The following is a 228,567-nucleotide window of genomic DNA, read 5'->3' as shown; positions in this document are numbered from 1 at the left end:
GCACAACACACACGGTTAACGGTTTTCATTTCTATAAAACTCTCTTACATTCTTAGTAAAATATCATATCAGTAAATTCGTTACGGAAAAATTTACATAAACATAAAAAACCAAATTATAGCTTTAATAATAGCCTAATATTAAATTAATAAATAGGCTAATAAAAATAGGTAAATGCCATGTAGATACATCTAATTGTTATTGCTCCAAATAGGCCTAGTTATAGAATTGGATCAGTTAGGCCTATAACTTAAGCATTTAAATCTCACCTTACAAAATCCAACGTTTTTTTCTAAATCGGAAACGTTCTCGGGTTTGTAACGCTCGTTGTTTTCCACTGGTCGCCGCAGTGCTCCATTACCACAGATCTACCTCAAAGTTCGTCTGAACTTGTTTGTCCACTGGGAGCGCTAGAGGTCGGCCATTTAATTTCTTGCTTCAACTCTTGTGAATCACTGCGTTGTCACCGGTCCAGTTTCACCCCGCCCGCCAGTCTGTCCGGTGTCCGGTCACAGTCACTATGGACGCACGTCACTTTGTTAAACTTCTCCAACTTGGATTATCGGACGTTTAGTGTCGGATTTCCCCTTTGACACGACTGAGGAGACTTGCCAGACGCGGAGTGATGAACAGCGACCCCGAAACAACGGGGGAGTTTACGCCTGCATATCCCTGAACCTCTATCCGGACACAAGACAATGCTCAGACATTTGTGGACGTGTTTAGTTGCTCTATAGTCGTTTCCGGAAAGTTACTCGGCAAAGAGTGACTCTGTTACACTGTCGTCTTTGTGCTTTATTTTGAAGTAGATTATTGAACGCCATAAACTTTTAACGGTGTAAATATTTGCCCCCCTGTACGCCGCTACGAAAATCTACCGTTAACGTTACCCCTGGTTTGAATAGAACTCCAGCCCGGGGCTCGGAAACTGGCCCACTTCGAGATATTTTTGTATTTTAGAAAACGTTTTGGGGTTTTTACAAATGACGGCTCTGCTTAAAAGAAGTCAGAAGCGTTAGGGGAAATGTACGAGGTTTAATAAAAGAGATATTTTGTTACATGTGAATGCACGCGGACAGAATGGCGTCATATGTGGACAATAGTTTTCGGCACGCGATCATGAAGAATCCTGCCGACAGGACGCAACAGGTAAGAGACACTGTACGAATGCTGCCTAGATATAGCCTGATTTATTTACGTATTTTGCTGCTACATAACAGCCATACTGTCCATTGTTTTGGAAAACTGTCTGACTGTAAATAATGCAATGTATACAACTCAAACTGACTTGGGTCTCAAGACAAGGGTAAGGGTTTAAACAACTCAAGCTGGCTCACAGCGTTTAAACGGGTTATACAAAGTAACCGCAAATCGATTTAAACTAGACAATTTGAGTCAGTTTGAATTGTATTAGCCGTTTTGAAAGAGTTTTCACAACTAAAGCTGACTTAAATTGTCTATAGGAAAGCGTTTAGACAACGCAAACTGACTTAAATTGTCCCTAGGAAAGTGTTTAAACAATTCAAACTGACTTAACGTGTCAATTCAAGACAACATATACAACTCAAGCTGAATTACAACATCTCAGTACACTGGTTGGTTCATACAACTATAAAACTGTTTACACTCCAGCTGACTTAAACATCACAAAGAAACTCACACATTTAACTCACACTTAAAATGTCTCCAACGATTCATACAACTCAAACTGAATTCTGTCTCAAGATGACTTAATTTGTAGACATTGTAAATCAGCTTAAGCTGTATAAGCAGTTCTAGACATTTTTGTACACAGTTGACTTAAAATGCCTAAATGAAACAGTGTCTACATCACATAGTGGGCTCAGACGTTGGATACATTGTTTAATTTAGACCAGCTTGTTTAAAGGCACCAAGAGCTCCAGTTCCAACTATTTTGGGGGTTGTGGTGTCCCTGTAACCAAAAAACAAAGTCAAACGACTGTTTTGTTCCACATCCATGCTCAGTTTTGTCGTAATCAGAGCCCACAGTTTTTTTTAAAGCATTGCTTAATATAGTCACACTCGTCAGGGTTGGTAGGACCTTGTTGCTGTGGTATTTCAGACATGTATTACTCATCTGTCGGAAGGCAGTATTTCCCCACCATGCCCTCCAGTCCAGACTAGATCATCCTCATTTAAACTGGCTGTAATAAACAAATGTCACAGTCGCAGCACCATTTAGCCCCAGACCACAAGCTCATTAGAGTTTCAGCTCTGTAAACTACCAGCATTGTTTGAATTTCTGGATACACTGAACCTCCTGCCTGTGGCCACGTAAAACTACATTTGTGTTCTGTGTGTGGGACATTTGGGTTGTGAGTTTTGAGCCTAGGAATTTAATGAATCAAAAGAATGTGAGGAATGTAGTTTATAGTTTTGGCCCTTCAGTTCCAAAACCCTGTGTGCTGCTTTGACGAATTAAAGCACTTCCTTAAGGAATACATATTTTGCTTCTAATTAGTGTGATATGTTCAGGTGCACCACAGAGCTTCGATATGAATCCTCTGTAACCAAGGAAGGATTACAGATCAGCCCCTGGGACCTCTGACTCCCAGAGGTCTCAAGCTGAGAGAAACACGAAAGCCAGTTTGAATGTGTGCCAGGGACTATTGGCCCAGTGTGAAATAAGTGAAGAGATAAGCGCTAACACCTTCAGAACACATTTTTGCAGCTTTGATGTTGTATACTAACTTTTGGATAATTAAATAATTACATTGTGTCTCTGAAAGCAACCTATTAGTTAAAAATGTGGGCAAGTAAACCAAAAGGTTGTGTTTAAATATAGCAGGAATTAATGAGCTATTACCATTGTGTGCTTTAGCAAGTAACTCCCAGTATCCAGTTGGCTTTTTAATTAAAAAGTGTTTTGTAAGTCACTTTGGATAAGCGTCAGCTGCTCAATGATAAATTAATATTAGGCTAGTCCACTACTTTTCAGATGGTTGTTAATGTTAATCTGATTACCGCATGTTAAAGAAGTGTTTTGGTCAAGGGGCCGGATGGGTTAGTGTATACCTATGACTATATAAAATCTACTACTTATCCCCAAACAGTGTAAATTCATATCAAGTACAAAGATTGTTGTTTTAACTTGCACATTGGACCATTTACATTTTGTTCATTAATTTATCGTGGTAGTCATTCACATATTTATCCACATCCAACACGGGTGCGACGCCCCTGGCTGCAATATGTAACAATTTATCGTGGTAGTCATTTGGATTTACATTATACATATTCTACAACTGTTAACAATCAATATTTTACATAGTCCTTTGGCTGCTTATAACATTACTTCAAAGGATGTATGATGGTTTCCCAACGTAGCTGATATCTTTTAATTCCATATTGTGATGTATATTCGGATGTAACATTGCTCTCAAACAGGAGGTGGTATAGTTTTCATAAAGTTTCAGTTATTACCGTCAGAGTAGTAGGGTAGCACAGCAGTGGTGGAGAAAGGACAGCAATGTAGATTAGGCGATAATTAATAATACACAAGCTGCCAAAATTATTTTATTATGTAGTTTTCCATTTAGCAATTTTCCAGCTTCTTTTTTATTGTTTGTTTACTGTAAGATTTTGCACAGATGCCACCATGTTGTAGTTGGTTTATCGTCACGGCCTCAGTGTGGCACAGGTGAAAGTGTTAGTCAAATAAATGTTGTTTATATTTATTTACCACATTTATGTGCACTCTTGTCATTTCAGCTCACTCTAGAAATGCACCGATACAAACAACCGCGTACTGCGCGCCGCGTCAATGACAACACTGTGTATCCAGAACACGCCCGCTCCGTGACACTAGTAGTTTCGGGAGGTCTACCACCACTGAAACACTGTTATTAACGTTACTGGAGCGATTTCTTATAAGAGATGAACGCAACACACATCTCGCGAGCAATGGGACTTTTATTATGCCACAGTCGCCGACTCGCCGGCGCCACTTTCGCTTTTCCGGTCACGAGTATGAGGTAACGCAGCTCTGTTTATCATATTAGATACATCTGAGTGTGTTAAAAATGATATGACGTTACTCTGTGCTTTTGCTCGGCGGCTGCTATGACACTTGTTGCACACTGCAGAGTAAAGCGTTTCTTCAAAGTAAAACTAGAAACCGAGGGTAAAGCAGATATGATGCTATTGACAGGCGACTTCCACACACGACTCGGTTCCTTGGTTAAAATAGCAATTTCTCACGATTTACAAATAGTTGGAAACATTTGGTATAGTGTAAGTACTCAACTGAACAAAATATATTACACTGGCCTAGTGGTTGTTGGATATTTTACTTCAAAAATGTTACATATTGCAGCCAGGGGCGTCGCACCCGTGGTGGATGTGGGTGTTTTAACACCCACACTTTTCCCGGTGAGAGGGTTCAACACCCACACTTTTTCTGCAGTTTTCCTGCAGTTTTGCACAAACGCTTTAGGGACGCCACAATTCTCATTATAATATTAAACCGTTCGGTACAGCATTCACGGTTCAATACGCGCTTGTGAATTGCGTTGTTTTGTTTTTGCAGTGTGCCTGTGAGTCTACACGCTGATATGAGCAAATATCCAATCACTATACACAGTGCTAGACATGCTTGCAATGCTGGTGTCAGAGAGTTATACTCACAGAACACTATAGTTATTCACAATCACGAAAGTTCATTATTTGCATGCGTTTTAAAGCCTTGCTGGTTATTTGCGTGCTAATGCACTGTTTTAACGCGCAGAGCGCACGCACTAAAAGCCTGTCAAACACGTGATTACTGGACTAAGTAGTCTTACTGTGCTAATACTGTCAAATAGAGTCGGTTATGTGTAAAGTGAAAGTAAATTTGCGTGTGTGTCTGTATATTATGCACGTCTTAAATTGACAGCAGCGCAGCCTATAGTGAACACGCCGTCCTTAAAGGGACAGTTCACCTCTAAAATTCTTTCATTATTTACTCACTCTAATATTGTTCCAAACCTGTATTCATTTCTTCTGTTGAACACAGACAGCTGATGGTAGCCATTGACTTCCATATTATTTCCTACTATGGGGACTTTAATGTTAATAAAACTACAATAGACATAGAAAAGCACTCTGTTCTTGACTGAAAAACATTAATACAGTAGCTTTAATAAGAATCAATTTATTTTATAGTGAAGTCTATGTAGTGTTTTATTTTTACATTTATTCATTACATTTCATACTTAAATGCTGTTGTACAACTTTGAGCTGCCAGTGTAAATCTTTATTTATATTTATTGTATGTTATACTATACACTAGGAATGTGTACAAGGTTTTTTAAGTAAAGTTTTAAGTTTAAGTAAGGTTTTTCAAGTCTTTTAAGTAAAATAAAAAAAAATTGAATTTTTTTTCTCCTTAACCTCTTTCTGTCCCCGTCGCCTAAGAATAGAATAGCAAAAAACTGATGTGACTAGCCATCAGAACCCAACCGAACAAACACGGTGGTTAAAAAAAATGGAGGTATGTATAATATATATATATATATATATATATATATATATATATATATATATATATATATATATATATATATATATATATGTTATACCTTTTGTATCCTTCTGTCATTGTATTCATCGTTTTTGTTGTTAACAAACAAACCACACCCATCCCCCACACTTTTGAAAAGCTTGCTACGCCTCTGATTGCAGCTATAATACTAATACATATTAACACATAAAAGTAGGGATGAAACCATTAATACATGAAACCAGGGGACTTCAAAATAACTGACTATAACAAGATCCTAGTTCACATTATATTCAATTGTCTTGCCTTTACATCTTCTCAACCTCATGTTTTTTTTTTAATCTCTTCCCGATATTTCCTGGCACTATCCTCGGGCTGAGCCCTTGATTGTTTCGTTTAAAAGTGGACATTTCAAGGTTTCTATACACATTAGAGCTGCAACTAACGATTATTTTTTCTGTCGACTAATCTAACGATTATTTTTTCGATTAGTCGACTAATCTAACGATTATTTTTCCGGATTAATCTTATGATTCTTTTTTACTGATTATTGTATTTCAAAGAGGGTAGTGAATTTGTATATTATTTTAACATGAAATCAATGAATGATGACAATATTAATTGTATTTCAGGAAGGGTACATAGTATGCCATTTTATAATGAAATATATGAACACAAGAAGCTTTTTAAACATAATATATAATGATACTATTCATCATAAAATGTATACAGAGTAGGCCTAATTAGGAAAAGTTGTTTACTATAGGCTAGTAGTTGAGTGATTTACTTATTGATTTGTGTCAATAGTAAACGAAAATGCACTTGTATTTATCTGCAAAAGGTTCACATACAGGAGCATAGTTTTAATTTAACTAGTCGTCTATTTTGAAGATACATGTGCATAAACAACGACTAAAGCTGCCAGAAGTTTTTGCCCAAACTTCAAATACACATTTAAATGATTAAAGCTAGAGGCAAATCTTAACTTTAATGTTACTTTAATCATGCAAACTACCTACAGCATGTTATTATGCATATGTGTTTGGGACAGAGAGGGAACCGGGTCGCATTAACAGGAGATATATGCAGCCCATAATAAATAAAAGCACGAGGTACTGGGGTCGGAGAAGAACCCCGGAAAATGTGACCGTCTGTTGCAATACACGCGCCACGGTTCAGCTGCGCGAGAGAACACTGGCAGCAGGGTTGCCAGGTTTACACAACAAAACCCACCCATTCGTTACTCAAAACTAGCCCAAAACAAGCCCAATCGCGTTTCGGGGAGGTTCTCTGGTAAACATCGCGTTCGGGGGGTTAAATATGTGTGTGTTTTTGCTTCAACCCGCGGACATGAGACACAGCCTGCGGCAACAGTGTAGAAGAAGCCCAATTCCGCGGGAAAAAAAAGCGGACTTGGCAACACTGACTGACAGTGTGAAAGCTCTCGCTCTCCACGCGCACAGCTCCTTCTCTGCCACCGCGTGCAGTGTGAAACCGGCGTTACAGAGCGAATAAAGCACATTTTTATTCGGCTTCTGTTTAAAGTACTCCCACACTTTTGAATGTCGCGGTCTGGCTTTATATGATAAATTATCATTTTCACTATGCCCGGGAGCAGAAGCCGCCATTATTCTAGATCTTCTGTTCCATTCTAGAACGTAAATAATGTGCCGCCGACGCGTCGACGCATTTCACGGACGTCGACGTATTTTCGTAGTCGACGTCATCGACGACGTCGACGCGTCGTTGCAGCCCTAATACACATATTTATCATGTCTGTGAGGCAAGTAGCCTGCGAGTCTCGGTTTATTTATGAGACACGCTTCAGTTCATGTGGAATGAAAGTGATCGCTCCCGCGCCTTCATGTCACGATTATAGTCTGCTATAGCCTATTTGCTTCTTATTTATTAAATCCAGGCAATTGGCTGACGAAACCTTGATTAAAATTAAGATACAATTTATACAAAATGAAATTCACTTTAAAGAAAGGCTTTCTACAAAACAACTTAATATTAAACAAAATATAATAACCACAAAAATGACCCACTCGCATCTTTGCATTTTTCATAATCAGATGAAATTTAAAAATAACATAATATTTAAACATAAATATGAAACAAAATATATTGTTTAATGGCTACAACAAGTAGTAGGCTACAGTACAGATAAATGTCATGTCTGAGCGGGATTTGAGTGAACGTCACACCGGTCCGCTTCGCTCATTACAGGCTCGTTCAGAACACCCACATATTAAAAAAGGGTAGGGTTTAAATCGGGCTCGGGCTCATAATTACAGTTAATGGGCCGGCCCTGGCCGGGCTCGGACACAACAGCCCGAGCTAAGCTCTAACTCTCATATATATATATATATATATGTATATAACGTGTATGTATGTATGTATATATATATATATATATATATATATATATATATATATGAATGTATTCAGTCTCATACCAGTTACCAGTTGCCCACAATGAGAGCGGAAAGCCGCACTGAACCTTACCTAGGATTGTGTGTGTGTGCACAACATTCTCATGTCTGTGGTGTGTGTGTGTGGGCACTGTGTAAAAGAAGTGTGTTTGTATGCCGTTCAGTCTTATCCATTTGTAAACATTTTAGGATATTGAAGCTTTGCCCTCACCAGAGACTCCATTCTCTCCTCAGTTATGTAACCAATTGTCTGTGTTCCCTGGCCAGTTGTTATGTTTTATAAGTCTGTTATGTCCACGAGCACACATACTACGGAAAGTGTGTGTACAACAGGGTCTTTTTAGATTTTTAAGGTGTTACTTCCCCCTGTATTGACCCTCGCCTTGGTATGCTTGCTGCTGAGAGAGCAACAGGAAAAGAGCAGAAGAATGAGATGTACTGAGATAGGAGAGTAGTAGAAGAATGAGAGGAAGAGGTAACGAGAAAACAACTTAATTGCGGTTGGAGGTCTAGACACTGACTAAACTAAACTAAACTAAACTAAAAGTCTTTAATTCCTTTGTTTTATTGTTAACTGTTTGTCTAAAAGTGTTGTGATTTTTAAATCAGATTGGAGTGTGACTAACAGACTTTTATTGGCTAATATGATTATTGATAATGTAGTACATTCACAAAAACACTAGAGTCTGGGGGGGGAGGGGTATGGCCTGTGGAGGAAGAATAAATCGGAAAAAAAGAATAAATTGAAGAATAAATCGGAAAAAAACGTTGGGTTCATGTTTTAATATTTGTTAATATTTGTTGTTTTAATAAAGTTGATTCTGTTCATAAGCTCAAGAAAAGCATGTTGTGTATGTATGTCAATGTTGAATAAATAAAACCCGTCTGAAAAATAATTTCGATACCCACCCGCGGTGCCATAATTATTACATAAGGCCTGGTTTCACAGACAGCTTAGACTGAGCCAGGATTAGGCCTTAGTTCAATTAGGGCATTTAAGTAGCTTTTATAAACGTGCCTAAGAAAAAAACATTACTGGTGTGCATCTTGAGACAAAACAATGGCACTGACATATTTTAAGATAAGTGTAAGTTGCTTTCAGTTAAAACAGCTCAAACATACCTTTTATTCTGGGACTAGATTTAAGACTTGTCTGTGAAACTGGGGGTACATTTCTTCCATTTACCAAAAATTGTGCTACACGCAAATGCTACCCACACAGATCTCATAATTTTGTTCCTCTGAACCATAAAAGTGCCATGTTTCATCTGGATGATGATTAAATGTGAGACATCCGTTTGTCAGGGCTTTTGAGCTTGCTGATGTGTTGGGAACCTGCATCAAATCTGAAAAGAGAACCTGGCCTAGATCACTTTCTATCCATTATGGGCTTTTTTGGCTTTATAAGGCTCTGTGAGTTTTTGAAGAATTTGAGCTCTTCAATGATCCAATGCCTCTTCTGATAACTAGTTACTGTGTTTCACTACATTTAAATCAGAAAAACGCTGATTTGTTTGTATCACAAAATGTACTATTGTGCAGTGAAAATGTTTTCTGAATGGGTAAAGAATAATGTTTATACTGTATATTTTACTTTGGCATTGTCAACAAATTTACTTTTGGAACGGATCTACATTCTGAAATGCTTTAGCCTTGCAGTTTCATAACAATGGTTTCATTTCCTCCCTCCTGGCTGTTTTTGTGTTGTAGCGAATCAGCCATTAGTGAGTAAGACCTTTTGAAATGCTGAATTACATGTTGTTTGAGTTTTAAATGGAACAATAAAAACACTTCTTCAGTTATCTTTTGCACATAATATCACAAGACCAATTTAATACCACTTGATATTGATAATCACAAAATATAAATGATCCAAGCTTTATAATGTCAGTGACGGGGTCTATTGAGTTTGAAGCTCAAAAAAGTGCATCCAAATCCGTATTCAACTTATTAAAAAAAACATTACGGGCACGATGTATGATGTTGGACTTGGCATAAGCATTTTGAACTGCGAGAGGCACTTTCTGCGCAAGTTGAATACGGAAGGCTGTATGGCGGAAGCTCGATATTTTACTTTATAAAGTTTTAAATATGGATATGCTTCTTACAAAACCCCGTCGATTCTCTTCAGAAGGCCTTTATTAACCCCCAGAGCCTTGTGGAGCACGTTTATTATGGATGGATGCACTTTGAGCTTCGAACTCAATGAACATCACTGCCCATTATAACGCTTGGAAGTTTCAGGATATTTTAATTTTTTTAATGAAATTGACCAAAGACATAACATAACATAGTAAGTGTAGAAAAAAAGGGAACAGAAATATACAAAAACCACAGCCAAACATACGAACAAACAAAGAATGTGTTGTGCAAAAGATATTTCACAGCCTTCTAAATACTACAAAAGAAATGCATCAAAACCGAAGATAATCATAGTGTGTGTGTAGTGTAAAAATATTCACAGCCTTTCAATATATGGCAAGAACAAAGTATATAATTAGTAATGTTAATAGTAAGAATAATACACAGTTGTATTATATATTGTATGCAGATATAATAAATACACATTTCTTGTGATGTTGATTGCTTTTTACCTGTGGTATTTTCAGTAGATTAGTTAATGATAGTTATAATAATAAATCAGGAGGTAGAGAGGGAAAAAAAGATATTCAGGGTTTTTCCTACATAGAGAATTACGAGGCGGCCGCCTTCGTCAAATTTCGTGCCGCCTCCGTCTGTCGACAAAACTCAGACAGGCAATCACTTGCGCAGATTATGTAGTGATAATTAGATAATCATCAGAAATGTATCGTCACATGATCCTTCAGCAATCATTATTATATTATGATTTGCTGGTACAAAGTCATCTAAAGCAATTCCATAGCAGAATGTGAGGGATAGAAGAATATTTACATCATTAAATTAAAGTTCGCGAAACTCGTCTTTTCTCCGCCGCAGCTGTCAATCATTCTCCGTTCAGCATTCAAATAGCGCGTCGCGTTTGGTTACGATAGTCAGCAGCTGCACGGTAAAGCTCACTCCAAGATGATATACGTATTCCCATTATTATACTTGTACTTGATATGTAGATAAAGGGCTGTTTGCATAAAATGACTTCATCTTGCTGGAGTTATCTAGCGGTTTCTGAATGATGTTGTACTCGCTACCGGGTGACAACACAAGGACTATTAATTAGCATCACACGCACAATAACTGGAATTTAGAACTGTGACGAAACAAATGATCAGTGAACTGTTGGACAGATATACATCGTAGACTAGGATTTGTGCGCTCCACATCTCTTCTCTTTATGCCGTGAACTTTTCAATGCGCACTCCACTCGCGCTGCACTGCGCACTCTGACTCCATGTTGCTGTAAGCACATTATTCTGCACCCGGGATGCGCATAAGCGCTTTGTGCCGCTCTGTTTAGAAGCATTTCATATATTTTCATAGTTTTGTGCACTGAAAGATTATTAAAAAGCATATCTTGTTCTCTCGTATCTATCATATCTTTGTTGCCCCATTTCAGAGCTGCACATTACGTTTACAATAAACATCTTGTAATATTATGTTATCTGTGTAGGCCCATATAATTATCTACATACATATATAAATATAAATATAATAATATCAATTGTTTTTCATAATGTATTTTATAAGAACACAAAGTAATTTGTACCTTTTTATTAACATGTTTAGATTTTATAAAATTATAGGCCAAAGATATTTTTCAAGAATGACTTTTTGTAATTGCAATTTTTTTAACTATCCACTCACCTAATTTAATATATATTTTTATTCATTTATTGTTTTCTCTATAATAAATGTGTGTACTTAGTGGATTCTGGATTGTGTTTAACAAATAAAAAAGTGACCATTAGTTCCACAAACACAGATGTAGATATTCTATTGTGATAGAAATATATGAATTATACATTTATAACCCTTTTATTTTGCCAGTTTGTTGTGATTGTTTCAGTTATTTACTGAATTGAATAAATATTTAAAGGTGTTAGCTGTAATCTTACACTGTAAAGTGATAACTTAAAAGGGATTAAATTCATAATTATTTAATGATCAATGCACACAGAAAATCTATGACACAGCCCTAAAACTGACAATTAATTGGCAAAATCGCAAGCCGCTGGTTGGCTGGGCCAAGCAGGATTTTACCACCTCCGCCTCATTTTGAGCCAGGAAAAACCCTGATATTTATTAATATAACTCTGTTCATCAGAAAGAAGAAAGTCATATACACGCAGGGTTTTTCCAGGGTCAAAAATGGTCTTCGGTGGTGGCTGACAGACATGGTCATCCACACACACAAACACACGTGATCTGCAAGTGCAATACTGACAATAAATTTTAAATAAATTCAAAGAAACAGTTTGTAATTTTTGTTTATCTTATTATGATACCTTGATGTTTGTTTTTTTTCCTCATTGTTTACACTATTTACAGATAATTGTTTTGGTATATAATCATATCAATATTAAAAAGTAGTATTAAAAAAAAATAGCCTAATTTTCGGCCATATACACTTTCATTAAATTATCAGCTAGCTAATAACAACTTTGTTCTGGTTTCACCTCACTCCAGTCTAAACTAAATGGTTTTAGGCTATTTATTTTACTACATATTGTCAACATAAATAAGCTGAAAGACTGTGGATAATTAAAACTAATTCTTACTATCCACTCTTGCTAAATTGGGTAAGCACACTTGTGTTCTCATTTCAGATGTGTTCTGTGTAAATTATTAAACTGATTCGTTAGTTCAGTGTTGGACAGATCAGTTGTTCTAACCAGTCGTTAAAATGATTCTGTTCAAAGGAGTCATTAGGTGGCGAATCGGACATTACCAGACGCGTTGTGTGCGAATCCCGTCTGTTAGAACATTGCGAAAGATTTGTCAACACACAGAAAACTCTTTATAACTGGATAGGATTTGTTTCCCGTTTATTGAAACGTTTAATCAAATGTCAGCTGGTCAGAGAAGAGTCAACGTTTATTTGAGCACAATTCACACCTAGCGGTAATTCAAGGAAAAAAATGTCAGAATGCGCCACGTGCAACATGGATTCGGTCTTCAGACCTATTGATTTTGATTAATGTAATATGTGAAATATTAGAAAGCTAAGACCAGGGCTCGACATAAGCAATGGCCCGATGGCCCGGGGCCATGCAGTAAAAGAGTATGGTAAATGGTAAATGGACTGCATTTATATAGCGCTTTTAACAGACCTACGGCCATCCAAAGCGCTTTACATTTTTGCCTCACATTCACCCATTCACACACCGACGGCGGTGTCAGCCATGCAAGGCGCCATCCAGCTCGTCGGGAGCAGCTGGGGTTAGGTGTCTTGCTCATGGACACCTCGGCACTTGGTCAGGTGGAACCGGGGATCGAACCACCAACCTTCCGGTTGTAGACAACCTACATGAACCACTGAGCCACTGCCGCCCCAAGTATGTCGGGCTAGTTGAAAGGTCAATCACTGGCCATCCGCAAAGGAAAAACAAACGTCATACAGTCATATACCCCTTTTCCACCAAGGCAGTGCTAGAGCTAATTCAGAGCCAGAGCTAGTCCCAGTTCATAGTTGGTTCGACTGTGGAGCTTTCTAAGAACCGTTTGCTTTTCCACGGGCTGAGAGCCACAACAGAGCCAGGTCTTACGTCACTGTATACGTCTCATCTCTCTCAGCAAAGCTAGCGAGGCAGCGGCAATGTTGCCAAGTCCGTGGTTTTGCCGCGGGCTGTTTTTTCATGTCCACGGGATGAAGCGACCCCAATTATGTGATATTTAGACCCATATTGCGAATTTTAGTAGGCAACCATGCCAAAAAACACATATTTTACCCCCAAATGTGATTTTTACTGGGGAATCCCCCCTGGAACGCGATTGGGCTTGTTTTGAGTAGCAATTGGGGCAACCCTGCCGGGAAACACACACACACACACACACCAGGCTTGTTCGAGGCGCATCAGCGCTTGCCAGACCGATCCACATATGATATAAAAACGCATGAGTGAATCAAAAGCATGAGGAGTCATATGCTCTCGCAGGACTCGTTATCATACGGCGATCGGTCTCTGCACAGCACCGCTGCGAACAAGCCTTCCATCAACAATGCAAACGTTGCGTTACTATTCATCCACATGGCTTTACGATCCTACATCGGCATCAATACACAACGCAAACACAGCGAATCCAACGCATTCATGTAGTTCGCCGTAATTTGTATAGACGGAGATTACAAACGAGCAGCAGCTGTTAGCTCCATTAGCTGCTATTTCACAATGGCGGATCTCAAGTTTGTGTTCGTCTTGTTGACCCCGCCCCCAGCGCCTGACGTAATCGGTTCTTACTTCTAGCCCTGTTCTAGCCCAGCAATGTTTTGGTGCTACTTAAGAACCACTTTTCCTGGCTCGGAGCTAGGGCTTTGGGTGTGGAAACACAAAGAACCGATTTGAAACTAGGCTCTGGCTCCGATCTAGCTCTGGCTCTGCTTTGGTGGAAAAGGGGTAATACAGAATTGCGAAGACGTTGGCTCTCAGTACCTCACCGATGTAGCATGTCGAAGGTAACTTACTCAACTAGCTAGCTAATATATCACCGTAACTTTGCTCATAATTGATAGATCCAAAGTGCGAGTGCTTGACTTGTGTCATGAGTGAATTTGGGTGTCATTCCAAAGGCAGCGCGCACGCTCCTAAACGGACCGAGACGAGTAAATTATACTTTCGGTTTCATGTGCACGTCAGGGATGGCTGACGCAAAACTGTAGTTCCGAAGCTTTGCGCGATCCAAAGCGCAGATGTTTCGAGTCGAACGATACGAATCGTGATTCAAAACACCTATGTCAAGTGACTACGGCTAAATGAAGCCAAAAATATCTTATATAATGTGTATCTTTGTTAATTATCTTTCGTTTTATTTATAACGAATTATTTATAACGAATTATTTATAACGATATATATATAATGATAAACGATTAACAAAGATACACATTATATAGGCAAACACAGTGCTAACATTACTGGTCAGGCAATAAAAAAAATCATAGTTACAATGACAATTTGGTTATTTTTGCATGTTTCCAGGGGTTCTCTAGCTCTTAATTCATGTACTCCATTTGCTGTATTGATTAATCCTAATGTATACAATACATACAGCTTAATGGAAAAGTTTTCCTTATATTTCTTTCAGGGCCAATAAAAATATAGAAGGGGCCAGCAAAACTCTGATCTACTGGCCCCAGGGGTCAAGACGGTGCTTATTTTGAAGACAGAGAGAGTGTGCGCGGGGGAGGGCTCTCTGATCGTTCTCTCTGTCCCTCAGTTAACATACGCCCTATCGCAAGCGCAGCTGTCATCTACATCACTCATAAATCACAATAACTGATCAAATAAGGCTTTGTCGGGACATTTGTTTTGGCGGCCGGCAAAAATGTTTCAATGTAGGAAAAACCCTGACCTAGGATGGCTTGAGGGTGAGTAAATCATGGGGTCATTTTCATTTTAAAGTGAATTAATCCTTTAAAGGCCCACTGAAGAGCCTTGAAACTAGCAGCATTTCCAGTGTGTTGACGTAATTTCCACTGAAACGGGAAGACAGGGCCAGACATATCGATCAGCTCCTCCCCTTTTTAAAAATAGCCAATAGTGTTTAATTATATCACAGCTCGGCCAGAGCCGAGTAAGTTTCCTCCTAATCTCTAACTGTTTCTTCTCCTAATATCCTCCAATATCACTTTAAAATATAGCATTTTGTGGTGAATTCAAATGGATCTGATATGTTTTGTGTTCTGCGCAGACTGTGATCTGCTCTGTGCTGTCGTGTCTCTGGACTGGAGCAGACTGTGCGCGCTGCGGAGGTTCACATGACATTAACGCGGAACCAGATTTAATTTGCCCCATTGGAAAGCATTTACACTCTGAATTGTTCCCTATCCCCTACATAGTGCACAATGTGCCATTCACTATGTAGAAAATGGTAAATGTGTGAACAAAGTACCGATTTTAGTTGCAACTTCAGGGGGTGGGGCTCTTTAGATTCTAGTCATTTGATTGGACAGAAAATCTGATGAGGAGCTGAAGTGCAGCGTGATGTCATCAAAATCATTGCTCCATATTGGCGTACACTCTTAAAAATAAACATTCTTTGGCGGGGTGTTTGGTTCCATGAAGGCACAAAGGGTTCTTTGTAGTGCAGAAAGAATCTTTAGTCTATAAAATGGTTAGAAAAGAATGGTCCTTTAAAGAACCTTTCACAAAATGGTTCTTCTATGGCATCGAAACCCCTTTTTGGTTCTTCCTGGCACCTTTATTTTTAAGGGTGTAAGTGAGAGACTGTAAGTTTTGAACGCTTATTTCTTCTAAATGTGAATTGTTTTGGAGCACATTAGCTTATAGATAACAGTACGGGTAACATATTCATTCTTAAAGCCAGAAAACCTTTGATTTCATGGTGACTTTAATAGAAAAAAGCATTGCTAGATGGGTTGGAAATGTTTAAATGAGAGACTGGGGCCAAATTCTCAGCTGTGATCCATTTATTCTTTTTCCAGAACTTTGGTGACGTCATAAAGGTCAGAGGTGAAGCTGAATTGGATTATTTTTAGTAAAGGATGTTTCCGTTTTTACCCAAGTTAGGCCCATTAAGCATGTGAGGGGGAGTGAGAGTCATTTCTCTACTCCTGACATATGTCTTTTCTGTTCCTCTCTCCCTTTATTGAAGTGATGTGTCAGTGCTGATAAGTGCATTTGTACACATTGCTGTATTAATAATAAAGTCTTATCAGCTTTTCCTTTCCTCCTTGCGTGTTCTCCTGAATCCAGTGCATTAATCAGTGCTGATAAACGAACTACTTGCTTGTCAAAATGTGGGCACGGACTCCTTATTACACGTTTGAGCAGAATCATGACTGCTGTGGCCTTTTTAAAAATGCATGTTTAGTCAAATTAAAAAGTGGGCTAATAGCAGGAATGTGAAGGCGGTTGCTTTCATTACTTTAGTATGACAGGCCCTCACTTAAGTGTGGGATCTAGATGTTCCAGAGAAATGCCTACTCAAAACATTACTTTGTTCTCATAAAGAAATAATGAAAACACTGTCTTGACTTTTCTAAACTGCTTGTCTCGCAGTGGACATAATGTAACTTTTCTGCTTGCTTTTTTGGTCTAGTGTTAGAACATTTATACCAAGACTGCCTGATTGTTGTTGGTGTGAGTGAATCAGCTGTCTGATAGCCTTTAGGAGTTTGAGGATGTTATAGAAAGACATGAACCAGAGCAGTATTGCTTCATATTTGGGTCCGCCTGCTGGTGGATGTTTACGAATCAACGGGTCATTAAGTGTAATTTCTGTTGCATTCAGGCTGGTAGGGTGCTCAACGAATCAAATGTTTGCTCTTATTGGAGAATACAACTGACTTTTATTTGGCTTTGCAAGTCAAGCTGATATAGGAGAGAGTGTTTAACATAAAACATGTACATATTTACTTTAAATATTACAAGCATGCCTGCCAATAAGGAAAAGAACAAATATTGTCTGTTCTGTTTTGAATTTTAATGAACAACCACCCTTGTAACACAGATCCACAGCTTAAGTTCCACCATGTTAGTGTGCTTTTCATGGGCTAACTGGAATGTGAGTAATTCAGGGTCAGAGGTCAGAATCTGAATTTACGTAGTCCTAGACAGATGCTGGTCTTATTCAACATGTATGTGTACAGGATGCATATGGATATATTGTGCAATACAATGGCCTATTCACCGTCTGAACTGTAGCCCGGACAATGTTTTGCTCAATTTAGCAGCACTCATTTCTCGTTTGTGGCATTGCTCTTAAATCCTTCCCCCTGTTGTTCACCCAGCTGGTTATAATGGTTTTTCGCACCTGCTTAGTGCTAACCCTGCCATCTAGACACCGGGGTGGAGGGAATTCCACGCTTTACACAGAATGTGTTGTGAAACTTAGAAACCGCACAAACCCAGATGCTGGGCAACCGTTAGCTTTTTAGTTTTCATTTGTACGTTTTCAGTTTGCATTTTCACAGGCACTTTCTTAGAAAAACAACTTGCAAAACAGTTGTGTAAATACGGTGTCAGTTCCCTATAAGGGAATCTTGTTCTAAACAAGTAATATACACATGGACACTTTTTTTCCCCTTGTGTTGTGTCATCAAAGCTCTCTCATGACTAAGGAGCAATTTGTTTTTGGGCTATAAAAAGACTATACACTTGTATAATGAGTGGCCACTGTGTTTAGACTTTGTAGTGTTAATGATACAAAAGAGGACCCGCTCAGTCTTCCAGAATTGAAACAGAACATTTTATGCGTAGTTAATAATATATTGCTCTTCATTGTTGTCAGATCTTCATTATAAATTGATACTTGTATGTACATAAATTGGCACTTTATATCGTTTCAGATGATAATATCTTGGTATTTTGTAAATACAATTGTGTATGGATATGGCACTCATTGTGGTATATATGGCAGTAATAATGTTATGGTATCAGATATTAATGTGGGTTCATATTGTATTGAAATAGTGGCTGCATCTGAGTTAGACTACATTTGTAGTCATATTCTTTGCTAATTTGTGTGGTTAGTGACTCATTGTTAGTTGGTGTAATTGTTGTTCACTCTGCTTTACTAATATACACCTGTGCATAAAACTGTGAGAACTGAAAGGAAAGTGGGTGTAAAGTTTCTTTTTCTGCAGCATGTGTTGGTTTTTTGGTTTTGAGGTAGCTCTGTGAATAACAATGTTTTATTCGTACAGGAAACAAGGAGGAATAAGGATTAAAAAAAAGAACTTGTACACTGATTCATGTAGAGGAACATAATGGCACAATTAAACAGTCGATACTGAGAACTTTATGAAAGGTTTCGGCTGAAAAAGGGGTACTGATGGTGCTCTCAGCTACAAAACAGAACAGGTTTCCTACAAGGAAATAGATGTTAATCTTGTGTAGTAGAAGTAATTTGGCTGTATTTGTTTTCAGATGTAGAAGGAGTGGTGGTGGGAAATGGTACATTTCAAGGCTATGCAGAACTCTTCTGTTGAAAGATTTCAACCGATTTAAGAGCTCTAAAGAGAAGGCATGCTCTGGGGATTCATTCGAATATGAAGTAAAATTGGCCCGATTTTAAATATGTTATAGTACGAAAAGAAAGTTTTTAAAACCTGTCAGTGGTACGTGGTGCAATCAGAAAACAGAAGCTATTTGAGTTTCCCAGAAGAATCATTTACAACTTTTCCACTGTCGGGCACAAAAGTAAACGTGCTAGTGCATGCCAGTGCCAGTCTTGTTTCCACTATCATTTCCTGGGCTTGATCAGGCCTACTCGTGTCCAACAGCCAGGGGTTTTCGGCCCGCCGAATACCTAGGTCCAAATTGGGCCAACTGGGGCTTAGGAGTTGGGTTGGGAATCAAAAATTGATTCCAATTCTGGAATCGGATACTTAAGGTCAGGATCAGTATACATTAGGGCTGGGCGATAAATTGATTTTATCGATTAACTCAAATGTGTAGTTTACGTCGACTTGTTTGAATGAAAATTCAGGTTTTCTCTTTAACATCCGACGACGCTCCCCTCTAGGCTCCCGTTGTTCCGAATGGGCTCAGCCCTCCCCATGCTTTTGCCGTAGAGATACACAAACAACAAGGACATTGTCATCTTACAACATTGTGTCATTTGTAATTGGTTCGATTTTTCGCTGTCAGTCACAGAACAAACAATACCCTGCTGCAATGTGTGTTTGTAGTCTGAACAGAACCACGCTACTCGTTTGAGCTGCGCTGTGTGGACCGTTTAGCTCGGAGCAGTATAGACAGCATAGAGCGAGCTCATACACAGGCCGATCTCGTGACACCGATACACAGCGCTGGGAGATCCAGGGAGAAAGACATTGCTACTGCAAGATCTAGTGGAAGAGTTTGGTTCTGTTATAAACCACAGATATCAGATCAAACAGTGCTGATGTGAAAACACGGCTAACATTTAATTAGGGCTGTAATCAACCAAAGAAAATCTTGGTCGACTGAAGTCATGAAATTTTCGACTAAAAATGATGGAAAAAAAACGTTAAATTAATTAGCTGCGCACTGTGCGCAGTACTTGGTAGCCTTGTTGTCTGCCTAAATGAATTCTAAATAAACATAAAAAAACTAGTAGGCTATTTGCAGTATATTAAATAGTTTTTGAGCTGATTATTTTGCACTGAAATGAGTCTGACACACGAGTCTGTCGGCTCTGACAGCGTTGCATCACGTGCACCTGCGCAATATCATAGTACTATATTTTCGGAAATCATAGGCTATGTTATCAACTAGATATCATCACAAGAACTTTTGAGGAATATGCAACATAATTTAGACAATTGTTTTTGTCATATGTATTATAATAACTGACAGACAGTATCATTTCAGCCGCTCTGTGCAGCTCGAACATATAGGAGCTCAGCTTCGCGGCTGAGACACGAATAGACTATTAACTTAAAGCTTTTACTCTTAAACACAAAAGGCACGTCCACTTTAATAAAAAATGAATATTTATTAAACAAGCCAGATCAAGAGCAGAAAAAACGCTTTCACAATTAAATAAATAATATACAGAAAACTAGCCTTCTTCAATCTGTCTCTCTTCTCCAGTTGGTTGGGCTAATCCAAAAGAAGTGAAAACAATGGGAGTGTTCTGAAGTCTGTTACTTCAGGTGCTCTGAAAACACCCCCATTAGCAATTAGTGCTTTCCACCTGATGAAATGAACGCGGAAAAACGGACAGTACAGATCCACATAAATGCACGGTGTTGTATGTTGATGGCCGTTCCTCAAGTTTACCGCTGTGGGTGTGCGTTTGAGCCAGCGGGGAATGAAAAACAAAGGACCAGTGAGAGACTTCTCTTCGCCAGTTGGTTGGGCTAATCCAAAAGAAGTGAAAACAATAGGGGTGTTCTGAAGGCAGACTGTTACCTGTGAATCAGGGGTGCTCTGAAAACACCCCCATTAGCAATTAGTGCTTTCCACCTGATGAAATAAACGCGGCACGGCAAAACTGATGAAATGAACACGGCAAAAAAATCGATCAGAATTTTGGTAGAGCAAGAACGTATCGACTAATAATCGACTAATCGACTGGGAGATTACAGCCCTAGATTTAATGTAGTAACACCACATGGTATTTTTTTTAATGTTGTCATTATTCATCTCAGGGTTCATACAACCTTTTGAGATTTTCAAGGGTTTTCAAGTGCTTCACACTGTTTCCAGCACTTCAAAGCTCTAAATATTATCCTATTTTAATGTTATGTTTAATGTGATGATTGGTAAAACTAAAAGTTTAAAGGTGACAAAAGTAAAGTCACAAAGTCTAATGAAAAACAAAACGTTTCTTCAAATTGTGACTAAATTACCCAGAAACCAAGTAAAGAACTCCTTTAATAGTCACTGAAGCTGTTGGGTCAGTTCAGTGTGATACTATAAAAGAATAATGGTAACCTATTTAATAAGAGCAGAATATTAAAATTGTCCCTATAATTTTATGCACATTACTGTTGTAAATAAAAGGTAATTTCATCTGCATATCAATTCCTAAACCTTTGACTATATTTAAACAGGGATTTTTTTAGGCCAAATTGCCCAGCCTTAGTATATATGTTATAAAATTAATTTAGATTCTGCTTATCAATTCCTGTGCACACATTTTAATGTGGTTTTAAACCATTCAAGCGCAAGGAGATGCGAAAGAGAACTCAATTCGGCACTCACATGCTGTTTTATTTTTTTGTGCTGGGTACATCCAGAGTGAGTGCACAAAATGCCGCCTCTCATAGTGCATAAATACTGAATTGTTCTCTTTAAAGCTACACTGTGTGATATTTTCCCCCATCTAGCGGTGAAAAGGTATATGACCATCCAGTGTATTTTAGTTTCTGTTCCTCTCAATTCCAATTTCGTTTCAACTCCCACGGTGGCCGATTTAGTCCAAGATTAACATGGCTTCCAGTTCGACCTCGTCCACATTCGACACGGTGCCTGTGGGATATTCTGTGCGCAGTGGGATGGTTGGAACTCAACTGGCCTAATTATTCGGCTAGAAAGAACTGCAGCTAATCCAGAGTGAACTTTGATGATAGTAATGTTTATTCAGTCATCCAATTGCAAGGCATAAACAGGTTTGCATGGATATGTACATAAATGTGGTTTCTGTGAGAGAACAAATAAGGATGGTAAATATACATGATAATGGCATGACAGAAGATACACAGTTAAGAACTGTATAACTATACTTACAAGTTACATTTGAATAATGTAACCGTAAACCAGAGCTTATTGTACCATATATAGGCGCTAAATGCAGCTGCATTAAAAGGAGCGGAGCTGCCGCTGCTGCTGCTAACCAGCGGTGTCGGATTACAAAAGTGTGTGCGCAGCTTTAGCACTGCAGTGCGCTCTGTATAACAATTGTTAATATGCCGATCAGACCTGATACATATTTCCATCAACATACATTACAAGCAAATATTTTCTATAAACGAATAAACATTGTTGATAACAAAATAACTGAATGATTATTCAAATAGGTGAGCATTACGCTATTGTATGTTGACACAAAAATACTTCTGAGGTGACCTCAACTGAATTACGCGATGACACACTCTGAAACACATCTACAATGACAATAACTATTATTACTTACGGAGTTATTAACGCACAGAAATACCACACAAGGAAAAACAGACTTTTGAGGAATAAACAAGCCAGGAAAACTCCGTATAACTCTGTTACTGGAGCTGCTGAGATGAAAACTCTCTGCACATGCACCAGACAAGTCTGAACAAGTTGACGCGCACATGCGTGAGGCAGGGAATTTTGTACAGTGCCATTGAGTGTTAAAACCGGTTAAAACGCGAAAGGCGAAGCTTGAATTTACGGGTATGTCCCTCTTTGGCTAATGTACTTTCAAGATGGAGGGGCAACATGGCGACCACCGTTAGATCCCATTACCTCATGTATTTTCAATGGCATATTATAAACTTACGAGAATACTTTATTACTTGAAAGAAGTAAATATACATTAATGAGCACATATATTTTTGAAAGAACTAGGTGTTTTTAGCTAAGAATAGACTAAAAAAGTTACACAGCGTAGCTTTAACGTAGCCTTGTTCTTGAACAGACAAATACACACAAAAATGTCAAAATATCCTCATAGGCACAGTCGGTTATGTCTTAAGTGAAAGTGAACCATTGAGGAAGAACATGCATAACAGTATATTGGATCCGTGCATTAGGTCTTAAAGTAACAGTAAAATCTCCTGCCGTCTATGTCATTACTGTTATTCAAAGAACAAAATTGTATCCCTCAAAAATCCCTCACTGATCTTGACTGAATAACTTTTGTAACTATAAAGATTAATCAATATTTTGCTTGTAAAAAGAAAACTGTTGTGTTTTACATTTGATTTCAATTTTAAATGTAAAATTATCTCATTTGTTCTTATTGTATTACTGACTGTATACTTTAATAATGTTTGAAAGTTATAGTTACTTACTGGTTATTTATGCTAACCATTGCGATAATAAATGCACAAATAAAAATACCAGAGACAGCTTGAAGAACTAAGGCAAATCATATATGATTTATATGATTATATACATACTAGGGCTGGGTGGTATGGCCAAAAAATAAATATAGTGAATGTAATAAATGTAGGCTATGCAATATATTATGTGCAAAAAGGGGGTTAAAATCACATTACATTCTAACATTGTAACATCTAAAAACTAAAATATATATATATATATTTTAATTCACTAAACTAAAAATGGAAATAAAAACAACAGCACAGACTATTTATAGTAGCCTACATTTTATTACCCCATTATAATAGTCAATTTCATCAAATTACACTTACTTGTACACTGTAAAAAATGTATAATCTTCCCAACTCAAAATTTTCTAGTGACTGGTCACATCTAAAGTTTTCAATTGGCCCAAGTGAAATTCTGTAAATGTAATTTTATCAATTGTGGCAACAGCCTGTTAACATGGGCTCAATTAGAAATATGTTGAGCCAATGGAAAAAATTATAATCTTCCCAACTCAAAATTTTCTAGTGACTGGTCACATCTAAAATTTTCAATTGGCCAAATTGAATTTCTGTGAATTGAATTTTATCCATTGTGGCAACAGCCTGTTAACATGGGCTCAATTAGAAATAATATGTTGAGCCAATGGAAAAATGTAATTTACCAACACTGTAAAAAATGTCAGGCCTCTCCAATTAAAAATGTTCTAGTGATCGATCACATCTAAATTTTTCAATTTGGCCAACTAAAAAATTTAGATGTGATCAGTCAATAGAAAATTTTGAATTGGAGACCTGTTTTACAGTGAAACTGTGGTTGGTCCAATTAAATATTTTAAATTGTAGTAACAATTGTTTATTTCTCACTGTCCCAAAAGACAAAAATGACTAAAAATATAAATATATTAAGCAAAATACAGAAACAGACAACAGGGTTGACATTTTATCACATTACTTTATTAACAAGTAAATTCCAACACAGAATATTTGGGTGAAAATACCTTATTTTCAATAAGGAAAAACTCTGAATACATTCAAGAAGTCTTCTGCATAACAGGATGTCTTGTTGTGGTGAAGAAAACGCGGCCCTGCATAGGGTAAAAACCTGCAAATAAAAATAAAAACTAACATTAATGACAAAGCTCCCCTGCATCACATCTGGCAACAGACAGAACAGAAGTTTCTTCATTATATAATGAGGATGAGACGAATGAATGGACATCAGAAAATCACGAGCTTGACGTGTTTGATATTAAAAGGCAATAACTCAAGCCCTGAAAGAGGCCGACGCCAAACGCACCGTGTTCAACAGTCGCATGCCGCACATATCACACAAATGACTTAATTTCCTTATTACCTATTGTTTTAGACATATAAGACATGAGGAAAATAAAACTATTGGCTACAGGCTACCATTAGATAATTATGTGGTAAACGAGAACACACTCATGAAACAAATGAATGCATGAACTCGTGATTCTACAAAATGTCTTTTAAACTTCATACCTGGTCATAAAGCAAAACTCTGGAGAATAATTTCAGTGCTAAATACTCACCAACGTCTTTGTGAGATGAATATCTCTCTATTCTCTTGGGAATGTCTGTTTCGGTCTTCAGCACCTGCTGGTTCGGCTCCGCTCGCGCCGCCGCTCCTGCGTCTCCGCATTTAAAATCTCCACACGAACGGTTTTCTTCAAGTGCATTTTGCGCATGCGTATACCGTTTTTCGGACTTAGGACTTGTTCAGCCAACATGGATTTTTCACTTCGACTTCATAGTTTGACTGAGCACAATTAAATATGTTCGGTGAATCTACAATTTTAATTTTGAGTGAAGACCTTAAACTATGATTAGTACAATGCATCTTTTAGCTTGGCGATAATTATTTGGAAGTCATTTATTGGGCCAATATGTAATGATCAATTTACACAATTTTTCCCCCCAATTTTTTTTTACAGTGTAGGTCGAACAACAAATCTTTTAGCAATATGTATATTTTAGTCAGAATTATTGCGCTCTTATTCTATTGTGCTTTGTCTGTTCGGCATGCTCGTTCACAGAAGCCTGAATTTTTGTGGAGATTCACTTGCAGATGGCCTGTCCTCTCCTGACAGCAAAATTGACATATTTGCATGACTTTCTAACATTTACAGATGGAGAATATACCTGTGAAACGTAAGTTATGCACTGAGGAAAGCATCACATCTCATATGCATGAAACAGCGCGAGTCTGTCAGTCAGCACATGTATCTGTCAGAGCATCTGCTGATTTAAACTACCGGTATACGCGTCAACTATATCTTACCAGTTATATTGAAGCCCTTAATATAAAGTATGCGTCATGTTTAGGACAAATTGGATTATGCACTCTGAGTCTGCGTCCTTCACTATTTTTCAAATGTGCTTGTATAAAACTACTGTATATCGATATAAACGGTTTTGCCTCAATCAATATTATTTCAAAAAAATTATATAAATATATCGTACAAACTCGATATACCGCCCAGCTCTAGTACATACTTCATGTTTCGTCTGACTCTTCAGGGCAAACAACTCTGGCTGTTTGTAATGGGTGATTTTCAGATTTAGTCAGAGAGCATCTGAGCATCTGTAGGGTTAGTTTAAGGATTTGAAACTTCTGATTCCATGTTGTGAGAGAATGGAAATAAATTACATTGCAATGTTTTTCCCCACTCATTTCATATGTGGGTTAATTTGTATTTTAATCGGAGAAGAACTGTAACTTAATTACATCCGTTTTTTTACTTTTATAAGTGAAAAAGGAAAGTACCCGTCATATTTTTAGATGAGACATGCCAGCATGTATGCAAGAAAGTATTTGAGATTATATTAATTTGATTCAGGGATCCAGTGGCCAGGACTTCTACTACAACCAACTGAAATGTGGTCTCTTGACTCAAAAGACTCAGTCCATTGCCATAACCAGAACTCTATGTACGTGTCTGTCTCTCAAAGAGGAAATGCCATAGTCCAAGAATAAACATTCCTGCCCTTCTACTCAAATCAACCAATTGCAGACCACAGCACACCACCCCTAACTGGAGGCTATTGGGCAGTTTGAATTTACTTTGATTTGACTGTAGTGAGAGGGATGGATGGGTTGGAGGGGAGTCAAAGACGATGAGAGAGGTTGTTGGAATGTCAGGGAGGAGAGGAAGAAAGAGTGATTCCTCTAATGTCCTGTTTGAGTGAGTTTACTGTGGAGCAGCTGAAGGTATATGTGTGAATGTTCTGGCCTTTTAAAGGTGTCTGCACTTCACTTCACGCATGCAGTGAGATCACATTGAAAAAAAAGTCAAATTTAGACCTGCAAATGTGAATTTTCAAGAAAATGGACAAATTTAAAATGAAACGTTACGATGTAAAAATTATTAAAAAAAGGAAAATTAATCAATTTTCATTTATTGTATTATGTGGACCTCATTTTATTTATTTATTTATTTTTGTCAGAATGTATATCAAGCTTTTATAACCTCAATATGCAGCCAGCATTATAATACCTCTTATAATTATATGCACCTCATTATAATATAAGTAAAGTTTTGAAATCTCATAATCCCAAATTGCATGAAATGCATAATGCATGACCCTAAACTTGTGTCAACGGGGACATGTGATCAGCTTTTTAAGAACGTGTTAAGCAACCTGATTGTGTTGGTAAATCAAGCTAAAAATGTTTACATTTTTACATTGTAACTTTAGTTACTGTTAGGAATTTTTTTGGTGTTATCCACCTACATTGAATTAGAAGATTCTTGAGGTTTTTGCATCTCATTGTTTTCTCGCTTTGCAGAAGTGTGATAGGGTTTCTATATTAATATTTAATGTGGTTATATCTAGCAGTATGTAGCTCTTTGCACTTTCAGATTTTCGATATGCTCTTGCATAATAGGTTCATATAATCTTATTGTAAGTCTGCTACTGCATTTATCTGCATCAACAGATCTCTGAACAGGAAATGATTTTTTTCACAGATTTTCCTTATCAGAAATGTACTTACAGAAACATTCATATACTCACGTTTGAGGAAGCGAATCTATTAGCCTATTACCAGTAACACTCAACAAAGTTGCTAATTCCTGACCGATGCGTTGCAAGCACACGGTCCTGTTGTGGTACAAAACTTAAATGTATTTGCCTTTAAACCAAAAGTGGTGTTATTCAGGTAAGCTAGCTATAAATTAGTTAAAAGATTTGGAATCTTGACTCAAACACTCAACCCTCTGTCTACGCACACCTTGGCAATAGAATCGCCATTGGCCAGTAATTTTTTTTTGTTTACTCGCCAGACTGATATACTATTTCATATATATATAGATAAAAGACAGCAGTTTCGCGGATTATTGGGTTTGAATGGTTGTCTGGCTATCACCAGAACAAGCTCAATTTAAGATTGAATATTGGTCTGGGGAGTCTGCTATGTATTTTCTACTGCACAAGAGGCGTGATGAATGAGCATAAATTAAATGACTCTGTACGCAATTGGATAGCCCTTCAACCAATCAGACCACCTGAGGCGTGATCAATGCAGGCCAGGTGAGTTTTTAGGTGTTTTTTTTTTAACCCTAAAACAATGAATAGTAAGTTCTGTCATATTATTCAATTACTTTTACAGTTTTTTGCCATGGTATTGATTCAGTATCGGTATTGAGGTATTTTAGTCTGGTATCGTATAAAAGTCATAATTTTGGTATCGTGACAACACTATTCTAAATAAAAAGTATTTGATATTCTCTTTTTTTGTTATGTTGGTTTACACATTTTGTAAATTTTTACTCTTTTAGTTTTACATTTTGTTAAAGGTGAACTATGTAGGATTTTTGCAGTAAAATATCCAGAAACCACTAGGCCAGTGTTATATATTTTGTTCAGTTGAGTACTTAGAATATCCCAAATGTTTTCAACTATTTGTAAATCGTGAGAAAATTGCTATTTTAACCAAGGAACCGGGACGTGTGAGCTATGCGTGTGAGGGAGTCGCCTGTCGATTGCGTCATATCTGCGTCACCCTCGGTCTCCGGTTTTATTCAGTGAAACACTTTACTCTCACTGCATTGTGAACAAGTGTCATAGCAGCCGCCGAGCGAACGTCATAACTTCCTTTTCAACACACTCAGATATATCTAATACGATAAACAGAGTTGCGTTACCTCAAACTCATGACTGGAAAAGAGGAAGTGGCGCCGGCAACCGTGTCATAATAAAAGTCCCGCCAGCGACTATGCCATAATAACAGTCCCGCTCTTCAATCGCTCCTGCGGCCTTGCTCAGCTCCACAACACTCGGTCCTGCTCTGCTTCAGACTACAGTAATGTTAATAAACGCATCCATGAACATGATTTCTGCCCGAGTCCTATCCTGACTCTTTCCCACTGGCTGTGAGGTGAAGACCACATGTCCCAAGATTCTGCGCTCAAACGTGCCGTCATCAAACTACGCCTTTGTTTTGAACAGGCGACCTCTAGTGGACGGAAAAGTTACATAGTGTAGCTTTAAGGGCTTGTTTACATTTATACTTTTTTTTTTTTTTATATAGTACACTACTGAAGGCCAACGTCGCAAGTTAACCCTCATATGTCCTTAGTTTCCTGTTTACACTCAGTGCATTTGGGGTCAATATGACCCCAAAATTTAGAGAATGATTGTAAAAAAACTGTACATTTTTAATAATACATATAATATATTATTTTTTTTGTTTACTTCTCATCTATACAGTAATGCTGTGTTTTTGGATATACAAAGTACTTTTGTACCTATTTACCACACAAATCCTCAACTATACCATTAGCTTGCGTGTAAAATATAAATTTTTTATGAAAAAAATACTTAAATGATGATCTAAATTAAAAATAATTTGTTTCTGGATATTTATCTAGGTGTTAGTTGTACAATTCTGCCATTTGTTGGTCAAAGACAAACCTGAAGGAATTACAAATTAAGAAAGAAATTGTTTTGTCCATAGAGACCCAGCAGAGGGCCATAGAGATCCATTCATTTTACTGGATGTGGCCATCTGCTCGTATCATAACTTTTGTGATACATTTTGTGAATTTATACATGCATAAACATTATACAAGACATTAAAAATAAATATTCTTTCAAATAGTAGAATATTGGTAGTTTTTGATGCGTTTTGAAATGTCTGTTTTTACAAAATACCACAGAAATCGCCACAAGAAACACCTAAAGTTTCACTTGAATAAAGCAGGTAATCCAAAGTCTCCAGGAGAGTGTATTTCATTGTCATACTGCCACAGAATGAACTGTGTGTAGGACACCAAAGACCCTCTTTTGTGGGAACAATTTCTTTGTTTTCAAAACAAAGTTGCAGCTCTTAGATCTCAGAGTAAACTTTCTCAAAGTTGAACAGGTCAGATGCCTTTCATCTCTCCCTTGCTCTCTCTGCATGTGTGTGTGTGTGTGTGTGTGTGTGTGTGTGTGTGTGTGTGTGCATGCATTAGGTCTCACTGATTCACTCACACGTCTTCTACATTTGATAGCTGATTTCATTTGACAAATGATTTCATTTGCTGATTTCTGATTTCATTTGACAAACTCCATACAGATGCTCTCTGTGACAGTCACACCTCTCTCTCTCTCTCTCTCTCTCTCTCTCTCTCTCTCTCTCTGTGTGTGTGTGCGTGTGTGTGTGCGTGCGAGTGTGTGTGTGTGTGTGTGTGCCCGTGTGTGTGCATTAGGTCTCACCCCTTTTATCTTTGTTCTGCATTTGTGGCTGATTTTATTTGGCTGTGGCAGTTATACCTGTTTGTGTGTGTGTGTGTGTGTGTGTGTGTGTGTGTGTGTGTGTTTGAGTGAGCCAGGGGCGTAAATCGCGGGGGGGACGGGGGGGACCGGACCCCCCCCAATCTGAGGGCTGTCCCCCCCTAAAAACCATGCTGCGTATTGTAAATAATATAACAATATATACTTAAAATAAATGTGTATGTAGTAAAACAATACAAACGCAAACGGGACAAAAAAAATGCATTTTAAGTTTAGAAACATTTTGAGTCCCCCCTCCCCCCTTGCCCCACAGTGGTTTGATCCACCGCGCACCTCAACTAACCTAGCGTTACCCATAGACCGTAAAAAACTACCACAAGTTTTGGGAGAGAACAAAGCTCTTCAGACAGCAGTTGTGAAACTCCAGTAAGCCTTTAAGGCTATTTTATTCACTTTAAACATCAGATGAAGTGATTATATTCTCTTTAATACAGATTAGGCAAAACACTGTTAACATCACTTGCCCACCGCGGCACCGTCGTTTTCATTTTTATAGTAATAAAATAATTTAGTTCAGTTAGAGAACAGACACAACAATTAAAAACTGAACGTGTCTGCTCAATACAGCACGAGCCGAACGGGCAAACAGCTGACAGACAAGATGATCGAAGATTTGGTTTCAAAGCGAAATGTAAAAGCGCCTATTTAAGGGAGTGTGTCCTTGTAGTTTTGTTGCTGTGTTGTTCATTACGAATAATAGGCTAATGAACCCGAAATTCAAGCAACCCGCCCCCAAATTCTAAAAAGTGGCGCTAATTCTAAACCGAAAGTATATGCGCACGGCCGTTCTGTCAGATCTGTGTAGGGTTTTGCTCAATATGAATCTGAATATCATAGTATAAAATACTATGTGGAGGACGCAAGATAATTTTATAATTATAATATGACTGCGTGGTGAACCTTAATTGTGTACCTTGATTGCAATGTAAGTCGCTTTGGATAAAAGCGTTTGCCAAAATGCATAAATGTATTTAAACAACTATCGCTTTGTGTTGTTGCTGTTCAGATAAAATTACAGAGTAAAGAAAAAACGGACATTAGATAATTTTTCAGTACACCAAAAAGCCAAATAAGTAGGTACGAAATGTTTTTTTTTTTTTTGTGGTAGCCTATACATATCCTTACAAGTACGATTTTGGCTGTATTATTTGTGTCCCCTTCAAAAATTGCTCTTGAGAAATTTCATGTTTATTGTCCCCCCCAACTATAAGATGAAATTTACGCCCCTGGAGTGAGCATGTCTTTTCTACATTGCATTTTTGCTCTAGTACCAGGCCTTAATTTCTGTGTGGAAATTTTCAGATTTATGCTGGAATTATTGATTTTATTTGTCAATTTAAAAAAAAAATGCTTTCAATTGGAGTCACACCTGTGTGTGTGTTTGTGTGCGCGAGCATGTGTGTGTGCAAGTGATCATGTTCGTTCCACATTACATTTGTGCTCTAGTACCAGGACTTCGTTGTGGTATGGAAATTTTCAGATTTATTCTGGATTTATAGATTTTTTTTGACAAATGAAAAATAAAAAACACATTTTTTTCGATTTTCCCATTCATTTCAATGTGGGGTCATATTGACCCCAAAGGTCATGAGTGTGACTTTTTTTTTTACATGCCTTTAGAACAACCGAATCAAGCCCAGGTTTTTTGTGTGTGTATAGATAGATAATTTAGAAAAAGTCACAAGATTTCATTCCACTGAGATAAAGGGAACCATTATTTTTAACCAAAGAAAAGTCGATTGGGGTCATATTGACCCCAAAGCACAAATGAGGGTTAAATTAAATGTTTTTAAGTAAAATTGTTGACAATTATTGTGATAAATTAGTCAATAGATTAATCGATAAATTAGTCAATAGATTCATCTATATAAAAATAGTCGTTAGTGGCAACCCTAGACTGCAGCAATTAAGATTTTGTCAATCTTTTGTAAATTATGTTATTTTGTTTAGTTGTCTATTCATAATCGTAATCTCTATTTTAAACAAACAAACAAAAGAAGATTCTCAATTAACCCAGAATTGTGCAGCTCTACTGTAATGAGCTGCCTGACATGATGGCATTTTTGTGGAAATCAGGCATGTCTAACACATCTTTGAGTTATTTTCAGAAATGTTTGTGTTTTTAGGATGTGAGACTCATCCAAATAGTCTTTCATTTCATCAAAAGAGGAACAGGATGACAACAAGTTTAGTGAAAAACAGAAGTGAGGAAAAAACCTGAAAGTGAATGGAGTATCCGCAAACATTCCATTCTTGTTAAACACAGATTGCGTAACTCAGGATGGGTGGAGTTAAATAGTGCTTTAGGAAGGTTGTGTGTACTGTGTGCTTGGTTTATGGTGTGTATTTATTGTTTGTGTATATATTCCCATATATAGGGCACCTCCTACTGGTGCTTTGGTGTACATGCAGGCAGATTTTAAATGACTTGTGAGGGGGGTGTGGGACATGAATGTTTGTGCAAACATGTACATTTGCTTTTATTTATTTGTTTGTTTTTTCATTGCTGCATTGGCTCATGGTTGTCATGTGTTTTGTGTGTGGGTGGCTAAACCTCTTAACCCACCCCCCCGCCCCCGCAAATTGGCAGTAAAAAAATGTTATCCAAATTTGCCATTTTTACAGCCCTGTTACCAGAATTTTGGATATATAATGAGCTTAAAATAACAAACTCAATTTTATGCTGCAATATTATAAAAAAAAAAAAAAAGTCAAAACATTTACTGATACCCATAAATGTTCATATGTATCTTCTTTCTTTTTCTTACAATAATTTAAGTAATGGTTGAATTATTGAGCTGGACAAATGCAGTCAATTATCAAATTTGTGTAAAATATTTGGAATAAGATTATTTACTTGTCCTCACACCATGCTGTATATAGGGTCCAAATGTCTTGGATGTCACCATTTTAAGGAATCCAGCATGTGATAACAGGGTTTGGGTGCAAAATGTGGAATATAACTGTTATGTTTTTGAAATAAATAAAAGGTAGTAGGACACCATTTTGTACCGTTTTAATAGAAAGTGGAGTCAATGTAAAGCAGTGTGATTGTAACCTGCTATGTGTTTTGCAGGATCTGCAGATCGTGTACTCGTACCTCCATGGCATGGAAGCACTGTCCAACTTGAGGGAACACCAGCTCCGGTACGAGACCTGTGTGTGTGTGTGTGTGTGTGTGTGTGTGTGTGTGTGTGTGTGTGTGTGTGTGGGTACATTCATTCTTATCACAGAGTTAGTCGATTTAACACTGTTTATTTCATTTGCAGGTTGATGTGTGAGACCGTTCGATATGAACAGCATGAAGCTAATGAAGTTTTATACTAGTGAGTATCCAAACACACACTCGTTACACTCTCGCAAAGGCTGAAAATGTATTTCTATCTAGGTCAGTTTATCAGAGGTTTACATCAAAGTCACGAGGATGATTTTGTCCACACACACATCTGCTCACTCTCCCTCTCTGTCTCAGACACAAACACACACCGACATCTGTCTAAAGCTCGCTTTATTTAAATCTGTAACGTCCATCTACAGACGGGGATTAAGCTTCTAAAGGCTTTTTGAATATAGACACACTCTGCCTGTTGAAATGAAACATTCTGTTCAGGACCTCCTGTTTCGTTGGGTTACTACTAAAGTAATTACAGCAATGTTCGGGTTCATTACAAGTTAAGTTCATCAACACTATTAGTGACGATATCAGTTACCACTGAAAATATTTTTAAGTAAAAAAAAAACATACACCAAAGGAACTTTTGAATGGAAGCACATAAACATTAAAATACACACTGTTTGAAAACCACAGGACTTAACCAGTATGCATGTTGCCATGATACTAGTGTGATAAAATAGTTAGCTGATCTTGACCGTGTAAAGTATAGTCACACTTTCGACTTCATTGGCATGGCAAAGTATCTTTGAACCTGTCGGCATGTCAGAAAGGGACTGTTTACATGCACTTGTTTGGCATTATATCAGTAACCCATAACTAGAAATTCATCCACCTGACAAAGGATGATTTTGACATCTTTAGAGCTCTATAATAAACATGGTCTTTTTAAAATAATTTGTGATTTAACAAAAATGCAAGCTTCATGTTCACACTAAACATTTACTTTTATTGCAAATTATTTTCTGTGATAATTAACATTACCTGATTATAAATGCTTTACATAGTTAGGGAAACATTTTCTATGTAAAAGTGAAGTCATGCTAGCTCATCAAAATCCGGAAAATTCCCCATTATGTATTTTCCCCTCCATTTTCCTAACTTTTTTCTAACTGTTATCTGCAGTAAATCTTAACTGTGGTGCAATGACTGCATTAACCAAGCTGTCAAAGTCTGTGCTTTCCAAAACACACAAAATCAGATGCGCTGCTTTTCACTTGGGAATTGTGTTGTGCAAATGCGTAGGCTCATACGGTTTCCCACTGCATAGTTTGAAAACCACCAGTCGCAACCTCAGATGGCATGCCCAAGAACCACCAACAGTCAGTGCATCAACTTAATCGGCTTAAAGGGATAGTATACCTAAAAATGAACATTCTATCATTAATTACTCATCTTCATGTCATTCCAACCTCGTAAGACTTGCGTTCATCTTTGTAACACAAATGAATTCTAAAGGTCTCAGGAGGATATGATGAACAGATTGTATTTAGGCTTTTATTCACATATAAATATTGATCAGCGAACATAAACCGTGTTACTGTAGTGCGTAGCTTACTCACACACTAACTATTGCACAAAAGAGTAACATGCGTAGGGCAATGGTACAAAAAGACAGGAAGAGACATTCAGAGCAAACAGCACGACTTGGAGACAGTGCAAGATGACATGGTTAAAAGTGGACAAGACGGATAGTAAAAAGTCTGGCTATGTGAGTCTCCCTTTGCTCCGAGATCTAATAAATTGACCAAGAAACATTCACCCACATTTGTATGATTCATCACATTTGTTTCCTTTGCCCAGCATGGCATGTGTGTTGTTCGGTCACTGCTCCACCCAGAATATAATAGTAAGAATGGACTAAAATAGATGTGTTGAGTTTTTGTGTGTATATGTGTGTGTAATGTTGTAATGTTTGTGTGTGTGTGTATTATAGTCCTGATGACATTGGGACCTGCTGGTATATCCTTCTGTCTGGCTCTGTCTTTATAAAGGAGTCCATGTTTCTTCCCCGCAGCAGGTATGGGTGTTTGCTTGAGTTTGGTTTGCCCCATTGGTTCCTCACTGTGTCCTGTTCAGTGTTTTGTGTGACGTGTGCCGTTTCATTTCAGCTTTGGTAAGCGCTCTGCAGGTAGTTTACGTCGTGGTTGTGAGTGTATCGTCCTTGAGGCTTCAGAAATGATTGTGGTGAGTTATACAGTATGGGAGTTAGTATGTGCAATAAGCCATGTATCAGTTAGATGGGGATACAGTTATCCATCTCTGTCTCTCTTAGGTGGACTACATGGACGACAACGACGAGTATTTCCAAAGACAAGCATCTCATCGACAGTCCAGAAGAAGATTCCGTAAGATAAACCAGCGTGGAGAACGACAGACTATAATTGATACGGTTGATCATTATCCAGCCAGCAAGCCCCCTCTGCCACCAGGCTACCCCTCGGTTCGTTCTAAATTTTCCCTTTTGATCAAATTATGAATATGCAAATAGTTGCAACTTCTAAGGTGTCACATTAGCGGAATTTCAAACCAAGCATCTTGATAAGTTAGAGCTTACTTGTATCACTCATCTTGTTTTTATTATTTAACCTTTAAATATGTGAAAAGTCACTGTATTCAATGAACGTGTATTAATGTGTTTTTAATTTTGTCTTGCTGCAGGAATGCTCAAAATCCCAGGTAACTTGCCTTTTTAGTACTAACAAATAATAACCTTTCAATTTTTTTTTTATTAAATGCGTAATTGTTTCTGCATATAAATCTGACATGTAAAGTAAACCATTATTAGGTTGATTCCCTTAAAAGGTGTAAACGCTTTGACACTGTGGCACTTTCAATGTTATTCCAACATAGATTAATTGGCACAAGTTCTCAGATTTGAAAGCCATATAATTCTCATTATTTTGATAGTAGCACAAAAAGTACACTGCAGCTTTCAAATTCATGCATGTTTTGACACTTGTGTCTAGTTAAGCCAAAAGTATACTTCCCTTGTCTGCTTTCCACTTCAGATTGCAGTATTTTTGTAATCGGCACAGTCCGCTTATATCTGCGCACACTTTTGGTTTGCCGCCCAATTTTTGTAATTGTTGTTATTGGCACAGTCCACTGATATCCGCCCACACCTGTGGTGTGCAGTATAATTTTTGTGTCCTTGCGGAATTTTACGCATACAACAGAGCATGTGTGCATTATGTGAGGCCTCAAAAACATATGTTCATTAGGTATTGCGCACCCACTAATCCGCGCTCATGGTCAATGGAGAATACTTTGAAAGGCTACAGAGCAGAACGTGGAAAATTAAGTATACTCAGGCCTTAAAGGGTTATACTGAAAAAGCATTGCTAAAATGTAGGTTAATCTAAATAGAAACTCACTATTTACCCAATATTTATGTGTGCTATGCTACTAGCAGCATACAAGCAACAAACTATTGGAATCGATGAGCGGAGTCTTCACGTGAGGAGCACATTTTGGCCTTGTTTACACCTGGTAATAGGTTTGGGTATCGTTGAATTTTAACAATTCCGATTCTGCTTATCGATTCCTAATTTTGATTCCAGTGAGGTTTAATAAAACCCCTTCATTTTCATTTATTCTAAGTCTAATTGCAAAACATTTATTGTAGCTGAATACTATGAACAAATTCAACAGGCTAAAGAACATTTACACCTGTAAAGGCTAAAGAATTTCTGCCTATGGTTTAAAAATACCATAGCAAAAACAACTGGCCTAACTAATATAAATTTCAAGCCTTATTAAAGACAAGTAAACCAGCACAAATACATGATATGATTGAAATAAACAAAAGATTTTCAGATATTTGTGTATAGAAACTGTAATCAAATGTAAAATCACAATGCACTTTATAAATAAAATATACATTATAAATATAGTTACAAAAGTTATTCAGTCAAGAACAGCGACTGAATTTTCTCTGTCTTTTGCTGTTTGATTAACGTTATTATTGAGACGGCAGCAGGAATTTTAGGCTGCTGTCACTTTAAGAGCTGCATGGATCCAATATACTGTTATGCATTTTCAACTGTTTATGTTCACTTAAGACATAACCGACTGTGTTTACGAGAATCTTTTGACACATTTTTGTGTGTTTTTTGTGGGTCTTCTTGCGCTTGAGTGGTTTAAAGTCATATTAAAATGCACACAAAGAAATCAATAAGAGGAATTTAAATTTTATAACAAGTATCCAATTCCTGACCTTAAGTATCCGACTCCAGAATTGGAATCAGTTTTCGATTTCCACCCCTGCCTGGTATTAAGATGTGTTCTCAGCGATCCAATCACAAGTGATCAACGTTAAAGACTGGTGTAAACAGGATCTAAAATGTTTTTAGCTTGTCCTCTTTCACAGAGGTAGTTGATAATGCATTCAACCGGATTGCTTGTAGACGCTCGTGGTTGAATGCATTTGAACATCCATAAGTCTACTTGCTGCCCACTGACCTAACATTAGGCCTGACCTAACGTAATGGATGTGTTTTGAGAAGGCGCGCCAAAACAATCAGTCCAAACCACCAGTCATATTGTATCCATTAGTTTCCTTTCCCATTCACTCTTATGACTTTGTTTATTAAATCGTATTTATGTGCTGCACTCGGTGTTCACACAAAAGTGATGTAGAGTGTGACAAAATAAGAGGGGGAAGGGTCTAGATGAAATCAAATAAAAGTGTAATGCTTCTCAACTGACCACAGATCTTAATACCAGGTGGAAACAGACAAAGTTAGGCAATGTTACTCTACATAGAGTGACAGCAGCCTATGCAGAAAACATGACAGATCACTAGGTTTTGGAACAGAGCCATAGTATTGGCTACAATCTTAGCAAATTTAATCTGGTAAAAGCATCCCGATCTTCTTTTCCATCACTCACGGTTTCTCCCCTGTGGCACTTTGAGCATTTAGCCTCTCTCTGCATTAGTTTTTATGATCCCCTGACTTTTACTGGACCTGGTGATGATTGACAGCAGGGGGTGGGCTCTTGACAGATATATGTGTCATCCTGATTGTTCAGTGAGTTGCCAATCATTGCAGGGTTGACCCTGGTGACTGGTTTAGTAGGGCAGTGGGTGTCAACCAACCCCCACCCCCTTCGCTTAGACAATACCAGCCTCTTGATAATCCCGTGATCTTGTGTTAGTGTGTGTGTGAATGGGACAGAGGGGCAGGGTCTGATGAAAATTGAGTCTGCGGAAGCATCCCAGAGTGCTGTCTGTTACTGTGGTGATGGGCAGATTTCAGTAGAGAGAGGGATGCTGTCTCTGAGAGAGTGCACTGGGGAGAAGAAAAACATCAGTTAGAAGTAGGTGCAGTTAGAACAGTTAGTCAGACAATGTTTTAGACAGATAATGTCTTAGAGTGCACAGAGGATGGTTGGACATTCAGTATTGCAGGCTATGAGACAGATAGTCCTGTCTCATGGCTGTGGAGTCAGGGGAAAGGAGACCAGGACTGTGAGTATCTCTCACACACACACTTTCTCTCAAAAGCCTGTGGACAACTTTTTTTGTTTGTTTGCACATACAGGCTAAACTCAAGCATGTATGTATTAACTCTGTAAGTAAAAATACATATGGATGGATTCTTTGCTTACCCATGCGAGCTACGTTTTATGAAGCATTATTTATTTTGATTGTCGGTATACAATATTAGTTTGAATGATCAAATGGTAACCAAATATATTCTGAATTGAAAATAATTTTATTTTTAAAAAATAATTATATTTAAATCAACATCATTTTTGTTTTTGTTGTGTGATTTTAATTTGGATGTGGATTTTTGTCAATTTTTTTTGTAGATATGTTTTTTCAGTTGTTTCCCTTCCATTATGTTTTAATACATATCACTATATATGTTGCATACCAGTGATTTGTTTGAGATGTCACACTATTGAGATTTTGAGTTGTGTGTGTGTATTCTATGTGTATGTGATTTTGTCATAGGGTCACTGTATGTAGGCCATCTGATCTAGGGCATCAGTACATGAACCCTTCAACTTTACTGTAGTAAGCTTCAGGGTATGTTCTACAGTAGGGTGTTGGGGGGTGAATGTGCATTAGCAGGTTATAATCGTTATTTGGCTTCATTATACTGATGAAAGCTTCAGTCATTACTCCATACATTAGTCCACCACAAATGCCCTGAATTTCGAGTCATTTAAGCTTTTTTGGTGTGGGTGTTTGTTTTTGTTGTGATTGACAGACCTGGAATAAGTCAATTAAATTATTTAAGGACCCATGCTCAAACACTAATGGAAAACACTATAGTCAATATAATTATTTTTTATCTTAAATATTTATTTATCTTAAAATTGCTATGTCTTTACAAATTCTTATCCAGCTGTCATAAATGACTGATGTGTGCATGATCGGTATGTGCCTTACTGCTTAGCAATAATACTTAATTGAGTGTTTATTTTTATCAACCAATGACTAAAATGAGTCCTAGTAGATGGATTATTAGATTTTGAAAATGCTACCATTCAGCTGAACTTGTGTGCGTGTGAGTGCACAACACATCATTCATTCCACTAAAGAGTAATTGTGCTGACAATCACACAGGGGTTTAAAATTAATCCTTGGGGGAAAAACACTTTATTTGCAAAAATGTTCTTTTGTCAGGAAGCAATTTCAGTGCCGTAACCATATACATGGTTAACCTGACATTTTTGAAACAATGCATGCATAATAATGTAGTTTTAATCATATTATTTTAGATCTACATGGGATATTTGCAGGACCAGTTAAAAAGAAAGGTGTCTAAAATGTTGAAAAAGAAATGCTGACCAGTCACAGGACTTGAAATATGAAATTTCACTTAGTAGTTTAACCTAAAATCTGTCTATTTAATTTATTTTATATAATAATGTTTTTAAACTATTTATTTATTTTTTATTTTGTAACTATGTTTCTCTTGAAGCTTCCTGCCGACTTCTCAAAGCTTCACCCTTCTGACAGTTGCCACTCCCATATGACTTCCAGCCAATCACGTTCCAGCATTGCTAGTGATTCAGGAAGTAGCAGCCTATCAGATATTTACCAGGTGATAAAAGACTCCCTCTAGAAAGCAATCTCCTTACACCCTCTACAACAGAAGCACATCCTGACAGATTTATTGCCCCACGTGGTCCATCTGTCACCTCTCCATAACCTATTCATGTCAGTCCTCAAGCTCACACACCTTTTGATCCACAGATCAACATTACACATGCACACACAAACATGTGCGAACACAATCAGCTTTAAAGTGCCAACACACACCACACACATTTTTGCCTGTACACGCATGCACAAGCAAATCATGTTCACGTGATTTGCTTTGTCTATTTTTAAATGCTGTTAAACCGCAAATCAAATGTCTGTAAACATCGCTAGCAAACAGTTTGAGCTCATTGTTTCTTTCTCAGGCCACTGAGAGTGAGTGTGGGGACATGGATCTGAGTGGGCTTCCTGAAACAGCAGTGGACTCGGACGAAGATGATGATGATGAAGACGTAGGGAGGGGAACGGACCCTCTTATGAGTCGAGATATTGTTAGAGACTGCCTGGAGAAAGATCCGATGGACCGTACAGATGATGACATTGGTAAACCTTTGTTGTTTGAATTGTTCAGTGATGGATATCCACTATGCTATATTTTCACTTTCATTATCACTTTCAATTTCATTTTCTTGTTCTCTTTCTGTATACAGAGCAGTTGCTGGAGTTTGTGCAGCAGCTCCCGGCGTTTGCCAGTCTGAGTGTTTCAGTGCGGAGGGAACTCTGTGCCGTCATGGTGTTTGCGGTTGTGGAACGGGCCGGAACCATCGTGCTCAACCACGGTGAAGAGGTGAGACTGGACCCACTGCAGCATTTAATCTCCTCATTTCTGTCCAGTTGATAACAGGCAAGTGTGTGTTTTAGCTGGACTCATGGTCAGTCATTCTGAATGGAGCAGTAGAGGTGATCTATCCAGATGGCCGCACTGAGAGTGTGTGTATGGGTGGAAGTTTTGGCGTCTCCCCTTCCTTGGAGAAACAACTGATGACTGGAGTCATGAGGACCAAAGTGGACGACTGTCAGGTAAGAGTGTCTACTAAAGATGGGCATGATGATGTACTATCCAACAGCTTGTTAATGTCAATAAATTTGCCAAAACCACCAGTTAACATTATTATTTGTGTGTGTGTGTGTGTGTAGTTTGTGTGTATTGCCCAACAGGACTACTGCTGCATTCTTAATCAGGTTGAACAGAACACACAGCGAGTGGAGGAGGAAGGAGAAATCGTCATGGTTAAAGAACACAGAGAACTCGACCGGACGGGCACCCGCAAGGGACACATTGTTGTCAAGGTAAAGATTTTTTTGGAAAAATCTGAATGACTTAAAAGAGGGCTCTACTTAGAAATCAGCTTTACTGTCTTGGTCTAATTTAATCTCTGACCTTTTTATGTTATGCGAATAGAAGAAGTACAACATACCGTTTGAGAATTTAAAGATATATAAAATGTATTTCTTTTATTCAGCAAGGATGCATTAAATTGAACAAAAGTGACAGTAAAGACTTTTATATTTCAAATAAATGCTGTTCTTTTTAACTTTCTATTTAAAAAATCCTTACAAATATATACTGTTTTCTAAGGAAATTATGCAGCACAACCATTTTCCACTATGATGATCATAAGAAAAATCTTGAGCTTGAAATCAGTATATTAGAATGATTTCTGAAGCATCATGTGAGACTAAATGACAGAAATAAATGTTGGTCACACTTTAGATTAGGGTCTAATTCTCACTATTAACTAACTATTAACTACGACTTTTGCCACAAACTCCTAATTACTGCTTATTAATAGTTAGTAAGGAATTTAATTGAAGAAATTTAAATTTAAGGCGTTAATATGTGCTTTATAAGTACTAATAAACAGCCAATATCCTAGTAATATGCATGCTAATAAGCAACTAGTTAATAGTGAGAATTAGTCCCTATATTAAAGTGTTACTTAAATTTTTTAAATACATTTTCAAAATATATTACATTATAAAGGAATAATTTTAATTTACAAAAATGCAAATTCAAATAAATGCAGCCTTGGTGACCGTAAGAGACTTTCAAAAACACCAATGAATAAACTAAAATGTAATTTAAAAGAAAAATCTGATATATGCTTTTTAGGGTACTGCTGAAAGGCTAATGCAGCACTTAGTGGAGGATCATTCAGTCGTCGACCCCACGTATATTGAAGACTTCCTGTTGACCTATCGTACCTTCTTGCCCAGTCCTCTGATTTTGGGACAGAGACTTTTGGACTGGTTTAATGACCCCAGTTTACGGGACAAGGTAACGTGACCAAATCAACCTTTTTTAAAGAAGCATGCACACATTAAGCTTTAGTGGAACTGGACTCACAGTTCTTCACTCTCATCTCTATCCAGGTAACCCGGGTTGTATTGTTGTGGGTTAACAATCACTTCAGTGACTTTGAAGGAGACCCTGATATGACCAATTTTTTGGAGGAGTTCCAGAGCAATCTGGAAAAAGAGGTGTGAAGAGCATGCAAGCATTACTCCTAATTAACTCAATAATTTGATCTATAACATTGTAATAAATCTAATTTAATATATCACATTATCAGACAAGCATTCTTATTAACTGTATTTATCTGAGCAGAAAATGACAGGACAGTTGCGGTTGCTCAACATAGCTTGTGCTGCTAAAGCCAAACCCAGAGTGATTACTATATCAAGGACTGCTCGAGAGATTCCCCTCCCCTTTACACTTATTGGAGGAGCTGAACGGGGGACGCGCCTTTTTATCAGTAGCGTGGAAGTCGGCAGCAAAGCAGAGGAGGCGGGGCTTAAACGTGGAGACCAGGTAACACCTTTCAAACCTCAGTTTAATACAACATTGAGACACTGAAGCATTTTCTTTGACACTTTTTTTCCCTCATAATTCTTTTCTTCTCTTTGTCTATCCTTTTCACATCCATGTGCAGATATTGGAGGTGAATGGGCAGACATTTGAGAATGTGCAGTTGTCCAAAGCAATTGAAATTCTCAGGAACAACATACAGCTCTGTATGAGTGTCAAAACCAACCTCCTGGGTGAGATTCCCTCCAGGATACACCCTCAACACACACATGGTCTGCTGATTTCAATATCTCACTTTTAAAAAAAATCTTTACTCATTTTCACTCTTCTCAGTCTTCAAGGAGTTGGTTGCCAGGGTGGCAGAGGAAATGAAAAACGGCGTTCCTCATCTTCCAAAGATTGGTGACGGAAAGAAAAATAGCCGTAATTCTGTACCTGAACTTGGGGCTGGATCTGATGTAATAGGTCAGGAAAAGGTCAGCAAGAAGGTCAAAGCACATACAGTGGGTGGCCGAAACAAATTGATGAAGATTCTAGACAAGACGCGCATGAGCATCCTACCTCAGAAACCTTACAGGTATACAAGCGCGCACACTCTTTTTCTCACACTATGGTTGACTTTAAAGTCATCAAAGATCGAGTCAAAGAGTACGAATCTTGTCATCTGTGATATTTTCATAAATTGGATTTTAAGCAATATTTCACATCAACCCCTTGTGGTTTGTGGTAAAGAATGTGATGGATGAATGTTCATTTTCATGCCAAGTCATTATATGCTTTTGTTGTGTAGTGACCTCGGGTTAGGACAGACTCAGGATGACAGCATTGTGGGATTACGGCAGAACAAACAGACTCTGACCACTATGCCAGTCAGCGGAAATCTCTCATCCAGTAACCCTGACTTGGCCCAAGGCCAACAGCGCATCATCGACTACAGTATGCAGCCACCAGGTAAATGGATACACACTACTCAAATGTACACTTAAAAATTTGTGCACAAGATGATAATGTAATATAATTATAAAATGCAATTGTATATATTATAATACATCATTCTATTTATTACAATATAATTATAATTTTATTATTATATGATTTAAAATATATAATTTATATATACAGTTTCACATACCGCCACAATATCAACTTTGACCGCCACATATAGATTTCAGTGCTTCCCCATTCTAGAATGTGGTGACCCGAACATATATTTAATCTTCTCATAATAACATCAAGTCTTAAATGTCATGTTTTGCGCCATTGCTGTCAAACAAACTAGGCTTTGTGTCCTTATCAAATAAAAAAAGACTGTCTGCTCTGCGTAAAGTAAAGTGCGCACTTCGCTCACGTGATCAGCACGTGATCAGCTCCACGTCACAGTTCACAGTGAATGAATGAAGTGAACTCCATCCGTGTGAACTCCATCCGTGCAGGTGCTGAGTTTACTGTGCATTTGGGATCGTAGTGGGCACTAGTCATGCATTATTTTTACATCTGCATAGTTGGCGATTACTGCATTTTACTAGATTTGTAATGAGATGCATTTGTAAACAAGTTTCCGTCAATATAAAAGCTTTTTCAAGTATAGAAATTGACAAAATTAATTATTAAAGTCATTTATTTTTCAATGCATTTATTTTACAAGATATGGCTATTACTGTCATAGGATTAATATTATAACTATTAGTATGTAGTGTAATGTAGTAATGTAGATGAGACACTATATCACAACTATAAGAGGGTTGAGTCCCTTCTAAAGTCCAGGCTCAAGTCAATGCACAGACTTTTTTCTTTGTTCAATTTGCACACTGAATATGGGTTGCTGCTCTTCAATTTGAACTCTCCAAGTGCACCAGATTGATGAATTTAACATTAAAGGGGGTCATCGGATGCAAAATTGACTTTTATATGGTGTTTGAAAATAAATGTCTTTGCAGTGTGTGGACACAAACACCCTCCAATGATAAAAATCCATTCACTCCTTGTTTTTTAATCCTCAAAAAGCCTAAACACTCAACGTATATCAAGTTAATGTTCCTCAAAAGTAAGAGTCTCTGAGTGTTTTGTTGTGACATCAAGACGAAACATTAGCATTTTGAAACATAACTTATTGTGTGCGCAGACAACAGGGAAAACTTGAACCACTTCAAACACTGCAGTGGATACTGGATAGCATCATGTCGAAAAGACGCTGTGCTCTACTATGTGTTTATTGTGTTTCATATTGTGTAGGTCTCTGGCTAACTGGCTAATTCACGTTATTACTGTCTTACTGAAATACTACTGTAAATCAGCTGTAGGCTGAAGTATTACCTAAAACTGTGTCTATTAATGCAGATTGTCTGTAATTCTTACTACTTTGAGTAAAGATAAAGGATGGAGCAAGATATGTTTTGCAAACTTTAATGTAACATCAGTCATTCACATTAGTGCTAGGCTAACACATGTGCCGTTATTGATACAGTTCCCCCATATGCACCGCAATAAATTAGAAACACACACACACACACACACAGGTTTGTTGATGGATACACACTTGTTAATGCTGATGGTGAGGAATTACAGTTGAAACATCGCATAATGTACCTCAAATTGAGTAGCATCCCTGAGAAACGTCCTGCTCAAGGTTTGGGTTGAATAACTAGTTCTTCCTATGTTTCATCATCGATTCGGACTGGTGTAAAATTGGCGTTACTGTCTCTACAGTGTGTAATATCGCTGAGCTTTAGGAAGCCTCCGGACAGCTGGAGTTCAGTTATGGTAATGTGAATTTGTTTTACGAAATACGCACTGTACGCGGTAGACCAATCACAACAGACTGGGCCTTCTGACCAATAAGAGCAGAGCAGGCTCGCGGAAAGGAGGGATTTAGAGAGACTGATTCCTCCAGCGAGTCATTTGAGAATCACTGAACATTGTGGTGATGTGCAATGTATATTATGAGAAAATTAAACTGTTTTTTGACCTTTGATGCATGTAAACCTGTTGTTGGAGACCTCCCAAACTAAATTGGGAATCTTTAAAATAGCATAATATGGGCACTTTAAAATGCACACAATTTTCTTACGGTGGGTACCGAGGTCCACCCACCACAGTTTCACCAAAATCCTGTGGGAAACACTTATATACAATATATATAAGTGTCAAGCCTGACTTATAAATATATAAATGCATTAAGGATGTGAGGATGATCCACATGTCCTATGATCAGCCGCCCTCACCTCTTCGTGGAGACCCACAGGATGCTTGTACATTTCAAGCTCCACTGCCTGTTTTTGATCCTGTCAGTTGTCAGTTGTATCTATGTTTACGTGGGCACTTTTTATTTCAATTTCAGAAAATCTTTGTGTTCCTGCTTTACTTTTGTTATATCTGTGCGATTTTACTAATGATCCTGCTACCTTCTCCTTGCTCACAGCCTCTGGATTCACTCGTGAGTATTTGTGCACTGCTGCGGTTCTGCTCGTCTTTTTAGACACCTGACGTATATGATTCCACTCGTCTCCTCTAGATAACTGTTTGTCTTCATAGAAACCTGTCTCATGTACTTGCCTGTCTATCTCTTTCTCAAAATCTGTTGTACAGTTTTCTCTAGTTGACTGTCTTTCCTTCTCTCCGCTATGCTGATCTCTTCAGCCCTTTAAAATAATCTTTCTTTTACAGATATGAGTCATTACAAACTTGAGTCAGTGGTATTTTTCACACTGATGGCATACTTGTGGATAAAAATAGACTTATAGGAAGTTCTTCTTTTTTTTAAAGTAAAAATGGGTGTAGCAGCACTGTTGCCATGTGTTTTTGCTAATATACTGTGTTTTTCCAGTCGTCTGGCAAGCCTGACTCACACTCTGTCAAATTAAACTCCGCCTAAGGCTGTGGGACTATATCCACACTTTATTACATTGTCTGTGGCTTATTTCAGTGTTCTCTCTGTTTAGACTCGTACACTTTGTGCCATCTGCAAAACTTGCCACTGGGCCAAGTCCAGTAATTAAGTTACCATTTCTTTTCTTTTCTTTTTTTTAAAGATATACCACTCTAACCGTTTTTTTTTTTTATGTACAAGTCTGTTTCTGTAGCTGCTGTTTATGTTTAGTATCGTCTTGAAGTATTTCTGAATAAAGTAAACATAGCTTCTCAACATTTTCAATTAACCTCTGCATGTTCTGAATAATTCACAAAGGTACACTACATATCTCACATATCTTTGGTTGTCTAGTGGTTTGAGGTATACCAATAGTTTCCTGTGATCACCACACCAGAAATACTAGATCACTTATTTAATCACCAAGACCACTGTCAGTGCAAGTGTAAAGTCCTACAAGAAGTATCTCAGGAAAAAAATTATGTATGAAGCATTTCTGATACCTTAGTAGCCACTATTTGTATACAGACATGTAACTTTGTAAATAACATAACCCTTAATGTCCTGCCAAATCAAATATGCTAAAGTACTGGTATTACCTTTTTTATTTTAAAATTGACATGTTACTGAAGAGCCTGTACTTTTGACAGCTCTACTTTAGAATAAAGCTCTGTCTGTTTCTGCAGAAATTGCTTTGTCTCCATGTCGCCTCTACTTTGCTCTACAAGATTCTGTACAGCTTCTATGTTTCTATATCTTTTATTTTCATTAGTGCCAGGATGCCTCATCAGACTTCTGCTTGATCTGGATCTCCAGTTAACCTTTTTGTCTTTGTTATTAGGCTTCCTATCATCTCTTTTCAGTTGAATGTTATATCTACCTCATCGACATCTACCTCGTCCATTTAGCTAATATAGTTCTAGAAATTGCATGTAATCTGTGCTATGCAGGAATGTTTGGAACTTCGAGCTGGTTGGGGTTTACATTCACTTTATAAACTTGTATACGGTTATTTTATGCTTTGTTCAACTTTTTCATTCACAGAATTGCAAGACCAGGTGCTGCGTGTTTTTAAGGCAGACCAACAAAGTCGTTACTTGCTGATCAATAGGGACACCACGGCGAGAGAGGCAGCCAATCAGGCAATGCGAGAGTTTGGCTTGACCGCAAGTCCCGAGGCCTATTCGCTCTGTGAGGTGTCAGTCACACAGGAGGGCGTTATCAAACAGAGCCGACTACCTGATCAACTCTCTAAACTGGCTGACAGGATACCACTGAGTGCTAGGTTTGGTCTTAAGCTGAATTTGTAAATTCAAATGGACTATTTAGTGATTTATTTTAATACGGGATGGCTGTTTTTTTCTGCTTCCTTATCAGGTACTATCTGAAGAGCAACATGGAGACGGAGACACTGTGTTCAGATGTGGAAGCACAGGAGATGCAGCGAGAATCTGTGGTCCCTCTGCTGTCCCTAAGCTCCATGGAGATAGCCAATCAGCTGTCGGCACGCAACTATCTGCTCTTCTCCAGCATTGAACCAACGGATTACATCAGTGACCTCTTCAAGCTCCACCCGCAAGATCCTCCCAGCAACCTGCGCAACTTTGAGGATCTTGTAAACCAGGAGACTTTCTGGGTCGCCACAGAGATAGTACAGGAAACCAACCTAGCCAAAAGAGTGAAGATCATCAAGCACTTTATAAAGATTGCCCTTCACTGCCGTGACTGCAAGAACTTCAACTCCATGTTTGCCATTATCAGGTAGACTTAATGTCTAGGAAGTACATTATCAATATGAGCACTTTAGTTTGTGTCTATTAGTGTGGTCATGATAACTAAATTATGTTTTATGGTTTGATACCAAGTATTATCATCAATTTGCCAGTCATATTGGATGCATCGTATCGCTGGGGCTGTAGTTTACATTCCCAGATTAGTTTACATAATAATAATAATAATAATAATAAATGTTATTATTGTAAAATTAAAATATTATTAGAATATAATATTTTTATTTATCTTTTTTTATATATTTATTGTAAATATTTGTTATTATAAAATGATACATATTATATGTATTATAGAAAAATATTATTATTATTATTATTATTATTATTATTATTATATATTGAATTATAATAAAAATAGGGCTGGACCAGAATATTTGAATATTCGTTCGATGGGTTGGTATTCGATTTTCAAATTTGGGATTTGATTATTATGTTTTTTATTAATTTTTTTCGCACACACCTGGCATCCCCCTCGAAACGGTTCTCATCCGCGCTTGCATATGTTTACACTATAAAATCTGGCGAAATACAATACTACTTTGTTTTGTTTTTTTGTTTTACAATTATTTTATAGCCTAGCAGTTTTTAATAGGATGGACAGTTGAATAGGAACCCAACCTTCTTATACTTAATAAATATATTTGCTTCTTAGTGTTCCCTGCAAGGGAATATTCTCTGTCTAGAGCACACAACTGCACAAGCTTGTATGGAAGAAATGCATGCCTGAGCTTGCATTTTGGGTTAAGCTGCGTTGGTTTGACATTTTTCCAAATAGAATAATAGAATCGTAATTTATTAGCCTTTTTACCCATTAGGGATGTGACAGTGAGAAAATGTTCCCTCACCGTCACATTGCAGTGCTTGTGCACTGTGTGGCTGTGAACAAATGCAGCCGTGTGCAGTTTACTTTCGGTTTGCCAATTACGGGGGTGGGTTGCTTGAATTGTAGGTTAATTAGCCTATTATTCTTAATGAAAAACAAAACACCAAAACAGTACAATGACAAACTCCCTTAAATATGCACTTTTACATTTCACTTTGAAACCAAATCTTCCGCGATCAGCTTGTCATTCAGCTCTCGTGATGAATGAAATCTGACTCCTGCTGCAATTTGTGCTGCGACTCTCATTCGGCTCACATGGCACATTCATTTTTTAATTGTAGTTAATCTGTTCTCTAACTGAACAAAATTATTTATACTACTATAATATATCAAAACTGGGACGAAACAGACCTGTGTGTTTTGTATCACTAGTGCAGTGTCTGTTCTCGGCGCATATAAGCCCTACCCATGCGAGGCGTGCCGCTTCCCGAGATTCTTGCCTTTATTAGAGAGAAGAATATGTTCAGCCCCTTCCCTCCAAAGCTTAGAATATTCAAAGTTGATTACTACCGAAGCTTCGAAGTTCATGGTATTTGGACCAGCCCTACAATAAAATATAGCTGATACAATATAGGACGCCATATTTTTAAATGTTCCATGCTTCTCACCATATAAACGTGTTAGTGTGCTTGTGTTTCTTGCAAAAAATTTGTCAAGTTTGTTCATTTTAATGCTGGGAATAGTCTGTCTCCTCCCCATTATACAATCTCTTAAGTGTATCTGTGTGTATTTTGCAGCGGCTTTAATCTTTCGCCTGTCTCTCGGTTGCGATCTACATGGGAACGATTGCCTGGAAAATACGAGAAGCTTTTGGCAGAATTACAGGATGTTTTTGACCCTTCTCGCAATATGGCCAAATACCGCAACCTTCTCAACAAACACAACCTGCAGCCGCCAGTCATCCCTCTGTTTCCTGTCATTAAGAAAGACCTCACCTTCCTCCACGAGGGTAACTTTCATTTTTCTCTGTTTCCTCAAAATTTGAAGTTTGATTTTAAAAATGGAGTATGAACCTGTCAAACATGTACTTATAGGCAACAACTCTAAGGTGGATGGTCTGGTGAATTTTGAGAAGTTGAGGATGATTGCACGAGAGATCAGACACGTGGTTCGAATGGCTTCCATCACTATGGACCCTGCCTTGCTTTTTAAGACTAGGTACACTCACTCACAAAGCATTGTGGGTTTGCTGTCTACATGAAACATTAATGTGTGAGGCAGTGTTATTAAGATGCATACATTTGATGCCTTAAAATTAGGGATGCTCCGATCGATTAGCCACAGATCAGTATCGGCCGATGATCACATTCTATGACTCAATCAGTGATCACTAAATTGGGCTGTTCTCACAAACCGATCACAATTTGATTGACATAAAACTGCCGATGTGCATCTAAATAGTAAACAGATGAGGGTTTTGGGCCAGATGCAGTTGATATGATTGTGACACCACACTTGATTTTATGACCTGTCATATACAGTGAGGAAAATAAGTATTTGAACACCCTGCTAAATTGCAAGTTCTCCCACTTGGAAATCATGGAGGGGTCTGAATTTGTCATCGTAGGTGCATGTCCACTGTGAGAGACATAATAAAATAAAAAAAATCCAGATATTACAATATATGATTTTTTAACTATTTATTTGTATGATATGCTGCAAATAATGCTGGGTACACACCAAAAGATTTTTTACATCTTATAAGATTTTCAAAATGTGTTAGACCACACACGAGGACAAATAATCCTAGATAAAACCGTTTTGCTCCTATAGTGTGTTGTGTGCCATGATGTGACAAAGACAGCACACCACACACAAACAGATTTTCAACCAGAGTCCCGACTGTAAACACAGGAAATCTTGCAAAATCTTGCGAGACTTCAGAATAAGCATGGCGGTGATTGGCACAAATATCGATTTCGATCTTGATTCAATATCCATTCATTTAGCCTACTGTACATATAAGGAAAGTTTGCCTTTTTAGCACTATTTTAAACTTTTCTTGGGTAAATTATATTTGCTTGCATTCATTAATATTCACTTGTGTGTGCTGTGCTTATATAAGTAGCCTATCATTAAAAAATAGTAGGATGTAAATTGTAAATTTAAAATGTCACATTTAATGAAATCTAGTGTTTGATCATAAATATGTATTTAAATGCAAAACCTAAAAATAAGTAAGCAGTTATGATCTGCAATACTTTGAGCAACCAGACTAGATACATGTATATGTATTAAAGAGCCATTCATCCACCTGGTGGGTAATGACATTACAAATAAAAATATTTTTTCCAGCCACAAAATGACTCTAATTTGCCTCTTTGCATTGGAATTCTCTATTTTAACCTTAATTGCTACACTAATTGTAATATAAATAATAAAAAATATATATATTTTAAGTGGTCATTAATTGACCATAATTATTGCACAAATAGTAGGCCTATATAGTACCAAAAGATATCCTCAAAATATTCAATAAATATTATTAAACTAAAATAGGACATTTATTTAATTGAAAAATAATGTAAAAAGGTGTATAGTCACATTTGATCACCAATGAGTATGAGTGTGATCAATTAGGAATACCTGAGGGCTAAATACAAGAAAAACATTAACATTAATGTAACAATGTTGCGTATATCATCACTCCTCATAATAAAATGATACTGTAAAAGTAGTTGACGTAATAATCAATGCAAACTACGCTGTACTGTTTACCAAAACTTGCTGCAAACACCTGTATAGTGATATGAAGCTGTTGTGCATTCAAATGTATCAGCGCAGCTTTTTTTCCACGTCTCTGGCTTTAACTTTTATGCCACATTAGCGCCAAAGCGCTATATTTATTGTTTGAATTTCGTATTCAATTTTAAAAGCTTAGACTTTCAAGTTTCATATCAAAAGCAGGGTTGAGAGAAAGAGAGAGAGATGCATGAGTGACACAGAGATGGAGAGAGAGAGCAGGGAAAGGAAATGAACGAATACGCTGCGTGTTTTAAATAGCGTTAAAAAGTTAATGAATAACAACGACCAACATGTGGCGGCCGGTTGATTCTGTGGCGCACCGCCACTAATTAGTCTATGTGTGGGGAAACACTGAGTGAGCTAGAGGTGAGTAATGGAAAAATAAAAAATTCACACTCCTATGTTTTTTTTAAATAATTGTTGTCCTCAGGTGTCTCTTGGAAAATATATATTATTCTCTTTGAAATTGCCTTATTAAATAAACTTTAAATAATTGTTTTTATAGTCGGAGTTATAGTCAGTTCATGACTATTTCATCTCTCAGCGTGCTTTCGGATTGAATTATTATTTCATTTCACGTGAGTGTGCGCGCGTTTGCCCTCGGGGTTCCCCCCACACATCAGGATTTCTGATCGTAAATATTCAACATGTTGAATATTTACGATTCGTGATCGGGACGGCTCCGACGTTCTTCCGAGCAGGTTCGGACACTCTTAACACACTTCACACCACAGGGAAATCTGATAAAATAATCCTGAGAACCATCAAGATAATCGGGACAAAGCTAGGATTGTCGGAAGGGGGGAAATCGGCCCAAAATCAGCCCGATTTATCTTTTGGTGTGTACCCAGCATAAGTATTTGAACACCTGTCATCAGCTAGAATTCTGACCCTCAAAGACCTGTTAGTCTGCCTTTAAAATGTCCACCTCCACTCCATTTATTATCCTAAATTAGATACACCTGTTTGAGGTCATTAGCTGCATAAAGACACCTGTCCACCCCATACAATCAGTAAGAATCCAACTACTAACATGGCCAAGACCAAAGAGCTGTCCAAAGACACGAGACAAAATTGTACACCTCCACAAGGCTGGAAAGGGCTACGGGGAAATTGCCAAGCAGCTTGGTGAAAAAAGGTCCACTGTTGGAGCAATCATTAGAAAATGGACAAAGCTAAACAAGACTGTCAATCTCCCTCGGACTGGGGCTCCATGCAAGATCTCACCTCGTGGGGTCTCAATGATCCTAAGAAAGGTGAGAAATCAGCCCAGAACTACACGGGAGGAGCTGGTCAATGACCTGAAAAGAGCTGGGACCACCATTTCCAAGGTTACTGTTGGTAATACACTAAGACGTCATGGTTTGAAATCATGCATGGCACAGAAGGTTCCCCTGCTTAAACCAGCACATGTCCATGCCCGTCTTAAGTTTGCCAATGACCATTTGGATGAGTCATGGGAGAAAGTCATGTGGTCAGATGAGACTAAAATAAAACGTTTTGGTCATAATTCCACTAAACGTGTTTGGAGGAAGAAGAATGATGAGTAGCATCCCAAGAACACCATCCCTACTGTGAAGCATGGGGGTGGTAGCATCATGCTTTGGGGGGGGGGGTTCTGCACATGGGACAGGGCGACTGCACTGTATTAAGGAGAGGATGACCATGTATTGCGAGATTTTGGGGAACAACCTTCTTCCCTCAGTTAGAGCATTGAAGATGGGTCGAGGCTGGGTCTTCCAACATGACAATGACCCGACGCACACAGCCAGGATAACCAAGGAGTGGCTCTGTAAGAAGCATATCAAGGTTCTGGCGTGGCCTAGCCAGTCTCCAGACCTAAACCCAATAGAGAATCTTTGGAGGGAGCTCAAACTCCGTGTTTCTCAGCGACAGGCCAGAAACCTGACTGATCTAGAGAAGATCTGTGTGGAGGAGTGGGCCAAAATCCCTCCTGCAGTGTGTGTGCAAACCTGGTGAAAAACTACAGGAAACGTTTGACCTCTGTGATTGCAAACAAAGGCTACTGTACCAAATATTAACATTGATTTTCTCAGGTGTTCAAATAATTATTTGCAGCTGTATCATACAAATAAATAGTTAAAAAAATCATACATTGTGATTTCTGGATATTTTTTTTTTAGATTATGTCTCTCACAGTGGACATGCACCTACGATGACAATTTCAGACCCCTCCATGATTTCTAAGTGGGAGAACTTGCAAAATAGCAGGGTGTTCAAATACTTATTTTCCTCACTGTATATACTTTCTATTAGTCATCATGTGAAGCATGAATAAATCAATAAATTGCATCACTTTTTCTGGGATGAGACCATGTACTTGATGATACCTTTTTCTGTTGCTTTAAAAGTCATTACTTTTATGCCAATGTGGTATATGCATATAGTGTAAGGTGTTAATAGGGACAATCAACAGAGAGCTTCCGGTGGTCGGTATCGGCTGCAAAAATCCTGATCGGAACATCCCTACTCCAAATGTTTCCTACTTAGCATGTAGGCAGCTCACTAGGTATTGAACACAGTGTGGCATAAATCCATTGCTAACGGTTTGTGCTGACAGTCATTTGTGTGCTTGGTGTCTTACTGGACTTCTTGTTTTTGGGCCTTTGCTCTATGGGCTTCACTGTCTAAGCACTAGTGTCTTTTTGTCTCCTTTTTCTTGGTCTCTTAATTTTCTTGTTCTTCGGCTCTTCACTGTTCTGTGTTTTAGGAAGAAAAAGTGGAGGAGTCTTGGGTAAGTGGGACTGCTACTGTCTTTCTCTTTTTTCTTCACTTTGTCTGTTAACTGTCATTGTTTTTGCTGTGTTGTGTACTAAACCACACTAACACTTCTTTAAATACCCTAGCTTATTTAATTGCACTGCTTTTGAAATATCTCATCTTTGACTTCCTTCTCCCAAATGCTAATTTTCATCCTCTGGAAAGGCATGCATTTTTCTTATGAATGTTTTCCTACATTGATTTATATGGTTTTATAAAAGAATGTCTGCTACTTAAGTAGGAGTGAGCATTAAAGCTGCAGTCCGTAACTTTTTGCGCTCTAGCGGTTAATAAACAGAACTGTTTGCGTCTTGCGGAAGAACATTGCAGCCGGAGCTCTGTTTATGTCTATGGCAAGTCAAGCCGGGACTGTGCTCCTCCGCAGCAGTTCCTACCAGATCGGTCTGAAATAGTCCCAATATAAACACTTACTGTATTATAAGTGTACCATAATGATTCAGGGTAAGACAAAAATACGGTTTGGAAAATGGATTCATGTTGTACATTCTCATTGTATCATTTTTGTAAATCTTGAACACAAAAAGTTACGGACAGCAGCTTTAAGTAATATTGTAGTTGAGTACTTAAATGTTTTATTTAGTAATGTTATATAATCAATACTACTAGATTAAAATGCTTTACTTTTAAAAACAATGTGCGTTAATGAAAACATCAAGATTTAAAATCAATAGTAAATATGTTTTTGCTTGCACGCTCTGTTTATGTAAAAAGGCGACTAAAGGAGGTATTAAAAATTTTAAACAAATTATAAATATTTTAGTCTATTAACAACAGGTCCTTCTGCCAGCACCGAGTTTGCAGGGACAATAAAATGGCTATCTTAAATAGTGAAATAACATTCCTTTCTTGATGTGCGTTCACTCACTTGACTTGAAAGAAAAATACAATCATGGAAGTTTTGATCATGCTGATTTGTCTGACTCTGCTGTGAGGCTTGTTTGTGTTTGTTTGTGTGTGTGCGCGTGCGTGCGTGTGTTAGTGATGCACAGCCAAGTAATTAAAAATAACATTCCGAATTAATTGTGGGTGGATGAGAGATAAATCATTGTGTTTGTTTCATAAAGACATTTTGCGAGCCATGTGGGTGAATCATCCCGGTTGCCGTTTTCCCACATGCTTTCAAAACAATTCCTCATGTGTACTCATGGGGGAGCCGAAGCTCATTATAATATGCAAAGCTTATCCAATCATAGCAGTGGGCATTTCTTCCAGTTCTTCAGTGCGACACGCCCACAAAAACAGAGCGTTCCATGAGAGAGGCTCAAAACCAGGGTAGAAAATAGCCTATTACTTATTCATTATGATGTTTTTGAATGTAAAAATGACGTGAACGTCATAAGTTGACCTCAGGCAACAGTATAATTATTTTTTTTTTTAAAAGCCAGTTCATAACCCCTTTAACAACCGTTAGTACAGTTGTATTCAGTAGGAAACATTTTTATTGGTGCCTACCAGTGTTACTAGAATTGATATACTATTATAGTTTTTATTCATATTTGGAATTAGCTTTTATTTTTAGATTAATTTTTAGTAATAGTCAACTGTAATTGTCTATTACAGTTTTACAATTTTTATTTCAGTTTTAGCTTTTAATTATTTCCAGTTTATTACCAATTTTAGAGCTCCGAGCTAGTGCTTTCATTTAGTTGCCAATGCCAAGTTTTCATCTAATATTAGATATTATTTTTCAGCTTTTTCAATTAAGTTTTTTTTTTTTTAATACATTTTAGTTTAAGTTATCAATAATAACCCTGTGCCTACAGCAAGTAAGTGCAAAATAACATCAATTTGTGAGCAATTTGATTGGTATTTTACTAGTTGACTAATTAGCAGAAAGAATGAGTACCTGACTAGTTGATTACTCATGCTCACTCCTACTTTCTAGAATTGTAAATGTTTCATTAACCTGTGGCTAGTCTCTAAATTCTCTTCTTTGGGCATGTTAAAAAAAGGCCATGATAATTCCACAGCAGGATTCTCTGGCGGATTTATCTAGTTGTCTTGCTAACTTCCTGTTAGTTTGACACGTTGACCTGTTGCCATTAACAAACATTGTGTGTTTTGTTCTAATGTGTTTAGGTCTCTAAGCCAGGTGAGCAGCTCTTCTCTCTCTGACATCGGAACGATGGGCGGGAAGAGGAAAGGGAGGCGGAGCTCTTTCCTCAGTGCTAAAAAACTCTATGAGGTGGAGATGATGAGCAGACGTGTGCGGCAGTATCTGGACACACTCACACATGAGAGTAATGAAGACACGCTCCATGAACTCTCCATGCAGTGTGAGCCCACCAACAGCTCGAGTGAGTTGGCACGCACATTTAAAGAACATGATGACCCTGACTTCCTGATTTCATTGATAATTGTCATTTCATTGACCAATTGATTTCATTGATTATTACAAGATCATTAGATTACTTTATAGTGCCCATCTCGTGCATGTATTTTTGCATTGATCAGCTCGGTTTATTAAATCAAGTCATGCATGAATATTTTTCCTTTGTTTTTAAATACTGATATGGACTGTTCTTAGAGATTAAATTGTTATATGACTAATCTGGAATTAAAAAAACCACATCAATGCATAAAAAATTGCTTTATGTTCCTTTAATTGATGTCCCAGACTTATTTTGTTCTGTTTATTTTAAATTAAACATTTCATTTCATGGAATGGGCCAGCTAAACTTGTGTGTGCTTGTGGTTTCAGTACTGAAGAACTCGGGTGAAAGGAGGCGAGTGGATGCATCTCCTGCCGGTCAAAGAAGCACCACTCCGCAGCAAACAAATGGAAGTCATGGTCTCAAGAAATCACTTGACAAAGAGTTACCACCATTTGGTAAGACCTTTTTCTGTTGTACCTATACAAATGAGCTGAATTCTGGTGTTAGTGAAGTGCCCTCTGCTGGTGACTTGTAAGTCTTGTTTGTAGTGAGATGGTGTTTTTGTGTTTGTAGGTGCCCAGTCTCCTCAGTCTCTCCATAAGATTTTGTCTCTGTCAGAAAAGGGGCATGACAGACAACGAAAACCGCCTGAGAACAGCCAGTCAAATGCTTCCTCTCTACTCTCATCTCCACGTACCTCACCTCGCAGCACACCAAGAAAAGGTATGTAGTAATATTTTGATTCAGTTTAACAAGACTTGGTAGCACTGCTGTGAACTTTCCTCAAAGATTTTGGCCTATATTGACATGATAACATCAGGCAGTTGAGAAAATTTGCTGGCTGCACATCCATGATGTGAATCTCGCATTCCACCACATCCCAAAGGTGTTCTTCTGCATACCTCGGGTTGTAATGAGTAGTTATTTGAGTTAACGGTCATCTCGAACCAGTCTGGCCATTCTCCTCTGGCATCAATAAGGCACTTTCGCCCACAGATCTGCCGTTCACTGGATATTTTCTCTTTTTTGTACCATTCTCTGTAAACCCTAGAAATGGTTGTGCGTGAAAATCCCCGTTGATTGGTTTCTGAAATACTTGGACCAGTCCTTCTGGCACCAACAACCATGCCACATTCAAAGACACTTACGTCACCTTTCTTCCCCATTCTGATGCTCAGTTTGAACTTCAGCGGATCGTCATACCTAAATGCATTGAGTTTCTGCCATGTAAAGTGTGCATATTTATTTATTTCAGGTGTAAATTTATTGCAATGGGATACTAAAATAAAATATTTGCAAGAAAGCTTGTCTTTATGTTGGGTCCTTGTGGTCCGGCATACATAAACAACGTGACTAGTTTTGTCTGATTCAATAACAAATGAGTTTTATGAGAAGTTTCTTTTAATGGGTTGTTCAAAAAGACTCTTACACTCACAAGTGAATGAATTCAAGGAATAAGGCTGAGCGGTTACTGAATCAACATGTGACTCATCTAATAGAGTTTTTGTAATAATCAATGTTTAATTTAAGAAGTAAATATGTTAATTAATCTAAGAAATAACCCCTGTTCATATGTTGAATATTTTATTATTTACAAAATCACCTTTGGTTTGAAAACCAATTAATTATAAATCAAAACAGTTCAAGATCAATCCAAAGAAATTTAAGATATTTTCTGATTTATTTGTTGTTTGCTCATTTATGCTTTTTTTTTCACATAGCCCCACAGTTAGTGGTGAGTGATGCATCGGATCAGTTGAGTCTGTTAAGCTCCTCCTCCTCTGATCTCATCATGGTTGATGACCACACACATGCTCAACCCCATACGCTTGCACACCCACTCAGCACGCGTAGAGCTGAGCCTGACCAAATAAGCCTGGGGTAAGAGGTTTACACACAATTACCCCAAAAGTAAAAAATAATTCAATAGATATTTTTTTTTTTCTGCATATCAATCGGTCTAGTACCTTTTTAAATTCTTTCTATATTTCTTTCTCTCAGATCCTACTCCTTGACTCAGGATCAGTGTGACCGTGCGTCGTTGGACGCAGCAGACAGTGGCCGTGGCAGCTGGACGTCCTGCTCCAGTGGTTCCCATGACAACATCCAGAGCATTCATCAGCGTGTGGGTTATTATGACAACCGCAGCTGGGAGACGCTGTCAGAAGGGATGGGGCGTAGCCACGTGACCACACCTACCGGTTATTGGGCTGATGAATTGGAGGGCGACACAGGAACGATAAAACGAAGAGGTGGAAAAGACGAGACTCCAAATACAAACAAGAATACTGCAAGTCGGAGGGATGGACGTTTTAGAGAGCCGCCGCCCACACCACCTGGTTATACTGCTCTGTCATTGGCTGAGGCAGACAGCCACAGTCATGCTCATGGGCGACGCCCACCAGACTACACAGCAGCTCTGCAGAGGTCTCGATTCCTTAAAAGGTCATGTGATCCTCCTCCAATACACCCATCGAGTAGATTACCAGCGTACAACCACTGCCAGTCACCACGACGACCACAACCGGATGGTGAGTTTTTGATCACTTAGTAATCACTACAACAATATCAGCAAAGCATCGCTCTAACAACTGCTAGACCATATGCATTGATTTTTTGACTGATATTTATTAATTGGCTAATTTTTCAACATATTAAATAACAGCGAAGAAAGAAATGTGGAGCTTAGCCCTTAAAGACAGAGACAGCTGAAAATATAACTATTGTTCTTAAATGTTTAATAACTTTTGAACCACTAATCTAATCTCTATGGTCTAAAGTCCTGTAAAGAGGAGATTCTCTTGGTTTTCAGTGGTATTTGTCTCAGTTTGATATTCAGAGGCTCCGTAGTGAACGTGATGGTGTCATCAAGTTTTGGTCAGCATTGATTCGTCAAAGAAACCCATGCGGTTTGTTACTCTGAGCCAAACAGGAACGATTGTTGATGCTTAATCCCACCCCCATGCCCAGATCGGTTGAAACTGTCATCTACTCCAGTGGTTCCCAACCACGTTCCTGGAGGACCCCCAACAGTGCACATTTTGGATGTGTCCTTTGTCTGACACACCCACATCAGGTCTTGGAGTAGCTACTAATGAGCTGATGACCTGAATCAGGTGTGTTTGATTGAGGAGACATGCAAAATGTGCACTGTTGGGGGTCCTCCAGGAACGTGGTTGGGAACCACTGATCTACTCAACCAGTAAAAATAGGTTTTGGGATTTTGAACCACCAATCAGCATGTTTCTTTTGGAAAATGGAACAAATGCAAAGTGAAAGTAGTTGTCTGCATTCGTGCAGTCAATTTTGCTTCAGTGTTCTGATATTATACAGTGAGGAAAATAAGTATTTGAACACCCTGCTATTTTGCAAGTTCTCCCACTTAGAAATCATGGAGGGGTCTGAAATTGTCATCGTAGGTGCATGTCCACTGAGAGACATAATCTAAAAAAAAAAATCCAGAAATCACAATGTATGCTTTTTTTAACTATTTATTTGTATGATACAGCTGCAAATAAGTATTTGAACACCTGAGAAAATCAATGTTAATATTTGGTACAGTAGCCTTTGTTTGCAATTACAGAGGTCAAACGTTTCCTGTAGTTTTTCACCAGGTTTGCACACACACTGCAGGAGGGATTTTGGCCCACTCCTCCACACAGATCTTCTCTAGATCAGTCAGGTTTCTGGCCTGTCGCTGAGAAACACAGAGTTTGAACTCCCTCCAAAGCTTCTCTATTGGGTTTAGGTCTGGAGACTGGCTAGGCCACGCCAGAACCTTGATATGCTTCTTACAGAGCCACTCCTTGGTTATCCTGGCTGTGTGCTTCGGGTCATTGTCATGTTGGAAGACCCAGCCTCGACCCATCTTCAATGCTCTAACTGAGGGAAGGAGGTTGTTCCCCAAAATCTCGCAATACATGGTCATCCTCTCCTTAATACAGTGCAGTCGCCCTGTCCCATGTGCAGAAAAACACCCCCAAAGCATGATGCTACCACCCCCATGCTTCACAGTAGGGATGGTGTTCTTGGGATGGTACTCATCATTCTTCTTCCTCCAAACACGTTTAGTGGAATTATGACCAAAAAGTTCTATTTTGGTCTCATCTGACCACATGACTTTCTCCCGTGACTCCTCTGGATCATCCAAATGGTCATTGGCAAACTTAAGACGGGCCTGGACATGTGCTGGTTTAAGCAGGGGAACCTTCCGTGCCATGCATGATTTCAAACCATGACGTCTTAGTGTATTACCAACAGTAACCTTGGAAACGGTGGTCCCAGCTCTTTTCAGGTCATTGACCAGCTCCTCCCGTGTAGTTCTGGGCTGATTTCTCACCTTTCTTAGGATCATTGAGACCCCACGAGGTGAGATCTTGCATGGAGCCCCAGTCCGAGGGAGATTGACAGTCATGTTTAGCTTTTTCCATTTTCTAATGATTGCTCCAACAGTGGACCTTTTTTCACCAAGCTGCTTGGCAATTTCCCCGTAGCCCTTTCCAGCCTTGTGGAGGTGTACAATTTTGTCTCTTGTGTCTTTGGACAGCTCTTTGGTCTTGGCCATGTTAGTAGTTGGATTCTTACTGATTGTATGGGGTAGACAGGTGTCTTTATGCAGCTAATGACCTCAAACAGGTGTATCTAATTTAGGATAATAAATGGAGTGGAGGTGGACATTTTAAAGGCAGACTAACAGGTCTTTGAGGGTCAGAATTCTAGCTGATGACAGGTGTTCAAATACTTATTTGCAGCTGTATCATACAAATAAATTGTTAAAAAATCATACATTGTGATTTCTGATTTTTTTTTTTAGATTATGTCTCTCACAGTGGACATGCACCTACGATGACAATTTCAGACCCCTCCTTGATTTCTAAGTGGGAGAACTTGCAAAATAGCAGGTTCAAATACTTATTTTCCTCACTGTATATAACAATGTAATGTAATGAATGGCTATAACTTGCTTAGGGATTGTTACATATAGATCTGAAACATCCAAATATAACTTTCTAACGGAAAAAATCTAAACTTCATGAGGTTCTTTTTGAGTTCACAGTAAAAAAAAAAAAAAAATGTCATCCATTCTCTGACAAAATAAGTGTAAAATTTCTCCTGTTTAAAATGATACATGGTACTTGATGCTGACTGCTAGAATGGGTTAGCCATGTACCCCCAAAATGTTAGGGTTAAACACATAGAATATAAATAATTTTCTTAATAGCCAGGTTTCCATCCAAGGATTTTTTTGTGAAACAAGGTTTAGCGCATCAAAATGTTTACAGATATAGCTGATGGAAATGCCAATTATCGATAATTTTTTTGCAAATGTCGACACAGGATACACTAAAGTTAAACGGAAAAAGATTAAGTCGATACTTCAAATGACGTGAAAAACTAGTTTGGAAACATTTTTTGTCGAGAAAAAGGGCTTTAACGCATATAAATGTGGTGTCACATGACAGAATTATCCTACAGCACAGTGTCTGCGTTCGTGGCATTGATCCCGTTAAAACGCTGTTTCTCTGTAGTTCAAAGGTGCATTACATCTATTATATTCATATTATTAAATTGTAAATTTAATTATTTTATTACTATTGGTAAGAAATAAGACATGTTACACCTCAAACATTCATCCTTAGTTTTTGTAATTTTGTAGTTTTTGTCTGTTTTTTTTTACAATGTAATAAAAGTTAATCAGAAAAATAGCTGCATCCGTTTCTGAATATTGCTTGATCAAGTATCGATTTAAAAAAAACAAACATGACACTTGTTAATAAAAATATAGAGCCTACAATTTAAAAATGTATAATAAAGTTTTGTTTCAAAATGGATGAGGAAAATGTATAGCTCGTCAAAAATAAAAATAGGGCTTCTGTCAAATGAAGGAAGGCTGTTTGAGTTTCTAATACTGACATAAATAAAGGCAAAATACGCAACATGTTACTTGTGTGTCTGAATATCTGAAAATCACAATTTCATGGGCAGGATCTGCCCTGTGTACAAAACCCATGGGCTTCGTCATAAAGCCAGTTGCATGCAGTCCTGTCAGACAAGCTGTCCCACAATTCTTCTTCTGATTAATATTTCCTAATTTAGTAATAGGCCTATTATATGAAAATAGTAAGCAGTAAACTGGCGAATTTCAATTGTCTCTGCATTTTACAAATATTTTGGAGGCGAAAGATGCAATATAATTTGCAATGGACGCGAAATTATGTATGGAAACAACTTGAATTTTTAGCAATATAACAAAACTTATGCGACAATGCGGTTTTTTTAGGGACGACGTCATTACGCACACCATTTTATAGGTAAAAAGCCTGGAGACAGCAAATTGGGCAATCTTTTTTTTACGCATATTCACTTTGTCGATAGCAAAAAAAAAAGTGGAAAGTGGATGGAAACTTGGCTATTCATGCTATGACTTTAGTTTATGATGCACAAGAAATAAAAATAATAATTTAAAAAAACAGTTTTGCATATTTGTAATTTGTAGATTTTAAATATGAAAATCATGCATTGGTCATGAAGCACAATATCTGTCCATCTCATAAAACTGCATTTTTTTTCTATTTTTAAATGTTTGGAAATTGTAACTCAAGCTCTTTTTTTTATCTTTTCTCTCTACAGAAAATGAGCAAATATCTGCAGTTTAAAAAGGGACACTTATAATATCTCTAACCGCATAGTTTCACAACCCTTGATATGACTTTTGATACAGAAACATGGCCCTGGACTGAACTACAGCAAACCATTTAGGACCTTCATGGAGATCACTGTGAAAGAGGAAAGGAGCAGAGAAAATGTTGGCACTTTTAACATAAGTTCTGCAAAACAAAGACAAGAAGGAACAAAAATATTGTTGTATAATAAAATGAAAGCACACGGTCTCATTTTAAGTACAGAATGATGAGAGGTGTTGCACATAATGCAATATCAGTGTTACAAAACCATGGAAAACAGTATTATGCCATTACATTTGAAGTTTTAATCCGCCATGTTACTTTAGATTGTAACGTGTTAATGAAATGTATGTGTATGTGTGTGTGAGTGACGGAGTGTTAAAATCAATCACAGGAGATGTAGCTCTCTTCGGACACTTGAAGACAGAAAAAAGACTGAGCAGCTGCCTCTCACAGACCTCAATAGTATCAGACATCTCTCTGTTCTGATGTCAGTGTTTAATGTTACTCATGACTACATGATCATTTTTAACATGCCTTTTCACATTTCATCGTGACCCTAAAAACTTTCCAAATGTGTCCACAAGATTCTGTTTGAAAAGATTTTATGTTTTGTATTTTTATTTAATTTTATCTGTCTGTTTCATTGTTTCTGGCTGTCAAAAGTGTATGGCACAAATCATGAATTGTTGCACAAATTTCCAGAAGCAAGAGTTAGTAGTCAAGAATATATAAATTATAGTTGTTGCATAGATGTTAGGTGGTCATGATATGGTCAGTAAACGGTTACAACAATATATTTTATATAGAATGTCATGAGTTCAAATGTATCGCTTTTAGCTCCTTGTGTTTCTACCCAGCCAAATCTATAAGAATCACATGTATTTCTACGTCTTTTACAAAGACAACTGGCTGTAACTACTTTTGTATTTTTAATACAACTATTGTAAATATTGGTTATATTTTGTTAAAGATTTCAGAGACCTATTCTGTTTATTGGACACAATTCAGCTACAAATGACTGAAGGAAAATAAACAATGTAGCAATGAAATCTCATGTCTCCATCTTTAATTCTTTTAATGTTGTGTACAAAGCGTTGTAGAGATGAAGAAATGGCAAAAAGTTTGACGTTGTTTTGACAAACAAGTAGCCCTGCTCAAAATACATGCCATTTGCAGAGAGCTTCCTCCTCGTTCACATATGGTCTGTGGTCAGATTCTTCTCTGCTGTTTACAGAGGCCAGAGTTGTCAGTGAGATGAATGTTGTATTTCAGGACACCTATTTCAGTGATACATGTAAGGAAGTGGGGGCCTTTTTATGAGTGATTCTATAATTGGAGATACATTTTGCATTTCAAAAAGTTAAGTGTGTGGTATTTATGAGGATGTTTTGACAGAAATACAATATAATATACATAACTATGTTTTTCAGTGGTGTATAAAGACCTTACATAATGAAACATGTTTTTATTACCTTAAAATTGAGCCATTTCTATCTACATACACTGCTGGTCCCTTTACATTGAAGTCACCATTTTGTGCCGGCCTGTTTCTACAGTAGCCCTAAACCGACAAACCGCTCTACAGAGTGTTAGTCACTCTCTGTTGTCTCAGACGACGACATCTTTGTCCTGTTTAGGTCCCCGTAGCTTCTCTAGACCATGTGCTTCGAAAGGGAGGGCTGAGCGCTGAGCAGTTACAATCCGCAACCTCACTGCTAGATGCCGCTAAAATTTACACTGCACCTTTAAAGCTTCACTGTGTGATATTTTCCCCCGTCTAGCGGTTAAAAGGTATATGACCATCCAGTGAATATTAGTTTCTCTTCCTCTCAATTCCGATTTCGTTTTAACTCCTACGGTGGCCGATTTAGTCCAAGATTAATATGGCTTCCAGTTCAACCTCGTCCACATTCGACACGGTGCCATCGAGTGTTAAAACGCGAAAGGCGAAGCTTGAATTTACGGGTATGTCCCTCTTTGGCTAATGTACTTTCAAGATGGAGGGGCAACATGGCAACCCGCATTCGAACCCCTTACCCGTATGTATTTTCAATGGCATATTATAAACTTACGAGAATACTTTATTACTTGAAAGAAGTAAATATACATTAATGAGTACATATATTTTTGAAAGAACTAAGTTTTTTTAGCTAAGAATAAACTAAAAAAGTTACACAGTGTAGCTTTAAGGAAATAAACGTCACAGAATTTTTTTTCCTGTATCTTATTGAAAACATATTCAATTTTAATTATCCAGTGCCTGTCAAACTTGCTTGTTTTTAGTGCTTGTTTTTTTTGTTTTTTTACTAAATTTTTTTAGCCAAAAACTCCACTGGCTAGCATAAATGCTAAGAGCACATGGCACTAATGAAATCATGATTAAAAGACTTTTAAACAACTCACTGTGTGATCAGTGATAAATTATTTTTTCCTTTTGATATTGGGGTACATTTCGACGTTTTACAAAATAACTCTTGGTGTAAGAACTTTTTAGATTAGAATATTTTCTCAGACAGCACATTGGCCTATATATTTCAGTGCTTCAGATATTATCAATAAGGGAAAGTGACATCATGTCCTGTATCTTAGTTGAGGGAGATAATTCCACCAATTTAAAGGCAAAGGATGGTAACAGAATTGGCACAAGATTTATGGACACATTTTTATAAGATAAAAGTTATTTTTAAACAATTTAGTTTTGTAGAATTAGGAAAATGACTAAGTAAAATAAAATATTTTGTTTACACAATGATACATGATGGAAAAAATACACTAATTCGGAAATATATTGTTATGGCCTGTAACATCTTGTGATCCATGACAATGAGTAACAAATTATTAAAATAACAAAAAAATATAACCATTGTGAAAAAAGCAGGAAAAAAAATCATGACTTTGGACAACAAATATCCACCAAATTTTAGAATCACCATTATGCAATGTATTTTAAAATGAATGGCATATAATTAGTGATGTTGTTGCAAAAGTGCAACATTAGTTTCCACAAAAATATTAAGCAGCACAACTGTTTTTAACATTTCTAATAATAAGAAATGTTTATGAGCACCAAATCAGCATATTAGAATGATTTCTGAAGGATCATGTGACACTGAAGACTAGAGTAATGCTGAATTGCATTTTCAAAAATATTAAAATATACAATTATTACTTTATAATGTAATAATATTTCACAATGGTATTGTTTTAGTGTATTTTTTAGTATGCAGCCTTGCTGGGCGTCAGAGGCTTTTTTCGAAACACATTAGAAATCGTACCAAACTTTTGGAACGTTAGTGTACATATTAATGTTATGACATTTTATATGAATTTTAACCATATAAAATAATTAGAAACAGGATGTCCTTTTTAAGACATATTTGGACTCAAAACAATCATTAATGGTCTCAGAACCAAACACACATTGCTGTCTCTCATTAGTCTGTCACGATGAAGTCTTCCAGCAGTACGAGGCGCTGTGGGGCAGTTCGTGTTTTTTGTGTTTCGCCGAAGGAGAGTGTCATTCTTTCCTTCACTCTTGTTTTTGTATGTGAGATATAGCGTCTCAGTCTCTGGATGTGTCCTGTCTTCACCCACACAACGGACCTGTCTCATTACCCGGACACGTCAGTGACACTGACACCGTTTCTAAGGAAGATTTTCATTTTCTTTTGCGGAGCTGGACCCGCACACCGGGACTCAGTCCAGCCCGGTTCGGCTCGGTTCTGTGGACGGGACACAGCGGGGATTTAAACGACAGAGCCCGACCAGAGATGGAGAGACGCAGACTGATGTGAACAGAACCAGCGCTATGGAGATACATCCACTGTAAGAGCTGTGTGTGTGTGTGTGTGTGTGTGTGTGTGAGAGAGAGAGAGAGAGAGAGAGAGAGAGAGAGAGAGAGAGAGAGAGAGAGAGAGAGAGAGAGAGTGTGGGAGAGTGTGTGTGTGTGTGTGTGTGTGTGTGTGTGTGTGTGTGTGAGAGAGAGAGAGAGAGAGAGAGAGAGAGAGAGAGAGAGAGAGAGAGAGAGAGAGAGAGAGAGAGAGAGAGAGAGAGAGAGAGAGAGAGACCTGCATGTGTTCACACTACTGTAATGTCAATATAGAGTAAATCAGTTCAGCCATAAGATCACATGACATCTCTGTCTTTGTCCACACACCTCCCAACACTTTTTCTCTCACATGTTTAGGAACTGACATATGTCACATGACAATTGCCATATTATGGAAGCTTTCCGTCATGGAATATAATAAAAATAAAAAGGTAATTTAAACTTTTTATCTCACAATTCTGGCTTTTTTTTTTTTATCAGTAAATTGTGATATAAACTCGTAATTATGAGAAAAATAGTCCGAATTGTGAGAGTCCAAATTTCCAATTACCTTTTCTGTTTTTTTTTTTTCTTCTTTTCTTCCTGTGGGGGAAACCAGCTTCCATACCAAATGGTCACTGTAAAGATTGTGTTAGTGGTGATGATGAACACAGTGTGTGTGTGTGTGTGTGTGTGTGTGTGTGTGTGTGTGTGTGTGTGTGTGTGTGTGTGTGTGTGTGTGTGTGTGTGTGTGTGTGTGTGTGTGTGTGTGTGTGTGTGTGTGTGTGTGTGTGTGTGTGTTTCAGATGCACTAAGCTTTGCCATCATAAAGCTGTGGAGCTGAAGGATGATGTGTGTGAGAAACAGAGTGCAGTGACCATCAATCCACGTCACATGAAGAAAGCCTTCAGGATCATGAACGATCTCCGCAGGTGTGTGCGTGTGTGATACTGCTAGAAATCATGCTGTGCCTTTTCATAACATTGATTATACACAATGTTTCTGCTCATAATAGATAATTTTGTATTCTTTTATCACTTTCTTCCGTGGAACACAAGAGATGACAGCTTCAGTCTATGCTCACCTTCATTTTTTCTCTTTCTTTAAAGATGTAATGAAAGTGAGTGGTGATTGAGGGTAACTATTCTGCCCAACATCTCATTTGGTGTTGTTGAACGGGGAAAAATTGGAATGACATGGGGATGAGTAAACAAAGACAGAATCCTGAATGATTGCAGGCATGTGGATTAAAGGCGCAATATGTCGATTTTTTTTATTAAAATATCCAAAAACCACTTGAACAATGTTATATTTTGTTGACCTGTGTACTTACAGTATCCCAAATGTTTCCAACAGTGTTTCAATTCAGAGAAATCCGCTATTTTAACCAGTGTTACGGACCGTGTCCTGTCAATGACGTTGTATCCGTGCTACCCTTGATTTCCATAGAAACCATAGATACATCAAATACGCTTTAATATAGTATGTGTTTCATTAGACGGACGAGCAACTGTTTGGATATACATTTGTCAACAGAACACTAATCATTGTTATACAGCACAACGCGCTCAGTCTTATTGTTTGAATAGCTTGTTTTCTTGATTCAACGCGAGTAATGTTCATCCCTCAGAAACAACACTATTTTGTCAAGTGGCTAAGATAGCATAATCAGCTTTCTCCATCATACAATATATTTGAAAATGAATGGCATGTCATTTAGCAACAGTCAAGTCTCTCATACCAGCCACCAAGCGAACACACAGATTAACTTTATAACATAAATTTCAACACACTCAAATGTATTTAGTATGATTGTTTTAACCATGTAAAACAGCACTGCATTATCCCACATACTCAACCAAAAGAGCAGAAACGACTGACTGCAGCATAAGCATAATAAAAGCTCAGAGGCCGGTGTTTCACGCAGGTCTCTCTCATTAGCATTCGCTCCCAAGGGCCCTCGGCACGTCCTGCTTCATACCACCGTATCGTTAACAAAACTTTAATACATTCGCTCATTCATGAACATGATTTCTGTCCAATTCTATTGGATTCCTTTCCATCGGCTGTCAACGTGAAGAGTCAAGACTACATTTCCCATGATTCCATACTCATTCACTGTGTCATCAAGCTACACCTTTGTTTTGAATAAACGACCTCTAGCGGCGAAACTTGCATACTGTACCTTTAAAATGTTCTTGTTGTTTAACATTGAAACGGTTTTATTAATGCAGTTGCAACAAAGTATTTTTTGGAAACTTTAAAAATATATATATATATTTGTCGTTGCATTATATATAAGCAATATCATACAAGTAGCCATGCGATATCGCTCTATATCAGCAAGACTGTGATTCGGCCGTAGGCAAAATATCAATCCAAGTGGCATTTATTTAAAATGTACAGTACTGTTCAAACATTTGGGGTCAGTAAGATTATTATTTGAAAGAAATTAATACTTGTATTATTTAGTGATGCATTAAAAATGCTGTTCTTTTGAACAACAATATAATATAATTTCCCACACAAAAAAGAACATAACTTAAGCAGCAGAACTGTTTTCAACATTGATAATAATAGGACATTTTTCTTGACTAGATCAGCTTATTAGAATGTAATGAGTAATGACGCTGGAAATTAATTTAATATATAAAATGTATATAATAAAACATATAAAACAATTTTTTTACTGTACACATTTCAAGCTAAATATTTTTTTCAAAATCTAAAACAGTAGACATATTGATAAAAAAGGTCATATACGCTGACCAATTCCTAAAAACACAAAGTGAGTGGCCCCAAAAAGTAGAACATGTTCATAGTAAATGTGATGAACTGCAGCTTTGGTTACTCTTCTTGGACACCTGTGTGAATTTGAGGGAACGTCAATTCATATATTCATATAGCCATTAAAATAATCTGGACACTGCTCAAAAGTCTTTCTTGAGGCTCAAAAAGTTCTGAGGAACTTCCTCTATTTGCAGATGCCTCAAGGTTTGATGTTTGTAATGTCAAATTCGATGTCATTCAGAAACTTTGTCCAAAAGTTTCTGAATTCTTTTTGGGGCCACCGTGTGTGTTTTTAAGAATTGTTCAGTGTGTATGAAATCTTTCCTCTCTGCAGTCAGAGTGTGCTGTGTGATGTCACCATCATTGCGGAGGATGTGGAGATAGCTGCTCATCGAGTCGTCTTAGCCGCTGGGAGTCCTTACTTCCATGCTATGTTTACAGGTGAGAACACACACAGTTTTTCTATTTTAATTTCAAGTACTTCATTGGCATGATTATGCTTAATATTGCCAAAGCATTATGCACAAGTAATGACGAGAAAAATAAATATACAGTATTACAATAACAACAAAGTGTCTAGAAAATAATAACCCAGAGATAAAAACTAGGCATTTTTTAACCAATTTGATGTGCCTCGGACATCAAGCATACAAACCACTTTGACAGTGAGATATTTGAGGGCACATATTTTATTTATCACCATATGAATAACATATATGACACCAGTAACCACTAACACAATGACACCAGTACAAACAATGCTGTAAACAGTAATTTGGAATATTTATACATAACATGTTGCATGCTGAGAACCATATTTCTGCCTCCAGCACCCCAGACATAATTTTTCCTTTTAAGTTAAACTTGTATAAATTATAATTATGTATATTATATACAATATAATATTTAGTGCTTTCAAATCGATTAATCGTGATTAATTGCATCCAAAATAAAAGTTTGTGTTTACATAATATATGTGTGTGTACTGTTTATATATATGTATATATATATATATATATGCATGTGTGTGTATTTATATACATAATAATTTTACACACAGTACAACAGTACACACATATATATTATGTAAACACAAACCTTTATTTTGAATGCATTTAGTTGCAATTAATCGATTTGACAGCACTAATAATATATATATATATATATATATATATATATATATATATATATATATATATATATATATATATAATATTTGCGTTTGTAGGAGAGATGACCGAGAGCCGTCAGAAGAAGGTTCGAATCAAAGAGATTGACGGCTGGACTCTGGGAATGCTGATTGACTATGTTTACACTGCTGAGATCCAAGTAACGGAGGAGAATGTGCAGGTAATCGTGTGTGGGTGACTTTTTTTGCATGCTATGGAAATATGAACTAAAAACACAGTTGACAGAATCTGTGTTTTTTATGTTGTGTTCTTTTGTATTACTCTGAGAGGACAGAAAATCACATCCAGGAAGTGTGCGTGTGCGTTTGTGTGCTGTGTGGGTGGGTGTCAGTAGCTTATGTGTCTGTGTCTGCACATTTGACTAGACGGAGGGTGTTAAAATGAGGCTGAATTTTTAAGGGAGGGACTCGAATGCAAACTTTGCTGCAGGGCTTAACAATAAGAATGGCCTGGGGCCAATTGACGGTACCATTACTTGCCCATTCTGCCGTTTATCCTGTCAATTCAGTCTGCGTGTGCATAAAACTTCTTTTGAACAAATAGAGGTGAAAAGGAGTGAGGGGTGAACATGCAGGACACATTCTTGCGTTAAAAACAGTCCATTGAATTGCTTCTAACTTCATGCAGCGTTCAGTGGTGTGAGATGCTTAAAAACAGCATCACACAATGCAAAGATGCAAAGATGTCCATTTCACACATCCAACATATGCAGGAGTGCATCCTGTGTGTTTACTTCCTTGCAAATGTCAAGAAATGACATTTGCAACCCATTTTACTTCTGTAATGTGACGTATTTTTAACTTTTATTGATTATTAGTTATTTTGCAATTATATATTTTCTGAGCCTGGTTTCTCCCAAGGTTTTTTTTCTCCATTTTGTCACCTGATGGAGTTTGGGTTGCTTAGTTGGGGACACTTAATATTCAACAATATTATTGATCTGACAGTACTGACGCTGTTGAATGAGAACTGAAATGAGCTGGACGATGACATCACTGTTTTCTGCAGAACTGCTTTATAGAAGAAATTAACTATTTAATAATTGATGATCTTTACAATGGAGCTGAATCTTCAGCTGAACAACAGCCGAAATGCATCATTTTCCTGTTATCACTGTAAAGCTGCTGTAAAACAAACTGTATTGTATAAATAAAGGTGACTTGACTTTAAGTAAAAACTGTGTGTGTACCTGAAAAATACAGCAGATTTAATTCTTGAAGCATTTTTTTCTGTGTGTGTATGTATATGTGTTTAGGTGCTCTTGCCTGCCGCTGGTCTGCTGCAGTTGCAGGAAGTTAAAAAGGCCTGCTGCGAGTTTCTCATAACTCAACTTCACCCAACCAACTGCCTCGGCATCCGCGCCTTTGCCGATTTGCACGCCTGCACGGAGCTGCTCAATCTCGCCAACACGTACGCAGGTGTGTGTCCATCCATACCAGAGAATAGCGAGACATTCATATACACGAAACGGTAACAATAGTTCTGTTTCTTTTTCTGTGTCGGTAACTCTGTTTAACAGTCTCATTCCCTCTCTCCCACTCATTGACACTCACAGAGCAGCACTTCTCAGAGGTCGTGCAGAGTGAGGAGTTTCTCAATCTGGGCATGGAGCAAGTGTGCAGCCTCATAGCAAGTGACAAACTGACCATTCCATCTGAAGAAAAGGTAACGTCACGTTTGATGAGAGACCTGTATTCCTGCTAGTGATCTGTAACTATAGCAGCACACAGGTGCTGTTATCATGCAGACTTTGGCAGCTCTGTTGCCATGGTAACATACTGCTGGTACAATAACACTATGGGAATAGCTGTAGCTGCTGGTGGTGAGAGCTTGTTTGTCGTCATGGAAACAAGAGATGGAGGATGCAAGGCGTGGGCACCATGCTGTTGGGGTTTTTTGTGTTCTTTTGCCATGGCAACATCAGCTTCTAAAGATATCATATTTTTGTGTTTTTATTAATTATAGCCTTTTTCCACCTGGTATTAACATTGGTCTCTGGTGATCCGATCAAAAGTTGTCAGCTATGACAGAATGCTGTTTACACCTGGTATTGACATGTGTCTCAGAAATCTCAGATTTGGAGGAGAATGTGTCTTAATTTAGTGAAATAATATCATACAGAGACTCTATACTCTAATGACAGTGTCAAGGTCAATAAATCCCTTAATAGATCAGATCATTTGACGAATAACCTTCTTGTCACAAAGCAAGATTAGTTCAGGTTATAAAATGTCATATGATGCGACTCCCCAATAGGGTTTTTAGCATTAACTAAGCCTAAAACTACAACCTTTTTTGTTGTTGTTCCTTTAAATAAATATGAATTAAAATTAAAATACAAATATTAGATGAAAAACTAAGTGAATATTAGAAATGTTGCCAAGTTAAAGGAATACATTTACTAACTGAACATAAATAAAAACTCAAACTGAAACTAAATTAAAAAGAAATTAAACCTAAATAGTAATATTAAAAAAACTTAACTTATGAAATTATTACAAAATGACAAAAGCACCTGAAAAAAAGCAAATGAAAACAAAAGCTAACCCAAAATATGAATAGCTATAATAATAATACTAAAATAACACTGCTCCCCAAAAAATGTCATAAAATGTTTGAATTTGTAATTATTAAGATGTGGGTACTCGCATACATCGAAGGTGTAAGGAAATATGGCATTACTTTTTACTTGATTTATTTATATATATATATATATATATATATATATATATATATATATATATATATATATATATATATATATATATATATATATATATATATATATATATATATATATATATATATTAAACTTTTATTGAAAAATGTTATAACAAACAGGAATACAAAGAAAATGTTTCTAAGAACTTGGCACATGTTTTAAGCTAGATTTTTAAAAAAAACATTTGAATGTTTTTGGATGATTGACAGGTGATTAGGTGGTGCTTTTATGTTGTCCAAGCGCATATTAGTGCTCACTTTTCAAAAGCGATGTGGTCACATGCATATCTGCATATGTGATTGCTGTGATAGGATCTCAAAATGTTTTGGATCTTGTTTGCACCTGTGTTTAGTGCTGACCATTTGTGATTATATCACTTTAGAAGAATATGAACTGGTATAAACATTCCTTGTGTGTTTATAGGTATTTGAAGCGGTCATAGCGTGGGTCACGCATGATAAAGATGTGCGTCAGGAACACATGGCTCATCTGATGGAACATGTTCGCTTGCCACTTCTTTCCAGAGAATATCTTGTACAGGTGTGTGTGTGTGTTTGTGCGCGTGTGTGTGTGTGCAAACACATTAGTAATTTAGTGTGCTTTGATGTTCTTTAGCAATGAAAGTAATTCAATTTATGTGTGTAGAGAGTGGAAGAGGAAACCCTAGTAAAGAACAGCAGCGCCTGTAAAGACTACCTTATTGAAGCCATGAAGTACCACCTGCTGCCTGCCGAGCAGCGCACCATGATGAAGACCATCCGCACCAGAGTGAGAGTACCCATCAGCTACCCAAAGGTTTGTTAGGACAGTCTTCATTATGGACATTTTCATTGATATAAGCTGTAAAGAGCAGGAAGTCATTGGATGAAGAAGGAGGAACATGATCTGCACATAATTTGCACAAGCTGGATTCAAACTCATCACCCATCTTGGCATATTAGGCCCTGTTTACATCTGGTATCAAAATGCGTTTTAGTCGATCGGATCACAAATAGACGAGGGAGACAGATCCCCATTTACACCTGGTATTTTAATTTGTATGTTTTTTTTCAGATCTTTCGATCTAATGGACAAAATAAGCTTGTGCAATTTACATATGAACAGGCCTGGAGATCATGATAAAACACGGAGAGCATCAGCTTTCGTTTCTGCTCCGTTATCTGCAAAACCATGCAGTGGTGCGTGTGTGAGTACGTGTTAGAGATCAGGAATGGTGAGAGAACACCATGCTTGGTTTGTTTTCATCTTCAAACCAAGCTTAGGTCTATAGCCGACAAAGTTTAAATCTCGCCTGGCTAGCGTGCTTCCCATAATGTTCACGCATTAGGTCAGTAGGAGGAGAGTAGTCTGTCTTTTGTGGCTGTTCAAACACATTCGACCACATTAGCTTCTACACTACAAAAGCAATCCGGTCGAATGAGTTTTCGACTACCTCTGGAAGTGGACGAAAGAGGACAAGCTCAAAACCTTTTAGACCTCGCTTATACCTGTATTTAGCGTCGTCCACTTGTGATCCGATCGATCAAAACACATCTTAATACCAGGTGTAAACAGCACCTTAGAACAGGGGTCTTCAATGTTTTTCAGGGTAAGGACCCCTTACGCAATAGAGACATGGAGCAGGGACCCGTAATACAAAATGTGTCAAACAGAGCTACATATTAAGCATATGGCGTTCAATATTAATATAACCCAACCACATTAAGATAGTTATGTTAGACAGTAGATAAGAAATATGCATGTTTTAATCACAATTATTTGAATAGATTTGCAGAGTCCTCTTACATTTAAATTTTACTGTCAGGTGGACAATTAAACATTTACCTGAACTTTAGATACAAGTTTACTAAAAATTTATATTTTAATTTTACTGTCAGATGGACAATTAAAAATCAAGTCACTGAGGGTGCTTCTGAAATTGAGGTGCTATAAAATGCAAATGTAATGTGATGTGATGTAATGTAATGTGCCAACGGCTCCACCAATGTACAGTAAGACATTTATGAATAATATAAGATATACGAATATTTGGATATGAATAATACTCTCAATTATTCTGCATTTTCTGAAAAGTCTTATCACTTTTGATACAACAAGAGTCCAATTGAGCCGCGAGTTCATCTGTCAAATCTTCTTTAACCAACAGCACCATTTATAAAAAAGATTCCTAAAAGCTAAACTAAAATTAAAATGAAAAACTGAAAATATAAAGGCTAATTCAAAATATTATATATATTATATAATATTATAATATTATATAATATAATACAAACTATATGTATGTAACTACTACTACATCGCCTTTCCACCCTTTTTGTGGTATAGGCGGTCAACCAGGGCTCGCCAGGCATCTCTATCCTGGGCATTCCTCTCGACCTCGCTCCAGGTGTATAATGCTTATATGCTTAATATCAAATTCATAATGATTTAGATGTGGGTGTCTCCATGCGTTAAAGTGTAGAGATATACATGCATGTTATTACTATTTACCTGATGGTTAACTCCACATGATGTTTTAAAAAGCATTATATTTACACTTTTATTAAAAATATTAACATTAAAAAACACACTTGGCACAGCCCTTGCGACGGTACTGACTGTATATAAAATTATAGTAGATAAACAAAAAGGTTGAGAACCACTGTTCTAGAGGGTATTGATTCTTTTCTCACATGTGTGTTAAAGGTGATGGTGGTAGTGGGGGGACAGGCCCCTAAAGCCATCCGCAGTGTGGAGTGCTATGATTTTGAGGAGGAGAGATGGTTCCAAGTGGCAGAATTACCCTCCAGACGATGTCGAGCAGGTGAGCAGGCACGCTCTTATCATTGACAATGACTGACATTCTGTGCAGGCACCAACATGACTCACCCTGGTCTCACATTCAACGGCTGTCCTTTTTAAAACTTCGCTGCATCCTTCCAGTTCTGACTTGACCGTTGTGTTGCTTACTGTAATTGCTTCGGTTCTAAAGGTAATTACCTGGATGTACTGAAAATAATGATAGAAACTCTTGGGTGAGTTAAATGCAATTTGCTGGGGAATCTGTCACGATGTGTATACTGCTAAAAATGTGGTGCTGTTGAAATGACCATGGCCATGAAAATTATGTTTAGTTAGTGATGGCAAGATCATTGGCATATTGGACACCTTATGTGGGGGAAAAATGAAAATGAAATTTCAAGTGTAGATTTACACTATCTTTATATTGCAAAAGAGGCCCATTTTAGGTGGAATATGTACAACAAAAATGTCCTTTTTATGTGGCATAAATGTATTTACACAGAAAACATAAACTGAGAGGGTAAAAATACAAACAAGTCTCAATGACAAAACAAAAACTACAAAAATGATGATGTATATATAAATATACACGTACATGCATGTATATATTTAAGAAAATTTTATCATTTTATAAAAATGTTATATTTATTTATAAGCTAAATTGTATATACATGCAAAATTTCTTACATTTTTATATATATATATATATATATATATATATATATATATATATATATATATATATATATATATATATATATATATATATATATATATATATATATATATATATATATATATATATATATATATATATATATATATATATATATATATATATATATAAATATAAATATAAATATAAATATAAATATAAATAATTATACACAGTACACACACATATATTATGTAAACACAAACTTTTATTTTGGATTCATTTTTCCCTGGCACCAGTTAAAACATTTCAACCATTATTGTCCCAGGAAAAAAGATTTTAAAAAATAGCTATTAATACAACAAGGATACATTAAATTGATCAAAAATGACTGTAAAGACATTTATAATGTGGCTAAAGTTTTCTTTTTCAAATAAATGCTGTTTCATCAAATAATCCTGAAAAAATGTCACACTAAAATATTAAGCAGCACAACATAATAAGAAATAATAATAATAATAATAATAAGAAGAAGAAGAAGAAGAAGAAGAAGAAGAAGAAGAAGAAGAAGAAGAAGAAGAAATGTTTCTTGATCGCCAAATCAGCATATTAGAAAGATTTTATGAAGGATCATGTGACACTGAAGACTGGAATAATGATGCTGAAAATTCAGCATTGCCATCACAGGAATAAATTACATTTAACATAGAAATTTTACATTTTAAGTTATTTTAACTTGTAATAATATTTCACCATCTTACTGTTTTATTGTATTTTTTTATCAAATAAATGCAGCCTTCAAAAGCATTTTAAATCTTACCATTTTTACCAATCTTACACCTTTTAACAGCCTATTATGGCTTTTCAGCAAATAGAAAAATAAATTATGAAATACAAAATAATTAAGAATATAACATAACGTAACATTCTTATATAACAAATACAAATCTTTACTCACCAACTGTTATAGATATTCACAAAAATCTATTTTAATTTATTTATAGGCGTGGTGTACATGGGCGGTGTTGTGTATGCTGTTGGTGGTTTCAACGGATCATTGCGTGTGAGGACGGTGGACGCATACGACCCAGTAAAAGATGAGTGGTGTTGTGTCAGCAGCATGCAGGACCGGAGGTCAACACTAGGGTCTGCTGTACTCAATGGACTGCTGTATGCTGTTGGGGGATTTGATGGCAGCACAGGTAACGCATATATTCATCTTGCGCCAAAAATGCTTTTACGATGTGTGCAGCAGCATTTGTTTGATTTGGAGAAGGGCATAACTGTTATGTTGGTTATGGTAACAATGCTTATTACTATAAATATACTAATAATAATTGGGATCATAAGCAGGGTTTTATAAATACTGAGGTCTGTTGTATATATGTGCATTTTAAGATTTCTGGAGGGCAAAAATTTGACCAAATTAAAACCCAAACCATGTCTTTGTCAGTGGCGGCGCTAGGGCGGGGCTTGCCGGGGCTATAGCCCCCCCAGAAATTTGCATAGCGCCGGCACATTAAAAACCTAAATTAATCAATGTTTAATGTGCCTATATGTATAAACAATGGTCTTGGTGGGGTAGGAGTCAATTAAGCCACACTCAGGTACGGCGCGCATTAGCGAATAGGGATCATATTAAGCTCTTCATCAACAGCGATCATAATGGAGCGCTATTAAATATGAAGCAAAAGACCGCGGACTTCAGACACATCTCAGAATGGCTCAGAAGATAACAACAGATGTATTGTCCTCTTGTAATCTGCTATTGGTGAGTAGCTACTTTGGGGGCTTAAGCCCCTGATTATTGTCGAAAGCCCCTGATCTTTTTGAAGATTCACTCAAGTTATAAACGTCATATAACATAGACTTCAGTATAAATTATTGCACTTTTTTTTCCCTAGCCTAGTGGAGAAAGAGAAAAGAGAAAATATTGTTTAAGATGTAAATGCGTTAAACAGTTTCTCGGCCGCAAACAGTGTGTCAAGTTAAAAGTTCAAATTTTAACAACATGTTTTGACACCCGCTCTTTTCCATTTTATTCGTGTTTTTAAAAGCACAAACGCATTTGTTCATTTTAATAGCATTCAGCTGCAGAACTGCAGTGCCACCAATTTCAGACCAGCAGCCACAGAACGGAAGTCAGGGGCTTATACACAATTTCTTTTATTAGATATGATGAGCTATTTTCACATGGATTTTGATATTTCCCAACAATTATTTTGAATAGTCACTTTGTACAATGAGCAATATTTTAAACATTTCCTGTTAATCATGTTTAAAGTTAATGGATACAAACACAATAGTTAGTTCAACAATGTATATGTGATATAACTATATAACTTTAAAAAGATCTTGATAAATGTGTGTCCATGTTGTAGTGTTTCCCATTCGACTATTATGTGATATTATGTTCATGTCTTTACCAATTATACTTAAAAGACAGAGTATGTGACATTTTTTTAAATATAGCTAAAATAGGAATTAAAAAAAAAAACGTATGAACAGCTCATAATTTAAAAAAACAAACTTTATACAACAAAGAGTTGAGTTTTAAACCCATTATATCATGGCATTTATGCAGAAAGACCTCAGTCATCCCTGAAAACAACATTAATATGATCAATGTTAATAATATCTCTACTTTGACAAATGCTAGATTAATTTTTTTGTTCGCCACATCATGACAGAAATATTACAGACAACTCGACGTATTCTCCGTCAGGCTTGTTGTGTTTTCAAATGTCTTATTGTTTTTTATAGAGAAATGCACGTTTCACTTGTTCAAGGCTTTGCATTAAATGTTTATTTTGAAATTAAAATTATTAAAGGTGCCGTGTGTAGTATTTATGAGGATTTACAGGGAGTGCAGAATTATTAGGCACGTTGATTTTCTGATCATATTTTTTTTCCAGGCACATTTGACCAATTCCAAACCACAGTAATCCTAATAACTACTATTGATTTAGTATTTAATAATGTATAAGTGATATATAATTGTTCATGAAGGCTGGAAATGAAAAACACCTTATATTCAGGTGTGCAGAATTATTAGGCATGTTTTCTTTTACAGATAAAATGAGCCAAAAAAGAGATTTAACTCAGACTGAAAAGTCAAAAAGTATTAAATGCCCATGAGAAGGATGCAATACTAATGCAATACTAGACATTGCAGTTAAGGCATGACCATTGGACAGTGAAATGCTCGTTGAGTCAGCAGGGTCAGACAAAAACAGGTGGTGAAGAAAAGACACATGTTAACCGCAAAAGAATGAAGAATTAAGGTGAAGAATTAAGGGTGAAACCATCAGGAACCCTTTAGTCTCCAGCGCCACCATTTTCCAAAGCTGCAACCTACCTGGAGTCTCCAGAAGTGCAAGGTGTCAGGATCTCAGAGACTTCAGTTAGGTAAAGAATCCTAAAAAATGACCCCCACTAAATAAGAATCATAAGCTGAAGTGTTGTAAAATACATGAAGCCTGCTTTTATATAGGCTTTATAGGTTTTATAGGTTGAGAGTGACTCTTGAAGGACCAGCACCACATCCTCTAGTACCACTGTTTGAAGAATTCATCTTCCAGAATCTGGCAGTACGTTTTGGGAGTTCATTTTTAGTCCATCTCTGCAAAACGGACTTCAGGATGGACTAAAAATGAACTCCCAAAACGTACTGCCAGATTCTGGAAGATGAATTCTTCAAACAGTGGTACTAGAGGATGTGGTGCTGGTCCTTCAAGAGTCACTCTCAACCTATCTGTCCATAAAGCCTATAAAAAAACCTTCTTCATGTATTTTACAACACTTCAGCTTGTGATTATTATCTAGTGGGGGTCATTTTTTAGGATTCTTTACCTAACTGAAGTCTCTGAGATCCTGACACCTTCCACTTCTGGAGACTCCAGGTAGGTTGCAGCTCTGGAAAATGGTGGCGCTGGAGACTAAAGGGTTCCTGATGGTTTCACCCTTAATTCTTCACCTTAATTCTTCATTCTTTTGCGGTTAACATGTGTCTTTTCTTCACCACCTGTTTTTGTCTGACCCTGCTGACTCAACGAGCATTTCACTGTCCAATGGTCATGCCTTAACTGCAATGTCTAGTATTGCATTAGTATTGCATCCTTCTCATGGGCATTTAATACTTTTTGACTTTTCAGTCTGAGTTAAATCTCTTTTTTTTGGCTCAATTTATCTGTAAAAGAAAACATGCCAAATAATTCTGCACACCTGAATATAAGGTGATTTTCATTTCCAGCCTTCATGAACAATTATATATCACTTATACATTATTAAATACTAAATCAATAGTAGTTATTAGGATTACTGTGGTTTGGAATTGGTCAAATGTGCCTGGAAAAAAAATATGATCATAAAATCAACGTGCCTAATAATTCTGCACTCCCTGTATTGACAGAAATGCAATATAATATACATAACTATGTTTTCAGTGGTGTATAAAGACCTTACATAATGAACCGTTATGTATTTACTACCTTAGAATGAGCCATTTCTATCTACATACACCGTGGATCAGAGTGCTAGTCACTCTCTGCTTTCTCTGATGACGTCATTTTTGTCCCGTGTCGGTCCCCGTAGCTTCTCTATGTGTTTCGAACGGGAGAGGTGAGCGGTGTGTGGTTGCAATTCACAACCTCACCACTAGATGTCGCTAAAATTCACACACTGCACCTTTAAATACAGTATGTTTGAGCTAAATTTATTAAAAAAATAATAATATTAATGGATATAACCATTTTTTTGTTTTTTAGTTCATACTGCATAAACTAATAAATGAACAAATACTTTTTAATCTTAAAAATATATTAACAAATGTGCAAACTTTTAGTAAAATGTTTCCCAAATACATTATGCATTATACCTTTGTCCTATTGTACTATTTGTAACAACATGAATGAAATAATTGTACATAATATAGACAAATGGGAAACATTTACTTTATGTTTATACATTTATTAATATATTTTCAAGATTAAAGTATTTGTTTTCATTAGTTTATGCAGTATGAACTAACAAAAAAATGTGTTTATATTATCCATTAATATGATTATTTTGTAAAGAAATTTTGCTCATTGCAATGCATACTACATGATATCTTATGCATGTGTGAACAGAAAAGTCGCTGTACTGTAAAAGTATTGTTGTTAAATATTGTAGATATTGAGCTGCCAATCGAAATGTCCTGTGACTGCTGGTCTGGTGCTGTGGTTCTGCAGCTGGATATATCTTGTTCATTTAGCTCACTGCAGTTTTAAAGCCCTGGACCTTGTAAATATAGTTTTAAGGTAAAATGGAAAAATAAAGAAAATTAATATTGAAGTTATAGATGCACTTAAAATGTATTACCTCACTCTCTAAACTGCTACAGGGATGGTTCACCCAAAAATGAAAATTCTTTCATCATTTACTCACCCTTAAGGTGTTCCAAACCTGGAAGATTTTTTTGCAGGTGTTTTGAAGAATGTCAGTAACCAAACAGCTGATGAACCCCATTGACTTCCATAGTATTTTTCCCCATTATGTGGAAGTCAATGGGGTTCATCAACTGTTTGGTTACTGACATTCTTCAAAATATCCTCTTTTGTGTTCAGCAGAAGAAAGAAATTCATACAGGTTTGAAACAACTTGAAGGTGAGTAAATAAAACAGATTTTTCATTTTTGGGTGAACTATCCCTTTAAAGCCCCCCAGCACCCCTCAAGAAAAAAAGCCGCCACTGGTCTTTTTCATTTTTGTTTGTCAGTGAAAACAGTGGTCATGAAAAAGTCCATGAAAAATAGCAGGTTAAATGACTGTCCTAACCACAACCTATAAACACCCTGAATTTTCCATGTTTTAGTGTAGGTCAGAGGATAAGTGAATTTACTGAAATGCTCGCCAAGCCTTTTAGGAAAGTCTAACAAAATTAATTAAATTAATTCACAATATATTCACACAGTTTTTAGGTACAGTGCAGTTATTATTAGTAAATTATTTCACAACTTTTATACACCTCAGAAAAAGTACAGAGGTCTGGAACTCAAAGGTGGGTACGGCCATGATTGGGCTGATGAACATGTACTGTATTCTTACATCTGTGACCATTACGATGATGAAAATGTTGTTTTGCAGGTTTAGCTACTGTAGAGGCATATAACGCTAAGGCCAACGAGTGGTTCCACGTCAATCCCATGAACACGCGACGTAGCAGTGTTGGAGTCGGCGTTGTTGGAGGTTAGTGACTGCCAGGAAGTCAATCACTATCTGTATATGTACAGCCACAGCCAATAGGCGTACATTGCTGTTCTGTGCTGTTTGGCATTTGATATTGATTCTGAGTTAAAAAGGGCCTAAACAAGGGGTCTTCAACCTTTTGAGACCAGGGACCCATTACATATTATACAAAATGTATACAAAGTTGACTGACCTGTAATAACAAGTATATTGCCATAATAATGTATTTGCATATTTTGTTTTGATGCTGCTTAATGCTAACATTGTAATGCCAATACAATAATAATGATAATATATGAATTAATAATAATAATCATTAATAATGTACAGAATCGTATACAGTACCAAAGGCTTTCGGTCAGTAAGATTTTTTTTTAAATACTCAATCATTCGTTTTATTCAGAAAGGTTGCATTAAAGTGATTAAAAAGTGACAGTAAATCTTTTACTTTATTGCACTTTTTTTTTTACAATAAATGCTGTTCTTTTGAACTATATATTCATCAAAGTGTCCTGAAAAAAGAAATCACGGTTTCCAGAAAAACATTTTTTTTCCCCAAAAAATTTTTTTAATATCGAACAGCTAATGAAAATGATTTCAAACTCTCTCTTTTTAGGTTTGCTTTATGCAGTCGGAGGATATGATGGAGCAACACGTCAGTGTTTGAGTACTGTTGAGGCCTATAACCCCAACACTAATGAATGGACTTACACAGCAGAGATGGGAACCCGTCGTAGTGGTGCAGGTAACACACAAACGCGCTCCCACGCATACCTTCACATATGCTGGCAGCAACGTGTATCTGTGTAAACCTCCAATGTTTGTGTTGGACAGGTGTAGGTGTGTTAAAAGGCCTGCTGTATGCAGTAGGTGGGCACGACGGCCCCTTGGTTAGAAAGAGCTGTGAGGTGTATGATTCCGCCACTAACACATGGAAACAGGTGGCGGATATGAACATGTGCCGCAGGAACGCAGGTGAGTTGATTAAATACTACATCCTTAATGACCAGCACAACATGTATCACCGTGCCAGCTAACGTGAAAACAGTTCAAACTGTGATGTTTTTGGATTAAAAGTATATATATTTAAATCTTTTTTTTCTTCTGTGATTTAGGTGTGTGTGCCGTGAATAACCTGCTGTATGTGATTGGTGGTGATGATGGTTCGTGCAACCTGGCTTCAGTGGAGTTTTACAGTCCAAACTCAGATAAATGGACACTACTGCCCACCTGCATGAGCACAGGACGCAGCTACGCAGGTCAGAAAATGAGATTGTATAGTTTTTCATTATTATATGTACACATTCATTCAAAGTTTGAAGTTAGTATCTTTTTTCTTTTCTTTTTAAAGAAATGAGTACTTGTAGTCAGCAAGGATACATTAATTTGATCAAAAGTGACAGTAAAAACATTTATATTTTTTTTCTAAAGATTTATATTTAATATTAATGCTGCTGTTTGGAATTTTCTATTCATAGAAGAATCCTAAAAAAAAGTGTAACTGTTTCCACAAAAATATTAAGCAGCATAACTGTTTCAACGTTGATGATAAGAAATGTTTATTGAGCAGAAAATCAGCCTATTAGAATAATTTCTGAAGGATCATGTGATACTGAAAACTAGATGGTGAAAATTCAGCTTTTCCATCACAGGAATAAATTTGAAATATATTGAAATTATATTGAAATGTGAAATGTGCAGCCTGTTAAACATAAGAACATACTTCTTTCAAAAACATTAAAAAACTACACCACTGACGAGCTGGAAATGGTTTAAAAGCACAATATGTAAGATTTTTGGATTTAAATATACAAAAAAAACACTAGAACAGTGATATATTTTGTTGACTTGTGTACTTACATTGTCCCAAATATTTCCAATAATGTTTAAATCCAGAGAAATTAGCAATTTTAACCAGGACACGACCCGTGTCCGTGCGTCGCCTATCAATGACATCATACCTGCGTTACCCTCGATTTCCACAACAAGGCGTCATCAAGCTATGCCTTTGTTTTGAATAAGCGACCTCTAGTAGCGAATAATTACATATTGTAGCTTTAATAGACTTTTTAGAAAATCAGTCATGGGAGTGCCAGTGTTAAGGTCTAAGAATAGGATCATACAAAATTGAAAATTAAAGGCACAATAATGTAATTTTCACCACTAGAGGTTGCTTATTCAAAACAACGGCGTAGCTTGATGATGCCGTTAATGAGCTTTGATTCATGGGAGTTGTTGTCTTCAAACACAACAGCCGATGGAAAGGAATCCAACGGACTCGAGCAGAAATCGTGTTCCTGAATGAGCAAATTTATTACATTTGAATGAGGCCGCAGGAGCAAATGCTAATGTTTAGACACCTGCGATACACACAGAAGAATATCAACACCTACTTCATCAATGCCTGTTTAGTCCCGCCCACCGATTTGCGCATGTAACATAGGCCTAGTGTTAAACCAGATCGAGCTACCAAGCAATAAACATGCCGTTGAAGATTACAAAATATCGTGCAGTGCCTGGGCTCGACAGTAATGCAACATGTAAGTAACTGTGTTCATTCTAATGCCTGATCTGAAATGTAATGATTTGTAACAGTCAGATGTTCTTTGTCTGTGTCAGTAAATCAAACCAGTGACTAAACGTCAACTTGCGTCATTTCTCTTAGTAGGATGAAAATAATCTGTTATTTAATGGTGATTAAATTCTATAAAGCTATCAAATAAAGCTCCCTTGGCAATCGTTGAAGCAGCACGCACTCCAGCTGTCAATCAAACAGCGAGAGTTTATCAGTGACGCGTTCATCATGCCACAATCTTAATATAATGCCATAGATCTAAATATAATGCCATAGATCTAAATGTAATGCAACACTTTTCACAATTAGTTAACCATGAGAGCTGTTATAGAAAAAACGTGCTAAAAGAGAGAGTAATACTATTTCAAGTGGAAAGACATTAGCCAATCACAGCAGCAAAACACTTACACTGAAGTCTCACAGCGGACACGCCCCTTAAAACAGAGCTTCAGAGCAGAGGGGTAGGAAAAATGCCTTTTATTTATAAATTATGACAGTTTTTGATGTAAAAAGCATTCTAACATTATAAGTACACCCCAGGAAACATCATAAAACAACGCAGTTCATGACCCCTTTAAACATTGTTGGAAAAGTTTGGGAAAATGTAAGTACATAAGTCAACAAAATATATAACATTGTTCTAGTGATTTTTGGACATTTTAATCAAAAAATCGTACATATTGTGCCTTTAACAGATACCCGAGGCCCCCCACTAGAATAGGAAAGGGCCCCATCTAGTGGTTAATTAGTGTCACAAATGTTTAATGATTCTGCATGTACATTCATAGTTCATAGCTAATATATGAAAGTGTAAAAATACATTTAAATAAATGAATTTGTATTAATATATTTAATATATTAAGTAATTTGATATTAATTTATATTATATTCATTCATTTCCCAAACCCAGTTTCATGTTGTGATTATTATTAATGATTACTGTAATAGCAAGTCCTATTTTTAGTATGACTGTACCGGTCCGATGTCTGTGTGTGTAGGTGTGACCGTCATTGACAAGCCTCTCTGAGCAGCTGTGGAGTTGTTGAACACTGTAGCTGAAGCTGACGTACAGCAGAGGATTCGCTCACACTGAAGCTCTTACGATGGTTGAGGCTTCATCCTGGAACTGCTTCACCATGGACATGGCCTGGAGAAAGCTGCTCTCTCTCTCTCTCTCTCTCTCTCTCTCTCTCTCTCTCTCTCTATCTCTCTCTCTCTCTCTCTCTCTCTCTCTCTCTCTCTCTCTCTCTCTCTTACACACACATTCACACACTCATTGATTCAGATACTTAACTACAAGCATTCTCACACTACCTCTTTTTGTCTGTAGCTATACACTTACACACTCTTTATCTCTCTTTTCTTTCTGTTTCTCTTGTTTGAGAGTAGTCAGTGATGAAGTTTATTGCACTTTGAGGAGCACTGATGAAGCAGGACCGAAACATAATGTTGCTAACCTCTGAGAAAAAGACTGGTGCAAAAATTTGTCCAGCGCGTCTGTGACCTGATCAAAAACGTTCCTGCGTTTGAGCCGAGGGGATGGCCAGAGATTTTTGCTGCTTGATCTCTTGATCTAAAGGAAACTATTGATGGTTTTGGCTTATTCAAATAAAGTTTGAGGGGAAATGTGTCTAGTTTAGGACCAGCACTTTGTTGCCTCTTGGAAGGTTGTTTATGAAGTCACTGGACTCTAACCATCTTCATTATGAAGGTCTGATGATTATGATGATGATGATGTGAATTTTGCTTTATGGTTAGAGCTGAAACTTTGCTTGCCTATATGCAAGAAGGGTCTCTACTGAAGATGAACAAACTTTTACATTTTGCAATTTGTTTGCCAAACAACATTTGAAGTCTTAAAGTTTGAACCGTCTGTTGTTGTTTTTTCTTTTAGTATCTTTTTTCTTGTGGTCCGGTTGTTCGAGAATTGCGATCTTTGACATATTCGAAACGTTAACATGAACGCTTCGGCATGCACGATACTGTGGACTGATGCTGGTTGCTTGGGTATTAAACCGCTTTGCATGGTTCTAAATACTGATGTTTGTGTGCCATTCTTAAACTACTGCTGTACTCACTAACCAACGTGACGTGCTATCTGTACTAGCGGTATTGAACACTGAAGAAGTATAAAGGTACGATTTCTCTTTCTTTTCTCTCTCTCTTTTTGTTCTCTTCTTCACTCTTTTTTACTTTGTTTTCTGTAACTTTAATGTTTTTTCTCTATTCTGCTCTTGCTGTTTAGTATTTAACTCTCTTTAACTACTGTCACCAAGGCTATTAATGAATATATATACAACAGTGTATTATTAATTGTCAGTCAAGAGGAATGTTGTGTTCTTGAAGTTTCATAACTTGTTTTATATCATTAATAATAAACATGCTTCTAGTAAAAACACTTAGCATTATGATTTTTTGTGTGTGTGTGTTTGTGTAAGTGTGAGAGTCTGTGTTCACATGAAGCACAAGACAATTTAATGTTAGCCTTCTGAATATTTCTTATACTTATGAACGTTCTTTTACTGAAAATATATTTCATTAATTAATGCATGTATTTGGTGCTAAATAAGGCATGGGGAAATGACAGTGAGAGAAATTATCTGGTTTGAATACTCCAATATTAACATTCCATCCATTAAATACATCACGAAATACAGGGTTTTTCAAACAGGCGGCCACAAGGGAGTTTAGAGAGTGTAAAATCTGAATATAAATAAATAAAAATAATTAAAAAAGATTAATATTAACAAAAATAATAAAATAAATAATGAAAAATGATATATAAATAAATAAAGCATGATTAAAATAAGTTAAGAAAAGTAAATAAATACAGTAACTACATATTAACTAAATATTTTCCAATATTTAGGCATATGTATAGTATTCGTTTTTCACATTTGATAGATATTTTTTTTTAAATGTATAAACATTTTATTAAAACATATTTAAAAATAATTATAAAATACATAAATTAGTAAATAAAAGCAAAATATAGTAAATAAATACAGTAACAGATCTATAACAGTAAATTAGTACATAACACAAGAAATTAGTATTTTTAGGATAGGATATTAGGGGTCCGAGGCATAAAGACTGACTTCCTCACTGCCAGGAGGCGCGGTTCAGTCAGCGCAGGTTATGAAAGACAAGCGCGGGTTTTCATTGGCTAGAGCCGCGGAAATTCAAGGTCTCACTATCGTCAGTTCATTCCCTCAACCAATTAGGCCGCCGTCCCTGCCCTTATACGTCAGTCTCCTTCTTGTCACAGCCAATCAGCGTCCAGCCTCTGCCCGCACACACCGTCTCCTCTTGTCTCGGCCAATGGTCCTATGTAAAGTTCTAATACATTAAAAGCGACCATATACTGCCAGCGCAGGTAGAAGGAGAGCTTCTCACAGGTGAGTCAACAACACGTTCGTGCTGAAATCCAGAATCATATAATAGGATATTTGTTATAATGTTCTTTAACGTTATATATTTGCACTCTTTCATCTGCCCTAGTTAGAGTTACAGTTACAGCTGCAGAACAATGTAAACACACGCTTAGCATGTAAACAATGGACTACATAGTGCATTTGTTGTTTGGGAAATTATCTCAATACATAGTTGCTTTTGAGAGATAATAAAATGTTTATGGGTTATGATTGTAATTGTGATTTAACAGACACGAACATACAATAATATGACCAAAATACCTAGTGTCTCTGTAATCTTTACGCATTTGTAGATGATTATTTATGGTTATGCAACCAGACCAGCTTATTTAGTCTATTCTGGCTAGCAAAATATTATCATGCATATTTAATCATTTGAATATTATGTGAAATCTCACCGTTAAAATGTGTTCATTTTAAAATTCTCTTTTATTTGTCACCAAAAATGTGCATCATTTAAAGGTATATAAATGAATTTAAATTGGTAAACGATTGACGAGCAACATTTGGATGTAACCAGAGATCAAACTCATCTCGACTTGACTTTTACTTCAAGTTAAACTCATCTTTGGAACTATAATTTGAAAAGAAAATGAACTTGAAACTTGACTCAGAAACCGACCAAAGCCTTGAAAAACTTGGACTAGTGTCAAAAGACTAGACTTAGACTCTCTCAGAGGCTTATGAACATACCTAGCTGTAACTCCTATTCATATTTTTGGTGTAACCCTGTCCTGACGTGATGCAGTTCCATATGAACTACCTGTTCTTCAGGCAAGCCTCATTCTGAGATAGTCATTGATCTCTATTGTGTGTCATGTGTTTTATACAGTTACTCATTTGGAGAGTCCAACTGACTCGCTGCCATGGAGGTGAACGGCACAGCCAACATTCTGTCTTCTGCATTTCTGGCGGTGGAATATGTGGATTCATATCTTCCAGCAAATCCGCTGCAGGAACCTCTGGAGCACGCTTGGAACCACATGCTGCAGAACTACAGCAAATTCCAGATCGCCACCTGGGGCTCGCTCATCGTCCATGAATTCATCTATTTCCTGTTCTGTTTGCCTGGATTCGTCTTTCAGTTCCTCCCTTTCATGCAGAAGTATAAAATCCAACCGGTATGTGGAATCAAAGGATTTTTTTTTCTTTTCTTGTTAAAAATAATGTTTTATTAACTTCTCATATACGATTTTGTCGTTGTGTTTGCAGGATAAACCAGAGACATGGGAGAGACAGTGGAAGTGCTTTAAGATGCTGCTGTTTAATCACTTCTGTATCCAGCTACCGCTCATCTGCGGGACATATTACTTTACTGAGTTCTTCGGCATCCCTTATGACTGGGACTCCATGACTCGCTGGTGAGAACACCTCTCTCGCATTATAAAGTGATTAAAATAGGATGAATTCTGTGATAACAGGTCTGTAAAGTTACAGTCAAAATCCTGAGGTTGTACTGTGGCTTTAACTAAATTTTTTTTGAAGCAAGGGGGCCTTGTTTTGATTTTTATGATCTCTCCATTTCAGGCCTTATTTATTGGCCCAGTGTTTTGGTTGTGCAGTAATCGAGGACACATGGCATTACTTCCTTCACCGAGCCCTACATCATCGCAGAATCTACAAGTACATTCATAAAGTCCATCATGACTTTACTGTAAGTTACTCACATTCTCACAAATACATACACAACGTGCAGATTAAGGGGAACTTTAAGTCAGACAAGATAGGCTTGTAGAAGTTTGTTTTGTTCTTTTTTCCCCCATTGGGGTGGTATCCCTCGGTCCGTTCACCGGTGGCACTTTCACAATGATTTTTTACAGATGATTAACATTGGATCCATCCTGCTTTAAAGAGCTTGAGCATTTAGATGACAAAACTGCATTACATGCTTATAATAAACAGAACGTTATCATCCGTGAGTGTCGACGCTAATATAGATAGCCTATTGTTATCTTTATAGCTATCGTTCTTGGTGTGAACGTGCCTTAAAGGGTTAGTTCACCCAAAAATGTAAATTAGACCATGATTTACTCACCCTCAACTTCAAGTCATCCTAGGTGTATATGACATTCTTCAGAGATATATTAAAAATGTAAATATGCTTTATAATGTCAGTGAATGGTTGAGTTGTTTTTGAAGTCCATAAAAGTGCATCTATCCATCATATAACTGCTCCACACAGCTCCGGGGGGTAACACCATTTGTGTATCAATATTTAACTTTATAGACTAAAATAACTAGCAGAAGCGCAGTGGATAGCAAAAAAAAACTTGCGATGCTCCTATACATCGCGTCAGAGGTTACTCTTTTAGCGCAAGTCGACTTGCGTACCGGTGGCCGCCAGAAGCTAGTTTTTTTAGTCTATAAAGTTTTAATATGGATATTTTTCTTACACAAATGCGCCACTTCACTTCAGAAGGCCTTTATTTACCCCCCGGAGCCGTGTGGAGCAGTTAAATGATGGAAAGATGCACTTTTATGGACTTCAAAAACAACACAACCATTCACTGCCATTATAAAGCTTTGAAATACCAGAACATTTTTAATATAACGTCTGAAAGTAGAATGTCATATACACCTAGGATGACTTGAGGGTATATCATGGTCTAATTTTGATTTTTGGTTGAACTAACCCTTTAACTCTTAATTTTTATTTAATTATTGTCTTAATAATGATAGTTGATCTATCATCTTTTTTGTGTGTGTGTATGTTAGGCTCCATTTGGCATGCAGGCAGAATATGCCCACCCTGCTGAGACTTTGATTCTGGGGGCTGGATTCTTTATTGGCATCATGGTCTTCTGCAATCACGTGATTTTGCTCTGGGCCTGGGTCACATTCCGGCTGCTTGAAACCATTGATGTTCACAGGTAAGCTCAGTGCACACAATGCAATTGAATGAGGACTTGTCTTGCCGTGGTTTGGATCAGTACATTTTGCTATGTCAACACGGTTATGCTGATAATAACGTATTGCAACGCTAGGGGGCACTATATTACAAATTTATTTATTTGATACACTAGATCAGGGGTCACCAATGTCAGTCCTGGAGAGCCACATGCTGCGCCCCAATTCGCCTATTTATCCCACAACCTAAAATATGTACTCTTTTTGTGAAGAAAAAGTACATACTTTTGAGTGTATAATATAGCAGAAGAGTATGCAAGCTTTGGGACATAAGTGTGGATTTAATATATCTTTAAAGTAAAACTCTGTCGCTTAGTTAATGCCCTGTCAATCATCTTGTCACAGTTAAAATCCTCCACATTCAATTTAATTTAAGTTCCTACGTTGATTTGCCATTCATGGGCCTTTCATGTAGAGACTCTCCTCATGTGTTTGCAATTTAAATACAATGACGCATTTAAAAGTTAATGGCCAGACGTATCATTAAAAAAAGTTCACAATGCTGATGCAGATTAAATATAATGTGGATAACATTAAATAAATATATTTTCGTTAGATACTGATAATTATTCGCTCAAACCCCTTTATCTAAACTTCTCTACTCGCACACATCTGCCATATTTGTAGTTTTTGTTAACTTTTTATCCATATTTGTAGTTCTAATCGAATCTTTGTCCAGCTCGCAATGGGTCAGAGTGTGCATCGATCTGCACTTCGAATTCTAACCGGAAATAGTAGACAAAATACTACGATTTGAGACACTAATTCTATTTTCGAATACTATTTAGGACAGATAGTATGCGAATTGGAACGCACCAACAGTCCTGCAGAGTTTTGCTCTAACCCTAATCAGACACACCTGAACAGGGTTGGAGCTAAACTCTGCAGGTCTATGACTCTCCAGGACCGATGGATTGAGTTTTATATGATTAAACTATATTTCGCGTGGAAATATATCCTGATCAAATATTTTATAATACTTTTTTGATCATATCATTTATCTTTCTAGAATGTATGTGTTTTTTGACGTTCCTTCATTTGCCCTCTCTTTAGTGGTTACGACATTCCTCTGAACCCCCTACATTTGATACCATTCTACGCTGGAGCTCGTTTCCATGACTTCCACCACATGAATTTTGTTGGCAACTATGGATCTACATTCACCTGGTGGGACAGGCTTTTCAACACTGACTCCCAGTTTAACAAACATTACACACATCATAAAGCTGTGAAGAGCGACTGATTGACAGAGATTTCTCTTACATACACTGATGCTTCATCATCACCTAGAATGATCCATCTCTCATGGACTCCTGTGTGGGCTTTGGTTGGTCTGATGCTTTTGCATTGCACACACTCGCTGTAAAGTATTTAAAATTGGACCGAGTGGATTCAAATCAATGCCAGGTTCTTAAAGCAATGTGCCTCTAAAAAGGGAAAACACACCTCACAGATCACCGATCACAGTACTCCAATGGACTGTTTGTTAGGAATTAAAGGATTTCTGCCTGTGTTCTGTGCTCTCAATTATTATACATTCATCTGTTTCAAGTGATGACATCATTCCTCAAAAGCACTTTACTTTCACCTTAACAATGATGCAATGTTTTAAATTCTTATTTTTGTAATGGCTTTTTTTGCTTTGTTGCCTTTCCTGATTATTTTTGCAGAATTCCTGTAAAGATTTTATAACTTTCCTCAGTGACCACTCGGAGCATATAAATATGCTTTTTAGAAGGGACTTGAATGAAAGAAAATAGTAGTGAAAAAAATAGTTTTATGGTTCATATGGGAGAAAGCTAAATGAGGTGTTAGCTTTTTAATTTGAAGACAACAATAAAAACAAATTAACGGAAACAGCTGACTCTGCGGTTGTGCTCCTGTAAAATCATCGTACAAGTCAAATGTCATACTACAGCATATAAAGTGCCAAATGAGGTGGGTACTGTCCCACAACAAAATATACAAATTACAATATGTATTGTGCCATATGAGTAAGTAGACAGTCCTGGATATACATATTGTAATGTGTAAAGTCAAGTGCCATGTGTGGTGTATAGACAGTCTCAAAACAAAATATATATATATATGTATATATATATATATACACTGTATATATGAGGTAGATAGGCAGTTGCAGATACATATTACAGTATGTAAAGTGTCATATAGAGTGGGTAGACGACGCCTTTATCCTCAATGTACACAAGTCCACAAAGTACAAATACTTTGTTAGTGTACTTGAGTATTTTTTTTTTTTTAAATTTCCACTTCAATATATAAATATTTTTGTTGACACTTGATAGTTTTACTTTTAAAAATTTCTCCACACTTTCGTTACATATGCAACTGAACAGCGCAAAAGCTGTTCCAAAAAAGATTCATGATTGAATCTTTTGATCAATTCGGTTCCTTTGAATCTACTTTTTCTGAAGGATTTCAAACTAAATCTCTGTTCATTATATAGTTGCAGTTTAAATTTGTCATTTTAGAAGTTGGGGTTAGGCAAGTGGACCATATGAAGCTGGAAGTATGGCACCACCTGCAAGGTTGTTGGGTGGGCAGCAAGGGGCGCCCTAGATCGGAACCAAAAATTGTGATTTTTTTTATTTATTTGATTACTGTGTTTCCAAAAATAGACTCACCTCACCTACACTCTTCGCACTTTACATTACACATGCCATACAACAACGTAACAAAAAGGGCCATTACCATGGTGTTTGGGACATGAACCATGTAAATATGGTATGTATGCATTTTTTTTAAACAATCTCCCTTCATTATATAATTACAGATTATATTCATATTAGTATATATTTATTTGTTTTTGTGTGTTTAAGTAACGTCAGATGATCTAGGGATCCCTCTAGAGACATTATCATAAAGTAAATGATTATTAATATGGCCATTAACTAATTTTTGTCCTAGTCTATGACCCTAGTAGCTGCATATTACTACCAGTTTATGTAGTAGCTAATGATATTTATACTTCTACTTCACAAGTATGAAATTTCAACATAAATAATGACAGTATTAGAGTACTGAATTAGGAGTTTAGTTTAGGCTACATAGGCATCATTGTCATATATTAATTAATATATTGTTATGGTCCATTAAGTTCATTTTTAAATATAAAAAAAATAGTTTTATCTATAAAACTATTATTTACCAAGATTAAAGCCAGGACAGAAGAAGAAGAATACATCTGCATATAGATTCGTAACAACATGAGATTAAATTATGTTTTTTTTTTGTTTTGTTTTTTTTTGTGAACAATCAGTCCTTATAAAGTTTGTTAATGCTAATATTTAAATGTTTTATTGACAGACTCCATCAACTCTCATACAATCAGCTGTGCCATTATTTATAAAATATACCTGCACTTTTGATATATCAGTAAATGCTTATTATAGTTATGTTAATACTAATATTGAGTTAATATCCATAAATGTGTATCCACGGTACTTTTAATTTAATATGACGATTGGATACTTTATACAAAATCGTCATTACATAAACCACGCCCCTGCAGGGGTAGCACCGTGCGCGTTCACCGATTTATCGTGTGTAATCTTGAGTTTTCAGCAGCTTCGCGGTTCGCGCTCACGTCCGCTATCTCACGCGCGTGCCCGCGGCTACACAGGTAGTCTAGTCAGGACTCGCGCCCACGCATCAGTTCTGCGGTTCCATACGGGGCACGACACAGAAAACGAGAAAGAGAGAAACAGACAGGAAAGAAAAGACAGACAGACAGCAGTGCTAAGAGAGACAGAATAGAAATACGCGATAAGAGACAAGTGTCGAGTGTTTCGAGAGACGGGAGAGATGACGGCGGCGGTGTTTTGCGGGGCTTTGCTGATGCTGGCCCTGGCCTCGGGCGGGGATGCTGCGGGCGAAGGAGGTATCTCGTTTGAGTACCACCGATATGAAGAGATGCGGAAAGCGCTGGTGTCCGTGTGGCTGCAGTGCCCCTCCATCACCCGCATCTACACGGTGGGGGAGAGTTACGAGGGCCGAGAGCTGCTCGTGCTGGAGATGAGCGACAACCCTGGCATCCATGAGCCTGGTGAGAGATGATCATTAATTATGCCAGATTATAATAAGAAGACCGCCATAGCATTAACCAGTGAAGCTCTATAGAGCAGCATAAGCATTCGCGCCATGTTTATCTATTCTTCGTGAAATTAGATCAGGCCATTAATCAACAGCAAATCAATAAAGGGGATTCTCAGATGACAGTCACCCTTCCAATTAAATCCGTTTTTCTTTAAAAGTATTTCACGTTTTAACCTCTTGCAGACGAAAAAAAATATTCTTAAAATGAGCACATCCATCTCATACTGTATGGGAGGTTCATAAATTAGGCGAAAAAAATTCTGCTCCCGCGTATCGAACGGAGGCATCCACTGTATGGCCATTGAAATTTATGATTTAAAAATTAAAGTGCTAAAATGTCTTTAATAGCCTATTGAAATTCAACAGGGTCTGCATTAGAGACTATTTTGCATCTTCACAATGGTGTGCACTGTCTCTTATTTGATCATATTGCAAGTGTTTCATCGCGTTGATGTCTTATCTCTGCGCGCTGTGACGCGCAGGTGCGCGTTGGTGTGTCTGCGCGCTCTCAGAGTTGTGATGACAGCAGCTCACTGTGCGCGTGGACGCCATTTTGCGAAGGTTGCTGTATGAATCTGTATTTGCGGATCAATTACAGACTCAATTACACGGCTTATGTCTTCTTACCAAATAAACAAATACACGTAGCCTATTGGTTATATATTATTTAGTAAATTATCAGCTTACTTAAATAGTCTGTACAACAATGAAAGAGGTTGCCCAGATGATGGACAAATCTCTGATTGCTGAATGTAGGCTAGTTATTGACCAATCAGATTCTAAAGAGCACTGGAATAAAATCAGTATTTTTGCTGAGCACACTTTATAGGCCTACGCTGCCATTTTCTTAATTGTTGCACATGTAATTAAAGGGATAGTTCACCTGAAGTATGGATATGAATACAAAAGGCGGTCTGCCGGAAGCAAGATATTTTACTTTATAAAGTTAAAAAAATAATATGGATATTTGTCTTCAGAAGGCCTTTATTAACCCCCTGGAGCCATGTGGAGTACGTTTATTATGGATGGATGCACTTTTTTGAGCTTCAAAGTTTGGGCGGCCATTCACTGCGTTATAAAGCTTGGAAAAGCCAGGATATTTTTTAATAGATTGTCATATACACCTAGGATGGCTTGAGGGTGAGTAAATCATGGGGTAATTTTCATTTTTTGGTGAACTATCCCTTTAAGGTTTGAGCAATACAGGCTTAAATATGATGCATGTTTAAGATACATGTTTACACAAGTAATATTCATACTATCATTTAATTTGTGTTCCGTAGGCCTGTGTAGGCTACTATGGTTTTAAATCCTTGATCCGAAGCTATATGTATATTCATTTAGTTCACATAGTTCATTTAGTGTGCTCTATTTGGATTTTGGATCTTTTCCATTTACAGTCCGGAATTAGGCTAACGGATTAAATGATTAGTTCACTTTAAAATGAAAATTACCCCATGATTTACTCCCCCTCAAGCCATCTTAGGTGTATATGACATTCTTCTTTATGATGGACACAATCTGAGTTAAATTAATAAATATCCTCTCTCTTCCAAGATTATAAAGCTTGGAAGCGTCAGGATATTTGTTAATATGACTCTGATTGTGTCCATCATAAAGAAGAAAGTCATATACACCTAAGATGGCTTGAGGGGGAGTAAATCATGGGGTAATTTTCCTTTTAAAGTGAACTACTCCTTTAAGCTAGTTACTGAACACCTCATACTGAAACCTACACAGAGGTGCATCAATTATTTAGGAGTGTTCATTTATGATTATTTGTGTTCTGGTTCCAGTGTTTGTAAGTGGTTTTATGTTTATACAGACCTTTTAGAGTTTATAGTAAAATGTCTCTGATGTTGTTGACTGTATAATCAATTTCCTCAGAGATATTCTAACTTGAATAGATAAAACAAGCACCTACTGTATCTTTACCCTATAATTTACTTCATTCTGTTTAGATTAAAGTAAAAAAAACAAAAAAAACATTAGTTAATACATTGGATAGCTAACAATGAAGAATACTGTTAAAGTATTTATTAATCTAGGTTAATGTCGATTTCAATATACTAATGTATTATTAACATTCAAAGGTGAATAAATTAATGAAAAAATATAATCAAGAAAGTTAAAAAAAATAATAAATAAATAAAAAGATTATACAATTAAAAAACATCCCTTTAATAAATAATAAAATGTTATTCTATTATAATCTTAGCCTAGAAAAATAGCCTAGAAATCTAGAAGCACCCTAGCGGCAGCAAATCTAATTTGCAGCCAAGGTCGTCTAGCAACTATCCGTTGGCTTGCGAGCTGGAAAAACCAAACTCTTGTTGGGACAATCACATCATGTATAGAGTCGGCAGGCGGGCTTAACGTAATGACGGCAGAGTTGCCGCGGTTCTTCGTGCTACTCGTAAACAAAGAAGCTGGCGAACAGCGGTCTTTCGAATCGGCTTTGGCCACAACTCTAGAAGACTTGGAGTTAAAGGGTTAGTTCACCCAAAAATGAAAATTATGTCATTAATTACTCACCCTCATGTCGTTCGACACCCGTAAGACCTACGTTCATCTTCGGAACACAAAAGAAGATATTTTTGTTGAAAGCTGATGGCTGAGAAAGGCTTCAGATAGGCCTCCATTGGCATTCAGTACATTCACACTCACAAGGCATTAAAAACGTTACAAAGTCCATCTCACTACAGTGGCTCTACAATAATTTTACGAAGCAATGACAATAGTTTTTGTGCGCAAAAAAAAATCTAAATAACGACTTTATTCCACAAGTTCTTGTCTTCCGTGTACTTTCGCCGTATCCGGTCGGCGCGGACGTGAACTCACAAAGCACCACGGCGCATGTGCGAGAATATTACGCAGATCCGACGTTCGGACACATGACCCGGAAGCGAGGAGGAGATTTGTTTACAAGCAGAGGAAGACGCGCCGTATCTAAGCTGTTGAATTCTACATTGATTGTGCTTTAGGTCTCGGCGTAGTGCTCAAAATGGGACTAAAGTGTGCATTTCATGGATTCCCGAACGCCGGCGCTACGTCATATTCTCGCGCATGCGTCGTGGTGCTTCTTGAGTTCACGGCAGAGGCCAAAACGAAAGACAAGAACTTGTGGAATAAAGTCGTTATTTTGATTTTTTTTTGCGCACAAAAACTATTGTCGTCGCTTCGTAAAATTATTGTAGAGCCACTGTAGTGAGATGGACTTTGTAACAACGTTTTTAGTGCCTTTCATGGATCTTGGAAGTGTCAATGTACTGAATGCCAATGGAGGCCTATCTGAAGCCTTTCTCAGCCATCAGCTTTCAACAAAAATATCTTCATTTGTGTTCCGAAGATGAACGGAGGTCTTACGGGTGTCGAATGACATGAGGGTGAGTAATTAATGACATAATTTTCATTTTTGGGTGAACTAACCCTTTAAGCTTTTCTTTGAGAAAAGAACAAAGAACGGCACTGAAGTCATTCTTAAGAAAGGAAGATGTGTTCGGAGTTTTGCCGACCGGATACGGCGAAAGTTTAATCTATCAACTAGCTCCGCTTCACCTTCTTCGTTGCTCTGGTTGGTTGTAGCGCTATCCTATTGCGTGCAGAGGGAATTTGAAAGACAACCGTTTATCCCGCCCCTCGGATTGAGCCCTGCCAATGGTGTGTTCCCAGACCCAACATCTTGATGTGGGTCTGGCTTGTCAGGCTAGGGAAATTGTGCATTGCACCCAAAGGTTTAACTAATTGAACCTTATAAAGTGATACCAACATTTCTGTAAAGGCCAGTTCAGCTATTATTACATCTCATTTTCAGCTGTAGTTCCTGGACATATATTTAAAAAAAAAGACATTTCTATTAGGGATGCCACAATTCTCAATATAATATTGAACCGTTCGGTACGGCATTCACGGTTCAATACGCGCTTGTGAATTGCGGTTTTTCGGATTTTCATTAAATAATAATTTTTCTACAAATGCTATGATTTGCCTCCATCCCAATAGCCTACTGAACAACGCGACATACATTCATATCACACGTTAGAGGTAGAGTTATACTCACGGAACAATATAGATATTCACAATCAAGAAAGTTCATGATTTGCATGCGATTCAAAGCCTTGAACACGTGATTACTGAACTAAGTAGTCGTCTTACTGCGTTAATACTGTCAAATACACACAAGGTAAACACAAACACAGTCGGTTATGTCTAAAGTGAAAGTAAAATCGCGTGTGTCTGTATATTAGATGCACGGAGGTCTTAAATGGACAACAGAGCAGTAGTGAGCACGCCGTCCTTAAAGAGACAGTTCACCTCTAAAATGATGTCATTATTTACTCACTCTAATATTGTTCCAAACCTGTATTCATTTCTCTATGAAAGAATTTTCATTTTTTAATAAACTATCTGTTTAATGTTAATACAACAACAAAAGACAAAGAGAAAATCACTCGCTGCTCTTGACTGAAAAAACGAATACAGTAGCTTTAATAAGAATCAATGTATATTTTATTGTGAAGTCTATGTAGTGTTTTATTTTTACATTTATTTATTCAATTTCTATTCAATTATTCAATTTATGCTGTACTACTGTTGTAATTCTGCCAGTGTAAATCTTTATATATATTTATTTTATATTTTACAATACACTAGCAATGTGTACAAGGGTTTTTTTTAAAGTAAAGTTTTAAGTTTAAGTAAGGGTTTTCAATTCTTTTAAGTAAAATAAAGAAAGAGTATTGCAATAAAAAATAGCCTTTTTTCTCCTTAACCTCTTGCTGTTCCTGTTGCCTAAGAATAGAATAGCAAAAAACAGATGTGACAAGCCATTAGAACCGAACCGAACCGAACCGAACCGAACCGAACCGAAAACCATGGTTAAAAACCGAGGTATGTATTGAACCGCGGACTAACTGTATTGTTGCATCCCTAATTTCTATTATTGTTGACTAAGCATAGCTGATTCAGTCTTGTGCAGTTTGTGCTAATGTGGAGATCTGTGTGTATATGTGTGTGAGAGAGTGAAGGAACACATGTGTGTTCATTTGTGTTTTCATGTGTACGAGTGAGACCAGTAGGAGCAGTAAGAGCCTTTATCCTAAAAGGTAGAGGCCGGGCCCCTGTTCCTTAAATAGTATGGTTGGCTCTCTGTATGTGTGTTTGCGTAGATATGACTCATTGCATTAAGTCTTTTATTGCTACCAGATGAGTTTCCAGCACCACCCACACCCTGTAGCTACAGGCAACCAGCTGCACCTCAGCAGCAGCAGCGTACAGATGCGAGAGAATGGGATATCAAAGAGAGGCCCCATCGTCAGGCGGCTCTGAGTCGGGTGCTGCTAGTGTTGAGTGTTACGGCATGGGCAGAAATAGCTGTTGCCCTGGAGACAGATCAGCTTAGCACCATGAGCCATGCGCTTCCCTGTGCTCAGTCAGATGAGGAAGAGGATGAGTAGAAGAATTAGCACGTAGTGCCGTCTGCCACGGGGGCTGGGACGCGCTGAGAAACAGGCCATCTGGCGCTCTGCTGAGTGAGCATGTGACAACACCTACGTATTTCAGATACACATTCATCCATTAGCTTGCAGAATACACGTTTGAAAAGATCTGGCCTTTTCACTCCCTTCTTCCAAGTGGGTTTACACATTGGTATTCCATGACTTTTTAAAGCATTGCACAATATCATACAAAAATGCAAAAGTTTGACATAATCAATTTCATTACATTGTAGTAAAACACATTTTTTGTAAATTAAATTTAAATGAAAAACAGTTATATTGTGAAATATTATTACAGTTTAAAATAATGTTTTTCTATTTGAATATACTTTCAAATATAATTTATTTCTGTGATGCAAAGCTGAATTTTCAGCATCATTACTCATGCATTATGTCTTCAGTCACATGATCCTTCAGAAATCATTCCAATGTGCTGATTTATTACAAAAGATTTCTATTTTAAATAAATGCTGTACTTTTTAAACTTTTTGTTCATCAAAGAATCCTAAAAACAAAAAAATATTAAGCAGCACAACTGTTTCCAACATTGATAATAAATCAGCATATTAGAATTTCTAGAGGATCATGTGACACTGAAGACTGGAGTAATGGCTGATGAAAATCTGGCTTTGCATCACAGAAATAAATTATATTTTAAAGTATATTAAAATGTAAAACGTCTCGGTTACGTATGTAACCCTCGTTCCCTGAGGAGGGAACGGAGACGTATGTCAGTGACTGACGAATGGGGGTTTCGCCTAGAAGCCAATTACCTTCGAGGTGTTTAACAGCGGCCAATGGCGTGCCAATGCCATGGGCATGCGGAATTTGCATGCGTAACTCCGCCCCACCTCGTGGGTATATAAGGAAGTACGCTAGCAACATCGCATTATGAGCCAATATCTGAACTCCGCGTTCCAGCAGCACAGCTGACGTGGCTGAAGAACGTACGTCTCCGTTCCCTCCTCAGGGAACGAGGGTTACATACGTAACCGAGACGTTCCCTTTCGTTCAGTCACTCCGACGTACGTCAGTGACTGACAAATGGGGGTTCCAATATAACCGCGCCACTCAGCTGTCGTCCAGTGCCCTGCGTAAGTGTGAGATCCCGCCACTTAAGGCCGTAGGACTCCCACTTATCACAGGATTACCAAGGTACACTGGGAAGCATATCCCAGTGAGGGAATGCCAAGATGCCTACCCGTGGGGAGGACTTAGAGAGTACACATATGACCCGCTGCGGGCTGCATATGGGAAACTCTAGGGTACCAGCCGAAGGTGGAGTGTGCCCTCACACCAAGGGGACATGGTCGACCTTGCTGCTGGTAAGCCAAAACAATGGTGTCCACTATCCAGTGAGACAACCTCTGCTTTGAGAGAGCTCTTCCCTTCCGCTCTCCACCATAACAGACAAAGAGCTGGTCTGAGGTCCTGAAACACTGCGTCATGTCTACGTAAGCGCGGAGAGCGCGTACTGGACAGAGCAATGCCAAGGCTGGGTCTGCCTCCTCCAAAGGCAGCGCTTGCAGGTTCACTACCTGATCTCTGAAGGGAGTGGTAGGAACCTTGGGCACATATCCAGGCCGGGGTCTCAGGATCACGTGAGAGTTAGCCGGCCCGAATTCTAGGCACGCTTCGTCAACCGAAAATGCTTGCAGGTCCCCGACCCTCTTGAGAGAGGCCAATGCGGTCAGCAGAGCCCTCTTCATCGACAGAAACTTAATATCGGCTGACCGCAAAGGCTCAAAGGGAGGCCTCTGCAGAGCACTTAAGACTACTGAGAGGTCCCAAGAGGGAACGAGAGGAGAGCGAGGAGGATTCAGTCTCCTCGCCCCCCTCAGGAACCTGATGATCAGGTCGTGCTGACTTACCTTTTTGTCTCCCAAGAGGTCGTGATGGGCAGATATTGCAGCCACATACACTTTCAGGGTGGAGGGAGACAGCCTTCGCTCCAGCCCCTCTTGGAGAAACTCAAGCACGGACCCGATCGGGCATTTCCAGGGGTCTTCTTGGCGGGAAGAGCACCAGGTGACGAAGAGGTTCCACTTCAACGCATAGAGGTGTCGTGTAGACTCTGCCCTAGCGGAAGTGATGGTGGCGGCCACCGTAGGTGGCAGGCCACTCAAACCTGCCGTGTCCCGTCCAGAAGCCACACGTGGAGCTTCCAGAGCGCTGGACGCGGATGCCATAGGGTGCCCCGTCTCTGAGAGAGGAGGTCCAGTCTCAGAGGGATAGGCCAGGGAGGGGCTGTCGCAAGGAGTAGCAGTTCTGAGAACCAGGTCTGGCCGTGCCAATACGGGGCGACCAACATAACCTGCTCCTTGTCCTCCCTGATCTTGCACAGTACTCGTGCGAGAAGGCTCACTGGGGGAAACGCATATAAGCGTAGGCCCTGGGGCCAGCTGTGCGCCAGTGCATCCGTGCCGAGCCTTCCCCCGGTCAGGGAATAGTACAGGCTGCAGTGGGAAGAGTCGTGGGAGGCAAACAGATCTACCTGTGCGTCGCCGAACTGTTCCCAAATCAGCTGGACCGTCTGGGGATGGAGTCTCCATTCTCCAGGAAGTGGCTGAATCCGTGAGAGCTCGTCGGCTGCACGGTTCAGTTCTCCCGGGATGTGGATAGCACGAAGGGACCTCAGGTGCTTCTGACTCCATAAAACGAGATGGCGGGCGAGTTGAGACATACGGCGGGAGCGTAGACCGCCCTGGTGGTTGATGTACGCTACAGTGACCGTGTTGTCTGTCCGGACAAGTACGTGTTGACCCCTCAGCAACGCTCGGAAGCGGTGCAGGGCGAACCGTACTGCCAGCAACTCGAGGCAATTGACATGCAGAAGGCGCTGGGGTCCTGTCCAGGAGCCCGCGGCTGCTTGTCCATTGCACATGGCACCCCAGCCCGTGGAGGAGGCATCCGTTGATACAACAACATGCCTGGAAACTCGTTCTAAGGACACGCCGGTCCGTAGAAAACTGAGGTTCGACCACGGAGTGAGTGTCTGTAAGCAGGCCCGGGTTATTTGGACCCGGAGCGTGCCAGACCGCCATGCCCATCTCGGGACTCGATCGCGAAGCCAGTGGTGAAGCGGTCTCATATGTAGCAATCCGAGCGGCGTCACCGCGGCTGCAGATACCATATGCCCCAGGAGCCTCTGAAAGTGTTTCAGTGGAACCGCACTCTTGCTCTCGATTTGACGGAGGCAAGTCAGCAGAGACTGCGCGCGCTCGCTCGTAAGCTGCGCGCACATGGCGACCGAGTCGATCTCCATACCGAGAAAAGAGATCCTTTGCACGGGGCAGAGTTTGCTCTTCTCCCAGTTGACCCGAAGGCCCAGACAGGCTAAGTGGTGGAGAACCAGATCTCTGTGTTCGCAAACCTGCTCTCGAGAGTGACTCAGTATGAGCCAGTCGTCGAGGTAGTTCAGGATGCGAACCCCGTGCTGCCGTAGGGGCGCAAGGGCTGCCTCGGCAATCTTCGTAAAGACGCGAGGGGACAGAGATAGCCCGAATGGGAGGACCGCGTACTGGTATGCCCGCCCCTCGAAAGCAAACCGTAGGAACGGTCTGTGTCGAGGTAGGATGGAGACATGAAAGTAGGCGTCCTTCAGGTCGATCGCTGCAAACCAATCGCCGAGACGAACGCATTCGAAAAGGCGTTTCGCTGTCAACATCTTGAACGGAAGCCTGGGTAGGTAACGGTTCAAGATGCGCAGGTCCAGGATTGGTCTTAACCCACCGGTCTTTTTGGGTACAATGAAGTAGGGGCTGTAAAACCCGGACTTCATCTCGGCTGGAGGGACAGGTTCGATCGCACCCTTCGCCAGTAGGGTGGCAACCTCCGCTCGCCGCGATTTCAGCCTGGACACTCGCGGGTTGCGGAGCGCTAGAGGGGGGTGTGGCCCGAGGCATGAGCGTCGGGGCTTTGTTCCACACCGTAACCCTCAGGTCACCCTGACCACCAGCCGAAGTACCGGCCACGGGGGGCACGGTAGATCGGGTGTGGTTGAGGGGACTCTCACTTCATTACGAAGATCCTTGAGTCTTGACCGCAGCACCGCGATGGTCATGTTCCCGCAGTGGGAACATGACTCATCCACAAACGCTGCTTGAGCATGCTGAACGCCCAAGCATACCAAGCCGAGATTGTGCCCATCAGAGGAAGTCAGCGACCGGCCACACCCAGAAGTACATGGGCGAGACATCCTGAAAAGGACGTGCCACGTGTAAGCTCTTTTAGAGAGGAAGCTTCGCAGAGACGCCGAAGCGCCCAGGGACCACACACCAGCTGTCAGACGGACCACTGCGCAGATCAGCAGGCAGGCAGTATGCGATCGCTGGAACGCGCCGTAGATCCAACGCCTCTGGAAAGCTGTTCGTCTCGAAGGCTGACAAAGACTCAGTTAGCAGGCTTGAAGGAGTGAAGAGATACTCTTGGCTCCAAAGCAGAAACATAATGCGATGTTGCTAGCGTACTTCCTTATATACCCACGAGGTGGGGCGGAGTTACGCATGCAAATTCCGCATGCCCATGGCATTGGCACGCCATTGGGCGCTGTTAAACACCTCGAAGGTAATTGGCTTCTAGGCGAAACCCCCATTTGTCAGTCACTGACGTACGTCGGAGTGACTGAACGAAAGGGAACCACTTTTTTAAATTGTAATAATATTTAACAATATTTCTGTTTATTTCTGTATTTTTTATCAAATAAATGCATGCTTGATAAGCATTCAATGAGCAAATTAGCTATTCTATCTACACCTTTTCCCCACTGTATTGTACATACTTATTGTTCAGAAAAGGTTGGAGGTGTAGATGTAGGTTAGTGTAGGTTTGTGATGAAAGTGGTATCTTCCAGTGACCGAAAATGCATTAATAATACATAGGGTATCCACATCTGTTCTCTCTCCCTCTCTTTTTGTGGTTCACGTCATCAGTTTTAGGAGATCTATATTCAAATTAGACAGGACTACATTTTAGTCTTTGATCAATGTGTAGCATTCTGTTTGTAAATCAAACCTTTTCTTTAAATATTTTTATTTCCCCCATACAACCATTATTTCTGCAGTGATGTTGTTGCTGTGTCATACATGGCCTGACCGTTTGTGAAATATGTGTTTTTCCACTGCAGAAGTGTGCTGAATCAATTATCTTGAATTAATGGTCTCCTTTGGTCAACATAGGCATGGAAACCTGTGTGTCTCTGACATTTTTGGTACTGTTTGTGTATGTCTTTGAGAGGTAATAGACTTGCGTCAAGAGCACACACTTCCTGACTGATTGAATTGATGGATTCACGGCTCGATGGGTTTAGTAGAAAGGACAGGATATAAGAAAGGATGGAATCAAAACGGAATGTCTAATACAGAAAAACTAAATAATCATTTTTATAGCTGAGGTTTCAGTTGTGATGTTTGAGGTTAAAAAGGAAGAGGGTCTTTCATGTTATGTAAAGTGAGAATGTGAGTTTTTGTTATCATGTGGTCATATGAGGATCAGAAAGATTAGAATAAAATCCCTTTCCCTCTTCCTCTTTCTCTTCTTCTCATGAAGATGAGACAGCAGTTTCTGCTCTCTAAGGCACTGCATTTCTCAGCTTTGGTTTCTCTGTTCTCTCAATGTGTGTCTCTCTGGCAAAAAAAACAGCGATAGAGAGCAAGAGAGAGAGAGAACATGAAAGGGCAGCAGGAGGAGTTCCAGTAAACATAATGCTGTGCTGTGCTGTGGAATAAAACTTGTTCAAATCAGCAATAGTAAGAAATACGCCAGTATGATTAGAAGACTGTATAAATATTAAACATCACTTAAGCGAAACACAGGCTGATCTATTAATATTAAAGAGAAGACCAGATCAGTGCTGTGGCATAAAACATCTTTATAGCATATAATTAAATCTAAATGCACTTAATGCAAATTCAGCAAGGATGCATTCAATTGATCAATATGGGCAAAAAAAGACATTTAGAATTAGGGCTGTGCAATTAATCGAATTTCGATTTCGATTTCGATTTTGCCTCCCAACGATCACCAAAATAGTACAATCGAGAAAAAACGATTATTTTGCCTTGCGTTCTGAATGAAACGCGCACGCGCACATCCGCCCCTCCCGAACCCACAAATCTCTCTCAGGTCGTGAGTCTCGTGTGCATATCATCCGCTGGAATTTAAAAACTCGGCGCGAGTAAAGATGGCAGAAGGAGGGCAGTTACAGCAGCGTTTGGTGAGCAAAAAAGGCAAAACCAACTCCGTTGTCTGGGAACAGTTTGGCTTCGAGGAATCAGACGACGAGCAGAAACATGCTAAGATTTGCTACATGGTAGTGGCTGCAACGCAAGGGAACACCACGAATTTGTTTAACCACTTGAAAATTAAACAGAGTTGACAATCTAATAAAGAAACAAAAACTGACGAGAGCAGGGGAGCCGTGTAAACGTCCTTTTTTTCCTTCATATTTTTCAAATAATTCTCTCTTTGTAAACTTTGTTCAATGCATGCGAGATTGCGAGTGCTGCCATATTTTCGAATATGACCAGTCGTTTTCACCGTCATCACCCGGGTTTAGTGCTTTAGGGTTTAGGTTTAGAATGAGAAGCCGCGCGCGCTGTGAGAAAATGTGTCTCTGTGCGTTCATCCGAGAGCGCGCACACGTCTCTCAGCGCGCAAATATTGAGTTCTCTTTCAAGTCTTGCTCTTAAACGGACAAACTCACACAAAACGTATGCCAACATGTCCATCTTGATGAGTATCTTAGCAGACATAGTCTGTATATGCCTTAAGTGAACTTTATACAGTCGATAAAGAAAACGCAAGGTCTTAAAGGGGCAGTAGCCTTTACTGCTGTCTGTTTAATGTCAAACAACAAAAGACAAGGACATCACTCACCGCTCTTGATTGAATAGCTTTTGTAAGTTTAGTAGGATTAATCTTTAATTTATGCACTCAAATATGCAATGTTATTTTACATTTGATACATTTCTGTACCTGAAAACTAATGTTAGACGTACATGAAAAGCATAGCCGAACCATATTGTTGATCTTATTTATTTGTGGTTATCATTTTTACGTGAATACTTTTATACTTTGATTCGAATATATGTTATATTATTTATTTTAATAGTTCAAAAAGTACAACAAATGTTACAATTTCAATTGAATTGTTGAAAGGTGTCTTTTTAATAAATACAACACATTCCCAAAGTCATGTGAAATAATCGTGTTACATAATCGTGATTTCAATATTGACCAAAATAATCGTGATTATGATTTTTTCCATAATCGAGCAGCCCTATTTAGAATGTTATAAAGATTTATAGATCTATCATAAACTTTATATATATCAAAGAATCCTGAAATAAATGTATCACAGATTATACAAAAAATAAAACAGTTTTAACATTGATAATAATAAGAAATGTGTCTTGATCACCAAATTAGAATTTTAGAATGATTTCTGAAGGACTGGAGTAATGGTTGCTGAAAATTCAGCCTTGCCATCAAATGAATAAATTACATTTTAAAATATATTAAAGGTGCAGTGTGTAATATTTAGGAGGATCTATTGAGAGAAATGCAATATAATATACATAACTACAACAACAATAACAGCAACCTTTATTTATAAAGCATATTTAAACTATGTTTTCAGTAGTGCATAAAGACCTTACATAATGAACCGTTATGTTTTTATTACCTTAGTAATGAGCCATTTCTATCATGCGGCGCGGGTCCCCCCCTATAGAGCGCTAGTCACTCTCTGCTGTCTCCGACAAAATGACGACATCTTTGTCTTGTGTCGGCCACCATAGCTTCTCTATGTGCTTCGAAAGGGAGGGGCGAGCGATGGAGACTAGACCAGAGCCAATGATTTTGTCTGAGCTATGAATAAAAAAAAAAAAGTAAAAAAAAAAAAAAAAAAAAAAAATATATATATATATATATATATATATATATATATATATATATATATATATATATATATATATATATATATATATATATATATATATATATATATATAATTCATATTTTTTTGTATTTGTCTTATCTTATCATTTTAGTGTAGAATGAGTAATTTTTTTAGGCTGCTCTACCTCAGTGCTCTAACAGCGCTCGTCAATGTCAAAATTATCGAGATTTATTATTATTATCATTTATAATAATATAAATTATACCCAAGGTGCCCCCCCAAGCACAAAAGTGAAACTCCGCCTATATGTCTTTTACCCATGTCACTTAAATTACATTAGATACTGTTAGACGGTTATAGATTTGTCTTAAAAACAGATGTGAGCATACACAAATCACAAAAGCTATGTCCAAGAAACAGAATGATGTGTCTTTCAAATGTTTGTCTTCTTGAGGAATTGTCCTAAAGTGGGTTAACATACGTATGCTGTGTAACAGGTCTGATCTTTCGGTTTACATTTTCTTTGTGAGAAAGAGAAGAAAGAGAAAAAGAATATGTTTAGAGAGAGAGGTGATGTAGGCTGTATGGCTTTGAAATGTGTTATTTTACCCTTTTTGTTTGGCTGTTTCGCTGATAGATTAGCAGTTTCCCCTCCCCTCTTGCCCGCACCTCACCTCATCTGTACAGCAGATGATTTCCTCATCACTGCTATCAAGACTGCTTTGCTTTGTTTGGATAAGACACAAATGTATAAGAACCATGTTTCATAAGAAAGGGGAAATTTGTTCTTAAGAATCTATTTAGGATTTCACATTTATTGTGTTTATCTATGAAAACCTTTCGACAACCTGATGGGATATAAATATGGAATTTACTGTATTAATACTTGAAGTATTGCATATATATTAATGTAAAATAGTCGACAATTATCAGTTTGATGGATACTTTTACTGTCACTGATATTCACACTGAAGTCTGTATATATACTGTATACAAATTGGCGATGCTCATCCATGCCTTTGAATTTAATTTACATATATTTTATATCTAAGTTATTGATTAAATGTTAACTTGAATGACAAATGGCAAGTATTAGCTCATAGATTGCCACAGAGATGCACTAAAAACGGAGAAGAAGACAAGACGTGGATGACATCATCGTTTCACAAAATATACGGATTGGCTGTACACACGAAAACACAAGGGTGTCGTTTTCAGATATATTCACTCTGGGACACGATTTCAAAAAATAGTGGTTTCTGTCTGGACGAAACGGCAATACGACACAACATTTTTACGTATACTATACAGCTAAGCGTGTCTCCATGTGTATCTTAGTTAGTAGATATTATCTTAGCTGTGAGGTCAAGGCCCATTGAATTTGGAATACCAAATTATTTATTGTATTATTATTATTCCTTATCCTTGCTTATCAGCTGATATAAAATATATATATAAAAAACATTTAATAAAAGTTAAACAGCACATCCTGTCATAATAAACCTCAAACAAATCAAAACAGAAAACACCTTCACTTTCTCTCTCTCAGTCTGTCACACACTTTTTCTCACCCATCTACACACACACAGCACATTCAGACACACATTTCCTGTGGACAGGCCTGGGAATACTTTGCTTTGACTTTAACATCTGTGAAAGAGTTTGGCAGTAATTTCATTTTGAAGTAGTTGGAGCTTCAAAGGCTGGTTGTAAATGTGACAGGGACATACATCCTTATTTAGGAGCCTGAACACACGCATTGTGGATATTCCACACATGCTTCTCTTTAATTGCGAGATGTAGAATATTTAGATGTTCAGGGGAGGCAATGAAATAGACGGCTATAAAAAGGCCAGAGGCTACAAGGACCCCCGCTGAATAAAACAGCGCTTCCATCTGCTTCCAATCTGTGTGCATGGCTGGCAATCAAATGTGCGTTCAATACTGTATGTCTTTGTTTTCTTGCTTAACTGGTGTGTTGGCTTTTCTAAACAGGTCTGTGCAATGTAAACATCTATTTCAGAGCCCATGCCCTATATAATGTGCTTATATAATGTTTACGGTGCAATGGCAGGTAAACATTGTTTATATGTTGTGTATTTGTTAGCTCTTCGTCACAACAAATCAGTCAGTATTGTGTGCTTATCAGGCAGAATAGTTCCCTTTCGAGGGAACTCGCACTGCATCGGGACGACGCTTTGGGGATGCTCCCTTAGCATCAGCGAATCTGAAACCAGAATGCCAACTAGGCCAATCCGATTGGCGTGCGTGATGACGTCATCGTGACGGCATACCCGGAAGTATAAAAGGGGGGCTGGAACGTAATGGCGGTAGTTATTGCTCTTCAGCAAGCGCTATCTGTAAACTGTCTGTCTATTTACTGTTGTATGTCAGTGAGAGTGTGTGAAAAAGAAAAAAGAAATATGGAAAGTGAGAGAGTGAGAGAATTTAAGCAGTGTGTGCATCCGTGTCCCAGGTTTATGACGGGCTCGGATACACACCTGCTTTGTGTGCACTGCCTGGGCGTCCAGCATGCCCAAGCGGCTCTCGAGGGAGCCGCTTGTGAGCATTGCGAGAAATTGACGCTCAGGGTGCTCCGCTCTTGGCTGGCTGCGTTCGATGAGGCCGGCCAGCCTCGTGAGCCCCGTGGTTCTGGACCCGCAGTCGCTGAGGCGGCTCGGTGTCGCAGATCATGGGGCTCACAGCGGGATTTGTCAGAGGGTTTCGGGACTGCTGCGGCACTTTCCCGATCCTCCTCTGACAGTTCCGAGGATCTTCCTCCCCGTGTGGAAGCCCGCTCTGAGGCTTCTTCCCCCGGGGTGGGAGGTCCGGTGCTTGTTCTCTCCGGTTCCGAGGAGCCGGAGGAAATAGGCACCGAGGCGGGGGATGAAGCAGGAATTGTTTCATCACTTCATCCACCCGCCCAAGAGGAGCTGGTTGAGGTGTTGACCCGGGCAGTGGCCAAATTAAATATAAGTTGGCCACAAGAGGCTCCGGAAATCCAGCCACCCAGCAGGCTGGATGACCGGTTCCTCTCACACCGGGTTCAAACACCTCGCCGGGGCCTGCCTTTTTTCCCGGATCTACACACCGAGGTGTGTAGATCGTGGAAACGGCCCTATTCCTCGCGTGTTTCCAATCCTCCAGTGTTGGATTATTCCAATGTTCTGGGGGCACGCGAGGCGGGCTATGGGGCGATGCCTCGGGTGGAGGAAGCTCTCGCGAGCTATCTTTCACCCGACTCTGCATCGTCCCTCAAGGCTCCGGTTTTGCCCACCAAACCCTGTCGGGATACCTCATCTTTGGTGGGCAAAGCATATATGGCGGCTGGTCGGACTGGTGGTTCCCTGCACACACTATCAATTCTGCAGGCCTACCAGGCCGACCTCCTTAAAGAGTTGGACGAGGGAGATGGTCCCTCTCCGGAGGACATTCTGGAACTGAGGAAGGCTGCAGATTTGTCTCTCCGCGTCACCAAGGAGACGGCCCGCGCTATCGGCCGCTCCATGGCTTCCATGGTGACCGTGGAGAGACATCTCTGGCTGAATCTGTCGGGGATAAAGGAGAAGGATAGAGCTTTTCTCCTGGACTCCCCGGTCTCGCCTTCTGGACTGTTTGGAGACGCGGTTAACACCGTCGTTTCCAGACACCAGGAGGCGAAGAAACAGTCGGCAGCCTTCCACCAGTATCTCCCTCGCCGCTCTAAACCTGGGAAGGCTGGCCCTAGTGGGCAGCCTCAGCCGTCATCCAGCTCCTCGCACCGAAAGGTGCAAAAGGAGAGCGTCGCTTCTAGAGCCCCTCCCCCGGGAGCCTGGCAACAGAGGCGGCGCTCTCAGCAGCAGCCTTCAGCTCCTAAGGGCGATCTTCGGAACGTCCTTCAGGCGCGGAAGGCTGCTGGGAAGAAGTCCTAGCCACGGCAGGGCTTCTAAGAGCGGTCCCCCCCGCGGAGAAACAACCGAGGTTGTTTCCTCCGCGGCGCTCTGGGGAAATCGATGTGGTAATCCCGCCGTCTATGACGCTTCGGGCCACATCGATTTCCCGTGAACGCATGCTGCACCAGCCGCCTCTGGAAAGACCTGCGGCTGGTCAGCTCGCGCGTCCGCACACGGAGAACCGTTCCCAACTACTTCCTGCCGGTCAGCCGCTTCAGGAGGTTGGGAACGGGAACCGTGTAACACCCGACGCCAGCCTCGAGAGGCTGGTTCCCTTAGTAGATTATTTCGGCGCATGGAAATGCCTTCCGAATATTTCTACGTGGGTCCTGCGTACTGTAGAAAAGGGGTACAAACTGCAGTTCGGTTTTCCTCCTCCACAATTCAGGGGGTTATACTGGACAGCAGTGAGACCCGAGCAGGTTCGGGTAATGGAACTAGAAGTAAAAACTCTTCTAGCGAAGGAAGCCATAGAGCGTGTTCCTCCATTGGAAAGAGAGTCCGAGTTCTACAGCCGGTACTTTATAGTTCCCAAAAAGGATGGAGGGTTGCGTCCGATTATAGATCTGAGGGTTTTGAATCTGTCTCTGAGGAGCTTCAGGTTCAAAATGCTCACTATTCCCATGATCGTGAGTCAGATCCAGTCCGAGGACTGGTTCGTCACGATAGATCTAAAGGACGCATATTTCCATGTCTCCATCCTCCCATGTCACAGGAAGTACCTGAGGTTCGCTTTCAGGGGCGAAGCGTACCAATATCGAGTGCTTCCCTTTGGCCTAGCCCTCTCCCCACGCACGTTCACGAAGTGCATGGATGCAGCTCTGGCTCCAATGAGACTTCAGGGCATCCGTGTGCTGAATTATATCGACGACTGGCTCATACTGGCCCAGTCGTACGAGGTGGCGGTTCGGCATCGAGATGTCGTTCTGAACCACATGAAATGCTTGGGGCTGAGACTCAACACGAAAAAGAGCGTGTTGACGCCGTCCCGGAGGACTACGTTCCTCGGGGTCGTGTGGGACTCGACAACGATGCGGGCACGATTATCTCCCGCGCGAGTCGAGACCATACGGGCGATGGTCTCAGGAATAAGGTTAGGCCACAACATCACTGTGAAGCACTTTCAGAGAGTGCTGGGTCACATGGCAGCAGCGTCCAACCTAATACCTTTTGGCCTGCTGTACATGAGACCCATCCAGTGGTGGTTGAAAACCAAGGGGTTTTCCCCCAGAGGGAATCCTTTCCGTATGATCAGGGTAACGCGCAATTGCTCTCGTTCCCTAGCCATATGGAAGAAACCTTGGTTTCTGTCCCAAGGGCCAGTGTTGGGAGCGTCTTGTTGCCGGAAATCCGTTTCAACAGACGCCTCCCTCACTGGCTGGGGCGCGGTCATGGACGGCCGCTTTGCGAGGGGCCCATGGGAGAGCCGTCGTTCCTCCTGGCACATAAATTGCCTGGAGATGATGGCGGTCTACAAAGCTCTCAGGAGCTTTCTCCCGCACCTCCGCGGCCAGCATGTCCTGGTACGGACAGACAATACGTCTGTCGTAGCGTACATCAACCGCCAGGGGGGACTGAGGTCGCGCTTTCTGTACAGGATAGCACGCCGAGTCCTCCTGTGGACCCAGGGGAAACTGTTGTCCATCAGGGCAATGTATGTCCCGGGGGTCCAAAATCAGGGAGCAGACATCCTGTCGAGGCAGGGGCTGAGGCCCGGGGAGTGGCGACTCCACCCAGAGGTGGTGGAGGCCATATGCAAGAGGTTCGGCCCAGTGGAAGTGGATCTGTTTGCGTCTCGAGAGATGTCCCACTGTCCACTGTGGTTTTCCCTCACGCATCCAGTTCCGCTGGGACTGGATGCCATGGTGCAGACGTGGCCGAGGCTGCGTCTGTACGCATTTCCCCCGATTGCTCTGCTCCCGGGAGTCCTGGAAAGGGTCCGTCGACAGGGGGTCAGTCTACTTCTGGTAGCACCCCGTTGGCCGACTCGAGTTTGGTTCTCGGATATCATAGCTCTGCTAGCAGGTCAGCCGTGGGAGATTCCTCTGAGGAGGGATCTCCTATCTCAGGCGGCGGGTACGATATTTTACCCCCGCCCGGAGATTTGGAACCTATGGGTCTGGCCCCTGAGGGGACCAGGTACATAGAGGCTGGCCTATCGGCGGAGGTGATAGAGACCTTACTCAGCTCCAGGGCTCCGTCTACGAGGAGACTGTACAGCCTCAAGTGGAATGTATTTTCCACTTGGTGCAGAGAACGTGAGGTGGACCCAGTTAACTGCCCAGTGGCTTCAGTGCTGGAGTTCCTCCAAGATCGTTTTTCTGCAGGGCTTACCCCGTCCACACTCAAGGTGTACGTGGCTGCCATTGCGGCTTTCCACACTCCTCTGGGTGATGGGCCTCTGGGTAGGCACCAGCTGGTTGTACAATTCCTCCGTGGGGCTCGGAGGATGAGGCCTGCGGCTCGGACCAGAGTTCCAACCTGGGACCTGGCAGTGGTTCTCGAAGGATTGGCTGAGGCCCCCTTCGAACCATTGGAGTCGGCTGGACCAAAGGATCTGACCCTTAAGGTGGCTTTTCTCCTTGCCATTACCTCTCTCAGGAGAGTGGGAGATCTCCAGGCCTTGGCGGTAACGCCGACCTGCCTGGAGTTTGCCCCGGGAGGAGTAAAGGCCATCTTACACCCTAGGCCGGGCTACGTGCCTAAGGTGCCATCAAGGGTGGTCAGGTCATTGGTCCTGCAGGCATTTCATCCTCCGCCTCATGTGACGGCGGAAGAGGGGAGACTTCACCTACTCTGCCCGGTTAGGGCGCTCAGAGTTTATTTGGCGAAGTCTGCACAGTGGAGGAGATCACAACAACTGTTGGTGTGTTTTGGCTCACCTAAGAAGGGATTGCCTGCGTCTACTCAGACAATCAGTAATTGGATTGTCCAGGCGATTACCATGGCCTATCAGGTGCGCAGTTTGCCTTCACCTGTGGCCGTGAGGGCTCATTCCACCAGAGGCATGGCCTCTTCGGTGGCCCTTCTTTCTGGGGTCCCCTTGCAGGATATCTGCGAGGCGGCCGGGTGGGCTACCCCACACACTTTTATCAGGTTTTATAGCCTGGATCTCCCTACGACGCCTGGTGCTAGGGTGCTCCAGTCCTAGCTGTGCCCGGTTTCCGGCTTCACACTAGGGCAGGCGCTACCCTTCGGTGTGGCCTAGTGGGTACTCGTTCCCCAAAGCGTCGTCCCGATGCAGTGCGAGTTCCCTCGAAAGGGAACTGCTCGGGTTATGTATATAACCCTTGTTCCCTGAGAAGGGGAACGAGCACTGCATCCCGACGCCACACCTCGGCGCGCCTGGAGCGCATGCTTCAGAGCAATTACTACCGCCATTACGTTCCAGCCCCCCTTTTATACTTCCGGGTATGCCGTCACGATGACGTCATCACGCACGCCAATCGGATTGGCCTAGTTGGCATTCTGGTTTCAGATTCGCTGATGCTAAGGGAGCATCCCCAAAGCGTCGTCCCGATGCAGTGCTCGTTCCCCTTCTCAGGGAACAAGGGTTATATACATAACCCGAGCAGTTCTCGTGTTTCTGAGATTACCAAAGAAAAAACGGCAAGTGTCCTTTCCTGGCCTCTGATGATTTGTGCTTTTGTTACCTGAGGGATGAAATGTGTTTGTCTATGTTAGGGCTCGAGTTTGAGCACAAAATTGTTAAGGAGGGTTTAAATGGGTCAGGGCATTGTGAAAGGAGAGAGGATTCTGGAAAGCTCTGAGGACATTACCTGAGCCCATGTTTGCACTGGGTTTAGTGTTTGAAATATAATATATTTGTTTTTGTTTTAGTGAGCAGGTATACTGTAGAGAACGGTTGGTTGAACCTCTATCCGGTGTCTTTATACATGCGCATATATTTTACACTACTATTACAAAATGTCAGGTTGGTTAGACATTTGAATGTTTTTGAAAAATAAATTTAAAATAACTGCTTGCTATTAATGTATTTTAAAATTTAATTTATTTCTGTGATGGCAAAGCCAAATTTTCAGCAGCCATTACTCCAGTCTCCAGTAAAAGTATTCAGTAAAAATTAAAACTTACTTCATTCTTTGATGAATAGAGAGTTCAAAATAATAGCATTTAATTTAAATAGAATTTGTCATATAGTGCAATTTCACTGTCACTGAACTTTTGAAAGGTATAGTGCATGTGCACTTTGTGCAGTCTAAACTAATTCCTAATTTCATATTTTTAAATGCCAAAATAGTATTATACAAGGCACAGTGTCATAAATATACAATAAATATTGGTGTAATATGGTTATATTTCTAATTTATTTCAAATAGACTGCAAAAAAATATTTGTATAATATATAATATTGTATTATCAGCTAAAATAATATAAAATATAAATATCGACACCACAGTATTACATCCATAAAGTATCGGGGAAGTTGTTTTATTACCGCAGATTTGCATATATATATATATATATATATATATATATATATATATATATATATATATATATAAAATATATATATGCACATTTATGATTGAATGTTCGTGAATAGGTCCCTGGTTTGAAATGAATATTTGTGCTTGGTGTGAATATACCTTTATGTATATATTTTTCAGCTGCACTTGTAGCCTATTTACAAATATGTATGCACATGTGTATCTGAAAATATTTGAAAAGTCGTGTATGGTTTCTCTAATTACTACTCCATCTGTTCAGTCAATCCAGCATCATGGATGTTATGCAGATTAATGTCCTCTCTTTCTCTGTGTGTGTGTGTTGATCTTGACTTCTGGCTAGGTGTACTTGGAGGAATTCACAGTAAATCCACAACCTAGACAAGAATCATTCTATAAACAAGGGGAGACCAAGGTCATTAATGTAAACAAATAAGTAAAATGTCTTGAGTATGGACTAATTAAAGGGACTGTTTTTGAAGAGGTACAGAAAAGAACATTGAAAAACCAAGAGGAAGTCCAACATCTCATATAAAATTAATAGAAAATAAAACAGCTCATAAAATATTTAGTTTGACCTCCAGGGGTAGAAATGACAGTCTTTAAAGAACTTCAGGCCATATTTTTGGAAGTGTGATAAAATATTCTTTAATTATGTAGATAAATATCTATATTAAATATCTGTCCTTGTTGTGTTGATTGTTGAGTAATTTTGAAATGGTTGACTTTTTATTGTGTTATTTGTGGTGTTTTTTTCCTGATATTTTCTGATCAGCTGAATCATTTTATTAAAGGTGCACTATGTAACATTTTTTCAGTAAAATATCCAAAAACCACTAGGCCAGTGTTATATATTTTGTTCGGTTGAGTACTTACAATATCCCAAATGTTTCCAACTATTTGTAAATCGTGAGAAAATTGCTATTTTAACCAAGGAAGCGGGACGTGTGAGGGAGTCGCCTGTCAATTGCGTCATATCTGGGTTACCCTCGGTTTCCGGTTTTATTTTGCAGAAACGCTTTACTCTTACCACAATGTGAACAAATGTCATAGCAGCCGCCAAGCGAACGCACAGAGTAACGTCATAACATAATTTTCAACACACTCAGATGTATCTAATATGACCGGATAAGCGGAAGTGGTGCCGGCGACTGTGGCATAATAAAAATCCCGCCGGCGAGGCGACTATGCCATAATAACGTCATCAAACTACGCCCTTTGTTTTGAATAGGCGACCTCTAGTGGACGTAAAAGTTACATAGTGCAGCTTTAATCCTGCTAACAGGGAACATTCTCAGAACTTTGGTTAACATTCTGGCAAGGTTCTTTCATAGTTATGTATAAGTTATATATATACACCAATCAGGCATAACATTATGATTACTATTAACAACTTTTTAAGTAATATGTCATTGTGGTTATGGCTTTTGAATTAATTTTGAATTAGTTAATAATCATGTGCCAATAACCATTGTGGTAATTAACATATGAATTTACACTATTTGTTAATATAATATGTTATTAAGGAATTAATACAATATGACACATTAAACTAATAACGATTTAACGATTACTTAATCTATTAATCATATAGAATGTTCATTAGTTGCTGATGCAGTAATCATTAATAAATGGTTTAGTTCTTCATGAGTCATACATTAACTCATGATTAACTGTGCATTAGTTAAGCATGAATTAATGCATATTAGTGCACCCAGATTGTAAAGTTTTACCAATATTTTATTATTTATTGAACGTAATGCAATTGAATTTAGGTTAAAGTTGTTCTCTCTATGTGCAAATCTCTCTATTCATTCTATCCCATTACCAAGATAATACAAATGTAATAACTGCTAAAAATTATCGACAAAGACATTCAATATGATCTGTTGGTAAGATACTTTTGGTGTTGTTTTTGACATTTACATATCTATGACGTAGTTGTCAAATACTACAGTTCACTTTTTAAAAGAAAAAGCTTAAAATGACTGGCAAAGCATCATTTAGTTGTTATTTGTGTCAGTTAATGTGAGACTTGTGTCATTAACTGTATATGTTTTTGTGTGACAGGTGAGCCGGAGTTTAAGTACATTGGGAACATGCACGGTAATGAGGCCGTGGGCAGAGAGCTTCTCATCTATCTGGCTCAATATCTCTGTAATGAGTACCAGGAGGGCAACGACACCATTATTGACCTGATCCACTCCACACGCATTCACATCATGCCCTCCATGAACCCTGACGGCTTTGAGAAAGCAGCCTCACAGGTAAACACACACACACACTTCTTTCACAATAAAAGAAGAATCTAAAATCTAGAATGCAGTTGTATCTCTTCATAAACTGTATACGATGGACAGAATCATATTTCAAACTATGAAACAAGACAGACGACTGTATTCTGCCGCTAAAGTAGTACGACTTTTACAGTAAGCCCTGGTTGTATTTTGAGTTGTCAAGTAGTTGACTAGTCTGGTCTTCAACATCTTTTAGCAGAGAGTTGTTTTGGCAGAATGCAGGGGTGCTGATTGCATAACACTATTGTGGTTTACCACATCCTTCTGCAGCCTGTACTCACACAAGTGTGGTATTTGACATTTCAAGACACATTTGACATATTTTATAAGAGGTCCCTGGTCTCTTACTTTTATGTTTGTTGAGGGGAAACCAACAGATTATTGAACACCTCTCTGGGATGTGGTTTACCACACTGCTTTACTGCTTCAGCTTTAATAAATGTCTATGCTGACCACACAGCAAACATGCATAGTCTCTGGGCTTTTGTGATCGTTTCAAAGGTGTATGGAAAGTCCTGTCCTGGCAACTCTGAGCACGAAGGTTGCATATTTTATAGTACATATAGTACATTTTTAATGTAAATTTCACTAGAAAATTATTTCAGTAGGACAGAGTGGATGACAGAGGTCACTGATAGGGTAAAGGCTTTTGTCAGTGATATGGGTTTTATTTGTACATTAAAACAATTGTAAGGGTTGTATTCAGACTTCTTCTTTCAGCCAAACTCCCGTTACAAGACTCTGGCATTTCCTGTAGCGTCTGCAAAATGACAAGTAACCTAAGTGATTTCCTCCACACCCGTCTGAAACGTAGTCTCCATATCAGTCTGTTTTTACTTTGACCTGTGTGTTATGTCAGACCTTCTGAAAAAACGACTTAAAGGGTTAGTTCACCCAAAAATGAAAATAATGTAATTTATTACTCACCCGTTCCACACCCGTAAGACCTCCATTCATCTTCGGAACACAAATTAAGATATTTGTGTTGAAATCCGATGGCTCAGTGAGGCCTGCATAGCCAGCAATGACATTTCCTCTCTCAAGATCCATTAATGTACTAAAAACATATTTAAATCAGTTCATGTGAGTACAGTGGTTCAATATTAATATTATAAAGTGACAAGAATATTTGTGGTGCACCAAAAAAAATAAAAATAACGACTTATATACTGATAACCGATTTTAAAACAATGCTTCATGAAGCTTCAGAGCGTTATGAATCAGCGAGTCGAATCATGATTCAGATCTCATGTCAAACCGCTAAAAACTGCTGAAGTCACGTGACTTTGGCACTTCGAGGAAATGTCATTACTGGCTATGCAGGCCTCACTGAGCCATCGAATTTCAACAAAAATATCTTAATTTGTGTTCCGACGATGAACGAAGGTCTTACAGGTGTGGAAGGGCATGAGGTGAGGGCATTATTTTCATTTTTGGGTGAACCAACCCTTTAAATCCACTTGGTTTGACGGTCTGACAAACTGGCTAGGCTGGTCTGTTGGCTGGTTTTAGAGGGGTTGTGGGCACTTTTTAGCTTGTCAGGCTGAAAGACCAGCTGGTCACCTAGATGAACTAGCTGAATACTATCTTGGAGGAGATCAGCTAAACCAACTTAAACCAGCTAAAGTTTTTCAGCAGGGAGTAACACATCACCTTCCTATACATTTGAAATATACGTATAAACCACACTACAAATGTCCTTTGTAGTATTTTTTGTTATAAAAAAACAGTAAAGTAATTTATAATGCAACAAAAGATTTCTATTTCAAGCAAGTGCTGTTCTTTTGAACTTTCTGTTCATCAAGGAATCCTGACAAAAGTATAATGCTTTCGGATAAAAAAAAGTTTGCAATGTTGATAACAATAATAAATGTTTCTTGAGCAGCAAATCAGCATATTAGAATGATTTCTGAAGGATCATGTGACACTGAAGACTGAAGACTGAAGACTGAATCTGTCATGATATTTATTCACATTAATTTCATTCCAAACACACATGCTGTTTTTTGTGTGTTTTTTTTGTGGAACACAAAAAGAGACATTTTGATGTTTTTTGATCTTCACGCAGCTCTTTTCCATAAAACATTTGATATTGACTTTGGCTGTCAAGCTCTCTATTTTTTAAATTCATGTTTTTAACGTTTGTGATAATTCTGCTAATGGTATCATTATTATAATGTATGTGCAGCCTGGTGAGATGAAAGACTGGTTTGTGGGCCGCAGCAACGCTCAGGGGATTGATCTGAACCGCAACTTTCCAGATCTTGATCGCATCGTCTACATGAACGAAAGAGAGGGAGGAGCCAACAACCACCTCCTAAAAAACATGAAGAAAGCTGTGGATGAAAACACCAAGGTGAGAAAGGGTTTGATCAACTGTTTTATCGATTATTTTGTCAAAAAATTGCAGCATGGTGTTAGTAGTGTTATACATCTAGGAACAGAATCAGTGGTTTTTGGGCTGATGATTGGACCTATGTATTTACAGCTCGCACCAGAAACTAAGGCTATCATTCACTGGATTATAGACATTCCATTTGTCCTGTCAGCCAATCTGCATGGAGGAGACGTGGTGGCCAACTACCCATATGATGAGACACGCAGTGGTGAGAAACCACACATATACACAAAAAACATACAAACTTGTACAGAATATTCAGTATATACTATTATTCTTAAACCGAGCTTATAATATAATATACTGTAATATAAAATTAAATTATAATATATATAATTCAAAAGTTTATGGTCAGTAAGTTAATACTTTTATTCAGCAAGGATGCAATACATTTATCAAAAGGGACAGTAAAGACTTTTACATTGTTACATTGTTTCTATTTCAAATAAATGCTGATCTTTTGAACTTTCTATTTATGAAAGAATCCATCTTGAAAAAACTGTATCATGGTTTCCATGAATGATTTCTGAAGGAACATTTGAATCTGAAGACTGGAGTAATGATGCTTAAAATTTTTATTATTAATAATTAATAAATGAATAAAATAATAATAAAATATGCTTGTAATAAATCAAATAAATAATTAATATTTTATGATATTACTGTTTTACTCTATTTTCATCAAATTAAATTTGAAAATCTGTGTAATATAATTACTACACAGTAATCTTATCCATTACACACACCTTTTTGCATTATTCAAAATCATTTGACGCATTAATTAACCTTTTTAGAACATTTCCTTATCATCTTCCATTATTTCCTGTGTTTTCTTTGTGTTGAAAGTGAAAGTGACATGTGAAGGCTAAGTATGGTAACCCATAATTTGTCCTCTGCATTTAACCCATCCAAGTTAGTGCACACACACTTTAGGAGCAGTGAGTACTGACCACATACACACTGCAAACCAAGGACACACAAACCCGAGGCAGTGGGCAGCCATTTTGCTGTGGCGCCCCGGGAGTGATTGGGGGTTAGTTGCCTTGCTCAAGTGTACCTCAGTCATTTCCTGTAGGTATTAAAAGTTGAACACGCAACCTCTGGTTACCAGTCTGACTCTAATCATTAGGCCATGACTGCCTGGTTGACTTTTTATTTTTTGTATGGCACGTTTACACCGAGCGGTACAGTTCAGTACCGTTCGGTATGCAACTTTTGCTGTTTCCATTGCCAGAAGTTGTGAATGGTACCCTAATTCCGAACCGTATCGTGCCACTTTTTTGGCACCCTTCCGTTGGGGTACTTAGCACAGTAGTCCGGTACTAAAGGGTGGAGCTAGACTTACTGCAGAACGTACGATTTCCCTGCAGCTTTGGCTCAAACAAAGTGTGTCGTCTTCTTGTGACAACAGCCACATGCCGAGAAGCAAGAACAAGATCTGCTGTATGTCATCCACTGTTGTTTACTGTGTCGCTTTCTTCTTCGTGTGAGAATGACATCGATCTCTACACCACGCCTATCATAAGGGTGCTGGTAACGCAAGCCGGATCAGGGTTTAGCATCCTGAATCATACTGAACTGTACTGTACTGATCCGTACTGCTCGGTGGAAACGATTATTGTTTCATTGATTTCACACACCCATTCCTCGTTTTGATCCCTGGTTAGTTGTGTATATAATGCCCTCAGTTTCATTCACTCATTGTTTTGTGTTGTCTGTGCCTTGCTTAGCACACTGTTACATTGCATTTTCATTTGCGGATTATTTTTGTAAATAAAGTTACGCTGATATTAGATCTGCCTTGCCTCATCTCGTCTTCTACCTGACCTGAAAGTTACGCTGATATTAGATCTGCCTTGCCTCATCTCGTCTTCTACCTGACCTGAAGTTACACATAGAATTAAACCAGGAATATTTATCATGAAATTTGATGGGGCGTTTGTAATGTAATTGAAGCGGTGATGATAGAACTGTCTCTTTTCTCTTTGTCCATCAGGTTCTACTCATGAATATAGTGCTAGTCCAGATGATATGGCGTTTAAGACTTTGGCTAAGGCCTACTCCAGCTATAACCCAGTGATGTCTGACCCAAACCGGCCGCCATGCCGCAAGAATGATGATGACACCAGCTTCAAAGAGGGCATCACTAATGGAGGAGCCTGGTACAGCGTGCCTGGAGGTACAATGCACAGCTTCAGAAAATTACTTTCCCTCCTTTCTTAGGAAAAACTTATGGGTATTTAGGTTTAGCGTTAGGAATATGGCTAGCATTACATTTTCGGACAGGAATGTTGTTCCAGGATCAACTAAATATGTTGACCCAGGAACGCGTCTAACTCTGCAAAATCAGGATGTGCATATTTGCTTTTCATAGAAAATGCCATGAAAAAGACATGGGAATTAATTTGTCAAAGGCTTGCAATCAATTTCTAGAGATTTGTGGGCTTTCAAATTTGTTGCAGCAGTTCAGGGAAGGCCTGATAACCTGACCTGAACATATTTGGGATTAATTGGAACACCAACTGCAAGCATCACCCAAAACAATTTGAAGATTGGAAGCTTTTAATAGCATCAAAGGGGGATTAATGCAGATGGTTTTGAAATTAAATGTGCAACAATGTTTGATTGTCCACATACTGGCCATGTTCAACCATTGATCGCTCTTGTTCTCTCTCTGTCAGGTATGCAGGACTTCAACTATCTGAGCAGTAATTGTTTTGAGATCACTCTGGAACTGAGCTGTGATAAGTTTCCTCCTGAGGACACACTCAAGCAGTACTGGGACCAGAACCGCAATTCACTTGTCAATTACATAGAGCAGGTACACCCGAATCCTTTGCTTTCACATGCCTAGTGCTGACAGGAGGAGAGAGTTGTTTTGTTTTCTGCTAGGCTCAGATTCATGAGTTAGGATTAGAAGGGGGTAGTTTCATCTCTTTTGATCCCTTATGTCCTTCGCAGGTTCATAGAGGAGTAGCAGGGTTTGTTCGTGATCTCCAAGGGAACGCCATCTCAAACGCGTCTATTTCTGTTGAAGGAATCGACCACGATATCACCACAGGTACACACACACCAATTTAAAACTTTTTTTGGTTAAAAATGATCCCAAATCAATTTTTGAGCAAGTACGTAACCAGTCAGTGTTCAAAACGATATCCTTACCTTAGCCCGAATCACAACGGTAAGCTTGTAATAATGTGTTATAAGTGGTACTGGTGGGTTTCAGCGGGAAATACGAGCTTGACTGTATACATAGAGGAGTCTGGCTAGTAAGCTATATCGCATGTGAGGATGCTGCAGGTGGCGGATCATTTATAGCCTTTTCTCACTGCAGCTGGAATAATTAAACTTATCATTTTGATGGCGGATTGTAAAATAATTCTGCAAATAACTGCAGTTGCAGGTTTCAAACAGAGATGGCGACAAAAAGGCAAAACTTACAGACTGCAGCTTTAAACAGAATTTATAACTATATTCAGTGTATATTTCATTAAATCTTTTATGTGTGTGTATGTATCTATATCTATATATATATATATATATATATATATATATAATATATACACACAAAAATTATGTAATATATATACTGTATAGATAATTAAAATAAAAATTATAAAAATATTATAAAAACGGAAAAACTATTATTAAATATATTATAATTTTCATAATTGATGAACTTTGCAACATTGACACTGTTATGAACTAAATTGAATCCACACTGAATTGACTTGAGCTGAATGATGACACTATTAGAGCAGCTTTACAGCTGACATTGAAGTGGATTCATAATTGATGAATTCTGCAACATTAACACTTACTTTCCTGTTTATTACTGTGAAGCTGCTTTGAAACATTTACTTCTTATTATATAACTTACAAAATAATGGAGAGGGAAAATATATATGTATGTATGTATACCGGTACATAAGAAATAAATTATGTCTTTTTTTAATATAACTTAAATAATTAATCAGTAGTTTTTGAACTCGTCAGTGAATTCTGCCTGCATTTTTTTCTGCCTGAATTTTGAACTTGTAAATGAAGCTGGTACATAAGAAAGGTTTGTTTAAACCTGACATGAACTCTTTAACCCAGTTAGGTTTCTGCTGAAAACGTGTGTGTAGGTCTGCCCTCTTGTGGACATTTTTTTTGCCACTTTTGGAAGTAAAACTTCAAATGTAAATCACTCTCATAATTTTTTCCTTAGCTAAGGATGGCGATTACTGGCGCTTGTTGGCTACCGGTAACTACAAAGTATCAGCATCTGCTCCTGGGTACCTCACGGTGGTCAAGAAAGTAGCTGTTCCCCACAGCCCTGCTACACGGGTAAACACAGACCCTCTTTTCGCTTCCTCTTCTCATAATTGCATTTCCCTTTCTCATGTCTTCAATTTTTCTCATTCTCAGCTGGATTTTGAGCTGGAGTCGCTGGAAGAGCGGAAGGAGGAAGAGAAGGAGGAGCTCATGGATTGGTGGAAGATGATGTCAGAGACTCTCAACTTCTAACTGACCTGAAGCAGAGGCCATCACAAGCATTCTGGGTGTATAATATTTATTGTTGTCATATGTGTGTGCTCATAATCTTAAAAGAACATAATTCCGTTTTTTGTTTTGTTTTCGATTGTTTTATGTTCTGAACATATTTACAGTACAACAGCCATATGCACATTATACAATTCATACATGCTGACAAAGACAACCAGTGGAAGAGCTGGGCTAGGTATCTGCATATATGGTTGTCCTTGTAAATATGGATGAATATGGCAGAAATACTGTGTGAAATGCCCCTAAAGTAAAGTTGATCCTGTTGCAGGGTTTTTGCGATTTTGATCAACCGAACCAGGTTGATGTTATTTTAGAGCATTTTCTGTTTTCTCCAGGCATGCAACGGTAAATACATGTACACACCGAAAAGAAACACGCATAACACACAGTCGATATTGTGGACCGATCTATTTCTCTTTTGTAATGTTGTGTTTTACATTGATATTGTGAGATTCTTTTGTAGCTATGGTCACCCATCACACCAACCAATCAGAGAGCACTGTGTTGTGATGAATGTACATGTCAGCAATGAATATTACTATTTATTCTGATTATGACTGAAGCCAATGTAGACCGCACTCATTTACACCTGATCACAAGTCTATTTCTGTTCAAACACTGTCCTGTTGGTTTAAATAATATTATGCTTGATGTTTTGAATGGGAGTGCTTCTGATAAACCTGGTTTCATTTACTAATGCTTTAATAATTACAACTTTGAATATCATATCCAGATGAAAAGAAAATGGAAGAGGTTATCAATTGAACTCCTATCTTATGTTACAATAACTATATAGAAAATTAAAAAATGATGAACATGATAGATAATAGCTATAAATCTGTATTATCTATGTTTGTAAAGCAGAGCGTTTCATTTCAGATCATATAACGGCAGATTTTAATGGCACAAGCTAAACAAATAGAAGTTTATTTAGATCTGATGTTTTTTAAATCTATACCAAAATGCACAATTGTGCCCGATGAAGTACTATCTGCAGTCTTTATTGAACATTCTGTAATATATTGTCTTCTTTGTCTGTTTCAGTATCTTTATAATTAGTGTTTTTCTGTAATATGAAATGGCACATGTTAACGCTAAATCAATCACCATTACGATCAAGTCTATAATCCTGCCTTCAGAATTTCTCATTGGTCCGACTGATTTGGATAATTTCATGCACATTCAAATTAAACAAATTAAAGCTTAAACTTTCAATATTAATGTCATAAAATGGCATTTCAAGCCAGCTTATATATTTCTCATTTGAGACTTCAGTGGTATGTCTTGTATATGAATGTAATGATGGTTTAATTGAATGACGCAATTTGCAACCAAAATAAACTTCCCTTTCTGTTCAGTCCTCTTCCTGTTGTTCTTGTCTACATTGTTAAAAGGTTAGTTCACCCAAAAATGAAAATTCTGTCATTAATTACTTACCCTCATGTCGTTCGACACCCGTAAGACCTCAGTTCGTCTTCGGAACACAAATGGAGATATTTTAGTTGTAATCTGATGGCTCTGAAAGGCCTCCATTGGCACAATGCACGGTTCACTCTCAAGACCCTTAAAAGGTACTAAAGACGTCGTTACAAAGTCCATCTCACTACAGTGGTTCTAAAATAACTTTATGAATCGGCGAGAATAGTTTTTGTGCGCAAAAAAAACCCTAAATAACGACTTATATAGTGATGACGATTTCAAAACACGGCCTCATGAAGCTTCGAAGCGTTATGAATCAGTGAGTCGAATGAGCAGTTTGGATCGCCAAATTTCAGCAGTTTGGCGGTTTGACACGCGATCTGAATCATGAATCGACTCACTGATTCATAACGCTTCGAAGCTTCATGAGGCCGTGTTTTGAAATCGTCATCACTATATAAGTCAGTATTTAGGGTTTTTTTGCGCACAAAAACTATTCTCGCCGATTCATAAAGTTATTGTAGAACCACTGTAGTGAGATGGACTTTGTAACGACGTCTTTAGTACCTTTTAAGGGTCTTGAGAGTGATCCGTGCATTGTGCCAATGGAGGCCTTTCAGAGCCATCAGATTTCAACTAAAATATCTTCATTTGTGTTCCGAAGATGAACGGAGGTCTGACGGGTGTCGAACGACATGAGGGTAAGTAATTAATGACAGAATTTTCATTTTTGGGTGAACTAACCCTTTAAATCCAACAGTTGTTCTTACTAAGACTTTTTTAGTCAACTTTACTTAATGTCCAATAATTTGTTGAACTTACTTTAAACAATTTAGTAATCTGAACTATTTTGCATGATATGCCTTCATTACTTAGAAAACCCAAGTAAACATTACTTGACTGGTTTGAGTACCATTTTGGCAAAGAAAAAAAAACAGGCGGGCAAAAGGTTTTTGAAGCGGGGCAATTTTTTATAGACTTTAAACTCATTTCCTCCACTTATTGTAATTCTCTTTCTATGCAGCAATGCAACAAGAAATCAGTTACCTGATTTCAAATGAAGGGAAGTAATAAATAGTGTGTATATATAAAATTTGTGAATTAATGATATGTAACAACTATATTTCATGTCGAAAAATGATCCTTTAACATTTTTTTGCTAACACTTATGGCATAAACTTTAAATTGGATTGATATAAGCCCTTTATATTTGTGACAATATCTTGCAATTGACCATGCTCGAGTCCCACACAGACTTCAACATTCAGCATGCAAAACACAACAATGGTACCAAGGTTTTTTCTTATTATTTATTTTTATTATTAATAAGACCTTTACAATTTGCTTTGCTGTTGTTATTGGGGTTATACTGACAAAAGACAAATGGTAAAATAAAGCCAAAAATAGTAAAAGAAAGCAATTTATTTATTTATTCATGCCGCAATGCACTCTGGGAGTACACTTCCTCTGATCACTGATAGAATTAAGTTGAAAAAACTTAAACGGTTTAAGTAAGAACAAGTTGAGGCTTTACTTGAGTTTAACAAATTCAAAAATAAAACAATTGATATAAACTTAACTTACTTAGTACATTGAACTTAAATATACTATGTGTGATAACTACAAAGTAATTGATATTACAAATTATTTTAATTCAAATTTTTAAGTTCACATTACTTTTTTAGGGCAACCAAGCCTGCAGCACTCCTCTCAGAAACTGAAGCCTACGCCCCTTGATCGCCCCCCGGTGGTTGGTCCCAGTATAGCTCCTAAACCCCGCCCCTCCAAGTATTACAATGGACGCGAGACAAACTAAACAATCAAATTACACTTCAAATAATTGTTTCCTAAAGATCGTTTATGTCATTTTAGGCAGTTTTTATCACGATGGTTTCATTTCAAGTGTTCGTTTTTTAAATAAGTTTAGTTTTAGTTAGTTATTTGATGCTATAAAAAGGGGGGTGTGACGTCATGATTGACAGCTGAGATTGACGGCTTCTCTGAGTGAAGTTGTCACTGAGGCACTAACAGACTTTTTTCTGGATTTTGGGGAGGAGATTGGAGCTTTAGCTTTAATTTCTACATTTCCATAACTGTTTATTTCACACCAACATAATGAATTGTTCTGAATCTGTGAGAGTGGGCGGGCTTTTGATAACTTCCTGCTCTCTACTTCCTGCTCTCTACTGCGCAACTGTAGTCCCGAGATCACTACTGCGCAGACTCTGTCCCAAATCTGTGCAAGATGTCAGCACCGTGTGCGGGCCTCCGAAAGCTTCAACTCTCGTCAGTGGAAACCAATGAAGTCGCGTCGTCCATGTTTTTTTACAATCTATGAGGCAACCCGTTTCCTCAAATTTTTAAAGTAAATTCAACTTATCCAGGTTAACAGAGTAAACCAATTTGTCTGTTTTGTCAAATACTAACATTTGTGGTATTAAAATGATAGCAAGTGTGGCAGCACTGCAGTAGCAAGTTGGGTCAACAACAAAAAGTATAGTGGTAATATATAACAAGCAGAATAAATGTCTCAGGTCCTGACCTTCTTGACTGTATACAGTATCCAATAATTAAAATGTTTCAACATCATAATTATGGTATAACATACCTAGATTATGCTATAATTAGGAATTTTAAAGGGTTAGTTCATCCAAAAATCAAAATTCTGTCATTAATCATCCTCATGTCATGTTGTTCCAAACCCGTAAGACTTGCCTTCATCTTCAGAACACAAATTAAGATTTTTTGTTGTTGTTGATTAAATCTGCAGTTTCCTGTCCCTGACACTTTGACGCTTCAAAAAGTTCATAAGAGATCATAAAATTATTCCAATTGAGCGGAGAGACACAATAGCTTTATATGATGAACAGATTGAATTTATAAACTTGATCAGCGAACATAAACAGAAGCTCAACCGAACCTGCTTGACGCGCGAGATATTAATTATGAAAAGATATAACGTTAGTGGAAGTAAAACATTTAGGCCATGAAATAATATTCACATTAATTAATGTAATAATTTATCTTGAATGTATACATTTCATCAGCACGTTTATCCATACAGAGCAATATTTGACTGAGATATTAATTCTTGTTCTCCTTTCTCTCTTTTCCTTGTGTGTAGTCAGATCATTGGTTCTGCTCTGTAAGTATTCTTCTATTCGACTCACTGTCTGACACATTTTCAGTTTTTGGGGCGGCAGTGGCTCAGCGGTTCATGTTGGTTGTCTAAAAACCGGAAGGTTGGTGGTTCAATCCCCGGTTCCACCTGACCAAGCGTCGAGGTGTCCATGAGCAAGACACCTAACCCCAGCTGCTCCCGACAAGCTGGATGGTGCCTTGCATGGCTGACACCAGGTTCGGTATGGGTGAATGTGAGGCAATATGTAAAGCGCTTTGGATGGCCATGGGTCTGTTGAAAGCGCTATATAAATGCAGTCCATTTACCATTAAACATTTTGTTGCATTGTAGGTTTGTCAGAGACATTTACAAAAAACTTTCTTTGCACCATTTAACTGTATTTTCATAAACATTTTTGCGTATGTTGTGTTATTTTGGGTATACATTTTTTTATTAATCCTCACCCACTTAACAAATACTGTATGTTTCAGTACAGTGTTGTCATTCTCAGATGTTATTGTACATATTCATGAATAAAAGTTTTAAACTGGCTTTATTTTTTATGTTAACATTTCAATTGTTGTTGTTTTTTCCCCCCTTCACTTTAGGTGCTGGCACAAAAAGCGGCCAGGCCGGAGCATCCAAAGTGGAAACTCCTGTTAAATCATGGCTCCATAATGCAAGAGACCGGGATGGTGGAAGGTACGGGAGAACCAGAAGACTGAAGATCAGGCAAAGATCTACTGGTATCCGAGGGGATTGATATATTTTATTAGACGATTCAAAATCCACTTAATGTGTTGTGATGTGGATATAATTGGTAATTTTTCTGTTTTATAAAAAGTTTAGATTTTTTTTTATTGTTTTGAGAAAAAAAAAAAGTACTCAGCAAGGATGCATGAAGTTGATCAAACGTGATAGTAAAGACTTTTACATAGTTACTCGAAAAATAGTAGTTACTTTGTAAAATATATTAACCGAAAATGTTTAAGTTGCAATAATATTACACTCTTTAATGTATTTTTATCAAATAAATGCAGCCTTGATGAGTAGAAGGGACTTGCAAAAGCAAAAATCTTACAGATCCCAAACTTTTGAATGGTAATATATTGTATATTTCATTTTTTTTAAATATGAATTCTGTGAATAAATGAAATTATTTGAAACATATGACTTATCATTTATTTCTTCTTTTTTCAACAAGTACATTTATTGTGCGTGTATTGTGGCAAATTCAAAGTTGAAGCAAACTAATCTTGTTGTTTGTTAAGGCCACAGGTATATTCTTACACATAGGTGCATTGTCCACAGTATGCCCACACTTTTTCCAGTGTACCCACAGAATACCCACACTTTGCCCAGGGGCCCCACTCTGTTTAGAGTGGGCCAGCCCACACTTTGGGCTGTCCTACTAGGGCCCCACACGTGCCCTGCATTTCACGCCGATATGTGGGTCGTGGGCCCACAGTGGGCAACCCACAATGGGCCCACACGTGCCCCGCATTTCACGCCGGTATCTGGGCCTACAGTGGGCTGCTCGCAATGGCCACTTACAGCCCCCAAAGGAGCATGCTGAGTCATTGATTCTGAGGCATGAGGTTCTGTTTACGTACCTTAACTGGTGTGTGCTATAATGAATGTTTATGAATAAAAGCCTAAATTCAATCTGTTCATCATATAAAGCGATCGTGTCTCTTTAGGAAATTTTGGACTAAAACGCTCAATTCATTGTTTTACAAAGAACGAATGAAATGTGAACGAATGGTTGAATCTTGCAGGTTTGGAGACATTAGGGTGAGTAATAATGAAAGACTTTCACATTTACAACTATCCCTTTAATGTGTCACTGTTTTGTCACTGAGATTAAACAAGTCTGTAAACAAAGTAGGAAAGTTCTTGATTTTACATAACTTTAATAAAAGTAAAGTTTTTCACTGCTATTCCCAAAGTTATGAACAGTTGTGTAGGCAAGTTATTCAGCTCTATTCTATAGAGTTGCTGGCATTGCAGATCCAAGCAGTCTCGCCCATTATTCATTCTATTAGCATAACCTGCTCAATACTATTGATCAGAAAGGACACAGTAACTGTATGGCAGTTCTCCTGTTGGCCCAGAGGGATCTCAGAATGCCTAAAACAGCAATACTATCTCTCTGAGGTACGCTTCTCTCATTATTTCCCTGCGAGAGGGGTGAGAGTAGCATTGATATGTGTTTAATTAGCTAAAAATACACATGCGCACCAGTCTCCCACGAGAGCTGACACCGATATCTAATTGAATGCATTAAACAACAGTACACATTTTTAACAAACGGCCAATTACTTTTGCTCTTGACTATGTTTTGAAGCCTTGGCTTGGCCATGCTAGTCACTTTCTTTTTAGATTGTTTCTTCCTCTTTCTTTTTCATGAAAGTTTCTTTCTTTCAATATGGCCATGTGGAAATATTGTGGTCTGGGAAATTAAAGTAAACATCAACAGAGGGCGCTGTTGAAACAGTTTAAGTTAGGCCTCAATGTTGTTTGAATGGACAATTAATGGTACTTAATGGAAAACAGAGGGAAAGTTCTTAGAAGTTTTTAAATAAGTTTTTAAACACATATGTATCATTTAAATGTACTTATGTTCCACACATTCGTATATCATTTAGACATTGAGGCAGCATGTGACCTGACACAGAATGTTGTTTTTATTTCCCTAGTCAATGTGCAATGGATGGCTAATGCTCATAAGGTGCCCCACATTAACATTAAGGTATTCATCCGAAATGTTAACAAAAGCAGTCCTTTGGATCTCTGCCGTGGTACAGAACTAGAGCCAAGTGGATAACAGATAAACTCCCAAAGGGAGGCAAAAGTTGGAAGGACACAAAAGAGAAATCAGAGATCAGGACTGAAAAAGACATAGCCAGGAGATAGAGGTGGTCACATACTACATCTGCATTCAAGTGTATGTGTGTGGGAGAGAAGGATACATGTGTGTATGTGAGGCATAGTGTGTGTTATTGAGGCAGAGTGTGTGTTATTGAGGCAGTGTTGCTTTGATTCGAGAGCTGTTTCAAATCCTCTGCTTCTTTTCCGTTCTCTTCCCTCTTTCTGTATTTCTCTTTTGTTCTTCTGGGTGGCCTAACCTTCTCTCCTTACTCCAAATATCCTTCTATCACTGGGCTGTGAACACCATCCTAATCTGTGAGTGTGTGTATGTGTGAGTGTACAGTATGTGTGTGTGTGTGTGTGTGTGTGTGTACAACCGAAAGAATAATGAGTGAGATTCATGTTTGTGAGTATCTGTCTGTTTGAACTAGTGTATGTTAATGTTTGTGTATGCATGTGTGCCTGTGGGATGTGACTATGTATGAGTGTGAGTGTCAGAGAAAGAAAGGGGGATATGCTGGAAAGGTCATTGGGTCCAGTATATGTATTGTGATGGTAATCATGGGATAGTCTTTTTCTGTCTTTCTGGCTTTGGAATTCTCTCTGGTGGTGACAAGTATCACTAGTATTTTTTTATCCCAAAATTGAATAAATTAAAATAAAATAAATATTATTTTTGTAGCTGGACCTAAATAAAATTTAAAAAGTGTTTTTTAGGCTTCTTAGAACTTATATGTATATATTTTAGAGCTTACTGTGTATCTATTTATTTAAGAGTATTATAAACAACAAGAAGAACAATGGATTGGAGAAAACAAAATTAGGTTATGATTAAAGACATATTTTTTTAATTTCTGATTTTTACATTGTGTAATAAATAAAACATGATATAGCCATCAATAGCTTATGCAAATCAAAGACAGCTCTACAGTCAACTAAAATTCAGAAACAGAAAGGATGGTAAACCTATAGTGGAAAACTGTGTTATCTGTACATGCTCTGGGATGAATGCACAGCACAGTCCTGCTGAAATATTGCTCAACACAAATAGAACTATGAATAGAATATGATACAGTGATGAAATGGGCAAAAAAATCCCCATATATGTGCATTAAAGGATATCCCTGGTTCATATAGGGTTCAGAACACTATGGAGACTGATGGAATGGACTCTTTTGACTTGGGACAGTAAGTAATCACCCAGAAAACCCTAGCAACCTTACAGCAATTTGATAAAAAACGCTCAGAATACCATAGCACCTGCACTGCAACCTGGCAACCAACAACCCCGTAGCGGTATTGTGGCGAGTTTTGGTACAATGCAAAAAACTAGTTTAGTTGTACCTTGAGTATAGTCTAAACTTTGGCATTCTTGGCTATTGCTGGAATGTGTTATAATCTTTTCTTTTTTTGTGACCTGTGCATGTGCATGGTTATGACTGATTCAAGCAAAGCAGCAATTACCCAAGAAACACCTATAAACTATATATATTAATCATGATACATGCTGGGCTACTGTAGGGAAATCCAGCAGGGAATGAAATTAAGTGTGTGTGTGTGTGTGTTGGTGATTTTCTATCCCGGTGGGAACCTGAATGCACACTGACTCATGGGGACTTGTGATACCATGGGGACCTAAATTGAGGTCCCCATGAGGAATCAAGCTTGTAAATCATACAGAATGATCAGAATGTTTTTTTTTTTAAATGTAAAAATGCAGAACGTTTTCTGTGATGGGTAGGTTTAGTGTAAGGGGATAGAATATACCATTTGTACAGTATAAAAACCATTACGTCGATGGAGAGTCCCCTCAAAGATAGTGACCGAGACATCTCTCTGTGTGTGTGTGTGTTTAGGAGAGAGACTCTTTTTTTTACTCTTTCTTCAGTTTTATCTTTGATATGTCATGATCCTACATCTACGTCTTTTAATTTAAATAGTACAGTGTAACCTCTTGTTCTTTGCCTTTGTAACAAAAGTCACATCCTGAATACAATGATAACTTTGTGAGTGTGTAGTCCAGCACACCGAGCCTCCGTTTCCCCAGTGGCTGCGGTGGAGTCTGACAAACAGATGCCCTGGAGGCGTTTTCATGCGACTGTTGGACTTTGAGTTTTATGTACTAGAACAGCTGCTGCTGGGGATCGGCCAATCACAGAGATGAGCAGTCACCTCCACAGACACCTCACAGAGACCCCGGCAGAACCCTGCCACAGCCAATCAGAGACAACATGTGATAGGTCACTACCACAGGCACATACACACAAACACGTGTGTTTTTCACATTTTCACACTCTCTTATTAATGTAAGTCCATAATCAGTTCTGAACCTCATGACATTAAAAATAGCTACATAATAAAACACAATTTGTATTTCAATGTATCACAATATGTATATGCGCCAAAGAATGGATCATAGCAATTCTAAAAAAATATATATATTTTTGGGTTATACACTGTGATTTGTAGCGAACAAAGTTGAACATGGAAGGAAGTGCACAGCAAGTTTTCTTCCTTTTTATTGATCCAGCTTTTCACACCCACAGCTGAAGGACAAGTTACCACCTTTTCTACTTGTCCTCTGTCTATCCGTCCATTTCATTCTGTGGATCGAAGAATAGCTCTCCTGAGATTAAAGAGAGAATTGAAGTACAGGAAAGAAGGGAGAGTGACAAAGCAAAGAAACAAAAGTAATCCAATATGTTATCTCAAATATGAAACATTTATGATTTATATGTTGATTGTCATTTTAAAAAAAAAATCTGAGTAGCCTACTGCAGATGACTACTCTTGAATGGCCATCAGTGGAGAAACATGCTTTTTGTGTAGCACAGCATGTGTAACAGGAGCTAACTAGAGGTTAGTTGCTAACCTGCCCTTGCTTAAACCCCCTCGATTAGACAGTAGCCAATGCTAAACTGCTGTGGTTTTGTTTTGAATTACTAAGAGAAACAGAAATGAATGATTGGCTCATTGAAAGCCTGGCTAGTTTTGTTCCTTATTATTAAGGATTAAAGACACTGAGCTGAAGGTCACTCACAGTGGGCATCCAGATCTTTTTCCATTCATAATGCTACTACAATGAGTCTGTGACACAATTAGTTTTGTTTAGCCACACTTTTGACTAATGACATTAAGTTTGGTCTAGTTTACACTTCTTTAGACCAAGACCCTTATATTAAAAAAGAAAGAAAAGGTGCATCTGACCACAATGAAAATGGACCAGTAATTAATTGAAATTAAATGTTTGACCGGGTGGACAGAAAATGTCAGAGATGTGTGTAGACTTTCTGAATTTTAAATTCTGTCTATCAAAAATTAATAAACTGATTATTTCACTGGTATATCAGTTCTATAAGGCATTACAAGGTCTGGGTAAAGGTAAAGATTATGCATATGCAACACAATACATCTTGCATTTTAGATTTTGAAACATCAGTCCCTCAATATTAATGACTGAATTTGCTGTATTTGCAAGGACATTTGCCGAAATCAGGCCTTAACAAGTGGTGAAACAAGTAAACACACACACACACACACACACACACACACACACACACACACACACACACACACACACACACACACACACACACACACACACACACACACACACACACACACACACACACACACACACACACACACACACACACACACACACACACACACACACACACACACACACACACACACACACACACACACACACACACACACACACACACACACACACACACACACACACACACATGTTTGTTTTTGTGAAATGTGAGGACATTCCATAGGCGTAATGGTTTTTATACTGTACAAACCGTATTTTCTATCCCCTTACACTGCCCCTGCCCCTAAACCTAGCCCTCACAGGAGACTGTGCAGTTCACTTTCTGTGAAAAAAAACTTGTTCTGTGTGATTTATAAGCATTTTGAAAAGTGAGGACATGGGTAACGTCCTCATATTTCACCCTCTTTTTGTAATACCTATGTCATACCCATGTCATTATACACATTTGTGTCCTGATATTTCACGAAAACATGCCCACACACACACACACACACACACACACACACACACACACACACACACACACACACACACACACACACACACACACACACACACACACACACACACACACACACACACACACACACACACACACACACACACACACACACACACACACACACACACACACACCAACCTAAACACACAGAAGCTCCTTTAGTTGATGTAACAATCCTCTCAGTATCCTTTGACAAACACTCTTCACGTCCTTTTCCTGTTTCAAAGGCGGCCATTTCCTGTTGGTGCTGCCACCTCAGCTGTCCAATCTTCCCCTGTCCGCAAAGCCCGAGTGGTTTGGTCCGCATAGCTCTTATCTTATCTGGAGCAGTCCACACCTTCAGAGTGAGGTGATGGGGGAAATAAAATGCAAGGGGCTGCACATGAACCTGAGTTACACACACCTTATGAAATGAGCTAAATGAATGTATTCAGTTACTACATTACATTAACTACACTTAGTTAGTTAGTTAAATATACTATACTTAGTTAAAGGTACACTATGTAACATTTTTGTTCAAAATTGATTGACAAAATTTAAATCAATCAATCAATCCTTCTTCCAATACTTTTTTTGTCTTACCCCGATTCACTATGGCAAGCCTATTATAAGTGTTTTTCGAGGGAAATTGTATACATACATCACTCGTCATATCCGTAAATTGAGAAAAATTGCTTTGCCTACTACTGACGCATGTATGGTGTGGGAGTGGCATAGGTTAGTTGTCACAACGAGCGAGAAAGGTTGACATGGAGCACGCTAAATATCGAATATATGCTAATAAAAGGAGAGTCTACTGCACAAAAAGAGAAAGCGACTGAGTTGTAATAAAACTAGAGATGGTGAGAACTGAGGGATTTGAAATGTTGTAAAACCGACTCAGAGACAGATGAGTATGGTATTTTATTGAACCGATAAATTGCCATATGAAGCTCTCTAACAGAGTTCATTGTAAAGCATTATCTATTGTGAAGGATCACAAAGTCACGAAGAGCCGAAGCACAACCAAAACAATGTTCTTCAGCAAAACGCATGCAGTTTTGTTTAAACGCAGCCAAAAGTTAGATAGTGTACCTTTAATGAGGTCTCACAAACAATGTAAATAAGTGTTTGTCTTTTTTTTATTATTACTTAAAAAAATATTTTTAAATTACTTTCTTTCATGCTGAATGTTCGGTAAGGATTCCATTCGGTCACAAACTACCTGCAGAAATGTCCACACTGCTTGCAGAAATGTATATACACAAACTCCCTAAAGCTGATCATAATGCACTTCCACTCTGGAGAGGAAACATATCTCACACGGCCAGAGACAGACTCAAAGAGACACCAGTTCCTGACACACACATACACTCTTTACTTAAGGAAAATCACAGCATGGTGATTTCCGTGTGTTAGTACAGGGCTGAAAGCTCAGCTCCTTTCAGAAATGACTCTGTGCCTCGTGTAATTGTAAATGTACATTTCTGTGCAAGCGCACACATTTTACAAGTGTATACTTTCTATCTCTCCTTCTGCAGCTGTTCTGTTTCTTTGACATCCTCTAATTGCACTGGTTTATATTAAAATTTAAACTGTTGTTGAATTAAGTTCTATTTAAATTCAAAACTTTATCTTAAGCACGCACACAGTTTGCATTGTGTTCATGGTAAACCCATGCCTTTATGGTTTTCTTTTCATTCCAGTTTCTCCTTGTTTACTGGTCTGCCTACTTGCATATTCTCACCATCCTTTTATGTGAATGGAAATGGGTGATATTAAAAATTATTGCTGTACGAAATTCTACGATTATTTCTTCAGCCTGTTAGAGGCATTTGATTCAAACAAAGTAACGGTGAAAATGTTCAAATCTCTGTACATCCCTTTCACTGACCTCGCTTCTGTCTCCTCTCTCCTGGAACACACACTCTCACACACAGTGTTTAAACAGAGGAAATCCTCTCTTCCCGTTGGCCCAGTGTGTGTTTACTCACAGAAGGACTCCACTACACTCCAGAACTGAGGTCACACACAGGGTCAAAGGGCACGGTCCCTCACTCCCCACTTACACGTACAGTGTGTAGTACTAAACTTTACCTTTTGCATTGGAGCAGACCATGCCTTCCTCTTAGTAAGTCTTCTAATTTAATGAAATATTACATGCACACTCATGCCAAAAACACCTGCAGAGTGTTAAATATATTAAAAGGTAGTATGAAGCCAGGGCCATTATATTTATGTAGCCAAGAGTTCTATATTTATATTTAAAATAATATTTACAGCAGTACGTTCATTGAATCAGATTCGTCGAACAGCGTTCCAAGCGTTCTGATATAAAAGACAGACAGGCTGTCAGGCAGAACGTTACGACAGTAGGTGGAGAAAAAGAAAAAAGGTGGAATTCAAGGAAAAATGCTGATTTAAAATCCGGAACAAACACCACTGGTTGCTTGGAGATGCACAGCTTTTCTGTTGTAGTTTCATTTGGAACTACATACGTTGGCGACAACGTAACTCAAAACGGTGTCTAAAATGCAAGTCACTTATCGATCTATGTAAGCAATTGTTTAATGTTGCTATGACGTGACATTTTCGAAAGGAGGCTCGGACACAGCCATGCTTCAGTTTTAACCGGTAAAGTACGGTGGCCCACAACAAATTAAAGCCACAACATAACGGAATCAAGCCACAACACAACGTAATCAAGCCACAACACAACGAAAGTTAGTTTTCCTTGCATTGCACTGTGGTATAGATTCGCCAGTTTTCCAATATTTAAACACTGCGATCCGTTTTAAGTGTGCAATTGTATTTCAACATGAAATATAAATTAAAAATCACCTATAGCTGCATATTTATACTCGAGAACGCTTTGACCCGCTGCCACGGCGCTAAGGGAACGTCTGCCAATTCCACCAAGTTGAAACATAATTTGTATTAATTAAATGTACTCTTTTTTTTTCAAATTCCAATGTTGTGTTGTGCATTACTAAATCAGTTTTACCAATACAATCAAGCTGTGGAATTTTAACATGTCTGTTTTTAAATGTTAAAAGTACAAATTATACGTTTCAACCACTTGGTGGAATTGGCAGGCGTTCCTTTAGCGCCATTCTCGAGCATAAATATGCAGCTATAGCCGTGTTTCCACCGCAGGAACTTTCCCCAGGAACTAGGAACTTTGGGGTGATACTCGGTGTGTTTCGACCGCAGGAACCAGGGTCTAAATGAAGTTCCGGGTAAATATTTCCCCCTCCAAACGGCCCTGCTCCCGGGGTAGTACTTTTTCAAAGTTCGGGAACTTTCGGGGGTGGGACTTGGGCGCTGAACATGCTGATTGGTTGAACTCACGCAGTATTTTATTTCAACCGGCATTTTTAAAAGTCTTTTGCGTGGTTCGTTCGTTCTGTGTTCGGTAAATATCAGTCTTGCTCTTTCTGTCTAATGGCGCGCGTTCGTCTCAGCAATCTCACGGTCAATCTCCGTAATAGCTGATAATAACATATGTTGTCTATTTTAAATCTAGCTTTACGAGCTTTCAGAATACGCTTTAGTATCAGTTCTCGGCTCTTTTCCGCCATTTTGTTAATGACCTCTTTATTAAAACAAAACATAACTACCAAAAGCAGCGCTGCTTGCATCTCCTCCATACTTGTTATTGTTGCAGACAGTATCGCGCAAAAATGATTACTGTCCGTCGGTGACTGGGAGGAGTTCCTGTAAAAAGTTCCTGGTACAAATTGTTCCGGGTAATTTCGGTGGAAACGCGGCTTATAATGCATGTTGGTGATTTTAAATTAATATTTAATGTCTATAAACAATGGTTAGCTTACATACTGTTAAAACTAATTGTGATCTTGATATCTTTGTAAGATTGCCGACTCTATAGAACAGTGGAAACTTTACAGCGCTCCGACGAGTGCCCCCGGGTGGTTGGGAGCATATCCGTTGTGTTGTGGCTTGATTCCTTTGTGTTGTGGCTTTTTCATTGTGTTGTGGCTTGTTTCCGTTGTGTTGTGGCTTGTTTCCGTTGTGGCTTTTCGTTGTGTTGTGGCTTTTCGTTGTGTTGTGGCTTTTCGTTGTGTTGTGGCTTGTTTCCGTTGTGTTGTGGCTTTTCGTTGTGTTGTGGCTTGTTTCCGTTGTGTTGTGGCTTTTCGTTGTGTTGTGGCTTGTTTCCGTTGTGTTGTGGCTTGTTTCCGTTGTGTTGTGGCTTTTTCGTTGTGTTGTGGCTTTTCATTGTTTTGTGGCTTGTTTCCGTTGTGTTGTGGCTTTTCGTTGTGTTGTGGCTTGTTTCCGTTGTGTTGTGGCTTTTCGCTGTGTTGTGACTTGATTTATTTGTGTTGTGGCTTGTTTTTGTTGTGTTGTGAACTTATGTTTGCTTTTTATATTGCGTTGTGTTGTGCACTACTGGGCCACCGTAGTAAAGAGTGTGAGGTAAGATTAAAGGGTTAGTTCACCCAAAAATGAAAATTCTGTCATTAATTACTTACCCTCATGTCATTCGACACCCGTAAGACCTTTGTTCATCTTCGGAACACAAATGAAGATATTTTTGTTGAAATCCGATGGCTCAGAAAGGCCTCCATTGGCAGCAACGAAATGTACACTCACAAGACCCATAAAATGTACTAAAGACGTCGTTACAAAGTCCATCTCACTACAGTGGTTCTACAATAATTTGATGAAGCGACGAGAATAGTTTTTGTGCGAAAAAAATCTAAATAACGACTTTATTCAACAAGTTTCTGTCTTCCGCCTAGGCCTTTGACGTGAACTCAAGAAGCACCACGACGCATGCGTAAGAATACCACGTAGAGTCGGCATTCCGACACATGACCCGGAAGCGAGAAGCTTTGTTTACAAGCAGAGGAAGACGCGCCGTATCTAAGCTGTTGAATTCTACATTGATCGTGCTTTAGGTCTTGGCGTAATGGTCAAAAATGGTGCTAAAGTGTGCATATCCTGGACGGGATATCCTGGACGGGATCTACGGGATATTCTCGCGCATGCGTCGTGGTGCTTCGTGAGTTCTCCAATAAGTACCCAATTTTTGGGTAAACTAACCCTTTAAAACTGTTGAAATTGTTATATTTGACAACTATTTTTACAATGTATGACCGACCCAGTAGTAGGCTAATATACAATGATGCAAACTACGAAAAGTTTTAGTCAAAATACCCCATTTAGAGTAAAAAAACAAAACAAACCAGCATTACTGAATTAATGTGTGAACGAATTTAATTACTACAATACAAATATAATTAGTAAATTGTTAGAAAAAATTCTAGTTCTTTAACTGTTGTCTTTCTTTTTCTCTTATTCTCTCTTTTGGACAATACATCCAAAAGTGTCTGCTTGAAATGTTCGTGTCGCTTTAAAAAAATAAGTTAATTTAGCTACATATGCCATTCCAAATCCAAATGCTGTTATCTTTTGTTAAAAATAATAAACAATCATTTTTTTCACTGTATTAAAGCCATGACTTAAAGCTACACTTTAACTTTTCCGTCCGCTAGAGGTTGCCTATTCAAAACAAAGGCGTAGTTTGATGACGCCACGTTTGAGCGCAGAATCTTGGGACATGTGGTCTTCACCTCACAGCCGGTTGAAAAGAATCGGGATAGGACGCGGGCAGAAATCATGTTCATGGATACGATTATTAACGTTACTGTAGTATGAAGCAGAGCAGGACCGAGTGTTGTGGAGATGAGCAAGGCCGCTGGAACGATTGCTAATAAGAAGAGCGGAACACACGCCTCGTGAGCAGTGGGACTGTTATTATGCCACAGTCACCGGCGCCATACTTTCATGAGTATGAGGTAACGCAACTAAAAAAAAAACATTATGACATTACTCTGTGCGTTCGCTTGGCAGCTGCTATGACACTTGTTGCACACTGCAGAGTAAAGCGTTTCTACAAATAAAACCGGAAACCGAGGATAACGCTGATATGATGCAATTGACAGGCGACTTCCTCACACGTCACGGTTCCTTGGTTAAAATAGCAATTTTCTCACAATTTACAAAATAGTTGGAAACATTTGGAATATTGAAAGTACTCAACTGAACAAAATATATAACACTGGCCTAGTGGTTTTTGGATATTTTACTGAAAATAAGTTACATAGGGGGCACCTTTAACCGAGCTGCTGCGCGCTCCACGCCATAGCGTAGCTATGGGTGGGCCCAGCTTGCCCATCCTGTCAGATCCAGGGAAATACATTTTTTTTAATAATACTATTTTCTAACGTTTAACAATTCTTCAGTAATTATTTTAAATGTGATTTATTTAGTCATGCATTAGAACTCTATTCTAATATTAATACAAATATGCTAATTAGTCTCTTCAGTTACGTCACGCCAGTAGTAAAGTTATGTTCGCGGCAATATGCGGATTCGAATCCAACTAGCAGCGCCTTTTTTGTCATTAAAAAATGGCTAAACTGTCAGTTATGACAGTTTAAGAAAGCAACACGTCTTGACAAAGATGACAGGACACCATAACCCCTTTGTCGTTTGAAAGTGATCTATTGAATTGAAGATGTTGATCATATCACTCAGTTATAACTGAAGTGACATGATCAACATCTTCAATTCAAAACCCAGCCAACTCCGACTTGTTTAGAACAGACATCAGCCATACAAGGTAAGCTATGGGTAGGTTTTTAGTCTGGCCCGCAGTGGCATGGCAATCATATATTTGCATGTAATATTTGTGAGCACGTTTATTATTTGCAGGTTGTCGATACAGGACATTGTGATTTCTCTTCGTGATATCAGGTTACAGCGTTACACACTTTGATTGATCGCACGGAGCTTAGTGCTTAAAGTATTTAGTTTCTGCGACACTATTACAGCAATAGTAGAATTTTAAAGCAACCTTGCAAACGGTCCATCCGCATGTCGTGCTCAAACATTACACACACGGGGGCTTGAGAAGGCATCAACATGTAGAAGTTCACTATATTAAAAGACAATAGACAATAAAAGGTCCAACATATAGGCTACGGAATACTTTTAGCTATGTTTCAGTCGGATTTTTCTTCCAAATTTAGGGGGTAATGCGAATTATTCCGGCCCACCCACTATTGGAGGCCCACCCATCATCAACTTTCTGCCTACGCCACTGCTCCACGCATATAACAACAGTAACTTTACAACACTTTGCTATGAAACACAAAGCACTTCAGACTTTATATGCCAGGGGTGGCCAATCCTGTTCCTGGAGATCTACCTACCTGCAGAGTTCAGATCCAACCCTGATCCAACACACCTTTCTGCAATTACTAAATGCTCCTGAAGATCTTTATTAGCTGGTTCAGTTGTATTTGATCAGGATTGGAGCTGAACTTTGCAGGAAGGTAGATCTCTAGGATCAGAATTGGGCTCCCCCAGTGGCATAGCCATCATTTCAGAAGTGAGGGGGCAGAAATGTCAAATGTAATACCTTATTTTTTCTTACCTCTTACTTTTATCTGGCTAAGAAATCAAGGCAAAAAACAATAATTTTTATTCTATAACATTTTCGCCCAGTCTTTCAATGAAAACATTTGTTATAATAAAGCAAATAAAAAAACAACAACAACAAAAAAACGTTGCCGTTGTGAGTAATTTGAAGGCAATTGGAATAATATTATGTGACACTGTCAACACTTTTGCTGTGTAAAATGTACATGCTGAAAACCTAGGAATTTGTGCATGGCATTACATACAACAAGAAAAACAAAGAAATAAACAAATAAGTTAGTTTAACGTTTGACATTAGCTCTGGTTTCATACCAATTAAATTATCACATGTCATGTTTTGGGCACAAACCACTACAGATATACATAAACAAATGGCCTTTGCACAGCACACTAGCTTATTTAGAACAATATCCATTTAATAGCACAAGACTGTATGTTTTATAATATTTTTAAAACTTTAAATTGATGTAATAGGCTACTCTAAACTGTCGTGTAATATTTGGGGGAGCAGCATGCATTTTGACGAGATTCAAGTTAGGGCTGTGCAATATGGACAGAATAATCATATTGCATTATTTTTTTTTTTTTTATGAATATCGCAATTGCAATTTTATTTGCGATTTTGGAATTTTTTTTTGCTTTTTCAAACATGCCAGTGCACAAGAAGTGCATAACATAACATTTCACAATGAAATAACATTATTAACAACATTTTTAATAGCTTGATAAACACAACTGTAATAAACTGTCTTTAAAACAGACAACATAAAATAAATTAAGGTTAACTAACCTAAATTCCAGTTATAGCAATCAATAAACTTCAAAACCCTTAAACTTATATGGCTCCATCGTTCTGTGTCGGAGTAAATGTCATGTTATTGTTCACTAGTAACATTTGTTTAATTAAAAACTAATAAATACAGTGCCTTCTAAAATTTGTTGACAGATTATTTTTGACCGCATTACAGTTCTGAATATAATTTAAATATGTTCCTTTGGAATTATATTCATTGTGAAATGTGAGAAATCTTAAATTAATTATTCATCATGCAAGTGGGTGGTAAAAAAAACATATGAATATGAAATAAATATTTCCAGATAATTTTCAAAAATCTGCTTTGGCATTAGTGGCAATATAAAAGCTAATTATTCAAGGGTGTAGTTTTGGTACAGACTATGGTTTGAACATTAGCTTATTGGTATTAGCTGGCAAAAAAATTACAACAGCAAATAAAAATGAGGTCTGATTTTCACAAACAAAAAACGAAGACAGGCTGAATGAAAATGTAAATCCACCCAGACTAATTTCCCTCAGCCACCGCTTGTAAAGGTTGTAAAACCCTTTCACTTCTTTCCGTAAAGAAACCTGCACTGCATGCCTTCGTGAGACCGTTGCTTACTTACTGTTGCTTAAGTCAAATCTAACTTTACTTAACATATTTGTCTTTTTTTTTACTTTAGCATTCAGGGCCGGCTCTAGCTCTTTGGTTGCCCTAGGCGAGATTGAGTTTTGCGCCCCCCGTTAAAGCCCACCGGCAATTTGTTGTAATTTTCCTTCTGTAAGTATTTTTCTAGATATTATCCATGTTTTATATCTTAATGACCCACAAGCAGACAACCAAATAAAGGATTTCAAGAAAAAAAAAAAAGTATTAACTTCCTTCCTGTCACATGAGACTGCCAACTTCCTACCCTTACTTCCAGGAAGCATAGCGAAGGCAAACCCTCCCAAAGAAAGGTTATTTTAATGTTACTAATAAGTATTTTTTGTTGACATATATATATCAACATAATCATGAAGGTCTCTAGAATCATCCAAACAAAACAAATCTTACAACAGATCTATAGTTTTTAGTATACTTAGTCAAAAGTCCAAGTGGTAACCAAATATTGAGGACCTTTCATCCAGTTTGGAATGGATGCATTTCAATCTAATCGTTCAAGGACCCTAAATCATTTATGACTAGTAGCTTACAACCATTGTAATGTGGAAATTCAGACAAGTAATGAGTTTACATTTACATTATTACATGAAATCACCTACTACAGTCAGCCATTGAATACTATGGGACTATTGATTTTATTTTTTTTGTAAGATGTAATTTTTTCGTCAATCTATTTATTTATTTTCATTTGACTTTTTGATACACAATGCCCTGTTAGGGCAACTTAATGGCTGCACTTTGTTCTGCACTATGTTTCACCACTTTAAGACTTTTTGTTGTTTGTTGTGCTTTCATAATCAAAAGATTATAAGATAGAAGCAGCTTTTTTGAGTTTGATTGAATGTTCTTCGACTTTTACATAATAAATTTGATTATGAATAAAGATTGATCTGTTGAAAGCAGTTATTTTGAGTTAGATGCTAAATGTTCTCCTCTTACAGATTCTCCTATGGTTGCCATAGATTCAAATACGATTTTCAAGAAAAAATACAAAAACCTGGGGAAAATAAATGCAGAACATGCCATTCAGAAAAAAATTGGGCACAAATGGGTTAAGTATTTATAAAAACTATACAAACAAAAATGCTCTTATAGTTACTCCAAAAAGCTAATTATGACTTAAATGATACACTCTAATAAATTGCACATACATAAATGCTACAAAGAACGTTGGAGGGTATTTAACAAATTATGACTCAAACAATGGATGAACAAACAAAAATGCTTTTATAGTCACTCCAACACTTAATCAAGCAAATTAATACTTGAAGGATCAACTGTAATAAATTGTTCATACACAAATGCTAGAAAGACTGTTCAATGATATTTACCAAATATGAACTCCATAAACTGTGCAAAAACTCTCTTAAGCACCTGTAAAGACACTTAAGCAAATTATGACCCATAAACTGGATTAACTATACCCTCTACAAACAAACACCGGCCCTAATAGCATTATAGGAACGGCTCGCGCAAATCTCATCACCCTTTTGGAGCGCTGTGCTACGTTGATTTGGGTGCCACTAATAAACCAGGTCTCGGTACGCTTGTTTGGTCCGCTTTTGTTGCGCACCCGAGTGCGATTGCTGCTTTCACACCTGACTAAACGAACCGCACCAAAGGGGAAAAGCATTGCACAGGCTTTCGGAATTGACGAATCTGCGGCCGATTGTTCACATCTGGTGTAGAAGTCACAACTTAACAGGGGCAACTGTTAAACCGTAACACCGGTTACAAAGACATGTCCCTTACTGTTTTCTACATCCGACAAGTTTTCAGTTCCAGCCATAGCACTCTCATGCCACACATTAATGAGTATGTTTACATGCACCCTCATAATGCGATTATAATGGGATTTTTGTCTTTTTTGATTTTCGTTGTCATGCTCTAATTCTAGTCAGAATATGAGTCTGATACTACTCCATTGGGCTGTGATTATGGGGCGTGTCTCAACCGAAATGCCTCTGCACTCAATTGGATAGACCTACAACCAATCAGAGCAATGGAGTGACGTACGTTGAGCGACGCATAGTAGTAGGGTACATTCCATTCGACAGGGTCCCTACGCACTGTTCACTGCTCCCTACTCCCTGAGCAGGGTATATCAGCTGAAGTGGACTTCGCTGACAATAATCGCTCATTTGGAACGCACTGCAACGTCATCAAAGAAAGGCAACGACGGGTGCAGATTATGACATAAATTAATATTGTAATTTACTTTACTTTCAAATTGAAAACCATATAATAAGCATATACATTTACAAAACACACCATAGGCTATAGGCTATCTAAAACATATAATCAAAACATTGTCCATTAGTTTTATTAGTTTACTTATAACCTGTATTGACTATGAACAGATTTGAAGCTGCACCTGTCATTCAATATGAAAATACTTTGATTTGGTTAACTATGTATGTAGGCTATTCTTAATGGTCTTTGTAGCGGTCTCATCTCATTCACTTTCTTTCCCAAGTGCAGCTGCACAGTAAACATTCCTGAGGTAAATAAAGTAAAATATAAAACATGACAGCCCTCAGGGTGCTTCTCAACACTTTTAATTTGTTTACATATTCATAAAATATAATATACAAATGTAACAGTTATTGCCATAACCATTCATAAATACTCTAGTTTGTATAATAACTATGAATATTCAAATGCATATGTAAACTCCTTAATCGCAGAGCTGTTTAAAAACTATTCCAACCAACGGCTCTGCTCCATCATTAATTAGTTCAGACAGGTGATGCATGCGACGCGCAAAGACATTTGGGTGATTTTCACTCTCCACTTCCTGTGAAGTGATGTATCGATGTTCCCTTCTTCCCTGCGCCGTTCGCAGTACCCTTTGGACTGAACATGTTCGCTCCCTTTGGATTGGAATCTCACTTAAGATGGCGGAATACCCTCTGAAGTCCACTTCGCAGTCCACTTACGGTCGAACGGAACGCACCCGTAGTGGGAAGTTCGGATCATTTTACGGACTCAGATCTTTGAATCTCGTTCAGCAAAATGAACAAATCTTTTTTCAAGTAATTTCGTTCATTTCAGCAGAATATAATTAAAATGTCACATGTTAAATTCCCCAACACGTCTAGTATTTATGCAAACGTTGATCACATTTGGAATAAATGATAAATTATAAGCTAATGCAGCCAAGGCCAGACTTTAAGAAAGAAATGATTAATTAATTGCTTAGCTGGGTCTTCAGGCTATGCAGTCTGTTAGTTCACCTCAGCTCCGAATCCGAGTCATTCTTTCTTTTTGTCACTTCACATTTAATCACGTCTGTTCCCTGGAAAGATTAGTTTGCCTCTCGAGTCTTCAGGTTCGAGTCCTGAACAGAACCAATGCAATGTAGCGCATGCACGGTCAACACAAAATGAACTAATCGCTCTCTGAGACAACTCGTTGTTCCAGAGTCATATTATAGATCAAAAAGTAAAAAAAGAACAAATCGTTCATGAACCACATCACTAATGCATAGTTGTCGTTTACATGTCTATCTGTGCTGCTTTAATACTGTGATGTTTTATAATGTTTAATACAAATAAAAAAACCTGCATAGTTGTCAACAGAACTCAACTGCACACACGCTGGAAGAAGTAGAAGATGAGTGTAAACGATCTTTGCTGGTGTTGTAAAAATAATTAAAGGATCCACAGAGTACTTTAGCCTCAACCCAAGCGCTCTTTGGTGACGTGGATGGTTACGTTACTGTCCATCATCGTATAAAGCACACCCTGACAATTTGATTGGTCCGAACAGCTCTGGTCTGAGCATAGTTGCTCCACAACGGATCAAGTCCAGACCGAACAGATGTGTTGAGCGACGCATATTTGTCAACAGAGCTCAACTGCACGCACGATGGAAGAAGAAGGAGAAGATGAGTGTAAACGATTTTTGCTGGTGTTGTAAAAATTATTAAAGGATACACGGAGTACTTACCAACACGATCATAATTTTTAAGAGTAATAGTGGCATAAAGGTGAATGCATATACGAACAAGTTCTCAGTTTATGATTAGAACTCGACAATACAATTTAACCCAAGCGCTCTTTGGTTTACGTTACTGTTGATCATCTGTCCATCATCGTACAAAGCCCGCCCTGACAATTTGATTGGTCCGAACAGCTCTGGTCCGAGCATAGTTGCTTCACAACGGATCAAGTCCAGACCGAACTTCCCGACCTCAAATGTTGTGGGCGGGGGTAAGTTCGGCTGGCATCCAGGCTAAAGAGGACGTTGACCACGCGCCAAAAGACAATAAAACAGCAGGTTACTTTTGGTATGAAACAAAGTCTCAGCTTTCAAATTTTGCTAGCTATGCAATTTTTTTTAAGAAATTCAAACATTAAACACTGTTTTGTGGCTCTTTGTGTTGTGACAGATCACTGTTGGGCCTCAAGTGGCACGTGAACCGATCCTCTCTTCCTCTTTACTACTAGTTATAGCATGAAATAAATATGAATGAACCTCAGAAGGTATGTTGTTTCAACCGCTGTAAAATGTCAATACACACAATTTTTTAAGTTCATGTCCACCGATGTTAATCTACTTAACTCTACTGTCTGATTTGTTTGTCGGACAATTATGATTATAATTGGTTATGATTGGTCAGATTGCCTTTCAATAAAACTCCCGGTGAAGGGTGAATTGCAATCAAGGATTTTTTTTTAATCAAGCAATCGTGACGGATCACATTTGTTTTTCTTTTTCTTGTGCACTGGTTCACTAAGCCAATCAGAGTGGGCTCTCTCATCGACGGTTCGATTCAACATGCTCAATCGTGCTCCGACTAGTTTCAATTGTGTGGAACACACAGCAAATATTGAGCTGACGGATGCTCAATGGTCCGACATTGGCCAATGGTTGACCATTGGCTTGGTCTGTCATGGCCTTTACTGCTCTGTGTTCCCATTTGGTCAGTCATGTTCAACATTACGTCGATACTGAGATATTGGGGTCTCACTTGGGAGCCCCAATCACCTCTGAGTAGTAAGAAATAGGGGTTGAACGGCTTCAGATTTTTAAAAGGGGATATATCTAATGCTATTTCATGTATTCTGAATTATTTACACTGTTAAAGAGTTGGATTCTCGTGTGCGAAACATTGCCAAAGTATAAAAAAACGAGTTTGACGTATGACGGAATATTTCTGTGCCAAATACTTCGTTCGGGTTACACAACGGGTCACGGCACACCTCCAGGAGCTCACCTATTTTCGGAAAGAAGCTGTACAGCTGTATCTGTCTTTTATAAATCTGATAAAACTAAAGACTCTTCGGAGATATGAAGGATGCAATACTGTTGTGTCCTGTTAATAACTGTTAGTGAAGACGGAGGGCGCTAGAGTGCACAGTGAGGTGACAGGCGGATGTTATGTGTGCAGGCGAGGAGAAGAATAAAGTTGGACAAACTGTGATACATGTCTCTCGGCTCCTTTCTACTATATCGTTACAAGATACCACATTTTGGCGACGAGGATGGCTATTAATGTGCCTTTACCTACTCCGTTCATGCCTTGCCCAGGCGAACCTGCTATTCCTTTCCCTACATGGCTAAAAATGTTCGAGAACTATATGTTAGTAATCGATGCGAACGGGGAGAAGTGGCCCGAGGCAAGAAAGCGTGCTGTTCTTCTCCATGCACTTGGCCCCGAGGGACAGAGATTGTTTTACGCACTACCAGATACAGGTACTACATATGCTACTGCAGTGGATGGACTTAAAAATCACTTCGTTCCTAAAGTAAATGTGATTGCGGAACGTCACAAATTTCGCCAGAGGGCACAGCGACCAGATGAGTCGATAAATCAGTATCTAGCTTCATTGCGCGAGCTAGCTGCACTGTGTGAGTTTGGTACTATGGAGGAGCAAATGCTTCGAGATCAGCTGATAGAGCGTGTTGCCAATACACGCGTACGAGACAGACTTTTGTTAGAAGCGGATCTAACCCTGGCTAAAGCTACTTCGCTGGCCCTGCAGATGGAGGCGGGGCTACGGAATGCGGGCGTTCTCTCCGACAATACTACAAATGCCGCTACCCCGACGGCTACTAATGCTGCTGCGTCGGTGAGGGCCATACATAAACAGCAAAGGAAGACCCGCCAAAAAGAACAAAAGACACCGGCTTCATCAATGGCGCCTACAATAAGTCGCCGCTCATGTTACCGTTGTGGATCCACTAGCCACCTAGCAAATAAACCGTCATGCCCTGCTACTAAAGTGACGTGCAATTCATGTGGAAAAGTGGGACATTTTTCCAAAGTGTGTCGATCTGGACAAAAAGAGGTGCGTGAAATAGTGATAAATGAACTGACTGTGCTTTATATGACTGATACAGTGCAAGACAAAATTCTCTGCACTGTGCAAGTGAATGCAAATGGTCATTGCCATGACGTTCAGCTAATAGTAGACACTGGTTCATCAGTTTCTATTATTCCAGAGAGCACATACCAGACCCTCTTTCCTACATGTCAACTTTCTGAGCCGGCAGTGAACTTGTTCACATATTCAAGAGAGAAAATACCTGTTAAAGGGTGTATGCATGCCACAGTTAGTCATGATGGACATTCTACTACAGGCTCATTCGTAGTGGTGAAGTCAGGCACTGCTCTATTAGGACTAGATCTAGTTGTGGCATTGCACATGCGTATTGAGGGTACAAAAGTTGTTACAGCGGACAGCTCTGATAGTCCAACTGCACAGAGGACACCTACTGTACCACACACAATACCACTGACTGCACCCGAGATCCAGGTACAGGAGATTGGCTGTGCTAAGGGATTTGTGCACAAAATTCAACTCAAATCAGAGGCTGTGCCGATACAACAAAAACTCAGAAGACTCCCCTTCTCAGTGAGGCAGGCCGTGAGTGATGAGCTCAAAGACCTAAAGGAAAAGGGTGTCATAGAACGCATTGATGCATCTCCATGGGTTTCTCCCATAGTGGTGACGCGGAAAAAAGATGGAGGAAAACTGCGCATGTGTGTGGACCTCCGGGAACCTAACAAAGCCATTGTCAGTGACTGTCATCCGCTACCACATATGGACGAGCTATTCTCTGAACTGAGAGGAGCTACAGTCTTTTCGACCATTGACCTGGCCTCTGCTTACCATCAACTGTTACTGCATCCGGATAGCCGTGATATGACTGCTTTTATTACACACGATGGACTTTTCCGTTTCTGCCGGGTCCCATTTGGCCTTGCTTCAGCTCCATCAGCTTTCCAGAAGATGATGACAACCATACTAGCAGGCATACCAGGAGTACAGGCATACCTGGATGATGTGATTTGCTACGGAACCACTCAACAGCAGCATGATGCCAACCTAAGGAGGGTGCTGCATGCCCTGAACGAGGCTGGACTCAAGCTGAACATGCAGAAGTGTAAGCTCAACCAGACTTCTTTACGGTTCCTAGGCCACACCATATCCAAAGAGGGGCTTCACCCAGATCAAGATCAGATCAAAGCTGTGACCAATGCACCTGCTCCACATGACACATCCTCCCTGCGATCCTTCTTGGGTCTCGCGTCATGGTACTGTAAATTTATTCCTGACTTTTCTACTGTTGTTGAACCTCTACGGCAAACACTCAGGGAGTCTACAGAACGGAAGTTCAAATGGACTGCTGAGGCTGAGCATAGTTTTACGGACATTAAGAGACTGATTGTCGGGAGCCCCGCCCTAGCACTATACGACCCTGAACTGCCTACATATGTAACTACGGATGCCTCTGACTATGGGCTAGGGGGTGTACTTAGCCAAATTCATTCAGATACCACAGAGAGAATCGTAGCGTTTGCATCCAGAACACTTTCTCCTGCTGAAAGGAAATATTCCACTGTCGAACGTGAAGCACTGGCATGCGTTTGGGCAGTAGAAAGGTGGAGAACCTATCTATGGGGACATCACTTTGTGTTACGCACAGACCATCAAGCGCTTACTACCCTGCTCACATCCAAGGGTACTGGCCGTGCTGGACTGCGAATTGCAAGGTGGTCTGCAAGACTGCTTTGCTTTACATATGATGTCGCTTACCGCCCGGGGAAATTGAATGTGACTGCCGACTGCCTGTCCAGGCTTCCACTACCTACCACAGGAGAAGCCGAAGTTGAACCGGACATAGTAGCAACCGTTTTCAGGGAGTCTTTACATGCCATGTCATTGTCGGAGTTCACCGCCGCATGTGACACTTGTCCTGAACTGACTCAGTTGCGATGGCAAATTCAGAAAGGCTGGCCAAAATGCAGAAAGAACGTACCAAACGAGCTGGTTTCATACTTCAGTGTACGAGACGAATTGGCTGTAGACAAAACACTTGTCATGAGAGGTACAGACCGCTTGATAGTGCCTACATCACTGCGATCCAAAGTGATAGACTTGGCACACGAGGGGCACCAGGGAGTGGTGCGTACTAAACAGAGACTGCGTGAGTTGTATTGGTGGCCACAAATGGACAAATATGTACAAAGTAAGATAGCTTCATGTGTGTCATGCCAATACAGTGACAAAACAGTGAAAACGGCACCTGCACCACTTACACCCGTTGAACTGCCAGATGGGCCATGGGAAAAGGTGGCCATTGACATAACCGGTCCTTTCGAACTTGCTACATGGGACTGTCGTTACGCCATCACCCTCACAGATTACTACAGCAAATGGCCAGAAGTAGCTTTTGCCTCTACAGTCACAACAGAGGTGATTACTCGTTTTTTAGCTACAGTGTTCAGTCGTGAAGGAAATCCGACCTGCCTGGTCTCTGACAATGGATGTCAGTTTACTTCTCATGCATTTGCTAATTTTCTGAGAGAGAGAGAGATAAAGCATCTGCGCTCCAGCGTCTACTATCCTAGAGCCAATGGAGCGATTGAGAGATTTAATAGGGTGCTAAAAGAGTGTCTCCAGACTGCAGAAAGAACACACAAGCCGTGGAAACAAGCAGTGACCGAGTTCGTACAGATTTACCGTGCCACACCGCACGCTACGACAGGAGCTACTCCATTCGAGCTGCTGAGAAATAGGAAGATGCGCACTAAATTGAACATCCTTCCTGTCTCACACAAAATTGCATCACACAAACAAGTCAAAGAAACTGTGAAAAAAAATCAACAAAACAGTAAGGAGTATACAGACAGAAAGAGAGGAGCAAAAGTGCCCACCTTCCAAGTGAACGATGCTGTGCGAGTCCGGAGACCGGAACATGTCCAAAAGGGGTCATCCAAATACACAGAACCTTTGACCGTCGTAAAGAAGGTTGGACCAAGTACTTACCTTCTCAGCGATGGTCGGAAATGGAATGCCTCAAAACTGGCACGTTTCCCAAAGGAGACTCTAGCTTGTATCAGTGAGAACAACGAGACTACACTGGATGGATTCACTGTGACTGAGAATGTGCAAGTTGGGCAAGAACCAGGTCCTAGACGCATACCCAGAGTCCGAAACCCACCTCAGTGGTTAGCAGACTTTGAGAGATGATTAGGTTGCAGAACCAATGTGTGAATGATGAATAATATGTGAAAAAAAAAAAAAAAAAAAATGTTCATACTGTTCTGTATGTGAGAAAATGTCATACTGCTTTGAGGTCTGAGTTATAATAGCTAGATAAGAATAACGTAATTTCACATTAAATTTAAAGTTAGGGTACCAGGTACTATCCTTAAGGTAAGGGTTATTTTACAGCGGTTGCGGGTACTCTGGTTAAGTGACTTCCTTTAAGAAAAGGGGAAATGTTGTGTCCTGTTAATAACTGTTAGTGAAGACGGAGGGCGCTAGAGTGCACAGTGAGGTGACAGGCGGATGTTATGTGTGCAGGCGAGGAGAAGAATAAAGTTGGACAAACTGTGATACATGTCTCTCGGCTCCTTTCTACTATATCGTTACAAGATACCACAAATACTAATCTATAGGTACTCACGATTAACATGAGATTGGCAGAATCTGTGTGTGTTATGTCCCCTTTAAAGTCGACATTTTAAGTGACTATGGCATATGACACAGTGCTGCCCACAAGACTATTGCTCCTACATTACAGCTTATTTTCTATCAGTTCTTTTGTCTTTGGGTCGTTATATTTCTCACAGATTTCTGCTCGTTCTAAGTCAGATACAGATAAAGTAGCACAGTAAAGATTATATTTATATGAATGCGTTGAGAGAGCTATTGCGTGTGAATTAATCATACCTTGCAGCGTCTCTCTACTAATAGTGTAGCTGTGGGTTTTAGTTATATATGCTAGAAATGTTCAGTTTCTAAGCTATTTTATTATTAAATCACAGAACAGTGTTGACAATAAATTTCTGCGCTACTGAATGATTCTGTGTGCGGAGTTTGCACGTGAAGTGTGAGCTATGTGTGTGCGTTACAGTGCAGCATGTATTAATTTAGAATGGTAATTAACTTACGTGTACAGTAAGCTTTTTAAAACGTGCATAAAGATACATTTTGAGCATCCAGATGGTATAATCAAACATGTCTTGTAGAGTGCTTTCGGAGTATGCATTTATTTGTCATTTTAACTGTCTGACTTCAAAGATTTCTTATCCTGTTGCGCCCTCTATAGGCCATGGCCAGCAACTAGTCGACATCAAGCTTAAAGCGTCATGGCAGAGCATTATAGTCGACTAATCGTCGAGTCTGTGCAACCCCTAGTAAGAAAACGGGTCAATGAATGTTGGCGAGTGAGATTTGCATGCCGAGCCACTCCTCCCGGACATACAGGTATATAAGCTGGCCGCCAGCTCACTCATACCCATTTTCCACCAAGGCAGTTTGAGTGCTGGTTCGGAGCCAGAGCCTAGTTTCAAATCAGTTCTTTGTCTTTCGACACCCAAAGCACCAGCTCTGAACCAGGAAAAGTGGTTCTTAAGTAGCACCAAAACATTGCTGGTCTAGAAGTAAAAACCGCTTACATCAGGGGCTGGGGGCAGGTTTACCGTGACCAACAAGACGAACACAAACTTGTGACCGCCATTTTTTAAACAGCAGCTAATCGAGCTAATAGCTGCTCGATTGTAATCTCCGTCTATACAAATTACGGGAGTTGAACGAATGCGTTGGATTCGCTGTGTTTTGATGCCAATCTAGGATCACAAAACCATGTGCATCAATAGTAACGCAACGTTCGCCATTGTTGATGGAAGGCTTGTTTGAGATGTATCGCTGGCGCTGTGCAGACCAATCGCCCGTATGACATCAAAGTACAACAAGAGAATACGACTCCTTATGCTTTTGAATCGCTCTTGCGGTTTCTTTGATAACATACGCTAATTGGTCTGCGCAGTGCCCATGCATCTCGAACAAGCCTGGTGTGTTTGTGTTTCCCGCTGCCTCATGTTGCTGAAAACGATGAGACGTATATAGTGACGTAAGACCTGGCTCTGTGTTGGCTCTCTAGCATGTGGAAAGGCAAACTGGTTCTTAGAAGGCTCATCAGTTGAACCAACTCCGAGCCGGCACTAGCACTAGCTCTGAACTAGCTCCCAGGTTCATGCTGGTGGAAAAGGGGTATCATTCAGATTTTTGCTTTGGAGCCCAGTCTTTGCGCACATTGATCACTTTATTCCAATCAATTCACAAAAGAGCTTTGTTCCTGATCTAAAGAGCTTGCAAAAGGATATTTCTCTTGCAGGTGAAAGGGTGCATTCAGCGGTGAAGGGGTTAGTGGATGGTGCCCTCACTGCGAGAGCATGACCATGTTGGCATTGCAGTCGTGACTCTCCTTCTTTGCAAAGGTATGAGCCCCCTCTCCAGTCCAAAAGCAGACTAATTTTTAGCCCGAAAATCATAGGCAAATCGGTGCTCGTGCACGTGAGTGACAATCACACGGTGTGAATGATCAAAGACGCGATCAGAGAGACTCGCCGATGAGTCACAGACGCCCGTGAGATATTTGGCATGCTAAATACCTGGACCTGTCGGCGATTCAAACTCCTGCTGTGTGAAACGTGTTCTGATTGAAAAATACATCGGCGATGACCGACAGCCAATGAGAGAGCAAGATACAGGGCAGCGGGAGGTTCGGGGAGGAGTTATGGACCAGAACATCAGTGTTTTAATAGATATATTTAGTTATATCAAACAGAAACAAAGCACAAACATTTGCTTGACCAGCTGCAACAGCAGCACAGTGCAAAATTATTTATTTACCTCTCTTTGCAGAACACTATCATTGCTCGCTGTGTCTCCAACCATTTCCTCCGCCATAGTCTTTTTCTCCTTTTCGCAGCAAATCAGTGCACAGACAATTTGGATTGCAAGCTTTCTGCAGTCTATATTTTTGTAACAACTTCAATCTCGCGCGAGAACTCAGTCTGACGCACGTGTGATCTCCCGTTGTTTCCTTGTCCCTTCTCGTGTGTGTTTGGTTGAGAAAGTAGTTTGCGGACAGGACAGAGCTGTCGGCGATTCTTCCTCTTGTACAGTCATGTGATGTGAAAACCCCTGTCGTCGATCCATCGTGCAGTGTGAACACGGCAGCAACTGAATGCTACCACAGATAGTCATGCAGTGTGAATAGAGCAGTGATTCGACGAGTTTGAAAATCGTGCAGTCTGAACTCGCATAAGGCTATAAAGCACATCCTGCCCCGGCATGATACCACTGCATCTAGCTGCCCTGATACGGGTAACCTAGAGATGGAGGGAGCTGCTCTGAACTAGAAGGTGATGATCGCACCACTCCTACTCCCGAAGGAGGGCCGGGCGAAGAATATTCAGTTTCTTTTAAAAGAGTTTGTTTCTTTTTCAATACAAAATTATTCAATAAAATAGTAGTTCCCTCAGTCTATTCATGTAAAACGACATGTAAAAGGAACAGCAACTACGACTGTCTCCATGATAAGCCTTGTCCCTTCTATCCCACTGGTATGGAGGACTATTATTCTTTGCTTACGTGGGGCGCTCGGTAGGTTACAGGTATATGAGGGCAGTTGCTAAAAGGGTACACTACAGCTTGCCAGCATCTGCGTCTCCAACACTTGTAACACAGTTCAGTTGCTGTGGCGCTTGACCCCAAGGAGGGAACAGAGACGTTACTTCTCTCTTGCCACAACCCTGAACCACCCCGCTGAATGTCCTGGATCCCTGTCTCGGCTACTCAGCATAAACCTGAATGAATGAGCTGCCGGCCGTATGTCTTATATACCTGTATGTCCGGGAAATGTTGCTCGGCATGCAAATCTCATTCGCCAATATTCATTGGCCGCTTTTCTTACTACTCAGAGGTGATTGTGGCTCCCAAGTGAGACCCCAATATGTCAGTATCAATGTAACATCTCCATTCCCTCCTTCAGGGAACAAGCGTTACATCAGTAATGAGATGTTCTATGAGGGCTTGAAAATGTGTTTGACAATTTGTGCCAAAAGCCAAAGATTATTACATATGGGGCCGTTATCACGTTAAGGGAAGAAGTATTAAAAATAGAATAAAATTCCAAAATTTATTAAGAGTGTGTTCACACTTGTAGTTCGGTTTGCCTTGGTTTGTTTGGTCCGGACCAAAAAGAAAAACATTTAGTCCTGGCCTGAGTTCACATTGGCGTTTTTAACACAGAACCTAAAAATACTGAACCTAAAGGCATAGGGATCCGTTCAGAACATGATTGGTCAGCTTTTATGGCGTATATTTCAAAACTGAACTTACCGAACATCCAAAACAATGCTGCGTGCTCAGATAAATGCGCTCATTGTATGTGCGTAGCGTAGCCTACATATGATGGTATTTTGACCAGCTGAGAACTTGTGAAGAGCTTAGAAAAAGAGTCAAAACAGTAACAGGAAACCCTCCGTCTCACACAAACGAAGATCTGCTGTGAGGAAACGCGGTTTTGATGTCTGTACCGAACTACTCTGATGGGCAACATCGTGACTATGATGAGAGATGATATGACATCATGTCCTGTTTTTGGTTTGTTTACGTCCTTGGTCCCTGTTCGTTTGGAAGCGGACAGAGACCCCTATCTTGTTTGGTGCGTACCAGGGTTCGGATGGCAGCATTCACACTTATTCAAATGAACCTTACTTACAGAGCAATCGCACCAGGGTTCATTTTAATCAGACCAAACCTGCCAACTGTGAACACACCCTACGAACCAAAAAGGACCATTACATTTGTGATTACAGCCCCAAAATGGTTTGTTCCCCCTAAATGTTCAAAATATAGTTATTTATAGTTATATATTAGGGCTGTCAAAAGATTAATCGCGATTAATCGCATCCAAAATAAAAGTTTGTGTTTACATAATATATGTGTGTGTACTCTGTTAATTATTATTTATATATAAATACAAGCATGTTTATATTTAAGAAAAAAAAATTATTTTTATATATAAAACATTTATATTTATATATATTATATAAATGTATATACAGTATATATATGCAAATATTTCTTAAATATATACATGAATGTGTGTGTATTTATATATAAATAATAATTAACAGAGTACACACATATATTATGTAAACACAAACTTTTATTTTGGATGCGATTAATCGCGATTAATCTTTTGACAGCCCTAATATATATATATATATATATATATATATATATATATATATATATATATATATATATATATATATATATATATATATATATATATATATATATATATATATATATATATATACAGTGGGGAGAACAAGTATTTGATACACTGCCGATTTTGCAGGTTTTCCTACGTACGAAGCATGTAGAGGTCTGTAATATTTATCATAGGTACACTTCAACTGTGAGAGACGGAATCTAAAACCAAATCCAGAAAATCACATTGTATGATTTTTAAATAATTAAGCCAGCGCACGTCCAGGCCCGTCTGAAGTTTGCCAATGACCATCTGGATGATCCAGAGGAGGAATGGGAGAAGGTCATGTGGTCTGATGAGACAAAAATAGAGCTTTTTGGTCTAAACTCCACTCGCCGTGTTTGGAGGAAGAAGAAGGATGAGTACAACCCCAAGAACACCATCCCAAACGTGAAGCATGGAGGTGGAAACATTCTATGGGGATGCTTTTCTGCAAAGGGGACAGGACGACTGCACCATATTGAGGGGAGGATGGATGGGGCCATGTATCTGTAACGTACTGCTCTGAGACAGAAGGTAGAAGATCCAAATGCAGCTTTATTCAGAGGGTAATCCACACTCGTAGTCAACAAACAGGCAAGAGGTCATAACAGGTAATCAGTCCAATACAGCAAACAACACAGGAGAGACAGGCAAACGGGTAATCCACGGAACAGGCAAGAAATCCAAAACCAGAGACATGAAACCAGGGAAACGCTCAGAAATGCAGTGATACAACGTACAAGACGCCGTTGATGATAGAGTGAACATGGTTTATATAGGCTGGGGTAATGAGGTGATGAGACACAGGTGCAAACGATGAATGATGATGAGTCCGGGCACAAGATTATGGGTAATGTAGTTTGTGATGGAGTGACAGTCCGGGGTGGAGTGCCCTCAGGTGGTAATCAGGGGCACTCTCACTTGTGATTGTGACATAGCCCCCCCTCAAAGGAGCGGCTTCCAGACGCTCCTAAAATTGTCAACGAGGGAGGTGGAGCGGAGGCGGACCCGGGGGCGGGATGGAGGGCCAGGCCCTGGAGACTCAGGCACCGTAGAACGCCAGGAAGGAGCAGGCTGGACTGATGACCAGGGTGGCGCAGGCAGCCAGGGCGGAGCAGACGACCACCACAGCAGCGCAGACAAGGTTGAAGACCCCCACGGCGGAGCAGACAACCACCACAGCAGTGCAGACGAGGTTGAAGACCCCCACGGTGGAGCAGACGACCACCACAGCGCAGACCAGGTTGAAAACCCCCACGGCGGAGCAGACGACCACCAAAGCAGCGCAGACGGTCTTGGAGACCCCACGGCGGAGCAGATGACCACCACAGCAGTGCAGACGAGGTTGAAGACCCCCACGGTGGAGCAGGTGACCACCATAGCAGCGCAGACGGGTTTGAAGACCCCCACGGCGGAGCAGGCGACCACCATAGCAGCGCAGACGGTCTTGGAGACCCCCACAAAGGTGCAGGCTGAGCAGGTGGCCCGGTTAGAGTCCTCTCTGGACTCGTGACTGGAGGCGGAGCCCTCTCTGGACTCGTGACACGGGCCGGAGCCCTCTCTGGACTCGTGACACGGGCCGGAGCCCTCTCTGGACTCGGGACACGGGCCGGAGCCCTCTCTGGACTCGGGACACGAGCCGGAGCCCTCTCTGGACGCTAGTCAGTGGCCGGAGCCATCTCTGGACGCTGGTCAGTGGCCGGAGCCATCTCTGGACGTTGGTCAGTGGCCGGAGCCATCTCTGGACGCTGGTCAGTGGCCATAGCCATCTCTGGACGCTGGTCAGTGGCTGGAGCAGCCATCTCTGGACGCTGGTCAGTGGCGGGAGCCATCTCTGGACGCAGGTCTGTGGCGGGAGCCATCTCTGGACGCAGGTCTGTGGCGGGAGCCATCTCTGGACGCAGGTCTGTGGCTGGAGCCATCTCTGGATGCTGGTCAGTGGCTGGAGCCATCTCTGGAGGCTGGTCAGTGGCTGGAGCCATCTCTGGACGCTGGTCAGTGGCAGGAGCCATCTCTGGACGCTGGTCAGTGGCAGGAGCCATCTCTGGACGCTGGTCAGTGGCAGGAGCCATCTCTGGACGCTGGTCAGTGGCTGTGACGGGACGAGACTCTGAACTAGCAAATACTGAGGGAGTGCAGTGTTCCTCTTCTGAAACTACCATAGTGAATGCAGAACCGCTCAGTTGTAGTGCCAAGTCAATATAAAATTCTAAAGTCCAAGAAAGATTGTGCAGTGGCATAAATGAACTGAGTGGCTCAGATAGCCCTCGTCTAAAAAAAATCATTAGACATTCCGTGTCCATCGTGGAAAGGTGTGCTAGTTCAATAAAGTCTTGCACATAGTCCTCAATCGGGGATCACCCTGTCTGAGACGCATGATCTGTGCTGCTAGATTCATTGTTGGCGAAGTCTTCTGTAACGAACCGCTCTGAGACAGAAGGTAGAAGATCCAAATGCAGCTTTATTGGAGGGGTAATCCATACTCGTAGTCAACAAACAGGCAAGAGGTCATAACAGGTAATCAGTCCAATACAGCAAACAAGACAGGAGAGACAGGCAAAGGGGTAATCCACGGAACAGGCAAGAAATCCAAAACCAGAGACATGAAACCAGGGAAACGCTCAGAAATGCAGTGATACAACGTACAAGACTTCGCCGTTGATGATAGAGTGAACATGGTTTATATAGGCTGGGGTAATGGGGTAATGAGGTGATGAGACACAGGTGCAAACGATGAATGATGATGAGTCCGGGCACAGGATTATGGGTAATGTAGTTTGTGATGGAGTGACAGTCCGAGGTGGAGTGCCCTCAGGTGGTAATCAGGGGCACTCTCACTTGTGATTGTGACAGTATCGCGAGATCTTGGCCAACAACCTCCTTCCCTCAGTAAGAGCATTGCAGATGTGTCGTGGCGGAGTCTTCCAGCATGACAACGACCCGAAACACACAGCCAGGGCAACTAAGGAGTGGCTCCATAAGAAGCATCTCAAGGTCCTGGAGTGGCCTAGCCAGTCTCCAGACCTGAACCCAATAGAAAATCTTTGGATGGAGCTAAAAGTCTGTATTGCCCCGCGATAGCCCCGAAACCTGAAGGATCTGGAGAAGGTCGGTATGGAGGAGTGGGCCAAAATCCCTGATGCAGTGTGTATTCTGATGTATCAAATACTTATGTCATGCAAAAAAATGGCATTGATTCAACAAGGTGCTGAAAGCTTTCTTTAGAAATGTTAGCCCATATTGATAGGATAGCATCTTGCAGTTGATGGAGATTTGTGGGATGCACATCCAGGGCATGAAGCTCCCGTTCCACCACATCCCAAAGATGCTCTATTGGGTTGAGATCTGGTGACTGTGGGGGCCATTTTAGTACAGTGAACTCATTGTCATGTTCAAGAAACCAATTTGACATGATTTGAGCTTTGTGACATGGTGCATTATCCTGCTGGAAGTAGCCATCAGAGGATGGGTACATGGTGGTCATAAAGGGATGGACATGGTCAGAAACAATGCTCAGGTAGACATTGGCATTTAAACAATGCCCAATTGGCACTAAGGGGCCTAAAGTGTGCCAAGAAAACATCCCCCACACCATTACACCACCACCACCACCAGCCTGCACAGTGGTAACAAGGCATGATGGATCTATGTTCTCATTCTGTTTACGCCAAATTCTGACTCTACCATCTGAATGTCTCTGACAGAAATCGAGACTCAACAGACCAGGCAACATTTTTCCAGTCTTTAACTGTCCAATTTTGGTGAGCTCGTGCAAATTGTAGCCTCTTTTTCCTATTTGTAGTGGAGATGAGTGGTACCCGGTGGGGTCTTCTGCTGTTGTAGCACATCTGCCTCAAGGTTGTGCGTGTTGTGGCTTCACAAATGCTTTGCTGCATACCTCGGTTGTAACGAGTGGTTATTTCAGTCAAAGTTGCTCTTCTATCAGCTTGAATCAGTCGGCCCATTCTCGCATACTGGATGTTTTTCCCTTTTCACACCATTCTTTGTAAACCCTAGAAATGGTTGTGCGTGAAAATCCCATTAACTGAGCAGATTGTGAAATACTCAGACCGGCCCGTCTGGCACCAACAACCATGCCACGCTCAAAATTGCTTAAATCACCTTTCTTTCCCATTCTGACATTCAGTTTGGAGTTCAGGAGATTGTCTTGACCAGGACCACACCCCTAAATGCATTGAAGCAACTGCCATGTGATTGGTTGATTAGATAATTGCATTAATGAGAAATTGAACACGTGTTCCTAATAATCCTTTAGGTGAGTGTATATTTATAAATCTAACAATATCACTGGCAAGAGTGTGTAATGACCATATATCCAGCATGGTTCTTGTGAATGTGATTTTTACTTTAATATAAAGACGTTGCAAAGAGTAAGGAAATCAAAAATTATTTTTAGTTCAGTTAACATGCATTAATCTCTTACCATATATATCTTTTGTAACTCTTCTGTTTCAATTGCTCCTAAAACTGTTGCTCTGTTTGTTTAATTAGAGCAATTACGAGTATGAATGTTTTCTATATTATATAAACTCATGTTTGAAGTCCATGCTAGGGCTCAACCAGAATCAAAGACAAGTCACACTGCAGCTTATGTCAGTCAATCTGACAGCTCCATGCTAATCACCTCTTTATTTAATTATTTGTCTCACTTGTGTCTCCATCCCAATGAACACTGGATTGCTGCTGAGGTTACTGTGGATCAGATGTCATTCATTAAAGTCCTGGGAAAGATTCCTCTGATTAGTGCTGAAGTACTGTTCGTGTAAGAACTGTGTTTAGATTCCAGTAGAGTTATTCAAACATTTTGTGAGATTTAAGAGCTTAAAGCCTAATTTTCTCCTAGCATGTGACAGATTTACCTTGTTTCCTGTATGTGTCATTTCTATGGAGTGGAATCTCCAAATCAATGAATTTTTTACACCTTAACTGGTCACATATGATTGTTCTAAGTGGTGTATTTAGACTAGTCAGATGTGGTGATTTCCATAAATGCTCATGATAGTACCACATTCTTTAAAAGGCTGAGTTGATGGGCACCTTTAATTAGGTTATTAATTTTAATGGGAAATGTCTCATCAAATGCAATATTTAGCAGCTGACATGCACTGGGCAGAAACGTGCTTGAGTGTCATTATGAAATCACTACATTACACGCATGTGGGCATGCAATGGTTTAAAGGGGACATCGCTCAGGCGCAATAGTTTTAATATGGCGGATGATATTAGGTAAACCCTAACCCTACACCTAAAATGTTTTAGTTTTTATTACATCGCTTTTATGTAAACATGTTTTTTCTTGGCTGATTTATGAGCATTTCGAATAATAAAGACAATATCACATGATTTTCAACATGCTTCACTATATTTGTGAGGACATTTTCAAAAATTCGGCCATCACACGTATAGGCAAACCCATACACAAATGTTTACGTAGATATCTATTGGTAAATACGGACAAAACTTAATTTATCCTTATCTTTCATAATGTAATATAGTTTTAGTCAAATCAACCCGATCATATAGTCATACATTTCTTCTGCTCCATTATTTCAGAAACATATTCTTACTTTTTATGACATTCATATTTTTCAAATTTGTTTTCATTTATATAATCTGGTTTTTGATATTTGTTGTCATAATTATACTGTTTTTATTATCTTTGGCGTAGTCATATAAATGTATGTATGTTAATTTCCTTTTTATTTTTCTCTTCTTTTAATTACAATGAAATGTTTAGGTGGATCTAATTATATTTTTATCCCCTACCTCTAACCTCATACAAACCTTTCTGCATGTTTTAAGGGGACTTTCCATAGACATAATGATTTTTATACTGTACAATCTGTATCTTCTATCCCCTAAACCTACAGAAAAAAACATCACTAAGTATAATTACATTTTTCCTCATGGGGACCAAAAAATATCCCCACAAGGGCATGGAATTTGGATATTGCTGTCTTTGTGAGGACATTTTATCCCCATAATTTAGGATTTACCTGATCCACACACAATAATACTCTAGCATGCACTCAAACATACTGAAAAAGCTTCAGAGTATGTACCCTTATCAAAGGAGATTCCCTTCCTGTCAAAAACATCTTTGCACTGCCTTGTTTACTACCTGCTCTCTCTGACTTCTTGTCAGGATGCACAAATGGCCTGTAGCCAATCATGCATGCTGTAGTCATTTTAACCACAATAAAGCTCGTTTACAAACACTATAGTGCTCTTGTCGTGCAATGCATGAGTGTGTGCAGGAGTTTTATGCCAAGTGAAGCATGGATTGATGGCGTGACGTCAACACACAGTTACCTTGCCGTGAGGGAGGGGGGAACTAATCTGTGTGTATGTGTGTGTCAGGAGAGAGGGAGAGAGACGCGTTAATCTCCAGGGAAATGGGCACGTTTGGAATAAGCGGTACCAGTCAGCAAGCTCACTCTAATATTCCAATGGCTGTGGGAGAAGTGTTTCCAGAGAGAGAGAGGGAGGGAGAGAGAGAAAGAGAGAGAGAGGGGGAATATGAGGGCAGTACTCAGGATGAGCCTGCGCTTTGAGGCTGTAAAACATTAGACCCTGAGGGCATTCTCTGAGGTAAGCTCCTCCGTCTCTCTCATATTTTAACAAGGTTTGACGCCACAGTGTTAAACTACGGCGCGTCTATTCTTTATGTTTGTAAAGTAGCGCGCGATAAAGACTGGAGTCTTCGCGCTCCTCCATAGGCTATACTTGGACGCTCGGCGCGCTCTGTTCTGTCAGATAACGACGATTGCGCTTAAATCGTACCGGCTTCGCAGTGAACTCTCCTGAGGTAAATAGGCGTTAGGACAACGGGCCCCTGGTCTAGAATGGATAAACGAGCTCAAAGCCCATGAGACCTCTCGGCGTTTTGACAGTCACTTAATATAAGTCAGAGAAGTTTATACATTCTGCATGAGATGTGTTTAATGGACGAAATACATAATATATATCAGCTATAACCTGCTCACTTATTTCCTCTAGTATAGCTTCCTTGTTTCAACTGGCTGCAGCTATTTTGAGGTCCACACTGACCAAATTAAAGCAGCCTCACGCAGCAAATTACACACTGAGAAACTGTTTTTAGTTCTTCAGAGACGTGTGTGACACACACACACACACACAGAGACGTGTGTGACACACACACACACACACACACACACACACACACACACACACACACACACACACACACACACACACACACACACACACACACAGACAGAGAGAGAGAGAGGGAGAGAGGGAGAGAGACCTACTTTATGAGGGGAGTTAAACAGGTTTGTTAAATGTCACACCACAGCCGCTTTTACTGTCACCTCCTAATAAAGCAACTATTGTATTTATAACAGTTTTTAAATACGATCTCACCTACATGGAACTTGCGTTACATCCTGAAGTTTTGTATAGGCGACGGAAAAAACAGTGCATGTGCCGGAACATTGCGCAAATTTTAGTGAACGTGTGACTTTTACAGCTACCGGCTCGTTTTGGGTGAAATCGGTTGCCTTTGTTAAAGTAGCCTAAACCAGATAGTTTCCTGCGTTTATAATGCACGAAATATATATGCATGTCTGTTGTTTAAGTAAGTTTCTGATAGTGTGTAAAATCTATCTATCTATCTATCTATCTATCTATCTATCTATCTATCTATCTATCTATCTATCTATCTATCTATCTATCTATCTATCTATCTATCTATCTATCTATCTATCTATCTATCAAGGTTTTTTACTGTATGGGGATGGTGGAAGGTTCATTTAAATATGTTAAACATCTTCATTTAAATAATAATTTAAATGTGCATCATGCCTCACCCTCTGCCTCCAGTGTCTTTGCTTGTTTCATTTAAAGACTGACTTTCATTGCCTCTCTCTCTCTCTTCAGGAAACCCGACTGTGAAAGAGAAAAGAAAAGTGAGCTGGTATCTGCCGTAGTTGTAGAGATTCATGCATTGGGCGTCCAGCTGATATGCCGCGACACTGACGGTCCTGCCCCGTCTGTCGAACCGGACCAATGATGATAATGAACACCACGATGATGTCCACACGGCGCGTGTAGCGCTCAATTCACCACTACCGGACTCTTACGAGACACTCCACTTTGATCTGCGCTCATTCAAACTTCAGATGGACTACCTGCACTCTGCACTGACCAGTAAAATGAATTGGATCACGCTACTGCTGGCCGGCTTGACTTTTTGGGGCAAAGTGTCCGTGCACAACTGTTTAGATTATGATGACAGTTATGATTATTATGAAGAGGAGAAAACAGAGACGATAGACTACAAGGATCCCTGCAAAGCCGGTAAGACGCTTTTCTGCAATTTGTCCTAGCTTTTGATGTGTTAACACTTTTTGAGAGGTGATAAAAGGATAAAGCGTGAACACCCTATTTGCGTTTCAAACGATGCTGCATAGTGATAAACGCATGAGTTGTTGTGCATGTTATTCCCAAACTTTAGTTGTTGTTTTTTCCTTTACGCGTATGGATCCATGCGAGTCCTCTACAAGAGCATCAGCGACGCCTCTTTTTTATAAATTTTTTTTCTTTTTTTGACGTAGAAATATCTCTCACAAGCCTCACACGACCCCTCCTCCCCCGCTGATATTATCTAGCCCGCTTTAACTCGGTTTCTCCCGGGATGATCCCGCGGCTCGCGAGGCCACGTGCGCTTCGCTGTCATAAACCCGTGCTATCCGCGCGCACGTTTGTCCGTGCAGGTAGCGCGCGGCTGCACGATTTATAATATCTTATGTAATTATTGTATCAATTTAGAGAATGTGAAACTGAGTTCACTCAGTCCATCTGTACCTATATTTCTCCTGCTGACAGCTGGCATGCTAAACTTATTGACGACTGTTATTGCAATTATGCTTTTACGTTGTGCGTAATTATTATTGCATTTTACATTTATGTATTATAATGATTACAGATTTGGTGGTATCGATATCTATCGATATTTTTTTCGAGTAAAACTGTAAAGATGCACAGACACACTCAAGGGACAGTGTCTGTATGTATAGCCTATAGAGTCTATTTAAGGGGTGGCATTTGTATCTTTATGTTGACACATCTTCATACAGATTATCATAAGGCCAGTAATATGATTTATTTTTCACCCTGTTCTCTTTTGGATGTGTAAGTAAACTCCACCTAAGACAGAGCAGATGTTTAAATGCAGTTTCATATTGTGAAATTGCTCTGTTGTTCCGTCTCTCCAATGCAAACACACAGATTCACTCACAAATCTTCATCTCCACATTCTCTCTCTTGTGCGTTTTCCTTTGTGTATATATCATGTTTACTCAGGAACTATAAATCTGAACATTTGTTTCTCCGCTGCTATGTGTTTGCATTGTTTCCAGGCCTTCATGAGACAGATGCATGCACAGGGCATACATACTGTACGCACAAGTAATATGGATTACCGATGAGAATGAAAAAAAAAAAAACGAAAACATCTCAGTGTTTTTTAGATGGGATTGCAAGAGTGTTTGTTGGCGTGCAATGTGTGTATGTTTGGATTAGTGTGTCTATGTTTGGGTGTATGCGTGTAGGAGCATGACTGTTTGGCAGTTACAGGGAGGACCTCTGTTTTTCCAAACTGTGAAATATTCAGCCTAGAAATTTGACAGGCTCGTTGATAGCAGTACTACAGGGAAAGGGTGGACAACATCATCACATAACCTTTAAGCACATACATAAATAAATAGACTTAGAAAAACACTCTTAATCTCTATTGCACACACTTCTGTCAGATTTATGTCACATATTCAGGCATATCTTAATTCATATTGTTAGTATTAGTAAATAGCAGCCTGTACCATTAACACGTACCCGGCTAAAGATGACGGAATATCCTACTCAGGATAATATTTCAGAAAGGGTTAATGTGCTATCCCACCAAGCTACCATTAATGTTCAATCTACTTAAGAGTGCTCCAACACTTCATGATGTTAGTATTAAAATTAACGTTTTTTTTTTTAACAGTTGTAATTTATAAACTGCAACTTTATATGTAATAGCTACAGTCATTAGTGGAAAAGTTTGCGTTACAGTGCTTAAAGATCTTTGCATCACACCAGGTGAAATGCTGACCGTCCAAAACCTGTCCAGGTCATTGAGCGTGTTCGATCCAGTTCTCCCTAATGCTAACGTTAGCCACTCTCTTAGCTGATGGAGCATTTTACCGACGCGTTCGCAGTGTAGCCTTGCATTAGCATATCTGCGCTGTGCTGGTGTTTTAGCAGAAATAGCCATGCTAATTAAATGCAAGGTGTCAATGGGGGGAGCTGCTGTGCCTTTCAGATGAATGGACCCAAATTTAGTTTAATTGTTTGCAGGCTTACTGTGTTAAACCTTGGTCAGAGGTATTTGATATAACACACACACAGTTTTGATTAACTACCTTTTTCTCGTTTACATTTGTTTTTCTTGATATAAGCTCATTGTAATTAGGCCTGACCAATAAAATACATGTTTTGGCATTTGCAGATATAAATTAAGACATTATTTGCTTCCTTTATTAACTTTATGGAAGGGTTTGGTGTCGCAAGTTGGTTTGGTTAAGTTAATTTTCAGAAATTTCAGCCAAAGGGTTGCAAAACCTGAAACACATGAACATTGACTTTTGTATGTTCAAGGTGTACCACCTTCATGAGTTCCTATTAATGGTTGACATAACAGAAGACTATTAGCTCCATTAATGAGGTAAGTGCATTGTTTAGGACTGTTTACAGAAACCAGGAGCTCTATTGGTTTCAATAGGTCACTAAAGGGCTAGTTACATTATACAGTCATTAGGTGATGTTATCTGTTTCTGTTATCTTAAGACATTGTAAACCTAACGACACTGTTGCTACAGAATAACCAATCTTTTCTGATTATGCAAATTTAGCCCACGCCTCCTTGTTTAGCCAAGAGAAACATAAACAAACCCGAGGGAGTTTACTGGGAGTGTATGCGGACAGGCTTAGCTTAAGGGGCAAACACGCAGAAAAGAAAGCTGCTGTGCGTTTGTATATTTCTCTCAGAGTCAGTCAACAAAGCTTTATTGGCATTATTGTCAGCATTTGCGATATTGCTAAAGTGTCTACACAATACTAGTAGTGAAAAATGCAATACAGAAAATAAATAAAATCAGGTAAATAATAGAAATGCACCGATTGCAATTTTCTTTCTAAGAAGTATTATTGACTGCATATACAAACAAAATCTACTGTTCTTGAATGCAATTTTTTTTAAAGTCAGAAGTAAAATAAGAACTAATAAACAAATTGCAAACAACATCATACATAAATGCAATAGAATAAAGAGAGATATGAAATAAACACAATTTAAAAAAATTCAGGTGGGTCTAAAAATATATTCAATACTACAGAAATGAAAGTAATCAAATGTAAAATAACACTATTTTATATATTAATGCTTATAATTAAAGTCACAAAAGTTGTGATTTTCTTTGTCTTTTGTTCTTTGATTAACATGACAGACAGCAGCAAGAAAATTAGACTGCTGTCACTTTAAGAGTTTATGCACGGATCCAATATAATGTTACACAACATGCGTTATCTTTATTAACTATTTACGTTTCAAAACTGACTGTTTAACTAAATATATTCGCCAATATGGGCATTTTGGCATAATTTTGTGTGTATTTGACCGTTTAAGCGCAGTAAGACACTCATTTTGGTACTTGCGACTCACAAGCTGTTTGAGAGGGGGCTTTATGTGCGCCCCACTTATATAGTAGATCAGCGGTGTGCACGCTTTTGGTGTGAGCGCGAAACCTGCCAGAATTAGTAAAATTATGCACAGTACAAGCACAATTTAATTTAACGGAGCGAATAAGAGGGTGAGTGAGAGGAGGCGGGTGTGTGTCACTTCGCCGTCGGATACGAGAGAGCGATTTACTCTCTATAAATTATATGTAAGTGTGAACTCGTGAAATACAATAAATGGTATATACGAAAAAAATGAATAATGGATCGCCCATCAAAGTACACAACACCCACTAAAACTCTATACTATAGCCTACTAATACCCTCTTTTTCCCCTTTATATTGTTCACTTTAAATGTTTGCTGCTCCTCTCAGATACTTTCTGCACTTCATTCCTCACTATTTCTTCATTGGCTACACATTTATTTTTTCCCATTAGCTTTATAGAGGGCAGTACTTGATTTTGTGGAGTTGTAGTTTATAGTAGTTTATTGTAGTCTGGTGAACATGGCTGAGAACTACTTCTAGCGATGATGACACACAAAAATACTAACTTGACAATGGCGAGTCGTTTGAGAAAATGTAATGAATAAAGCAAATTATGCGTGAAATATTATCTGTGACAAACACATGAAGAAGGATATATTTTTCTGAATATAATATTTTTCTTGGCTTAATACAAGTAGTTTTGGTGAAAAATCTTAGACTTTTTAACTGCGGTAAAAGTTGTTAAAAGATACACATCATGGCAGATGTTTTCTTTAGGAGAGAGATGAATGTCTTTAATTTGATTCTCTCACATCTCTGACATATATTTTCAACTTTATCCACATACATAGTCACATATAGGGTAATATATACTATATAGCTTATCTCAACTGCTTGATATCTTGTATTGTTGCAAAATGTAAGCTATAGTGGCCAGTTCTAATCTAAAAAATGTGACTTTAATGGGATAGTTCAGCCATAAATAAATACACACTTGAGTTGTTCTAAACCTCTATGAATTTCTTTCTTCTGCTGAACACAAAAATATATATTTTGAAGAATGTTGGTAACCAAACAGTTGATGGGCCCCATTGACTTCCATTTGTTTACCCATATTCTTAAAAAAATATATTTTTGTATTCAGCAGTAGAAATAAATTCATGCAGGTTTCGAACAACTTTAGGTTGAGTAAATTATGACAAAATTTTTCAAGATTTTTAGACAAAAAAATCTTGATTTTTCAAGCTGATTTGATTATGAAGAGCACTATATAAATATATTTGACTTGATTTGACATGAGCGTGTTATCATCTTGCCAGTTTTACAAATCATCTTATTACAGTGTAACCCCTTATAAAACCATTTTGAGTAACACGGTTTCATTTACTAACCAAAGCCAATTTGTCCCCACTTTATAGTAGGTGGCCTTAACTACTATGTACTTACATAAAAAAATAAGGACAATGCACTTATTGTGTTCATATTGTATTGCAAAACACCTTTGCTGATATTGAGGTGGTATACGGTTAAAGTTAGGGGCCGGTATGGTGGTATGGGTAAGTTTAAGGGTACGGTTAGGTGTAAAGGAAGGCTCAATAGTGTAATAATAGATGTAACTACAGAAATTAATTACAGATGTAATTACATGCAGGTATTTTTAAAAATGTTAGTACAATGTAAAAACATGTATGTACACAATAAATGCATTGTATCAAATGATTAATTAAAATTTAGTTAGTACATAGTAGTTAAGGCCACCTAATATAAAGTGCGTCCGCCAATTTTTATCCACATTTGGTGCTTGGTATTAATTTTGGACTCTGCACACAGACAGTGTACTAATGGAACAGCTGGTCATGTTAATGTGTGGGAGGGAGTCGTGTCAGTCTGACAGTAGTCTGGTTTCTTATTTAATCTTTGAGTCTGTGTAACTGTGATTATTTTATATTACAGTACATGGTGCAGCTGGCGCTGGGTGAAATTCCACCTCTACATGTGTGTCAGATTCATGGCCATCTGTTTACATATTGCTTATGACCTTGTATGTGTGTATGTACAGTGGAAATGACTCTGTGTGGTTGATCATCTTGCTGCTGTTGTTCTTGGGAAAACAGAATGTGAATATTTGGCCGTGTGCTTATCTCATGCCATTAGAGTGCACTAAACACATTTCCATCTCTTTGTACACTGATTTCCCTCACTGTGTGTGTATGTGCGCGTGTGTGTGACGAATGTGGGAGCCCACTTCATTCAGGCACTTATCTCTTCCTGGTAGCCTGCATCCTGCCACTTAGCTTGAGAAGAATCTCTCTCATACACACACACACGCACCTTCATTCATGCCCCTTACAAAAGAGGGGTTTTGTCATAAAACTGTGCACACAGCAAAAAAGAGAGAGTGAGTGACAAGGAAAAAAACTTTCACTTGCAGTTGTATTGTGGGTATTTGCAGCGCAAAAGTTTATGTATAGAGTTGTGTGGACAAATATTCTGAATTTGATTTTACACCAACAGATTGACTCAGTATTGAATGTAAAGCACATCACACATGACATCAGCCTGCCTTCACATGTCTCGACACACTCGCATTAAAATTCAAAGCTTTCAAGACCTCATCAGACTGCTCTTGGCTCTTTGACTGCATTTACTTCTACTTTTCTCTGAATTCAGCCTGTCATAATCAGAGTAGAGAGGTTGTTTGAATGTGTGTGAAATGGAGATGGTCAGTGGAGTCGTGTTTAATAAAGGAGGATTTTCCAGGAGCACTCTGGCCGGACAGCCAGCTTCCGAAAATTCCCAAAAATTCCAGCGTCAGCACTCTGTTTCACCATGGACTGTTTGTTTTGGAGCAGGGAAACATGAGTCAGCGATCCGCACATTTCCTCCTAGAATGTGTTTCGCTAATTAAACAATTATGGCTTTACACATCCTAACGTGTGAAAAGGTACTTTGATGCTCTGACGGTAGCACTGACTGAAGTTTGTCTGTCTGAGTGTGATGACAGTGATTGCTGTTGTTTAAGTGATCTTTCCCAGACCAGTACTAACATTAGCTTTGGACAATCACGAGTAGTCATTGATAAACACAGATACAAATTGGCTCCAGAATATGCACATTTTCAATATTCAATCGCTGCACTTATAAGCCTCGTTGTTATTCGCCATTTTGACCAAACAACCTACTGAACTGACTGTGACATACAAATCTTCTTCTTTCTTTTTTTTTGGCAAATCCCCAAAAAGGTAAAAAGGTATTGCTATGGTACGTTCTGTTCCTAAAACCAGCCAGTAATCTCTGAAAAATGCAAGCGCTGGATCAGACTCTGTGGTAGACCGCATGAACAACTAAACTTGCAAAATTTGAATGATAGTTCAAAAGCAAAAATCTCTGTTTGCAGAAAGAAAAGGAATAGTAGAATACAGTATTGTGGATGTTTTTATAAAAGTGAATAATTGATTTAAATGGTGTTGGTCATTCTACAGGACATTTACTTTTATTAATTTTATACCTCTGTGATTTGTTTTCTCTATTATATACAAAGACATGATCCACTGTAACCCAGGGGCGATTCTAGGATTTTCATTTTAGGGGGGCTCAGCCCTCAGTGAGGGTATGAAAAAAAATGGTAACACTTTAGTTTAGGGTCCAATTCTCACTATTAACTAGTAGCTTATTAGGATGCATATTAGGATGTTGGCTGTTTATTATTACTTATAAAGCAACTAGTAATGCCTTATTCTGCATGACCATAGTGTACATCCCTTAAGTTAGGGGGGTTCTGGGGCTTGCTCCCCCGAGAAAATTTTGATTTCTATGATCTACATATGTGCATTTTAAGATATTCTGAACGGCAAAAATTAGATAACAGATCTAATTGCAGATATGACTGATAAAGTTCGTCAGTGAAGACAGTAAACATATGTTTAACGGATATTTATGTTTTTTTAATAATTTCCACAATACATGTTAATTTACTGAAGCCTACCAGGAAAGGTAACTAAATGTATTAAATTAATTCACAATATGCACACATTCATTACTAATATTAGGCTGAAAAAAGCTGAACTGTTTTATTTACTGAGAGCTACAAATGGAATTATTAAATTTACAATATGCACACATTCATTACTATTATTCATTACACATATGCCTAATCTGAAGAAAATGGCTTTGTTAATATTTCTTGTTTGTTAATTATATTATAAATGACATTACATAGGCCTATTTCAATTCAAAATGGCGAAATTAGACACAAGTTTATTCATTTGCCTGAATATTTTTGTCATTTGTTTAACATTTCTGACTTAAAGAAGCAGCTGTCAAATATGAAATGTTTAGTTTAGCTACTTGCATATCTCTCACTTGATGTCGAGTCGTGCTGCTAATATTCGCGCTCAGCCTCAGCAGCTTCTGTGCGTACATAAAGCCCGCCTCTGATTTGATTGGTGACAGACCAATGAGGCTCAGATCAACGCACACACCTCTGACGTGCGCTCTATTCGCCGCCACAGCGGATTGAAAAACATGCTGATTAAAAGACGGGATGAAGCCGAAGCCTCCCACCAGTTTCATATGTTATAAAGTTTAATCACACATTTTTTAGGGGGGCTGGGCAGAAGTTTAGGGGGGCTGAAGCCCTCCTAAAATGGGCCTAGTGACGCCCATGCTGTAACCTTATTTTAAGAAAAAACGCGCACACAAACAAATGCATTATTTACTCCTGTTTGCATTTGGATAAAGTGTCCATTATTCATTTTTCCTTTGTGTTAAAGGGTTAGTTCACCCAAAAATGTAAATTCTGTCATCATATACTCACCTTCATGTCGTTCCAAACCAATCCAAAATTTAATTTAGGCTTTTATTCACATTAAAACAATGATCAGCAGACATAAACAGAAGCTCAACCGAACCTGCTTGACGTGCAAGAACAAATCTCATTGGTTCTTGCAGAACCTCAAACTTGCTGCGGAACACACGAGAAGGAACCTCATTGGTTCTCCCACGTAAAGCGTTTACCACAACTGGTGTGTGAGTTGTTGAATGTTTATATGTGAATAAAAGCCTAAATTCAATCTGTTCATCATATAAAGCGATCATGTGTCTACTGAAAATGTGGACTAAACAATCTCTTTATGAACTTTTTGAAGTGTCAAAGTATCTAACTGTCAGCGGAGGGACAGAAAACTCTCAAATTTCATCAAAAAGATTTGTGCTCCAAAGATGAATGAAAGTCTTACAGGTTTGGAACGACATAAGGGTGAGTAATTAATGACAGAATTTTCATTTTTGGGTGAACTATCCCTTTAATGTGAGTATTTATGACATGCTGGCTGTGAAACTTCTTGGCACTTGGGTAGATTTCCCTTTGTGACCACTATTTTCTCATCCCCTATCATTATATGCAGTGTTTCAACATAACCTGATACAAAAGCTTGTGCAATAATAAACTGCATTTAAAGTAATTTATTTATCTGGTACATCAGTGTAATTTGGTTTGGCAGACATAGATACATGAGTGCGTGAGCAGAATGGCCTATCAGAGGTGCTAGTCAGTAAGTTAGTCAAAAGGTTTTGTTTTGTTACATTTGTATTTTTATTTTAACTTTTAATTTATCATAACGGAATTCAGTGAGCTTTCGCTTAAGAGATTGACAGAATTAGACTCTTCTCTTGCTTTCGGTTTATTACCAATTCACTATCTGAATACAAGTTTAGTTCAGTCAGGTCCACTAAACTCAAAAACACCATAGACAAACTTTTAGTCAACTTTTTATTGGCATATTTTGCTAAATTTTACATTTGGCAATATGGCTCTGTTCTAAATAACCCCATCCTTTCATGAGCTCCATGAAAAGCCAAGACAGTTAACAGCAGCAGCTTCTGGGGACAACCTCCCATTTTTTTTAAACTGAGAGGGCAGCGTAAATTGAGAACAGAGCATGCCTCAATGAAAACAGAATGACAATGATTAAGTTAAACAAAGTTTAAGGAGGAGCTGGGGTGGAGGTGGGTTGCAAAAGCAGCGTGCAGCGGAAGCAGCCAAGCAGGCAGACTGAACTGAAGCTGCGCTTAAGTAAGGCGCCCTGTTTGAGAGTTGCCAATTGAGTGCATAGAGACAGAGCGTATTTAGGCCACGCCCACACCGGGGGGGAAAACAATCCAACGCTCTCCATTGACTTTGCATTGCGGGAGGCTGCCTCATTGTCATTTCGGACTTATAACAAAAAACAGAACAATGTCTAAAAGCTGATAAGTGACAAGGTGTACAGCAAACAAGCTAAAAAACACAGAAATGAGTTTTTATAAGCTGTCGACCCAAAAAAACGAGCGTTTAAGAAGATAAAAGTGGATACAGGCAATACGAAGTGAAGCTTCAGCAGGAAGAATGGGGAAATTTTGGGATCCTGACACTCAGTATGCCTCAATATGTCTATGTGTGCAGTAAACATTTTGTCACTGTTAAGTCAAATATCCAAATGTCCGTTTTATATATTATATTTACTGTCGCTGATTACATTCCGCTCTAGTCGCCGTAGTTCTCAGTGTAATATGACCCGCGCGCTCTGTCTCAATGGCCTGAATCCACTTTTTTGTACTTAAACGCTCGTTTTTTGGGTCAACAGCTTATAAAAACGTCTGGGTTTTTGCTTCTGGGTTTTGTTTAGCTTGTTTGCTGTACACCTTGTCACATATCAGCTTTTATACATAGTTCAGTTTTTTATTAGAAGTCCGAAATGACAAAAAGCCCGCTTCACGCAATGCAAAGTCAATGGAGACGGTTTGATTGTTTTCCCCCCCGGTGGGCGTGGCCTTCAGATTATGACGCATGTCGCTCTGTCTCTATAGGAATCGGATCAGCTGATATGGGCGGAGTTGGAATTTTTCCAATCAGCTGATAGCGGAGCTTGACTACATGGCCTGCCTGAACTAACGCAGAATGCTTGATTTTTAGTACACTTTAAGTTTAAGTACACTGCAAAGTTTCTGGATTGACAACCGTATTTTAGGCGCAATTGAATCGGAAACTGCAATGTTTGACGGTCAAGTCAAGTCAACTTTATGTATATAGCGCTTTTGACAAAAAACTTGTTTCAAAGCAGCTTCACAGTGTTAAACAGGAAAATGATGCAACAGAATTTTATTCGGCCGTACAGCCGCTACGGAGAAAACGGTGATGTCATCAGCTCATTTCAATTATCATACAGTGACAATGTGGGCATTAGATCAGTAATTAGATCAGTAATTTAGTTTATATGGTTAATTTAGTTTACTAATTAGATTTCTTTGCATATTTAGTTGAAAATTTAGTGTCCCCAACTGAGCAAGCCAAACCAAAGGCGACAGTGGCAATGTAACCAAAACCCCATCAGGTGTCCTAATGGAGAAAAATAAACCTTGGGAGAAACCAGGCTCAGTCGGGGTGCCAGTTCTCCTCTGGCCAATTAACAAACAGCGTATGATTATTATTCTGGCAACTTTACAGGTCAGAGGTCATTTTAGATCGGAATATTTATTGAGGATGGCGTATTGATTAAACAATTATTAAATTGCAATATTCGAAAGATCGGAGGCAACATGCCGGAGGCGGGTTTATTGAGGATGGCGTATTGATTAAACAATTATTAAATTGCAATATTCGAAAGAATGGAGCCGTCCAGCCGGAGATGGGTTTATTGAGGATGACATATCGATTTAACAATTATTAAATAGGAATATTCGAACGAATGGAGTCATTACTCCGGAGACGGGTTTTTTAAAGTACTTAATTCAACTGTTTTTGCTCTTGTACCAAATGTGGTACAGATAACGGTGAAATTTATCTGGTACTGTCTGGTACCGACTACTGAAATTTTGGGACCGCGACAACCCTACTACATGCACAAGACTTAACACAACTTGCATCTTTAAATACCCTTTAAATCACCTCTGCCATATACTTGCAAAAAGCTTTGGCCATTGCATCACACGCTGTTTTTTTCATAAATATATATTTGGACACAAGTGTTTGGGCCTTTTGTGCTTTTATATCTTTGCACCTTATAAATATGCAGTAACACACTGATGTAGTGAGTGATTAATGTAGTCTCAAAATCAGTGACCCTTCCCTCCAATCGCAGGAGACACATTTGAGATGCATGTTACTGCCAGGTGTTAACTGCAATGTGTCTCAGCTGACCACTTGTGATCTCATCCCAGATTCACAGAGACAGATTTTAATACCAGGTGTAAACTGGCCCTTAATGCTTATAGCTCAGCCTGACTCTCTTGAGCATTGGGATCCAAAGCATTTTCGATTGTGCTTGAGTTTAATCTCAGGACCAATGAAAATCTTTTAAAATATTGCTTTTTCAGTTAGGTGTCATTTATATCCACTGAAATGTCATTGTTCTGGTCACTGTTACGATTAATGATGTCTAAAAAACAAGACGGTCTGTTTTTGACATTGTGAGGATGCAAGGTGACATCAATCAGTTTTTGGAATTGTGTTTGGATGCATATGTGTTTTTGTTTGAGTGTGTCTTTCTGTCCCTGATTCTTCCTGTGATCAAGCTCGCAGGAATGCTTTTTGGGCTGTCACCCAAAATGCTTTGCGTCATGTCTCTCTGACATGTGGCGCAGATGTCTTTAGTTACGCGTGTCACTGACAAACAGAAACACCCCACTCATCCTTCAGCTCCCATGATACTCATTCATCAGTCTCAGCTGTGTATTTCTGTGGGTTTAATGAGGAAGGGATTCTTGGTATTAAACTGACATCACAGTAATGAAGCGTCAACATATGGCCAGACTTTCTGAGCCCGTAGTGTGTGTTCATCAGAGCCTCCCTCCAGGATTCTCCAGAACATCTGCTGTCACTGTGTACATAAAAACAGACTGTCAAAACTGAAGGGATTGACTACAAGAGAAGATGATCGGTGGCCATTCTTTATTCAAGTGTACAGCTCTGTTCTAAAGCCTAATGAGCTGTCTTGATATCACAGACAGTTGCCTTCTAAGGGGCCATTCACACACAGCATGTTTTTTGCATTTCAAAACGTTCAATTTATCCTTACAAAACTTGAAGTTTGCATGTTATAAGATAATATAGAACTATTGTGAAATATTTTAAAAGTATATTTTACAAGAAAATACTATTTTAGTCTTTCTACTTTTATACATTTAATTAAAATGTTATTTCTCATTTATTGTAAGTATTTGTGCAGTTTACTAGCAATCTGAGTGAAAACAGTTTCAAAGTAAATCCAACATAATTTTTTAAGTATAGCACACAAATATTATATAAAGTAACACAATTGCAATTTGATTTAATTGGTTTTTATCCAATTAAAGGTAAGTATATTTATAATCAACATTTTTGTATTGCTTTATCCACTATGTTGGATTATTGATAATTATGCTGTATTGAAGAGCACCGTTTATAATGCATAAAAATGCGGTTTATGTAGGTTTTGAAACAGCTTTTATCTGAGAAACTAATTGGTTAACTGAATGTATCACATTTGGTAAGATTTGCAATGCAAAAAATATTTCTCAGTGTCTCTATGTACTTGCTGAGACAAGTTCACTCAAAGAGGATGAGCCATTAGTTACAGCAATACTCTCCTCCAACTCTTAAATCATTCATAGGAAACCATGAGAATGACTTGGATGTTTCCAGGATAACCTAGTGTATCTCATTTGGAACTGTAGTGTGACCTCCAGGATAATCTGCTATTTTAATATACAATTTTATCTGCGGATATCGCTGCACCCAGATTAAAACACACCTCCCACCGCGCAACAATATCCTTGGAACTGAGATTATCATTTCATATTCGCCAAAACATATCCCCCGCAGATGACCCTTTGTTCCCATTTGAGCTGCAGATGTGAAGCTGTTAAACTATCAGTTTGATTTGACTTTTAACATTTAACTTTCAATGAACGAGACACTATACAATTAACAATCCCATGTGACTGTGATGGTTTCATGCTAGTCGCAAAACCATTTGATTTCCCCCCTAGTTTGATTGTAATGTACAGCATATGCTCTGTGTTTATCGATCATCACGGCTGAAGTTATTGACTGGTGCTATGTTAAGATGTGCAGTCAAAGACTCATTGATGTCAAACGAATACATGATTGCTGAGGCATTATTGGGCTTCACTCCCAGACTTGCCAAATCAATGTACAAATTCAACACAAAGCCTTTTCCTCTGCGGTCAAGTCGAAGGCACTTTGCCTTAACCTTAAGACATATTTCACATTGTCTTGTCTCACTGTCAAGGGTTTTATGAAAAATGCAGAGAGACCTCATGTCAGCTTTTAAATATAAAATTATTCAGCAGAAACTGAAATATGCATAGGTTAGATTTTTATACTTGTGCTGATGGACAAATGCCTGTGTGTGTTATGTGGAAAAAACAATTCGAGACCACACAGTGATATATAATTGTAACAATTATTTGTATAATTATAACAACTGTATAATTTCTTGCAAATATTCTTTTAAGTAAAACCGCATTAGATTAAAGAAATTGCAATTAAATGTGTGAAGAATTATCTTTTTAAAATATTTTTAAAAAATGTACAAAATAATTTAAAAACAAATTTTATGTAATCTAAAAATTATAAATGAAAATATACAACTTCTTTTTAAATTTACATTAAAATATATATATTTTTTATGAATTTCATTTAATTTGCAGTGAAAGTAGCCTAGAAATCTAGACACACCCTAGCGGCAGCAAATCATTTGCAGCCAGGGCGTCTAGCAACTCTCCGTTAGCTTGCGAGCTGGAAAAACCAAACTCTAGTCAGGCCAATTACATTGTGTATTGAGTCAGTGGGCGGGCTTAACATAATAACGGCAGAGTTGCTGCAGTTTCGCGTGCTACTTGTAAACAAAGAAGCTGGCGAACAGCGGTCCCGCCCCTCGGATTGAGCCCTGCCAATGGTGTGTTCCCAGACCCAACATCTTGATGTGGGTCTGGCTTGTCAGGCTACAGTGAAAGTGTTTTAGGGCCAGATTTACTAACAGCTTGCGCCAGCACAAACCCTCTTTTGGCGTTAAAAAACTACTGTCAGGATTTACTAAAGACGCGCAGTGATAAATTAGTGCTGAAAAGGCGTGGACACAGTTATTTTTGTGGCTGACCTTATTGCATATGTATTGGTAGGAGTTTCCCTTACAGATGCTACATTTATGTAAGGAGAGTATTTAAATGATTCACGCAAGGTGATTTACAAAGGTTTGCGCTCGTCAATTTACTGGTGTTTGCGGCATTATTTACAGCCCAAAAAAATCGTTAACTGATAGGTTGCGTTGGTCATTATGGAAATGATCCGGCTGCGCCTGTGTTCTTTAATTTGCGTGTTGTCAGTAGATCACGCGCAGAACTGTCCACTCCCATCTGTGCTTTTATGGAATTGCGCTCTGACGCTAATTTGCTCTGTTTAGTAAATCTGGCCCTTAGACTGTAGCAGAGAGTCCCACAGATAAGTGGAGTGGGGTTAGATCAGTGCTAATATTAGTTCTCTATGAAGGGTGTGATCCACAGGAGACACCAGCTTTATATGAATGTGATACGGAGCACAATCACAGATTGAGGCTGAACAATGTCCAAGGAATTGATGGGGGAGGGATGGATGCTTGTATACACACGTGCGCATACACTCACAAACAATAGTGCAGTTCACCGTTACGTGTACATACGCATATGCACACACACACACACACACACACACACAGATGCATGCACAAGGGCAAAGTTTATTCCAATATGGAACAATCAAAATAGCTTAAAGCATGGTCCTCATTGTTTATTGTTTTATATCAAGGTTGAGGAGTGAAGGGCCTGCCAAAACTACTCGCACACACAAATGGCGTGGTTCCCAATATTATCTCCTTTTTCATGGCCATCTCTATGACTTCCTTGGCGACAGGCTTATTTAAGGATGCATGATGTCATGACTGTAGTTGAACCTTAGGAATGTTGGGACAAGCGCGATATGGACATTATATGAACATGGTTGGTAAGATCCCAACTGGAAGTATGTATGTGTTCCCTGATCTGTGGGTGCGAGAGTGAAGGGCAAATTGACAAGCCAAGATGTTTCCTCTCATGTTAACTTGTCAATCGATTGCATATGCAGCAAACCTTAAATTAGCATCAGTCAATAGCTCAGGCCACACTGATCTGAATCTTAGTCGGGTCTGCCAGCACTTAGGCCATCAATCTATGATGCTGCCAGAGTGTGTGTTTGTGTCCTCTAATAATATCCTTCTGTTTCTTTTTTTCCAGCTGTATTTTGGGGAGATATTGCCTTGGATGAAGAGGACTTGAAAATGTTTCAGATCGATGGGACGATAGAGCTTTCACAGCAGTCACATGGGAAACAGGGACACACATCTGGTAAGACACATCAGATATCACAGGGCTCCAGACTCCACTTGTCAACAGTAGTTTAAAATTGGCCAAATGGCGGACTAATTGATCTTATGAATCAGTTCTTTGAAAGATTTGCATAGCCTCAAACTCACTTGTGATTTAGCAATTTGTATCTGACTCAGTAAATCATTCTGAGACGCCCTCAGTTTAGTGTAAAATTCTAATGCACATGTTTTTTCAGCTGAGTTCAGTAGCAGATGTACAGTAGACGAGGTTAAAGCTGCAGTCAGCAGCTGGTTGTGGATTGTTTCTGGTGCAGAACAACAACAATGACTCTTTCTACAGCAAGTTCAAGGTTTGCGCTTCTGCTGGACTCAGTCCTTGAAGCCGCTCATGTGCTTTTTTCATCCTGATGTCATGATTGAAGTCAGACCTTCCTCCAGGCGTTAAATTCTCTGATCTAGCGCTGACCTCTGTGCAGTTTCAACTGCAGGGTGACAAACAGAAACAGACACAGACACACACACACACACACACACACACACACACACACACACACACACACACACACACACACACACACACACACACACACACACACACACACACACACACACACACACACACACACACACACACACACACACACACACACACACACACACACACACACACACAGTAGCTTCTGTGGTTTGTTTATTTAAGATAATGCCTTGATCAGTCTGAGATGCTGAGCTGTCATAAGGATGGAATAGATGTCCATGATTGTGTTGTGGGCTGTGGGTGATTTAAAGTCATTAAAGTCATATTGAAGTTGAAGAATGTGTGGGGATATTGAGAGTTTATAGCTTCAAGTGATTAGGCTTGATAAATGCTCCTGTCTCAACTCCACTGCACCATCAGCAAACAACCGTGTGTGTTTGCATAGCAAGGTCTTTGTCTTTTACTCCTTATGTAATGGGAAAAGTGCAAAAGTGTGTGTGTGTGTGTGTACAAATGTTTGTTTCTTTGTAAGTTAGAAGAAACGTTGTTAACAAAATCCTTCCTTGCTGTTATCTAAACTGACCAGTGGAAATGTGTGTGCGTGCGTCTTTCCCAATGGCATGGCATGATAAGGTAAACTGTGTGTCTAAAACAGGATACAATTATTGCTATGAGTAATGACTACTCGCAAACTAACAGCCAACTAAGAAGACTTTACCTTGCTGGTAGCGGCATTGTCAGCAACATCACCTTTATCATCGTCTGAGCCTTTGGCAGCACAAAGACGGAAGTGAGACCAAAAAGACGATAAGGATTCAGCTTTGCGTTTCCGTTCTTACTGGGCTTGTTACAGGATGTGCCACCGGGGCAAAAGGGCAAACTGCATCAGGACCATGAATAGCAGGAGAACTGATGCATGTTCAAACCAGTCAGGACAGGTCCTCCTTGGAAATTTCCAGATTTATCAGGATGCTGTCATGTAGACAACAGCACACACTTGTATACCTGCCAGTACAATGAGTGTGAGATTGTGTGCACATTAATCCCAAAGTGCCAAACTTTTCCTGTGTCTTGGATTTAGAGTTTTGTTTGTTTCTCACTTTCCTGTCCACATCAGAGAAATTCCTGAGAGAGAGAGAGAGAGAGAGAGGGATAAATGCAAAAAGAAATAGCAGAGAAACAGAGATGTGTGAATACCATAGAGATGTTCAGTGAGAACCCTGGGAGTGAAAAAGGTGAGATGTTGAATGAAGGAGAAGAGGATGGTGAATGGGGGATGAGGATAAATGGATAAAATAGGTGTGATAATGGCAGACAGCCAGTGATGGAAGTTTCTCTGACAGCCTGACAGCCTTCATATGACATTATAATGGCCCTAGTGCAATTTTAAACTTGATTTATGCCGCCTTGACATGCTATCGGACATTTCCCAGTTCTGAAGGTGTGATTGCGATCTTGTCGCATTCAGGTGCTCTGTTGTTGGAAAGAACAGGAATCATGAAGGACACCAGATTGATTCTTGCCTATTTATTTGGAAAATCTTATTAAATCCATACAAATATTTAGCACCCCAATAATTGACAACCTTGTAAACATTCACCATTCTAGATAGTCAGATTGCTGACAATTCTGGAATTTCAGTCAAACACAGGCTATTTTCACTATGTATAAAACATACAATACATTTCAAATAAATATTCATGTATGTAAATATGCACTACTTAAACGAGAAGACAAGGCGATGTAGCTGTTGTGGGAAAAAACTAATAAAGAATACCACTCACAGCAGCAATCGTTCTCCCCTCCACCAAGTTTAAAGTTTATGGCCCGCCCAACTCGGGAACTTGGGTATCAAAATTATCCCAGAGATTCTCAGTGATAGGGCTAATTATCGTATTTACGATAATTCCTATAGCACATAAAGAGGGATAGTTTACTGAATGCTTAACAACAACACTCACACAAAGTTCTCACAACATTATGATATCCCTCTCACTGCATTCTTCAAATAACTCCCTTATATGTTTCTTTCTCTCAGGTGGTCTAGGAGAGCATAATCCCAGCAAGAAGAGAGGTTCGTTATATCTGTTGCTGGACAGAATACGACGGTTAGGTTTTGGTAAGTTCACCCTTTATACATAAGCAACGAAAAAAGGTTTTTTTTTTTTTCTATTTACCCCGCAACACCATCAATAAGACCTTTAGAATTAACATTAAAATGTTGTTACATATATTTGTTGTTACTTCTGTTACATTACTACTGTAATAAAATACATTTTAAACCAAAAACATTCCTTAGTTTAATGAGACACCTGAGATTGTGAATCTTTTACATCTTTTACCATTTCTAACAGTTCTAAGGGCATTCTTTTAAAATCTTTCTCAAAGAAAGACCTAACAGCATATTTATTTAAATTTGAACACACAGCATTTGTATGGCCGATTTTAAATCTCATGAAATTATTAACCGTTGAGAAACCCTATAACTTGTACAAATGTAAAAATTAATTAATTCCACAATATTTTGGTGTTTGATGTTGTTTTATTTAATTAATGCAGATTTTTATTGTTTAGTATTTGCATAGTCCATGCGTTTTGATGCAGTTTGAGAAATATAGAACCTATGTCGTTTGAAACACATTCAGACATGCCTGACAGTCACACCGAGTCTAAATGAGCCAGATATTCCAGAGTATATGATCCTATGATGCTGGTTTTAACTCATTCAGCACTCCAGTCCAACTGTATACTGAGCTAAGTTGACTTAAAGGAACACACCACTTTTTTTGAAAATAGGCTCATTTTCCAGTTGAGTTTTACCGTTTTCGAATCCATTCAGCCGATCTCCGGGTCTGGCAGTATCACTTTTAGCATAGCTTAGCATAGATTATTGAATCTGATTAGACCGTTAGCATCAAGGAACTTTGCTGCCATACCATGGGTGCAGCAGGCGCAATGATATTACGCACAGCGCCTGAAAATAGTCCCCAGCACGCTCCCTGTGTAAGGAGGTTGTCACGTTGGTTATGTTGACGGAAGTTAGCCTATTTTCATGCGCTGCGTAATATCATTGTGCCACTGCACCCATGGTACGGCAGCAAAGGCAAAGGCCATGGGAATTTTGTCATCATGAAAATTATATATTTGGATATAATTTTATCATTGTGACATATGTTGGGGTATGATTTTCAATATGAACAGCCACATAGCGCATAACCCGACCTCTACACCTAAACAATTTCTCGATACAAAACAATATAAAACACCTACCCCCGGTTTCACAGACAATGCTTAAGATAATCCTAGACTAAAATGCATGTTTGAGCTATTTTAACTGAAAGAATCTTGCACTGACAAATCTTAAAATATGTCAGTGGCATTGTTTTGTCTCAAGATGCACACCAGTAATGTTTTTTTCTTGGGCACGTTTATAAAAGTTACTTAAATGTCCTAATTGAACTAAGGCCTAATCCTGGCTTAGTCTAAGCCCTGTCTGTGAAACCGGGCCCTAATGAGCATAATGTGTTGGAGCGCTACACAAAAGTCATTTTTTTAAATGGTTTAGAAATGATCAGGTTTAGGGTAAAAATATTAATGTAAAAATATATATATAATTTACTGAATTCGAATTAAATTAATTAATCAAAAATATTTTTTTAGGGGTGCCAATTTATAAAGATATAAAGATTTGAGAAACTATATTTATGATCACAGAATTATTGATGCGATTTGTTCTATTGACACCAAAGGCTTCTATTTGAAAGCCTAGTAAAAAGGCACTAGAGGGTGTTTTCAGCATCTGTGTAGTGACGTAAAAATACTAGAAATTAAATTCTTGTGTAAGGAAAATTAGTTTGTATCAGCTTATTCTATTTATTGGTCTTAGAATCAATAAAGAAGAAACAGAAACCTACTGTAAGATGTTTTTTATAATTCTGTCAACTATCTCTATGATGCAGAGTCGTGGCCAGTGAACAGCAGTAAAGATGTGTCGAGCTCCAAGGCTGGAGGGAGGAGTATAAACAGCGGCAGAGGTATGAAGTCTCGAGTGCCACGTGCTGCCACATCCCGAGCTGAGAAGATCTGGCCTGGAGGAGTCATCCCTTATGTCATAGGAGGCAACTTCACCGGTAAGTGTGTGTCTGTGTTTAACATCAGCATATGAATATGTGTGATTTACAAATGATTTCTGTGTGTGGAAACTCAGGAAGTCAGAGGGCCATGTTAAAACAAGCAATGAGACACTGGGAGAAACAGACGTGCGTGACCTTCATTGAGAAAACTGACGAGGAGAGCTACATCGTCTTCACCTACAGACCCTGCGGGTTCGTGTTTCTGTTTTCACTATAATCATAATACATTTTAGAATAGTAATGCACACATTTATACTGTATCCTTGTACTTCTGGCACCAAGATCCTCATTAATAGTGCTGAGTGTTCAGTTAGTGGTCAGCTGGTGGAACTTCTCACCAGCCTGCATTTCCACTGACTTTAGAACCAAATGATAATGTAACTGATAATGTTAGTACATAGCCTTTGCACAATCAAGCATCCAGAGTAATTTACATCCATTTTTTGACATCGCAAGCTAGAAGCTATGTTTGATTCATTGATCAGAAGTCATAATTAATCAATTCATACATTTGATACTAATTGAATCATCACATTTTATGCAGTGAGATTTATAGAGTCTATTTATAGAATGTCTGTCAACTGAACACACATTACTGCAGTGAGTGATTCTAGTGTTTACAGCTTTGATGATCCTTTTAGAAGTGACTGGATTTGTGTGACTTGTTTTGTATGTCATCTCCTAAGTTGTTGTTTTGAAAACCTTCACTTTAAAGTTGTGATGTATTGGAAGTAGTGACAGATCTTTTCTTCCGTGTTGTGTCGCACGTCTGAGACGGATTATCGAAAAAGAAAAAATGTAGGGCTGGGACTTGGTTCTATTCATCGGTTGTTGATTGGATGGAGAAAAATCTGAATGTGAGCTTGCAGACGACTGTAAAAACGGGGAGAGGTAAAATTATAACTAAAGTTCGATAACTGTTTAATATAATGTTTATGCACTAGGCAAATGATCCTGCGAATGCGTGTTGCCACTGGTGCCAGTACCAATTTGCCTGACTGATAAACGCTGACATTTCTGTTGCGTATGAGAAACAGTAAATGGCAAACGTGCCAAAAGCAGAACGAAACAGAGCTGCTCGATTGCACAATGTGTCACACGGAACATTTATCAGCTCGGCTCAAAACACACTAAGCGTGAGCTTAGAGCGAATGCTTTTACTCGCTGACCGTCTCAATCACACAAGCACTAAACAGCACTGTGAGATCCTGTGAGAAGCGTTCCAGTTTAGTGCAGAGTTCTCCAATACAAACCACAAATTAAATGATTCATGCCTAATTTAGAGATGACATTCTTACCAACACTGATGTGGAAAACAGGAGAAACATTGAGCCACAACGATACAGTTAGAAGGCTTTTTAATCTTCAAGTCACCAACATTTACCATTATTTACTCTAGTAACACTAACTGAAACCTTGATATTGTGGCAGAAATGTGGGATATTCATATAGTTTTTTAATATTATTAACGTAGACATTAAATGTATTAAAGAAGTTAACAATATTTTTTGTTATTCAGCTATAGCACTTTTTTGTGCATTTGTATTATATTAAATGTATTTAGGCTACTGTTTTTCATAACAAATACCATAGAAACAATGTAGTTATTTTTACCATGGTAGTGAGGTGCAAGGTGTGGATTTACCTGTGGTTGACATGATCTAAATACTATAAAGTTTCCCCTATAAAATTGTACCATATAAAAATTAGGTTGTTACATTATATATATATATTTTTTTTTACAATTTTGCTGTTTTTGTAAATAAATCTAAATTTACATCTTCATCCCAACTCAAGCTACTCAATGTGTATTTCTAAGAGACAAAACATGTAATATTAATTTGTGAAATGTTCACCTGTTTGGCAAGTGTTTGTCATGTTCTGATGATAAAACCACAATTAATTGTCTGGTACAACTTTCACTCAAGAGCAAAAATCTGCCTTTAAACGTGAAAGAAAGAAATATTTGGCATTTATTGTGATCATCATTGATATCGACTGATATGACAAAAATTATCTTGATAATATTTTTGCCATATCGCCCAATCCTAGGAAAACATTCCTTGATTTTTCTCCAAAGGGATCTACACGATCCCAGCCGAGGAATAAGAGTCTTATCTAGCGAATGGATCTGTCATTTTGTAAAAAAACTAAATAAAATGTAAATACTTTTTAAACACAAATGTTTGTCTTGTGCTGCTCTGTGATGCACCGCGTATTACGTAATCACGTTGGAATGGTCACGCGTGACGTAGGCGAAAGAACCGATCAAGTTTTTACAAAGGGAACATGCAAAGACCAAGTCAAACGCCCTTCACAAAAAATAGGTAAAACAACGATGTCAGACGATTGCGCTAGATAAGATCCTTATTCCTTCGGCTGGGATTGCTCTTTGAGCTAGAGCTCTTTGAAGCTGCATTGAAACTGGAATTTTGGCCTTTAACCTGTTGTACCCCATTGAAGTCCACTATATGGAAAAAAAATCCTGGAAGGTTTTCCTCAAAAACCTTAATTTCTTTTCGACTGAAGAAAAAAAGACATGAACATCTTGGATGACGTGGGGGTGAGTGAACTATTCCTTTAAGTGGACTAAATGACTGAATAAATCTGGCATACGTCACCAGAGAGAAGTCTGACGTTTTACTGGAAGATCTAAAAATGACAAGATCAAAAAAATTAATAAAAACCTGCAGGGATGATTTTTTTACAGTAATATCAATACATGCATTAGATGGGGTGAATCTTCATTTCATGCCGACTTTAAAGTTCCTGGTTTGAAACTAGCAGGATTTAGAGACCAGTGTGTAGAGCTCTAAACCATATTGTCTTCAATGCATGAAAAACTACAAGGTTGGCTACCAGCTCCAGCACCGGTACTTTGGTAGTGTATGAAATCTAGTTTAGATTTTTGATTCTTGACGTCTGTTTGTAGTTTACATGTATTGAAAGTAAAAAAGGTTGAGTGAAACTCAGATACTCAGCTCTCATTGTTATGAGTGTATCCTGTGATGTGTGTTTGAAATGTGTGTGTTTGCGAGAGCGAGGGAGTGAGAGTCGGCTGAGATGACTACTGTCGGCCTGGCTTTCCTTCCTTTCCCGTTACCACGGTGAGCAAACCATCCATTGTTCTTAGGAATGGAATCCTAACAGTGTGTTAACAAGGAAGAGAAAGAGAGAGAGAGAGAGAGAGAGAGAGAGAGAGAGAGAAGGGAAGACGGAAATCACATAAGTCTAGATAAATATATTGCAATTGTTCGTATCTGAGAACTTTTTAATCACAAATGTTTGTCTTGTGCTGCTCTGCGATGCACCGCGTATTGCGTAATCACGTTGGAATGGTCACGCGTGACGTAGGCGAAAGTACCGATCAAGTTTTTACAAAGGGAACATGCAAAGACCAAGTCAAACGCCCTTCAAATAAAAAATAGGTAAAACAACGATGTCAGACGATTGCGCTAGATAAGATCCTTATTCCTTCGGCTGTGATTACTCTTTGAGCTAGAGCTTTGCTTTTAATTGATTATTTGATCACATGGAGTATTGTTTAATGACAAAGCACGTGATAAGAATGTTTTTAACCACTATAAGAAGTGTTATCAGACTATGAATGTTATATCAGTTATTATGAATGGAAACTGAGGATGCGAAATGTCTGTTTGGGAATGATGTTAATGGAAGGTGAGGTGAAATAATGAGGCAGATCCAGACAGATTACAGAGAAATAGACAGAACGACCATTGACATAAGGACAAGACTAGATTAGTGGAGGGGAGAGAGGTAGAGAGAGCATTACATAATATTATCCATCTCAGTGCAGTCATATTGCTTATAATCAGCAGACGTCATTCAACTATAAACCTGCTGACAGACCAAGCAGTGAGCGTTAACCTTCTATGTGTCTATATGTGCTTTTTAAGCATTTGGCACATAGATTGCGCCCATGTGTTAATGTTGAGAAGGTTTTGACAGGCTTAATGATTGACTCATTTGCACAAATATGGATTAAATATAAAAACACAATTTTACAAGGTTGGGTATTTGTAGGCATATCTGTGTATGGGTTGTAAGCAAGTCACTAAAAATGTAAATTTAGTTCAGCTCGATTTAATTTATTTGTATAGCACTTTTATATGTAATACAAATGGTTCCAAAGCTGCATTACAGAAAACAAGACACATTTTCATAGTTGTTTCGGTTCAATATTCCTTTCTCTTTTTTGATGTAGATTGGTGAAGGTGTTTTATTTTGAGTCTGTTTCTTTGTATTAGTTTGAATATATCTGTTTGTGTCTACTCCACACTATCAATGGCTATGAAATGAGGGATTAAGGTGTTCTAATCCAAGTTATAAATAGAGAGCGACTGGAATCAAGATTACTGCTTTGTTTGTGTGTCTGAGACATTCTTAATGGTAGACTATTGAGATTCCATCTGGATTCCCTCGGACTCCGACTTTACAGGTTTAACCTTTCTTTGGCCCCCCTAAGATTGTGTTAGGATTTCATCGAGACCCTCCCCTCCCACTTTAGTGCTGATTATTTTATGAGGGTTAGTCTATACAAATTTGAATTAACTTTATTTAAAAATGATAAAATGTCCTCATTTTGACACACACCTCGGCCCGGTCTTGGTGCATAATATTGTATGTGTTGGGAGAAAGCAGTTCACTCTCTTAATAATGTAGTATTATATGAAGTATAACTAGTAATAATAATAATAATAATAATAATACCTTTTATTTAAAGACGCCTTTCAAGGCACTCAAGGACACCGTACAAACAGGATAAAAAATAAGAAGCAAATAAAACACAAACTCACACACCAATCAATCAATCATATCATTAAAAGCCATTCTAAACAAATATGTTTTTATCTGAGCTTTAAATTGGGAAATTGAATCCAGCTTTGGATGTGTAGTGGTATAGAATTCCATAACTTAGGAGCTGCGCAACTAAAAGCCCTACCACCAAAGGAACTCACCTTGAAATTTGGAACAGGAACAAAATAGTTCTGCCTCAGATGATCTCAGAGAGCGAACAGGAGTATACAGATGGTCCGAAAGGCAATAAGGTGCCAAACTAGAGCTTTGTAAGTAAGGAGTACACTTTTGTAATGTACACGGTAATGGACAGGAAGCCAGTGCAGTTGGAAAAGAATAGGAGTAATATGATCAAAGATACGTGAGTGGGTAACAATCCTGGCTGCTGAATTCTGAATTAACTGCAATCTGTGACGTTTTTTTAGGAATACCAAATCGATTCGGAGTCTAGCATATTACATATATGAAAGAATGCAGTGCGTGAAATGTTATTGATATGCAAACCAAAAGAAAGCAAACCATCAAGTATAACCCTAAGGCTTTTGACTTGGGTGGAAAAGTTAACCGGACAGTTATCAATGGACAGATTGAAGGATTGAGCTTTGGATAGAGCAGACCTAGCACCAACAAGAAGGGCTTCATTTTTATTGGTATTTAACTTTAAAAAAATATTAGTCATCCAGATGTTTACATCCTGCAATCATTTAGTAAGATGACAGGGGGATGGGAATCGTTAGGCCTTGTAGAAACATAGACTTGTCATCAGCATAAAAATGGAAATTAATACCAAAGGAGTGAAAAATGTGACCAAGAGGTAGAATATAAATAAAAAATAAAAGCGGACCCAACACTGACCCCTGTGGAACACGGAGACAGGCTCTGAATGAGCATTCTTAATCTTTACAAACTGTTTCCTGTCATTTAAATAAGATGTAAACCAAAGTAGCACATTATCAGCTACTCCAATGCTAGCCAATCGTTCCAATAATACTGAATGATTAATAGTATCAAAGGCAGCACTAATATCTAAAAGAATAAGAATAGACAGAAAATCAGAATCAGCAGCCAAGAGAAAATCGTTTGTCACCTTAACAAGAGCTGTTTCTGTGCTGTGTTTGGATCTAAAGCCAGACTGAAAGTGCTCATAGAGGTCAGTACTTTGCAGATGTGATTCAAGTTGTGTTGCTACTATTCTTTCCATTATTTTAGAAATAAATGGAAGATTAGATATGGGCCTATAATTATTTAAATCATTAGGATCAGCACCAGATGTTTTGAGAATTGGAGTAGTACATAGTAATATAATACAATAACTACAGCTGAATTCAAAACAATAAAATTACCAAGTAAAACTTATTTATACTTGTTATCACAACTAAATGTTACTGTTACATAAAGCAAACCTTAAAATTTGAGTGATTAGCTTTACGCCATTCAAAACCAACTTGCTTTCCACTCACTGATCTGATTATAGATTATGGGCCAGATTTACTAAACAGGGCAAATTACCGTGAGAACGCAATTCCATAAAAACACTGATGGGATTGGACAGTTCTGCATGCAATCTACTGGCGACGTGCAAATTAAAGCACACAGATGCAGCCGGATCATTTCCATAATGACCAACACAATCTACCCATTAGCGTCTGGTTTAAGACATGCTTTTTTGGGGGGGGGGGGGGGGGGGGGGGGGGGGTAAATAATGACGCAAACACCAGTAAATTGACGTGCGCAAACCTTTGTAAATCACCTTGCGTGATTAATTTTAAATACTCCCATACATTTTGTGCCTGTAAGGGAAACTCCTACAAATACATATGCAATAAGGTTAGCCGCAAAAAATAACTGTCCACGCCTTTTCAGCGCTAATTTATCACTGCGCGTCTTTAGTAAATCCTGAAAGCTGTTAGTAAATCTGGCCCTATATTGTCTACATTACAGATCATTGTTTTCAAACCGACACACCTCTTCCAATGTTGCAACTCGTGTATCATCTAGAATTCCGAGTTTCCTACTTTTAAATACGACGTAGCTTGGTCATTCATGTGCCTGGAACACGTAATTATGATATTTCCAACACTTGAAGGACACATCATATTACAACATTGTAGAACCCTCATACTGTAAATACTTCTCTCTTGCCAACATGCTATTGTTATTCAGAAAAAAAAGAAAAAAGAACAGCATACAGATCTGGTCAGCATATACAAACATAGCTGACCACCACCAAAACACACACACACACACACACACACACACACACACACACACACACACACACACACACACACACACACACACACACACACACACACACACACACACACACACACACACACACACACACACACACACACACACACACACACACACACACACACAGTCAGCAGGGTTGTGAGGCCGCTGGCAATATTGCTGTTAATAATAATCGGATTTGCAGGCTTGTACAAACACCAGCAAGTGAAACAATTCACCTTAATGTGCCAAATATTCTCATTGCTTAATGCATACAGTGCAACTTGAATAGCGCTGTGCAGACACAATCATAAACTGTATATCACAATTATTTTTCTTATAACATTGCATCAAAAAATAAGTATTGGTACTGTAGTGGCCAAAATTCCCTACTTGATGTCCAACTTAAAATCTGGCTTCTGGAGCAAAACCACTACTTTAGACTGTCTTATGGGACCTTCTTTGGTACACCTTCCTCTCTTTAGTTCCTCTTTGGCCCAATCCCATTTCTACCCCTTAGCCCTTCTCTTTCCCCTACCCCTTCGTTTTGCGTGTTCACGTGAAGGGGTAGGGGTGTCTCGATTCTTTTTTGGCTGGAGTGGTAGGGGTAAGGGGAAGGGCCAGATAGCCCTTCAAACGAAGATTTTTCAGGACCACACTTCGAACGAAGGGGTATGAGGAGTTTCCCTCCACCGACTACCGTGCTGCATAGAATGTGTGTGAGTTGCCACTCGGGATCGATCACTTGCGTGTCGCCTGGCTGCCGTTTCTCCGTAGTTTGCTAAACACACTATTTGCGGGATTTGAACACATATTAATAATAGTTAAAAAATATATATCAGGTCATCCTTCATAACGCAGTCAATATTTACAATACATATCATCTGTAAACTCTTGCGTTACCAAGGCAACGACTGACTTGACGTATAACGTATGAACATTATCGTAGCACCACAGTAGATAACGAAACCATATCCGTACCGGCCGGCTCGGATCAGCACGGAATGGAACGGTTAATAAACAAAGAGAACAGTTTGGTCCAATGGAAAAGCGGCTTCACTAGTCTTGTATGTTCTGTATCATTCTGTATCATCTTAGGAAACTCTGGCTCATATGTTTTTGAACTGAAAACGAGCGACATTTTATTAAGTCCAAACACAGCGCAAAACTCTGTTGGGAGTGAGTAATTTGTTAAACGTGCTCGCGCCTGATTTCTGTTAGATATACCTACGCACTTCATTGCTGTTCATACTGGTTAAATGTCACAGGATTTTAAAATAAAAGAAACGGGGTATGATGAGGTGAAATGGTATAGTAGTGGTGTCCCATTTCTTAGGGGAATATTTTCACCCCTACGCCTTGGCACTCTGTTTCAAGGGGCAAGGGGAACAGGTAGGTGTAGGGGTAGGGGAAGGCAAAGGGGTATAAAATAGAATTGGGATTGGGCCTTTGTCTCTCCTGCGTTTCTTTGTAGTAGCACTCAGTCTGAGGTGAAAAATGTGTGCTTATTTGTCGTTAAGGAAACAACACCGCAAGTGTCTGAAAGCTAACCTCGATTCACCCTAATCACAGATAATCAGCTCTCACCATTCACACTATCCCCTGCTCACCCCACAGTAAACTACATTACCCCAAACAACTAAGCATTATACCAGCTCACCTCCCATCACCCCCTCATTACACTCATTGTACACTTTATTACAATCCTGTGACATAACCAGAATCTGAGTTATTCAAGAGTGGGGTGAGCTAACAAGATGCTGACATTTAATTGAGATCTTCAGACTTTTAACTTTTTATTTTTTGGTTCTCAAGGTGTTGCTCTTATGTCGGTCGTCGTGGCAATGGTCCTCAGGCAATATCCATTGGGAAGAACTGCGACAAGTTTGGCATTGTCGTTCACGAACTTGGGCACGTAATTGGCTTTTGGCACGAGCATACACGACCTGACCGTGACGATCATGTGACTATCATCCGAGACAACATCCAACCAGGTACTGCATGACCCATGACTTAAATCTTTGAATCCTACCAGGTAACTGCTAGTTCAATAGGGCTGCGTTTCACAGTGGCAGTGAATTTCACAAAAAAAAATCACAGGCATTTTCACAGAAAATTAATAAAATATATTTTTAATAAGCTCTCATAATTTTTATCCATCCATTACCAAAATGTTCATGCTTCAAAACATTCATAAAGACAATGTAAAAGTAAATCATATTACTTTTATTTTTTATGCTTCAAAACATTTATAAAGACATTGTAAATAAAACACCATATAAATATAGTGTTTTTTAATCCATGTCTTCTGAAGAGACATGATCACTTTATCTGATTTAATTAAACAAATTTTATTATTTTATTTACATATAAACATTGATGCAATCAATGCAAATACATAGAGCTCATTAAATAAAGTAAACATGGAAGCTCAACTGTGATTTCTTGACAAACCTCATTGGTTCTCACACATCAAGCAAGCACAAACTATCCATTTAAATTAAGATTTGATCAATTAATTTGCACTTTTATTTGCACATTTAAATAAACTGTGTCAGTTACTGTATGTTAAGAATTTTCAGTGTTACTGATCACCATCTTTGGTATTTATTTTAGTCACTCTCTCTGTGGTTACAGCCATTATTCATGCCTAAACACACTGTTTGATCCTGTGAGCCTAAACATCTGTTTTAATATGAGTGTATCTGTGTGCACTCAGGTCAGGAGTATAACTTCATTAAGATGGAACCAGGGGATGTCAACTCTCTTGGTGAGCCGTATGATTTTGACAGCATCATGCATTATGCCAGAAACACTTTCTCCAGGTGAGACTTCTGTCACACACAAGGAATTTCGCACTCAGTAATTTAATATACAACTTTCTAAGCTTTCTCTTTTTGTCTTTCTCTTCCGTAGAGGAATGTTTTTGGACACAATTCTTCCCTCTCGCGATGAGAACGGCGTCAGGCCTGCTATCGGTCAAAGAACTAGACTCAGCAAAGGAGATATATCGCAAGCTAAGAAGTTGTACCGATGCCCAGGTAGGCCTGCAGTTTGTGAGTGTTTGTGAGAGAGAAAGTGAAAACTTAAATGAAGGAAGACCAAGGGTGTTAACTGCAGGAAGATGACCTCACTTTATGAGCAGAGAAGTGTCTCCAGCTATATATATGTGTGTGTGTGTGTGTGTGTGTGTGTGTTAGCTTGCATGAGATCATTTGTTTTTGTCATTTTTATAATGCACTTACACTTTTTGCTGTGTCTCATTGGGTAGGCCAAATTCCTCACAGCAAGAAGGTCCCTTGTTTAAATCCCGGCTGAGCCAGGTGTCCTTTCTATGTAGAGTTTGCATGTTCTCCCCATGTTGGCATGGGTTTCCATGAACTGGAGAAATTAAATTGCAACCCTTCAGGGGACAAGTGGTTTGGTGAATGGATGGGTGTGCATTTGGCGCAGGAAAGAGGAGAGGACCACCCTGAGATTTCAGGGACAAAGAGCATAAGATCCTCTCGCTCTACTGCCTGTGTGTGTGTGTGTGTGTGTGTGTGTGTGTGTCCATGTGAGTGGCACATGAGTGTGCTACTTTACTGCTGTATTGGTTTGAGCTCATGCACTAGTGAGGGTGTGTGTGTAAATGTGTGACGCATGGCCTACTTCACATTCAAAGACAAAGCCATCTCCCTTCCACCATGTTCACTGTCTGTGACAAAATTTGTGAACTGAATGCCCACTTTCATTTTACAATTTGCCTAAATGAGCAGTTTTCTTTAAAACACAAAATGAGAAGTTAAGAAGAATGTCTGTAAGAATTTGGAATGTTAAGTAGAACTGTTCTTTTCCTTTTAAAGGCATGTAAAGGGAAAATTCTCCAAAAAGGACAAAAGCATAATAAAAGCCCACTAAAATTAGCCCAAATGATTCATACAAGTCTTTAATTATATATGTGAATGGAAAATTCTCCAAAAAGGGTAAAAAAGCATAATGAAAGTCCCCTAAAAGTAGCCTAAATGATTCGTGCAGGTCTTTAATTATATTTCTGTGATGTTATTTTGTCCTTTATGGTTCTTGACTGTATAAATCACCATTGACTTTCTTTGTATGGAAAAGAACAGCTTGGATATTCTGCCTAACATCTGCTTTTGTGTTTTGTGGAAGAAAGAATATAATTAACCCTGTCGCATGCAATTAATTCCAAGTCCTTAAAACGCTAAAATAATTTAATGCAAATAAATTACTGAAGCGTGTGAAATTGCATCATTAACATAATTTACGTCACGCAGTCAGGGGATCTTAGATTATCACACTGAGCATCTAATATGGCGCAAGCAATTTTCTAATCTAACCCTTTATCTCGATTTGCGATCAGATCATTTTAAGCTGTTACACTTTGAGAATGTTTTTAGTCCAATGATCCAGTAAACAAATGTATTCAAACAATTAGTCCAAAACAGCACTATTGTAAAGAAAATCGAAACTAAAGAGATGGAACAACAACAGACACCCACATTGACAAGCGATTATGTGAAGGGATTATGAGATTGCCGCAACTTTAGTTTAAAAGAAAACAAAGACATTTTATCGGTCATAGCTTCTGGAGAAAAATAGCGCACACCATGGACAAAGATTAAACTTTCTAGAGTGCATGTGTTGACCTGCGTTCGTACACGGTATCAAATGGAGTATACTATAAAGGGTATGCGTTCGACTATAAGTATACTTTCATTTTATTCATTTTTGCCAACTCCATGTGGTCCTGTTCAGTTTCGCTACTAGACTTGTCTAAAATGTAAACAAGCCTTTTGCTGTTGCACTGTATACACTGTGAATCCTGAAATCATTTTTCTGTAATGTTTTTTTTTTCATGGGTGCTTTGGTGTGCATGAATTTATTAATTACATGGACTCTATATAATTTGGTTATTTGGTGTCCTTTTGGAGTCTCCAAGTGTCCTTTTTTGAAAAGACACCTAGGGCGTGTTCACACTTGACGTCTTTTTTGAAGCTGCCAGCGTCTGTTTTACATTAGAATCCTATGGAGTAAACTAAAAGAGCGTTCTTTTCAACTTTTTCTTGTCAAGACGTCAAGTGTGAACACAGCCTAAATGTACCTTGAAAAAAAAGCTTGCAGAAAATATGTGTATATATGAGAACCACCCATGGATCTGATTATTTATTGGATAGAGCAAATGATGACAAAATTAACATGTTAAACTAAATAAATGGTGTATGCTTAATTTCACGATACGTCTGTGATTAATTGTGATTATTCGCACAAAAAATGCTGTGTTTAATCGCAATTTAAAAATGTTCATCTTTTGACAGCCTTAAAGATAATTTGACATGGTGTGAGTAAATGATGACACCATAGTCATCTTAATTTTTTAAAACTACTGTTGTAAGTCCAACGTTCATATCTCTACATATCTCCGTAGGCTGACTGTCTCCGCCCTAGTCTAAGATAACAGCTTATCTAATGCGCGACTGTGAACCGGATTGTTCTGTGACTTGTGACAATGTCTTTTTACTTCCTTGAAATCGACACCCAAAAGCACCTACATATGCAATCACTCTCCAATGAGCTGTGATGAAAAACAGAGGCCTCTCAGACTAATGTTTGGCCAACCACTACATCGCTAATTGGGAGGAACATTTGGCAAATGTAAGCAGAAGATTTGGCTTCTCTTGAACAGAGAATCTTCTACCCTATCCTGCACTGTTTGGCTCCTGAGATCTCGTTAGAACAGTCAATAGGTCTTTGTTACTTCATTGTGTGTGTGTGTATCTGTTTCCTGCACTGCTATTTAGCGGTGGCGCTCGGCCACTGCTGAATATACAGTGCTACGGAACAAGAATTTTTTGCAGAGTTGTGAACATCTTTCTATTGTGTTGTCTTCCCGGCTGCATGAAAAAACAAACAGCACATACAGTGTTGTCTGATTCATGAGCGAATCACTCTTTTGAGTCGGTTCTTTTAATGAATTAGTCAAAAAGACATCAGTTTGAATCCGAGCGATTACTGAATGTTTTTACAATAAATGGAATTTTTCAAATACTGAAATGTTTTATTATCAATAATCATGTTATTGTGTTGGTCCCTTTCCAGCATGTGGTGAAACACTACAGGACTCAGTGGGGAATTTCTCATCTCCGGGATATCCTAATGGGTACCCTTCATATACACACTGTGTATGGAGGATCTCCGTCACACCCGGGGAGAAGGTAAGACACTTCTGTGGGACTTTACAAAGGTTCATTACACTAAACTGTTCCGCAATCTGTATCTGCAATTTTCAATCCATTTTTTCCCTATAATTTTCTGCACTGTGAGGTTGTAGATAAAGAAACATTCATCCAATGTGTGAAGTTTGACGTATTTGACAGCTGCATGTGTGCCTCCCATTTCAGATAGTGTTAAACTTCACCACTATGGACCTCTACAAGAGCAGCCTGTGCTGGTATGACTACATAGAGGTTCGTGATGGATACTGGAGGAAAGCGCCATTGCTGGGTACATTCATACTGGTGGCCTCAATCTAGAATTTATTAAACAATCATTTGAATCACCAATGCGTGCTTATGGGGAACTATTAATCATATCTTATTGTTTGTGTATCCGTGCAGGTCGTTTCTGTGGGGATAAAATTCCAGAGGTTTTGGTCTCCACAGAAAGTCGGATGTGGATAGAGTTCCGCAGTAGCAGCAACTGGGTTGGAAAGGGATTCGCAGCAGTCTATGAAGGTTTGTGTGTGTTAGAGCTATCACAATATCATATTTTGTGTAGTGTAGGCAGGCAGGCAGAGAGAGATTTTGTAAGCACAACTGAACAAAAATGTACAAAAGAACTTATTGTTGATCGGCTGCAGACTTAATTGTCTAACACCCGGTCTTTATTACGGAATCCAAAAAACTCTTCCTCTGTTTTCTGTTGTATGATGGGTGGAGACCAGCATTGAGCTACAATACTGTCAACTACTGTGTTGTAGTGTCAAACAAATGGTTCCGGATTACTTGCTATATTATCATATCTGTAGTATTAACATTATATCAGTGTATCGTTTTTTAAATATCAAGGTCATCGTCAATACCAGTATATTGCGACACCCCTAGTGTGTGTGAACTATTATGAAGCAATTTCCTGTTCATTGCAATTTAATAACGGTTAGGTGTGTCGCACTAGCATCACAAAACAGGATTGCAAAACGAATGAATGCTTCCAAACGCATTTCCAAAATAATCCCCCATCTGCCATTGGTCAAATCAACCTACAAATAGATTGCTTGTAGCTGACTGCATATTAAATATATAAATATTAGTGCTGTGAATCGATAAAAAAAAGATTGATCATGATTGATCACAATTAAAAAAACACTGGTGTTTTTAATATTTTGATAATTGTAATAATTTTATTTACTCTCCAAATGAATGAAGAAACAATTTAAAGACAGCATATTTTAAATATTTGTTGTAATGGCATCTTTTTATGAATGAAGGCTCACTAATCTCACTAATACTAATGTCTCTATGAAACATTACTGACGTTACATTACAGTGTAACTGAGAGCTACCAATTTCAACATGTATTAGGCTTTAAAAATAACAACTTTTAATTTAATTGAACTTAAAACAATCTTTACATAAACCCATTAAAATAAATGTTATATTTACCCATGGCCTCCCCTCATGGCCTATATAGAAATTGAATAAAGTTATCAACACCTTTCTTAACTGCATAAATAATAAATGAAATATAGATTAATCATCATTAAAGCTACATTTTTTTCTGTTCCCGTTGTTCTTTGATGAACATTAATGACAGACATCATCAGTGCTGCTGTTACTTTAAGATCAGAAGTTAATTTAAGACGTTATTTAACTAATTTAAGACTCCTAATATGAGAATACTCGACAAAACTGACATTTCGATAAAAACGGACGCTGCATTAATTGCATAAAATATTTTTTATGCATTAAACTGAAAAAGTGAATCGCCCGCGTTAGCGCGTTAATTTGCCCAGCACTAATAAATATACTAATATTTTAATAATTCAAATTACATCAGCTTTAAATTTGTATCTAAAACTAGTATTACAAAACAATAAGATCAATAAAAATTGTATAACATTTACAAATATTATTTTAACTCTTTCTCTGCTTAAAAAAAAAAGTTGCCAGCCACCGCCAGCATTTTTTATCATTTTCCAAAAAGTGTTTAGGGCCCCCAGAATATTTTGTTGTATGAACATCTGAACATGCAATATATCAAAAGAAAGAACAGCATTTTGAGCAAAAAGCTGAGAAAATCAAGTTTTTGTCAAAGACTACATCCAGATCAGATTCAGAACGATGATCAAAACATAGATAGAGTCCATCAACACCTGTGCAACTAAGGTTGCACATTCCTACAGCTCGTCCTGGATCGACATTTCATTCAGTAACATTAGGCAGTTTTGATTTATATGCTGTTTAATGTTGATGATCATTTAATGTTGATAATTTTCTCAATCTCTCTTTGTGTCCGGTAGCAATATGCGGAGGGGAGATCAGTAAGGACTCTGGACAGATTCAGTCTCCAAACTATCCAGATGACTACCGTCCATCTAAGGAATGTGTGTGGAGGATCACCGTGTCCGAGGGCTACAGCGTGGGCTTGAGCTTTCAGGTCTTTGAGGTGAGGTTGTTGGCTCCTCTCTTTTGGCTGTTTTCTGTTCATGTTTTTCCGGTCAAGTACTATTTTCACTTTAGCATTCCTCATTCATTCCCCTCCTTTTCCTTTGTCTTTTCATTCTGAGAGACGTCACTATTTACACATGTGCTGTTTTGTTTATAATTATGATATACACGCACAAATAGACACACATCATTGTCAAGTTGATTTTCCTATAAGACTGCAGATGTGTGGGGCCAAAAGACGGGCACGTTTGATTATTTACATTAAAATGTCAGAATGTTGTTACAAGTCATAAGTATGTATGCGCACCATTGTGTGTGTCAGTAGGTCAAAGGTGTCGAATTGTTCAGAGGAAACGAAAACACATTCTCTCCCTTTGCATACACACATTCACACTTTCTTTTGCACGCATGCAGTCTATGTAATAAGAGCAGGACGTGTACCAGACCTGAGAGCCTGGCATGTAATATACACAGAGACGCCTGAGATCCTGTTTTTATTGGATTGGTTTCCTAGGCATTGACACCTACTGTAAGGTGCCATAGAAATGCTAATGACATTAACACATGCTGTATTGTGCCTGTGCTTGTGCAGATTGAGCGACATGACAGCTGTGCATATGACTATCTAGAGGTTAGAGACGGTTTGTCTGAGACCAGCCCTCTGATTGGCCGATTCTGCGGCTATGATAAACCTGAAGATATCCGTTCCACCTCCAACACCCTCTGGATGAAATTTGTCTCAGATGGGACTGTAAATAAAGCAGGCTTTGCTGCAAACTTCTTCAAAGGTACACACACACACACACATACAAAATAGTTCTACCAGAAGCTGATGTGTTGGCCCTTGTCCATTCAACTGATGTCTGTGTGATTAAAACAGAGGAAGACGAGTGTCTGAAGCCAGATAATGGCGGCTGTGAACAGAGATGTGTTAACACATTAGGAAGCTTCAAATGTGCCTGTGATCCTGGATACGAACTGGCCCCTGACAAGAAGAGCTGTGAAGGTAAGAAAGTGTGTGCTTGTGTGTGTGTGTGCACGCACTGCACACAGGTGTTTCCGTTTGCTTGACTCAAACATGCTCAGCGGATGCTCAGGCCAAAATGAACAGTTCAGGAAAACATCCGCAGTCAACAGGAAAACAACAAGAACAAACAACTCTTAGGCTACACTCACTCTGCTCAGAAACCACATGATTTCTGTCATTAATAAAACACAATGTGTTGCGGTAACACTAAAATAACACAAAAACCATCAAAGACCTGAACTGTAGTTTATATTTAATTAAATGCTTACTAGTATGTATACCACCAAAGACAGAATCTTTCACTTTTGTGTTTTTAAAACTTTGTTCTCACTCTTTTTCTCTTTCAGCTGCATGTGGTGGCTTGCTGACTAAGTTGAACGGCACGATCACCACCCCAGGTTGGTCTAAGGAATATCCTCCCAATAAGAACTGTGTGTGGCAAGTGGTTGCCCCCACTCAGTACCGCATATCCATGCAGTTCGAAGCCTTTGAACTAGAGGGAAATGAGGTGAGATCACATACTCGCTAACTCTGTGTGCCAGTGTGGCAGAGTGTGTTAGTGTTTGTGTAGGTAGAAAGATGGATGGATGTTTATCAGTGTATTATTTGTCTATTTTATATGTGCAGGTGTGCAAGTATGACTATGTTGAGGTGCGGAGCGGCTTGTCATCTGACTCAAAGCTTCATGGGAAATACTGCGGAACAGAGGTTCCAGAGGTCATCACCTCCCAGTACAACAACATGCGAATCGAGTTCAAATCAGACAACACAGTCTCCAAGAAAGGCTTCAAAGCTCATTTCTTCTCCGGTAAGACCACCATGCCAGCGCTTTTCATTTGAAATGGAGATTTGCAAGTCTTTAGCTATGTTTTGACACCTCCTCCCAAGCTCGCTTGTATATATGAATATCATAATGTAAATTTTGAAAGCTTTTCAAACATTTTCTGAGGTAAAAGGCCCTCGCTCTTTTGCGACTGTATCGTGAGAAGTTCTGTGGGTTTGGTTTGAAACTGTCATTGTTGGAACAGATTTTACAAAAGCATTAACCCAAACACTGGAATCTGGACTTTTGCATAATTGTGTTTCTGACCTGTTTGGATGCCCGATTGCCACTTGTAAACGTGAAATGTAGATGTTTTGGGGTAAGTAACATCTGGAAGTGTCTGTAAACTCAGATATTTTAATGTGTGCTGACAATGTATTTTGCAAAATGAAAAGTGTACTGAAACTTTAAATGTGTGTGAATCAGGGCATTCTTTTTCACAGACAGGCCTGCTCACTGCAAAAAGCGACTCTTTATATTTTTGTCCTGCCAGGACGTTGATAATGATGTGCCAGGTATGATTGGCCTGCAGGTCATGTCAAGGCGTGTTTCAGGTACAGCCTTCTCTCCCCTGATTGATTTTTGGAAATGGATTTGCCCTCACATCTGAGGTGCCTTAAAAAATCCATTCATCTTTTGGGACACTGGGCTCTGTCTCTTTGGCAACAAATGTCCCAGCCTTTTGGGTCAGCAGCATTTGTTGAACTTATTGCATGATAATTAGACGGTGCAACTTTTTACAAATGGTTAATATTTTTTGCAACCATTTGTACTACACTATTAACATGATTCAGTTTTTCGTCTGACTAGAGCTCACAAACTAATAATAAATAAAACGGGTAATACAGTATATCCAGGAGATTCATATGACAGTATTATAATCTCATAATGCTTATATTCATTATAGACTGTACAAGAGAAAATTAGTTGTGAGCTTGTGTACAAATATAATTTTAATATCTGCTGATAATAGATGAATAGTCCAGTCATCTTCATGAAACAAGAATATCATTTTTTAATTGTGTTCATTTCCTCCCCCATGCGGTGAATCCCTGTTTTTATTATTATTTCATAATCTCACACCCATGTGATCTATAAGATATGAAAAGACTCAAATTGGTTGGCAAAGTTATAAAGAGAAAGAGAGATTTTCTGATTCTAGAAGATGAACCAGATAAACAAGAAAATTGTGATTAAAAACTAGATCAGTCTTTGTTGGCCACAGCAAGTGTTGTTTCTTATAGTTGTCAAAGACCTTCAGTTTAATGTGTGTTCCTACTTTTCAAATCAAACTTTTTTGACATTTTAATAATGGATTTTATTAGGATTAATATTATATTCTATGTATAGTCAAAAGTGCTGTAAGTGATTTTTATTAATTTCACTGTCATGCTTTCTTCCAACCATACAAACTTCTTCCAAAACCTTGTTAATCTAATATCAGCCAAGCCAAATGCATAATGCTGCGTTCACATCAAACGCGAATTGAGCGTCTGGAGTGAGTGATTTCCATGTTAAGTCAATGTAAAGACGCATTGAGGTCAATAGACGCGTTTAGTGCGCTGCGATGGACGATTCATTCGCGCATCCAGTTGCCGCGAAAGACGCGAATTGAGTGTCTTGCGTGAGTGACTTTATTTGGTGCTTTTTGTGCATTCATGCGTTTGAAGTGAAGTTCTTACTGGCCCAGTCTGACACGCGAGTTGAAAAATCTGAAATTTGGCGTCTGTTCGCCCCGCGTTTACGTGACATATTAATGTGACGTGATAAACAGGGGCAGGGCCGCCCGGAGTCACTCATTCAACATGGAGGAACGACTGATATTGGCAGTGAGCAGTCATACGGAGCTACTCGCTTCAAACGTTCGCTTTATACGCTAGTGGATTAAAAATGTTCAAGCGTCCAACTAGACGCAGTAGAAGCGGATTTGTCGCTCAATTCACGTTCGGTGTGAACGCAGCATAAGAAATACACATTTTTCTGATTGGCTAGTTTTCATGTTTAAAAAAAAACACAGCTTATTACTTTAAGCTGACGCATAAGCAGGGTCTGCCACTTTATGAGTCATCTGTTTGTACAGTATTTGGCTCTTCTGAATAGATTTGTAGTGTATAAAATGTACTGTGTGAGTGGGAGAGAGAATAAGCTCAATTCTCAATGAGTTACAATAGCATCACTCTCATTGTCTGGAAGTCCCTGAGGCTGGATTTTTGCTGGCCCAGTGCCTGCAGACTTAGGGAGGTCCCCAGAGCTCTCCCACATGCTCCTGATCTGTGTGAATGTGTACTGAGCCGAACGAGAGCGCCGAACTGGAAACAGTGAAAGAGGGGATTAATTTCTTGTATATGCACAGGAAAGAAAGCAAGATTCTGATACGCTTGACCTGTAAAATTATTTTTTAGGTGTAGAGTTGATTTTGGAGAGGCAAACGGACAGCACACTCTTATCTCTTCAGATGTGGCATTTTATGATCAAGTATTAGTTTTATAGTAAAAATAAGGATCTTTTGTCCAGAAAGGGAACTATTCACTGAGCACAATAAAACAACAGGAAATTGTTCAAGGCATAATGCATGCTTGAAAACAGCATTAATTATGAAAAATGTGTGGTAACCCACAAAGACTTGGGTCTCTTTAGCTCTCTCTCCATCTGTCATACATTGGGTTTGAAGGATATGCTGGTGGTTTTGAGCTGTGGTTGAAGTGTGATAATTAGCTAAACCTGAGACTTCCATGGAAATAACAGCTTTTTTTAGGCTTTTGACTCTTTTTTTGACACTGCGGCGTATAGATGTGCAATGGGGAAAAAACATAAGGAATCATTGACCCAAAAATTAAAATATTGTCATCAATTACTCATCCTCATGTCGTTCCAAATCCGTAAGACTTTCGTTAATCTTTGATACACAAATGAAGATATTTTTAATTAAATCTGAGAGATTTCTGTCCCTCCATTGTCTGGCTATCACCAGACAAAGCTCAATTTAAGATTGAACATTGGTCTGGGGAGTCTGCTCTGTATTTTCTACTGCACAAGAGGCGTGATAAACGAGCATGAATTAAATGACTCTGTACGCAATTGGATAGTCCTTCAACCAATCAGACCGAAAGAGGCGTGATCAATGAGCTTAATTCAAATGACTCTGTATGCAATTGGACAGTCCTTCAACCAATCAGACCACAAGAGGCGTGATCAACGGGCAACGACCCATCGCTTCTCTATCCGTCATCGTGTTAAACCCGCCAATAGCGCGCCAGGTGGATAAGCCAGTCTGTGATTGGTTCCCACAAAAGTGTTACAGAAGCAGTAGAAATGAATGTTCAGGTTTCCAGACTGAGTTGCAGGGCAAAATCAAATCGCCGGCAGATCAGGCTGGGTTTACCCAGTCTAGTCCCTCCATTGACAGTCCACGCAACTACCACTTTGTCGCTTCATAAAGAGATCGTAAAACGAATCCATGTTAATCAAAATAACATAAATTAAATCTTAATCATATAAAGCTACTGGTCTCTTCGAAAAATTTGGACTTAACCACTTAATTAATTTGGATTTTTGTGCCCAATTATATATCAGTTTTTTTGCAAGAGCATTGCTTTTGTGCCCAATTAGCTAAAGCAATTATGGAAATCAGATAATGGTACATCTATAATATATGCATCTATAATGAGCCTAATTTACATAGAATGCAGGTGTGCTTAATTTAAATGTGGCACTGCTTTATTTCATTGTATTTAGCATGTGGTTTAATGTATTTTGGGTGGATAGGATGTATAAGATGACGAATAAGATGTAGATTTTTGTGTTGAAATATGGATAAAAGTGACATTACTGTGAATTTACCCATGAATCTTTTTTCTTTCATCTCCTTTGGTTAATTTAACTGTTATAGACATTTAACCTCAAAAACTCACTGTAATTGCTCTTTAGAGAAAAATAAATATCAAATTCAGACTCCAGATGTCAGAATTTATTATTACACTAAAGAGCACATTGTTATATTTCTCTCAACAATCACAAGTCATCATCTCTCACGCAGATTCCAAATGTCTAAATCAAAGGATATAAAAATAAGTTCAGGATCTGGTTGGATCTCACTGTTAGTCACTCTCTTCTCTTTCTGTTACAGATAAAGATGAATGTTCAAAGGATAATGGTGGATGCCAGCATGAGTGTATCAACACTATTGGCAGCTATGTGTGCCAGTGCCGCAACGGCTTTATTCTGCATGAGAACAAACACGACTGCAAGGAAGGTATGTACAGGCACTCGCAAAAGAATAATAGTGGCTAGGAGAGGATGAGGGAGGGTAGTCACCTGGCAGTGGCACATCTAGCATGTGTAAGCATGTTGATTTTGTGCAAAAACCCACAAACAGCAAAGAAAAAAAAACCCTGAAACTCTCTTCTCAGCATTTAAGATGTAGAGTAATTCAAGTTTTCTTCTTTTTGTCTCTATTTAGGCTTTTAAACGTAAATTACAATTAAAATTTGACTATAAAACAATTAAATATTTTTTTCAGGTTTTTCAAGGGGTCTGATACCAATTTCAATCTGACCTTAACAGTTGCAGCACATTTCAACACGGATTGTTTGCAGGCTTTAAAGAAGCTTTGTTATGAAGGATGGGGCAGTTATTGTATAAATAAAACTACACTGGAGCCGATACGCTGGAGTATACAACAAAGCATAAATGATCATTTCACATGCGAAGAGGCCGTTTACACAGCGGTCTTAAAAGCATAGAATCAAAACAACTCTGTTTATACAGTGAGAGTGAGGTCAGATGAAAAGATGAGAAACTTTTAAAACCATTTATTAATTAAATAATCTTGTAATAAAGCAGTGTATATAAAAAACAAATGTGCTATTAATAGTTAGAGCTGCATTATAAATACAATGAACGAGGTGACTGAACTTAAAGTGTTAAAGTAAACTTTGAAACAGTTGTCCTCCAGATCTCCGCACATGTTGAAGCATTTAGATGGTCTGTTATAGTCAAACAGTGTCTCCCACTAAACCTCGCCTTTCATACAAGCACTGTCAACTTCCAGTGTAGCTCTGCCCTGCAGGCCTTTTAACATTTTTGTGGGTTTTGGAAAGTTTAAAGCAGTGTGTGTGTGTGTTTCTCTTTGAAAAGAAAACAGTTAGACCTGAAGAGAGGAGGATAGAGATATTACCCTTTAAGCTCTAGAGTCAGGGTCAAGAAGTTAAACCAGCGGCATCCTGGAATACACACACACACACACACACATACACACACACACTCAGTCTTTACTGTCTCTTAAAGGATAGCTCACTGACTCTGATTTTAAACATCTGGAGTTTCAGAGAGCTTCAAAGTCTTAATCCTGCTTCTGTTTTCATTTTCCTTTATGCATGTTCATGTGTTTGCGTAAGATGTGTATCTCTTAAAAGTCTCTCAGTAGCAACACTAGAACAGCTTTACTAGTTGCTTATACAAGTATTACTAGTGTATTTACACAAGAATATCATCATTATGTCAATAGGGCCATCTCTGCCTTTAATGATGGTACTGTAAAATGAATGATTTTGTCATGTGTAGAGTAATGAAACTAGAGGGAGAGAGCAAAACATAGATAGCCTATGGGCTGGTATAACACACTTATAAAGTTTGACCTAGAAACACACACACAAACTCCTTTCAAGTCACCTTATGTATACACATTCAAACCAACGGTGTGTGCATGTGTGAACACCGGAGGCAGAACACTGAAAATACCTTTGTTCACTAATGCACACTGACCTGATTATCAGAGGGAATAATAGAGGCTTATCCAGACTTAGTGCTCGTGTGTGTGTGTGTGTGTGTCTGTGTGTGTATCTGTAGTGTGATAATACTGTAGATGATACAGTGGGGTCCAAAAGTCTAATGCCACATTGAAAATCTTTTTTTACATATATATTTAAACCTGGAAACAAATACAAATAAAATAGGATAATTTAAAATAAAATAAAAAAGTTATGATATAAAGGGAAGAAGAATCAATTAGAGCTCAGAACATCTTAGGTCACTATTCAAATAAGTACATTTGTGTGACTGACCATGCAAACACCTTTGTACAAGAGGTCAAATGGTCAGTTTCCATTGAAGTACAAGATCTTGGAACATTCTCAAATCATGCTGGATAAGATGATCATCAGGTTTTACACACATTTGTAAAGTTCATGCAGCTCGAGTGGTTCTGTCACTGAAGCACAAGGGAGATATAAGGCAATGCAAGTTTATTTATATAGCACAATTCATACGCAAAGTGCTTTACATACAAAAACATGAATGAAAAATGGTTATCAAAATGGTTAAGAAACACTGAAACTGTACTCAATCAAATAAACATGTACATTCATCAATTCAACTATATAATGTGTCATGTAAAATCAAAGAATTTTCACTCGTGGTCTCAAATTTTTGGTCCCCACTCTATGTGAAGACAAAGAAGGCCATGGCAGGTTGGATTGTTCTCAGTCATTCGTATTGGAGAACACCCACTCTAACACACATATACACACACTGCAGGGTTTTGGTGAAAATGTTTTTCTGACCTGATTTCTCAGCGTCACAGCGGGTTAACTGACAGCGTGGATCTAGCTGTAATCACTTGTCCTTGTACACACACACAAGCACACTCACAGACATGTTTTGCCAAAAATTCCAAATAAATATTTTAAATACACTCACCTAAAGGATTATTAGGAACACCTGTTCAATTTCTCATTAATGCAATTATCTAATCAACCAATCACATGGCAGTGCATCTAGGGGTGTGGTCCTGGTCAAGACAATCTCCTGAACTCCAAACTGAATGTCAGAATGGGAAAGAAAGGTAATTTAAGCAATTTTGAGCATGGCATGGTTGTTGGTGCCAGACGGGCCGGTCTGAGTATTTCACAATCTGCTCAGTTACTGGGATTTTCACGCACAACCATTTCTAGGGTTTACAAAGAATGGTGTGAAAAGGGAAAAACATCCAGTATGCGGAAGTCCTGTGGGCGAAAATGCTTTGTTGATGCTAGAGGTCAGAGGAGAATGGGCCGACTGATTCAAGCTGATAGAAGAGCAACTTTGACTGAAATAACCACTCGTTACAACCGAGGTATGCAGCAAAGCATTTGTGAAATCACAACACACACAACCTTGAGGCGAATGGGCTACAACAGCAGAAGACCCCACCGGGTACCACTCATCTCCACTACAAATAGGAAAAAGAGGCTACAATTTGAACGAGCTCACCAAAATTGGACAGTTGAAGACTGGAAAAATGTTGCCTGGTCTCGATTTCTGTTGAGACATTCAGATGGTAGAGTCAGAATTTGGCGTAAACAGAATGAGAACATGGATCCATCATGCCTTGTGACCACTGTGCAGGCTGGTGGTGGTGTAAATGGTGTGGGGGATGTTTTCTTGGCACACTTTAGGCCCCTTAGTGCCAATTGGGCATCGTTTAAATGCCACGGCCTACCTGAGGATTGTTTCTGACCATGTCCATCCCTTTATGACCACCATACCCATCCTCTGATGGCTACTTCCAGCAGGATAATGCACCATGTCACAAAGCTCGAATCATTTCAAATTGGTTTCTTGAACATGACAATGAGTTCACTGTACTAAAATGGCCCCCACAGTCACCAGATCTCAACCCAATAGAGCATCTTTGGGATGTGGTGGAAGGGGAGCTTCATGCCCTGGATGTGCATCCCACACATCTCCAACTGCAAGATGCTATCCTATCAATATGGGCCAACATTTCTAAAGAATGCTTTCAGCACCTTGTTGAATCAATGCCACGTAGAATTAAGTCAGTTCTGAAGGCGAAAGGGGGTCAAGCACAGTATTAGTATGGTGTTCCTAATAATCCTTTAGGTGAGTGTATATTCTAGTGAGGGTGAGCGAGGATAGGTTAAAGAAAGCTAGTCTCTTATAAGAGAGATCTACTCTAGTTTATTGGAAAGGTGAGTCTCAGGTAAACCTATGAGCCCAGGTAAACATACTAAAGGTTAAGCATTCAGTAATAGTCTTTCTGTCATATGCACACCTCACAACCAGGGCAAAGTTCAAAGTTTGAGTTGCTACTCTACATTTGGAAAAAATTGATGTCAAACATCTCTCAGAAAGCAAGTGATGTCACATAAATGAGAATTTTAGAGTTTTTTTGTGACATAATAGTGTTTTGATTTACAAACTGATGTTAACTACAAAAAACAAAACAAAAAAAATGTTAAACGATATTTTGCATTATATTTAAAAAAAACACTTGTTAATGCTGCTTTGTGGGTGTTTAGGAGTGACGGCAAATTTCCCTCTTTCTGCTTTTGGAAAGTCATAGAAATGTTTTTTTTGCTATTTGAGCAAATTAAATTACAAAATATATTTGTTGTAGCTTCCATTCACCACTATAGAAGTTTACCCAACTATGACAACTTCCGCTTCTGAGAACCCCATAAATGTGAAAAGGGCCAATCAGTGCTGCTAAAAGATTGTTGGTTTTGACCATATACTGTAAAACAAATATGACGTAGTGTCCGTGACGTCACCGATAGGATTCTGAAGAGCAGTTTTGAAGCGTAAAGTAGGGTCGAGCTGGTCGTTGCCATCTTGGCAGCGCGTCATTACGCGTCACTCCCAGATAACAGAAAATGGGCAAAGAGACGTACCGTGGGTGGAGCTGAGGTGACGTGATGACTAACAGACAGCAGACAAACCGCAATCCACCTGTCACTCCAAAGTGGCCACACCCTTATTTATGCAGAACTTTAAGGCGTTATTTAATATAAACGAATGAGTTATAAAAAAATTCACCACCCTCACAGTTGTCATGAAGGGCAAAATTAGAGATATAGACCAAAACCACAATTTGTACCAGGCTGTAAAAATGTTTTTTTCTGCTGTAAAGTTGGGCATTTTAACATGGGGCTCAATGAGATTCTGCTCTCTTTTGAAGCCCTAGTGGCCAGTCGATGAATTGCAGTTTAAGTCACTTCCGTATTTGTTTCAAGATAAACTGGGGGAGGTTGCCGCTGGTTTTGACGCTGTCAAATGATGTAGCGAAAAGCTTTTCAAGCTTGAGTATTTATTTTTCAAACATAGATTTATATTTTAAAAAAAATTATAAAAAGATAAACTTTCAGCTCAACACATTGTACCACATTTAAATCCATTCCACAGAATTCCAAAGATTTTACCTCAAAATTCAGCCTGGGAGTACTCATGGGTCATTGTTATCTTAACTTTATTGCATACATGTTATTATTGTGCTGCATCACTATTTCTAATGATCTTTACCCTCTCTACCCCATTCCTGTTTATCAGCTGAGTGTGAGCACAAGATCCACAGCACGAGTGGAACCATCAGCAGTCCGAACTGGCCTGACAAGTACCCCAGCAGAAAGGAGTGCACGTGGGACATCACCGCCACACCCGGCCACCGAGTCAAAATAGTGAGTTTTATATAATATTTTTGTGCTATATGTTTGCTTCTGTTAAACAAACCTTTACATTACACACAAACATCTCCTCAACCTTTACACTCAGAAAACAAGCACACAGGACATTGACCTGAGCAGAGACACATACTGTATATGTAATCCTATTGTGGTCCTCTCATGTTTAAAGACAATCTCACTCATTCCCACTCACATAAACATACACACATGTATAATCTCCTCTCAAACAAACATGTGGCCATGCAAACACTTACACATGCATCAGGACCTCTCCTCCCCAATACGTAGACATAAACATGCTCTCACAAACTAGCACAAGACAAAAGTAAACAAAGATATCTAATAATTCATAATAATAAGGCTTGGGCAGTCCTCTTGCTCATATTTCAATTCAGTTAGGATTTTAACATACTAGTGTGTCAAAGCAAACATGTTAGCAGACCGCTATGGCAGAGGTTTACAGGGTGACCTCAGTGTCTCCCACTGCTGTTTGGATCTGACTTCTGAGTCGTCGGTTTAGACCTAAACTGATTCTAAATGGCTCTCATCCCTCTGAACGCAAGTGAAGTCACAAAAGGGAGAATTTTATTGTTTGTTTGGATGAGGTACAAGCGTTTTAGGGATTGGTCGTTTTAGGGTCCATTAGAATTAATATATCATTTTGGCATTAACGTTTGAAGTTAATGATGAAAAATACATTTGTAGAGTAACTTTATCACCACGGATTTGCTTTCATTGCTATCTCTGTGTGTAGCGGTAACAGCTGGCTTTTTACGTAATGCTAATATTGTAAGCACAAAAGGTACAATGACTTTAAAGTATGTAATTCAATCTCATGCAATGGTTCAGGGATTTGCGGATGGTCCAACACAACCCAGTTTTAAGTTTTATTAAGGCTAGCCACTCAGTGGCCATCTAGGCAATGCCCTCAAGCAGCAGTTTTCTATGTAGACTGACAAGGAACCTACACTTACAAAAAGCTCTTCAGATGTATGAAGATTTGAAACACCCATCATTCACACATCCCGACCCTTGCATTTTTATTAAATATTTTGCTGAAAGAAGAGTTTTATTCTTGTTATGTCAAAGCTGAACTTTCAGCAGCCATTACTCCAGTCTTCAGTGTCATATAATCCTTCAGAAATCATTCTTATAATCATTGTTCAGTCTGACTACAATGGTAGTAATTAACATTTATTCAGTTTATTGAAATTTATTTTGTTTTCTTTAACTGAAATCACACAAAAAAATAGTTTTTAGGATAGTCCTGCTAATGTGCATGAAGAATTTAGAATAAAAACAAAACTTTTAACTGAGATTTTCATTCCTATAACCACGAAATAGTGGTGCAGGTATGATGCGAGAACCCATAGGACTAAATCGCTGCTGGTTCCCTCGAGATTTTTCAGTTGGGTTTTATAATGGGGTTTTTCAATTTATGGGTAAAATAAAGCCTATGGTGAACAACATAACTTGATGATACGCTGATGTTTTGTTCTACAATGTAAACTGCACACACTCACACCCCAAACTGTCTTATCTAGTTACTTATTAAGAGCATACGTTTTCAAAAATGAACATAACCACTTCAAAACTCGCATTTTCTCTATGGGTGTGTGTAGTTTACTTTGTAGAACAAAATGACAAAAAGTATCGTCAAGTTATGTTTAACACAGGCTTTATTTTACTCATAAATTGGAAAAACCCAATTATAAAACCCCATAGGAAAATCTTGAGGGAACAAGGGGGCGAGGTTTTGACTGCTTGATGTTTATCTGCTTCTTTAAAATGCCAAATGTGTCCAACTTTTAGCTGAGGAGGTCAAAGAAGAGAAACCTTTCCTTACTGTTGTTTGGCTAGAATTGTTGTGTCTGACAGCTGTGAAATTCTTTCCTCTTGTTCATTTTTCCTGTTGTCTCTTTCTGTTTCTAGTCTTTTAACGAGTTTGAGATTGAGCAGCACCAGGAATGCGCGTATGATCACCTGGAGGCCTTTGACGGTGACTCGGACAAGACGCCCATCCTCAGCCGTCTGTGCGGCAGTAAGATTCCAGAACCGCTCATCTCCACAAGCAACAAGATGTACCTGCGATTCATCTCAGACGCCTCAGTGCAGCGGAAAGGCTTTCAGGCTACTCACTCCACTGGTAACTACCAAGTTGCATGTATAGCACTTGGATCAGATGTGCAATTCTCATATCATGCTTACAGTTTAACAGAGCCCTCTAGTGTATCAATACTGCATCACATGTTAATTAGAGTCCCTGAAGTGTTGCCTTTTCTTATTTGACTTGCCGCTAAGCACTGCCCACCCTGGTTACTGTTGCTTATTACAGTTAAGAGAAAAGACAATAAGCTGTTACAACCTACGACATTATAATATTAGTATAATAACATTAGTAACAGTTTTAAAGGGGGGGTGAATTGCTGTTTCATGTATACTGAGATTTTTACACTGTTAAAGACTTGGATTCCCATGCTAAACATGGACAAAGTTTTAAAAAAAACTGTGCCAAAAATACTCCTTCCGGTTTCTCATAAGTTTCGGAAAGTTTTTTTAGAGTATGGGTATATGTGACGTCAGATGGGGCGGAATGTCCTTGTACGGGCCGTGCGGGCTCTTCTCCCGGTAGGGCGCGCGAGAGAGCAAATGCACGCTCATTATAGCGCTGTGCTCGGCTTTAGGGAAGTCATCGGCTGCGCGCTGCAGTCATAGGACGTCACGAAATCAACAATGTCAACAAAGAAATGTGTTTTTGGGTTGTCCGGGAAACCCAAGACAACCCTGAACAGCTTCCCAAAGAATTAATGGGATCCCTGCATTTCGGCGACGATCGTTTTACAAACAAGGCCCAGTTCAACTCCGGATTTGTAGCTCGTCTAACGCTGAAAGATGGAGCGGTTCCAGCGATTAAGCTTGGAAGCAGGCGGTGAGTAAAACTGCTTCAAATGTCTTTGTGTTGTTAGCTATTGACTCGTTCATTCAAATGCGCTACTATTCCATTGTTTTTCTATGTAAACACGCACTAGTCTGACGTGCAAAACCGTTCCGCCTGCTACTGCTAACATTAAATCGCATACAATAGTCCATAAATCAATTTATGTCTTCATAAACCATGAGTAAACACACATAAATGTTGTAAAATGCGCGCATGACAAGCTGCTATAAGCAGGTACCATTAAGTTAACTGTTATACGTTTTACAGTACATACCATAGAGACGTCCTGCTGTAGTCGTCATTGCGGCTTCTCCTTTTCAATTTCAGCCTCTAGATCTGATTCTGGATCATATATGTATGGCTAAATCCGATTGATCTCCATGGTTTATTTAGGATAACGTTTTTTCCACGTTTAATGATGTCACAGCTTTCTCAGCTCTCAACGCAATAGCTGCGCGCGCTCGTGATTCTTTAGCTCCACCCACACGAAACGCCTAGAGCCGCTCGTTTTTTTCCGGAAAGACTCGGTACAACGTATCTTTCTTTTATAAATATAATAAAACTAAAGACTTTTCAAAGATATGAAGGATGCAGTACTACTCTATAGGCACTCAAGATTGACATGAGATTGACTGAAACTGAGTGTTTCACCCCCCCTTTAAGTAAATCAATGATGACCATTATTAACAGTATATGTGTGTGTGTTTGTGTGTAGAGTGTGGTGGTAGGCTGAAAGCAGAGGCGCGTCAGAAGAACCTGTATTCTCATGCTCAGTTTGGGGATAATAACTACCCCGGCCACACCGACTGCGAGTGGCTCATAACGGCAGAGTCGGGTTATGGCATCGAGCTCACTTTCACCACCTTTGAGGTAGAGGAGGAGGCCGACTGCGGGTACGACTACATCGAGCTGTACGATGGCTACGACACCGGAGCGCACAAACTCGGACGCTTTTGTGGATCTGGGGTACGAGCTATGTGTGCTATGAGTTTTATATATTCTAATGACATACAGCTTGTTGTATTCCTTCTACTGACCCCGCTCTCCTGTGTTTAGCCTCGTGAGGAGCTTTACTCTGCTGGCGATGCCGTGTTGATCCATTTCCACTCTGATGACACAATCAGTAAGAAAGGCTTCCACATCCACTACATTAGTACAAAGTTCCAGGAGGCGCTACACACACGGAAGTAACGTCTAGAGGTGAGAGAGACTCCAGAGAGACTGAGCACAGGGATGACAAGGAGAAACAGACTCCAGAAAACGATTGAGATTGATTCATGTCAATCAAAGACCCCGCCGTGATGTGTTTCCTGCATTGGATTTGCCTCTTTATGTTCAGCCACTGTGGAAGTGCTGTCATATTGACCCTTAACACCGATCAGCTGCTCTTATGTGTGGGATAGCTCTGCCCACTGGAGTGCTGTCCTGCGCTCTCTGACTGGACCAGTTCAGTAAATCAACCCCTGGACAAACACACACACAAAAACTTTACGTTTTTCAGATAAGACGGTGATAGTCGTGTAAAATAACTGAAGCGAAAAGACAAAGACAATTAAGTAACTGCTATTGAACTTGTGTGTGTGTGTGTGTGTGTGTGCGCATGTCGCTCTGGACAGCATGGACAGTTGGCTGCTGATGCCACACCACACTGTACCTCAGCTAAAATGTGTGTGTGTTTGTGTGTGTGTGTGTGTATGTATGTGTGTGAATGTGTGTTTGAGAGAGAGTGAGGCCTTCAAATACCAGCCTGAACTCATTTTTAAAATTATGTGTTTGTAATTCTACAATTATTCTGTTAGCTTTATGGCAAAACCCATTTTCTTTCCATCAAAAATGCAAAAGTAAATATGTAGCCCTATTTAACAATAAGCTTACTTACATATATGTAGCCCATTTTTATGTCTGCTGTGACGGACATAGCAATTCAATGCAAGTGGTTATGACTGCAAAGCTGTTTTTTTAAGACGGTGGGTCTCATTCACTAACCTTGTGCACACATGAGTTTGTGTGTGGAATCTGCAAATGAACGTTTTACCAAACAACACCCTTAACTTTTGAACTATGATTTGTTTTAAATTTACGGGGGGAAATAAGGAACAACTTAAACCACACATACACAAAAATCCCATGCTCTGGGTGGCCTTATAATCATGTTAAGATTAAGATTTCATCTTAAATAAATGTCATCATCATATACAGCGAAAAGCTGCATTATAGTTTGAGCTGCAAGGTTTTCCTGTATAACAACACAGATTCACATATGTTTTAAAGGTGTTTATTGTGTTTGAACTGGTTTTGATTGGAACGCCTTTATATGGAGATTGTTTGGGCGTGTTTTATGCAAATGACTAAGCTGCCGCTCATTTAGAATATTCCAAAGCCATTAACATTACAATGAGGTTACGAACAAATTCGAAATAATCCACACAATTTGTTAGTGAATGAGACCCAGTTGTGCTTCATTCGTGAGCAGGCCCACAAGGAATATGCATACAATTGTCATTTACAAAGATCCACCACGCCTTGTGTGTTCATTTTTGTATAATTTAATAATTTTTTTAACTATCAGTAAGAGTTTACTACTATCAGCAACATTTCTATACTAAAGAATTTCATATATTTCTTTCTTAAAATGTTAAAAAAATTGTCTGCAGATTTCATTTGGGCCTTCTGATGAGTTGGAGAAATGTGAAGTTGTTTGAGTTTGAATTGTTTTGTGTGTGTGAGAGAATATTCTATAATTTGCCTGTTGAAGAAACCAGTGGTTTTCTCACCCTTCCAGTAACGCCTCCTGAAGAAGCGAACAGTAAACATAATGTGAACAGGAAACGGTGTCAAAAAGCCTTGCATAATATGTCTGTTACAGCTGTGACAACTGACTACAACCACCTTAACCCTGTGCGCTTTGTATGCACTTAACGCAAAAGACTGTATGGAACTGTGTGCTCTCCAATCGTGGAAATGAACCCATGAGCAGTACCAATGAAGCTGAAAAACTCACGTAATGTCAATGAAAACGTTACACTCATCGCAAGGGAACGTTCTTAGTTGCTACACACCCAATGACGAGTTTTCCCTGCTTGGAAAAAAGCAAAGTCACTGTTGAAGGGAATTCTTACGGTGCTATTCAGTGTCTCAAAAAACGACAGGTCCCAGGAGGCAATGCTCCAGCCATTCAGTGAATGTGTTGGTGCAATGGAGAGGCAACGTTGAAGTAATGTTGCTAATCAGCACAGAACATTGACTCACAGCATTGACAGCACTAGTGTTGTGGAGGAACAATTATTGCCTTAGAACCAAAATGTACATTCTTGCACATGATGATGTTTCTGTAGATAATTGTTTTTTCCCTCAAAATATTATTATATTTTATTTGATATTACGTTTAAAGAACTTGAATCTTTATGTTAAAAAAAGACATTTAAATGAACTGACCTGAAGCCGTCCCATTCTGTCCAGTTACACAAACACATGCGCACACATCTGCATATATATGACCATGTGCAAACACACACACACACAGACAAAATAATGTTACATTAATATTAATGCTTTAAAGTCGGCAGTAAGACTCTCTGAACTGTGACATATGTGTGCATCTATTGGTCACAGGTCATGTGACTGTTCTGACTCATGTGAGTATTTCTGTATGTGCCAAGCTCCTGTTGATTCCACTCTTGATGAACTATGACATATGATAATGTGAAAAATGATTTATTCACCCGTTTCATCATCAGCCTAATGATGAAGGACTCTTCACTCTCAACAGTGATTAAACTCATGTCAGGTCAATTAAATGTGTGGTCTCATTTGTTCTTAATTTCTCTTCTTCTCTACTTGTACATTAGACATAATCATTTTTCTTTTTTAAAGGCTGATGGATGATATAGTATAATATGTACTGTATATGTAGACAGAAAAGTCAAAACTCTTATATTTGAGCTTCCTCAAATTTGCTCTGTACATTGCCTCAGCCAACTTAAATAGAAGGAAGGAGTCCTAAAACTTGGAAATGATTTAGCATTTTTGTATCCATTGTCCTTAAGTCCAGACTGATGGCTATAAATACATGAAAATGTATATAAAATACAAAATACCTCAATTAAAATGTACCAAAAATACCAAATACTGTGTGGGGAAATGTTTTTCCGAAATACAAATACAGTTATTCGTATTTTTAAAATACACACATTACATGTGAAATTGTCTATTCAGTGAATTATCACTTTTAAGCTGAAATCTATCTAGACTTATTCTGAATTTATGTGAATACTCAGATTTTGACTTTTGTTTGTGTGTGTGTGTGTGTGTGTGTGTGTGTGTATTTGACCATTTAGCCATGCACCTGATGTTAAAGGATTAGTTCACTTCAAAATGAAAATTTCCTGATGTTTTACTCACCCCCATCTCATCCAAGAAGTTCATGACTTTCTTTCTTCAGTCGAAAAGAAAATACGTCTTTTGAGGAAAACATTCCAGGATTTTTCTCTCCACCATTAACTTCCATTGCAACCGAAATGTTGAAGGTCCAAATCAATGCAGTGTCAAAGTGATTCGAAGGGCTTCAGAAGCTCTGCGCGATCCCAGACGAGGAATAGGGTCTTATCTAGTGAAACGATCGGTCATTAAAATAAAAAAAAAACAATTATAAAAATGAATTTACTTTTTAACCTAAATTGCTCACCTTGCGCTGCTGTGTACTCGGCAGTGATTGCGCAATGACGTAGAAAACGTCACACTAGACGTAGGCGGAAGCACCGCCCCACGCGAACGTGCGAGGACTAATACAAACGGCCTTTACCAAAAAACACTTATTCTACAACTTTAAAATCATCTGACATTGTAGTTTTACCTTTTTTTTTTTTGCTAGAGGACGTTTGTATTAGTCTTCACATGAACGCTTTGCAAACACGGGGGCGGTGCTTCCGCCTACGTCTAGTGTGACGTTTTCGATGTGATTGAGCAATTGGTGAGATGAGCAATTTAGGTAAAAAAAAAATATATATATATATATATATATATATATATATATATATTTTTTTTTTTTAAATGACCATTGTTTCACTAGATCAGGCCCTATTCCTCGTCTGGGATCGCGCAGAGCTTCTGAAGCGTTTCGAATCACTTTGAAACTGCATTGATTTAGACCTTCAACATTTTGGTTGAAATGGAAGTTAATGGTGGAGAGAAAAATCCTGGAATGTTTTCCTCAAAAAATGTATTTTATTTTCGACTGGAGTGAGAAAGACATGAACTTCTTGGATGAGATGGGGGTGAGTAAAATATCAGGAAATTTTCATTTTGAAGTGAACTAATCCTTTAAGCCAAAGGTATACATATAACAAGTATACACTCACCTAAAGGATTATTAGGAACACCTGTTCAATTTCTCATTAATGCAATTATCTAATCAACCAATCACATGGCAGTTGCTTCAATCCATTTAGGGGTGTGGTTCTGGTCAAGACAGTCTCCTGAACTCCAAACTGAATGTCAGAATGGGAAAGAAAGGCGATTTAAGCAATTTTGAGCGTGTCATGGTTGTTGGTGCCAGACGGGCCGGACTGAGTATTTGACAATCTGCTCAGTTACTGGGATTTTCACGCACAACCATTTCTAGGGTTTACAAAGAATGGTGTGAAAAGGGAAAAACATCCAGTATGCGAGAATGGGCTGACTGATTCAATTTGATAGAAGAGCAATAAAATAACCACCCGTTACAACCGAGGTATGAAGCAAAGCATTTGTGAAGCCACAACACGCACAACCTTGAGGCGGATGGGCTACAATAGCAGAAGACCCCACCGGGTACCACTCATCTCCACTACAAATAGGTAAAAGAGGCTACAATTTGCACAAGCTCACCAAAATTGGACAGTTGAAGACTGGAAAAATGTTGCCTGGTCTGATGAGTCTCGATTTCTGTTGAGACATTCAGATGGTAGAGTCAGAATTTGGTGTAAACAGAATGAGAACATGGATCCAAAATGCCTTGTTACCACTGTGCAGGCTGCTGGTGGTGGTGTAATGGTGTGGGGGATGTTTCTTGGCACACTTTAGGCCCCTTAGTGCCAATTGGGCATCGTTTAAATGCCACGGCCTACCTGAGCATTGTTTCAGACCATGTCTATCCCTTTAT

At 38.8% G+C, this 228,567-nt stretch overlaps 5 protein-coding genes across 6 annotated transcripts; all 5 read left to right on the top strand.

The window, feature by feature from the left end:
• The first annotated feature begins 928 nt into the window (after window positions 1–928).
• Window positions 929–65,584, top strand: rapgef2a (Rap guanine nucleotide exchange factor 2a). Of its 2 annotated transcripts, XM_079812242.1 has the most exons (29): window positions 929–1,149; window positions 33,427–33,497; window positions 33,620–33,676; window positions 35,459–35,542; window positions 35,634–35,709; window positions 35,798–35,965; window positions 36,184–36,201; window positions 40,461–40,583; window positions 40,948–41,125; window positions 41,233–41,369; window positions 41,444–41,602; window positions 41,720–41,872; window positions 42,696–42,860; window positions 42,956–43,063; window positions 43,191–43,394; window positions 43,516–43,624; window positions 43,725–43,968; window positions 44,182–44,342; window positions 48,301–48,541; window positions 48,634–49,017; window positions 50,667–50,878; window positions 50,964–51,087; window positions 55,406–55,429; window positions 57,556–57,773; window positions 58,178–58,306; window positions 58,425–58,574; window positions 59,573–59,732; window positions 59,853–60,382; window positions 64,482–65,584. In XM_079812242.1, the coding sequence occupies exons 1-29, from the start codon at window positions 1,066–1,068 to the stop codon at window positions 64,505–64,507; spliced, it is 4,497 nt and encodes a 1,498-aa protein (XP_079668368.1). In that variant the 5' UTR covers window positions 929–1,065; the 3' UTR covers window positions 64,508–65,584. The 2 variants fall into 2 exon arrangements, with proteins under 2 accessions (XP_079668368.1, XP_079668369.1); XM_079812243.1 differs by lacking the exon at window positions 55,406–55,429 and having other exon boundaries at window positions 64,482–65,583.
• Window positions 65,585–68,024: 2,440 nt separating this feature from the next.
• klhl2 (kelch-like family member 2) lies at window positions 68,025–88,561 on the top strand. The gene is made up of 15 exons (XM_079811402.1): window positions 68,025–68,362; window positions 69,152–69,277; window positions 71,470–71,576; window positions 72,364–72,485; window positions 73,581–73,743; window positions 73,881–73,990; window positions 75,471–75,587; window positions 75,693–75,842; window positions 77,733–77,850; window positions 79,488–79,685; window positions 84,609–84,710; window positions 85,327–85,455; window positions 85,545–85,685; window positions 85,826–85,969; window positions 88,284–88,561. Exons 1-15 carry the CDS (start codon window positions 68,346–68,348, stop codon window positions 88,310–88,312), a joined length of 1,773 nt encoding a protein of 590 aa, XP_079667528.1. The 5' UTR covers window positions 68,025–68,345; the 3' UTR covers window positions 88,313–88,561.
• Window positions 88,562–90,555: 1,994 nt separating this feature from the next.
• Window positions 90,556–95,480, top strand: msmo1 (methylsterol monooxygenase 1). The gene is made up of 6 exons (XM_079811404.1): window positions 90,556–90,683; window positions 91,552–91,840; window positions 91,932–92,080; window positions 92,247–92,373; window positions 93,435–93,589; window positions 94,680–95,480. Exons 2-6 carry the CDS (start codon window positions 91,586–91,588, stop codon window positions 94,867–94,869), a joined length of 876 nt encoding a protein of 291 aa, XP_079667530.1. The 5' UTR covers window positions 90,556–90,683; window positions 91,552–91,585; the 3' UTR covers window positions 94,870–95,480.
• Window positions 95,481–97,148: 1,668 nt separating this feature from the next.
• cpe (carboxypeptidase E) lies at window positions 97,149–130,147 on the top strand. Its single transcript, XM_079811403.1, has 9 exons — window positions 97,149–97,692; window positions 121,612–121,808; window positions 124,027–124,194; window positions 124,327–124,444; window positions 126,233–126,415; window positions 126,918–127,057; window positions 127,198–127,297; window positions 128,447–128,565; window positions 128,647–130,147. The coding sequence occupies exons 1-9, from the start codon at window positions 97,452–97,454 to the stop codon at window positions 128,743–128,745; spliced, it is 1,365 nt and encodes a 454-aa protein (XP_079667529.1). The 5' UTR covers window positions 97,149–97,451; the 3' UTR covers window positions 128,746–130,147.
• A 39,942-nt stretch (window positions 130,148–170,089) lies between these two features.
• tll1 (tolloid-like 1) lies at window positions 170,090–226,542 on the top strand. Its single transcript, XM_079811401.1, has 22 exons — window positions 170,090–170,339; window positions 171,651–172,070; window positions 187,761–187,871; window positions 190,369–190,449; window positions 192,290–192,460; window positions 192,538–192,655; window positions 201,332–201,510; window positions 202,236–202,341; window positions 202,433–202,557; window positions 205,616–205,731; window positions 205,918–206,020; window positions 206,134–206,250; window positions 208,035–208,180; window positions 208,775–208,970; window positions 209,063–209,188; window positions 209,557–209,717; window positions 209,837–210,017; window positions 214,159–214,284; window positions 219,357–219,484; window positions 221,423–221,636; window positions 223,144–223,394; window positions 223,485–226,542. Exons 2-22 carry the CDS (start codon window positions 171,893–171,895, stop codon window positions 223,617–223,619), a joined length of 3,069 nt encoding a protein of 1,022 aa, XP_079667527.1. The 5' UTR covers window positions 170,090–170,339; window positions 171,651–171,892; the 3' UTR covers window positions 223,620–226,542.
• The last annotated feature ends 2,025 nt before the right edge of the window (window positions 226,543–228,567 follow it).

The sequence above is a fragment of the Gobio gobio genome (genome assembly GCF_949357685.1).
Source record: "Gobio gobio genome assembly, chromosome: 3".
Lineage (NCBI taxonomy): Eukaryota > Metazoa > Chordata > Actinopteri > Cypriniformes > Gobionidae > Gobio > Gobio gobio.
This window is presented reverse-complemented; position numbering and strand designations above follow the sequence as displayed.

Excerpts from the sequence above, each read along its gene's own strand:
- rapgef2a (XM_079812242.1), top strand. The coding sequence starts at position 1,066 with ATGCACGCGGACAGAATGGCGTCATATGTGGACAATAGTTTTCGGCAC. Across the intron at positions 1,150-33,426 it reads CTGCCGACAGGACGCAACAG|GATCTGCAGATCGTGTACTC; the intron begins GTAAGAGACACT and ends TGTGTTTTGCAG. Across the intron at positions 60,383-64,481 it reads ACGACGACCACAACCGGATG|AAAATGAGCAAATATCTGCA; the intron begins GTGAGTTTTTGA and ends TTCTCTCTACAG.
- klhl2 (XM_079811402.1), top strand. Across the intron at positions 69,278-71,469 it reads ATCATGAACGATCTCCGCAG|TCAGAGTGTGCTGTGTGATG; the intron begins GTGTGTGCGTGT and ends TCCTCTCTGCAG. Across the intron at positions 84,711-85,326 it reads TGGAGTCGGCGTTGTTGGAG|GTTTGCTTTATGCAGTCGGA; the intron begins GTTAGTGACTGC and ends CTCTCTTTTTAG.
- msmo1 (XM_079811404.1), top strand. The coding sequence starts at position 91,586 with ATGGAGGTGAACGGCACAGCCAACATTCTGTCTTCTGCATTTCTGGCG. Across the intron at positions 91,841-91,931 it reads AGAAGTATAAAATCCAACCG|GATAAACCAGAGACATGGGA; the intron begins GTATGTGGAATC and ends TTGTGTTTGCAG. Across the intron at positions 92,374-93,434 it reads AAGTCCATCATGACTTTACT|GCTCCATTTGGCATGCAGGC; the intron begins GTAAGTTACTCA and ends TGTGTATGTTAG.
- cpe (XM_079811403.1), top strand. The coding sequence starts at position 97,452 with ATGACGGCGGCGGTGTTTTGCGGGGCTTTGCTGATGCTGGCCCTGGCC. Across the intron at positions 121,809-124,026 it reads TTGAGAAAGCAGCCTCACAG|CCTGGTGAGATGAAAGACTG; the intron begins GTAAACACACAC and ends ATGTATGTGCAG. Across the intron at positions 127,058-127,197 it reads TTGTCAATTACATAGAGCAG|GTTCATAGAGGAGTAGCAGG; the intron begins GTACACCCGAAT and ends TGTCCTTCGCAG.
- tll1 (XM_079811401.1), top strand. The coding sequence starts at position 171,893 with ATGGACTACCTGCACTCTGCACTGACCAGTAAAATGAATTGGATCACG. Across the intron at positions 206,021-206,133 it reads GAGGAAAGCGCCATTGCTGG|GTCGTTTCTGTGGGGATAAA; the intron begins GTACATTCATAC and ends GTATCCGTGCAG. Across the intron at positions 223,395-223,484 it reads GACGCTTTTGTGGATCTGGG|CCTCGTGAGGAGCTTTACTC; the intron begins GTACGAGCTATG and ends TCCTGTGTTTAG.